This window comes from Anopheles coustani, chromosome 3 (genome assembly GCF_943734705.1).
Source record: "Anopheles coustani chromosome 3, idAnoCousDA_361_x.2, whole genome shotgun sequence".
Taxonomy (NCBI): Eukaryota; Metazoa; Arthropoda; class Insecta; order Diptera; family Culicidae; genus Anopheles; species Anopheles coustani.
In genome coordinates, this window is record NC_071288.1 from 39280838 (window position 1) to 39553533 (window position 272696).

At 44.6% G+C, this 272696-nt stretch overlaps 5 protein-coding genes and 1 pseudogene across 5 annotated transcripts; 3 read left to right on the plus strand and 3 right to left on the minus strand.

Annotated features, from left to right (window-relative positions):
- The first annotated feature begins 19292 nt into the window (after nucleotides 1–19292).
- Nucleotides 19293–42850, plus strand: LOC131261208 (katanin p60 ATPase-containing subunit A-like 1). The gene is made up of 3 exons (XM_058263178.1): nucleotides 19293–20543; nucleotides 40772–40963; nucleotides 41029–42850. The coding sequence occupies exons 2-3, from the start codon at nucleotides 40781–40783 to the stop codon at nucleotides 42571–42573; spliced, it is 1728 nt and encodes a 575-aa protein (XP_058119161.1). The 5' UTR covers nucleotides 19293–20543; nucleotides 40772–40780; the 3' UTR covers nucleotides 42574–42850.
- A 2305-nt stretch (nucleotides 42851–45155) lies between these two features.
- On the plus strand, nucleotides 45156–199628 carry LOC131259426 (trithorax group protein osa-like). The gene is made up of 20 exons (XM_058260922.1): nucleotides 45156–45330; nucleotides 45885–46222; nucleotides 63921–65897; nucleotides 94124–94501; nucleotides 96192–96371; nucleotides 181248–181452; nucleotides 183667–185373; nucleotides 185468–185655; nucleotides 187711–187764; nucleotides 188544–188744; nucleotides 188965–189181; nucleotides 189272–189526; nucleotides 190585–190707; nucleotides 190997–191174; nucleotides 191360–191786; nucleotides 192257–192353; nucleotides 192432–192664; nucleotides 193863–194139; nucleotides 194173–195981; nucleotides 196033–199628. Exons 3-20 carry the CDS (start codon nucleotides 64464–64466, stop codon nucleotides 198147–198149), a joined length of 10080 nt encoding a protein of 3359 aa, XP_058116905.1. The 5' UTR covers nucleotides 45156–45330; nucleotides 45885–46222; nucleotides 63921–64463; the 3' UTR covers nucleotides 198150–199628.
- Nucleotides 199629–211667: 12039 nt separating this feature from the next.
- On the plus strand, nucleotides 211668–213270 carry LOC131260712 (cGMP-dependent protein kinase, isozyme 2 forms cD5/T2-like; annotated as a pseudogene).
- A 1454-nt stretch (nucleotides 213271–214724) lies between these two features.
- On the minus strand, nucleotides 214725–215781 carry LOC131258906 (ankyrin repeat and KH domain-containing protein mask-like). Its single transcript, XM_058260300.1, has 2 exons — nucleotides 215733–215781; nucleotides 214725–215647 (listed from the first exon to the last, which is right to left on the minus strand). Exons 1-2 carry the CDS (start codon nucleotides 215779–215781, stop codon nucleotides 214725–214727), a joined length of 972 nt encoding a protein of 323 aa, XP_058116283.1.
- Nucleotides 215782–237682: 21901 nt separating this feature from the next.
- LOC131260760 (chymotrypsin-like elastase family member 2A) lies at nucleotides 237683–239154 on the minus strand. Its single transcript, XM_058262579.1, has 3 exons — nucleotides 238890–239154; nucleotides 238356–238820; nucleotides 237683–237735 (listed from the first exon to the last, which is right to left on the minus strand). Exons 1-3 carry the CDS (start codon nucleotides 239152–239154, stop codon nucleotides 237683–237685), a joined length of 783 nt encoding a protein of 260 aa, XP_058118562.1.
- A 3928-nt stretch (nucleotides 239155–243082) lies between these two features.
- LOC131272731 (GTPase-activating protein) lies at nucleotides 243083–268670 on the minus strand. The gene is made up of 6 exons (XM_058274565.1): nucleotides 268394–268670; nucleotides 251191–253310; nucleotides 250445–250695; nucleotides 248078–248276; nucleotides 244238–244392; nucleotides 243083–244151 (listed from the first exon to the last, which is right to left on the minus strand). Exons 1-6 carry the CDS (start codon nucleotides 268446–268448, stop codon nucleotides 243443–243445), a joined length of 3489 nt encoding a protein of 1162 aa, XP_058130548.1. The 5' UTR covers nucleotides 268449–268670; the 3' UTR covers nucleotides 243083–243442.
- Nucleotides 268671–272696: the final 4026 nt, after the last annotated feature.

Consider the following 272696-nt stretch of genomic DNA (forward strand, 5'->3'; position numbering starts at 1 on the left):
TCGACACATTTGAGGGACAGTTTTTATTTCGTTTGCAAATTCCAACATGGTAGTGTCGGACATTTTGGTCAACCAACTATCGAATTGGTTTCCCCGAGAAATGTTTAATATGCAAACGAAATCAGACCAGTCTGACTGCGCGATGAAGTTTCGTGTCTCAGTTTTTCTGTTCGGAAAATAAATGCACATCGAAAACAATGATGCAGTGTCGAACCTCGTTCGGTCTACCTCTTTGTTATGTATTTCGTCATAAAGTTATTGCCTCCATAATTATGCAACAGCAAAAGCAATCGTCCAATGATGAATGCATAATTAATCGAATATGATTACGGGTAAGAATGCTGTTGTTACCTACTTAAATTTATGGAAAACAAGTGGCCAACTAAAGTAGAACAGTTGCAGACGATGCATGGTATGAAACATGTTTCACGAGAGAGAAATTTTCTCACTAAATGTTTTATCCAGATCGTGGTTTTTCTTTGCAAACCTTAAGAAATTGAGTAAGACTAAGTTGAGATACTGTTTTTTAACGACAATAATAAAGCTGCTTCAGAAGAAAATGTATGTGACCAGACGTGATCTCATTTAGATTTTGCATCCCGTCCTGAATGCGCATCCCTCGCCATGCAAAGGAATGCTTCCCCTTTCTAACATACACTGGGGACAAATAATTCACTTTTATGTTTGTTGACTTATTATTTACCACCGCAGGGTAACCCACACGAGGACAAATAATTTACACTGACAAATCCTTTCATTGCGATGAATTGCCAGACAAACAGAGTGCAAAGAGAAGTCTGACATAAATCAAATATAATGATGCGCGGGACAAAAAGATCTATTTTTTGTGAAACAAGGAGACGCAGCATTATTCAATAGTATTATAGTAAAGAAAATGCGATTTTCAACCAGTTTACAAGTATGAAAATTGCCTTCAGGTAACATCACACGGTACTCCAAAATTGATATTAAACCACATCATGCAGCTGTCGAGATTTACACATTTGAGAAAATTTATAAATTTATTTTTCTAACTTTTCATTCATAACAACTGTAGGTTTTTGGTTATGCGAAATATCAAAGAATAAATCTACAATTTTTCATCTCCTTATCAGATAATTAACAGAAAAATATTATGAATTTTCTTTCTTCTTTATGCTTCTGCCATTTATCCCAAATTCCTCTGACAAAATTGCGCAGATTCTTATGAAACTAAGATTTTTTTAAATCTAGTCTCTTAAATTAGCTCATTTGCATTACCGTATGATACTGCACGACTAGCATTGTTGGCGTATGACGTCTAAAACAAACGGGTAACTATAGGAAACACTTCACCAGACACGTCGCCTCTAACGTCTCTCTTTCGTCGACGATCACTATCAAATAACGGACAACGGAACGGGGTTTTCCGTGCCGTAGCAAATTATGATAATATTTTTCTGAAAAGAAAACACCTTTACTCATCTACACTCGGAATATTAAAAATTCAAAAGGAACCGCATAGAATCACACGATCACCCGCCGAAGGAAGCACGCGGCCGGGGAATGTAGTTGCCGAGAGGAGGCATACACACAGCCACACGCTTGATCACACCGCACACACTCTCGCCCGTTGGCTTCAATATTTAGATCACTTCAAGCTGATAGTGAGCCCTCGCGGACACTTCCAGAAGCCCTCGACCACAGGGCAGACAAGGGCGGGCACCACGAAGAAGCGGGCACTTCTCCCGCGGCTTCAAAGACGATTGTGCGTCGTCTTCTTCGATGTTGACGTACTCGACGAGCCTGATGAGAGGCAGGACACTTGAGGCAAAGCGCCTCCGCACACTCCCCCAACCCCCTGTGCCTTCGCCTTCGCCGGCAACCTTCTTCCCTTATCAGTTGCCGGTGAAAGTGGTGGAAATACACCACCCGGTTTTATTTTTTTGTGTCTTGACGACAACGACCACCTAAGCAATGGCTCTCGCGGGTGCGGAAGCACCGACGAAAGCGTCGCACGAAACCGAGGAAAAGTGTCCACTGTGAGTTTGAAATGTAATTGTTGACGGATGATTCCGTAAAGGGAACGCTTCTTTATTGCACACCACTTTGCGTTACGAGCCCCGTATGCTTTATGGTTTGTTGGGATGCATAAATTTCCTTCCTCCACTCTTTGCGTTACTTTTTACCCTAGTGAAATCACTTGAACAACAACAGCTGGGGCAAAAAAAAACACACTGGCAAGATCAAACGGTGGAACGCGAGTCTGCTTCGACGGCGTCCTGTCTTTAAAGGTCGGCCGATCCAAACACCGTTCACGCGTGCGTGCTGAAAAATGGCGAGCGGTTTGTTTTGCTTCTTAAAAATATCCTTCAACCACACACACACGACGCACACATACACACTCAAACACCTGCTTGTCGCAACAACCACCACCCCCCAAACCAAACAAGCCGAGCACGTTGGAGGGGTTTATTTTTTGTTTTCGGCACTGCGGCACAGTTTCGTACACACAATTTGCACACGATCGCCCGGTGGGAAAATGATTCGAAATTCGCCAATGAGCAAACGCTAGAGAATCGGCACAACCACCCGCGCGCACGGTTCGGCGGTCAAAAGCATCCACTTTGACCGCTCGCTCGCTCGTAACCGGTTGGATAATTATAAACAAAAACAATCGCTTTGTGGAGAGCAACGGTGGGGGGGGGGGGGGTAGTGCACCAACACAGCGCGCGGGATGGAACTGCAGAACAGCTGCTCGCGGTGCTCAGGTTGGAGGAAGTCGTAACAAAAGAGTTGGCCAAGTTCGACGGAAGTGACGTTGTTGGCAGCGCAGATTGTTGCGGAACAAGGAAAATGGGTACGCTTTTTTGTGTTTGCCCCCCCCGGCGAACAAAGCACCGAACGGAAACTAACCACAACGGCGGTTCCTCCTCCTCAGGACACAACATCAGCCCCCGCGGGGAACACAGCCATACGCACACACGCCATGCTGGAGGATTCACCGATGACACACGCGGAAAACGGAACCGAATCGGTCGGCTTTGGAGGCCTCGTTTGCGATGCGTTCTGCGGGCCAAAGACAAAAGCCCGACGAGATTGCGCGATCTGTGGCGCCCCGACCGATGCGGAAGGCAGCTCCGGTAGCTTCGAAGGCGGAAACAAGACTGCCCCCGACGGCTTACGGCACGGAATATGAGCGATCGCCGCTCGGCGCAATCTTGGATGAGCGCCACCCCGCGAGAGTGCACTGACGGACGGGATCGTGCCGGGACATCGCCACAAACGGAACGTCAAGTGGCTGGCTCGAGCGCGAGACAAAGCGAAACGAGAGCACTCAAACGCACCAGCCAACGCTGTCCCTGTGTGAAAGCGGAACAGAGAACGCAGTAGTACGCCGTACGCCAAGCTGATCATCCGATGCGAAAGAATGGCGCGATCGAGATGAACGTCAGTGGTGGAATCAAACCCGCGGGAATCTCGATCGGTTCATCTGATCGCAGATCATCCTGACGAAGCTTTTCTGTAGGCTGATACTTTACTCTGCCGTGTGCTAGTTCCATATATAATGTACTTTATATATGTATCTGTATATGAAAATGCTTAAAAGAATAACCACCCCTAAAATGGATCATCAAAACGTCAACCATATTAATTTATATAGTAAATGAAAATTAAAACGACTATTTAGCAACAACTGTATCTAAATACATTATTTTGAATTATCAAATACAACTGGTCCGCCGCGGCCTAACCCAAACGAAAAAATCTTTAAAAAAACTGTTTAATTCAAACTAACGTGACAAGTACAACAGTTGAAACTTTTCCCTGCACATTGTTTGTCACGTGTAACTTTGGTATTAAATCTAAGGGGAGCTAAGTTTACCTGCCGGGAAAAGCGAAGTTCAACCAAGGCGTCTTCATGAGATGAAAAACAGTATGTTTTGTGAACGAACATAAGTTTGAAAAGGGTCAACTATGATAAATCTTAAATTCGAAGTCAGTAACACTGATGTGTAATATTGAAGTTTGTTTAGTTCGTTTTGGATCTTACGCCACATTTTCAATGACTAATGGAAGCGTTTAGACTTTGTAGTTATAGTGTAGAACACGATTTTTACGAATTTTTTTTCCCACTTGCTAAACACATTCTGACTAGAAATTAAGCTTCCAATCACATTTTATACAACTATCTACTCATGAGGCAATGTAAATAAATTTCAACACTCAGCTTTCACAAATAGAAAATAGGGTCAAATAAGATTGTAATAAACAGAAACTGATCCGCTTTTAAAAATTTTCTTTAGGATTTGCAAATGTAATTCAACAAATCTATTGTATAACGTTCAACAAGACACACGCGTCCAGTAAAACATAGTTCTCCTTCAAGGTTTCGCCCCGTCTAACACAAGCCCGCCGATTCTTTTAGCTTTCTTGCACATGCTAGCGTGAAAGCTTAATGTATTTATAATATCCATAAACATGCATACTGAAGACATGAAACGGACGTTCCAACCTTCGAGACGTGGCCACCCTCACCACACCTTTCTAAGGCATTTGTTGCCGGGAGTTCAAGAAACCAACCAGTGCTTCATTCGTGCAACGTGCACGTGTTTCGCCGCTGCTGACGAACCGTCTTTGGCCTAAGTTGGCGAAAGGGAGAAAAATAAAACTACAACGAACAACGGCCACTCTCAAACCCCCGGCACAACCTTGAACCGGAGCGAACGTGAAGCGAACGAACGGCCGTGCTCGTGAAAACCATCGTGCGCCTCCATTGGGCTTCCGAGGCTCGATGCTCGGGGTTGGTTAGCAGCGGCATCCTAGCTGACATTTCAAGGGCCTACGGGTTATGCAGTTGATGGTAGAAAAATCTATAACTTAAACTGCCACGTGTCATTATTCCGCCGGAGACACGACTTTACGGAGAACGCTCAATCGATGGAGTCGCCTAGTTGCGCATACTGATTGTTCGAAATTGGTTGGCAAAAGGATTTAGCTTCAAACTAGCAATCCGCAATAAAGTATGTATAATATTTCTGACCAACCCCCAAATTATACAATTATGTTTAGATTAAAAAATCATTAACATGAAATATTAAAGAAAAAAGAAGAATATTGGGAAAGAAAAAAAAGAATAATGAAGAAAAACTGAGAAATGGTACAATAGTACCAAAACACAACTATCGTAGTTCACTCGAGTGACAAAATACATTGTGCTTTGGTCATGGAAAACTGTTTTCCAACTGAAAAACGTTCCACATATGCCCACAATAACCAGACGACGAGACGTGCCCGGCGCTCCACATTCCACATGGCCCGGAAAACTCTTACACTTTCGTTCGATTGGTTATCGGGGAATGAATCGAATGGACATTCGACGATCAACCATTGATAAACAATCTATATCTATATCGATTACATGACCGGGTGTTCAAATTATCGCTATCCACGGGGGATTTATGTGGCGTCGAAGCGCGATGTTGCCGCTGATAAAAACATTTCATTCGCTGCAGCAAGCAGCGGGGAATCACTTTATCATGTTGTAATAATCTTTGTTTGCGAGTAAAAGTGAGATATAAATTATGATTGGTTGTTTTATGAACTACAGAAGGGTAAGCCTGTATATAAATGTAAACTGAATAGCAAAACCACCATTCGTTGGATGACAATGGAAACCAATTGAAATTAAAACTTACTTTAGGCCTCTTGCCTTAAAACATAAGTTTTAATCACTCATCACCAGTTAGTACGTGTTAATTACATCGTGTATTGGATAACAAAATACGGTGAATCATAATTTCTCCAACAAATCTTGTCAAGACTCAAACAAGTGCATTGACTAAAACTGACGTATGGTTGCATTAGAAGTATCGAACCATTTAGTAATACTTTTTATCGTTGTTTGACTGACACATCAAAACTGACAAATTATCGTATATGTCTGCACGGGCCGGTGTGCTTTACACGGCAGGCGTTGCGTGTCGGCGCCATAATTATTCTGCATGATAAAATATTCATTTTTCTCCCATGTCTGCACACGGATACGTATATGCTTCGTAAGGGCAAACGGATGGATGGATCGCCCGTTTGTAATCACCGCGCCCCTCGAGCCTGTCACTGGTGAAGCGTATTTTTCCGTCTAAACGTTGCCGTTCGCTGACGGCATTTGTCCGCTCGATTAGCATCCCGGGTCCCACTTCGACGGGCGCACCAGCAACCCCAGCTAAAGCACACAAACACACATACTAACCCCCCCGACGTTACGCCATCGAGACGACGACATAAACACATTCTGCTGGCGCCAGCCTGGACGGTGATTCTTCGCGCAGTAAAGGTGACGCCAGGCTGTCCTTTAAGTGCCAGAAAAAGCGCCCCAGAATACGACGAAAGCGAGCGAAGAATCGGCAGCCCGATGGTAGCAAAAGCTGCCCTCATCATCACCCCGCCACCAAAAACCAGCATTGGCGACGCACGCACGAACCATCGGGCAACGAATGTTTAGTGACCCCATCGTGAAGATTGATGGACCGCGAAAATACCCTTGTTCCGGCAACGCTTTTTCTCGCCCAAAATCGAGCTTCACACAAATCGACGCTTCGACACATGCCCTCCAGTTTGCTGGCGTTTTCGAGTGATTCATCGAACACCCTTGTGCCGGACACAAATATTGGATTTTCTTCGAAAGTCGGTGATTATAAGAATCAGTATGAATTGGGCAAAATAAGTAATAACTAGAAATAAAAAAGAGAAAGCGATCAGAAAAGATTTCTCATTAAAAAACTATCTATAAATTGGCCATAAAAAAAGATTATATTTTATCGTCTTCCGTCGTACAAAACGACTGATTAAAAATACCACACAATTTGTGTAAACAAAGCGATAGCATATGACAAAATTGTAAAAGTTTTCAACAAATCACAACAAGTATTTTATAACTCTTGCCATTTCAAATTCAAAGTAAATTGAATCGATTATCGAACCCTTAACGAAATAAATAAATACTCTTTCTTCCGTTCTATAAAGCGCACGAGCAGAGAAGGATCAATACCATTAAAACGAAAACTTGGTTCCGGTCAATAGGTCAAAGCATAACCAGTTGGCAACATTCTCATCGGGCGAGTAAATCATCCATATCCAACCGGAACCGTTCGAGACTATGTGCGTGAGTGCGTCAATGTGCGTTGTTATATGCTTTTCGAGCGACCGCAACATAAAACAACTCACTATTGTGCGCGATAGCGAACAGAAAATGCGACGCCGAACTTTTGGTCAAACCGATAAACCAGCGTCCATAAATTAGCTCGACAAGTTGTAAGGCAGTTGAAAGCAGGCGTAACAAAACAACCAAACCGGGCAAGCTCGAGCGTTGGGGGTTGGTCACTGGAGTTGCTTGCCATATCGGTAGGGTAGCATTGCACAAAAGTGGCTTAAACTGAATAAGAAGAAAACAAAACATGAACAAACCGATACACAAACAGATAAAATGGGCACGGAAATGTTGTTGGAGTGGTCGCGAAACATTATGTTGCTGTTGAGTAAAACTCGGCAAACACCACCAACGACAAATTATCGATCGGGTTGCGATCCAATTGTCAAACTGGCAGCTTTACGATAATTCTACGAAAGTGGCACAAAAAAAAGTAAATTAAATATAAAATACTATTGAAATCAACAAAAACTTTGTTATTATTTCAAATTTATTTAATTTCTTTTAATATTAATTTAATAGAACACAAAGTAAAAACAAGATAATCGTTTGAAAAAATCTTGGTACCAACGTGAATACAGAAGGACTGAAATTCAAAACAGTTAAAAATAGTTATAGTTATAAATATAAATATAAAAGTTTCAAAATATTTAAGAAAAATAAAAGAATTAAACGATTTAAAACAGCCAAACGTAAAATAAACAATGATTGTGGAAAAATCTAAATTTATTGTCTATTGTGTATGAATCTTTAGGCGGGATTCATTCATATGAATTTCATTTAAGATTCATTCATATTGATTCACAAATCTTTCGGGATTCGAATCTCAAAACGTCGATGAATCTTTGGAAACCTTAATGAAAAATTCGTTAAACATTTATGAATCTTTGGAATTCAAAAATTTCGCGTTCAGTAAAGTCATTCAGATTCATTAATCTGAGTTGGAATTACAAAACTCTAGACTAAATGCTTAATATAAGCAGGGAATGTAATAAAGTTAACAATTTGCTCAATTTAAGTGACAGTGATTAAGCATAGAATAAACTATTTGTTAAACGAGAAGTAGATATTCTTAAGTTAAACCGTTTGGTTTGGTCAAAGAAGTTCAAATTTTTTACTAAACCTATAACGACACGACCACACGTTTACAATAACTACAAGTATGATCTAAAATTAGTTTCAACAGGCATTATACAAATATGCTCTCGTAACACACCAAAAACCCTCCATTGGGACATGCCTGCATTATTTTTATAGTCAGCATAAAAAACATTCGCTAATGGTTCGCGCCGTCCACCGATGTATTCAGGAGCAAAACATCTTCACTTGCTCGTGGTACAACCATGCTTCAAATCGTTAGTTGGTTATCCACGAGCCACCCGAGTATTGCCATCTACTCTGGTAACGACAGTTCGTCATCCGCCGTCCAGCCGGTAATGATGAATGTGGATGGCAGCAAGGATTTTCTCACCTACACCAAATCCCCATACTCAGCGGATGATGGATAAACTAGCGATAACTCGCAGCTGAATGTGCTTGGCCATCCGCAAACCGTGCTCGTAACGGTGCTCGGAGGTAATTCGTAGGTATCATCACTATTTGTTGCCATTTTCACCTACTTTGTTGTCGCATTCTCGAGCAGTGCCGCGGAAAACAGGAAAATAAAACCGCCTCGACATGGACATGTGTTATGTGTGTTGCGCGCGCTTGGGTAATGGCGACAAGTAGAACCACGTATTTTGCTGGCTAAGCAGTGCGGCATTTTACGATGCACATTATGGGCAATTATGTTCGCCACCTGTCCAGTGGAAGGTTAGCGAGCGCATTTAACCAACGCGATACTATCAATTGGCGATCAAACGAGTGCAAACGAGCGAGTGCAGCGAAAATAGAGCGGACTATTTAAAACCACACAACAATAGACTGCCGACGGGAAGCAGCACGCGAGAAAAGTTGCTAGGAGCAAAACCGGAAGTTAAAGCTTACTACCGTAACAACTATTTTTTTAGGTTTACAAAGCGGAATTCTCCCATTATATACCAGCAATGGAAGCTTGCATCAACAAAAAATCATAAGACGAACAGACGGAGCACGGACATACCGAATAAATGACGTTTGGAAAGACTAGTTTGGTAATTGTGTTCTTCATTTGTTATTATCACGGAACAACAAGCAAGCGTTGCAGAAAGGGTGCAAGCCTTATGTTATCAAACTCACATCCATCGAAGATCGTCTCATTTTTGTTGCAGAAAGTTTGCTCTACTTACAAAAATCTTACTTTACCACGAACGTAGTTAGGCTTCTTTTTCCAGCAAAAAATTAATTGCCCACCGTAATGAACAAGTTATAAATAAGTGTACTCCCTACACGATACATCCAGAAACACGCTCGTTAGTAGCGGGGATTCTGGTTGCGAGTTGCGTTTTCTCCCGAGTCAATCGGTTTATCTTCGTTAAATCCCGCTTATCACGGCAAACACCGGCTTCGTACACGGCACAAGGGAAGGAAAGAGTTGTGGTCACGATTTTATACGCTGCTTCTGCGCTAGATAAATCGCTCAATCACGTGCTGGTTGTGGAGCGTGTTTTCGGAAAAACACACCTAACACAAACGTAAAACCAATGATGTTCAACGAACTGATTAGTTAAAATGTTTTCCTTCCCCCGCGTTCTCTGGTGTACAAGGTACGTGACGAATTCTTTCAGTGAAATTAGGAAAACAATTTCTCATGTTTATGTAACAATATTCAGATAAATCCGACAGTAATGAACAAGTTGTTGTACTAGGTATCAGAAACAAATAACCAAAGATTCGCAAATGTAACAATGTTCACCTAACAGAACATTCGGTCGGTCACCGTTCTTTTAGCTCGTGCCGGATTTTGCAACATAATGTATAATGATATTGTAAGATCGATAAATGTGTAGGAACGAAGGTTTTTTTTCGAAAACTGGTAAATAAATCTCATTACAGTATCAGTAAATTTATCAGGGTAATGTTAAACTTCGGTAAAAAATCGATAACAGCAATCGGGTATCTTTAAGCGTCATTAAAAAATTATCAGGCCAAAGGCCAGTTTAATTTGACTTTTTACACTTTATCTGCATCCGTGGAATGCAAAACAAACAGATCTTCTATCGGATAATTCGCAGATGAAATTCAAAAGTACCTTGATTGATATTTATCGACTCGGTATCGAAGAGTTTAACAGTGCCCCAGTCAGGTTAAACGATTCTTTGGAAGTTTAAGGGGACACTCGACATGTTTAGGTTGCGTCTATCCTTATAAATACTGTGTGTACAAATCTTTTCCAAAATTTCATTAGCTGATTGTACTCTTGTTCCGACATCGCCACATACTCTACTTGGTTATTTTTCTAATTTCTAACGCAATAAACTTTCCAGTGCTGGCAGAATTATCATAACATTGTAACGCAAAAATGAGATATAATTTGTTAAATTTATTGCAAAAATTCGTTAATTCGATTTTATGAAGGAAATAGTACCATTAACTGCTCTAAGAAAACAAAATTAAAGGGAGTTTGCACTCTCATAATAAAACTGTCAATATTTATCGCCAAATACACCGTGAGTTTGTATGCAAAGCTGCCTCACTGTTTCTCATGTAATGAAGTGTTGAGAGTTGCCCTTGTTCCTTGATCTGCGCAGTACAATAACAACCCAAACCGTCACACGAAATAAATCACATTGGCTAGGAAAAAGTAGAACAATGCGAAGGTCACGCTCGGCTAAATCAGCTCCTGTAGTGGGCACTTTCCAGGCAGGTCATCAACGGCGGCTTTTGCCTAAAGACAAACCACATCCACAGCGCATCGAAAGGTCCAACAGTTCCACCAGCAACCGTGATCCTTTACCAACGGCGACCTGGTAGGTAGGTTTTTTGTTTCCTGGCACATTGCCAGCTGTTTTTGTGTCCCAATTTCTGGGCCCGTACGACCGGATCTAGTACTTCCAGCAACATGTTGTTGCATCAAATTGCGGCTAGGCCAGTCCAGCTTGTTTGTTGTTTTTTTTTCAAATTTTCCAATGTTTGCCTCTGCCTCTGCCTGCTAAACCTAAAACAAATGACAGCAGGTAGAAAAATGAAAAAAACAACGCAACAGAAAAGCCCAAATCGCCAACAATGTTATCACCCGTCACGGTGGTGTTCCCTAATAAACAACCGCCGCTTGTTGGTTTCAGCCTATGGGTGGTTTGGTGGGTGGTATCGGTTGTTTTAGATTTCTCTATTTGTTTGTTTTGTTTTATTGCGAGAAAAATAGCACACAAACACACACTTTTACGACCGTCACACATCATGTCGCTCGTAGGGATGGAAATTTGAGCAAATACAGGAAATACATTTTAAATTCGCTCGCACGGTTCGCTTACACTGTGGGCTCTGTACGTGTTCCGAAAGGGAAATGTCCTTACACCATATGTCCGCTGCCTACGTTCATGGCGGCGATCCTACGGTTCTGTCACATCATACAGTTTTACATACCTTTTTTTTCTTCAGTTTCTTCAATAAAAGAAAACTCCGCAATGAACAAAACACTGTTAGTCGGCGTCGAACACGTTCACCGCAACGTGAAACGAAACGAAAAGAACTTTGAACCACCAGAGCATGCCGTTTCTAGCGGCAAAATTTTACTGCAGTTGATGCTGCAGTTGTACCCTGGGAAAACATAATCTGTTTTTTTCTTTTTGGTTTGCAATGCTTGCTTTCGGCTTGGAATGACACCAAACGTCTGAATTTTTTACGGTCGGACGAGACGCCGAATCTGGTGTTGGTGTTTAATTCGAAATGCGCAACACGCGCATTCGTTGTACCAAATGTTGTTCGTTAGATCTACCAACGTAATCAAGTTTCAGCTTTTGATAGTAGTCTTAAACAAAATGCTAAACTCTGGTACAAGTCGTTAACTAGGTATATTTACCTTTCTCCACGAGGTCAATTTGAGCTACATATATTTAATTCTAAATAATTACCGTATTTTGCGGTGTATAACGACCCCCTTTTATTTCAAAATTGGTCGAAGGCGGATTAAGGGGTCATTATAACTAACTAGTAACTTATCGATTCGATCATACAATGGAGGTTAAAACACGTATAACAACTGATTAAATACCAAAAAAAAATGTCATAAACATTAATAAAATAATATTTTTTTAGGGGTCGTACTTTTATTAACACATACCTTTCATAGACAACTGTCTATGGAAGTTGAATGGCTTTAAAACCTTTCCCAAATTTTTAAAAACATTAAAAAATTTCAAAAGAAGAAAAATTGAACTTCAATTTCTTGAACATTTTTCTTCACTCTATTATTTTCCGAATCATTTTTTCTAAAGGGATGTTTTTTAAAACTTTCTAAAAATGTGCAAATACTGTAACAAGATAACTTCCGTTGATGACACTGTATTTGAATTGGCATAAAAATAGAATACGGATGGAACCTGGCAATGTTTAAAAAACAAGAAGCTTTTCCAACCTAAATGTGTTAATCACCAAAAGGCGCAAATGTACACTCTACACCAGCTTGATGACTCATGTTTACCATCGGCTGCGAAGAAACAAAAAGCCACGCTTAGAACCCGTCACTAACAAAGACGTCCAACTTTTGCCATGTCTTTATCGAGCAATTGGAAACTTGCAGTGCCGCTTCTTGTGGTCTTCGGCAACTGGAGTAGAACGCGCGGCAACTGAGAAGCCATCGCGATAACGCAGTCTCAAGTTCGTTACCCGTCCATCGGATGAGGCACAATGTTTGGGGTTCCGTTTGCTAGGCGTAGTCGTCACACGGATCGAAAAGCGAAGGACCCCAACGGAGGTCGGTCGTCCCTGAGCAACATTAACGGTTCCACATTCGCGCTGTAGCGCATCCACACTGCTGGCGGTGCGTTGTACCAACGGCGACGGATTCCACGGTCTCTTCGGCAAGGTCGTGCACCCCCCGGGTGCAGGCCTTCAAAAGCAGTCCACGACCACCAGCAGAATCGATGCGAAGGAAACATTTCAATCAAAATGCTAGAACGACGGCGCGTTGCTGCAGTGCCACAACATGCACACCACCTGAAGCAAGCAGCAGGTCCAGAGGGTGGATGGATTGTGCACATGTCGGCTCTATTCCGTAGCTCAAGAAACACACCACACCTAAAACCGTGCTTCCCTCCTCCGGGTGGGCGAACCGGAGCCAGGGCAACCTTCGAGCAAAGCGGGCCCCAAACCGGAGACAAGCTATCGTCAGGTTAGGTGGTGTAGCTTTGGCTTAATTAAAGGTTCTTCCATCCTGCACAGCTGTTATCGGACCAGCATGCCAACCGGTTGTAACGTACCTACGCCGACCAGGTCGAAGGCTGGGCGAAGCTTGTGCTGCAAGATTATTTTGCCTAACGATGGATACTTGTTCAAAGGCAGCTGGAATATGTTCAGCGTACTGCCTTTCGATCATGGAATCTAATTTTGATTGCACCGACAGTCGAATTAAATATTGCTCCACTTCAAATACACTGGAGGAAACAAGAATAGCACCACCCTGTTTTTTGCCAATATTTTTTATATTTCGTTAAAGTTGGAGCTTTTTCGAGTTTGGTACGTTATTACAATCAATTTAACAACTTTCCAGTGGATTACGATCGTATTCATGTGGGCTAATAACGTTAAAACCAAATAAGTCAAGAAAACAGGGAGGAAATAAAAATAGCACCACTTTGGTTTTTTGTTCAGCAATTGAAGATATTTAAAAACTAATAATTTTAAATGGGTTTTTAAGATATTAGTAGTTAGTATGGAACCTAAACTATAGAAATTTAATTTTATTATTCGTGTGTTATTTGATTTTCCAAGTCATTCAGAAAAAATGGGTCAGGAACAGCATATCTTCGTTAAAACCAAGCTAAACATCAAAACTGACCATGGTAGCAGAGGGCTGATCCCTGAAAATCGGTCTAAAAACCTTTCGATTACATATCATAGCAGTAGGGTTGATGAAACATTCCGGTAACGACGGCCACAAGGACCAACTCGGGAGTAAAACCCAGCATTCGGAGATGGATAGGTGAATAATTTATAAATAAGGAGGAAACCAGGTACGAATAATGATTCTAAATCATGCAGAATTCAACTTAAGATGCCAATAAGACATTTAGCGCGGATTACGTTGAGCGGGGAAAACTACAAGTAGCCACAAAGATTCCGCAAGCTCAACATGACAGAGAGTAATGCATTGAAACGGTTGAAATTTGCTGTTAGTTATATTTATTGTTGCGAAGCATAAAAAAAAGTTTTTTTCAGGCGAAATAAAGTTCATTCTTTGTTTTCTACATGTTTGGCAATACTTTCAGCTAGATTTTCAACAAGAACCTGGTGTTAAAATGAGCCGCAACGTTAGTGGTGTTAAATCATCGATATGGGGAGCTCTCTCCCTGCAACGAAAGCTTACCTTGCCATGGATCTAAGTGAGAATGAAGTTGTATGTACTAGAAACAAGATTAATTGAACAAAATTAATCTTGGCTGGGCTTAGACTTCGTTTTCCAATAAAAATATACCGGATTTCACGCGTTGATATTGGCTACAGGTTGGATTCCTGACATAAGAATGGAGCTATCAAGGTGGCCAGCAGGCTCTCTGTATCCTAATCTCATAAAAAACCTTTGGCCTATTCATGGTCATCGTGGTTGTCTTCAAATGTCAAACAATGAAGCAACAATTATGTGCTAATTCGTATTCGTGAATGCTGGGAGCGCCATGAGCAGAACTCCCTAAAAAATATTATTTTGTGCCTCTAAATCACCACGTATTGAAGAAATTAGATACAAATACTCTTATATTTACTAATAAAATCATTAAATAATATTTTAATTGAGGTTTTGTAGAATAGCTTCAATTGCTGAACAAAAATCCAAAGTGGTGCTATTTTTATTTCCTCCCTGTTTTCATGACTTATTTGGTTTTAACGTTATTAGCCCACATGAATACGATCGTAATCCACTGGTAAGTTGTTAAATTGATTGTAATAACGTACCAAACTCGAAAAAGCTCCAACTTTAACGAAATATAACAAATATTGGCAAAAAACAGGGTGGTGCTAATCTTGTTTCCTCCAGTGTATTAATGAGATACACGTTAGGAATAATTATCTGAAAATTATCCATACACAACTAATATTACATACGACATGTTACGGCATATTTCAAAGAAATGTAGTGAAATACATAAAATCAAACTATATTAATTGAAAAAAAAAAAGTTGAGTTGATACATATAAATCAAACCGGTCGGTTTGAAAGCATAAAAACCGCAACACATCAATAGAAAACCAGTCCGACCACTTTACTTAGAACTGGTTTTCCGATAGTTCTTGCATAAGTCCGAGGGCAATCGACATCCTACACCGGCGTACGGTAAACTTCTTGATTTCACTAAGAATAATGCGGCAAAAGGCTCAAGGTTTTCAGCAGTAGAAAGTAACTTTACTGCAATATTTTGGCAAACAAAGGATTGGGTGGACTAAAGAAGATCCCAGAATACTAGATGTTTTTTTTTCTTGTCAATTAATGTGAAAGACTATACAGCAATGTTTTCTATAGTTAAAAAATGTGATAAATTATTTCTCTTTAAAATTTCCATGATGAACAGTGGTACTTTACAGTTTTACTTCAATATAAGCTCACCTTAAATATTAATATGATATATAGAAACATTTAATATTTGCTACTTACATGAACTTTCTTTCACTGTAGAACGATGCTAGAAAACTCTGAACTGGCACATCCTTGACAGTTGTTTTAAGTTAATGAAGCGAAACCTTCCGGATGCGTTTGGTAGGATGCGGACGACCCCGTTGAAAAAAAAAGAGACTGAGCCCCTAACCGGAGGCTGGCCGAAGGCAAATGGGTGGCAGCGGCGGACGCGATTCGTAAGTGCAAGTATATTCCGGTGCGGAGATAACTTTCCAACCGCCTGGCGTCGACGAGATTTTACGATTCCAGCTGCAGCGGAAATTCCAGTACGAATGCTGAGCAAGACCTTGGCGAAGAAGTTGCCGGAGTGTGGGGTATGCCGGACGCACTTGACACTTTCTTTTACAAACCGCCCAATTGAGCCACCGGATCACGTTTCAAAGGAAGGCAAAAGAGAGATGATGACTTCCAAACTGCGGGGTTCCGTCTTCCGGAAGGCGAGAACTGAAGGCAAAACAGAGAATACCAAAGCTTTACCGAATGCTGCTTTCCGCTTGGGTGCTGAATAAACCATATGTAAATTCTACGGTCGTACGAATCACGTACAAATGCTTCTATGTGCCATGAAAACCAATCGCCATGAAAGATTGCTATCAGTAGTTCGCGTGAATGCTGCTCATAGATAAAAACCATACAAATAAACAAACGCTCGAATATGAGCTTATGTTTGGTTGTATTTTAGTAATTTTTAAATTTGTCTCCTATTGTAAATTGAATTAATTAAATTTTGTAATTGCCTTCCCTCAGCCATAAAAATCGCTCTTCAAACATCTTTTTAAAAATAATTTAAGAAAACCGGCAGCAGGGCAGTAAATGCGATTAACGAAGCAAATTTAAAATAAAAACATTTTGCGTAACCAACAAGAGCAACACAGTAAGCGTTTGTTTTGAATACACTGTTACTTAAAACCAAAGACGTCATGGTACGGGGGTGTTGAACAAATCAGCTGGTTTGGTTTTACGATGGTAGCAATCCATCCGCGAACCGCTTCTTATTCGACGACTATGAATAGTTGTGCGCCCGTCTAAAACGTTGATAAATATCTCAATGTTGAGGCTAGTACGATACGTGCCTTCAGCTGCTAGACAACCGCGCACACCATCTTCGTGTGCGTGATGTAATGACACGCAATGCGGCGCGATATATGGAAAAGTGAGCGGGGAAAGATCTAAACAAAAAAAAGAAAACACCATCCCACCCACCACACCAACACAGCACCAAAAGCGACCAGCAACACTTGTCGCGCTTTCCCTGCGGGCGAATGGTTGGATGTCCCGCTGCGGGTCGCGGTTAATTATTTGAGGAAGCGAAAAAAACAACCCCTACTCCAACTATCTGCACAGCAGACAAAACACGTTCCTCGCGCTCGCGAATGTGTGTATTTCACCGCCAGTGTATGCAGGGGTGCTTTGTTCGCAGTCAGCAACCGAAACGAACTGGACGTGCTGTCGCCTTGGCAAAGAAATCCACTGCGTCTTGTGAAGGAAAATGCGATTGTTTCGTAGTGTGAAACGTCAAATTCTTAGTACAGCAAGGATTCACTCACACAGCTGAAGCACACCCGAATAGTCGGAAAAGGATACCTCGCACACTTGGCACATACACATCAGCACAGTAACCGCAGGAAACACGGTTTTTCACGGTGCTGAAAATGACCTTCTTCGGCGTGAAAAGGGAATTTCATTCGACAGAAATCCAACCAAACATAGGTTGGGTACTGGCCAATGACGACAACGATGATGATAGGCAATAGAAAATATCCAATACAGAACTTATTTTCACCAAACCTGCAATCGGCTGCAAACGTGCTTCCAATAAAACAGTTTCTCTCCACATTTGAATGGAGAACATGACTAAAAACTAACATCACGGATTTCTAGCGCATTCGTTCGATCGGACAATAATAACACAGCTGCTGAAATGCAGCCTAAATCATAATGAAACCAATAATTATTATACTTAAAAAATTAAGCCACTAACCAACACGTTGACTACAGGCGAACCACTCGACACCGAAGTGAACCGTCCGAAGTACGATATCAAACTGTTTTCCTCGGGAAACATCGTGTTTTCCTGTTCCATCACTAGGGGTTGAATTGCTGGTTGCTAGACAAGTAAAGAGTACCAAAAGCATTGGATGGAAAGAAAGAGAAAAATCAGAGATTAGGTACGCAAAAGGTTGATGCATCTTTTGCGAGATTGACAGTACGGTTAGAAATTGTAGACATTATGTAATCATCTAAAATTGGGACGATTGGGATTTCAAATCGTTATCGCCCACGGACCCTCCTAATTTCATAAATTTATAACATAGGCCTTTTTTGATAAACCTATCGCAATCCGCTCGCTGCATTCAAGTTCATTTTTAAGGCTAAACTCATCGGTTCTTGCTTTCTATCGTATGTATTGTAATTTACAAATATAAAAGTATATTAACTTGTCTTCAACCTCCACTGCATGATTAGTTTAAACCGTTATGGTCTTTTAATTGAACTGTTAGAGTTCAAATATTCGAAAAGATTGCATGTATCATGCTTTGCATAGCATCAGGTGCAAATGTGAACGACGAGGATTTAGACTACGGCCTCATTTATCAATTTACCTTCTTTCAATCATTTTATAAACTAATTTCATCGACTAAACGGTAAACTAACGGTAAATGACTTAATAAATAACTTTATTTGGCATCTGAATAAAACGATAAATTTTGAAATGAAATGTATGATTAAGCATCAAGAACACTGTAAACCGTATTTCAACTACTGCTATGACAAAACTTTTATTTTCACCGTTTCCGAAGGGGTTAACTATTCTGAACCGTCATTTTTGCCATGCCGTGGGATATTTTTTGAACTAAATAATTTAAAGTTAGTATTTGACCAACTACTGGTTAGTTATTCACATCAGTGGGCTTCTTGTTATGTAAAGCAACAAAAACATGGATGATTGATTTGCCAAATTTGAATTTTGTTGACATTTGCAATTTCCAACTGGCATTTATATCAGGTTCTGATCTGAATCACTTCGTGGGCAAAATGTAAAAGTAAAACACATCAGCTAATCGACGTTGTACTGTATTTAATTGATAGGTTTATGATTTTTTCTCGAACGTAAGTTAAAATCGCGTCCCAAACGAATCTGTCAATTGTGATTCAATCCTTTACAATCTGTCAAGGGTGCGAGTCTACAAGACTTTTGAATCCCGATTCTGCCAACACTACTGTGTTTGCTCAGTTCGTTTTGACAATTCAACGCGAATTCAGTTGCTTCGTTGCGTTGATTGTGGTCGGTTCGGCAGGCAGATCGCGAGCCGTTGTGTGTCCGCCATTTACTCTGTTGTGTCTGTCCGTGCGTTGGTCCCAGTGCCGTGTATGAGGAGGTAGAAAAGTGCAGCTATTATCACCGAGAACATGTGCCTGCTGTGAGCTTGCATTATGGATTGTGCCGATAGTGTGTCCAATGCTTTTGCGTCGAGCGCGATCTAGGCATCTGTCCGATCGACAACTGCGGCATAGCACTTCGCGGGCGGTGTTTCGATTCTCAACAACCATCTCGCGTCGAGCCGCAATAAAAGCAGTTCAAATTGCAGCGAAAAGTCTGAAACCAAGAACGGCAGCCCGTCGTGCCGCGTTCTTACCGTAACCGAAGTAGGCGCGGTGCGCGTGTATTGGTCCACGGTCTCCGGAACCACCGGGGGAATCCGTTTTTTTCTTGCTGGTTTGCCTCTTCCTGTCGGTTCTAGGGTGGCAAAAATTGGCCTCTTCCATCCCGCGTCTACCTGTTTGCACTGTGGTGTGTGTGGCCGTGCGCCCCCTGTAAGTGCTTGCAGAGGCAGTTTCGTAGCAGCAGCACGTTCGGTCCAAGAAGAGAACATAGAAGCCATCAGCCGTGTGTGTTATTCACCTCCATCCGCGGGGCAGTTCGTGGAACCACGGGGAAGCGCGAGAAAGAAAGAAAGATCGTAAAGGGCACACACGAACGCTCCACCCGCGTTGGTCGATTAGTTTCTGTCAAAGACGTCGTGTGTTGTGTTGTGGTTCTTGTCAAGGCAAGCTACCTTGCAAAGGGAAATGATGGCCTGCTCGTGGAGCTGCGTCGCAGCAGGCGGTGCTTAGGTCAGCTGGAAAACGGCCGCATCGTAGACGGTCGAACTAACGTCGGTGTGACCCTCGCGTCTGTCCACGACCACCTCTCCAAGCAGGGTCCGGAAGGGCAGTAGATATTGCGGATCCCGCCACCCACCGCAGCATTGTGGCGTAATTACGACGATTCCCTTATCGCGCTCATGATTGAACATTTAACTCGAATAGTAGAGAACTAGAAACATACACGGACTTTCTTATCAGCAACGGCCTCTGCCGCAGAGCAGCAGATACTGTGTGTGTGTGTGTGTGTGTGTGCGGAGCAACTACCCTTGGCTTCCTGGAACCGAGCCGCGCTGGCGGTGGTGGACAGGCAAGCCTCCGTTCCAAACCCCTTAGGATTACATATTCTTCTCGCGATCGAAAGCGAAACCAAAACAGCTGTGGATCGTAATCCGATCTTGCAGTTACTCCGGTTTAAACATTCAACGAAAGGTGGCACACAACGGAAAGCATATTTCATCGGTAAGTTTGCCCTTTTTCCTCCCCCAAAAAATGACGATCTGCTCTTTTCTGTACCTTACAGATGATTCTGAATACTCACAATACGCAATTAAATTGAATTTATCCCAATGAAACCGCACAAGAAGTGCATTCGTTCGTTTGTATGGCAAGCGGTAGAACGACACAAAGACAGCTTGGAGGGAGCGTTTGAGGGTGAAGGAAGCGCTAGATAGCTTCCAGTGATGAAGGTTGATTGTATGTTACCTGGCCTACAACACCGCTCGGTGGGCGACAAAGCAAGCGACACGTCCACCAACCCTGTGGAGGCCGTTACACGACGACCGGGTGGTTCTATCAACCGGCCGGAGGTCAACCGGTTCCGTCTTTTCGTTCGTCGCAACGAGTCGCACTGGAATCTCAGCTGAGCAGAGCTCGCTGCGTCTCGACAGCCGAGGGCCATTTCGTGTGACCTCACCGCTAACCGAACAACCTGTTTCAACGCCTTCGAATTTGGCGGAGGATCGAGGGGGAAGGCCGTTGAAGCAATGGCATCGGAAGTAGTTACCGTCGTGATATTGACTAAAGAGTTCTCACGAATGCGGTGCGATTCTCGCTTTGCGTTTGTCCCTTCAACGTTCGGAAGCACAATGTCCAAGAAAAAAAAAAGGAACTCATCTTAGTTCCAGGTGTGTTTTAATTGGCCTAAATTTATGTTTTTCGTTTCCTATCCGCCCTCACCGAAACCTCATTGGTTGGTGAGAAAAAAAGGGGCACACGCACACCTTAGTTCCTTTTCGATCCAAACTCGCTCGCGAAACGCCGGGTGGCGAAACAAGATTTTGAATGAATGGCTGTTCCGTGTGAACTACTACTGCACACATCTCCAGCACCCGCAACCCTTAGCGCTCGAAAGGGAAAAAAATAGAAAACGAAACAAAAAAGACCTAGATCCCTCGATGGCCATGATGATGAGGGGGTTTGTTTTGGCCATTTAGTTTAGGTTTTTTTTTATTTTGTTTCCCTCAACCGCTTCCACCGTGTACCGACTTTTCTTCATTCAAAGTGTCTGGTGCTTCCGCAAGCTTTCTCCGCCTGCCCATGCCACCTTCCCCTAAGGGGAGGGGGTTGCACCCGTTTAAGGGCACATCGGTGCGCTACGAAAGCCAACCCCCCTTTTGATGGAGCTTTCTTTCGGAAAAGTTGCTTACTGTCGTCATCCCTCTAGCCCTACCCAGTGGACGTCTTTTGGCTGAAGGGGGCGATTTTCTTCGTTTCCTTATTTTTCCCTTTTTTAGGAGGGAATATGGTCTTTTTTTTTGGTTAGGACATCCAAGGCGTGGTTGGATATTGATCAAGCATGACGTCGATTGGTTTTTATTGTATTTTCGTTCGGTCCATTTTCCACGCGTTGTTTAATAGTTTTAGTTCCCTTGGGAGTGACACAGTTACGGGGTTTCTTCCCGCCCGGTGGTAAAGTAAGCCACTCGAATACCACTTTTATGTATTTAAATAAGCCTTTTAAATTGAGTTGCAAATTATGATCCTAAACCGAATGCCTTCACATGAACCTTGTCGCTAGGTTCAAACAAAATCAACCTGTAACTATTATGTACATACTTACTTTGGACTCAATTTTTTAGAGGTAAAATATTGAATATTGAATAGAGGCTTAGGCAATCATAAAATGCTTGGTTTTTATATTAATTACTTGGTCTTAACGAAGCATTAATATGCTTTTCCAAGGAACTTTGACATCCCCTTTGATACATTGATATCGTCGTTGTAAATTATATTTTATAAACTAATTTTTAATTTCTCTCGTCGTTCGTGTCCTTGTCACGTGAATACCGGTTTACTTACGAGCAGAGCGACAGAGAGAGAGAGAGAGGGAGAGTTATACAGGTGTATTTAATAGCCTGCGGAACCGATAGTTTTATTAGTCACCTACTTGGCGCCATACGTTGGCCCGTTTTTTTTCCTTTTTATTTATAATCCATCCACCCGGGGCTTACTAAGACGTTTTATTGGTCTGCTTCACTACACACCGATAAGGTACCAACCCCGGGGATGACGTTTGTTTTTCCTCCCTCCCGCTCCACAAATTATGATAAAGACACGGTAGAAAAGTGTTACTATTTGAACCACTTTACACAGCCTACAGTGCTTCTCAAATTTGCGGACTTTTTAAACGGGGGCACCCGGTCGTGAAGGCAAGTGTTGTGCACAATCGTTTCCCATGTCTGGGGCCCTTGTTTGATGAGGTGGAGTAGAAAAAATGACCACCTTAATTCATCAATCCCCTCCTTCTTGGAGTCGACGGTACGTGAAAACGATGACGTGATGATTTGACTTTAGAAAACGTTATTTTTTCACGTCCTCACCGATAAGGCCGGTATTGATGACTTTAACACTAGAACTACCCTTACAATCCTTTTGACTAGTCTAGTACCTTCCAGATGCCATAAATATTTTAGATGAAGCATTGCGTTTGTATCGAAGTTGATGCATGACTTTCCCATATTTATTGAAATTTACTACGAAGCTAAAAGAAAAAATTCTTTTGATATTGATAAAAAAGATGTTTTCAGCAACTCCAATGGGATAAGTCATTTTGACCGATTCAATAATGCGAGTGTAAACTAAATTATGATCTAAATAACAATGTTAAACGCTTTTTTTGTTCAAACAACTCTTCTTATTATCTTTTATATGCTCTCGAAGTTATTATAAAAACTCTTTTAAATTGATTCTAAGTTTATGCTCGTATGAAGAGCTCGAATAAAGCTGTCATTTCAGAACTTATGAAATTTTTAAAATGGTTATTTATTAATTCAGCTATGAATTGTAACGCTTAAATAATTTGCTTTTACTCCAAAAACATAATTTAATTCTTAAAAACGTTTAACATATACCAGCTTTTCGATATCGTTTACTAAACATCCAGCAAAAAATGTTAACTGGTCGTTTCCAAATCCTAGCAGTTCTAGTGTTAAAAACGGTGCTCTGATGTCAGACGGGGTTTTAAATTTCTTTTCGGCGAGGAATCATGGTGTTAATCATCAAGGGAACATTACGATTTGCATCAATTTTGCGGTAAATGGGTAGGATTTAGGATATCTTTATCCAACTGTTACTCAACAACTTTGAAAACAATACGCTTGATTTGTATCACTTTCGATTTTCTTACCACAAAACCCAAACCCAACCAAGCGTAGGATCACTTTTCACTCCCCTGAGATTGTCTTACGTACATTTGCATCTGGAGCACCACCTATCTGGAGCATCCCCGGCGGAACTTTTGGAAACGCCACCAGCCGGCCGGATCATCTATCGCCGGGCAAAAAAACAAATCGAGCCCATCGAGAAATCGAAAGTAACGAGCGGGTTACCCAAAGCAACGCCACGGTGGTGAGGATTCATATCGGGTGTTAATTTCCTGCTTCCTACGCGAGCTTCGATCGCTAGTGGCGCTGCTAAGTAGAAAAAGAAACCACCGGCTGCGTAAAACACCATACTTTTCCTACGGCCGGAACAAGAAAGTGTTCCTGCCCCGTATCGGGTGCCGTTTTTCTCTCCTTCTTTTCGATCCCGCCGACCTTTCCCATCTCTCGATCTCTCCGGGTGGGTTTCCGGGATGGGGACATGGTGGATGTAATGCCATGTTTTGCGACCGGGTATCTCTCCCTTTTACCTTAACGGATGTCATTTACACTTCTTAAAACTTGCTAAATGGTTTTGAGTAAAAGAAAAAAAAAGGTTAATGAAAGGAAAGAGCTTTCGTGAGACAGAAGTGATAAAAAAAAAGTTTTATTCTGTAATGAAAACATTGGTGGAATAAAACTGCCAATTTTTGGCCTCGAAGCGTTGGCCTTCTTTCGCACGACTCATTCAGGGAAGCGTTTTATCGCAATACTTCTCCCCGCCACTGTAAAAGTGGCCGTTAACCCAACGTGATGCGGTAAGCTTACACCGGGCGAGCTCTGAAAAAACAGCCTCACCGATCGCGTGATCACGACCGAAGATGACGTTCGCCAAGAAGGTCGTTTGCGCGAGTCGGCTCGTCGTTCGAGTTCTTTTCCCACTCGTGCGCACGACTTCTCGGTGGGTTCGCCCGTTGCAGAATCTATCGCGATGCAAAACCCGGTGAGGCGCTCGAGGTTCGAGCCTGTGTGTTTGTGTGGGGTTGTATGATTTGTCCGCGAAACACAAAATTGCCATCTCGTATACCACACACCAACGGGGCAGGTAAGACACATTGTAAACAATTGCCTACAACAACTGTGGTGTACCTTGCTTTAAATCGTAACGGTTGCTCCTCTGTTCTGGTGAGGGGAAAACGGGACGAAAGAGAGGACTGGGACTACGTAAGGAGGTAATCCGATAAGGAGCTGAAGGGGGAGAGACAGAGAGTAGAAGGGAACGTTTGCACCGCTGCACAATGAGCTATTCGTATGCATATTGCATGTGCATATTTTTAATTCGATTCGTTTTTCACGTGTCGCGACAAAGCCGTTTCAGATTCTGGCGCATGAAGTTGGGAATAGAATTTTTCAACATGAAATGTGTTTTAAAGGAATAAGTTATGTTAAGATATAAAAACGTATTTTAAAATATTAATTTTTAGCTGTCGGATATTGTTAGGCTAAAAGGAACTGAATATGAGGGTTAACAGATCAAGAAATTTCCTTTCTATTTCCTTATTTCTTCTCTGTTATTTCGTATAATTTCTTCATTTGTTAGAGTGGCTGATGATAAACACTGTTACAATTTACCTATCCAAATGCTGCAATGGTACCAAATTATGATTTTATCAATTCCTGTTAATTTGTAAAATTTATCACACTCTTTTTTGATGTTTTATCATGCTCAAATAATTTAAGTCATTTGAGACAATCATTTAACACATTGCTTTGGAAGTTGATTGAAATTCGACAAGATTCAGCAGTTATTACTCTTAGAGTTGTTATGCTCAGTTGGCTGAATCAGTTGGTTGTCGTAGGAATATGGTTTAAAACAAGAGTTTCTTTTTATCGTGAAAGTGATTAAATCGATCCTTATCTTTTGTTGTTGGACACTGTTGAATGCTACTGTGAAAGATTATGACACCTGCCAAAAGTGGCACTTTTCTCTTAGTTGATTTTGTGTAGGATCGCGCTTGAAATAAATTAATTTTTAGCTTTTTTGATTAATTATTTATTAAGCAATTAGATAATTTTACTTTCGATTACAAGTAAGATAAATGACGTTGCTTTGAAACAATGTTGTAACTTTGGTAAAGATCTGGTGTGGTGTGTGTAGAGAAATTGGTATAAAAAGATCATGATCGTAATTTTTTTTCTCCTGGATAGACCTAAGTTTTTTGACAAAATTTGTTAAAATATTGACCCATGTGCCACTTAAACATTTAAACTTATTTTTCGTGTATTACAGAATTTAATTACTGATTTGATACATCTATTGTTGAGGGAATACTTAAAGCAATCTCTGCACGAAACACTTCTCTCCTCTCTACCATTGCGTCTTCCGGTTCGCTTCCGTTCCCAAACCCCGACAGTGTGAAGATAATTGAAGATGTTGCTTCTAATGCATCCGGTCAAGAATGATCGAATCGACGCGCCGAAAACAGCTCGTCTCGCGCATTTGCAGCACTTGCGACAAATCAAACCACGTACAGAACACCCCACCAGACCCCCCTTTGCCGGCCTGAAATGAGAAACAACCCACCACCGACGGCAGCAACCACCTTGTGTGTGTTCGTTTTTTCTCGCGCCGTCTACATGACGGACACTTTGGAGCGCGTGAAAACGATCGCGCGGAGGAGTCGCCCGCCGGCGGGGATCGTTAGTTGTCGTCTTGACGATTTGACGTCGCCGTCGTTGAATCCATCGGAACGTGCCGGTTTTTGTGTAACGTGAGTTTTTTTCGCCCTCCCTCGTTCCAAAACAACCGTCAACAGCGACGCAAAACCGTGCCGCAACTACTTGCGCCGGCCCACGCAAACTCCATCCGGAACAAGGTCTCCGGGGCTTTGGGCGAGCAAACCGCCGATCTTCGAGACCGAGTCGAGATTGCGCTTCGCCGGGCCGGGACTTTTTTGCTGCTCGAGCTGGGACGTTTTTTTTTCGTTTTAGATCATTTCACTGGAGTCGATGGATCGATTGGCGGTTTTTGTGAGTTTCCGTTTGCAACAGCGCGTGGGCGACGGTGATCGGTTGTGATTTTGTTTGTCTGTGATTTCGTGTACCATTCGGTGACGTCAGCGGCAGTTCTCAAGCCAAGTTGTCACAGATTCCAGCCGTACAACCTGAGCGATGCGAAATCGAACGATTAGAAATCATCCGGCGTGCTTCTCCGTGGTGGGCAGGAATGCCAAATAGATCGGGGCACATTCTCCGCTGGCCGGTGGGTGGTTGAATGCTGCTGGAGGCGTCTTATGGTTGTGAAAACTAACTAGAAGACCCTTTAGTAAAAGTTTTGGTTATTTGTGTGTGTGTTTGTTTTTTTTTTAATTATTCATTGAACACACCACTCAGTTATGAAGGTGCCCTGCAATCTTCTGGAACGTTCAAATGCCAGGTTGCAATAATAATAATTAGCTCATGGATATTCAGTTGACTTATTTTATTCACCGTCCAATGGTTGTAATGTTTACCGAACAAGACAATAGGAGAAACATGTTTTAAGTGTTAGACAACCATATAAAGAATGATTCCATCGGATAATATATGGTATGTCTCATCGGTTCTTGAAAATTGTCCAATACGATACTTTGAACAGTTTATTAAGTTTAGTAAGTTTATTCTTGAGATTCGAAGCTCTTTGGTGACTAGCAACTCGTTTACACACAAATTCATTTTTTTGGGATTCCTGTTAAGGATTCGAATTACAAAAAATAGCTAAAAGATTCCAATCATCGTGATGATTGCTCAGTCTGATTCAAATCTCTCAAAAGAATAGTTATTCTCATCACTACTGTGATTCACTTTATTGAGTGAAAATTTTAATCCTGTTGTACCTTCAATAATTAAGAAATATCTCCTCAAAAAGTTTATTTTGTACGTTTGTTTGCTTGTTTGCTCTTTGTTGCAAGAGGTGAAAACGCATTTAAACTCTTCAAGATGACATTGGCCATATATAGCTTTCTTTACCATATAAGTATTTTCAATAATGACTTTAAATTAGTTTGTGCTTATTTTAAACTGTTTGTTGAACTAATTTAATCTGATCCCAAAACCTAATCCCAACATCAGTTGTTAATTAATCAATGTAATATTTTAAATACTTGATTAATTTCTAGCGAGCATTCTAATCCTTATTTTAGCTCTACAACAGTTTTGCAATTACACATAATTTTTTCAGTATGTTGGATGTTTGGGCAAATTGAAAAATATATCAGGTACATAAAGAAATAATTAAAGCAATGTAAAGGGCATCATAGATCACAGAATTAGAACATCAAGAACCGTCAAATATTTAGTACCTTGCCTATCGAAATCCGTCTCACGAAACACTTGTCGAAGGCTGCCTTTCTTCTTCGTCTTCCTCTATTTCTCCACTTGTCTTCTCTACGATCCCCACACATTGCACTGTGCTCAGCTAAGGGCCCTACCCTTGTGGCACTTTCCTGCCGCAGTGGCCCAATCCATTCCACTTTCGCGTAAAGTGAGCGAACAAAATGCGTACCGCTGGCAGGGTGGCCGAGAATTGGTGGTTTTAAGCAAAAACATTTCCCGCCAGTTTCGCTGTTTCGTACACGGGTAAGGTGGAATTTGCCTGCCCGTGCGCCTAGGCTCCTGGGCGCACTTCTAAATTAAAAGCTTTTTACTTGAATCGGATCGTGCATCCGCCTGCGACACTACGGTTTCTAGCGCTATTTCGGTACCTTTCCGCGTGCGTGTTCCGATTTGGCCTTTTTTCCCCGGGTTCGGTGCAATGGTGGTGGCATTTTTTGGGTGGAAATAAAAAAAAATGTGGCCACCCCGCCCGGCGGCGGGAGTAAAGGGAAAGTCGATGAAACTAGATCAGTTTGTAAAAAGTTGCGCGTGAAATAAAATAGATTAACTAAATTGGCCGATGCACAGCAATTGTTGTGGCCGCAGCAGCCATCGGGGGAGGAAAGGGTGGAGGAAAATAGCTTTAAATCCGCAATGCAAATCGGAACTAGGAGTTTCGATGGTTTTTAACCGATGATCGATTGGGAGTGGATTGTTTTCCGTTTGTTTTATTCGATGCACATTCATGCACTAGCATAGCAAGAGAAAAGGAAGTGATGATTCCGGAATCGTTCGCGAATCCATTGTAGCGAGCTCTATAGTACGCCAACTGCTTAAGGAATGTGGAGAAACACCGGCCCTGTCCGCGCGCCCGGAACCTAATCCGGAAGGTTTCCATATGTTTCCTCCTTCGATGCTATTTCGCCCCTTACCTTTTTTTTCCTTCGTTTAATTTCACCCTTTTGGTACGCAAACTCGCGGGCGACCTTCACATGCTTGCTACTTCACGTTTGTTTGCCTTCCGTTTGCCGACTACCCCTCCCCCCCTCCCACTCCCTCCCTCCCTCACGTGATTGCGTCCGATGATCGATGTATTTCGGTGCGGTTCAGGGTCGATCAGTTCGAACTCCCGAGACGGTGCGCGAAATTAGCGGTTCGCCTAGGATTTTGGAGGAAAACTTGTTTTTCTCGTGTAACCAAACACTGCGAGCATCGTTTTTGGGAGGCGTTAAACATGTGAGTCATGAATGAGGGAGATTCATTCAGCTAAATTTACACGAAACACTGCGGCTCCCGGAATGGGAAACCGAATTCAAAAGATGTGCAAAGTAGCGATGAGTATAAGAACTCTTTTGAAAGATTTGAATCAGGTTCCATAATCATCGTCATGATGAATTGAACATTTAGGTCACTATTTTGTGATTTGAAACACGTAAAACTATTTATTAGTTACTGCGGAGATATGCATCCTCTACAGAGAATCGATTTCCAATACTCTATTGGTAGGGAATGGAGTAAGTAAAAGGAGTAAGGTTATATATATATTTCTCGAAGTCCATTAGGGAAATTTAAGTCAAATTCTCTTTTCGGTTCTCTATAATCTGTTATGTTGCATAAAAATAACGTAATAACATGAAAGATCTTAAAAGGTTATTAAAACCAACATGTTCAAATTAATTCTTTTTCAAGTAATTGCAACTGATTGGAAGGCAAAGTTATCCATACTAGGAGTCAGAATGCGCAGCGTTTATAATTTTATGGCTTGAGTTGTAGGTATAATTTGTTACTTTTGGGGTATCTTTGGTTGCAAAATGCAATTGACCATACTAAAAACTTAATTGACATTTATTTCTAACTTTGATTAATGTCGTGTTAATACATTATATATACATAAATGTTTTTTGCAGTACCAATTAAATGTCGTGTTTAGATATTGGATAACTATGTAGTACAACTTAAAGTATAATGACACTATGTTGAATAATTTCAGTCTGAATTTCTTTTATATGCATCTTGCCCCACTTTCCTCTACTAGTCACCGCCAAAGATTGGAAATATACAGACGGATAAGAATTCTAGAGAGGGATTTAATGTTCTTTCTCGACTAGGAAATCGTTTAGCTACTCTACATTTACTTTTGAGACTCAAAAGTTACAAACACTTTTCGTGATCAATTAAATCCTTCAGCTTATTTGTAGGACTCTTTTCACTCACCATTGTACTCAATACGCATCACTAGTGTAATGTAAATTTCTCTACCTCTATGAAAATGTGTAAATTTCTCTACCAAACTTACATTAGTTCTCCAAAAGCGTGGCATTCTTATCAATTCATTTATTTGTCCTCATAACGTTAGGGCTGTTCAATTGGTTGTAGACGTTTATTTAAAATTTCCATGTGATGTTGATGTTGACTTACGATTTTCACTCCGCGCAAATGCTGAATGTCAGATTGTCTGGATTCTATTTGCACAAAAACCACACGCATTTTCGTCGCATGTTTGAAGGCCAACGGTAAATATTGGTACGCGGATATACCATGGATGGTTTCGTCATTCGACAAACGTCGATCCCGTACTCCGTTGGTGGTCATGTGATGTGGTACCGAAAGCTGTTTTTCTTCCCGAACCTCGAGAAGTCACAGTTTGGTGTGGATGCAACGGTTAGTTGTAAGTTTGGAATGTCCGTCGGAGCCTTGCCTTTTCTAGTGGTTCTGCTGCGATGTACTTCAAGAGTATCTTCGCTGTTTCGAAATCGGTGAAAAGCACAGTTACACGCCGCACGGAAAACGCACTAATTTCTTCAATAGTCATTGGCTTCCCGAACCCGTTAACAAAACTCCGCCAAGTACTCGAATAGTTCAGATGTTTCTTTTTATTATCGTTTGGCATTTGCTTTTTTGCCTTTCCTTTTTTACCAACGTTTGTTTGAATCAATTTGGAGCACCTTTTTTCTGCTTGCTGGACAGAACGCCAGTCCAGATCATTCCCCGGGCGCGAGTTCGATCAAGCGAGGTGGTTTCTCGCAAGACGAAAGAGCAAAAATACCAGAATGAAGGCCCGAGGAGCGTGGAGAGAGCATAGAACAGGGAGGTAGGCCATCAGTCACAAACGGTCAACCAAGCCCCCCCCGGATCTCCCCAGTCCCTCTCACTCACGCCGTGGCCGGGAGTCGTAATTACGGTCGCTTAAATTGAATGACGAGTATTTGCGAGAAATTAACCGTAAATACAACACACATCTTCGACGTCTCCGGACGGGTTTCTTTCTTCTTGGCGGAGTGCTCCGTTTGGGGCCCCAACGGTTGCCTTACGCCGTACGCAAGCCGTAAGTCGCCTCCTTCCACTTCCTTCTTCTGCCCCGCGGCATTGGAAGAAAATGAACTTGAACTGAGCGCAAGAGGAAGCACGTTGCACAACGGAAAGATGAAAGACCGCGGACGGACTGGTGGTTACTGAACCCTGAGTGCTGCGAGGGCTCCGAAAACGGAGTGTCAGGGTTTCTTTGGTTGCAGTGGGACGCTTCTCGATTGCTACAGTCTCTGATTTGTCTCCTTCACGTCGAGATGCTATTCCACCTTCATCAAGCAACGACTTCTGGTTTGTTGGGGCAGTTTGAACTTGTCAAGTATCAGTACCTCATTCTGCTTTCTGCTGGGCTGCCATAATTCACCCTCATTCGGAACATCCCTGGAATCTCCCGTAAGCTTTATACCAACAGTATACTCTTTGGTAAAATTCTCACACTGGACTTAACTTGATGTTGAACCCTTCGGGACTAAGACGACATTGTATCACTTGAGAGAAGGGGGTTGGCACGATTTGCATAGTTAAACTGTGCTGTTTTACGGTGACCTTCCTTTGCCGCCTCTTTTGGATGTGTTTACTATTCGTCCCGCCAACACAACGTCACGCAGTTGTGCCTTGCCTTTCTCGTCGTCTTTCTAACCCTTGAGTGAGCAGCAATCTTAGTGGTAAATAGTTGCCCCCTAAGTAGATTTTTCAATGTTTCAGATAGTTGTTTAAGTATTGCTAGAAATAGACCTCAATCTCATTTAGTCTTGGACACATTTTTACTATGAGTAAGAAGTTAAAGAACTGCTAAACAGGTTTTATAGCTTTAAATCCTTTCTGGGTTTTATTCTTATACGCTATACCGTTTTATCCAGAAACCCGTTTTTCGACTCTTCTGGTTGCTGAAGAGGATCGAATCTGTGTAATAATTTCTCTTCCTTCAGAGTTTGCATACCAACACCAAAGGAGGATTTTCTACGGCAAGTAATCGAACAAGTTCGTTGCTCAATACTACCCTTGTCGAAGGAAACGGTAAACTTCATCAGATGTTCAACTTTGCGCGACCTTCTCTTAAGCCTGGCGAACTGTGCTTACCCGTGAAGGTCGAACAACTACGATCTTTGTCCGTTTTGAGTTGACCCGACGGAAGGAGACGGTGCATTTTTCACTTGGAATAATTGATTTATGAGCCCCCGGTTTTTGCATCTTGATGGAAGCTGAATGTCATCCGTACTTGGAGATATTGCTTCAAGACCTACAAAGAGACGAGATCGGGGGTTATTGAACGCGCCTTCGGATCGGTTGACCGTGGTTTAAAACGGGATTACGAGTCAAGTTGTTATAAATGGTTGAGCGGTTGTTTCTCTGTAAAGTGAAGGACTTTGAACAAGCGTTATTTCTGTGATGAATAAAATATTGATTGAGGTATACATGTACAGAAAAATTATGCTCCTCAAGATTAAGACCTCAAGATAAATAGAAAGAACATGCGCCTCAAGACAACTTCCTAGAATTTTTTTACTCTTCCCTACCTAGAGCAGTTTCTACGATATAACCAATTTTATCGATTACAAATTTTACCCTTTCCAAAAACCCTAGGAAAATTCGGGAAAATATTTGAACCGATTTAGAAACTAGTATTATAAAGAAAGAATAGAACAGTTTAGCCCAAAAACTTGTTTTTGGGGCCCGAGCATTTTTTTAAATAATTGACTAAATTGATTGGAAACATGGACAAAAATCAGTAACAGGATGTTGAAGGGATGATACACATGTCCAGTTTGGACTAATTGGGTGTTGTTCGATGTATTGTCGATATTTCTCGGACACCTACACATACTATACCTTTAGAACTTGCAAACGATTTACAGAATAGAAAAGCCATTAGTATAAAATGTTATCGAACTACGAAGTCTGAACAGTTTTCCTTCTAGCGTCTCTACATAAAAGCATTTTCGTCACGATCATAAGTTAAGAAAAGTGTCATTAGTAATGCACCATTCCTTCTACATAACACAATACCTACATCATCAGCATACGCCAGTCTGTATTTTGTTTCGACTATTAAACTGCCACCGACCATAACACACTCTATTCTCCTCTCCTGATTGATTACACTGCGCCCATTTCTTTCGACCTATCGAGCAAGCGGTTTCCGCTATTTATCCGTTTACAACCGTGAGCGTCTTCAGCGCTACCTCCGGGGGGGATGGTTTCGAAGGGCCATTGTCTCGTCACCGGTCGTCGCTCGGCCGTAAGATAATAAACCGGGCATGCAGGGGACTGCAACGTTTACTAGAGAGCAATCTGTCTTGACTTGGAAGAACCGGAGGCAACTTACAACCTACAAGACGGAACCTCCGGGTGGATGGTGGGATGTATACCGGGGCAGGACCTGAACGGACCGCATAGGAAAACTTTCTAACCATCCACCATCTGGGCGAGAGGTGTTTTGTGAGTCCTATGCCTCGCCTTTATGCACACAATGCACGGAAAGGTCAGTTGTTTTCTTCCCTCCCCGCCAAGCCTTGTAACGAATCCCCCCGCCGGGGACACCAATTGATGACTAGTGAGATTTTAACAACTTCACAGACTGGTTTACCACCTTCTCGCCGATGGTCTACTATTATTCGCTCCGTTAGTGTCAGTTTTCTATGCTCGCCGAATGAAATCCAACCAGCCCGAAAATTGTGAAGCGGAACACAAGAACCAGATGCAAGTCGATTCTCTTGCGCAAGCGACATTGGGGCGACCGGTTTCGGTTGCTGCAGTTTCGTTGCAATTCGGTGCAATTTTATATTTAAATTGTGCTGCTGCTGCACGCTGCGATGCTGCGCGCCGGCCGAGGCCATTGGGTGTTACGTTCACTCTGTGTGTTTCATGTTGGCTTTTTTGTTTTTGGTTTGTTTCCCCGGAGAATGAGCTGACGTTTTTTTTGTTTCAGTTTTTCGCGAGATATATTGTTTCATTGTGGTTGTGTAATTGCACAATGGGCCAGACCATGAGCTTCGATTGGGCGTAATATGTTAAAGAGATAATCAATTTCTTCAAATGTATCATAGAATATGGTACAAGCGAATATAGAAAGATCTCGTGATAGAAACTATGCAGTGAATAACTTAAAAAGAATAAAAAATGATGGTAAACATTTGTTGAGCTTGAAAAACATTACGGTAGAGCAGAAAACATTAACTTTGAAATATAATTGGAATTGTCTTCTCAACTAGGAACTCGTACATTTAAATAATATATAAAAATGTTCGATAACCTTATTCACACAAATTTATACGATGTGTACTCAAAAACGGAGGGATCTCATTATGGATATTGATTTTAAATGTAATACAGTAAAAATTCTCCACTGTGCATCAACAAAAACAAACCATGTATATGATGAAAAATTTAAATAATATTGATTTTGCGCTTTTCTAAATCAATTCTGTTGCGTATTTTTAATCATCATAAGCAGTCAAAATTTAGCGATGTAATTTTTATATCACCGAGAATATTTGTCAATAAAAAAAGGATTTGAATAGCTACATTTTATTAATTCATCAGTTCACGAATGTTTTATTTTAATCACATGTTTGTTAAAACTAGTAAATATCAATTGAGAACTATTATTTATGCAGAATTTTCCTAATATTTTATAAACATTTAAATCTTAAATTTATTTACTGTATTGAAGGCTCTATTCTTCCATTATTGGTTGATTAGTTTCATTGTGATATTTTTGAACATCACGTAGAAGTACGTGTTTATTTTGTTATCATTTCACAAACTTTCCCATTATTAAGTAATTTTTTTTCAAGCCTGTGTTACATTTGAAATTTTACATTTTTTTCTGTTAGTTTATTTTTGTTCATATTTACTAGTCACTTTTTCACGCATTTGCTCATTTTAATTTGTTTAACGTTTAACTCTTTCTCTGTCTAGAACTGTCACTGATTTATAGGTAGCTAAATTGTTTAATGAGTCATGTGCATTTCCCGCTGTTTACCTCCATGGGCCAGCTTGCCAGCAGCCAGGCATGAGTCACCCAATGCTGCCTCATCGGTTTCCTCGGTTTTCCCCACCTCGGGTCAACCGGTGACAGGGAAGTGATCCATTATGGAAAACTGATCTAAATCTGGCGCAGCGTGCTGATCCTCGCAATCCCTCTCTTCGCATTCGCTTGGCAATTGCATTCCGCACTGTGTATGTGTATTGCAAGGCACGGAGGATCAACTAAATTCGAGCCGAAAGTGTGCGCTCACCCGTCTTGATCGCGTTTTATCTCAACGTGACGCGATGCTAACTGCCTTCAGTTTGGCAACTCCACCCGGGCCCCGTGCTTGGGTAGCATTGCAAAATGATGACTGTCGTCACCGTTTGCGTCTTCGTCGTGCTGAAGAAAGTCCCTAGCCCCTAGGGGCCTACAAGCAGAATCAACAGGCACGAAGAAAAACGTGCCTCGTGCAAAGGAAACTCCACGGCCAGAACAACCTTGCCCCAGCAAGAAGGCAGAGGTTGGCATGGACATGCGAGGGAAACGAGGGTACGGAGTAAAGAGATGAGAGAAAAACAAGCGCACTAGTTGAATGCAATCCCACCTCGAGACAGTGCAATGTAAACGGAGCTTGGGGGATTTGCGAAATCTAGAGCCTCTTCTCGGCACAATAGCTGACTCGAAATAGAACTCTTTTAGTACTGCATCGGGTGGGGGACAAGGGTGGGGTAAAGGGATGCGCCGTTGAATGGAGGTTAATTATGTTTCATATTTTATTTGCCTATTGTTTGTTTAGTTTGGCACCGGTAGGCTAGCCACAGCTTTTGCTTGCCTTGGCTCTGGTGGCGCTTTCTTTTCACTCTACGAAAGGCAATCGCGATCGTGCCGGTTTCACTGTGCCGTACCTGTTCGGTGTTGTTTTTCTTCTACAACCTTGCTTTTTTGTTGCCAAAACGTTGCAAGAACGTCGTAAAATGTTAGTTACAACTGTTTCAACACAAGAAACTGTTAGTAAATCCAAGCTAGATCACAAATTATGCTTAATTTTTATTACTTTGTTGGAAAGCAGTTCAATATTAATTAATTCCCTCTGCATCATTCAGTATTATTTTATGTTGTATGTAATAATTTTGTATGTCATAAATGTTAGTTAAAATTACAATTGTTTCAACACAACAAACTGTTAGTAAATCAAAGCGAGATCACAAATCATATTTTATTTTTATTATTTGGTTGGGAAACAGTTAAATAATAGTTAATTCCCTCAGTATTGTTCAGTATCAAATATTTTATGTTGTATGTAATAAAAAATCGAGAAAATATATTTGACGTGGTTGATCAGTTGTTGAAAGTTCTAGAGCTTATTGCTGTCATTTGAAATACAATTTTCTATTATTTTTCGTTCTTAAATTAATAAGTACTTAAAATACTTGTAATTTAAATTAGTATTTTCTTATTAAAAGAATGAATTTAACAATTTTATTGATTGTCAACAGTTGATTTTGAGTTCGATTGTTGGATGGAGAAATAGTTAGGATTCCACTGAAGCTATTCAGTGTTTGAGGAAATTGAACATGGATGGAGAAAAAGTTAAAACTCCACTGTATACGCAAGATTCTCTCCTGTGTGAGCCATTCCCGCAAAATTAATGCCTAATTAATTTCCTTGCCAGCACTTCTTTAGCGTGCCCATTACCCTGCTCTTATTGTCGTCAAGGTGCGGTTTGCTCCTTCTTCCCTTGATTCGGGTTTCCTTTTTTGGCAACCAAGTGACGAAAAAGAAAACGTTTTCCCTCCGTAAAAAAAAAACGGTCCCCCGGAATCTTGATCTTCCGCCTCCCGAACGAAAACACGTATCGCGATCCGTTGGTACACATCCGCATCCCAGTCCCGATGAAGCTGATGAATCACAAATTGTTGCAACCGGCAGTGCGATCCCCAACGTGTGTGCTGGCCGTCGCGGAATAGGCATGCGTTTGTGTGGAGCAAGTAAGGAAGATTCATTTCTTCCCGGCACGCGATTTCCTTTCACCGACCGACCGAAAAAATGCAAATGCAGAACGGTTGGAAGAGCCAGCCCCATTGCTCTGCGTCCATTGCTTCGCTATTCTCTGTACGTGGCGATGCAAGCGAATGCAATCGAGAAAGATACACTGCATTTAACCCTTAAATCGTCAATGTTATTTGTATCTTCGCATTGGTTTTATTGAATAACCTTTGCTTTCTCTTTTAATTCATCCAGTGTTCAAAACACATCTTATCTTAGTCTATAGTTTCAAAAGTCTGTCCTATGCACCTTGGTTTGAGCTTTCCATTTATTTATTTTTCTTGCTCTGTTTTATTCGAAGGCAGAGTTTTATGTCACTATACATGAATGTACAAAATTTCTACAACATTAAATTGTATTTTTTTTTTCGTTATCTTAAAAGGATTTTATAACTTCACAGGAACTTTAAATCAATCTAAAACGACTATGAGGTAAAATACTTGGAGACGAACGCTGTTTTTTCGAAGTCTTTGAACAAAATCATAAAAAAATATATGAATTGTTTCGAATCTTACATGTTCTCATGTTCTAACAAGTTCGATTATCTTCTTCTAAATACTGTAAATCTAGTTGATTGTCCTATGGGCTGGCTTTACGATTGATGTTGATGAACTTTAAATCAATCTAAAACGACTATGAGGTAAAATACTTGGAGACGAACGCGTGTTTTTCGAAGTCTTTAAATAAAATTATAATAAAAGATATTAATTGTTTCGAATCTCACATGTTCTCATGTTGTAACAAGTTTGATTATCTTCTTATAAATACTGTAAATCTAGTTGATTGTCCTGTGGGCTGGCTTTACGATTGATGTGATGATCAGTTTTTGAAATGAGTTTAGATTTATTTATCGAACGACCCTGTTCACGCAAGGGTTCAGATTGAATGCCACCGTAGGAAACCCCAAAAATAAAGGTACAACAAGGGTCGGGTTGACCCGATTGCATGCCATAATACCGTCTGCCGCGCAGTGTCTGAGCCTGATTACAGCTTCAAGTGTTGTGCGCCGCCGGCACGCCGTCGGAGGACGGTGTATTCGATGGTGGCGGGACACTGGCTTGGCTTTTCCTTCAACTTACCGTCCACCGGGGAGGGACTGGGTGGGCTCCGTTAACGTTCACAGCGGAGGCCCTTTGGGGATGATGCGATGTGTAAATGTGGTTGTTGCCGAGTGTACGCGTTGCCTAATTAGCTTATAATTGACGATTGTGTCACAACGAGGTGTTGCTGTAGGCCAAAATGGAAAGAAAGAGACGGCTCACAAATCATATGGGGACCGGACGGAGAAATAACTGGCGGGTGTAGGCGATGCCGTTCCTGAAGCTGTCTTCTGGTGGCGCGAGTTGAAGCGGGGCATAATTCTGTTGGGCTTCCGATGCCGGTTTTCTTACAACGAGCTCTCCCAGAGGGTATCAGGGTCGCCGGCAGGTGCTGGTGTCTAAGTTGAAGGTCTTACTGATTGAAATGTGAGAACTTTTTAATGAGATCAGTTTTAGGTCCCCTCTTGTTGTACTGTTCCTGCGCACTAGGTCTTTGTGCTGTAACTTTAATCTCCAAGCAGCAATGCGGCCGACAAGGTTCGGTTTTCATCTTGTTACGATTTTCTCGGAACTGATTTCTTCCGCGTTCTTAAAAAAATTGACCGTTACAGTCGGATTGAATTATCAAAATGACAGAGAAAACCCGCAAGTTATTACTATTGGTGCAAAAGTTCAATATTAATTTCAAGCATGTCCTTGTGTTTACAATAGTTTTCAATTAACAGTGTAAGGCTGTTTTACGTTACTTTCTACTTTGATTATTTAGCTTCATGAACTGCGCCTAACAATATTTTCTAAATAATAAACGTGCTGAGACTGCAAATTCCTTTTTTGTTAAATGTTTGAAAAAAAAACAATTTTAAGCATTATTTCTATATTTGCAAATGAGCAGGATCTGTTGCTAATTCATTACAGAGTTTCGATTCATATAATGGAATGTTTCAATATGTAAAGGGAACATTTCAAAAGCATAGGATACAAATAAATTATACGATTTTCGAATATTTTACTTTCCACAGTTATAACATTCCTTGACATAAAAATGATGAGTTTAATGAAATTATCAGCTCGCTCCCCTAACCGGTTGCAAAGCTCCCCGGTGACATTACACGATTCCCCTAGCTGTCTAACACATTCCCCTATATGATTGCAAAGTTATCTTTACCGGTTGAAAATATCCCCTATGCTTTTGAAATGTTCCCTCTACCTATTGAAACATTCCATTATATGAATCGAAACCCTGTATGTCGAATTATCCTTAGAATTTTCTTATTCCTTAATAACTTCTTTGCACTTTACACTTCACACTTAATACACGTTAGCGCATCAATCTTTTATGTTTCAACCAAAAAAAATATGAAGACGTTACGTTTTCTTCATCAAAACACAATACAGACAATTTAGTCGCATCATTCTTACATCTTTCATATTCTTCATTTACTTTCATTCGAAAGTAAATTTACAAACGCATCACACGTTTGATTAGACCAGCCATTTGTTTTGCAAAATGATAAAAATAATTTTAATATTTGAAAAAAATATGGACAAAAAGTACGGGGTCCTCGAATGTTCGGAGTCGCAAGCAGCTGCCTAGTTTGCTTATCCTAAAATCCGTCCCTTACCCACTGTCTTTTCTCTGTTTTAACGATCAGTTGATAAAATGCTAAAATTGCAGTTGTACGTGAGAGAGAAACAAATGAAGGAGAAATTATCGGATTGTTGCGCAGTGGCAGGGAATCAAAAATCAGACAATCGTTTTAGTTTGTGTTAAGTTTAGAATTGTGTAATTCCGATTCAGATTCATGAATCTGAATGATTCTTTGTATCGTTTAAGACATTCATGCATCTTTCAATGAGAGATTCATGCATTCCAAACATTTAACATTAATTAATCTTTGAGATTCATAAATCAGAACCGACAACTAAAGACCAACAAATTATTAAAGAGACCTTCGTTTTTTTCTGGTCCCACGCCAATGAAAGAATCATCAACATTCGTGAAAGATCCATCAAAGTTTCATGAAGATGCATTAAGGTTTCGTAAGCTTCATCAACGTTTGAATCTCGCCTAAAGATTCACAAGGCACAACACTAGTTAAGTTATCTTTATCCTCTGAGTTGCTTGTGACACGTATCTTCACAGGGAGTTTCTTCTATTTTTCCTTGAATTTTGTAATAATATTTAAGCTTTAAGTTTGAATCAAGTGTAAAAACAGATCTCGTTTACCGATTTTAAAAAAATTACCTTAAAAGTCTAAATACATTTTCGAGTATTTTATAATGTTCTTCTCATTCTCTACATATGGAATTACATATCCAATTCAATATAACATAGTCCATTTATTCCATGTAGTAATATTGATTTCTTTACGATGCTTTGTTCTCTTGCAGGCAGGAGGAATGACCATCGTTATGGCCGGTCTATCGACGACGGAAATATGCGAGAACACGAAGCTGGCCCGCGAGATGGCCGTGATGGGCAACTACGACTCGGCTGGCATTTACTACGAGGGCGTGCTGCAAATGCTTCGCAAGCTGCTGGTCGGCATGAACGAGCCAATGCAGAAAGGAAAATGGCTAGTGGTGAGTGTTGGACTTCCAATACCAATCGTGCCTTTGTCTAATGTTGTTCTGTTGTTCGGTTTCAGGCACAGCAAGAAATCAATAAAGAGTACAATCAGATGAAGCTCATCCAGAAGACGCTCACGGAAATCACAATGGATCTACAGAACGCCCCGCTACAAGCCCGCATCCGTACGCCCCTGCACGAAACGGCCAGCAAAGATCCAGCGGCTTGGTTCCGTGCCGATCCGGATATCTGGATGCCACCGTCGGCCTCCGCTGGTCGGGGGGTTGACCCCGACGTTTGGGGACCTCCCCCGGATATGCCCCCACCCGATCCGCACCGGCGCACCGTTGCCCCTCGCAGTCAGTCCCGCTCGAGCACCGCACTCAACCGAAAGTCGGAGGTGAATCGACGAAATGCGGCCACCAAATCCGCCTCCACGTCGACCGTCGGCGGGCGGAAGACGATCAGTCAATCGGCGCGCTCATCCGGGTCGTCGGCGGCGGCGGCGGGCATGAATGGTGCGTCACGGACGGGCACACTAACCCGAACGAAACCGAGCGCAAGGGCAACGGCGACCGGAACGCCGGGAGCGTCCTCCGAGAGCACCAACGGAAACGGGGAAAAAAGTGACAAGGAGAAGCTGGACGACGAGGAGGGCAATGGCAATGGCGGGGATACGCCGGAAGAAGTCGAGCGTAAGTTCGAACCGGCGGCCCACGCGGACGTAGATCTAGTCGATATGCTCGAGCGGGACATCCTGCAGAAGAATCCCAACATCCACTGGGACGACATTGCGGACCTGCACGAGGCCAAGCGGTTGCTAGAGGAAGCGGTCGTACTGCCGATGTGGATGCCGGACTACTTCAAAGGCATTCGGCGCCCGTGGAAGGGTGTGCTGATGGTCGGCCCGCCCGGTACTGGCAAAACGATGCTTGCCAAAGCGGTCGCCACGGAGTGTGGGACGACGTTCTTCAACGTGTCCTCGTCGACGCTTACCTCCAAGTACCGGGGCGAGTCGGAGAAGCTCGTGCGGCTCTTGTTCGAGATGGCCCGCTTCTACGCGCCCAGCACGATTTTCATCGACGAAATCGACTCGCTGTGCTCGCGGCGTGGCTCCGAATCCGAACACGAAGCTTCCCGGCGGGTCAAGTCCGAGCTGCTCGTGCAGATGGATGGCGTCAGCAATGACGAGGCGACCAAGATTGTGATGGTATTGGCAGCCACCAACTTTCCCTGGGACATCGACGAGGCGTTGAGGCGACGGTTGGAGAAGCGTATCTACATCCCGCTACCAAACAGCGAAGGTCGTGAGGCACTGCTTAAGATTAACTTGCGCGAGGTGAAGGTGGACGAATCGGTGGACATGCGCGACATCGCCGACCGATTGGAGGGCTACTCCGGGGCGGATATCACGAACGTGTGCCGGGATGCGTCGATGATGTCGATGCGGCGCAAGATTGCGGGCCTCCGGCCGGAACAGATCCGCCAGCTGGCGAAGGAGGAACTGGACCTGCCGGTATCGAAGCAGGACTTCAAAGAGGCCATCGCCAAGTGCAACAAGAGCGTATCCAAAGACGATCTGGCAAAATACCAGCAATGGATGAAAGAGTTCGGCTCGTCGTGATTACAGGCGGCACTTGGAGGTGGCCATGCTCAGGTCGGTCGCAGCCGCCTACGTATTCGTTCCAACGAGCGTGGCTAGGCTGCGGTTCCGTGTCCTCGAATACTGAATGCGCGCTCTCCAAAACTCTGGCCAAACGCCGAGCATACGAGTCAACGGTTTACCGTGATTGTGATCTTTGTAGAAAAAAAAAAAACAAAAATGGAAAAGAAACGAGGGACACAGTGGGTAGAATCAGAAGTGGGCGAGCATACGTCGTGTTGTACCATTTCGGTCAGACTTCCTCCACAACACGAATCCTTTCTCCCAGTTGGCTGGAGGATGCATTTGTGTGGGGCCTGTGTTAAACCGCAATGCTAATTTATTTGCCTTCGCCAATCGATGCTTTTGCCATAATTTTACAATCCATGTGCGTGGCGCTCCAGCTCTCGACCTGCTCTCAAAGTTCCTTCGATGATTGACCACATATCACCACAATGTGTTGTTAATGCTGGGCCGGAGAGTGATCGCACGATCTTATAATTTTTTTACATTTTTTTTTGCCTCGGAGGCGGCCAAAATCCGTTGTATTCTCTGTGTCGGTGCCTTGCGCACTTCGGCATAGGGTGACTGATGTGCGTCTCAGCCAGCGCAATAAGGACATTCGCGGTGAGCACTAGTAAACCGGGAGGAAAAGAGATGAAAGTATGCCTTTTTGCAAATCCGCGTCTTGTCGGCGAGCAGTAGCTAATCTTGTTTTCTTTCTTTCTGTTTTCATTATGTTTTACTAATACCGATAATTAATGATAATTATACTGTTAATTTAAATCATACACACGATAATAAACACTTCAGTAACATTTTATATAAAATGACAAAATAAACGGAATATGTATATGGTTGTTGAAATGAAATGATGACATCTTTTCGGGAACGCTCGACTATTGAATAAGTCTTCATTCGTTGATCGCTTAATTGCTTTTCGAACCGAAAACACTTTCGTGAGAAAGGATTCGACTACTTTTCAGCATGAAGAGTAACGAATTTATAGACAAATGTAGCAAAAGTCGAATGTAAAATAAATTCGAAATGGTTGATAATTCAACGTACATCCCGCAAATTTTTTCAAATAGTTTTAATTCACGTGATTACTGTTCCTTTTCTGATCAACACTCACTAGGCACATCAAAGTCGAATCTACTTCGAAAGTCGATAAAAAAATTCGTGCGAATGTATGCCTAGTGGTATAATTTTTAATGTTACACGTTTATGTGCGTGCTATTTCAGGATTTTTGTGAAAATGTGATGAGTACATAAAATTCATTAAAGAACATATAAATATATTTATCATTTCTTTGAGTCAATGCTTAAATTGTGGCCAATCTGTTATACGGATGGTGAAAGCAATTTTTCGGTTTTTGTGGAATTGAAATCAAAATTCGAAAAGGATAATGAAATGTCGCTATCAGTTTCCCATTAATAAACAAAAAAAGATCGGCCATAGTAGTAACAGGAGAATATCAGGGAGTAATTGAAATGTTGTTACTTAATTTATAAAAATACAGAAGTTAAAACACCGGGAACCGGCGTCCGTTTCGAACATGCCGGCCATCTTGCGACAGGTATTGTTTTGACGGTCGTCGAATCGGTACTTCAAGGTTTTCGAACCGGGAATTTAAAATGTGTGAATCAAGGAGTATATAACATTGAAATAGAATAAAGGTGGAGTTTAAAAAATTTTTAGATCTCAAAATGGCGTCAGAGTAAATATTTAAGCAATGAATTTAATTTTTAATAATTTTTAAATCAAATTTTTACCAGGATGGAACGGAAAAAAATAGTAATCAATTTCAATATTTGAATTGTATCTACCGATGACGCCAATTTAATTTTATGAATAACGTGTGTACCTAAATAGGTGTCATTGAGAAGTTGTGAAATTGGTGTACTAACAGTTTTCCTCACTATTTTTTGAAAGATGAAAAAACAAATAAAAGAACAAATAACGGTAGTCAATTTGAACGCGTAATTTCAAGCCTTGTTCTTATTCGTTACTTTTTGAATAACACTAAAAAATAGAATTAATTAACTTTGATTCGGATGATAGAAGAATGGCTGCCAAAAAGTAAGTATTTTCAAATAAAGCAAATAGTTTTACAATTCATAACGTCACAAATCAAACTCAAAAGCTGAACAAAATTTGAAGACTTTACCTACTATAAAAATATCGTAGCCAACACCAAGCCTTTTTCCTCTCCCGAATTGGAAACCCTCCCTTCTAGAGGTTGACCTCTCTCGACTTAAAAAAATCACTCTTCTAGCGAAACAATTCGCTTTTGTGTTAGTGACTAACCCGTCGTATTGCTTTGATTGGTTGATGAACCGGCAATTACCGATTTTCGAACCGGTTGTTACCGATTCCGGGACTGCGTTTTGTTCCTGTCGAGGTCGTTCAATCGGTAATTAGAGGACAAGGGATAGGATCTCGGATAGGTGTACGGTTTTATACTATGCTATGGGAAGTAACAAAGAAGTGTGCGTGACTGCTGCATGGTGCGTTAGGTAGTAGTGGTGCGAAGCGTCGCCGCCGACGGCGTTTGTGTGTGTATGCATCGAGGAGTGTTTCATTTCCGAAAATTGTTCGAATCGAAGCTGAAGCGAAAAACGCAAACGCGGAGATTTCTGCGGGCTTCTGGTCGCTGCTTTTGCACACGCACAGGATTAAGACAGTCGTGTCACCGTCGATTGCGGTAGTTTTGTGATTTTTTGGTGCTGTAGGATGTAAGTAAGCAAAGTTGCTCGATACGACCACCTTAACGCAGCAGCAGGCTGGTTCGCTTACCATAGCCTGGCTTGGTTGCTGCTGATCGATTATCTGTTAGTTCCTCTGCGCGAGAGTTCTTCGGTGTCGGTCCCACAAACCCGCTGTCGTCGTCGATCGGAGATGGTCGCATAATTCCGTGTATCCAGCCAAACTGCTTGCTTCGCCAAACGGAGGAAACCAGCTTGCTAGGTTTTGCTGGTTCGTTAGCTCAAGCGAAGAAAACGTCCCACAAAAATGTCCGTTTCCGTCGACGTTGGCCGTCACCATCACCGACAGTGGTAGAGCTGGCTACGATACGAACACCGTAGAAGAGAGCTCCGTGTCGTAGTCGTCGTCGTCGTCGTCGTCATCATCATCGTCTTCGTTGTCTCACAAAGCAACATGGAGCGGCCTTAACTGCGCCGAAACGAAACCTACACACATCGGCCATGGGGCGGCCATCGTCTTTATGGCACGATCTGGCCGGTGCACGGGAAAACTAATCATTTCACCCCTGTGTTCTCTTTTGCAGTCAGCGACAAGTCTCCTTGCGTGCGACAAGAAAAAGGGCGACCGTGTCAGAGCAGTGTTATTTGTGTCCCAATCCGTTCGTACGCAAAACCCTGCAGCCTACTCGGATTAAAAGACCCCTGGAGGGATATTCGTGTGAAGACGGTACCCACGAAAAACTCCTTCGTCCAGGCGTGTCCTTCGGTGCTTGAAATGCAGCAGGAATGCTCTAGCGAGCTTCAAGCATAGTCTCGGAAAGCGTCAAACGTGCCCGATGCGTTCGAACACAGTCCAAGCAAGTGTGTCTCCCGCGCGGAGTGTGTGCGCTTGGAACATCGGGCCGGAAAGTTGAATTATAAGGTATTTACGAAGAATGGAATATATTGCTTATCGGGTGAAATAACGTTCTCCTTTCGTTCCTCGATTTGTAATTTACGGGAGGGAAAAGAGAACCACCGAGTGCTGGACAGTGTAATGCAGTGTGTCCACCTCCTGCGGAAGTTACTAATGACGGCGAATCCCTGAGGCAGTGGTTAGCGCGACGAGGACCGTGTCGAGGAGTCAAAAAGCGTTTCTCGAGAGCGTATGTGCTTGTGTGTCTGTGTGTGTGTGTGTGTGTACATACCCCCCAAGTTGGCGGCGTCGTTTCGTCGTCGTGGAGACATAAGGGGGGGAGCGGGAGGAATCGTGACCCGTTGTTGAGGAAAATTATGGAAGTAATACGAGTTGGCAGTTATTCACAGAATTGGTAAAGTCGAGAAAGGAACCGGAAATGCTATCCCATTGCAACAGTGAAGTGTGTCTGCATATAGACCGAAAAAATATGTCCGGTCGATTTGTATGAACGATGCAAGCTGAACGCTAACAATTAGAAAGTGGTGAAGTGAAAAAGTGATTTAAAAACAATCGTCTGCTAAAGCAAAGAGGAATATGTCCAGATCAATCCTAGCAAACTGGAAATTCACCCACCTTCGTCGACAAAGCAACCGGCAGACATGACGAAAATTGACCGCAGCTCATATGTGGCACATTTGCCAAACTGATGTAAAGAAAGGTTGGTTGAACATAATTTTTTAACACTTTTCAATTCAATTCCTTGTAGAAAAACACAGTTTACCGGTTGGTGTTTGGGAAAAGCGCGCAGGTTGGCGTTTGTGCGGATGGTCGTTTTCCTTTGTTCCAATTGGGAGAATAGATATTTAGTTAGCAAGAAACGCCTTCGTCGTTTCTCAGGGCGGTTACAGAGGAAAAGGATGAAAACATTTTAATTTTCTTTGTAGAACATTTACATCTTCAAAACGACTCACGATATGGGTCGTAGGACGAATAACATTCATGTGCATTTTATAAAAACAGACGAAAACTTAGGAAACCATGCATGATTTCAAAATTTATATGATTTTGATAGTTGCAGTTCCGAGTTCTTTCAAGTTTTCCTCAACCACATCCTCCGCAGACAGCCACCGGTACGATGGAAACGCCATGAAAATTACCGATGGCCTACCGCATCCCCTGCCTTTCGAGGGCGGGTGAGAAAATTGAGATCACCAAGCGAGCAAGATATGGTGAGCGCTGCGAGAGCGAAAAGGGCCGCAAATTGCACTCTTTTTGGCGAGCGCCAGTAAAGGCGCTGCTCGTGATGGTGGAGGATGCCGAAGCTACAACAATGTATTTTCCAACGAGCACGGTGGGAGGGAAAAACATCTTTGATTATGCTTTCCAGATGGAGCGTAAGTCGGCTCACGCTTACAACGATCGACAAATGTTTGTGTTTTTCCCCATCGATCGGTTGTTCAGTTTTCACTCCTTCCGCGATCGATAACATAAGGAACGGCTTTCTTTATCTGCACCTGAGCTCTGCAAAGGTTATGGCTGTTATTTTTATTCATATTTAATGCGAACAAGAAATTAAATGGCCAGTTTGACTCGTTTTCCTACGGGAAACGGGTAGTTTCTTCACTGCTGAAAACAAAAACATTTTCACAAAACAAAACGTGCATCGTTTACCCGGATGGAACACATGAGGGTTACGAGTAACAAAACCATCTCTTCCTGCCTGGTCGTTACCACCATTCCGTTCCGATTCCGTTCGAGTTTTTGTCCAGCGGCGATGCAAATTTTTGTTTTATGTTTTCCAGTTTGCATCTTCTCCTATTCGTTCGCCGAGTGTGAATCTGTAAAGGATATTTAATAAGCCATAAAGTGTGAAGCGCCAACCACCGTTAAATGGAAACGCTGGCGCCGGGCTACCTGGAACGCTTCCAAGTGTAACCCCAGGACAATGGTTTAGTGTGCACCGTTAACGGATGGAATGTTTAACCTGTAAGCTGTTTTTTTTAACGATCCGCTCGACTACTGTTTGAGATCGGTGAAAAAATAATTGGATGATGATTTGCTGTCAGTTTTATCTGTCAATAATTTCTAGCACAGATTTATCAACCGTGTTGTTGGAAAAGGTGGTAGGATGGTAGCGTTGATAAATAGTTTCTCTATCGATTGGTTGAGTTCTTTTCGGAAGTGGTGTTTTTCAATCAACCATGAGGAAAGATTCATTTATTCGAGACTGTTTACCATGATCGATTGGTGTTAAAAGTAGATAGTTTTTCATCTTTTTTTTTTAGTTTTCTCGACATACATGAGTTGATTTATAAAAACAAAAATTAAGGGTAAAATTCGATAAAGATCTTTGACTTTTCTAAATTATACAAAAGCTTGAGGTATTCTTCTCTTCCATTGGGGTTAATTTATTACTAGTCAAATCACTAGTTGGATGCATAATATTTTCACTGCTTATTATGAGCAAATTATCGACCTCGTTAATGTAGTTAGAAAATCTAGTGTTGAAAAACGGATTGCAACGAAAGCTCATTTAAATTGTCATATATTATGTATCTTCCAAACCAGGACACACCATCCACAAATCATGTTGTTTTAACACAATACCAGCATTCGTGATTCTTTTGAATATTTACCTTTTAATGTTCCGACTAGCACATGCTAACCACGTGCTCTCGCGAGGAAGTGAAAAAACGCTCCATCAATCTCTTCTGTAATTGCAGCATAAACATAAACGAACCCAATTCGGAGAAAGCCCACCATCTGGTTGTTTGGTTGGTTGGAGGCTTCGCGAGAGCCTCCGTCGTGTGTTTACGCTTGGCCAAAGCGATAACAGCAAAAGGAAAAACAATCTGCTTCCCAGATCGCAAGCCTTATCGCGCGCACTCAACGCTCATCGCCAACCCCTTCCCACCTGAACGTTGCGGATGCGAATGCACACACACACGCACCCACCCAGCCTTATAACACCCCCATAAGCACGGGGAATCCGATCCAAAACAATCGCGCCCGCACGCGCCCGGCGACCGCCAACGCGGATGCGAAAGAACGCCGGACGACGAACCAAACTCACCTTGCTGCACATCGGCCCCCGCCCCCACCCCACCCGTAAATGATGGCCACGGGGATTTGTTGTTGACAGCTACTTTTCGTCATCGACGAGAGTGTAGGAGTGAGCAATGCAAACCATAGCAGCAAGCACTCGGAAGGACGGATCGATTATTTATCCTCTGCCACCGGTCTTCCCGAACCTTTTGGCGGCATTGTTGCTGCATGTTGCAGTTCCGGCTGCGTACGGTTCCGTTGGCAGACACGTAGAGAAATGTCAGGTGTCGAATCACCGACAAGTGGCCCAAAAGAGCATCGTTAACGTCCCCGTGAGACCCCGCGCAAAAGCGTCAGAATGGGTAGACGGGCCACGTGCATGTGATTTTACTTTGTCGCAGACTGTTGCGGCACGGCAAGGCGCCGGTGTTTGCTTCTAAGAAACAGGAATACACTTCCTTTAAAGATGACGGGATGCAAGTTGAGCAAGGCAAGCGCGGGGTGGTGAAGTCGATTGAAAAGAAAGTGAAAACCACCGGCACCGAACAAAACAGTCGCCCTTACGTCGAGCGCGTTTGTTCGCAGCGAAAGTACAAAGTCCTTCGGTGGCCTGTTTCCTCCAACTCCAACTTCCTTGCGAAGAAATTTGTGGGTTTTTTTTTCTTTCTCACCATCGGTTTTCGCGAGGAAGAAGTTTGCCGCAAACGGTTCGTCCGGCTCTGCTGCTGGCGACGTGTTTCGAACTGGTGGCATGAAGATTTGCCTGCCGCGCGCTGAGTCAAGGGGTCGAGGATGGAGACGGTAACGGGAGACCCACCTACTTCAAAACCCGAACAACCAAGGACGAGTTGTGGCGGTTGCACCGACGACGACGACCGTGTGCCACCGATTCCGCGAGACACGCTCGTGAAAAACGAAAGGGAAATTTATCAGCCATGGACGTTTTGTTGTTTATGTGCGTGTGTGTATGTGTGTGTGTGTTATTCTTTCTTTTCGCACTCTTCCTTTGATCATGCCAATCCCGCGAAGGTTTCGCTGCTCACTTTTGATTTGTTGCCTTCGCAGCAGCAGCAGCTATCCACGATGGCACGAACGCTACAGCGCCTTCGAGGAAGCCAACGGTAGCTAAATTGTTGAATAATAAAGATTGTCTTCCTTGCCAGCGTTGCCCGGTCTTTAGTGTAAACAACGGTTTGCGCGGGCTTGAACGGCATTTCATCAACCGCCGCTCAGTTTAAGAGTGGTTTTGTTGTGGTCGTTTTTACTGTTCAACGGCAGATGATATTATAACGCTGTGGTGGATAACTTAAAAGCTTATATTTGACTATCTTTTTTCCTATATCTTCAACAAACAGACTTTATTGTAACAGTCGAGAGTATAAAATACTTTGTTAAGACAGATTCATTATGGGATGTTGGTTGTTTTTACATTTTGAGATTCTTTCTTTGATGATTTTTTGAAATTATTTATAGAAGTCTTGCCGAAGTTCAAATGTATAGTACTAGCTGGGAATGACAATCAGTTCAGTTAGTAGCATGAAGCCAAGCTTGTTGACGATCTCTACACCGGTATTGACCACCAATAAATTTATTCGAAGGAGAAAGGTATCCATAAATAAAACATTTTAACAAGCTGCACATAAAGCTAACGAAACAATGGTTGGCCACTATCTCGAATAATTTCGTTTGGCACCCAATCTAACTAAAATCATGGGACGGAGGAAAACTTCATCAGTTACATTTTTAACGAAGTGTTGTTGTTCTGAGCACTCCTAAATGTCAACTGAATTATATTTGCCAATCTTTGCTTGCTAAGATTGAAAATTGTTTATCTCTCTGATTGTTTTTTATTTTCTATCCGTTCATCGTTGTAATACAATGTTAATCGATAGAACCTAGCACTTATCGAGGGATATCATTATTTTATTTATGATGGTTGTTATGACTAATCTGTACAATACAATACAATAAGCTTCGAAAATGGAAACATGATTGCGTCTACAAAATGTCGTTGGCTCAAGGACCGAACATTTTCTTGGCTCATTGCAGCAACAATGGATTCACTAGATCTAAACTTTTTAAGGATGTTGGTAAAGTTACTTAAAAAATTTACAAAATTTAAAACAAGTGTTAAATTGAAGAAAACTTCATACCTTATTTGACGTGCAATCGTACTGGGTGGCCTAAAATAAACTCGAACCTAAAAGGGAGGGGGTTTGGCATAATTCCTACGGGTTTTTCGTAACCCACATCTCATCGAGCACTTGTAATTGCACTTGAAATTGTATCATTTGCATTTATTTAACCAAGGTCTGAACCAAAAGCCCCGGCAGGTCGGTTTAAACCCTTCTCGATTTCTTTTAACAGGCATTTTTCTTTTATTTGCGCGTTTTACAAGGTGATACGTCGACCGGATAGGAAAACGAAGCGTCGAGGGTTGTGTATGCGTGTGTTTGTCGGTGGGGTTGGGTTGGGTTTGGAAATCGGGCAAGGGAATGCAAAACAAAAACCACACGAGATAAAACCGTTGGTTGTTCGGTTGCAGCAGCTTCAGCTGGAAATTATCGGCCTGCCTCCTGTGTTTCGCTCGTCCTTCGCTCGAAGCGGATTTCCTTGGTCGTTTTTTCCTCCTTCCCATCCCCATCCCTCGGACGATCTCCCTCCCGAAAAGTCGACTACAGTGCGGTCCCTTTTAACCCTGAAAATGGCCCCCACCACCTCGCCTCCCACCTGGGTGGCGTCCTCCTTCGGTTGTGTTGTGTTTGCTTGCGTGGCGAAAAAGGACTAACCTTTCCCAGTGAGGTAGGTCCGGCATTGTCGGGGACGCTAAATGATGGCATTACCGGCGGTGTAACACACACATACACACACACACATACACCACAACCAGGTCCTCGCAAAGGTACACTTCGACACGGTGGTAGTCTCTTGTTTCCCACCTTCCCGTGGGATGATTCCATCGTTCCCTATCACTCACATCCGTTCCACAAGCAGGTTATGTGTATGCTGCTGTTGGATGTGTTCAAAATTTCATGAGATTGTTGCTAATGATTCTTCGACTCGGTGGTCACTGAGAAGCCAGAAGACAGTTGCGATAATACAGGACAGAACGAAGACGTCCTCCACTTGATATGCCGCTTGGCCGCTGAGTGGCGGTGCCGCCTTCCGTTTGATGCTGGTTGACTTAATTGATTTCCACCTCCCAAAAATTCGCAAACATTCGTCGAAAGGGCAATTCCTCCCGTTCCCGTTTCCGGACTCCGCTTCATTTGTCGTTGTCCAGTTCTTCACAATCGCGCCATCGTTTAAAAGCCGGGAGTTCGGCAGGGAAACGGAAAAGGTTGGGAAAAAGAAGAACAAGAGGGCCTCTTTGACGAAGCCGTTGCCAAAGTAGAAGTAAATGGAACTAAGAACGAACGCAACGCATCTCTCACCGCAATTCGCGGATTTCAGGCATTCGGTCGTTTCATCTTCATCCCAGTTCGCTTTCTTGCTTGGTGTTGGAGTTTCGCAACAAAATAACACACACTATCTCTGCTGTTTGATGATGGGGGGGTTGGTGGGCAAAAGGCGGCAGGAATGGTTTAAAATCAATTTCCCTTTGCGTTGTTGTTTGCTGCCTCGTTGTTGTCCCCTTGCCATCCTTCCTCCTTTCGCCACCCATCTAACAATAACACATTTTTAGTTTGGAAAAAACAACAAGACAGCGATGTGGTGTGGTTCGATTCACCAACACTTCTTTTGCCTTTTTTTACGAGATAATCAATCTTGCACATGGTTACCCTTTTTGTATGACGTCTGAGAAGCGCAACAGAGAGTCGAGCGCGCCTCGTGGTCGCCTTGTATGGAGTTGGCGTGATTAAGGAATGTAACGCCATGGAGTTCCTCCCCGTACCGGCAGCCCCTCGAAGGACTTCCAGCATGGAACGGAGACCCGATGCTGCTCTAGCGCCCCCCGTCTTTCGTTTGGTTGAAGGGTAGGAAGAAAACTGCACACAATACGCGGGATTTTACGATGCTCAAGGATGAAAATCCCTGTGTGTCCGTGTCGGTACGACGCCAGCGAAGAAGGCCAAGGGAAAACCGATTGTGATCTTTTTTCGTGATGGGCTCGATTCTTGTACTCTTATTACATTCGAACGCTGGCCGCCGACGGTCAGGCCTCTTCGATCTTCGCTCCGCTCGCAAGCACCACTAGCATTTTCACCAGCCCCATTCCGTGAGTGGCGGGGAGTCTGTATCTCAACCCTTTTATTCCGTTGCGCCTCTCCGGACGGTAATCGTTTCGTTTTGATTTTATCTCGCTCCTTCTACGCGCCGTGGTTGTCCATTTCCATCGCTTCCATCGGCGCACGGAGAAGGTCAGGATGATGGCATTGGCCACACGACGGGCACAGGAGAATGAAGAAAAGGGGGGCAGAGAGCCCGGGAGATAAATCCAACCCGTTTCCATGCTGCTGCTGCGGTGGCAATATTTCAAATTGTGCTGCTGTTGGGTGTTGCACCTTGATTAAATGAACATAGTCTTCCCTCCCCTCCCTCTTTAATTCCTTGGGACCACGGCTCCAGCGTTTCTTCCGTTCCCCGTTCCTCTCCCCTCCTTAGCAGCGGCTGAGCAATGAAATGAAAGTCGTGCCTTCGTCCGGACGCTTTTTGCCCGGGTTAGTTCGGGTTTCCAGCGCAGGAAAATTCTCCGCCCGGTTGCCACAAAAAAGAACGACCGTCTCGGTCTCGGTGTGTCTATTCCGATTCCAGCGCTTGATGAAGGCACACGAAGCGTTTTTCCCGCAGACCTCCCGCCCCACGTTTTATGACGGGATTCGGTCGGGCTGTTTTCCAACCCCTCCCCCCGAAGCATGGTACTAGCATTAATCGTCTGTCTGTCGATGGCATTCCTTACGGCAAAACAATCAAGAGACAGGAAGGAGGGAGAGGAAGAGGGAAGAAGAGTCTGCCGGAATGATGAGCAATTAGCAATTTTTCACGGGTGATTTTTAATGCATAATCCGTGCATTCATTGATTCTAGCTCTGTCGGGTGGTGGCTAGAGTTTTCTCAAATTAACGATGGCTTTTTCCCTCGCGTCGCAGATCATCACGTGTAGGGGCTGCTTTTTTATGTTTAAGCTGCTTTTGCTGCTACTGCATTCAGCATGAAAGGGTTTGATGAGCTTAGCAAATTGCCATCGTGTAGAAAATTGGACCTATTAAAGCAATGATGATTGGTTCTTTGGTTATCTTACTAAGGAGTTATATATTTGTTTACATGATGTTAAAACGTAGTTTGACAGTATATTTTTTTTTTATCTCAAAAACAATTTTTAGACTCCAAAGGTACGACTTTTCTATTGTGCTATAGAAATTGAAATATAAATTTGGTTCTGATAATGTTGATCTTTGCAACATTTTCTCTAAACTATATTTATTTTTTTTTAGTAAGCCATTTAACTTCCTTACCGTTGTACCTACTCAATAAAACTTTTATCGTTAGTTCGTTTAGGGAATTCCATCTTGGGTGAAACTCACCTTTTATAACCTTCCTGTTGAGCATTTCTTCGGTTGTAGGAACTGAAACGCGTCGATTTGAGGCGATCTAACGGGTAAAGTGCATCGTGCCACAGTTCGGAAGATCATAAAACAACAACATAAAAAAGGTTCAATGAGGCTCGGAGAATCGGTTACGGTGAGGGGGAATGCGTCTCCTGCCGGGAAATTTATCACGGATTTACCGTTTTCAGGTATTGGCTGACTTCATACCCATTTTTCAGCAATTTTTTGACTTCCCTCTTGACGCCGTTGCACTTTCACCTGCACAGTATGTGTGTATGAGTGCCTTCCCCCGGGGAAGAATTGTACCTCCAAAGTGCATCCACGAAGAAGGGTTCGATTTACCTTCTTCGTTTTGTTTTCAACTACCTTCAAAAGGGTCCATGCCTGAGAGGCTCTGGCTGAAACGGTGTTTCTTCGATTTGTGTTTCGAATACCCGCTTTAGCCCTTTTCTGGTTCCTTGTTCTTCTTCAAGCACCCGTTTGCAATGAAGTGTAACGTGTTTGGCATTACGGTTCCATCGGAACAGCTGATATTCTCCTCATCTCCGTTGGGTTTTGTTCCGCACGGAGGCAATATGATTTAATTGAATCGTTCAATACCGCAAGCGCTTCCTCCGGTTAATGTGATGCGCCATGCATTATGGCACACGGCAATACGAGTTTCATAAATCAATCCGCATCAATAAATCAAACGCCGATTGGGTGCCAACTTTTGTCGCACCAGCCAAGAGAGGGGGCCGGAGCCACCCTTTGCCGGAGCTGCTGGAGTCGAGCATAAATTTTTATTTCCATTTGGACGGAAGTAAAATCCAAACAGAGGGTGAGAGGAAAGACCATCTTGACGGAGCACAACACACCACCACCTCGCGCAGAGAGCGATATAATAAAACAAACATCGCAGCTCGAAACGCAAATGGGAATGGGAAAACCAAAACAGAAATCCGCCTCGGGGCCATGAATCATTACCATCCGGGCTGCTGCCAGCTTCCGGAGGTAAATTATCGAAAATTAATAAACGAAAGGACACAACCAACAACCACCAAAGCGCTTCCAGCGTTCGCGTCATTTTACGAGCTTGCAAATTCGTAAGCTCCTTCGGAGTCGACGGTTTTATTTTTATCGTTAGTCCGGCTCTCGAATGGGGGGTTGTGTGTTGTGTACGTGTGGTTGCACACTTCCTTCGTGACCGGCCTGGTGCTGGGTAAAATTCTCTTTGCGCCATCAGTCACCGGGCGGAATCATAAACCGGGCCGGGAAGTTGAGACACACCACCGCTTCGGCTGGAATATGAATGAATGGTGTAAGGCCTGCATAAGGCTGCGTTCTCCTCATCGCAACCCTTTCGGTTGGATGTGTTTCTCGTATTTCCCCAGCATCGAGGTCTCTCGTCGCCCGGTTAAAGCATGTTTATGGCCGTAACTTAAACTAAAGGAAGGAAATACACTTGGAAAACGACGAACCAGCGAACGGGGATAACCGCAGCACTCGCAGAGGTGAACCAGGTTGAATACGATCTTTCGGGTTGGGAAACGAAGATAAAAAAAAAGCAACTTAAGCTGGGCGGTTGGATGTCATTAACGCAAATTCTCTCCAACAACAAAAAAAGGAGCGCATTTATGACGGTGTAGTAGGAATCGCGGAAACTGTTTTTCCTTGTCTCATTTCCATCACTTCACTGTTGTTTTTATTTTACTGCATCCCCAGCTTCACTTTCAGAACTTTCAACGAACTTTTTTTGTGTGTTGGGGACTGGCGGTGCTTGTTTAGCAATACTTTATATCATTGAGCGTTAAAAATGATCACCTGTCAACGAATTATTTGAATCATGCTTTGACATATTTCTTTTATTTGAAGAAACCTGCTTAGTATTTTTTTTATTTATTGAAAGTAGGGTGTTTCCTCTGTCTTGTAGATTTTTGTTGGATTTTTCATATTTTAAGAGAAAGTTGTTTAAGTTTCGCATTGCATGTGTTATGTGGATGTGTTAACATTTTGCAATGCTTTCATGTTTTAAGGTTGTTTCTTCTTTGAAGCTACAGGGATCTATGAGACGAAATTTAAATTTGTAAGGAATTCTACATCTCGTTAAGGTTGTTGTCAGCGACTTGCGTCATGCGATTTTATCTTATGAAAAATAAAAATTATTTGATTTTTATCTGTCGACCGTACGGATTTGTATAAAGCTAAAATTGCGGTGTTTATCTAGACAAAAACAATCAAGTTCATCAAACTTTCTTTAAATTTAAAAAATAACAGAAACACTTCCGAATCGCTTGTCCGATAAAATCGCATTCGCAGAAGCGCTGACACCAGCTTAAGAGTACAATTTTCCTTGTTTGTAAACTATGATTTTTTAAATTAAATAACATGCTGCAATCTCATCTAAAAAATTATAAGACCGTAAATTTCGTTCAAAAACCTTTGCCATCATGAAGTGTCCTGTGTCAACTTTTTATATTATTGTAAGTGGAGGCAATAATGTTGTGTTGATATTTCATGGGCGGAAGATGTTGTTTTTCACCAGAATTATCCTTACGTTATTTTTCCACTGGAAATCGACACATGCGATATGAAAAGAGGATGTAGCATCGGGTGTCGATGCTGTATATTTGTTTTCCTGCCCTTTTGCAGCAAGCCCTTAGGATGCAGGTCCACGACGAGAGAGTGGGCTTCTGTCAAAGAGTCCCAAGAAACGCATTGCATTGTATTCTGGTTTCGGATCGCTCGGTTTCCAGTGGAGTGGAGTCAAACCCAGTCCGTCCGTCGGCCTGTGGTGCTGCTGCTACAGCGTCTCAAGATCCACATATTTCGTGTCGAGCACACTTTTGAGCCAGAGCCCCCTCGGGAACGTACGCTCCGGACACAAACGCCCATTCTCTTTTGTCCATTTGTGGCCAAGTGCGAGGTTTGGCCGGGGCCCGCCAGCACCAGCACGGCAGGGAAGTAAAGTTGCCGGTCACTCTCACAACACAGGCATCCGCCGGTCCCGAAAGGTGGAGGAGGGGGAGAAGGGGGGATTTGATGGGATCGCACTCGATCGTCGTAGCGAGTGCTGTAAATCTCCCGGTATTCATGGTATTCCTGGAGCTGCCTTTCGGATCTCCAAATGGGCGCGAAAGCCCATTGGAAGCCGAAGGCAGGAGGATTGAGCGGAACAAAGAAGTTGACTGCAAAGTACAAAACTTTTTGAGGGTCATTTCGCTGGATTCGCTTCTTTGGCGCACTTTGGGTCCAATTTCTTATATAAACATTTAACATTGCGACTGAGGATAATTTGCTTGCCCGATAGTAATAAAAACTTAAGGTCTTGAAAAAAGAATGGAATTAATTATAAAATTTTGTTTTCAAAATACAAAAATCGAGTAATTGTGTGTTTTGTGTTTGGCCTCGGAATGTTAAAAAATGCAATCCAAAATTGGACTTGATGTTGCAAAATGGCGAAAAACGAATGCGTTTTAAGGAATATAATTTCTTTGTTAGTATCAGTCAAAACTTATACTTTAGAAAAGATAGCATGTGATGAAATTTGTAATATCAAAAATTGAAAATTATAAGCAGTCCCGCATTAGAATTAGCGTTGGGTTGTCCGTAAATGAGTAACGTTCCTTTTTACTATGGTGGGTTCGCTCGTTCCTGTTTTAAGCGAAAGTCAGGTTTTGAGTGAATTATCACATATACTAAAAAGTAATTAGGAGATTAAAGTAGAACAATTGAATGTTCATTAATTCTGAAGGGATTTACAAATAATAAATCATATGAAGTGAAGAATTAAGTTGTGTAACAAAACTAGCTTTGACACGTTAACTGCTATGGTTATCATTTTTGATAGCCAGCTGTAATTAGTTCTAAAAAGGTTTTGTCGCATGAAAAATTAAAATGCAACATAAAAATTATAGTAATATTTCATAAATTTAATTTAAAGAATTGATCTGTGGGAAGCTAAGTCTTTGCTTAGCCTTCAAAAATCGCCGGTTTCATAAATGTTATAAACAAATTTTATTAAAAACGATTGTACTAAAAAAGTGTTATAAAAACACTTGGCAGTCAACGTGTACAATATTTTATGTGCAATATTTTTGTTCTAAAGATATTCACAATTCTTCACAAAGCTACACTTAATTTTTTTTAAGTGTACGAGGACAAGAAAGTTCAATCTTTTTCACAATTGTTTTTACTTTCATAACTGTCAGTTATTTCCTTCCTATAACTTTTAGAAAAAAAAAATGTTTTTTGAGCTTCCTATAACTTTTAAAAATCGATACAACCCTTCTACAAATCCAACACAGTTCGTTTGTGGCTGTGATGTAGTCGTGTGCAAGTTTCTGTTCAGCCATTTATCGAACCTCGTCCCACTGTGCGCTGCGGTTCCAATCACGTCCAGAGGTCTCCGGGTTCGTTCGTTGGCTTTATGATTGTCGACAGCCAAGCGCATATTTTCTTACGCTCCAGCCAACATCTTGGGATCGGGCTCCCGGCTCCAACCGAACGGCTCCAACAGCGGATGCCCAAACCCCTCCCCCCTCCCCTTTCGTTCTCCTCCTTACCCAAGCAGCACATTTTGTGCTTGTTTTTTTTCTCTCTTGTCCACCTTTTTTCTCAAGATTCGCGCGCCATGTTGATCGTCGTCGTCGTCGTCGTCGTCGTCGTTCTCTTCTGTGTTGCTGGTTCGCCTCTTCATCTTCATTATCCATTCCCATTGTGGGTATCCACCGTTCGTGGTTGGGTTGGTCCGCGCTTGGTCAGAAGGGGGTTATCTCTTTTTTTTACGTTGATGTTGTTAGTTTGCCTGGCTATTTCTTGTGCCTTGTCTCCTCTCTGCGCCGTTGAAGCGGCCGTCGCACATAAAAGAGCTTCAATATAAGAAGATTGCAGAAGGAGAGAATGAATTACACAGGTTGGGAAGGAATAAAAAAAACACCATCCGAACCGAGACTCGACAGGAAAGCCAGAGAGTGGTTGAAAAATATTACTCGAGAATTGGCTTTGGCTTCGGTGTGGCGTAGCGATGATGATGGCTTGCTGGAAGAGGGGGGGGCGAAAATAAGGGTGGATCTTATCCCATTCTTCACCGATCATCCCTCCCCCCGCCCCTGTCGTGGGGTGGGCCGGTGTTGTGTTTCGCTGAGAAGCACATGATGATGTGTGTTTTTTTTCTTCTCTCCTCTGCTGCGATGCTCTTCAGCTTCAGCGTGGTGTTGTTTTTTCCTACCTTGCAAGATAATATTTTGTTATTCTGCGGTCATTTTTTCATTTCTCGCTGTCTCTCTCCCTCTCGTTTTTTCCCTCCGGTGACTTGGCTGGCCGCCATGCTGCTGGTGTGCGGTGGGCTTGCCAAAGAGGCCACAAGAAACGCAACATCCTTCCCTTCATGGCGCCCCCCTCCCCACACATTTTTCCTCGGCATGACAGCGAATCCGGGCGAGAGAAGAACGAATGGCCCAAACGCCGGTGCCATTTGCTGCCGAAGGAAATATAACAGGAAGGTCTTCCTCTTTGCTGCTGCTGCTGCTGCTCCTACTTGGTTCTCGGTTCTCCGGCAACAACTCTGGCAGCCCCTAGAACGAGATGACGGAGTGGGCTTTGCAAATGCTCTGTTGTGTTGTTGTGCGGTTTTGGGAGCCGTGATTGTTTGGCGTTTGGAGTCGCTCGTTCACCGCAGTGCTTCGGTTGGCTTAAGAAGGAGAATGGGCTCGTTTTTTTTTATTTTCGTCGTTGCCTTTCCGTTACCGAGCAATATTTTTGACTCTGATGATTTTTTTTGTATTATTTATTTACCTCACCTGAAGCGGGTTTCGGCTGCCATATTCTGCACGGTTCATTTTCTTTACCGGCAGACTGTACATATTTTGTACATGTTCGTTCGGGTGACTTTTCGGTTATATCCCTACGAACAAAAGTCAACAACACGACCGGTGTGCCGTGGCGTAGAATTTGCGTTCCGAAGTGCGCGCGTGCACGCGGTGGAATGAATTAGCGCGGAGCCTTAATTTACAGAATATGAATAATCAGCCGCCTGTCAGACGCTGGGCGCGCGATGACGGTGCAAAAGAATTCGCTGTTTTTTTTTTTGGTTTGTATTTTTGCTGCTCTGGGGCTCTAACAACCCGCATGCACTTGGAACGGAGCAGCTACGGAAAAACGACAATCCGTGCTGGCGCGAGAACCGTCCGAGGGGTAGCATTCGTTCACCCCTATCTCGTTCCTCCGATCGGACTCAGCTCCTTGGGGGTAACGAAGTAATTCCAACGTGCTGTTATGAGACGAACCCGCTGTTTTTTTTCCTTCCTTTGCTCTCGCTTGAAAACCTCTCGAGAGAACGGCAAACCTACCCAAGACAAAAATTGTGGGGTAAAGGGAGCCTCTTCCAGCCCTCAAACCGTTCCCGAAAGCCCGGCATTATTCATTCTCGGCAGTGGTTCGCTTTATCCGTTCCTTCCGGTTTGGTAGGTTCGTTCCGAGCGTTCCAATTTTGTAAACGTTTCTTTCCACCCTGTTGTGTATCGCATTTCTTGCGCTGAAGTTTGGAGAGCGAGATCGCTCCGAACGGATTCCAAAATTAAAGCAAAAGAAACTCGAGAGAAAGCTGTTTTGCGGCGAAATGGCGCCCCCCGGGTCGGCGGGAAACGGTGTGCATAATTTGCACCGGCTTATCGCTTTCCGCACCGGTTTTATGCCAAAAGTTCGCCGCAACCGTGTACCGGCGGCCACACGTTTCGGATTTCGGTTCGTTTTCAGCGTCTGACTTTACATTGCGCTGTTCGCATTTTTCGGTTGCGTTCTTTTTCTGTAATCGTAAAATCGTCAGTCGGTAGGATGGGTTCGCTACCAACCGTCAGTAGTGAGTTGGTTGACGAAGAAAAGAACTGCTACGAATCCTCCAGAGCGGACGCTCGTGAAGATCGGTTAAAAATGGTTCCTAATTGGCGGCTCGCTTTTTTGGCGGCCTCTCCGACCGTTGAGAAAGTAGAGGAGCGGCGTGAGAAGCGGAAATTAGTTTATTATTTACGTCCCGCGAATGTGACGAAAGCGTATAGTTATCATTGCGATGTCAATCGATGCATCATTCGCAACCGACCAATTTGGTCTCATTTAGATGGCTGGTAATTATGTCCTCCCAATTACACCTGCTCACAACTGGTACGTTTATTGTTTTTCTTGGACTTCGTGCTTGAGTACTAACGGTTAAGGAGTTTTCCTTCTGCTCGCCCTACGCTATCTCAGCCGAGTTGAAACTCTCCACCCGTTGCCGCAATCCGTATCCGCTTTGGGTCAATTGCCCTTGACTGCCCCATTCTGCCGTTCCTAGTTTGCCTTTTGCGGCTCGAATCGATTTTCAAACGAGGCGTAAACATGGCGAAGTGGCGAGGCTCTTCTCCGGTTCTTTATCTTCGAGGCTTGTGGTTTCACGAACGGCGGGGGCCGTGTCGGGGACGGGGGGTGCCGCGGCAGTGGAGTGGTCCATTAATTTGCAATTTGGCTGAACGGTTCTCGTTACGTTCCACTTTTGCTGGCCTGGCCCCTCCTGCCTTCGTCCGGCGCTTTCGATTTTGGTTTTTCTATTTTGATGTTTCTGTGCATCTTTGCGTGGTCTAAGGCTCGGCCGGGTTGGGTTTTCGATTAGGTGCGGTTCGATATAGGCTTCGCAAATTCGTACGTAATAGATATGCATGCAATGTTTCCTATCGTTTGTTTTCGTGGCTAACCAGTTTTGCCAAAAACATGTTTCTGGCTGTTCATGTACAGAGGCTCTTTGTTCAGTAGTAGTTTTGTAACTTTATATTTCATTCATTTAACCAAGCCCATGTCTCGGCCTGGGAGGGCGAGTTTCACATAATTTTTTCCCAACAAATTTGTTTTGTTTTTTTGCAACTTTCATAAATTTCACTTAAAATTTAGCTCTACTCATGTAAATCAGGGGTCTGCACACATTTCTCGAAAGCGGCCAAATTTCTAAATAAAAATTTAAACTGAGGGCCAAATGCCATGAAATTTTTTTTTTTTGTGCTACAGTGTTTTAGTTTTTTGGAGTGATATAAGTAGAATATTGTTCGTCACTTTTACTAATTAATTTTGACCGTTACTTTAACTTTCATTGAGGTTTTTTTACAATACGTTATACAAATGCATCGTGTTTATGATATGAGCAACGTTCGTTAATTGAAGTTATAATTCTAAATAGGTTCATTATGTGTACATATAATTTACATACCTTCACAGTTCGAATTTGTTATACTTTGTCTATTTGAAAGTTGTTGGTTGCAACTCGTGTTTCGAAATGCGCCAATTTTTTGAGATTTTTGAAGGTTAAATATAGCTTGGATACAAGCATTGTTTTAACTTATCACATTTAAATAAACATTCAATTGAACGATATCAACATTGAGATGTAACGAAAGTTTATTTCCATTACCATTTCTTTTTTGCTTTTTTGTGTAATTTCTTGTAACTTACAGAAAAACATTTCTGGCGGGCCTGATAAAATCTGCTGGCGGGCCCGACTTTGCCGACCTCTGATCTAAATGATATAAAACATCCATTCCTCACTATTCTACGCCATGGGATTTTTCTTTTCTCATGAACTAAGCAACGATTAATTATTAGTAAACTAACATTTTGTTTCTCTTTTTCCCAGGTTTCGATTCACCACCACAAACACACCACTGCTCATCTCGCTTGTCGGAAACGCTGCCCATTTCCGATATCTGAAAACTACCGCTTCACCAACAACAAGTGCCCCGTTTGGGATTGGGTTTCTTTCACGCGGCTCAAGTGTTGTTTAGAGTTTCACGAAAGGAGGAAGTGGTACACGGCTGGGCGGGGTTGAAAAGCCGTTATTACGTGTTTTCATTTGGTGTTTTTCTTTACTATGCATTTCTTTCAACCCCCACTCAAGAGAAGTTCCGTTTCGTTTAGGCAAGTTTACTGTGAGTGAAAATAGTCACGGATAGAATTTCTCCGCCAGCAATCGGCTGTTGTTGCTGTTGTTGTTGTGCGAGTGCAGCGATTTTCCGCCGTGAATGGATGTGATTTCTATTCGTGTGGTTGTGTCCGATGATTGTGTCGTGCGCCAGGGAAGGGGTGTGACAGGTGTTTTGATCTGGGTATTTTGTTTTCTATTGTGCTTTGCAGGAGCAATTATCGAATCATCGGTCTCGTTCGTGTTTGAGCGTTTAGTGTTCGGTGACGAGTGTAATCGTGTGTGCAGCAGTGAGGGAAAGCGAGGGAAAAATGAAAAAGTGAATGAGCGAAGGGTGAAGTAGATTAAGAGAAAAGTGAAATTAATTAAAAAAAAAGTGTTACACAAGTTCTAACTGCAAAGTCGTCAGCGGCCATCAACTGGAAGGAAGGTTGCATTTGTTTTCTCGGTTTACGTTCGTTTGTGTTCGTGTGCGTTTTCGGGTTTTGGAAACAGTGTGTCAGTGTTTAGAGTCCTGTACGTTTGTGAAATGAAATTAGTGTTCCGCGGAGCAATCGAAGGGATGTTCATCTGAGGCGAAGAGGGACTCTCTCGCATCCCCCGCCGACAGAAAATGCTGATATCGATAGTGCGTCGTTCGGGCAGAACAGTAGCGGTCGAAAAACAGCAGCAGCGTAGTTAAAGGGTGGAAGTTTCGTCCGACCGTCTTCTCCGTTCCGCCGTCCGCCGTCGTCCAAAAAACGCAGCGAGGCGCGATGGGCGATCAGAAGGGCCAAAAGGGAGGAGGAAGCGGAGCCGGCGGGGCCCCACCGGGCAGTAACGGCGGAGGGTCGAGTGGTGGTGGGGCGAGCGGCGCCGGGGGTTCATCGACAGCGATGTCCTCGACCACGACGACGACCACGACGTCGGCCGCGTCCGCCCCCGTCACCACCCCGCAGCAACACCATCAGCCGCCCCATCACCCTCACCACCACCAGCACCATCTTCATCAGCAGCAGCCGCCCCCGCCCCCACCGCATCACCATGCGCCCCACCCGCAGCATCACATGCCGCCACACCATCCGCACCACCATCCGCATCATCACCCGCCGCATCCGGGCGCGGGTCCACCCCCTCCTCCCGGTGCGGGCGGCGAGCATCAACCGCAGCAGCACGGTGGCCACGGTCCACCACCGCCACCCCCCGGCGGGATGCATCACTCGCCCTACGAACACCACCATCCCGTCCCCGTGTCCGGGCCGGGGGATGCGCCCAACGGTGGCGCGGGGGCCGGTAGTGGGAAAGACGAGGGTGGTCCGCCACCCCCGCACCAGCAGCAACATGGCCACGGGCCACCGCCACCCCCGCACGGTGCCGGTGGGCCGCCTCCGATGGGCCACCATCACCACCAGATGCAGCATCACGGCCAAGTGTACGGTCAGCCGCCGCCGCCTCCGATGCAGCACCAGCAGCAACAGTACGCGCCCCGCTACCACCACCACCATCCGCACCATCCGCACGACCCGAACGTGCAGCCCGGGGCGGCCGGGGGACCGGATCCGTACGCGCACTACCATCACCGGATGGGAGCGGCTGCCGCCGCCGCTGCAGCAGCCGCCGCAGCCGCCGCGGCCTCCGGAGCTGGAGCGGCCGCTGGAGGCGGCACGGGAGGCAGCGGTGCACCGGGAACTCCACCTCCGCAGCATCCCGGAGGAAAACCGGCCGCCGCTGCAGCAGCAGCCGCCGCAGCCGCCGCCGCCGTTGGCGGAAGTCCAATGCACGGCCGGCATGGCCGGTATGGGATGCCGCAACAGCCGGCAGGCGGAACCGGAACTGGCGGCAGTCAAGGGCAGGGTCCACCACAGCAGCAACCGCCGACCGCTGGTGGAGCCGCCGGCGCTAATGCCCCGCCCGGGGGACCTCCGGGTGGCGGCCCGACGCCAACGCTTAACTCGTTGCTTCAATCGCATCCACCACCGCCACCCCATCCGGGCGCCCCGCACCATCGCTACCCGCCGAGCAGCTACGATCCGTCGGCACCGCAACAGCCTCCCGGACCCGGACAGCCGCCACCAGCCGGAGGGCCTCCGGGGCCGGGCCAGGGGCAACCCGGCATGCCGCCGTACCACACCGGCCACCAGCAACAGGGATGGGCCCCTCCACCCCGTCCCTACAGCCCACACTCGCAACCGTATCGACCGCCACCACCGGTAAGTACTTGCAGAAGTGAAGACATGCGACTTGCGGAACCTAAGATATGCGAGGAATGCGTAGTGGTTAATGATCCACATTCACTAAGCAGTGGTCCTGTACGCGTCCTGTGAAGTTTGTTTACATTGTATTTGATGTTTGTTTACATCCAGTAGGATAAGGCGGGTGTCAGGTGACATCGTTGACAGCACACCAAAACGATGTGATCGGATGAAAACCAATTCGAATACCGCTACACCTATGTGTGTATCCGGACAGCAAAGTGTCAATGAAGTCAGAAGATTTACCACCTCCATGAAGGAACAAACCATACTGAAGAGAAGCAAATAGTTTAAGCTCTACAACTTACGATTCCTTACCGCTTTGGTCTCGAATTCGTAGTCCTCCTCCATCGGAATCCGATCGAGATCTCTCATCGAACTGGTTTCGACTTCCTACCCTGGGTTTTTTTTCGGTTTTGGCTGCGCCATCCTTTTACTCTACAGTCGTTGCCAGCTATAACTTTGCCTCTAACATATTGAGTCTAACTCATCCGTTTTTGTCTCGTGCTCATCTCTTCAAGTTGTCTCTTGATTTCAATTTGGTCTCTATCTAAAATTTTGGTTATTTCGCCTGCTGATGAAATATGGCGATTATTGTTTGTACTAACATTATTTTGTAAAGTCAAAATTAACCTGCTGATTTTCATGCTTTCGGCAAAAGAAAAAAAATTATGAGTTCGAGACAAAGACAAAATCTCATGTGTTATTTCAAATCTTGGTGCTTACAGAGAGAGTAGAGTAGAGCTAAAGTGTAGTGGCCACTTCTGTATTTCAGGCCCAAGACACGCTTCTGTACTGCGGAACACTCTAAGAATGTTCCGCCAGTTGCATAAAAACATCATGTGCCAGTGATACCAAGAATAGCAGATCAATATGGTGTTACGTCAAGATCTGGATTGACTTAAAATGATTGATAGTCTAAGAAGTCTCTAAGTCCTCTAAGTCCAGGATGGATATCGCTAAGAGTTGAACATTTGCTGCTGACCCCTTTGCTACACTACCGTATGTTGCCTTAAATTAAACGAATTGATGAAATGTATCTTTATCTCTGCTCGCTCAGTTAGGACTTAAACTTTATGTCTTATCAATTACTATTTTGTATAACGCGAAATATTTTACAAAAGTACGTTTTAAGGTGCCATTTTTAAATAACATTGTTAGGCGAATGCTGTAGTACAATTGTGGCCCTCGTACATCAGCTGTTGTCCATAGGTATTTATCTTTTTCGCCGGTAATGTCGTTCCTAGCTGCCGGTAAACAGTCTCATGTCTCGCACAGTGAACAGTATTCATTAGCGTTGCTACGGAACGCATATAGCCGATGCCAGGCAGACCGCCTCGGCTGTCGATGTGACAGCCCGATGAACTGACGCGAGTGTCGCGAACGCCCCCTCAGACACTCTCAGCAGTGTGCGGTGCCTTTTTGAAATAATCGCTAAAAATAGGTACCCAAATGTTTTGCTTGCTTGCGTCCGAACCAACCGTCCTTTCTCCTCCTATCGAATCCACAACAGCAGCAAACCTTCGAACACTAGTGGATGGTTCGTCCACCAACTGGCGTATGGCAATGTTTTGAAATTCACCAACACTACGACCCGGATTCTGCCGTGAGCCAAACGCTCTGCTCACCGTCATCATGCCGGTACGGGTTTTTGAGAAATAGTTTTATAAATAACTGCAATCAGAGCAAATCACCACGGTTGGGGGGGAGGATGAACGACTCTTCGGCGCGCGGACAGTTTCGTCCGTTCTGGTGGCAAACGAGCAATAATCTCGTGGGAGAGATAACAGGGAAATGCTGGGTCGGGAGGATCTGAAATTGATAAGCTCCACCTCGTTTCGAAGCCTGACGTCGCAGGTTGTTGGATGAGGTTTTCATTTTTTTTTCTTGTTAACGATAAAACCTCGTCACCGGAAGAGCGAGCAACCGGTTAATCGATTGTGTGGTCACATTGTCACATGCGGCCGCGCTGTTCTCCCCGGCAGCCGTCGCACATGTGGACCGGCACGTGATATTCGTTGAAACGCCCTCGCGATGCATAAAGCGCGCGCAAGCAATCATTTGTTGTGCACCGTCAGACGCGAGCTAGACTAGACTTGGGTATAGACGATGGTTCGCCTGTGTCCAGTCTTGTGTATCGGGCCAACAGGAGGCAGTCTGGGCAGTAGTTATCACCGGCACAGATATCGCTATAAATTAGCGACTCCGTGCGCAGTATAAACAACAACAACCCGATCGTCAGTCGTGAACCGGCAAATGTATGCTGCGCGTGACAGAGAAAATTTCCCCCATTCACAGTTTTGCGTACTGCGGAAACGTTTATAGATTTGGGAAACTCCGTACATCAGGTTAAAGTCCTCTCAATTTCTTGATTTATGTAGAAGTTCTAGTGTGCGTAAGTTTTCGTTGTAATACTGCCGAGTATAACATACTCCTAAACTTAGGAATAACCTGTTCGATGTAACAGTCCCTGTATACTAAAGAAATATTGTCATCTTCCCCAATTTTTCTGATGAATATTGTTTCTATTGACATTGGATGTGTACTTGCTATTAAGTCGATAGTTGTTCTTGCCCCGCTGCAGTTTTACCCTTTTTGCGTACCTGGGACTTAGTGACGACTACGTAAACTTCATGTTTGTGTGTCCGCTAATGTCTGACATATGTTCCCAATATTTTGAGATCTTCTGAGAAGTCTATACTAGTGCTTTCGTCTGCATCAGATATATGACGCGTTGTTGAAAGTCTGGGTATTTTAATTCACTTAGTCCTTAGGGGTTATTGTCGCTTGCAATACTTTATTATGTCGATTCGAACCGGTAACATAAAATGACTTCTACCTTAGTTAAACCGATATCGATGGGCCACACCGAAGTTTGCTTTACCTACCAGATTGAGACTAATAAAAACCCCCTAGTGGAATGGTTCTCTTACACTTACGGCTAAGCGAAAGGCTGTGTGGTTCTGTTTGGGTATTCGCGTAGAGAGTTTGGTGTCGAGGCATCCGAAGCGATAACGCGATGATGGAACTACCATATAACGTCTCTCGAAAGTGAGGACGAATGCGTCTGAAACATGGCGGGTGCCATTCACTGGGTGAAGGAACCGGACCACGACTGGACGTGTGACGATACGGCCGGCCGCAACCGTGTATACCATCTGTTGCCCTAGAATGGTGTCTGCTGCTGCTGGCGAGGGAGACGCAACAAGCATGCAAAGCGAACGGACCAGATCGCACCGCTAACTACTAGGCCTCGCCACGGTTAGGTGATGTTACACGAGAGGGTGGTGCCGAGGGTGGTAGTAGGGGTGCCGGAAGCGTGGAAGTACCGAAAAGGGATGACGAGCGAATCATTTAAAGGATCCGACGGTTGGGGTGCGGACCATGCGGTATGCGGGTTGGGGATTGGGTTCGATGCGACACCGGTAAGAGGAAGGGCGATGGTGGTGATGGGAGGAGGAGTTGTTGAACCTCGCTTCCGTATCGTCGACATCGTCGGTGTCGTGGTTGTGTGCGGGGCCGCGTCATCATCGTCGCCGTCGCCGCCGTGTCTGGTGGGTTGAGGTTATTTGTGTGTGCCGTTGTGTGTTTGTGTGTCTGTATGTGGGATTGTGTGTTTACGGGTTTTTTTCCTTCTACCTCCTTTTGCTTTACTTTTTCCCTCCCTCCAGCCCACTTCGTGCGATTGAATAAGTCCGATTCTTTTGGTGTAGGTCACGGACAGAGTGCGACTGGGCCGATGATAAGCCACAGGCTCGGCGAAGGGCTGCTGAAGGTGATAGCGGTACGGGGCGAGGCAAATGGGCTTGAATCGCGAGTACTTCGGTCGGGGGGGTTTGCGAGTACTACACACCGAGGGGTGTGAGAAAAGTCGTGCCTCCCCAGGTTTCGAGGCGCGCGCTTTTGCACAGAAAAGGGAAAGTGGAAAACTGAAGAGCGAAAGGAATGAAAAAGGAATAACATTACGCTGTAGCGCTGGGTTGTCGTTCGGTTGGACATCGCTGTCGTCGGATATCATCAGGCCAGTTGTAGCGTTTTTATTAGTGTTGGGTCATATGAATCTTTCGACGAGATTCATTCACATGAATCTTTTACGGAAGATTCATTCAGAATCATTCATGAATCTCTCGGGATTCATGAATCTCTTGGGATTCATGAATCTCTTGGGATTCATGAATCTCTCAGGATTCATGAATCTCTCGGGATTCATGAATCTCTCGGGATTCATGAATCTTTCGGGATTCATGAATCTTCAGATTCATGAATCTTCATGAATCTTCATTGAGAGATTCATGAATCTTCATTGATTAATGAATCCTTAGGGATAGGAATCTTAAGGGAACAAACTAAAACAGACAACGACGATGCTTTGCCCCACCGTAGGAGGTACAGTCTGACAAGAAAGTATCCGTACAGTCATCAATTTCAACTTCAAGCCTAGTTATCTCAGCGACTACGTGACCTAGGACAACCATTTAAACGACATATCGTAGATAAACTTCTATTCTATCCAATGAGGTCTTAACATTTCAAAAAAGTTACTTGTAGGTCACTTTGTTCTATAGAAACCCTAAAAAAGGCTCAAAATCGATGACAAAAAAGTATCCGTACATGATGAGTATTGATGATGTGCCATCGGTACCTGATGTGCCAATATGTTACAATCAATGCCACTTGCCTCAATAATGGCCAGCAAGTGCCAAGGCATCATTTCTACAAGTTTTTTTTTCGAAAGATGCTGGAAATTTGACCCGATTTCTATAATGTTTCTAAAGGGGTCTACTAAGATCAAGATAATGTCCCGTTCATGGTAAATCTAGGCGTCTTTCGACAAATGTTGTACAGAGATCGATTCCGGAGACTTTAGGAGTATCGTCAACACTTGTACGGTCTCATAAAGTGGTAATTCTTGGACAATACATGGTCTATTCTTGGGATCGTTATTTTACTCAGAGAGCATATTATTGAACATTTAAAGTTTAACCTAGCCATGGCTTGTCCAAGTGACAAAATGGGCGAAGTAGACTATGTCCCACGGATGATTCATATTTAATTCAATATTTCCAGTTCGATTAATGGTCTTAATGGAACACCATAACACAAACTCTCAACTACTGTGTTTTATAGTTGGAACAACGTTGCTCGTAATGATGGTTGAGTTCGACGTCTGGTGTCTATTGTTACTCGTTTTTTGGCCAAAATTGCTTAATTTTGTTTGTATATAGTGTATAAAACACTGAGCCTACACGCCAATGGCATCAAAATACAGCGATTTGCAAATCCCCAGTCTTTCTTATTCTTTCCTAGGAAATGACAAGTTTGCAACTTACAATAATGCAATGTAATTGTTATTTACAAAAAATCTTCTTAAGAGTTGAAATCCAAATCATATGATTGATGCACTAGACACTTCGTTCGTCATGTTTGAGGACTCGAAGTATGGAGAACTTAATAGCTTTTCGAGCAATCACCCTCCCATAGCGATTGAGTAACCAAGAAAGGTGTCTGTTTGCAGGGTTTAGTCTAGTTGCATCCTGGTTAATTCGACGAATTATAAGTTCCTGAGACTTAGCATGAGATTTTTCACAGGATTCATAAACTTGCCAAGTTGGGTTCCCTTTACATCACAAGAAAAAGATAGTTCTCTATCGGTTGCAGCTGTTTGCCTAGTTTCACCGGCCATTTCACGTTAAAATATAAAAATAATAGATATAAAATTGTTGCCGCCATACTTTTAGACACTTGATAACTCTAAATAATGACTAGGCTGATATTTTGACTACTAGACCCTCACCAAACCGGTGTTTTTGGTCAAGAAAGTCGGGTGTACGAATACTTTTTTGTCATCGATTTTGAGCCTTTTTTTGGGTTTCTATAGAACAAAGTGACCTACAAGTAACTTTTTCGAAATGTTAAGACCTCATTGGATAGAATAGAAGTTTATCTACGAGATGTCGTTTAAATGATTGTCCTAGGTCACGTAGTCGCTGAGATAACTAGGCTTGAAGTTGAAATTGGTGACTGTACGGATACTTTCTTGTCAGACTGTATATATTTTCCCATCATCTCCTATTTTAATGTAGTGCACCCGGTTGACAAAAATTCAAATTTTTTGCAGCTTTCATGTAGTTACGCTTACCGAAGAACGCACTTGGAACGCATGATCGGTTCGCTTAGCAAGAACGCATACTCGAAACGCATACTCCAGACGTTATATATAATAATATATATATTTGACACCGCGTCCACACGGCATAGTAGCGTAGCGATTTTGACACTCCGTCGTAGTGTAAATGCTGGTCGAGAGGCTTTAGCCACGGCCATAAAAAATAGTTGACACTACTACGGAGTGTCAAAATCGCTACGCTACGAAGCCGTGTGGACGCGGTCTGATAATATATCTTTACTATTAATTATACATATTATTTATACACATGTTAACCGTTACCCGTTCAACCGCCTACTTGGGTAGTTTTTGGATTTATGTTTTTAAATAACTCTGGATTGGATTGGCGTATCGGCATGAAACTTTTAGAATGCCTAGAAAAACGCACTTTCTATCGTTTTACTAAAGAAAAAAAAATTTCCAAGGAATTTAAATAATTTTTATTCGAGTTTTTCGGTTGATACCCCTCAAACGTTCAACCGGACTACCCGGGTAGTCCATACATTTTGTATGGGAGATTCCGTTTTCCTGTACTTCAGACCAAATAACTTTTTATCAAGACGTCGGGAAGATTCGAAATTTTAAGTTTGGTAAATTAGCTCGCGAAAAACGCGACGTCGCTTTAGCTCTTGTCAAATGTCAATTCAAAACGTAAACAAACCGACAACTGGACAAAATGTAGACAAACCGAAACACAAACGCGAACAAAACGAGCAATATTCTCCACGAAACATCGGAGTTTTTGTTTTACTACTTATTTCTACTCTTCTGAAATGTAGTTCAGTTGTAAAACTCCGTTTTAATTGATATTTCCACCGTTTCTTCCGGTGTCGAAATGAAAACAAACTGGCCGGTTGACAGAAATTTAAATTTTTACTGCTCTCATGTAGTTCCAGCAAGAGTCCCAGCAATCTGCCATGGAAAAACTTGCTGTTACTACATGACAGCTGCAAAAAATTTGAATTTTTGTCAACCGGGTGCACTTCATTAAAATAGGAGATGTTGGGAAAATATATACCTCCTACGGTGGGGCAAAACATCGTCGTTGTCTGTTTTAGTTTGTTTTCTCAGTGAATTTCTTTTGCGCCAAACTAACCAAGGTTGAATGAAATACGTAACTAAACAAATATGTCAAAATTCAACAAACTTTTTGGGCCGAATTTGTGCTCAAATGTAATATATATTTCCCTAAACTCCCCTACCTCTATCGCGCTTTGCTGTTCCCTAAAGATTCCTATCCCAAAGGATTCATTAATCAATGAAGATTCATTAGTCAATGAAGATTCATTAATACCGAGAGATTCATGAATCCCGAGAGATTCATGAATCCCGAGAGATTCATGAATCCCGAGAGATTCATGAATCCTGAGAGATTCATGAATCCCGAGAGATTCATGAATCCCAAGAGATTCATGAATCCTGAGAGATTCATGAATCCCGAGAGATTCATGAATCTTCATGAATCCCGAGAGATTCATGAATCTTCATGAATCCCCAAAGATTCATGAATCTTTCGTTCAGCGATTCAGATTCATTAATTTTGTTGAAAGATTCATTCAGATTCATGAATCTGAATCTGAAATACACAACTCTAGTTTTTATACTTAGCCACTTTCAACCTGCCGTTTGGTTCGCTATGGAAAGGGATAAGATCAATCCACGTGCCAGAGAATAGATTCGTGGCTCGAGTTTCGGCACGACGAGTTCGGATGTTAAGGAATTTCTATTGCTTTCGATTGACGCTCGGTGGGGTTTGATTTCATCTCATTTTGTTAACTACGTGGTAGCAAGATCGATGAAACGACAGGTCGGGTCGAAGCTATTTTCTGCTACGCCATTGTTGTGACAGTTAGATTGAAAAGTGTTTAAAAACATACCTCCTTTGTGTTAAACGGAATAGGAAGTTGATTCTGGATTCTGGATTATAGTGTCGCAGAGAGAATCTGCTCTTCTGTGTATAGTCATGGGACATGGATCCTGTTGGTCGTCATGATTGACGAAACAAAATTCAAACAAACTGTCAACAACTCCTCAGCGCCAACATAAATCTCCTCATTTTTGTAAAATGGGAATTTTCCTAGCTCTTTCACAATATTAAGGAGTTGTTCAAGCTCTCGAGCAGTTTTTCGAGCTCCTAATTTTTTGTCAGCTCGTCTCCGCCCATACAAAAATGATAATTGAGGGTATTATGATCCAGTTCCGCGTTATTGCTCGAAAGTTTCCGCATATTTGCTCGAATAGCAACCTGGGTATTTATACAAGTATTTCAAGGTATATAAATATATAGTTTTTAACAAGTTTCGAGCACTTTGATTTTTAATCAATTTTCAAAACGATCGAGTTATTGGTGTGTTTTATACTATGGCTAAATGGCTAAATAAATCAAAGTGACTTGTCTAAACACAACGTTGATATGAAAAGTGCATCCTGAATTATCATGTTCTTGGTAAATACCAAGATCCATAGAACCCACATATGCTTCGGACACATACGGTCTATAGAGATCCATCGACCAGGAGGTGCTTGAAACTGCTCGACGATAACGACGCGCGTCGTTTCGTATCCGCGCATCGTCTCGACACGCAGGTGGCGTCGTTTTAGATCGTCGAGACGCCCAGCCATTTTTTCGCTTTTTTCAAAGTGTTGTTTACCTTTTGTATGGGCCAGCGTCGAGAAGTTTACGTTTCCGCGCTCCCAATCATAATACCCTCAAATATTTTTGTTCGCATGGTATGTTGCGACCTCTTTTTTTATTGATCTTCAGTGGAAGTAATAAAAGACAAAGCAACGACACAAGAAACATAGAAGAACTTTTTTTCAAAAACGTCTGAGCATTCGCCATAAGCATCTGTGTTTATTGTAGCATATATGTTTTATTGATCGTAAAATACACTCCTATTCCATTCCGTCCCGTTCGGTGTCGTTTTAGTGCAAACATGCATACGTTCTACTGTCGCATTGCCCGATCTAAGATTAACACCAGCAAAACTGGTGTCGTCTGCGTTCTCCCCATTACCTCCAGGGAATGCATTTCGCAGAAGAGAGTCACTGATGCGTGAAGGCGTATTCATCGTTCATCTTTGCAATTGAAAACCATGTGCCATTAATTGCTCCATTAAGACATCAAACTAATTCAACTTTTAAGAACAATCGATTTTCATTTTTCATTTCGTTCCACAAATTCAATTAGCAGTCGTACGGAAATGGGAATCGACCGTCACGGCAGCACATTTTTTTGCGTGTGTCTGTGTGTTGGTGCGTAAGTTATACGCTGATTCGTCATTTTAAAACGTTCTCATCCGAACATCCCGATGACAGGCATCAATCGTTGAACACACGAGAGGCACTTCGTCGCTTTCTAATCACACCGAACGGAAGCCAGTCGGAATTAGTTCTTCCTTTTGCCGTTTCGCTCCCTACAGAGCCTGACTTTTCGTTTAGGGAGGAGTATGAGAAAATCAATGCCACTGACGGGCCTTCAGGCGTGAATGCGTTTGTTGGTGTGCTTGCTTCCGGTGGCTGCTCGTATCTCCTAAATACCGGCCCTGCATATCACGCCTTTCTTTCGGGATTTCGTATACCATTCCGGTTTCTAGAATTGTCGGTGCGGTCCGCTTTGATTCGGTCGATGCGGTTTTGCAGGATGAACCTAATCAGTCTCGGTTAGCGCCTTTTTTATGCGGATTGTTACCGAGAAAATGTTTCATTGCATCCAGCTCTAAAAACATATACGCAAATCTAAACATAGTTCGTTGTCTAATCAATTAAATGAAAAGAAATGCAATCTTTTTTGCGTTTGTTTTACAAACTGTTATGTTCTAAAAAGGGTTCCTTTGGTGTGTTAAAGCTTCTCAGAAACGTTCTACATGTAGGATTCGCCAAGTACAGCACATCGTTTGTAGAGGTGTTGGTTCGGTTGCAACATTAGTGCATCCCCGGGAGCGGTTTTGCTCGCGTTCTCCTGCATTTAGTTATGATGCACTATATGGCATATTGCAATCGGCGTGTTTTTGGGAGTATGTGGGTGTATGCTGAGGGGAGCCTATTATTGATGCGGTGTATGGAAAACTATGGCCTGAGAGAAGAATCAACGGGGGCGGATTTTGGAGAGCGGTAACGCGCCGTTCGTAATGAAGAAACGGTTGGACTGGAGGATATTCGGAATAAGGGGGGGTACGGTTGGCAAAAGACACATATCCGTGCGTGTGTGTGTGTGTTTTTGTATAGTGTTTGGTGTGTCCTTGCCCCTCGGTGGTGTGCAGATGCAACGAAGCTGCTCCACCGATGCTGCACTTGCACTTGCCTGCACGCACAATCGGCGCTTTGAAATACCTTCTCTAACCTTTCTCGTATCATGGCAACCCACCCCCTCGGCCACCCTGCATACCTTCATCGCAGCCCTGCGTTCGCCTGGTGGTTTCACTCGTGCCGAATCGGTTTCTTGCAAAATGTGGGTGGTGGGCGGTGGTCTCCGGCAGTTAAACACGGGCGGTTGTCGAATAATATTGTTGTCCATTTCGGCTTTTCGCCGTTTCGCCGGATCGTCGTGCCGCCGCGCACCTGTGCACTTGCCACCCCTCCCCCTCCCCCTGCTCAAAACCCCAACCCCCCAACCTTTCCGGAGTGCTGCAGTTGTTGCGTCCGTCGAAAGAACCCTTCGGAGGCTGGAGTCCTTCGGGCGAGTGTTCAGTTTTCCGCCGACAGTGAAGCCTACAAGAAGTGTGCATACACCTGGGCGTGTGACGACGGCCTGTTTCGTGCATTTTTTAATTTCGCACTCTTGTGGTATTGGTGTGCAGGAATTTGTTAATGAAAACCCGACCCTTGGTGTCGAGAGTTGTGAAGTGTTCTTCTGCAAATATTAGAGATTTCCAAAATTTCTCTCAGTTAAAGCACAATTTAAAAAGATTTAGAAGCCATTCAGTGCGTTGCTTCCGCGGAATTAAGAGCCAATTCGCAAACGTAGAGGATCTTACAGGACAAAGCTTACCGTGACGTGCCCGAAAACGCCGATCCATCTGCGAAAAGTGTCCCGTTGTTCCAAGAGCCATCCCAACCACACACACAACCACACACTCACCCTCCCATAATCGACGCGCGCTGGTGATGTATTGGCTAGAATCGAAAATAAGCGCCTTCTTGTTGTTCCATCCATCGTAAATAAGTCGAAACTTGCTACAAACCGTAGCCCCTCCGTTTCGGTGGGGAAGGCTTAAGCTAAACTAATTCCCAACTTTTTCTTCCTTTTCTCTTGCTCTCTCTATCTCTCTCTTTCGCTCCCCAAAACCCCACATTTCGTTTCAGGTAAGTTCCAAAAAAGGGTATATTAGTGAGGTGAGCTCGCTGCTACCAAAAACCCGAACCTGCCTATCGTGGAAAGTTCATCCAAAGTTCTAATTGTGACTGCAAAATTCCTAGTCTCCCCCCTTCTCCTCTGGTGAAGTCAATGGTAAGACAGAAACGCAGAATTTTATCTACTTTTACCCACCGGGTCTAGTAAGGCGCAGAGGATGTACTCCGATCGCTGGTAAATATGAACGAGAATCTTGGATTTATATATTCTTCGAAGACTTGTGAACTGTATCTAGGAATGGGTTGCCAATTTTGGAAACCCACCATGGTCGTCGCCATTTTTCGACGAGCTCAATCTGTCCCGAAGACACTTGCGCTCCCTCGGGTTGGGAACGATCCTTGGGCCCCTTCCGCAAATGGCGTCGACAAGGAGTCCCCCGAAGGAAACCGCAGCGTGCGTCGAATCGTAGCCTTAAATGAGAATACATGCGCAAAACAATCCCTCCCTGCATGATGGCTGGTGCCGCTAAATAATCGATTGTCGTTATCACACTTCGAAGCGGGCGAATTGAATTATGCTGGTATTGTGTCGGTACGTGCATATGCACTTTCATGCACGTTTTCGCTCCGAATCGAAACCACTGCTCCTTCCGTTTCGTAACGGCTCAGTTCGCTGAGGGAAGATGCAGTAGAGCGGGACGGGTGTCAGCAGATATCTTCCCTGTGCCGACAATGGAGCTGAGAGTAGTGATGTCCCACTGCACAAACACGCGAGGATGGTTGGGGTTTTTTTTTTCTTCCAATTTCCCACTGCCTAACGCCACGAATGGGAGAAACGGGAGAGCAATCAATCAAAAGTTAATTAGCAAATTAATTGTGGTGAGCGAAACCAGTAGCGCTTTGTTGTAGGAAGCGAAATTCTCTGCTGCCCGGTTTATGTGCCAGACACACTATTATCGAATTCTGTTCAACATTAGTTGTTTACTTCAAGGACTCTACAGTAAAGTAATGCATCATTTGAAGGAAAACAATCGAAACCGCAAGGGTCAATGGTATTCGACCGATGCTCTCACATTTAAATTATCCATGTTTCTACGGTAGGAATTTCAATCAATGTTTTCGATACCAAGCATCTTGTTTGGTAAGGTTTCTTGGCCGCGCGAGAGGAATAAATACATATTTACCACCTTAAAATGGCGGCAAGTTTGGCGAATGTTTTCATTTTGCACTCCGTTTTACATAGGGAAGGAATGCAAAGCAAACAAGCAGTCGCAACCAGCTTATTGTAGTAGTGCTGTTTATCTGCTGTTGATATGTTTGGTTTGACCCGAACGCCGGGAGACTTGGGTCATGCACGCGTGTTCGCAGAGAGGCTATTTATTCTAACAACAGTATGAAACTACTTTCACAAACAATGATTTGAATATGCTGCCTGCGATGATGATTGTGGGACGAGCGAAAGGTATCGAACCGGGGCGGTGTTGCTCAGATTGTCGTGTGCACAGGAACCTTCAAGGAGCGATGCATCCTATCAACCACTCCAAATCCCTCTGTACGTGCCTCCTCCTTCGATCGTTTCGCCAAATGGCTTCGGTTTCTGCGGTTTCGATTACACTTCACACGGAGGGTTAGGTGTGTCGAGAGCCGATTAAAATCGCTATCCTTCTCTCCGTGCAAGGATTCACCACCCCCTCAGTACAGGGTGCTTTTGCTGAGCCCCACTCCAAGGTATTCGTGTACGCGGCGGAAGCTGGCTTCCTTTGAACACGGCACCTTACAGCCCAACACGGCGCCGGGGAAGAGGGAAGGACGTTGTCGTATCGAGGGGGCGTCAAGATTGCACACGAGGAGTGTCTATGCATGTATGCAGGTGTGTTGTGGACTTTGAATATTCATAGCTCACGGGCAAATTCGACGCGTTCGTCTTCGTCCGCTGTGGAAGCTATTACGTATGTGCATTTAATAAACGTGCACGCATACATTCCATATAATCACACATACACACACGCACACGGAATGCTACACATAGCACTGGAGGTGGTGGAATCCGGTAAATGATGCCCTGGGGTTATTGGACTTGATTGGAGTGCCTCGGCATGCAAGAAAACCCCTATCGAGAGTAGCTTCACCCTGCCCGGCACAAGCGTTTGCCGTTGGTGGTTGATGGCAGTGAGGTGGTTATTTCGCGGGAAGAGTAGGATCACACATACGCACACGCACACAACCACACTTGGCATCGAACAGAAGCTATCGGTATCGTCTGCCGCACCACCGACCTTTGTAGACGTCTCCGGACCCCATCCATCCAGTGTTCGCGATGACTCGCAACGCTACTACCCGTACCTGACCTGCACAATAAATTATCCATCGTTTGGGGCAGAACCTCCAACTGTCCGACTGGATGGATCGTCGGACCGACCCTTCGGGCGTACCGAACACCGGGAGTTGAATTCACTGGACAACGGCTACACTCGTCCGTGTGGGGGAAGGCGAGGTAACACCCGAAGTAGTAGTTGTCGAGAAGTAATGGATTGGTTTTCTTCAAGAACGAAAGTTTTCATCTTCTGTCCTCCTGTACTTTACGTATTTCCGTAAACTGATTACAGGGGGGCTGCCAGGTACAAAAGCCGGCATGGAAATATTGCTTGACGCTCCGATAATGCTCTGTTATAAAAGGGTGGAGAAAAGAGTTATGTTATTTTCTCTTTATATGAGGGTTATATTTTTACACTTCTTCAAAAGTTATGCTTTGGCCCTTTTTGACAAAACTTTTTTTGAAACACTTCCAGGAAACATAATTATAGAAAGTTGTAGTTTAGTTTGTGCAACACGCATAAAGATTTTGTGCATGTTTATGATGAGCTGTTTTTTAAAAAGAACATGTGTACATGCTTGTTTAGTTTGTGTAAGTAAAAAACACAATCCAAACAAATCTTCAACAACTTGTGTTGAATTTTGATTCAGCGTTTAAATTTGATGTGTGGAAAGTTTCAGAAACGACGGCATAGTATTGGTCGAGTGTTTAGTGTTCAGAAAACTTCATACAAAAAAAAGTTAAAATATTATTGATTATTTGAGAGCTCACTCATTTTACTTACCGCTTCCGTTGAACCGGTAGGTTGGAACTTACTAACATCGACGGAGTTGAAGACGTTCGACGATTAATATTATATTTGAGTTATCTCCTTAGTTCTGGGGAAGGTATGGAAATGATGTTAAAAACATGCTCTGAATAATTTTGCATGTCCCAGTATGGGTTTGACTCGAAGCATTCTGTTGTTTACCATCCTTCACCATCTCATTTAACGCACTGACTGATCCACTCTAGTCCACAGACTGGACACCTTAATTTTTTGACTGCATCCTGTCAATCGTAACGGAGATTGATGATGATGTGGTGTTTTTGACACCAACACAGCCACACACACCCGTCTGGATGATTGGATGTAAATTTACCGTTCATTGGTCAGCGTCCTGGTCAGTGGTATTTTGAAAAGGATGCTTCACCGTTCGATTATCATTGCGTTCACAAAGTCCACCGGTTCAACCGGTCACGCCATATCTCGTGTGTCGTACGATTTGTTCGCATCGTACTCTGTGGTGGTGCAGTTTTCGGTCCTGTGCCGTGCCGGAGTGGATCAACGCACTCGCATTTGACTTTCGCTCGATGATAGCCGTGTGTCAGATGGAACACCATCCCCGACCTCTTTACACATTGTTTTAGACCGGAATACTAGAAAGTAAACGTCATTTGGGACGAGGTGGATCTGCTTCCTGTTGTTTGTGATATGCGAGTGGACGGGAGGATGCGTTCATAAATTCTAACAGATTTTGTTTACCTGTCTTTGATATATCGAGGCATTCCAACGTCAATCATCCTGCCTGCGTTGAACGGTTTGTGATTTGCGAAAGGGATAACCTTTCACCTTTTTGTTATGAAGCACAACCGATGCCTCATGAAAAAGCGAATCGTTTTGCATTAAATTAGGATAAGACATAGATTGTGCTGTGTATAAACATTTATAAATTCGATTTCAACACAGAGTCTAAGGATCTGCAAAATTAAATAAATCGTACTCATGCTTAACGCAAACATTAGAAAGACCTACATTTGTCACAAATCTGAAAGGATACCGGATTTTGCACCAACGTGACGTTCAAATAGTCGACAAATGACCTTGAGAAAGCCGGAACGGTAATCCTATGCTAAATAGAATAGATGAATTCCAAATGCTGTCTCCTGGAAGAATATTAAAGAAGAATATTTCTGCTAAGATCTTTAACTTGACGTGAAATAAAGATTTTTTTGCTCGAGATACTTACAGGAGTTTTTCTATGATACTGCAACAGTAGCAGCATTATTTCTAACTACAGCACATGATATTCCACCAGCATCAGTTAATTTTATAACGCGGTCATGTTTATTATAACGTTGCCAGTTGAAATTAGAATCACAGCAGTTGTTATCCTGGTACAGCAGCTTGAACGATACTTTAAGGTCAACTGTTTGAAAATTCTACTTGTATTTGTGTAATGCATTCTATGGATAAATCCAGTGACTACAAATTCGATTTTAGGAATACTCAATTAAAAGGTGCACTTCAGCGAGGTCAGCTTTGGTAATGAATGCTAACCTCCCTATATCCAAGTAGTGCTGCTTTCACGTTGCCTAATAAAAATTAATTGCCATTCCGTATCGACCAACCATCGAGCCGATGGGAGCCTTAAAACCAAAGCTCTTCGATGGATCGATCATCAGCTTACCGTTCCTCAGCGAAAGCGTTATTTTCGTCCGCGCTGGTAGGCGACCTCTCTCGGTTGGAGTTAATCCGTCAACTCCAGCGAACTCGTCCAGGCCGGCTCCAAACGAGCACAAACGAGAGTCCACATGCTAATGCCTTGTTTTCTGAACCATTTACGCCTGTAAACATTGCCCTAATGGCGCACAGTACGATGGAGTGGTGGCAGGCGAGAGAGGCATTAGAGAGCCACGGTGTATGATGATTGGTAAACAGCAGGGAAATGGTTGCCGTGCCTCCTTTCGCCTTGCATGGCAGGCTTTGTCCGGTTCGCTAGGAGTGTGCTGTAATCCTTTCGAAAAGATCCTTGAATCACTCACCGCACGCATTCGTGCGGTAGCAGCAGAGTTCCACCGAACGGTTGACGCTCGAAGTAGTACATAATTGACGTAGAGGCGTCACTTGCAGGAACTCGAAACGCAACGCAAATCGGAGGTCTTTTCGTATCTCCATCGAAACGCGAAAACCTCTGGGCGAGTGTGTGGTGATGTTGGTTGAGGTTTGTGTGCCTCCAACCGCCGCTCCGTCGAAGAAGGTTGCTGTGATGGTTTTGATGGTTTATTTTCAGGCCACATGCCAAAACCACAGAATACCAACCAATCCGTGCCCGGGAGAACAAACCCATCGTCGTCGCCGTCGTCGACCGGGAGTTCCGCTATGGAATATTACGCCGAGAAAACACTTACCGTGGCCATTTCTGTGGCAGGCAATGGGGAAGAAATGCATCCAACACTTACGGAGGTACTCTCCGTTCTGCAGTTCAGTCCGCAGAATAACACAACAATACACTACAGAAGATTAAGGCATTAAGGTATAGCGACAACGAAGGTTGCTGTTCATAATAACAACCAACCCGTTGCATGCCACGATTGGAGTTTCCCATGTGACGTAATCAGCAAATGGAAGGATTTTCATCATCGAAGCGATTGATATGACGATCGACTACGTGTTTTTAGTTTTCTATTTCGCTTTTTGGCTTTTTTAATCTTTTCATTCCAAATGAAAATAGAAATTCCATTACCATACATACCTTAGCGTTACAAGTTACGTTTGGCTTTAGATTAAAACATTAGCAAAACATATTAGCATAAATCATGCACTGATAAAATATGGAGCGGCTGATTGTTTATTCGGCAGAAAGTCAAAAAACAAAAGGATGTTTACTTTCCGTTTGTATCTTCTAATCCTTCAAAAAGTTTATTCGCAAAGAGCGACTCCATGTTTTTCATGGAGTCCTAAAAAACTTAAATTTGTATTAGTTTCTTCATATTTTAATTATTTGGAGATTAGCCTGCTGCCTTCTTTATGAACAATATCCTGATCTTATTATAATTTTGACCGCTAATTATATAATATGATAATCACTTATTTAATGGTTGATTTATTGTAAAATTTTTTACATTAATAATTATGAACATTTTGATGCCTCTTATTTCGGTCTTCTGCCATGACGCTTCGTATTCTTTCAAATGTAACTTTTTCTCTGGCCAGTTGTTTTTCTTATTTTTATTCAATTCAATATTCGAAATGTGTTTGTGTTTACTTTAAATTTTTGGATCTTAAAAAAGCAATTCGGATTATTTAAAACAAATTGTCTACTTATACCTAAGCTCGTAATGATAGCAGAGGTTGTTTGAAAATGCTCTTTTCATTCAAAGTTTGGGTAAAAGGTATTTTATTTTTAAACACCTTCTGTTCCTTAACTGTTACGTTTACGACATTTACGTACGCTTGGGTTTTAATCATTGCTGCTCCCGTCGGTCACGATCGTAATATGGATTCGTTAAAACAGAGTATAATTACACGTTGCTGTAAAAACTCGTAAAAGATTCGCTCGTCTGCTACACACTCTTGCTTAAGTTTACGCGATTTGTGTTGAGTTCGGCCCACCTCTGAAACACAGGATCCTACCATCGAAGTTTAATTTTCCTCCTCTCGCGTCATCATGTCTCCTCGAGTGTCTGCAATGGCACGGTAATTGTCTGCCATAGTTCCAATGCCGTTTCCAGATTGCTGCATCCCGCGTGCGCTTGCACAAAAAAGGAAGGTTTCTTGTCCACCACCCTCCTCCTTCGCCGCTTCCACAGGCGCAAGATTGAACGTTTCGTTTTTCACGCGGAAGCAATCATCGTTCGCACAACTTCATTTGGCGCTGATGAAGGAAAGGCGCACGTTCGACGCTCGAAAGCGATTTCCTCCCGGCACACGATCGTCCTCCGTCCGGGCAACGTTTCAGATCCTACCCAATCCGTCGGGACTGTTGTTAGAAAAATCATTCCTCTATCGTTCCTCCAATTTTCCCTTTTCCCCTCCCAATCCCAACGGTAGTCGGTAGCATCCTTTGCGTGGGACGGGCTTGAATCCAGCAATTGTGTGTGTGTTTTTAGTTTTCTACACCGAGCGCACAGAGCTCTCGCCCTACCGAGTGTCGGAAACTCATAACTTCCGGCTAGCGTAAACGGATACATCCGGCGAAAACTGTTTTCCTGCTCCTTTTTCCTCCATCATCGCCTCGTGTCCCTTTCCTGCCGCCTTCGCTCTTGTTTAATAATTCGTGGATCCTGCAGCGACTTTTGACCCTTTACCATCGGCTCGACTCGGTGTGCTGCACGTGCCGAACCGGATCGGGCGTGACTTTTGCTGCTTAATTTTTGCCTTCTTCTGGTAGGAGTTTCCCAACCCCCCCACGGTGTTCAGATGCAGCATTTCCACCTCACCACCATGATGCGGTGATCGACGGTGACTTCACGTTCGTCGGTTGTCCTCGGGAAAAGGGGACGCTTTGGAGGAAAAAAAAAAAAAAATTAGGACCTGATTCGTGACGCTTCTTGCCGAGCTACGGAAAGCTTCTCTCCTAGCATTCGCTGCCAGGGGAAAGCCGATAATTGGAATTCCATCGTCACCTGCAATCTAGTTTCTTGCGCAACTACCGTCGGGTGCAAACGAATCGGAGAACTATTTTGCGTCCCAACCTTCCTTCAAGGTCTGCATTTCGATGAAGGATTTCGCTCTAGCGTGCAGTTCATTCAAGGCAGCAAAATTATAAGTTCGTTGCCGCTGTCGGTGTCTCTGCGGTGCTGGAACGTGCTACAAAACGGTTACAAAACCATTCGGCTCTAGCATATCCTGCACGGCGAAGCCATCATCGAGAACATGACGCTAAAACCGACAAAGCTCGTGTAACGAAACGCGCCTTGTGAGGACGAGCTATATCGAGCATATGGAGGTGGAAAGTACATCCGGGCACACGAGCGCACAAACCAACCGGAGGCGGAAAGAGAAATGTAGTACTGCTCAAGGATGAACGGTTCGTTGTGCACGGGGAGGAGAATGATAGAGCCGAGGATGGGTACACATGAACAGTTTAACAACGTCCCTTTTCCGCTGTTCCGGCATGTACCGTGTAGACGATAAGTGTGTGCCTTGCACCCCGACGCCATTCAGGAGTCGGAACCTCTAGCCGGGAGGATCAAATTACGGTTCAAATCAGAAATGGAGGCTTAATGTTCTGCCCTTTGTTGTTGTCTTTTGCGTGTGTTCACTTACTGGGATTGCAAGAGTGGTTACTAAATATGATGCGCGTGTGTTGCAATGCTGGTTCGCTACTGCAAGGGCGATATCGTGACTCAGCCCAACGCGATGTCTGACGATCTCCGCCCTTCCAGTATTTCAGAAGCTCATTAAGAGTACTTTGGTTCTTAAGATTTTCAAGTTCACGCATGTTTCGAGTTGAAGACCTTTACAATTTTTCTCTCTGATGAACAGGACTTCTAATAAGGTAACATCCTCAGATAACACGCTCTTTCTTGTGAAGTTCATTAAAATCGAAATTCCAAGTGGTGCAGAAACGCTCATTTATTCGCACCCTTCCAACTTCAACATTCGGCGCTGTCCATTGACTTCCCGAGGAGGATCTAAGCCTTCAGAACGGCACTCAAGTGAAAGGATTAGGATATATGCCAACGTCCCTACGGTGGTCCCTACCGGTCATTAGTGCGTCATCCGCACGGCGGGACCGGTTGGGATCCCTCATTGGGACGAAACTTTTGACCATCCAGGGCTCTGGTGTAGTGCTCGGTAGTCACTACCCCCTTTGCATTCTTATGCTCGTCACCATCAACATCATCATCACCAGCATCTCAGAGCCGGCATCTCATACAGACCATTCCACTTGCTGTCCGTGACACTATCGTCCTGCAAGCGTTATGATAAAACATACCTTTCCATCGAACGCCGGGTTTGACGTAAAGTCCTCGCTTAGAAAACCTCCCAACCACATACAGAGAGACACACACACACACACACACATTCTCCTCCGGCAGTTTTTCGTTGACAGGTTGTTTTCTGAGCCGGCTGGAAAACTGGGAACGACGTGACCGAACGTCGCCCTTCGGCTTCCCAATCTCCTACCGTCGGGGAGAAATGGCGAGCGGAAATGGAAAGCAAAGTTGGGTACGATTTCGGTTTGTGCAGCGTAAGGACGAGTTTTTGAGGTTGTGGAAGATACGAATAACAGCTTTTAGTCATGCGAGAGGATGTGGCAAAACGACGGCGCGCCTGCTTGAGACGGCGGGGAGAGATACGAATGCGACTTTCAGCAAAAGGCGTCTCCAACCTACCGAAAGGTTGGAAGGAAGCAAAGCGTTTGTGTATGGATGTATGTGTGTGTGTGTGTGTGCACGGTAAAATGGAAACGAAATGAAACGAAACGTTATCCACTAACTTCTCCGTTGCTGTCAGGGATCTGGCTCTGGAATCCGGCAGCCGGTGGAAAACACAGTCGTCTAACAGTTCGCTTCCCAACCCACTCCTCCCTCGCAATGTCGCTGCTGCTAGTGTTTTATCCTTCCTAAAAGATCTTCTGCCCGGAGTGTCGTTGGAGCAGAGTCGTCGGCCTGCGCCTTGTGTACTGGCTGGGGCTAAGCCAAGGCTAGGCGGAGGAGTGCCTGACAAACTGCTGCAAAAATATATGGCATCAACTGGAATCGCTCGAAATCAGAGCGTAAACTTCGGATGGCACCGAGAAGACAAAGAGCCCAAAGGGGAGGGAGGGTGAAAGGCCTGCATCCTTCAAACCCTTCCCACACACCCACCGCTCCAGTGGTGGGTGCTGTTGTTTCTGCCCCGTGTTCGCCCGTTGCTTGATCCTGATGAGTCGCTTTTGCTGTACTTGCACAAGTCCTTGGAATTTTGTTACTCTGATGAATAAATGGTCGGTTGGTGCCTGGCAGGGTGCGTGACGGAAACCGGGAGCCTCGGGAGTAGGGAGAGGGAGCATAATATACTACCATCAGCAAAGTTGCCGCGGGAAACTCGTGCCCGGGGAGGACACGGCAACGGCACGGTGGGCCTCCGTCGCAGTTGATCCACAGCAGCCTCGGAGGGAGGACCTCAAAATGCAGAGCACACACACATACACACACGTACTGGCTGGCACAAAACCACACCGACATCGGCCCCGGCCGGTCGGGCGCTCGGTGCTGCTGTTTGTCAGCCACGGCACCGAGAAAATGTGTGCTCCGGTGCTTCGGTGCTGCCGGTGCTGCTGGCTCCGCCATTGCTGTTCGCATCTGGTGCGCTCCGGAGCGCACAACACCGGTGCTGTGAACCGGGGTGCCCATGGAAAAACCGTCCCGGAACACTGGGTTCCGTACTGCGCTGTCGGTTGGACATAATTTCTCTCACTCTCGAGTTACACTGGTTTTGTATTCCTTTCTTTGAGAGGTTATTCTATTTATCAAAATTGGAATGTTTTTTGTGACTTACATTTTCTTAAATGTGGTTTCAAATGTAAAAAATTTCCTTCAAATGTAGAAATTACTTAGCACTGTTTGTGCACTCCATCCGTAAAAAAAACACCTGAAGCATAGGCTGTAATCTACAATCATTCAAATGAATTCATATCTTTGCAAACTTGTCGATGTCAAGTAAATTTATGCAAACACTTTACTAACGTCTGGTTAGTTTCTTGAACATTCGGCAACTAGTTGTTGCTCAAACGTAAATATTTCCAGGAGTTTAAGCTAGTAAATTGTTATCGATAACCTTCCTCGCCATTAAATGGAAGAAAGTAGAACAAAACACCTTTCAAGAATATCAAAAATGATCCAGTTGCTGTCGCACGTACAATAATATATTACTTGTACTTATTTATTGAGTTGAAAACTACATTTTCTCAGATTTGGTTTAAATCCACTTTGGTTGTCTGAATTGTCTGTTGGTTATGGTTGTAGTTTTAATTCAACTTACTTTTTACTAGCTATTCGTTCGATATTAGCAGCATCAAGCAACTGATCGGTTCAGTTTTAATATTTATTTAAATGTCAAAATTTTTAACAAATTTTACATATGTCGAAAATACGCTTCCAGTTGAATTGCTTTATAGTCAAATTAATTTAAAAAAGTACATCATCTGTTAAAAATTAAAATTAGAAAATTTGGATTAGAAAGTTAAAACAAATGAATTCAGATACTCAAGAATACTGAACTTCAGATACTAATAAAATATTTAAAATAATCTTTCAACTCTTTCCTCCGCGACAGAAAAAGAAGTAAATTATTGTTGAACAATTGAATTGCTTAACGATGCTTGTCGCCCACTGTGCAACGGACTCTGTTGTGTACGGACTTTGGAAGCTAGGATTTTGCGAGCCATGGCACATCGAACAAAACGGATAACGATTCCGGCACGTGGAGGAGCGCACGGGGTGACCAAAACCTCGACGCGCGGGCGGGCGGGCTGGTGTTGGAGGAAGGCGCACAAGGCGACGCACCACTGAACGTTCGCTTTTTGTTGTGAGCGAGGGGAGTTTTCCTGACGACGATTGCGACCAAGTTTCCCAGCCGGCACTTGTATGTGTCGATGTCGATGTTTTTCCATCCATTTTCCCGCCTTTCGCTGAGGGGTGGGAAGGCACAAGGACGAACCCCGGGCGAAACGGGGAAGGGGGACCGTGAGTGATGTCCTCCGGTTTTTGTGAAGTTCCTTCTCGGTCGCAAACACACCAACCCGCCCAGGTAGTGGGTCGCCCCCTGGGTGGGGGGGTGGGTGGCGGGGGTGGCTTAATGGAACGGGGGCTTGGGCGAACTAAGCAAATCTGATACTCCCCGCCCCCGGTACGGTACTTTGTCCTTCTTCGGGCCCGTCGGAAAATGCTGCTTCGAATTCCAAATGACACAACGGCACACCAAGGGGGGGTGGGTGGAGAGCGAGTGGGTGAATCCCATGACAAAAATGAATGGGGTTTCGATTTGCGCAGCGTTTTGGTGGGGGAGTAGTGGGAGGGAGGGTAGGATACGGGATGCTGGTAGGTTCACGTGGCGACATCTGCCCTCGCGGCCTGATTCGATTTTCGTCGGTGTCTAATAAGTGAAGCGCGCGCTCGTTTCTCTCGTGCGGCGTTCCGGTGTTTTCCACCTAACGAAATCAACCGGGCGCCTCCATGGTCGCTCTCCAGTTCACCCACAGTTCCTGGAAACGTTCATCGGGGAGCGCATTAACCGCCGCGAAGCGTTCCGGAGCACCATCCACGGCACGTGGAACGTTTTTGGAGCGCGAAGCAATGACACTTGAGAAAAGCCCAGCCCACGGTCACGAGGGAGTCAGGATTTTTCCCCGCTCGTGGAAAATCCTCCCGCCCCGCCATGCGTCCGCCGGTCGCTCACAATTACACGTCCCCCGTCGGTCTGCTTTTGTTTTCGCCACTGCGATCCTCATTTCGGACACAACCAACGTAGGGCGTTTGTATTTCCCTCGCGGCTCTGTTTTGCCACGCTGCCATTGACGTCGCTGCATGCGAGGGAGAAAGAAAGAAATATATTTACGTTCAATTATAAGTGGAAAACAGAACACGCGCTTGCCTCCTGCTCCCGTTTTTTCCAACCCACCACCCACGACGTAACACAAAACGCGCGCTCCTCGCAACGTTATCTGTCCGTTTCCATAAAATTACAATCTAACCGTTTTTGTTGCTCCGAATCCATCGATTCCAACCGTTTCCTTCTCCCGTTTGCTCCTTGTGCCATCCACGCTTCCCCGGCGCAACGATATTTCCCGCCCGAGCGCGGGAGGGGTGAATGCTGAATAAATTCATTTCCACAAAACCCTGCCACGCGCGCGCTCTCCCTCTCGTTTCGTCGCCTGCCTCATTGTTGTCCCAATACCAGGGAGCCGAAGAGGAGCACAACAACAACAGCAGCAGCAGAAGGGGTTTTGTGTTTGACAGCTACAGCTACGTTTACAGTCCGGGGGGTTTCAGTTCTTATCAAGCTGATGCGACAGTGTCCTTTTGTTTGGTTATCAATGTAGAGTAGGAAGGACAGGTTTATTTTACGAATACTGGTTTGTTTTTGTGTGGCTGTTTAAACACCTTAAATTTGTGTTTGTTATTTGTAAAAATTATATAATCATGATGTCCTTGCATTTTTTTTTTAAATTAAATATAGATCTTTTTTGTTTAAAAAAAAAAAAATTATCTGTTTTATCAAAACAAACCGACTTCCTTGTCTGTGTTGTTCAAGTTAGATTCTCTGCAACACAGTTTCTGAGCTGCGGTGCGTTTATCCTGTTTAGAAGACAAATACAATCTCTCACAACTACATAGCTGACTCAGGCTTTGCTCACCAACACACTCAACGAACGTGCTCCTCATGGCACAGACGATACTGATGGTGCTACTGAAAGGATACAAGAACGGCTCCGGAGTGCGGAAAATCGATATTTTCCACAAGCGCCCGCAATGAGCGCCCCATCGTCCAATCGGAGCGCTGCGAACCGGGCTGGCTCATCTCTCTCCCCCACCCCCCGGAAACTCCCTTGCCAGGGGGGTTCACTCTCGGGACATTTGTGTCCTAATGATAAAATGTTCCACCGCATCACCAGCGTTCCACCCTTCGCTCCGAGCGAGCCTCGTTCACTGCGCTGTGTGTGTCTCTTCTCGGGCTCGGTCAGCCATTTTGTGTGTCGCTGCCTGGCGCTGGGCGGAGCTTGAAGGCACACAATGTTGCCATCCTCCAGAACACCCTTCCCCCCACGGGCTCTCTGTTTCTCTCACTCGCCCCCCTTCCCGGTGGAAAACTCGGTGCTTCCGGCCGTGGCAACGGTGGTGGTGGTGGTGGTGTTAGTGGGAATTGCGAAATAGGAAATGTTCGTATGGGTGGAAAATCGCAGCACCGGTGCGAGCGGGACGGATAGAACCACACAATGCCACAGGAGCAGCACTGGGTGGGTTTTATGTAGAAAGCCGTGTGCGCGTGTATGTATGTGCGAGGTTGCTGGTGGAAAAAGGAACACTGCGATGTGGGTGTTGTGAACACGTGGGGAAAGGGGGGGGGGGGGGGTTGAGGTGTGGGCGTGATTGGCAGACATTTGAGGGTGTATCCACGGTCGAACGGGGATGGCAGGAAGAGGCGGAACGCAAGGGGACATTGGCGGTCGGGAGATCCTTTCGGAGCTGATTCCATTTGAGCAATTTTCCCTGCAGGGTTTTTTTTAGTCGTGCATGTTGTTGTTGTTGCTGCTTCTGATGATGCTACCCGACTTTCAGCAGAATGGAAGCCAAATGGATGAACACATTTTGCAATTGCTTGCCACTTGCCGGGAACACACAATGGTCGCTCGAAATGTTGGAATTTGTGCTCCACTTTCTCTTGCTCCGGTGTCGGTGCGTTTGTATGTAGTTTTGTACCATTGCTCTCTCTCTCTTTCTCTCTCTTTCCCTCCAATTTATCCATTGGAGGTGACCTCTGTGTGCGGGGGCATGTGAAGGAACGGTGGGGGGGGGGGGGGGGGGGTTGTAAATCCTCGCCGGGTCGAGTATTATTTGCTTTGCATCCTGGAGTATCTTTCGTTTGACTTTTTTTTCATTTCCTCGCTCCGCTTGCAACATTTAATGGAACAAGTGCCGGGATGCAATGGAAATTATATATCATTTATCTACTCGCACTGCGGCCCGGGGGAACGCGGGTGGGCGTCGTGTGGTCGGGAAGCTAAAAAGCACCGCTTGGTAAACGTTCGCCCGAAAGTAGAACAGTGCACAGTTTGAGCCAACGGGATACGAAGAAGTTCTTTTGAATCCTTCGCGGTTTCGCATCCATTTGGGGTGGGAAAGAAAATTACGACAAACAAAAAACGACCAGACCTCGGATGAATTAAGCAAATACACTAAAATGCATCGTTGAACGACGAACTCTTGCCAAGCGAACCCTAGTACCTGGTCCAGTCCGGGTAGCCTAAATCCTGCCTCCTCCTCCTGGGAGAGGTTTAATAACATTCGCTTTACCCAAATGAGGCCAGGAAGCTGAAAACAGGCTTAATACGTTACAGCACTTGGCAGAATTACGCTGTGCCGGCCTAATAGATCATCTTTCCAACGATGGAGAGAGTTAGCGCAGGAGGTAGCAAAGGAGAGCACTGGCGGACTCTCTGAAACATGTGGTACTACAGAGGAATGCCGACTGTCTTGTGTTCCCTCGACGTCTATAGTGGCATCAGGAGGAAGTGAATTTCATAGGAACGATGATTCGCTGATCCGATGTTGCTGGGTTCTTGCAGCGGCTCGCTGGGCAATTCCACAGAATTCGTATTGCATGCCGGCTTCCAACTTTCGCTGTTTTTTTTTTGTCCATGCTGTTTTTCTACTCATTCATCGTTTGTTGTCCCCGCTGGGATTGGTGGAAATGCATGTAACCTACTGCAATTAAGTAATGCCTCACTCGTCGTTCCCGGAGGCTGGGCCTAGTCGCTGAAATCTAGCTTACGTCTGTAAGTCAAACAAGATATTGCGACATTTGAGTACTTGAATATCCCCTACTAACCAACGGTAGATCCATAACTCCTCCACCTGCCTAACAACCGGAACCAACGCTGGCGCGACACTAATTACCTAATAGCTCACTCTTGGGTATCGGGTACTATTCTCTAGGCTCAGATGTGAGTTTTACAACCATTGTTCGGCAGTATCCAGCGGAACTGCTGTGACGACGGTGGCGCTGATGGCGGATGGTTTATGATTCCGTGCGCGCACCTATGGTTTATTCAGTTTCCGGTATCACGAACCGATAGAGCTCCCCCGTATCGAGCTGATGCTCCTCGAGCCGGTTGAGCGATTGAAATCTGTCCCGATGGCGCACCTCGCTCTGATGTCGGGAGCCTCTGGTGGAATTTGGACCTCGCCGCGTCGCCCGTAAATACGACGCGGGACGATGTCTAACATGAATGAACTAAATTATGAACAGGCAACGCTCTGGTGTGGCGTTTCGTTCGGCTGGTCCCTAGCGCGCACACAAAGTGTTATGATGATGTATTACTGCCTCTGGTCGTGGCTCGTTTGGTTGTTTAATTTGTACCATTTTCTCCGCAAATGCCAAGCGTCAGGCGAACGGGATGTTCCAGGTGTCAGTAGAGCCGGACACAAATAAGTCTCGAGAGGTTTAGGGATGGTTAGCGATGCTTCTTCTCGAGTTATGGCGGCGAGCTACCTGCGTCATGAATCATTTCATGCGTTTGACGTGCCTCGGTTTCCAATCCAGCGTAGGTTCGATACGTCAATGTTTGATCCTCTGCGATTGGATTTACGCGGATGCTAATATATCAGCATCGTTCGTTCGATATTCGGGTGCCAATTTCGACGTTGCCGTTTTTTGGGGAAGGTCTGTGCTGTACACACCTGCTGCCGATCTTCGTCATCAATTGAGTTTTTGCACCCCCCTCCACCCACAGGGTTGTCAAATCGTCGAGACCGGTTTCGAGTGATTTCGAGTGGCACAGGCTGCGTCCAATTAGTGGGCAAAATTAAACTGTCATACCACCCGCCGCATGACGTCCAGAACGTTGGCTAGAAAGTTTGAGGAATTAGCTGACCTCGCCAGTTCGTCCGTCGATCGTTCGCTAACCCTTTTTGCCCTTCGGGCCTTATTCCTCCTTGCAGGGTAATACCGGACGGGGACAGTCACCGTATCCGCCGGGTCCGCCGGGTCAAGCGCCCGGCAGCTACCCGCCGCCTCAGCCCGCCGGCCAACCTCCGGGATCGCAGCAGCAGCCTCCGGGCCCGCCGCAACCGGGTGCCCAGCAACCGGGAGGTCCGCCCGGCCAGCAGGGACCTCCGTCGGCGGGCGCTCCGGGCGGGCCGGCGGCCGGCGTGGGTGCCGCTGCGCCCGGCCAGTCGCCGCAACCAGGCGGTCCCCCGCACACACCCACGTCGCAGGGCCCGCCCGCCAATACTCAGTATACGCCGTATCAACCGCAGCGCTACCCAACTCCCGGCGGCCCCGGCAGCAACCATCGGACGCCGTATCCTCCGCATCAGGTAGGTGTTCGGTTTTCGGTAGAATTCGCAACTGGATAGTGAATATTCAAATCCAAGAAGATAAAATTTCTTGAAACATGAAATTTGTTAGTTCTATGTAGGTAAGGGTGAGGCTGATGCATTAAAAAGTTAAATAGTTTTGTTCTTAAAATTGAATGTCCTGTCTTATATTGAACCACTTTGAAATATAATTTCATGAGACTTAAACATCTTTGCAAAAGAATCGTATTCATCTACGAATCAGATATTCTTCAAAGGCTTTTTAACGAATTGCACACTCGGTCTCTGGTGTGATATTTAAGACGTGAACTTCAGACATTTTTCCGACCTTTGCTTCATCATTTCGAAACAGCTGTTAGCTTTTCAGCAAGCTTTATCTAGGTCTTCAAACTCTAAACCTTCCAATTGTACCATTTCGGTTCGTTCAAACCAAAATAAATACCATCGTTCCGTGAAAGCACTTCCCTCGTGCAATTTTGGGGAACGGCCGGGCGTATGCAAGAGTTGTTGACCCTGTATGTTTTACCCACCTCCTGTCCCTTTTAGGGCGGCAAAATTATGGGAGCTTCTATGTTTGCTTCGTTCGCGCGCGGACTCTTGTGGGTGTGTATAGCTGACACACGCGTGTCCTTCAAGGACGCCTATACTACCATTACGCTTCATGTAGGCGATTTGAATCTCTTCAAAATCGGTAGATTCGGGATTGTGCTAGAAGATTTCGTCTTGAGTTCCATGTTCAAGCGGATTTAGAGTAGCCTTTTTGTTTTCGTCTTCAATGAGTTTATAAATTCGTGCAAGCCAGCTTGAAATATTACTAAATGTTCACTTTAGAGCTAATTATTTGAGTGGACAAATTTGACTGTTATTTCAAAGAATCGCCGAAGTAAGAGGTAGAGGTGCAAAAGTAAATTTCGGATTTTAATTCAAAACATCGAAAGTAATTGTGTGACTAATATTGAAAAGCTTGATTTGCTTGACATAAATAGAAAGCAACACTTCAAATTCTTAAGCAAAATCATCTGAATTCAATCAATTATAATAAATTAGAATCAACTAATCCTTAAAAGTTGATGACCCCAAATTTGTTTTAGAGTTATAAATTCAACTGGAAAAGGATTTCCCGGGAGCCAGCGGCAGACGGCTTTTGGTCCATTCCGGTCAATCGCATTCGTTGTCATTGTGTTTTTCCAACGGAAAATGTTCGTGTACATGAATAAATTGGTTCAATTTCGTTCCACTGGCCATCCCCGTTTGTGTTATAGATAGAAAATTGGAAGAACCGGAAAAAAGACAGTAAACCACCAACAACCTGACGGCAATTTATGCCGTCACACGTGGCCGTGCTTTTTACCTTTTCGAGTCTTTGGGTCGGCAAGCCTGCGTTTTGCGGAATTTCATTCATCTCTAGGTGACTGTGCAATCATTCATTTCCAATAGATTGAGCCCATTCGTTTGGATTCGTTTGCGTTGCCGTATGTTTTTTGTGTAGTGAAAAGAATTAGTTTTTCTCGCAATGAAAAACGAGAAAAGCGTTCACACACCCTGGCTAACACATGTTTCATCGTTGGGATCGTTTAGAATGGTCTTCTTTTTCTATTTGACCGCTTCAATGTGCTCGGCATGTTTGTTTTGCGTCGATCTAATTTGCTTCCTTTTGCTTTTCCGTCTGTTATCTCTTCCCCGAACACAGTACGAACCGGTCCGGTCGTGGCCTTCGCCGGCCGCTAGTCCGGGCCCGGGCCCGGGACACTTACCGCCGTCGCCGCACGGACCCCCGCAGAGCCCCGGTCAGCAACAGCAGCAGCAGCAACACGGTGGCGGCCCCAGTCCGTCACCCCAGCCCCCACAGCCCGCTCCATCACCACATCAGGTTAGTGTTGGTCATTTGTTACTGGTCTGCACAGGATCGATCTGTTTTACTGGATTAAAAAGATAGCAACAACATTAAAAAAAAAAAACATATACAAGAAAACTTGTTCTTTTGGATTAAATTGGGGCGGATGTTTTGGGTGAACTTTCAATGCGATTAATTTTTAAAGTCACTCGAATCAAGGAATTAACGTTTAGCCCCAATTTAAACAAATCAATGTTTTTGTGTTTGTGCAATTGAAATGAATTTATTTCTCATTTCCATGTTTAAATTGTTAGAAAAACAATTTGTTTGTTTTGTTCTCAGAATTGGTATATTTATAGTTTTTATCGTACATTGAATGAAAAATATATTTGATAATGCGATGAGTGATCCAAAGTGTTGTAAAAAACGGGGGTTTCCATTTCAAAATGTTTCTTTTTATGCTGATACTTTGCTGCTGCATATTTCAGTGTTCGAATCGGTTCAACTCTTTTTCCTATGCGTGCCGTTTTGTGCACAAGAATATTCAACGGAAACCTTTTAATTTGGTACATGAGCCTAAGAGAGGATGTAACAAAAATGTCGCTTAAAACTGGTGGTAAAATCATAATCATAGAATCATAATAACGAAGAAAGTGTGAGGAACTAAAACATAGAGAGGGCGCCGATTGTGCAAATAGTTGGGAAAAGAATAACGAAAACCATTTCGCACATTTTGTTCCAGAATTGGTATATTTACCACGCAAAACAAATGCCATAAAACACTTGTTGTCTTTAGTACTGGGGTGATGTTTAAGCCAGATTATGGAATATTTGGGGCAGGATAGAAGGTACAGAATTGTTTTCCTGCGACTTCATGCTGGTCCAAACGATTTGTTGAAGGATGGCAGCACAAACATGTTTTGCCTCTATTGTGTGATTTCTGGCTTCTCTTGGTAAAAAAGTGTATGGTTTGCAAGCGAAGCCGTGTTCTACGGTATCTGCATCCTCTTGGTGGGCATTTGGACAAGTGATTTCGATCTTGCAGCACCAGTTCGGTCGTTCCATATCGATGGGTGTACATTTGTTGTTGAACGGTAGGAACGAGCGTTGTATTCCTCCTCAATCTACCGGTGTATTGTTGTTTTCATTCCGTGCTGCCGCTGGTGGAATCCGTCAGCAAACGGTTGCTGCTGGTGCTCGCCTTCGGTGCGGCCGGGAGGGAAGGCCTTGACATTGGCCTAGATTTAAGGCCGCGCGCCGCGTGGCGCCGATACACACGCGAGAACGCAACAAATGAACGAAGACGACACACACTCATCGCACACCGGGGTCGGACCTTGTTGTTGTTGTTGTTGCCGGCAGTGAGGAGATGAATGATCGGCGCTAAGAAGAAGACGCAAAAAAAAGGCGGCATAATAAAACATACAGACACACACACACGCAGGCACACGTCGAAGACCAAACAGGCAAATTCACTTCCGTGGGGGTGACGGCGGCGGCACGCGGTTTGTGTGTTGGCGCACGACCCCCCCCCCCCCATTCCTCGACGGGTGTGGTGGTGGTGATAAGGTATCGGGGTGGTTGGGTGGAGGCACTGAGGCTTGTGTAAGGTTGATGGGCGACGAGCTCACGAGCTGGGTGATGAAATACGGTGGATGGTTGGGGGGGGTACAAGCCGGGCAAAAGGGGGGCGCTTTTGGCTAGAGGAGGAAAAGTGAGCGCGGGACCCCGAAGCGGAAGGGTGGTTGGGTTTTCGAGCGAGCAAAACGTCGCTAGGGGAGGGTGGGTTTGAAGGGAGGGGGGAGAGAATCCGAATGCTTTTGCCACTGCGTTTTCTTTCCCTTTTTCTCATTGTTGTTATGGTTTTTTTTATTCCTGCAAACGAAACACAAACCAAGCAAAGCAACAGATGGGTGGATTGTGGGTGATCAGGCAAACGTTGTGGGTGAAGGAGAGGAAGCGGGGGATGGATAAGGGTAGGAGAACGGTGAGTTTTGAGAGTGATTCACTTTCCGGCCAAAAAGGGGTGGCAAAAGATTGCCGAGGAGGAGAAGAAGGAGGAAGCGGAGGAGAAGCGTTCGTCTGTCGAGCGGTTCGTCGTTCGTTCACCTTCCTCATCCCATCTCGCCCTCGTCATCCCGTCAGTCGCGGCCCTTGCCCCCCTCTCGCTCTCCGTTCTTCTACTTCGTCCCCTTTCTCCCCCCCCCCTTGCATGGCCCCCTTTTTCCCATTCAACAACCCGTGTTTATTTCACGTTTCGACCTACTAACCAACCGGTAAGGACCGGCTCTCTGGAGTGCGGAGGAGAGGGAGGGGGTAGGGTGGCGGTTCGAAAGTGGGCAACGAAGGGGCAAACCCTATCCACAACACCACCCTCCCCATGCGCTCTCGCGCAACCTCAACGTCCATTCGACCTTGCCACCTCTCCCCCCCAACTTCCAAACCCACCCCTCCCAACCCTCGGCGGACATCGACCGGGAAACTCCGGAGACGGAGATTGCGAGCAAAGACCGCCTTGCCCTGGTTCGGTGCGCGGTTGTGGATGGGAAGCCGTACGGAAGTGCTATACTACTAACGTTTGTGGTGTGAATGCGCGCATGCAATATTTTTACTCCATTTTTGTTTGATTCCACCCCAACCGCTCCGCCACCGCGCACCCTGGCAATATTGGCAACCGGACGGGCGACATAACACGGTGTTTGCGTTCGGCACAAAGTTTACGGGATTTTCATTCACCTTCCGAGCGAACGGAAAAGCGGCGCGAACATAGGCGTCGTTACTTGTGGTTACGTGGAGTACTAAGGGAACGCTCTTGTTTACGAACCAGTTTCCATTCCGATTGAAAACTCGAACGTTTACCTGCGTTGGTCTGGCATTGCGATGGTGATTTGCAAACTGATTTTACCATGAAGCGCGCTCCTTGCTGGTTGGTCTACATCATCTTTCCATCTCAGTTCAAATCAACCACGCCTCCTTGGGCTTGCCAAATGGATCAAGCATGAAACAGGAACTAGTGGGAAAACTGTCATGGCACCAATATCATAAAGGTCATCGACGCATGATGATTCAAATGGTTACGATGGAGTGTGTAGGCAAAGAGATAACCAGACAAATAATAAAAAGATTGCTCTTACTTCCAACGTCTTCAAACTCAGTAATCGGCAGGAAATTCCTGGAAACAATGAGTCTTTTCGATGCGTGTTATACGTAAGTATAAATGTTAATATGCGTTGGTACCAATAATAAGGAACAAACGAAATAGTTCAGCAGTTAAAGAACTTTCTCCTAAAGTACTGATCGCTTTACTATGAGATTCTTTTATCTTAGGCTACTAAATCTCTATTGAATAGCTTTATTAGTTGTTTGTGGTGTTAAATATTTGAATTGATCGATTTACTTGAGTTGAGGTATGCGTCTTGTTTTAAGATGTATTTATCATGGAATTGGAATCAATACAACAAAATATTTATTTTACGCGAGTTAACCTAGACACTTTCCTGGCATGAGTAGAAATCCTTTGAGCATTGTTGGCAACACGTATCTCGATATATAGTTTGCCTTAATGCTTAGTCTACACGAAGCGCCAAGCAACCTTTGCAAACGGTAAAATGCTGTGAGTTAGCGGTAAAATGCTGTCAGATGGGCAGTCAACTGTCAATGTAAGCGAAAATCTGTTTTCTGGTACTTCTGGAAAATCTGGTATAGAGTGCCGGTGGATCGAAAATAGTTGTTTTTGATAATGTACAGTGGTTGTTGATAAGATTTCAGTGTACACAATACCTCTGTGCTGTTTTTTTTTACAGTTAAACAATCAAAACAACACTGAACGCGCTTACATCTGCATCGGCGCACGAATAGGAAGTACACGAAGCGAAAAAAAGTGACAGAAAAAATGATATTTTCGCCTGTGTTTTCAGAGTTTTGCGCGTCGTGTAAACTAAGCATAAGAGTTAGTTTTAGTGACTTCCCATTTGAGATTGAAGAAAAAATGAAACAGCAGGACAAAAAGTTCACAATAATTCCTGCAAAGATAACGAAACAGGCTAGTCTCATGTTTAATTCTCGCAGTCTAACGTGTGGCGCCGAGGTCCTGTATCGAAAGCTTAGAGACCTCGCTTCACGGAAACTCTGCCACACTCTCACTTTCCATTTCGCTGGCGGTTAATGCTAACTACCGGCATTTCCGGCGCGTAGTACAAACGAGGCGAAACGCATCATTACTATGCGAACACTGCAGCTCCTCGTTCTCGTGCCGGGAACCTACCGATTCCCTTGGCCGCTCTCTAAACCCACCGGCACCGGACACCAGACGGTCGAGAGTAGATGAATGAATCATCGAACGGAACGGGATGAATGAGACCGAATTCGGCGCCTGCTTGTGCAAAAACATACATATTAGGCATGTGTTTAAACCGGTACATTCGAACGCACAACGGCTACTGCCGGCAAGCGACGTCCCGTCGGTCTGCTGGATGCTCCCGGGCGCATCCTTACGGTGTACGGATAGTACGGAGCGCACTACGACGGCGTGTCCTTACCACGAACGTGCGTTCGTCCCAGCGCTGTGGTTATACGATGGAACGTACGCGTACTTTCGCCGATACCGTCCTTACCATCCGGCGAACGATGTGTTCGAGCTTCTCTCTCTGTGATGGTACTTTGCGAAAGCGGGTCACTCTGTACAGGCGCGCTTTCACGAGTGATAGACACATTTTTGGAATTTCCTAGCCTATCTCCTAACTGCCCATCCTTTGGAGTTTGTGCGCCATCCTACGCGTGCTGCTCTTCAAGCTGATGAGCTCGTGTTACTCGTCCAGCTGACGGTCACCGTCGGGGTCGAACAGAACCCGATATTTCCATCGTTCTTTTGGGATTTTGGTGACAGTTTACGTCCTGCCTTAACCTCGTCGACGGTTGATGCAATACAGTTTCACTTTCATGAATCGAAAAGGTCACTCTAACAAGCAACAGTATTGGACAATTTTCGATTTTTATCGCCTGTTCAGCGAATATGATGGATGACGAGTTTTATCCGATTTCTGTACGTTTAGTAGAAACGATTTATACAGTAAATGACTTCATCTAACATGAAACGCGAATACGTATAACAATGTCTACAAAGAGAAAAATTTAAAAGAGATACGTTAGGTTAGTTTCGTTTGTAAAAGTTTTAAATTAATGTTAATTTTATGCTAGTCCGAAGTTGAACATCAAATGACACAAACAGTTTTCGTGCGAACTTGTTCGTGTTCTATAACGTTTCCAGTTAAAATCTTTAAATAATGACACTTTTAGAGTTTATCCGATACCTAAGTATGTCTGTTTCTCTTAGAAACTAGTTCTGATCTGTTTGGGTTTTGGAAAAATATCTTTACATAAACAAATCCGTATGCGATTCCACCTAATATTTAAGCTAAGAAATTGGTTCGTATGCGAATATAAGCGATCGGTTTCTTTTGCTACTAGACTACATAAATACTCAACCGTGATGATGATGACGTTGGTGGCTTCGTAGACAGACATTCGTTCACGGTCTGGTGCGTGCAACTGTTCTGTTCCTATTTGGACGCCGTTCAAGGACATTTTTCGGGAAGTAGGAAATGTAATGCAAACAAGAAACAGAGAGAAAAAAGGTACCCCCGATTGAAATCGATTTTTAATGCACCGTCAGCTGGTGACGAAAGGCGCGGATCGATGGGTGAGGGTTGTCGACGTCGATTTCAGGCCAATCTCTAGTGGACCGACAACTCGGCGATACGGACAGATTTACTGACTGACCGACCGACCGAACGACCTTGTGAGCAATTCTTCGAAGAGGAATAAATGAGTTGGCCAAATTTTGTATTTTATTGCGTTCTGGAGTTGCTCATTTGCGACGACTAGACTTTTTGTTGTTAGTATTTTCAATTTTAGTTGAACTTTTTCAGTATGTCTGGGAGTTTTGCCATTTGCCTGAGAATTCATCTAGCTCAGACAAAATATTTGATTTTGGAGTCGTATAAAACAGCTGAAAGTTTTCTTAGACAACCATTGCCAAAGATACCCTTTCCCAGGCACTTGACCCTGTAAAGCGCGTGAAACTTGGCGTCGCACTAATGTCAACGTAAAAACCACACTGAAATCCTTCAAAAGAAGCGGTTTGCTTGACAATGGTGGTAAAATGTGACAGCGTCGTTCTGAATTCGTTTTCACTTTTCCTCTTGCAATGAACCGTTCTGTCCGGGAGGGCTTTGTGCGTCGTGGTGGAAAGAAGGGTTAAGGGTAAGAGAAGGAGGTTCCCCTTTACGTTGGGCGGAAAATCCTTCCCCATTCGCCACCGAATTGCCGCCCCAAACGTTGAACCTCCCATTGGTTGTTGAAATGTGTCATCATGTTGCTTTCCTTTCGAGTGCTGCGAGGATAACGTGTGCGTTTCTGTATGTGTGTGTGTGTGTGTTGGTGCGTTTTGGATAGTCGAATAGGAGATCCTTGCACTTGACGCTTTTCCCGCAGCGTGTGATGTAAGTTGGTGGTCTGCTGTGGGTATGTGGGATTATGCTGTGTGTTCTCATCGTTTCGACGCTTTCGTTCGTTCGCTTTCCGGTAATCGCGAGTCGCTTTCCATGTCACTATTCATTTTTCATTGCGGGCGTCTTGCTGTTGTTTGTTGCCACTCGGATGCCCACTCTTCTTCCGTTTTTTTTTTCCTGCATGTACTTCCTTTTTCCCCACATTCACTCTTTTTGTCCATCTTTCTTCCACGAACGCATCGAATGCGGGTAAAGAAGTGAAGGTGGCATACTGGTAGCTTCGGGGGGGTGGTAGCAGTCGCCCACTTTATGCTACCCGCACTTTTCCTAGACCTTTTCCCTCCCACTTCGCCTTCGCATCGGCCGACATTACCGCCACCCAGTCGCACCCGTTTCTTTCCCCTCCTCCCCAAAAAAAGGTCGACGTCCGCCGTCTGGCGGTCGTCTGTTTTTGGAAAATCTTTCCACCTACCCAGCCCCCTCCAGCTCTTCGGAGTTTTTCTTTACTTTTTTCTTTTTTTGCTTTCGTCGCTTCGTCTGCACCCTTGAACCGAACGGTGATGAAAAGCCGTGGCTCGTTGGCTGGCTGGCCGTTCGTTCGGAGAGAAGCGTACACTATTTACGCCCTTCGATCCCGCCGCTTTCGCACTTGCACTTGAAAACTGTCCTGTCGCGCGGGCCTTTAGCTTGCGTCGCTATGTGTCCCACTTATACTACCAGTTTTTTTTTTTTACTTCCTTCTTTTCCCCCGATGGGCCGAAGGACCACTTGCGTTCGGTCGTAGATTGCGAAATCATGTGTCTACCGGGGGCTTCCTACCATCGGCCGAACCATTTATATTGGGGGGAAGGAGAAGAGCGGAGGCTTGGGGCAGCGGGGTTTTGCCTACAACCTGTTGATAATTTTCGAACGTTCGCAGACGGTGCAAACAGATGATTCACCAAGGCATCGCTAACTGTAATGGTATTTCTTTTGGATTATAAGCATTCAATTTTTATAATATTATTTTTCTTGTTAAATTCTTTAAAAACTCCTCAGCTTTCGTTGCTCTTTTTTAAAAAAGTTACATTTGTTCCTACATTTGAGAAAAAGAGACACAGCGGTTTTATGTTCTTTTTTTACTTTATATGTAAAATGTTTATTTCAATGTTTGCAATCTAGCTTGTTTGCAAAAACTAAATAGAAATATACAATTTTATAGGAACATTATATTAAATACGAATTTCTTTCTTGTCCGCCAATTGATGTAGATAATTTAAAAGAAGACACACTTTAAATTAGAAAAAGTGACAACAGGGTTTCATTATCTTCGTTCGTATCTTTCATTGGAAAATACTAACTTGAATGTTCTCAATCTATTTTGAAAATGCTTAAAAGTAAGAGATATAACAAATTTTAATCAAATTGTTGATAAAATACTACTACCTAACTACGTCAATACGGCCAAGTAAATAACAGCGTAGTTGAGAACTTCCCAACTGAACTAACGCTGCTCCTAACCGCCCCTGGATCGTCGTGTGATAGCCATAAGATAAAATATCAAAGTCTTACGAAACGTGCTCAAAGTACGAAGCAGCGTTACATTAGAACACGTATCGCTTGGTTCCACAGTAGCATAATCCTTCCCGTGCTTCTCTCTGTGCCGCCTTTGTATCGTTCCTATGTACTGAAGAACGCGCGGTTCGATATAAAGTTCATCAATACACAGTCTTTCTTTCTCTCTCCCCCTTACTCTCACCAGCCACCCTTGGAATATAATGTCCTTACTCTGCCTTCTTGGAAAACTTAGTTTTGCGTAACCCATCAGACACTTATTGTCTCTGTCCTCAGTGAATCGTCTCCCGATCCCTCCCGGGCGTCGGGGGGGAAAATCGTTTCCTTCTGCTGCCACTGCTTGGGCAAAATGGTAAAATTGGAAACCGTCTTTATCGACCCGAACCGCCGTAATCTCCTCACCAACACACTGCCAGCACGGGATGTAACAAGGCGCACCCGTTGGGAGACCTCTCTCGTTAGTCCGTTCCGTTCCGTTTCGTTCGTGGAAACGTTCGCCGTTTCCGTGCGTTTATGTGTTTCGTAACGTACGATAAAACTGGTACATAAAACGCCCCCTGTCCTGCCTCCGACACCTTTTTCCTTCGCCTGTCCCCTTGCTGCATACAAATGTAATGTCTCTCGCACCAAGCGCGCGCCATCATCCTCCCGTTTCGAAGCGCACCGGACGTAATGTCCTTCGCCGTGTGGAGTTTCTGCCGATAGCAGAAGTGTACGAACTACGGTTGATTTTTCTTCTTTTATTTTTATTTCTTTCCTTTTTTTGCCCATTAAACGTCCAATGGAAATGGTCCCACCGGGATATCCAGGTGGAGGAGGAGGGCACCCCACGGAAAACGATTCGATAAGAAGCGACGCAGGCAGCGACATGAAATGGAAAGCGTTTCTTAATTTCCTCGAATTGCTCGTTGTTGGGTAGAATTGTGCGTGGCCTTTTGTTGCCCACATTTCGGGAAAATCGGACGCCCTTGTAGGAGAGAAGGGGCCTTCCATGGGAGTTTTCACGTAATCCATCTATGTCTGCACCACACCGCCACCCCACCGCCGTCGTACGATTGATGGGAGATTTCGTAAGCACTCTTCCATGTGTTTGATTTGTCACGAGAAGACTTTACGGGTCTCGTTTGTTTTTTCGTCCTAACGTCATCAGGACCCGACGCCTTCTGAGCACGAGCTAAAGTCGCGTAGAAAAGGCGCCGTTCACGTCTTTCTCCCGTGAGGCACCGGGCGCCTCCATTGCTTCTTCACTAATGTTTTTTCTCCCACTTTTCCCAACTCCAAACACACACACCCACACCTCAACTGTTTGGTGTACTGGTGTGCGCTCGCCCCGTGCGCTCGTCCCGTGCGATGTTTGAGTGCTTTCGCCCTCCGTTTTTCCATTTTGTGGGTTACCGCCCCGGAGTGCGCGGGCGCCCAGTATTTTCTTGCTTCTTGCTTTTCACGTCTTTTCTTTTCGGATGCCGTTCACCTTCCAGGAGGGGGTTTTTCCCTCTGTGAAAGTGAAACTTGGCGCAGGCAAACGCGGGATTTTCGGTATCCACCCCCCGACGGCGGCAACCCAAAGTCGTCGCACTTCTCGCCACGACTGAAGAAAGGAAAAAGAAAAACCTAAGCTTTTCGGTTAACAAAGGCAGCGCCATTCGGCCATTTTCGATTCGTTCTTTCCCGATCTTTCACGGTTGCGGCGCGCTTGACTGTTGTTGGGGGGGTGGGGATGGGAGGATAAAGAAAATCAATATCCATTCCACGAAGGACTTGGGGTTGGGAGAATTGGGAGAAGCACACACAGGGAGATTATTGGTTGCTCCTGGTGTGGGTGGTTTTTATGTGCCTTTTTTGCGTTCCCTCTGCAATACACGCGCTCAGTAAATGGTGGGTGAATGCAGAAAGAAAATGTGGAACGTCTTTTAGCGGCAGGCTCTCGCTTCTTTGTCAGGTTTTGCGTTGGATTTGTTTTTTTTTTTTCGACCAAAAGTATTTTTAATCACATCATAAATCAAAACATACTTTTCTTCAGCTCGTGACGCAAAATGGTAAAGTTTGGGGGGCTTTTTTTCTTTATCATAATTAATGTTTTTGTAACAAAGTTGGTTTAACGGAAGCTTCTTCTCGAAAATTACACTACGTAAAATTACGTCATTTGAAGTTTTTTTTTATTAAAAAATTTACAATTTCCTTTTATTTTCATTCGTTCGTATTCAGTCATCTCACAACGCTTACCTGGTTTTAGTTTCGTTAAAAGTTGAGCGCCTTACGAGCTGCCATTGAACGCATTGTTTTCCACCTTGTTTAATCTGTTTACTTTATTTTTCCCATAAACCCGTGAGTGTTGCACGTTTCGGCTTTTCTCGACGACTTCTGTAGGTGATACTGTGTCCCGGTTTATGACCACCATTAACCATTCGAGGAAGCAGCCGAGAGAGAAAAAAACGGTGCTTGTGGCGAATGGGTTTTCACTTTTTATCGTCACATCTCATTTTCATCCCCGAACCACCCCCTCGCCGCGCACAGCACCGGGGCGGTAAAATCGTAACTTTTAGATAAAAACACACTACAATAACCCTTCTTGCCATGATGGGTGTGTGTGTGTAGGTGTCGGCAAGCAATATTGATTGCAAGGTACGACAAGTTTGAGAAAAAAATATCGCTTCCACCGGGGAGTGGAAAAATAACAACACACAGGACCTTACCGGATCACGCTTTCCACGCCGCAATGTGCAGGAGAGCGTGGTGTGAAAAGTTTTCCATGTGGAAGGTTGTGTTTTTGCTCCCTAGCTGTAAACCGGCGTTTGTAACGAAATGGAAAGTGAAACCAAACCGTTCCCTCCATTTCTTCCCCCCGTGTCCGGCGGTAGTGTGTGTGTGTGTGTTGGAGGGTTTGGTCGCGTGAGCCATTGGTAACTCCTCTGTCATCCTTTTAAGCACCACGTTGTAGGTGACTTTTGCCCGTCCGTTCGTTACGTCCGACGGTCACGACATGATGTTGAACTTACCACCACCACCACAAATCCGTCATCTCCTCGTTGTTGCATCTCCCGTCGTCGTGTGCGCTAGGAGGAATTCTTTGTTCACATCTGAGCCCATTTCCGTACGTTGATTTCCGTTGATGCGTCGCTGCTTATATTTCGGTTCTTCTTTTGCTATAATTTCCTCAACCCAGGTGAACGTTCCTTCCGAAGACCATTGACGTGAGAAACTTAACACCACAACACGATGGTTGCTTGCGTACCGGCGTTGCACACCAGCTGAGACTTTTGTCCTTGTTTTCCTCCCTCCCAACAAGGACATTCGTGTCGGCCCAGTAACCAATTTCCAATATGGATTCGTTTCACATAAACACACACACACACACACTGCCGTAATGTTTTTCTTTCCTTTCGTTCTTCGTGGTTGGTCGTTTTCAAAGTTGGGCTATAAAATGTGATTTTCCTCGATAAACATCATCATCGTGCAAAGGGGGGTTTGCTGATGTTTTCGTTTTTAATGTCACTTCGTTTAACTTTTCGCAAATATCCGGAAAATATGGTTGGCCGTCCCTTGGTTACTACTTCGGTACTTGCCGCTTCGTTCGGGGTTTTACTGGAAGAATGTAACGATAACGTAACGATATACCCCACCATTCTGTTTTATGAGAAAGGGTTATGTACACCTTTTTTCTTTAAAGTGATTTTTGTTTTAGTTTAGATGTCGATGAAAATTTTACGGCAATTTGCTATCTTCTTTTGCACTGAAGATAGTTTGCTATAAATATATCCAGAAATAATGTTGTCTTTTTAAACTATTTAAAATTCTTGCTTTTAAACAGTAAATTAATCTTCTTCCTTTTCTGTTTCATTGCAGGTACGTGTTTTTCGAACAAAATGTATATTAGTACTTCATTTGCAGTTTGTTGTAAATGTTTGACGATGGTAAGAAAATGATTATGCAGGAACAAAACACAATTGTTAACAAATTATGTTACTTTTAGATGATACGTTATTTCACATGTGCCTATCAAATCTAACATCCTACCAACCAGTAGTTCCACCGATGAGTTCCTCGATAGTTTTAGCGGGCAAGGAAACAATTCTTATGTACCTCTGATTTCCTGCCTCCTTACTGCAGTAATCGTTCGATCCTTTACCATAATGACCACTTCCAAAGCACCATAAAAACATCATCATGAATGATCGTTATTGCTATGAACTCGTTAGAGTGGCTTTTGGCAATTCAGCTACTTGGCTGCAGTCAAATCAAGCCAGCCTTCAAGCTCGTCAGGATCAACGGTTTAACAATACTATAAATGCGATAGTATGCAAATTGGACATTTTCTTAATTGTCGTTACTCTCAACCATTTAGTTTTTGATTTTTGTGAATTTTTTTTTTGAAAAGGAGCAGTATAAAAATCTTTGTGAACTATTCGCTGAATAGATGAATACGAAACACAATATGTTTAGTCTGATAACCATGAGCCACTAGTAGAAACGAGTAAAAGTTGTTTACTACTAGAGTTGAGTTGTCTAGTATTTGCAGAATTTCCGTCTATGCCATACCATGTACGTCTGCTTTCTTCTAACCTTGTTTATCAGGCTTTTGATTTGGGCGTGTAAATTTGAGCCAACTAGTTCCGTTCAAGAATCGTTTGAGTTCGATTGCAACTTTAGGGTTTTTAGTCCCCTAATCATTTTGAGAATAACAACGTCCTATATTACTATTACTTAACGTTCTTATCCATTTGACGACAGGCTAAGTGTATACGAGCTTCAGTTTGGATCGCGGAGAAAAAGAGAAATAGTAGAAAAAAGGTACAACTGCCTTGGGGCAGCAGATCCCAGGAGATCATTACTGCTGATAAGTCATATAACAGTTTATCAGGCAGTTTTACACAGGCTGACAGAATAAAAGCCTTGTTTTTTTAATTGCTCGCAAAACAGAACTGATAACATTCGGTACTTATTTCGTCTTGTAACGTATTGTTGAGTAGCTTCTACAGAACATTTTCCTATATTTTGAGAAGCTGCTCGTTCATCTTGTACTAGTAGAATTAATTATAGAATCCTGCTCCATTATTTGTAGGCCTCTTTCCGAACCCAAACGCTGCCTGCAATGAGGGCTTCCCGGGTGGACAGAGATGGTTCGTTCGTGTGCGTGGACGTGTGTACGGCTTCCAAGCCCGGGAGACGGTTGTAAGTTTTCCCGCAAGTTCGCGTGGATGGCAGCCGTTTTGTCCACTAGAATCGCGTCGTGGATCTACACAACCAGTTCCTCTGGCTTCCCGTAGAGCATTCCGCTTCTCACTCTTACTGACCTCTGGTGGTCTGGTTTAGGTTGGAAAATTCACCTCGAAAGAGTCGTGGAAACAACGTCACAGCTTTAACCAACCCGATGGTGTGCGTTGTTGTGGTCCCGGTAAACGAAACCCCCTCCATACAGAACCTACACAGCAAGGCACGTCGCGATATCAGCTGATTTCGACCAGACCACTGGTTGCAGTCGTCGTTGGGAGAGCGAACCACCTTTGCCTTCACCATCCCAACGTCCCGAGATAAGGTGGGCCGAGGACGATAATACCACACCAGCCCTGCCCCAATCGCCCAATCCTCCCCACTACCCCGTCTGCTTCAACTTCAACGTGGTGTGTGTCGGTCGAGTACGGTGAACGTATTGGATGTGCCACGGGTTTACTCGGCTCCGTACCTACTCCATGCTGCTGGCTCGAAAGTGCGCGCCGGACGTCGTCTCTCGATGGGCGATTCGTCGTCGCCCGGCGAAATGAAGGCAAATCAAGTGCGCTCTTCCGGAAATGGGGAAACCCAAAACGACGCGCCTCCGTGAGGAAGGTGGAGGAAAGGCACAACCCAGTGGAGCGGGTCGCCGTCTCACTGTGCGTTTGTGCGTGGGTGTGCACGGTTTGTTGTTAGTTCTGTTTCGTTTGCATTCCCCGCACACCACCCCGCCGCCCTACTGGTCTAGCTCTTATCTCTGGGGTTTTTGGATGGGTTTGATTTGACGGCTAGAATAACTTCCCTTCGCCAACGCGTCCCGAGCGGTGAGTGACCGTGATTTTCTGCCGCTAGGGAATGTGTGCGTGTGTGGGGATGTAGGTCAGTTTAAATTTCCCAACCACGACGACGCCATCCAGAGCTCGTTCGCTGCAGCACGTGGCATTTAGGCAGGCGGGGGAGATACGTCGGTGAGGGGGGGGGGGGGGGGGGGGGGGAGGCTGGCCGTGTTTTGAGGGTGTAGTAGTAGTGCGGGCCGGTTCTCAAAGTGCCAATCTATCCCGACGCGTAGATAAACTACCCGGGTCGTTGGCCCGCTCGGAAGTCCGTCGGAATGATTGATTGATGAATGTCAAGGAAGCTGCAAGGCCGACAGTCTTTGGCGCTCGACGGTGGTTGGTAAAGGTTGGCAACCGTTTTCGTTTGCTTACGGCGAGGAAAAAGGGCACATGATGGTTGAGTTAGTAGTGGAAGTAGATTTGTAGACCAGCTTCAAAGCGATTCTGAAATATATTTCACTTTCATTGGATTGCCAATTCGAAAAGCAGCTCAAAGTGAACAAGGTCTGTGAAGGCAATCATTTGCTGAATAGATACTAGAAATATATATTAAAAATATGTTGGACTGATTTTGGTAGTCCTAAATATAAATAGAGCGGAAATCTCTCAGCTTGGAAGTTAAAATCTACCTGACAATATAGTAGCCTTGGGAAAAGAAATATACAGAAGATATTTCCAAATTATGCTGCATGTTTCTTGTTGCATGAAAGTCAGGTTTTTAAACAACTCTTACTCGTGGTAACACTGTTAAGTTCACTTAAAGTTTTCGGTATGCTTGAATTTCATTACGCATCGTTTCGTAAAGGACACACTTACCTTGGCTTTTCTGTTTTGTTATTATTATTATGATTCAGCATTCATGTTGAAGTCAATTTATGAAGAGAATTTCCAAACACTGTTGAAAAATAATTTTAAAATCTAGGAATTTGATGGATTTTTTTTTTGTAACGAATCGTATAAAGATACAGAATGATTTGCCAGTTGAATGACCAAAAAAACCTCGGACTAAGGTGTTCAGTTAGCTCCAACGCAGTGATTGAGGCCGTCAGGGAATTCGTTCACGGTGAAAGTAAAAAAGTTGTGCGAATGAGAAGGCTCCTTGTGTTTCCGAAAATGACATGCACAATCTACTCGTTCAAGAAGAACATGCCAAGCTGTTTTCAACCGATGAAGTTGGCGGAAGTTTTTAATCTTTGTCCAAAAAAATCTTAAAAATAACAAAACATTTAAAAGAGTAGAGATAAAAACGCGTTTAAATACATTTTGTCTACATTCGACAGCATTTTGTACAAGTTTGGTTTGAAATTGCTACAATTGCAGTTTATCATTTGAAACACTTGAAACTTTTATTTTTAATGTTATCGTATTTTGGTTTGGAATCATCTTCGTTCTTGTCAAAAAGCTTGAGCAACGTGTTAACAGAACTCATCTTGCAAAACATCCCAAACACAGCAGATCCGGACACGATCCAATTTAAGCACGTGCTGCAGGGTTATTGCAGTATGTTGATGGCAGCAAAAAGAAAAGGAAAAAGCAATATATCCACCATTCTTTCCACTCTGTTTTTCAACACAATGTCGATTTGATTAGTGCAACCCTCCCTCTGAACTTCACGTTTTGCGCCTCATCCCGGTCGGCGCTGCCGGGGATGGGACAGGAGAGGACCGATGGGGCCCCGTTGCGTGTGTACCACCTTTGCGTCGCACATCACCACCAACCTGTCTGCCCCCAGCATATACTTATTGCTGCCGCACGACATACAGTCGCGTATACGCTCTCTCCGTCGTGCATTGACCTTCCCATCGACACCGACTAAGTCAGCTGTTCAAAACAAACAAACAATCAACAAATAGTGATGGTCGGAGTCGCCGGGGAAAGGTACAAGGGGTGGTGGGAGCAACTATTATAAAACAAATCACTCCGTCTTGCAGCGAAAAATGCCGGCCGGCCGGCGTCGCGACCACGACGCGGCTTTGGAACTATGGGCCTGGGCGTCTGCTGTGTGTTTGTATCTCTCTCGGTGCGTGTGAGTGTGTGCAGATATCGTCGTTCGCTCGTAAATAAGATCGCCTTCGCGAAAGCCACCGGCAAAGGAAGGGCGACGACGGGGAGGGAGGGTGAGTTGTTGGCTACCTCTCGAAGTCGAGGCAAAAGAGAAAAATACAACACATCAAACAGCCATAAACCGTTCATGTACGATGAGAAACATACATATTCGAATGGAAGGAATGTGTTGTTCCACTTTCTAGTCATTTTTTCACCCTCACTCGCAGCATTATATTACACGGACGCCGCGCGATGGTGATGAATGGTGAGATTGAGAAGAAAAAAAATCACTCAAACACAGATTGCAAATGTACAATTATCTTTGCTCACTTCGTCTCACCGCTATCTTTTTCAACGATGCGTAAAGGTGTCTGATTCGATAATTCACGATTAGTTGATGATTGATCTCAAAGCAATGACGCTAAAACAGAATGTTGACCAGAACTTTGTCATTATTTTTAGAAAGTTTCTCTGGCATTTTCTAGATAAACACATTACACGTTCAATGAACCAAACTCCATGACATTGTTGTAGGATGACAGAATCAATCATTTGCTCTACCAGCAGTATTCGCAGTCTAATAACTTGCTGAATTTTGTTTGATCGATATTGATTGAATTATAAAATTGGTGAACAGTGATGTTGGGCTTAAAGAATCTTTTGGCGAGATTCATTCATATGAATCTTTAGGGATTTGGGAACTTTAATGAATCTTCATGAATCTTTCATGGATCTGTTACGAATCGTTACAAATTTTTCATTGGCGTGGATCATGCGACAAAAAAATAGGGTCCCTCTTCCTATTTTTGGCCCATCACGTTTCATCAGTTGATGTATCTTTGGGGTCCATGAATTTCTCATCGAAAGATTTACGAATCTCTAAAATACAAAGAATCATTCAGATTCATGAATCTGAATCTGAACTAACCAACTCTAGTGAACAGCACTCAATCTAAATCTCACGTCATTGAGATCAAAAAAGCCCAAATAAATAAAATATTGGAATAGGCATCACAGAAACAGGAAAAATGATTGTCATTAGTTTACCAACACATGATATGCCCAGGAAGAACCCGTATTCCGTCCCGATTATCCACCGGATGGAGTGGTCCGTTATGTAGTGGTACACAATGTATCTGATTTTGAATGCAAAGACTTGAAAATCTCAAAAATAATTAAATAAAGCGTTGTATGATTCCACTTGAAAAGCAAACAGAGGAACACGTTTTGCTTTAAAAAAACTTTGACACCGCCTAGGCATGTTTAACATACAAATTTTATTTCATCTAGTATTGTTCTGTGCCATATTCATGATCCAGTTTTCACCATCCGATCATTTTTTGGTTGTATTCTCTATAAGTTGCCATTGCATGCAAGCACTTCATCTCCAAACCATTTATCGTAATTGTCGAGAAGACAATGATTTTTAACTATAATCAAATTTTTAAAAGTCAGTGTTAGAACATCTGGAGTGTTATACATTTTGTAAGCAACTGCTTCTTGGTTGGAGCGTAGAGTAACTTGCCAAAACGAAAAAAATGGTCATGACGGCAGCAGTTTCACTCCAAACGAGTGTGTACGAAACCCATGCTATTAATAGGCTTTCGAAGGCGTTTTACGTCAATCACAAGCAGAAACCGGCGGGCATGTTGATGTGCTGCAATCGCGGCTGCTTTCGAGTAGGTAGGGATGCGCGAATAACGAGTGCACTCGAAGGCACGTGGTGCACAGCCCGGTCTGCCACCAGCTGTCACCTCGGTTTCTCCGCCGCGACCCGAACCGGACCAGCAGAAGGATGTTCGACGTCATCTTGAGCTACGATGGCCGGAAACACGGAGCAAAACTGCTAGGGGAGGGAACGGGATGCGGAATGCGGCACGCCAAAAGACACCAGTTGCTGCTGCTTGACGGTTTGACTGAAAATGAGAAGCAGATAAAATAAAAAAAAACACACGCCAACACACGGATCAAGTGGAGCAGCGCTGGTGATGGTGGTGGAGCGGTGTGGGGATTGAGGTCTATAAAAATTTATCGCTAGAGAAAGGGCCCCGGTTTGGTTGGCTCTCGTCGCTGCTGGTGGAAAAGGAAGGAGTGCGACAAAAGGGACAATGTGAGGAAGAAGAGGAGGTACCGTTGGAGAAGCAACAGGGTGGCTTGAGGGGGGGTTGCCTGGTGCGCTATCGGAACCGGGGGAAAATGGGGTGAATCCCAAAGTGGTGAATCAGGTTCTTTTCGAGCACCGATGAGGGCGGGAGGAGTCGGAAATGGGACGCCAGTGACGTGGAGAGAGAGGGGGGCTTTTCGCGTCGTGCGGCATGGCGGGTACTGTCAAGGTCGTTCTTCGTTAGACGGCCTTCCCCGCCTCCCTTCCTTGCACTCCGGCATTGCTCGTCGATGTCGTTTGTCGTCGGAATCGAGTGAAGAAGTGCGGAAAGAAGGGAAAAGGAAAAAAATAAACATCCCAATCGTGAAGGGAAAAGCGAGCGGCGGTTGGTTGCGGGATGTGGTGGGCAAGTGAAGCGAAAGTTGGGTCAGCTCTCGTTTGTGTGTGCCTGCGTGCGTGTGTGTATGCAATGCGATAGGGAAAGGATAAGGGGTACCGGGTGTTGCGGTGCGGTTTGTTTTGATTTGGTTTCGAGCACTTTTCTTCTTCGGGACGCTTTTTCCTTCCCTGCCACATCACACCATGCCATCACCTCCGGCTACACTTGTGTGTTTTGGCTCTCGTTTTGTTAAAAACTATGCCGTGAACTCGTCAGCCCGTTGCATTATTTGCCTTTTTCATACTCAGTTCAACGAGAATTGTATGTTTCTTTCTAACAAAACCTTTTCTTGATAGACTTTTTTGGATTTTACTTGTTAAGTACAGGACCACGATTTGTTCACTTCAATGTATGGACGATTATGTTGGTTTTCACCTATTTCGTACTGTCAAACAGCGAAATAAACCATTACCTTGTGAATGTGTCGGTATTTAATTTAATGTCTATTCCAAGTCTATTTTTTATGTCTATCGAAAAATATACCAAAGTCCAAGATGCAGTAATTTGTATTTTCTGTAATCATTTGTCAAACCCATTTTTTTTTATTATATCTCTTTTAGTTGTAAGGTACGACAGTTATTTGGCTTAACAACTTTCCTTGGACTACAAGACTTAGGTTCAACAAACTGCAAAGATTTCGAGCCCAAAAGCTGTCCAAAAACTATCTTTCGAAAAGGTTTTCCGAAGAATTCACTTCGCGTCTTCTTAATGCATCTTTATGCATAACGAACTAAGACAATTCCGGGTGAAAAGAGTTTTTGGATCTATTCATAATATAATGTTATGATTGAAAGTATTTTCTACAACATTGAATAGAATCCATATAGCATTTTTCTTTTTAGTAACGTCTGCATTACATTTATTTTCGTGGTTGTTTCTGTTATCACCAATGCATATTAATTCAACTTTTTAAGCATAAATTTCGATATCCTATTGTATACTGTAGTTAAATTAAAATTACAGGTTACACGCTTGAAGGTTTTCACACTATAAATATCAGGTATATTTTCCGATTCCTGTGTTTAAAGAAAAGTTCGTACCATGAATTCATGTTTGTGTTGGTTGGAAAACTTTTCATTATTGTTGATAAACCTTAATTTTAATATTCAATTTCCATTCATTTACGGCTACCACCCTACATACACATTCATAGGGTAGGTGCGTTGTAGCTCGAACCCTCTCGTACCGTGCAACATAATTTTAAGTATTATTTTTTATTGATTTTCATAATTGTCGACGCCATAAATAAAATAATAAGTAAATAAATGCTCAATTGCTGATTTTCGAACCTTCGGCCAAACCAATCGGTGAAAAGCGTAAAAATTGAATACGAATTATTGTTTGCAATCGTCCCGTTTTGGGGTGGCCGGCAGTTAGGCTGGAGGTGGGTGGTTTGTAGTGGGAGAGCATTATTTTAATTATGAAAAATAATTATATATTTCCCGTCATTCTTTTCCCGGGCGGCTTTGCCAAACCGCCGGAACTGCAGAGCAGCAAATGAGATGCTACCGGATCGTGGCTGCTAGCGAACTTTACGTACATAAACAACGTACATAAATGCAATTTGCACGAGTGCAGCTCACACGATAGGGGTCGACTTACGGTGCGAGGGATTTGAAGAAGAAAAACGACCGAACGTTAAACATAATGGATAATATGGAAAATAAAACTGGACATCCAACGTAAATTAATTATTCGTACTGCAAATTATACGTGAGCATGGAGCGCGGGATGGAGGAAGGAGTCGCCACCACAAGCACTGCAACGATAGTGGGAAAAGAAAAATGCAAGCTTGCATTATGATGATGACGATGATGATCATGTGTTTGCTGATACGCGATAGGATGATATTCCTTCGTGGGGAACCGCCGAAAACGTCCGGTGGTTAAAATCATGTTTACATATCTGCCTAGGGAAACTGTTTTCCGCATTCTCTGGGCCTGGATCACCTTTTTATGATTAATACTTCATGTATTAAAATTTAACCTTTTATGTGTGAAAATTGCATGTCATCCCGTCGGGTTTAATTGATAAACAATTTTAAATATATAATCATCCCACCTTTTCATTTGTAATCCATTTGCAGTAGTTGTATGTTGGTGCAAAAACCAAATCGAATGAGTGGTCATTTCATTGTGAAGCATAGGCATTGTTTTACCCGTAAACAATGTTTAATCTTTCTATTATGGACTTACACATCATTCTTATTGTCAATCACGGGGCTTAGTTTTGCTGTCATAAAATATGATATTTACGATTATAATTTCCTGGTAGATAAAATTTCATAATCGGAAATGTTTTGTACATGCTTCTAACTAAAAAATAGAGATGAGATTGGTATCACAACTAAATTGCTTATTAAGTTCCATACTTATTTTTTAAATTTTATTTAAGTACAAATTTCATGTTTTATGTCCTACAAATCAAATAACATATCAAATTTTTGCAAACAAATTGAATGCTTTATATTAAAAAAAAAAATCGATAGGCTGCTTTGGTCCATGGGTTGCATAATAAACCTACCCACGCAGTAGTGCACGCGGCATAATACGTGGATTTATTGCGCCAAAAATGATCGCGCTTTTCCGTCACGATATTTTATTTAAAACATGTTTTTCCATTTATTTTAGTACACCCACAGCAAAGGGTGTGGGGGCAATCCTTCGCTTAATTGTGCCCAGGGCTCCGTTGTCAATGTTAATTAATTTGACGCGCTTATCGACCCGTTTTGCATCATCCGCGTTAGTGGGCGCATAGAAAATAACGGTTCAGTAAATAGAAATAATGACGGCGGTTGTTTGGGTGGAGGATGAAAATTCCCATAGATTTCAGTAGATCGGACAAAAAGTAGGAAAAAGAAGCGCGGCACACTTGTGCCCCACACCATCAAAACTTGATGCTTCATCCTGCTTGGTGGTTTATGATTAATGGTTGAACGCTTTCGATTTGGCTCGTTTTTGATCGAGCAGATAACGATAAAAAATCCAGTTTTTACTGATTTAACCTCGCCGTTTTGGTGCAGACTCGACGTTATGCATTTATTTTTAAATGATAATGGTTCGTCGAACTTTGCATCCTATTATTCCAGTTGACCATTCCACACAACAGTTACACACTTTTGCCATCGTCCGTGAAACTGTTATTAACAACTTAATGTTTCGAACATGGTCAAACGACCCCGGTTACGTACTGTTCACAGGTGAAAAATCTTTCATTCGAAAAAGAACGAACCAAAACTGCGCTATCCGACAAGAGATTGATTAATGTGTGTTGCGAGTGTGGATGAAGAGACGCGATAAAATGTATGATTTTTCTCGCATGCCTGCATTTCCAGGTCGTCACAAGGTCGGTGTGGAAGGTGCGTGAAAAATCAAAACAAACAAAGTTATTAAGTCACACTCCACCTCCATGCTGTGCAGACCATTGAATCAATAAAAAGCCACACTGCGCAACGAATCTGCTCGCCACGCGGTTTGTGAAGGGCGATTTTTAATTTGGGGGTTGTTTTTGTTTCTTCAACGCCAAAGTCAACGCAAGATAACGAAAAATCGAACAATGCAATGTCCAATTCGTAAACAGAAACTCACACAGTAACTGTCTAAAATGTTGTGATTTCCATATTTAGTTAGCTCCGTGTTATTACAAGCCACTTGGGCTTTAAATATGCTGCATTTATTTATGTTTATGTTGTTTTTTTAAAGGTTTTGAATATCGATTTTGATTAATGTTTTCAGCAAGCAAAACGCATTTTATATATTTTTACAACTCTGTGCATCCTGCAGTGATCAAAAAATTTCACTAATGTATCGAACATATACCCCACCACTTAGCTGGCTAATAGAAAGGAACGGCTCATCAAATAAAATAAAATAAAAGCTACAATCGTTAGCTTAAGTAATGCTATACAATTGGAGAGAAATGAATCTACATGTTTCTGACAAACCGATGAAGATAAAGCAAGCGAGATGTTGTGTTTCGATAAAATAACGCCATTCCTTCCATTCCCTGGCCAATTTCCTCTCTCACACCTCTTTTGTTATACTTTGGTTTGGTTTTCGCTTTGCATGGAAAGTCACGATGGTAAATACAGCTAAGCAGGATGGAAAAGATGGATGCAAAATATGTTATTTTTCATTTTGCTTTTTGTGTGCGCACGGTTTTGTATGCGAGTGCATTGCTGCAGTTTTAAACTTGATTGGAACAGTTTATGTTATACCCTTAAAACTTTTATGAACAGGAAAAAGGATCAGTTATCCCTAGTGGGTTATCCAAACCGGTGATAACAATTTTTTGATTTCATAACATATTTTTAGCATAGCATACGATATGGCCAGGCCGTCCCTTCTGAAAATAAATAAATAACATATTTTTACGTTCAGTATTAAATAAATTAAAATTCTCTACTTCTATCCAAACAACTCGCTGTTATCAAAACTTGTGTTTAGATTGCCAATTTACATTTATATATAGTTGCCACATCATGAGTAATCATCTTAGTGCAAGGCAAATTATTGAAAACGAAAACCATTTAAATCTTCCGATAGCGAAGCGAGCACACCTCCACCTCCACTTTAAGATAAATCACAGTGTAGGAGTTCCTTCCTGGCGACGGTACGAATCGCCGAAACTAGGGCAGAAAAACAAAAATGATAAATTACGAAAACAAAACTAGCGAAACCAAGGGAAAACTGAAAGCTTCAAGACAATTTTCTTTCATTTTTTTTGTGCCTCCCAAGGGAAAGCACAAAATAATAAAGGTTGTGCGGTTTTGGCGCTGGCATTTAGCGTCCACCTGCCTGTCCGTTTTCTCCATTTCCATCACCACAACCCTCTCTCAAATAACCGTCGTCGTCGAGCCGCGTCGGATGGAAAATTGTATTAGTTTTCTTTTTTGTTTCTCTCCCCCTCCCCTTCCCAATGAAGGAGTGGCATGACAAATATTTCCACTTTTCCACAGATCCCGTTTTACTTTTGTCACACACTCGCGCTGGTGGGTCTCTTTTTTCCCCCAGCCTTTAGCGTCTCCACTGGCCGTTTCCTTTCCATCCGGTTCGCTTCCGGTGCCGGCGCGCTTTTGACGTAATTCCTATGGAATTAATTGGTTCTATTTTCATGTCTTCTACACCGGTGTCTGGCGCCGTTTTCCACCCGATTCGTTCTTTTCCGCCGGCATGGAAATCGAGACTTCCCTTCTCTTAGGAGCGTGTGTGTGGTCTACGATCCAGTCACAGTAGGGTACAATTTTAAGCAGCATATCCAGTAATGGAATTAGTTTTGTTTATATTGTGTATTGTGTTTAAATTGTGTACCAAAATGGTATAAATTACATAAATAAGTTGTTTTACTATCTCAACTTACAAAACATAAAAAATTAGTGCGATATACACTATGAAGTTTAAAAATTCCTGCAGAAAAAAAAAGTAGCAGAAATTTGAAATAAACCAGAATAGGACTTCTAACACAAAAAAGTTTCCGTTTCCAACAGGTTTTTTTTGGTTGTCTAATTCTTGCCCAAGCAATTTTTTTGATGAATTACAATAAACCCTCGTAGCACGGTGTTGTCACGATGAAGAATTCTTCCCTAAACATTGTTGCCTAGAGGTTTCTGGTTCTATTGGTTTATACCCTTCTGTGCACAAAAGAGGCCACTACAATGCTTTTCCCAAGGAAGATTTCCTTCGAGTCGTGCCACCTTCAGCTGGAAGGACCAATAACGCGAGCAAGGAACATTGCAGGGAGCAATCCATTCAGCAAAACGTGCGCTTAACTAATTGCTCCTTTTTTATTATTTTGCGCGCGTTCCGTGCTTTCAATTACGTCTGATGCATGTCGCGGGTGGGTTTTTACGTAGTCTTTTTTTAATTCATGCTTTACTTGTGGTTGGTGTTATTCCAGAAAGCTTCGTGCTTATAGTCTTTTTTGCCTTTTGTTGCTACGCATTACTTGCTGCTTTGTGACGTTTTTAATTAATTAAACTCAATTTTCATCGTCACTTTAATGTTGTTTAAAATTTCAGGAGAATCAAAATTTAGTATCTGTGTTCGTAGTTCAAATTGCAATGTTGACTGTAGACAACCTTGGTGAATTTAATTACATGGCTATGTGCTATAAATTCTATTCCTAAAAAGGTAAAATGATGTTGTGACTCCGCTGACGTCATATCGTTGCGAATGCGGAACGAATGCCGACGGGAAAATCCTTCCAGTTTATTTTCCATTTTGTTGCATCAGCTTCGTTTGCTTTCCCTTTTAAAAATGCCGTACTGGTGCTCAAAGAAAACTCACAGGTGGGGGAAACAGTGGTGATGCACATCGGGTGCTTGTCGCCCAACGCTTCCTCCCTCCTGAAATTACTCGTTCGTGTTTCACGCTGTCTTTATGCACTTTACAAAGGAGTGTATCTTTTGATTTTCCTCGTACTCGACTGGACTAGAATTTCCGCATGATTTGGGGCACTTAGACAAGACCCTTCTATAAAAGATAAAACATACCGAGATGTAGTAACCCGTGGTGGTCAGATCAATAGTGAGTTTTCTTCTTTCCCATCCTTACATCAATCGAAGGAAGAGCTGCAAAATGGTTATGTTTTACGAGATACGATTAACAATGTTTGGTTTGAAGAAATGGAACTCTATTTCTCTTGCCGGCGGTTAGAATGCAGCTCCGGCAGGATAGATGGGCGGGGTAGAAAATATTACTCAACTCATCAACGAAGCGAGTGGCATCGAAAACAAAAACAAAACGAACACACTGGGTTCGTCTGATCCCCTCTGGTTTTGTTGAGTTGAGAAAGGAACGATATTAGCAAAAGCACTAGGTTCGCTTCTCCGATGCCAAAGAAAGATACCGCCCCGTGCACCGTCGTTCGAACTTGAGGAACAGCCTGCCCACAAGCGGCGGGCAAATATATTCCGTGTGTGCGTGTGTATCGCGAAGCGACCGGGAAATTGTAAGAAGAGGGTCCATGCACAAGAGAACCGGGAACGAATTTGTTGTCCGCCGTCGACATCGTCTTCTCATCAAGGGTTCCCTATTTGCCGCCGGTAAATGGTGGTGGCCGTGCGAGCTGAACTTAGCTTCTTTTTTGGTCCGAACGGCAAAAGGGGATTAGTGTCGGTTTTTCATGGGACGGATCAGCAACATCAGCAGCAACCAAGCACAGTTCCACGAGAGATCCTCCTCCCCAGCGTAGAGGAGGGTTTCTTTTTTCTTCGTTTCCGAGTTTTTAAGGGTACACGGAACACGGCACCGAAATGCCAACCTAAATATGAACGAGAAACACGGGAAAGGACGACGGTTCGGGACCGTAAACGACGAGGCCTGAACACAGCGCACAAGAGCACATTCCATACAAAAAAGTTGCCCGTCCCTATCGCTCACATTGCCAACCGTCTCTATCTCTCGCCATATCCATCTTTGTCCTGCTCGCCGGAGTGCTTTTTAACAAAGCAAAGGCCTTTGCTAGAGTCGAACGCGCGCGGCTGCTGCGCGGTGTGCTTGGATGGGTCGATTTGGTTTGGTTGGTTGGTTGGGTTGGCTGGTAAGCGGCAAAAACGCGCGCGTTCGAAACACGGAGGCGAGAGAACGCAAAACGAGCACGCCGAGATGAATGTGAGCCAACCACTCTCTCGACCTAAACCAACCCAACAACCCATCAGGCCCATCAGGCTAACCTCTCCGCCAGCCACGATAAAGATGATGATGATATGGTCACGGACCTGGTGGGACCCGGACCGAAAACCCATCACTCGTCCGGCCTGCTTCGCACGACAGTGCGAGAAGCGAACCAAAGCGAAACGAAGCAGCAGGCAGGCAGGCAGGCAAGCAAGCAAAGCAAAGCAGCACTCGAATAAAAAGGGGCACCACCATCAGGGCACACGAGACCCGGCGCAGCACAGCACACTGTGCGAACGGGCAACGGCACATTCGGTTTCTCGTTGTAGCTTGGTGGTGGTCAAAATTATTTCTCAACTCGGGCTGAACTACGCACACCAAAAATCATGTATTTTTAATGGGGCGGTCAACTTAAATTTAGTGTATAGAGGAACTTAAAATACTGTTAATTTACTATCTTTTTAAAAATTCGAAAACCTGATTTAAGTATACTTTGTTCATTAAAATTTACTATCCTTAAAATATTACTACCTTTTTGAAAATCTGCGCGCGGCTGCTGCGCGGTGTGCTTGGATGGGTCGATTTGGTTTGGTTGGTTGGTTGGGTTGGCTGGTAAGCGGCAAAAACGCGCGCGTTCGAAACACGGAGGCGAGAGAACGCAAAACGAGCACGCCGAGATGAATGCGAGCCAACCACTCTCTCGACCTAAACCAACCCAACAACCCATCAGGCCCATCAGGCTAACCTCTCCGCCAGCCACGATAAAGATGATGATGATATGGTCACGGACCTGGTGGGACCCGGACCGAAAACCCATCACTCGTCCGGCCTGCTTCGCACGACAGTGCGAGAAGCGAACCAAAGCGAAACGAAGCAGCAGGCAGGCAGGCAGGCAAGCAAGCAAAGCAAAGCAGCACTCGAATAAAAAGGGGCACCACCATCAGGGCACACGAGACCCGGCGCAGCACAGCACACTGTGCGAACGGGCAACGGCACATTCGGTTTCTCGTTGTAGCTTGGTGGTGGTCAAAATTATTTCTCAACTCGGGCTGAACTACGCACACCAAAAATCATGTATTTTTAATGGGGCGGTCAACTTAAATTTAGTATATAGAGAAACTTAAAATACTGTTAATTTACTATCTTTTTAAAAATTCGAAAACCTGCTTTAAGTATACTTTGTTCATTAAAATTTACTACCCTTAAAATATTACTACCTTTTTGAAAATCTGGATACCTTTTTTAAGCAACCTTCGTTTATTAAAATTGAAGTAATAACTTGGTTTTGGCATCCTGAGTTTCAATTTAAAGTTATAGCACGAAAGTACGGAAATTTTTTAGCATTCTGTTTTCATTTATTTTTTCTTCATTATCGAATTATTTCCCTTTTCACACAAAGTTAATTACACATAGTGGTATGATTTTTATTAAATGAATTAACGGAGTACACACCGGAGATTGCTACTTTTAAGTAAATGGAATTTAATGAAATTGATTACATTTCGAATTTTTCATTGATTTCGACTAAATGTAGTTTAACGAGTATTAGTTAGCTAAAATAAAAGTTGTTCCTAATACGCACAGTTATTGGTTGATCAAAGCACTTGTTGGGTTCACCATAACAGCCCATTTCCGCTGAATGTATAAAATTACTGCAATTGTGCAGGCCTGTATGGTTTTGACCACCGGTTCCGGTACGTTGCGCCTACTGTCTCTTGCCATCGGTGCTGGTCCGGTGCTCTCTCGGTGCCCGGTGTTCGGTGTTCGGTGCGCTTATGCGGTGCTATTGGGCACACCGTCGGATCGGTCGTGTTCCCGCGCCGGCCGCTGCCTGCGCTTGCTGTGTATTCCCGGGCTGCCATGACGCGCGTTCCACGTTTTGTGTGCTCTCATCATCATCTCCACGACCCACCGCCGCTCTCTGCACGACAAGTCATCCGCCACGAGGTTTGTGTGTGTGCACGCGCGGTGCGGTTTGGTTCTACGGACTTAAAGGAAACGAAGCACAAGCATCATTCTTGCTTTGCAGCAACAATACGGATGGCACACGGAATGCTCTAATGCGCTGTCTCTCTTTCTCTCTCTCTCAATCCCTCTTATCCCTCCGGCAATTCGACCCATTCCTGTTTGTTGGTGGTTGCTGTGACGGCGGATGCGATGCTTGGCAGGGCCTGGGAGCCGGTATCACTCCGTTCCATTCGTACCAACTCATCTCCATCATGTGCCGGTTCCATCCGAGAACACTTCAGATCCGCTCCGTCGATCCGGTCCCGCATCGGGACTGGAATTACAGATGGAAGGATATAACGAAAGAGAGAGAAAGCCTGCCTGATGAAATCATCGGCAAACAGTGCGCACGGTGCGAGTGAAACAGCGAACATTGTTCGTTTGGCGGGGGGGAGGTTCAACCGACGGGAGAACGAATGGCAACGCATTTTAAAAACCTTCCCACCTCCCTCCCCCTTGTGCGCGAACATTGTTCCCGGGGTGAACCGAAAGCCAAAGCCACCAGCGCGCGGCGCTGGGTTTTTAATATTATAAACGTGTGTTTGGTGAACGTCGTCCTCCGGCGTCGCAACGCGCGGACCGCGTTCCCCGATCCTTTTTTCATTATCTCGCGTCCGGTCCCTTTCACTCCCAAGCGAACCGACACCCCCGGTCCGTTTCCATTTTGCCCCGCGTTCAAATTCCTTTTAGCGCTATCGTCATTCGCACTAACGAACTCGCGCCCGTTCCGCTCCCTAAGCCACTCTCTTGAGTCGCCTTGTTTTTATTTTCTCTCCTAATTCCTCCCCCCTACTTTAGCCCCCTCAAGGGGGTGCCAGCTTCCCTTAAACAACCGCGCGACGGCGATGCCCTATCGCCGTTCCGTTGGTCGGCGTTGCGGACTCATTTTGCGCACCGGATCGGTCCGTCGGTCGAATTTGATTTGAGTCACCCAATCATCATCATCATCATCATCAAGCTGCCGTCCCAATTGCCGGCCCCATCACTGAACGGTTGTCGCCGTCAAAGTGACGTTCCGGAGCGGTGCCTAGCTGGCCAGCCGGTCACTCATATTTCCATGGGCCGCCCGTTCCGCTTGGGCATAATTGCGTTCGCCCACCCCGGGTGTGGGGATCCGGAGTGGATGGCGATTCGCGAACGTGAGGATTATTATCATATCGCATAAAAACGGTGTGCCGCCGGGTCTCGCGCATTTTCCCCACTCATTTTCATTTCATTTGGTGTCCAATTTATTCGATTTTTGTACGAGGGCAGAAGAGCCCGACTCTCTGATTTTTATTGGTTTTGCTTCTTCAGCATTCCGAAAACACACCGCCACCGGATCAAATAGCTTTTCACGTGGTTGTTTAACCGCGCTACATACATTGTAGCGGACGATTTCGTACGTATGATAATTTTTCACCTTTTCCTTTGTACTAAAAATGCCTTTCCTATTAGGTGTCTGCTGTTCGAGGTGTGATTAGAATAAAACGGCGTCGAACGTTTGAATGTCGGAAATCAACCTGCTTTCACGTGGTTTGTTACGCCTGTGTAGCGTCATCAGTTTGTTTCGCAATTCCATTCGAATGCCCCGATCGATCACCATTGAAGTGTCTTCACAACATTTGTCGAAACGTTTGATCTTTCTGTTACAAATGGTCTATATAAACCCTCGAACGCAGCAGCTTAATGGCCGAGGACCTAGGCTTGTAGGGTTAAATGGCCGAGGACCTAGACTTTTTGCCAAATTACGAATAAAGGACTCATTTTTTTATTTTTTCTCGTTTCTGAAATATTTATTAAATTCCTTTCATTTTCACTCTCATGTTGCATTTGCAACACTTTGTGTGATTTGACATTATGAAATAAACTGTTCGAAATTTTTTTGAATAGAACAACTTCAATATGAGCAGAATAAAGTGTAATTCTTTCATAAACGTTTTGTTTCCTGAGTCGGATGACGATTTTTCTTCTATCAAATTATAGCACTTTTCAAATGTTGGTGTACATGTTTAACTTGGTTTTTGGTTTTAAACTTTGATTACTTTTGCTTGTGCATCAAAGCTAGTGCTTTTTTTACTTAAGTGTTGGTAAAACATCTACAAGAACCGAATGTTCATATAAATAGGAGAAAAATATATATCTGCTTATCTCATTCTTGACGCAAGAAATATCCTTATAATAAAGAAGGTGAAAGTGCACATATAATATATTTCAAAGTGTTGTTAACTTTTTATTGACCCCCACCGGAATAAATATCATTAAAAAGCATTTCAATGTTTTACGATGGAATGCCGATTGCGGTTTTTATTGATGCGTTGTTCGTTTCTGCCTAAATAGGGCCCTACCGGGCTTAGGTTGTTCAATTATTACCGGTTTCCCCTCATCACCCATTACACCGTGCCGTATTTCGTAACACTTTCCGATGCGCATCCGGGCTGCTGGGTGCATGCATCGTTTTGCATTTATGACTCCTCGATACCCATCTCTCCTCCGTGGGCGAGGGAAGGTCACGGTTTATTTATCTTTCCGCCTCTTCCCCCTACTCTTTGCGCGAGGAAAAACGTGCCAAACCGGGATAAACCCTTCGACGGAAAGGTTGAAAAACGGACCGGCATCAATCTTCGGATCGAGTTTTAAGTCGACGCTGATGTCTCTGCTGGCTAACTCTTTGCTCTGCCATTCGTGCATTGTAAAACGTTAAAGACAAATGAAAAACTGCAGCAGCTAACCCGCGGTCATGAGTATGCCAAACATCTCTCTTTTTGTTTCATTCACTTTACTCTGTCGCATTTTATGCAGAAGATTTTTTTACGATTTTTGTTTTGATTGCTGTTTACCGGGATACGCCGTGTTTGCTGTTGCTCTTAAAGCCATAAATAACAGCTTGTTGAAAATGTTATGTGTATGACCGAGGGAGTGGGTGGATTGAGAAGCGAGAAAAGTGGAACTTTAAGTTAGACGGGCAGCAACAAAAAATAGAATGTGATAAAGCAGAATCGGCTAACAAGTGGGCCACCGCTGATGTAAACTGTTTTTACCGTTTTCTGTCTGTACGTCAATGCCGTTCCATTCGCTTCCCGCATCTTTCGTTGCTGGTTAGTGATTATTCGGAGGGTTTCAAGTTTTTGGCGGGAAAAGTTTTCGACCAGCAAAGAGCATCTCGACAACGTGCTCGTCGGTTTGTTTTCAGTGGTATGTTTTTAGCGTACCACACGCAAAAGGCTCTCCCAGTTCCGCCCGACAGGACTAGAGTAGGAACGAGAAACAGCATCCGTTGGTAAGTGTGTGGCACAACAGTGTGTTGAATGTTTGGAAAGTGTTTTTCCTACAGAATGCAAAATGTTTCGCTAGTCATCTTTTTTTTTTTACATCGACATCAACAAAACCGTGGTGAAACACGGTTGTTTTTCTTCGTTCCCAACAGGCACGACCTCCGGATTCTGTTGATGTATCGGTTTGTTTTCCTGTTTTTCCTTCGAGTGGAACAGATGCCCTAGCATTCCTTTTCATTTTTTCTTTTCGCCCTTGAATTTGTGCCTTCACATGTGCACAAACACTTCTGCCATTGCCATGAAGAAACGATAGGACGAAGCAGGTGATCGACGCAAAAGGGCTAACGTTTTGAAGGTAAGGGTAAAAACGAAGGAGGAAACCTTTCAACAGGAAAGGCTCCATCCAAAGTACGGATGAACGAAAAATGCAACTACGTTGCGCGGCAGGTGATGGATGGTGGTTGAAAAACATCTTCCTGCCGCACTACCTTAGGTATGTGAATGTGTTTCTTCGGCGATGCCAGATATCCGAGTGCAGAAGCGCTGGAAGTCTTACAGGTGTTTCCGCATTGTTTTAGAACCCCGTATGGCGACACATAAACAACACGTTTGTTTAATGTCTCGAATCGATTCGGGTAAATGAGAAAAGGTTTTTTAATTAAAAATTTAGAAATTTATCTCTCCTTGTTAAAAGAACCTAGCATAAAGTGAGAAAAACTTCTCCTCTCACTTGCCTAAAACATGACTAACGGTTGTTGTTTATTTTGGCGTTTTTGAGTTGTTTGTTTGCATTTCTCATTCTGTCACCGAGACGATGACAAATCCTTTCCCTCCCCTTACATTCTACCACTGTTCGTTTTGCACACGGTAGCACGGTGTTCCCATCATCATCATCGTCTTGTTTTGGAAATATCAAACAAATTGAATGCCGAAATTTCATTCACTAAATTTTGTCAGTTTTTCAGAATCCGCCAATGGAACACATGTGATACGGCGAAATCCTGCTGTTCGTACAGATCTCTGTCGATCCGGAAAGCAACTGTTTCGAAGTCGGGTTTTGCCAGAATTTCGTTCGACTTTTTGCTGGTGTTTCTGCGTTTAAAAAACGGGTTTTTTTTAAAGTACGAATACTGACGTAGTTATGAAAATATAGGTTACGGCTACGGCACGCATACTACACGAACATCAATAACGAGGTCTGAGCAATGAGGCACATCCCCGACGGCATAAGTTCTACTTCAAAACAGGGTCGCCTAAGGGAACGTATTTTTACGCACGTGGTACCAGAAACAAATGTGGTTACCAAAGGAGGACATAAGCCAGTGATTTTGAAACATAAGAAGAAAATCTGGGAGTATAAGTTCTGTGAGTTTCTTACACAAAAATTATGTAAATAAGAATGAAAAATATCATGCTCTATATGAGTTAGTACAGGTTCTTATTTCATAATTCCTTTAACATACATGCAAGTGTTCTGATGTTCAGATATTCCTGGAAACATTGAGCCATTAAACTCAAGTTATCAACCGGCAGTCTAACCGAACGATAGTCGATCCCATTGGAGTATAGAGGATATATTTGACTGCACTCATGGAATTCCACACAGTTTGTGACGTAGCATCGCCACCTTCCCACGACTCGCGGTGACACCGGACATACACACCCTGTGACGTCCGGGTTTGCCCCGGGTTTGTTTATGTGGCGGCACGATGATAACAAACGATGCTGGTGGCAAATCATATGTACGCCAGCTGATGGCTCGGATCGTGGACTGGGTCAAAACAGCATCGTACGCCGCCATTGAGCGTGGTGTGGCATTCGTTCTGCGTTCATCGACTAGGCTCCCAGAAGAAGCCGTCGTCGACATGATGGAAGCTTTTTGATGAAACCCAAACGCACACGTCGCTAAACGCCAACGACAACGATATGGCGCCCGACGATGGCGAAGATGGTGGCGTCGTGTTTCCGTGCCCCGTTCCCTCGCCCTTTAGTGTGCTCCACTTTGTCTGGCACGTTTTGGATGTTCGAAATGTGTGATGCACCAGCCTCTCGATGGGGTTTCCACGAGCCTGGTTGATCGGGAGTGGAGAGTGCGAAACTCGGGGAAGGGATCGTATCATCTAGAGCTTTGGTTCGAAATGCCGCCGATACAAAACATACACATTCCGTCCTACCCTTCGGTCGAGGACCACTCTCGGTACCACCGCTTCCTCTTCCGATTATCCATCCGCTGATTCATTCATGCATTCGTCCGTCGTTCGCACATTCATTCATTCATTGGTTCGGCCGATCGGTGGTGATGATGGTGATGGCGGTGGTTCACCGTTTCGGTACGCGCGTTCTTCTTGTCTCACGGTCTCACACTTGCCTCGCCGGGGTACTGTCGGCTACACAGTCCTCTGGCCCAATCCCAACCCCATCCCTTCGGTCCTTGCGATACGTAGAACGACGAGTTTTAGAAGGTACCGTACCGTAACAACACCATCAGCGCAGCATCTCTGTCGACGTTCCCTCCCCAGTTGTGTGGTAACTCGGACTCCCCAACTCGTCAGCTGTTCGATGCCATTTGTTCCGTTCCGTAGAGAGAGTGCGCCAATTTTACCAACATCACCGGACGCAACGCGCGCCGGTGGCATTGCCTTAACGATTACCACGATTCGACTTTTCGGGTTTCTTCTCTCTTTCCCATTCTCCACTTCGAAAACCCCGAGACGAAGTGGTTGTTTTATATAATTTTCCATCCCCCGGTGGACACGAAATTATTCTGTTCAGCTGTGCGAAACAGTTCTTTCAACCTGAGCAGGCACAGGAGAGCACGTTAAACCGTAGTCCTGTTCCTGTCGCCCCTGTCCCTTCCTGTTTCCGGTCAGCCGACTCTTAGCTTGCCCGGCTTTTTGTGCCCTAGTTTTGAGCCTCTTCCTTCCGTGGGTAACATGGTGAGTTGAAGGGAAGGATGAATATAGGTGGCGCGTGTACGTCGCGGGGCAAGGTCGTTGATTTTATTTTCGATTTGTTTTTTTTTTAACATTCGTTTCTTTGCGTTGCCGAAGCAACTTTTCGAACTCCATCAACGTGGTATGTTTCATCCGCTTGCTGGACTTAGCAGTGCAAACTTAAATATTCTTTTACGGAAAGCAAAGTTGCTCGGGATGTACAACCAATACAAGGCTGATGTTACGAGACACAATACTTTATACCTAGTAATCTACACTCTTGTTTTCACTAAACAGTAATCATTGGTTCTGTTTAACTATCGAATGAATACACGAGAGTTTCCTCGTTCAAGTGAAAGGCACAATCTTCCCGTACGAAGAACCAACTTCGCTAAAGCCTAAACAAGTTATAGGTTCCTACTAAATGCTACAAGTAAGATGATCTCAGTGCCCACATTTTAAATTAACGACGATTTTTGTACTCACTTTTAATTTTTAATACTTACATAAAAAATAGACTAAAATAAATTTTTGTGCCAATATTTTTCCGTCTATATGCATTCTTTGTTTTGGGATTATCCTTAGCTGGATCAATCGGACATTTTTAAAACATTGGGAATAGCCATACTTTTGATTAGATGCTTTCTGGCAAAACGTTATTTTTGAAATGTGAAGAGGGTCCAATTATCGTATTCGAGCATAAGGGTTCAAATAGGTTACTTCACATACTGAATTGGACTATGGTTTTAAACATACAGATTTGTCTAGGTGATATGTGTGTTATTTGTGTTTTGCCAAAATTGAAAGCGTTCTACAAACAACAAGTAGAGCCCATCAAAATACATCTATAAATGATATTATGTATTCTCAAATTGCATCGATTGTTTAATAATATACAATCACTAATGAACTCTCTTTCTCCTTGTTTCGTTTCCCTTATAGGTAAGCACTTCAAACTGGCCAGAGGGAATAAGAGTACTTCCGATGGAAAAGAGAAACAGTTTGATGCGTCCGAAGTGAGCGCGAGGACACGTCAATCATGTTTCTTCATTATGCATGTGAGTACACAACCGTGCGGCATCGGTGCAATCCCCATCGCCGCGTGGCGGTGGGGACGAAAAACATCGTTATCGTCATTACTCGTCGCTGTCTTGCGCTGGATGCGGCCGAGGGACGACTGTATTGATGGGAGTAGTGATGCCGTGGCTTGGCCACTGGTCCGCAAAAATCCCCGCCCTCCTCCGGCGAAAGATCGCGCACCGGTTCCACGTTCGTTATAATTCCCTCCTTTTTCCGATTTGTTTTTTTCGCGCACCGGCCATCTGTCTGTCGTTCTTTTGTGCCCCTTGACGTCGCCATACCTTCGCGGGTGAAGCGTGTAAAACACGTGGTGCGATTTTTATTATTATTACGGTGGCACGTGTTTATTTTCCTCTTGCTGCCATTACCGACGAACAAGGGTGCCGTCCACTGCTCCAGACTGCGAAACTTGGAGACCTCGTGGGAGATTGATTGTTGTCAGTTTTGCTCTTACTCACTTGTAGCTCGGGAAGTTTCTTTATCGTGCTCCAAAAGTTTATCCACCGTTGAGTTCGTGAAGCAACTTTATTTGCCATCTCAGGACACTGAGAGCAACGGTGTGTCGGTTTTAAAAATGTCATGAACCTTCCCGAAATCAGTTTTGACTATGACTAGTGGGTAGGATTTCATTTTCGCAATACGGATCTGTAACTTTCAAAGATATTGGTCAATTGAAATTGTATCCTCTTGGGGTGGAAATTTACCTGCCTACATAACTCTAGCCTCTTTTCTTTGAACCTGCGAATAATTCATTAGTGCTTTTTTATGGATAGCGATGAATGCCAACGATTTCGGAAGCACGTGATTGCTATCTTATATGATTAGTTTAGGTTTAGTTAAACGAGTTGGAATTCTGTAGAGCCTGTCATGGTTAGCAACGAGTATGCGAATGCGTTTCGTCGAGTATAGACTAGATCAGTCAGTTCTTCGCCTAGTTGCCATTTTTGTTCAACAAATCAAAGCAGTAACGATGCAGTTACTACACATTGCTGACTCTGTTGGAAAACAGTACTCCTACTGAAACGGAGAATTTCGGGGCTGTTCCTAACTAGAGCTTCATCCCTCGGTTAGGTTCGTAAAGGCATAAAACCACTCATTCCTCCGCCCTCATTCAAATACCTTCGACGGTAAAGTCCTTCGTCCCTGTATGAAAATCTAATACAGTCGCTCGTTCGCTCGCCACCTAGGAAGTGCGTTTTCGGGTGTTTCCCGTCGGCTTATCCTCCAATAACTTCCGCGCCAACGCGTCCATATCCGGCAGCTACACTCCTCGTGTTGGACAACAACAAAGGCTCCCACCCGCTCACACCAGTTCCTCGCATCATCCTCATCATCATCGATACAACCGTCGAGTTTTCGTTGTCGACACTGTCGGGTGTGTGTGCGCGTGTATGGGGAACACTCTCTATTTTGTTTCGCCGGTGGTCTCGCCCGGGAATTGCATCAGGCCCGGCGGGCGTGGGGCCACGGCATAGGGAGGATGCTGCTTGGGCAAGCGGCAGCAACTATTCTACGATGAGATGAAGCTGTGCTGAGAATGAGGGTGGTCTGTGTTATCGCTCATTCACCATCTCCTCGCCGGTTTGGTCGCCTATCCGTGAATTGGATGGGGTTCGGTTGGGTTGGGGTGGGTTTTGGATTGGTGGGTGCCTTTTGGCTGGAGGAGGAAGAGTCGGTGGTGCTGGTGGTAGTCGGTCGCTTACGTTATCGTCTACCGGTTGTCTGCGTTCGAGTCGCGCTCTGTTCCTCCCTCCGCTCCCGGATTCGAACAGCCGGTTTTTGTCCACTTTCCTTCACGCAAATCGTTTTGGGAAAGACCTACATTTTTCATCCCTTCTCATCCCCCCTCAACCGGTGCCGGGTTTTCACCATTCTTCGCTTCGATCTCTCGCCGCTAACAGCTGTTTCCTTTCCGTGTGTATGTGTATAAATGTCGCGTTTGTGTGTGCTTGGTCTTCAGCAACCTATTTCACGGACTCTCTCTCTCTTTTACTATGTCTCGCTTTTTTCTGTGCGCCACGCACTTTCGGTTTTAGAATAATGCATTATCTCAAGGTCGACCTTCGAAGCGGCAACCGAAACATGCTTCATATGTGCATGACGAGACGATTCCCGTCAGCATGATAAGCTTCCTGAGCTGCCATATGTTGGATGTGATTCACGTTCTCACCGGTTCCCGGACAGATTTATTTTTTGGATAATGTATTGAATTCAGTTTATCTCTATCTGAAATTTAAATCATTGCACTCTATTTCTCTGATGGAAATTGAAAGTTCTTAAAAAGGATTTTAAGTCTTTTATCACACTCTAAAATTTGTAGCATTTTGCAAACCGCTGTGGCAAGGATCAGCCGTCGCATTGATTTGCAAATATATTCCGCTGAATTAGCTTCTGACATGTTAATGAATTGCCGTTCCTTTCACATAACGAACGTTTAATTCGTTTAATTTACAAGGAAAAGAAAACTTTTCATCTAATTTTGTTTGTAACAAGTTTCTGCTTAACAATTTCCTAAATTATGCGCTATCAGCCCTGCCACAGACACTGTTTCGCTGTGTAGCGGGTCACCCCACCGAATCCCAACCGGAAAGGGGACCGTTTCTTCCCGCCATCGTGAGCTGTCATAAATATGCAAATATCCTGGTTATGCCTTCCCCCGGCCCTGCTCGGCTCTGCATCGTCGAATCCATCCGGTGCCAGAAAGCCGCCGGGTCTTGGCATTGCTGGCTTGGTTGGTGCTGGTGACAGTAGCAGCTCATTCATCTCTGACTGCCCTGCCTGCCATGAGCATAGGGATAGCAGCAGCGTATGGAGAGGGTGCCCTGAAGCGACAACCATTATTAATCCATCAAAAGTCGCAAAGCGAGCGTAGCAGCAGAAGTTTAACAAGCGGATGAGGAGAGGAAGCTATCGGGCGAAATAGGTTTTTAAGGCATCGGGAGCAGCTTAATCCCGTAGCGCTGGCGAAAAAAGAGTGATGGCTGTATACGCTCAAGTAGGATTAGAATTACAAAGTATCATTCTTTTTCCTATAAAACACCCCTAGTGATATCAATTTCCCAAGAAACCTTCATTTTTTGAAAACATTAGGTTCAAAGTACCTGATCAATAAGAAGAAAATAATTTTGTTGAAGTGCAAGAAATTCCCCCAAGATCCTTACGCACTCTACAATTTGTTATGCTAGCTGTGGTTTTGAACGTTTCTTTCCGTGTTGTACGCTCTGACGTTAAACATGTTTATGTATACCGCCCGAAATGGGGTAGAGAAGAATTAAAACAAAAATACCCAATTCCACCTTCGATGACAGCTGACTCACAGATCGTCGAGTCACGAAACAAACGAGTTTGGTTTGATCATTTGACATTTGATTTCTATTTTATTCATTTTATGATTAAAATGCACATGCTAATGATGATTGAACGACATGTCATAATTGAAAATATTTAAAATTTTCATATAAAAACTAAGGTTCCATGAGATGAGACTTAATTTTTTTAAGTATTCCAAATATAACATCTGCTTTGCATTAGTGAAGAAAGTGAAGACAAGAAACGAAGGAATTTCTGCTCTTTGTTTTTAGATGTCTTTTTGCATGAAAGTCGCCAAAGTGCCGAATTTGATAAAAACAAACTGACGAAAGTACATAAATCGACGTCACGGCCATGAAGCATTCTCTTTACTCTGCCTCTCGACCGTGTGCTTTATGTGGGTGTTTTGTTTCATTCATTTTTTGAAAGTAAATTTCTTTTATCGTCCTATCCTCCTTTGCTACGCCTCGCCTTCATCCAGGGAATCGCGTTAAGTATTAACTTTTTCTGTCATATCGCACGCGATGTGGAGATGCGGATGTGGGGACTGTTTTTTCTCTTTTTACATCTTCTTGCATTTCATCTTACAAAATTGTGGAAATTCAGGCTTGTTGTTTTGCGAACGCGCAAGGAGATTGATGATAGGAACACACGGAGCAAATGGACAGGAGGCGTCTCGAGTTTTATTTTTCGGGGATGTGTTTTTGAACCAATTTTTTCTTCATCTTTTCCCCCAGTCATCGATGGATATGTGTGCGGTTGGTTGCTTGGATGCAATCTAATTTCGTTCCCAATTTCTTCGTTCGATGAATGCGCCATACCGCTGCAAAAGAAAAACATCTCCCGCACACGTAAGGGAAAAAGGTGAAGAAAGAAACGAAAAAGTAAAGGCAAAACTAACCTCGATACTGATTTCGCGAAGCGAACTTTGCGGCATTTGGCGAGGTTTTTGCTCGCCGGTTGAGAAGGCGTATCGCTCTGTTGTAGGGGAAGTGAGGGCACTACGGTTCATCGACTAATGATAAAAAAATAGTCTGTCTGAAATGAAATGTACGTCCGTCTTCGAAGAGGCAGAAATCAATATTGTTTTTATCAATCAATGTACTTCACTGTTAAAAACATCGCATTGTTGTTTAAATTGCGTTGGGTTGGAATTCATTAGCAGAATATCAAAACGTAAAATATACACACCGTCAGCATTATGTTAACGATTTTGTTTTAAACAACCTGGCATTAGAATTACTCATATAAAAGAATCTCTTGAAAAAACTTTATGATTACAAAAAAGAATTTGGAATATATCAGATTTAAATATATGTCTCCTACTTTTTATACTAACTTGACCAATTTTGGGCTATTCTGAGTTTTTGTTTTGCTTAGAAAATTTCATTTTCCATGTCCTTTTCTATCTGAGAACGTTAGCTTAGGGTCGTGATTGACCCGAAAATTCCAATTTTATCTCAATTAACATCGTTTTGTTTTCCAAGTGAACGTCTAGTAAGCCAACTTAAAACTAGTTTTCAGCGTTTTTAATGTATTATTGTAATACTATTTTCATTGGAAAACAGACAAAATGGATTCCACTGCATTTGCTTATTTTTGTATTGCTATATATTTTGCGTATTCTGATTTTCTGTTCCACGTTTCTCTACTACTATTTCTTATGTAAATCTAACTCTTCTAACTCGCGAGTTTTGCTGTAACATGCACAGTATCGAGCCCTGGAGGTGCATATGGTACCAATAACTCCCTATATCGCTCTCCAACCTTGCGAGCTCGATTCGATTTCATTTTGCGCGCGTTACGACTCCCCATCGCCCGATAATCCGCTTCACTGCGCCACAGCTCGATACGCGAGTGGAAAATATCGAATTGGATTCCGCGCCGTTTTGCACGATGGCTCCCCTCCCACTGCCACCATCCGGTTCGTGTGCATGGCGATGTTTTTCGCGTGGTGTGCTGTTTTCGATCCACCATCGTCGATTTTGCTCAAGGGTCGAGTCCGCACAGACTTCATTTTAAATGTCAGCGAGCCAGCCGTTCTTAGTGTATGCGGTAGGTCTCCCCTGCTTTCTGGAGCTCAAGAGCGGACCGAGCACAACCAAGTTGCCATATGATCTTAGTCGTCGCGTTTGCCCCGTGTATAATTTTAACGCCAGCATCAGCCATCATCTGAAACGATGGAAACACGGCGAACAGTGCTGCTCTCCGCGTTGGTTGCTTGGTGCCTTCAGGCAGGCACACACCATCGCCGAACCCTGTTGTGCCGGTGACCCAAGCGACACCGTCCGACGAACGCGCAGAACGAATATAAAACGCAATCTACCGTCCGCCGCCTTTGCTCAATCCCCCTATGTAAACGTCGTTCGCTCACTCACTAGCTCACTCACTCGCACTCACTCGTTCGCTCGTTTTACTGCGCCTTCTGTTGTTGCTTGCCTGCTGCTGCGGCGGCTGCCTGCTATGGTTGACGTGTGTTTCAAATTGCTTTGCCCTCGTCTCGCTCGCTCTCCCTTCGCCGGGAGGCGGCCACGAAAGCGGGTGTTGTGTAAAGCTGGGTTCGTTCGTTTTACTGCTGCGCTCGTCCGGTGCTATTTCTTTCCTGCGCCTTCTTGGTATTCGAGAGCAGCGGCAGCATTAATTTTCCTATCTCGCATCCGTCCCGCGGTGCCGCTGTTGCCGGCGATGCGAGAACGAATGTGCGCTGGTCCGCTCGCACAGAGCACCGGGTCGGATGTTTACAGTGACCACCGAAGAAAGCCACACCGCGTCTCGTTCTTCGCCGGCTGGCTTACTGTACTCGCCAGTGCTAATTAAACTGGAAATGATAAGACTACAAATTAATTTTAATGATGAAATTAAGCGCAGAAGATGTGTTTATGTTTCTTAGCCTCCGTTACTCGGTATTGTGTCTCTCTGCCAACTGAAACGTAATCATTTCGCGTACGATATTTATCATGGCCATTTGAGCAACCTTTCGATTTACTCAAAAAATAAATTTTACACAGTGACAGGAAACGATATGAATTTAGATTTAGTTGTTTTTGTGATACAATCTAACTCACATATAACAATAACTCTATTTTTGAACTTTTGAAGATGTTTTAAGTTTTTATATTTCGTTATGGTTTTTGTTTTAAATTAATATTTTTCACGCGAATATGCAGGTTTACCTACAGTGTGTTTATCAATATTTCTTCATTATGTCTGCCGTGCTAGGTTTTGTCTGTTATCGACTGTAGCGAGCATTTCGTGTCGATCGATAGCGCTCGTGGAGCTGGAATACGTTTTTTTCCATGCAGGGGATGGGTTTTTTTTTTCTTTCCTTCATTACACTTAACGAAATGACGAGGCACGGAAATGTCCCTTCTCACTCTGTGGATCCCGCTCTTGCCATGGTACGTTTCAAGCGAAACGCGCTTGTGTGATGTAAAATATACAACCCCCTCGAGTTGGTTGAGTGCGCGAGGGATGATGGAAAAATGAAAAACCCACCACCCCGGTCGATCGATGATGTGATGTAGAAAGCGTACAGCAGCAGCAGCAGCAGCAACCACCGCAGTTGTCGAGCGAGTGAGACGCACTGCAAACGTTCTCTTTTCCACGCACCGAATGAGCCTGCGCCTGTCGTTGTTTGTTGGTTCGCCGCTGCCTCACACAGGGAACAACGCTTTCACGTGTTGTCTGCTCATCTCATCTGCTCGGCTCACTGCAGTGAGATGCAGTGTGGCGGTGTAAAAGAAAGGATGTGGGATTTTATTTTTGCCTGAGTTTGGATAAATTTCTTCTAACCGTAGCTTCGTAGCCGAACACCCCGCTGTCACGATGTTATCCTTCTTTCGTTCCGTTTGCTTGTGATTTTTACTGCCGCCGGTTTTTTCTCACTCAGGGGTTTTTTTCTGTAAGTTCTTTTTTCTTCTCTTCGAACCACGTTGGGTTTTCCCAAAAATGATCGGCTCTTACTGTTCCTTTACCCGTCCGCTTTCTACCATTTCCTCTGTGGCCTTTTCTCTTTCCCTCGGCGTTGGGTGAAATTACTATCGCTAACATTAAATGTGAGCCCATGTGTATGAGTCTGTGTGTATGTGTGTGTGTGTTTGCGTGCTAGTTGGGTGAAGGATTGATTGAGGGGTTGCATAAAACCCTTTACACCACCCGGCCTCCGGAGAGAAGGTCTTTTTAGGGTGGGGTCGACAGGAGAAGAGGACTCAGCTGGATGGATTGCACAATGAAATGCCGGTCCCTTTTCCCTTCGGACTAAGCGTCTGATTATTTCCTTTTCCTGTCCCTTCTTTTGCCGGTCGCGCTGGCAGCCTCAGAGTACCGGCTCTTTGTCTTGTGGGCCATATGAGGGTGCTTTCAAATCGTAGTAAAATTACGAAAAAGGGAAAAAGGAAAATTAATTGAATGTTTGTAGAATGCTGAAGGGGTCTTCAGAGAATAAAATTAAAAAATGGATGGCACCAGAACACTGTAGACAGATGAAGGTAAAATGAAAATTGTAATTAATTTCTAAAGCACCTTCACCAAAAGTTGGTTTTTTTTTATAAAATAATTGGCGTTTCGTATTTGCCAACAATATGTCGTCGGGCAAAACTCTTTTCAACAATCAAAATTGATAATTTAATGTTTTATTCACCAACACCCAAATAAGGTGCGAACCAAAGTATTTTGTCTCCCCCTAATTAAAACCATTCGATTTAGTAGTTTTCCATGCTACTACATGGGCGATGAAAAATGGAATGGAAAAAAGCTACATTCTCTACGGGAGTGGCATCAAATAAAGGGTGGCATTATGTAATTTATGGATTTCATCGTTTGCACTGGAAAGCACTAGGGAAGAAGGTGCAAGCCCTCTTTATCGTTTTTATCGTAGCAAGAAAGTTGCACAGCTCAATCGTCCATTTGATGCAATTTCCTCTGAGCGAATGCAACCGTTCGATGACCTTTTCTAAGCAGGTTGAACAAGAAGTATTCTTTGTTTTCAGTCTTTCGAACGGGAAGAGGATGCTCATCTGAAGCAGCTTGGCAAGTGCATCGACCCGTAGTGGACCGTGCATCGAAAGACGTGCTCGGATTTCTTGGTGAATCCGTCAACTTCCGTTTCGCATCTTCGAAGTCATTCCGGGAGCCGTACTGTTTTGCCGTATACCTTTGCGGAAGTAAGAGCATCGAAAACCGGAGGAAAGAAAGTTATAAGGTTCATGCACCGATGGTATTGCATCACAGCGCAGCAGTACAATTGCATTTTCTGCGACCGCACGAAGCTTTCCATTTCAGCTCTTTCTTGTTTTGGTGTGCCATTTTTCCTTTTTCTCCTTATTCCAGCTTCATTACGCCCTGCGCACGTGGTGTACATTTTCCTTTTTCTTTCGCAAGCGGGCACCGTTTCGCCACTGTGCAACGGACTGCAGTTGACGGACGGACCGAAAAGTGAATGCGTCCTATCGTCGTCGTCGTCGTCGTCGTCACGGTTTGGGAGATTTCCCCCCGCTTTCGTGAGAACGCTGTGGTTAAGCCATACGATACCGGATGGTGTGCTAGTATTTCCCGGCCGGTATGGTACACGGTTCAAGAGAGTTTTGTTTTCGTTCCGTATCGTGCGGAAAGCAATTTTCCTCTTCTCCCTCGTTCGATGTTCTTGTTTTGGTTCTGAAGCGAACCACGCGACGCACCGGCGCTTGTGAATATTTATTGATCCAGCGCTATTTTTTTCGCCCGCTCAACCTCGTCCGACAGGTCAGGTGGAAGTTGTTGCGGGATCGGTTCGAATTCCGCGGGTGGAAATCAATTCTCAACTGTTCGAATTGTAATTGTGATAGGGCTGTGTCCTCTTTCTGAATTCTATTGAAGTGGGAATGAACTAGACTAATTGAATTCGTTGGGTTTTGCACTTTTCATGAACTATAAATATACCAGCAGAAACCTAACCTTATTCCTCGGATATTGTTAAAAAAACTATTTCTTGGATCAGTAAACTTTGGTCAAGTTAAGTATATGATATTGACCGTGCACCAGATATTGACCGTGCTTAAATATAGATTTCGACAATGTAAGGTATTTTAAATTTTCTGGCAAAGGAATCCCTTACAATATAATATTTCTACATATTTTTATTATTTATGTTTGTGAAATCGAAATTAGAGTGTTGTAGCTCTCTTTTAATTTTTGCCTTAAATGGCTATTGCCGGCGGTTTAATACAATATCTGCGTATATTACGTTCCTTTGCATTTAAATAAAGTTAGTTGCGTTTGCATTTAATAATGCATAATGCATTTAATTAAAGTCTCAACAGTTGTATCGACCTAACCTTTAATTTTTCCTTTAGAGATATTGTAGCCGGTACATCCTCAGATGCGCAAATAGTAAATGCCAATGAGTAGCAATCGGTTACACAGGACTATAAAGTGTACTGAGAAGTAATGCACTGCCAGTTATGAAAGTTGGCGAGACTTTCTTCTGGCGTGGTAAACCCTTGTAGAAGTTTTCCCTACCATTACATGTTTTGAATCAATTTAGTGTATGAAAAAGAAGGGATACGTTCATCAAATGTGAGGGTAAGGGGTACTTCGTTCCAATACCATTCTTTTCAACCGGTAGGACACACTGCATTATCACAAACGTAGAAGGTATCTACTCGGCGCACGTAGCTAATAAATTACATCGTTCAAATCCGTCCGAAATCTACCGTCCCGATTATCGTAGGTAGGTACTTTGCCGGGATAATAGACGGAACGAAATTACGCTGACCTCTTTACCGGGATGGGCAACGGGCAAAGCATAGACGTACGAGAGCCACACGCTCCATTATGACCTCATCAGGACGCCGGCTCGCCAAACGAGAGTGTGTCGGCATTTTCCGGCCTTTCTTCCATTTCTTCCCGAGTCTCGCCTCTTCCCACGTGGTGCTTGTTGACTTCGGAATCATATGGTCCCGGTTGGTGGTGGTGGTGGTGGTATTGGTAGACTTGTGCTTTGACACACGGTCCCTGAGGCGAAAGGATTCGGTCGGTCTGTGCGCGGTTTATTTCTCCCGTTCGCTAGGGAGGCCATTAAATTTAAAGGGAACCAAATACACCGTATGTACGAGTGTGTAGTTGTGTGTGAAACGGACGTGACGTGAAGCGAAGGACGGCATCGAACGATTCCTTCGGCTGTGCCAAGACTGGCGTTTGCATTTAAAATGGAAATCCCACCGAAGGTGATGACGAGAGCGGGGAGGAAAGGCAGGAGGCGAAGAGTTGTTGCAAGTTGCGTAACACCAGCACTCCAGCATGCAGAGATCATCAGGCCGCAATGGAACGACCTTCAGCAGCTTCGAAATCGTCCATTCGAAGTTTACGCTCGTGCTTTTGTGTGCCCTTTTCTCTGGAAGGGATGGAAAATGTGGGAACGGCAGGAAGAATGAAAGCCGGCATCTCATCACAACCTGCCCTACATCTATCCGCTAATGCTGCCGAGTGTCGGGCCGAGGGACAATGGAATGGAAGAAAACCGGCTGTGGCCTGACGAAAACATATGGTTGGTGAAGATGCATCCTCTTCCGGTCGCTGCAGCTCTGCGGCTTGTCTGTTGCATTCTTGCACACATGGGGGGGTTGCAGTGATGCAATAATCTCGCCACCACCCCCTCCCACCCCAGGTCCCTTGGCACACGTGAGAAGGAAAAGTACTCACGCGGCGTCGGGTGTTGTTGAGGTGTGTTTGGGAGATAAAATAAAAACGACCAGAACGACGAAGACTTGTTGCAAAGAAGCAGCAGCGGTGGGCAAGCGCCAGCCAAGGGGATGAGAATGGGGAAGAGGACCACCACCGGCACGACATACACAAGCATTACCAGCCAGACAGACAGGCAGTCGGGTAGGACGGAGGGAACATGATGATTGGGGATATCATCAAACGGTGTGTCGATGTGTCGCCAGCCCGTGTGCGCACAAGTCACACACAGCATCGTGCCGAATCCGTGCGTGTGTGCTTTTTTGTACGACCCACCCCCCGTGTCTGTGTGTTTTTGTTGGAGGAGGTGTGTGGAACAACAAGGAATCCACTTGTTGGAAACTCGCCGATTTTATGCGAGAACGAAACGGACCCGCGACGTACACTCCTTCGCCCTGTTTCCCGCGCAAAACTCGGCCTGTCTACGTTGTGCGCCTACCGCCACCCGGCAGACGACCCCTCCCTTCCATGCCGTTCTTCCAACCACCACAGTAGGTGTTTTGTTTTCATCGTTCATGATGTTGCGGATCATGAGGATGACGAGGAGGAGAAGGAGGGCGAGAGGAGTGCTGGTAACGGTAGCGCTGCGGAGGGTTTGGTGATTCATGGATTGCTGTGTGTGCTGTGTGTGCTCTGGTATTCTTTTTTTTGTATCTACTTGCCAACGCTCTGCTTTTCACCGCTACCTTTTTTTATCAGCCGGCGCCCGTGTGTTCCGCATTGGCATCGTCGTCGTCTTCATCTTCATCTTTGTCTACTTCCACCGGTCCTCTTCTTCATCGTCGTTGCCGGCGTCTTCGTCGTCGTTGTCGTCGTCGTCGTCGTCGTGTGCCGTAATGCAACCGGCATTTTTGTGTGTGTGTTTTTTTTCTTTATTTGCCGGTCTTGATTTCCTTTCCTTTTTTTCCCCCCTTCCTGCTTACATTAGGGGTAATCTGTTTTTGTTTACTATCGGCAAAACTGATCTCCCGCCCGCCCGCCCATTCGGTGACGTGATGAGAAGGTGTGTGGATGTTGTTGTTTTGGCTCGATAGAAATTCTTTCTCACTCGCCAACGTGGTCTGCTGCTGTTCCTGATGAATTGGAGACGGGCGGGGGTTTCTTCTTTTCCATTCCTGCAGGATTATATTCTTGGCCGTATTCTTCCGTTCGCTTCGGTAAGGTCGCATTCCGGAGCGGACGAAGGAATTTGTCTTCCACGGTGTGTTGTTTTATGAATGAAAGTGACGTGTTGTTTTTAAAAGTTTGGTTTGAACAGTTTTAATTTTTTTCACGTCAGCACCGCTTCACGTAACGTGATGTAATAATATTCGACGCGGCGCCACTTTGTGTTATTTTCTTCTTTCTTTTCCGTTCTTTTCCGTACATTTTTATTTTACCGTTCTGTCACTGACATAGTTCTGTACCATTTGTTTGGGGCTGCTTTGTTTTGCCCCTTATTTACATAAGTCATCCTAGCATCAATGGTAACATTTTGGTTCAAAAAAAAAAAAAAATCCTTGCTTTTATCACCACTCTCGAATGGCCATTTTTGTTATGTCTGTTTTCTGTTTCCTTCCAAATCAATTGTTATCATTGTTCGCTTCTTTGAGTATTTGCTGAATGGTTTCTTTTGACTGAGCGACTACTCGCGATTATCGCTACTGTCACGTTGGTTCCATTCGTGTGTCCTAATGAATAATTTCCGTGAATGGTGTCCTTTCCAGGGCCGCGGCTCATGAAACGCGATTCCATGGACCGACGAGACCGACCCGCCTTGCTTGCAATTAAGGCCGCTGTCACGCGCTTATCGGCGTGCGTAATTCATATGGATGTCTGTTCCATCCTTGTCCTGTCTGTTCGGTCCTGTCCTTCCTGCTGCGACCGACAGCCGGCCGATTCCCTCGTTTCTCACTTACACGCGGCGATGTGACAGTGAGTGATGTAGGGCAGCCGTGTATGGCTGACGAAACGAGGAAAAACGGCCAGGCGGAGCAATACATCACAATTCGGCACAATTTAGTGACATTCGTTTTGGAACACCGAGTCCTGCTGCTTTTGGCTCTACCACCACACTACTGGTTGCCGTCCTTTAGTCCTTTATTGTCCCATGGTGAATAACGCCTTTTCGATCGAATTGTTTGTCTGCCCTCAATAAAACCACGATGGAAGAACGGTTTCTCACTGCTGCTGCACGGTTTTGTGAGGAGGAAGATTTCCACATTGTTCGGTGAGATATTTTGCTCACCCGTCAATATAGCCCGCTCGTGCTTGTGTGTTGGTGAAGAGGTCGGCACTAACACAAGGGAAATGAATAATGAAAGCAGGCAGGCGAATCAGGCACTTCCCATCTAGCGTACAAAGTAAAGTAGGCTGGCGCGTTTGGATCGATGCGAAGCAGAATTCTTCCTCATCGTCGTCGTCGTCGTCCTTTCCGCTGTGTGTGCGTTGGCCAACGTGTTTACTTTTCTGGCCCCGTGTGTACCGTTTTCTTGTTCCACGCCGATAGCGAAGGGAACGGATGTCTTGCAGAGTTTATTTATTAGAGTTGTTTGTTCTTTCGTACGCGCGAACGGGCAGAGTGGTACGGCTACATAAGGGTGAGGCATTACGGACCATTTTTAAGAGCCGGTATTAAACTGTGATGAGCTACGCGATCGTCAGTGAGGTTTGGAAAAGCCGCTGCGAATCGAGAGAAAAGTTATTCGATGTTTTGAAAGTGTGATAAGTTTTAAACTTGTTTCAAAGATGGTAGACTGCATTTTGATCAAAAATATTTCTTGTGGAGTTTCTCGAACACAGTAGGCCAGTTGCCCTATGAACCACTAACATTTCGTAATCATTATGATGTCTTTTTCGTAAGTGGTGCCTTATAAACAATGTCACATAAGAAATAAATAAAAATAACACTGTTTGGCAGGATGTTGGCAACATAGGATCCTTCAGTTGAAATATTGCCCATGTAAGCAGTGAAACGTCTTCTCGCCAAGGCGGTCTTCTACCCCGTCGAGTTTCGATTGTTCACAACATGCAGAGCTTCTCACACACGATTCACTGACTCATTCTCACTGTTTCGTTATCTCACGCTAACATCATCGCACGAATACAGCTGCAGCAGAAGGAGCGCACACACGATAGTGTATTAGTGGAGCGAACGGCTGCTGACGGCATTTTGAGGTTAGGGTTTTCGATCGTTACCAAATGGTGCTGCTTTCTATACTTTCGTTGCGTTGTTTGCCACAGGGTGGTGTCGTAAAAGCCGAGCAATTGTGTGCGCGCACGTTGGCCGCCCCTGCTTTGCCCTTACATAGCAGCCTATGTCATTCGGTTCGATTTTCTTCTTGTGTACTTTCTGGTATCCCGCTCCCTCCTGCTGCTTGCTGCGGGGTGGTTTGGTTGGTTGAAGAACGCGCGCGCGATGCAACCTCGCTGGCAGTGCTGTGAGTTGGGCCAGGGTTTGCCAAATCGGCAGTCGGTGTTTTCACTGCCGAATTGAACATTAATGGGTAAAACTATATAGTAGGTTGGTGTTTTGGGTGGGATGAAAATGAAATAAAAATACTGTTTGGTAAATTGTCAGTTTGGCGTTTAACGGCGTTAGTCACTTGTTTAACGGCAACCTGTCTTCAATTAGATTCCGCTCTCGTCTCTTATCTACCTAGTCTTGTCTTATTCCCCCGTCCCATACCGGTCCTTACGTCCTTGTCTGTGATATGCTTGTCTCCGTTAGGTTTTAAATACTGGACTTCGTAAAGGTTACGTGGCAAACAACTCTAAAATATATATAATTATAATACAACCAACAAACAACTTATAAACCCTCGTTGACCTTCTACAGGATATAGGTTTGTTTTTAATATTTTCGCCGTTCTGGCACTAAACGATTGCCGACCCCTGGATTGGCCGTTCACCACTACCACGGAAAGGCAAAGATGAACGGACGAGGTGTGGTAGTGGTGGTTTCCGTCCGCTCCTCGCAGTGGTGGTGTAGGAACCGTGTGTATAGTGTGGTGTGCCCGTTACCGCTTAGCAAAGTTGCCGCCGTCGAGGCAGCGAACAGTCGGGTGTCGTTTTTCCGTACGGTGGTTCGTTTTCGTTCCGTTCCGTACGTTCGAATCGCTCGAGCGGTGTGATATTCTCGGTCAAAGAGCAATTCCTTCAGCATTGCAGAAGCGATGCCGATCGGTGCCACCTAGAAACCATTTCTTGTTCCTCGCAGGCGAAAGAAACACGCGAAAAAGATTAAATTTAACCCTCGCACCGCCGGGGCCAGTGTTCCACTTTTGGTGTAAATCCAGTGCAAGCGAAAAAGTTTTTAGCCAAAGCAGCTGTGCAAAAACGACCGTGCCGTAGAAAACGTGTACTAAAGTGACGAAAACAACGTCATGCCGCAGTTGACATCACCGAGCAAGGTATCGTCGTTTGCCAAATAACGAGGCGTTATTGTTGTTCATATTGTTCTCGCACGTTATCAAAGTCAAGCTGCTGCTGCCGCGTGAGCAGTAGTGAGTGCAGTGAGGAGAACGCGAACGCTACGAAAACATCTTTCATCTCATCTCGCGCCACTCCAATCGGGTGAGCAAAAGTTATCATCTCGCTTCAATCCACTTACGGTGTGGGCTGTGTAGGAGAGGGGGTGGAAGGTAGGAAAAAAATACACTTCCTTCGACCGCACGTCAACGCAAAAAGAAAATAAAACACCGTCATCACCGTCGTCGGTCGCGCAGCTGATGATAAATTTGCTCCACCGGTATTGCGTGCCTTGGGCCTATGTTTGTGTGCCGTGCAATGTGAGGAAGCAGCATAGTAATCTTGTGCGGGGTTCCGCGGGGTGTGTCTCTGTACCGAAGGGAATGTGTCAGTAATGGTGGGGCAGTAGAAGAGCGGGAGCGCTGCACCTCCAATTTGAAATCGTTCCGCGTGTGTGCCAATCGAAAGTTTTTTTAACTCACCCCGTGCTCACGGTCTTTTCTCAAGCGTAATCTCGTTGCTCACCAAGCCCGCGGTGCGTTGACGTTTCTCGTGTTCAATCGGCCGAAAGGCTGTGGGTTGTGTAGTTGCCACGTGAAAGCGCTGGCCTACTGTGTATCGTGAAAAAAAACGCTACAGACAAAGTGTAACGGTGGTGGGAGGGTGCCGTGATCACTACTATTGTAAAAATAGTACGAGCAAGTAAATAACTGTCAAAAAATACACAAATTGTTGCTACCAATAGTGCGATGAAGTTTCCTTTTTGGCAACGGGTGGTTTGAGTTATTTTTCCTTGCAAAATTTCTTCCACTTTTCAAGAAGATATAACATTATCCAATGGAAATGTCACTTTTTATACAATATATTGACTTACCTTTCCAGTGTATCACTTTCCGGTGTGCAACACTATTCTTTTGAAGTTCTTTCAGTAAGGCGCTAGTATTTTCTTCTCCTTAACCTTCTGCCGGCGGAAGTCGGGTTTGCAATATGGAGTAGACATTTTGAAACATTTGTTTATGTTGTACAATACTATAGTATTGGTGCATTTCAATTATATAATGGGGTTGAAAAAAATGGAGATACATAATAGTAATTTCTCATCAATTTCTTCCGAAGGAAAACGGCTTCGAGAATGGGGACAAATTCTTCAGTGACTGAGTTACATTTGTGTCTACAATCTGGCAGAAAAATGTGGGTGTGAATGTGAAGTGGAAAATTCAGTATTGTGAAATGGAGGAGATGTCAGATTTTCCTAAGCGTCACGAGTTGCTTTTACTAAAAAGGCGGGTTGTGAAACCTAAGCTTGCAAAGGAGTCTTGCTAAATTGGCCCATGAGGTGCGATGATTTGGATTCAAGAGATAAATAACTCTCGAAGGCAGTGAAAATTAATGGATTAGAAAACGTTTAAGGTGTACGAAAGACATCCGTGCAACGTATTAGTTTGTCAGCGAATAGCAGGTGTTCTGCAGATTAGCAAAAACATCGTCTCAAACACATTATACCCGAAGTAAGTCCAGTGTGTGTTGTTTGCTGTATTTAGAGAATTCAACCCAATGGTATGCAGATAGACGGGGTCTACATATTTTGTGGAAATTTAGTAGTCAAATAGGTTCTCTAGCCTAGTAAACATTAACCTGCTTATTTTTAGTGTTTGATGAACGATTGCTATGATGCTTGTTTTTGCATAATCTTTGGCAAGGCTTATTTCAAAATGTTTGCAAATGTTTGTTACAATATCGTATTTTTTATAAATTTTGAGGAATGTACAATGACCTTTGCATGCTAGTTGTATAATTAAAACCTAGATATATTCTTTTCAGTCTCCTTTGATCAAGATAACCTAAAATCTGGATAGACTAAATGGGTGGCTATATTTGTTTTGACCAATGTTTTTATTCGTAATATTGTATATGCTGTCGGGATTGCTTTTTCCACATAAATGATATTCCACAAAAATCCTGCCAAGTACAAATAGAACTTCTAGCATGATCATAAGACGAAATGTGAATGTGCTATGTTTCGGAAGGAAGTAAACAAACTTTTATAATTCGGAACTATAAATCTTTTTACTTCACCGGACTTTAAATAATGAACCAAGAATTCAGAAACACAATGGATTGGGACAACTTTGACCACCAAATACTCTACTGCCATATTCTCATCACATCTCTCATTGCATCTCACAGCACATCACATCGTGCTTTAAATGAGCTGAGAAGGTGATTCGACGGAGTAAACAGAGTTTCTGCAGCGCTGCACAACAATAACATTAACCACGTGCTTGCTGCTGCTCTTATTGCTATTGCTACAAAACCACGAGGGAGGAGGGAAAAAAAGAAGTAAAAGCCACCTGAAGGTCATGCAAAAGGGTGGGAACCGGGGGAAGCGTGCAGTGTGCAGGAGATAACGGAACGGCGGCAGCAAAATAAATATGGTCTAGTGCATTGTATGCAGCCCCGTTCGGGTGGACGAGATGGGGTGGCGGGTATGCTGGGGTCCCATCGTAGTAAACCTTTTTCATCCCCTTGCTATCACGAATAATGGTGCACACACACACGAAAACAATCTAACCACGTCGATCTTTGGTGTTTTGTTGTTGAAAGGAAGTTCTCAAAAGTAGTAGATCATGAGGTGTACCGGAAGGAAAAGCACCCATATCCAACCCTGGCCTCAAGCTAGCTGTCTGCTGCCAGTGATCCAAGATAGGAGAAGCGCTTGAACAAACCCCGTTCGCGCCAGCAGTTCAGTAGAACGGAAGGAAGGGCAAAAATAAAAAATAATTAAAATAACGCACCCGGCAGCACCGTAAAGAGATGAAAGCAACCGGCAAAAGGCACAGACACCTCCGGCATGGAATAATTGGAAGTTATTTGCTCGTTGGCAAAAGGCAGAGATAGAAACGAAGCAGCTGATCGGGTGGTGGAAAGGAGGAAGGAAGCTACGGTACCGAGTTTACGAGGAAGCGGAACCGACAATACATGGGACGACGGGGCGAGCAGGTGGAACGGGGTGAAAAATGTAAACAAAGATTTCATTCATGATTTCGATGAAATTGGGATCTCCGACCGACCGGCCGACCGAGCGACGAGCGGACGCGTGTGTCGTCGTTGGCGCCGTCGGCGTCATTTTCTTCCTCATCTCCGCCTCTTCTTGCCCTCTCCCGCCGGTGGTCCTCTTGATGCGCATCTCACCTCACCTATTCTCGATTCATGTGGCGTGCGTTGTCTGGTTACGTTTGTTTCTCCTTATCGAGCCTCCCTCCTCCCTTTCCTATCCGGATCAAACCCTCTGAAAGGTTGGGTGGGTGGTTTGTTTTGTATTCGATCTCTTTGCTCTTTTCGTCTCGTCTTCCTTACCAAAAGCGATTGTGCTTCGTCGAAACTTATTAACGAGCATCGTTGTTTACGTAACATATTTTGCGGTGATGTAATATTGAAAGGCATTCTTTTAATTTTCTGGAAACTAATTCTAGTAGAAAAATGAAAATATTCTTTTTTTGTATTCTGTAGAAGTGGGTATTATCATATTTCACTTTTAGACGAGCTCTTCGAGATTTTAGTTGGAACGTAGTCTATTCAAAGTTTATCACGTGCAGCACTTCAAACATAATTCTGCTTCTTGTTGCACAACTTGTTCTCAACTTATCGTAATCAATTTTTAATAGAAAACAGCAACTCGAACTGTTCCCACTGGAATGGGCTGGAATTTCAAATTTGTAAAATCTTTAGTTCCAGGAAACTTCCCAATAATGGGCACACCTAATACAAGCCACCGACAAAATTGCTTATGGGAGATTGGCAGTGAAAACCCCCGAGCATGTTTCTATATAAGGGTTTCCTTCTTCTGAAGAATAAGGTGCCCTTCTGCATTACCTTTAATACTTGGTTTGGTGAGCATGTTGATTCAACTGTAGCTTACTTTTTATTCTCATCAGTGCTATAAGGTTGAAGAAAAAACACCTTTTCCGTTGGGAATGACACAATCAGTTGAGTTCTTGAAGTCTTTTAAACTGAAGTCTATTAAATTTGTACATATTGATGCTTTTGAGCAGGATAAGCCTATAATTAGTTATGATCAATTTCTGAGAGTTGTGTGAACTATTCGTAATATCCGTCTACAGTGCAAAGTATGTTGGAATGATTACATAATTCCTAGGAGGACCCTAATTAAATCAATCCAATATCCTGGGATACAACACAACACGTTCGAGTCATTTTGTTAGACTAGATAACCCTAACCCTAAACCTTTTGCCTTTTTCAATCACACAGTGCTTATTTCCGTGTCATATAGAAGCTCGCTGTAGGTCAAGGACGGTTTGTTTGGTTCGCCCATACGTGAGTGTGTATGACGTTGGTGTCTAGTTCGGTTACCTTCCATTCATATGTTCGATGCGTTCGATGCAGAATGCGAACCGAAGAGAAACGGATTCGAGTTATAACGGGAAAAGCAAAGGCGAACGAAGACGACGAGGAAAACGGTGCACAATAATCAGAGGAGCAAACGAGAGAACGCGTACGTAAGGGAATAGCGGCGATAAAATGCGCACAAACTAAATTGAAAGTGAAAGGATTTTCCGGGAAGCACACGTAAACGCAGCAGTACAGACAGGCACAAGCACACAAGGAAGCAAAAACGTGGAGTAACATTTTCTGCGGACCGACATCAACTGTAAGCAAAGTGTGTTTTTTTCGTGGTTCCTCGCTCTTATGTACGCGAAACGCAACGCGCATCCTTTCGATGCCTTATTTCATTTTTCTTCTCTTTTTTTTTTTTGAACCAAAAGTAAACAAAACCGCTTTTCCCAAACACATACCATCACAAAATCACATGGGCAGCGCGAGTTTTTTTGGTGCTGGGATGGATGGAAGAAAAAGGAACCGGTGGGGTTTTCCCGGGCGCAAGGATGTGACGGGGGAGGATCCCCTTCGGTATGCTGCTACAAATACATACCCAAAAATACCACTTGTTCGCTTCATGTTTCAGAAGAACTGCCTTTTTTCTGTGTTTGGTTGCAACAAAACATAAAAAATATCGGTTTTGAAAGGCAAGGAAGAAACCGACAGAACAAAAAAAAAGAAAGGGATCATGAAAGCAGCATGATAACCGTGACAACCGACTGTGCAACCGTGTTTTCCACGGCTTCTGGCCCCTCTGTATGTGTGTGTGTGTGTTTGTATGTGTCGTGAGGGAAAACCCCCCCAACTTTCTCCTACCGGTGCTGTGGAGAAGTGGGTGAAAAAGATGAAAGAAAAACAACAACGTACAACGGAGATGGAAATTGTTCCCGATAACCGGAGCGCAACCACAATACTGTTTTTCGGGAATAAAGTTTGTGTGTACGATGTCGGTCCAGGAAGGATTTTTCTGTTTTCCCACGAGGCATAGAAAACGAGTTGGCTATGGCTTTAAAGTTGAAACTGATGACTTTTTAGCCAACTCTTTTAAAGGTAATTTCTCGAGTGAACAACGTTTAGCAACAAGCAACCCTGTGCTGGTATTTTTTTTAATCAATATGAGTAGTTCTCGGGGACCTGATTAAAAACACGTACCGTTTAAATTATCTTGATGACATTTAAAGGAATAAGATCTCTTGTCGGGAAGCTTAATCGACACCCATTGCAATTTGCAATCGACACGTAACCGTATTCTGTTTTGCTTGTGTGTGCTGGGGCAGAGTTTATTGAACTCCCGGTAAGAAAAAAGATGGCAAGGTGGAAAAATAAACAAAACAATATAGGGGTAAAAAAAAACCCCCCACAATCAGCCCACCGCATCGCGTTTGGGGATGACGTACGACGATAGAGAGCGGCGCGCGCGGTGTGTCGATCTCTTCGATTCCGATTATGTATGTGTGTTGCATAACAATCCCCCTTTCCCGACGGACGAGCCTCCCAGTTTCTACAACCCACCCACCCAGCTGAGGCGAAGGTCAGTCGGTCAGTCACATCCCTCCAACCTCCCCGAATCATCCCCCTCCACGTCGCTTCCTGTGGGTGCTAGCTTTTTTTTCTCCTTCTTTTTATTACACTCACCACGAGGGGGGCAGCATTATTTTCGAGAGGACGCGGAAGAAGGTAATAAGTGTCAGAAAGGAGAGGGGGGGGACGTTTGCGAGCGTTTCGTTTTGTTTACATTTGCTCACACGTCACCACCCCAGCAATAAGTGACTGGCACGGTGCTGCTACAGTGCCCTCTGAGATCGAGACCTCGACCTCGGGACAAGCATCCCTACCCGCTTCCTCGGTCTCGGTGCTGAGTCACCGTCGGGGCAGCCGCGGGGACGCACATACACAGTTCGTTCGCCAGCCCAATCTGCCGGGCAGACAGGATGGCGGTGTGTCGAATTGGGTGGGAGAGGGGCGAAGGAGATTCCACGTTTTTTTACAATCGGTATCGAAGCCGGAGTCTAGCAGTAGCAGGTTGGTTGACACACCTTCTAATCTTGCAACGTCTCTCGGTGTATCTTAGTGTGGGTGTGTCTTTGATAGTGCCAATTGTGGGAAGCGGTGATTAATCAATTGCTTTTAAGTCAGACAGCTGGATATCTAGTTTACATTCCGTACATCTTCGTAAGGTCACCGATTCATTGTGTTTACTTTTACAAAATTTTACTTTTAAGACCGTTCATCGTCAAGTAAAATGAGTTAGATAAGTTAAGATTAATTATTTCCTTGTCATTTACTTACCTTCTGGTTTTCTTTGGTTTAGATAATGTATATAATAAGTTTTTTTGCTATAATGTTTGACTTGAGATAACGCCAGTAACAGTAACCGTAAGCGTTGTTAGCTCCTGTGTGGTGGATAAGTTGCATAGCAAGTTATATCCTTTACACTCGGCCAACCTATATTGGTAACACGCGGAGAATTTCCAGAACAAAACATTCTTGATCCGTAGTTGTTACTTACAACGAGAAATGGCATAAGAAAGATGGTAATCTACAGATAGTCAATACGGTACTTGTTTATTTTGTACTCGTATTATAAACCTACCTGAACACTTCGATCAGACTAAAAGATACACAAGCTTACTTTTTTTTAGTCTTACTTCACTGTGGATACCGGCAAAGCATTTCACAGTTGGATCTTAGAGTAACACAAACTCGACAAAAAAGGGTGGCTCCATGGGGTTATTTTATCTGCAGTTTAGCAATAACCTACCCACTGTAGAGATGATCCAAGGCTTTATCCAAGGTTATCCATCGGGAAAATGTCTCCTTGTTCGATGCGGATGCGGCGAGAATTTTAACAAGCTTAGCTTAGCATGTTAGAAAATTTAAATGCCCATGCTAACGTATTTCCGTTACAATTCGTTTAAAAATAGTCTAAATATCTGTTGGAGTTCTACGGCATTCTAGGTTGGATATCTGTTGGAGTTCTACGGCCTTCTAGGTTTGTTATATCGATGCATAAGTTCCATAACCATCATCACATCTTTCTTTTACCGTGATTTTTTAATACTCAACCAATTTGGTCTGGTTACAATTACGTTTCAGTTTTTTCGTGGTTTTATTCAATAGTGTTTTCAAAATTTCAAACTTGTTTTTGAACTTTAACTGTTCTCAATTCTTTCCTGATAAAGTTCGTTTTCATGTGTGTTTTTGAGTGTGTCGGATATATCACACATCATGAAATAGTTTAGCTTACGATGTGAAACAAATGCACTTGCAACAAAACCACGAAACAGAAATATTTGATTACGTTACGAAATCATTGCGTTTTGTGTGGGCAAAATAAAAATAACCCTTCAGATTGGAAAGAAAAGAGAAGACAAAATAAACCTCGTAGCGAACATTACCCTCGTTGTCGAAGACGGTTTGTTGTGAAACCGTTTTGCGAAGAGTGTGTATAATATACCTTCGATGGTGTCGCGCTAAACTACGCCGTGACGTAATCGCTCGCGCACTGTCTCGCCCGACAATCCGGAACACCGATTGTTTAGATTTGGTTGGACAAATCCGCCTGCGTGTGTGTGTGGCTGTGTTTGTACCGACGATGGCTTATTTTGGTCGCACGGGTGGGAAAAGAACACGGAGGGCGAGAGAGAGAAAAGCGAATGAATTTGCCCGGTTTGAGTAATCGGGCACCAGAAGAAGGTAACGGCGGGATGTTGGGATGGGAAGAAGCGCTAGGGGAGGGAGGGTGGTTGGGTTTATGTTTGGTTTGTTTTCCTCCGCGTTTTTTCTCCCCTTCTTTCTGCTGTTGTTGTTGTGGTTGCTTCTTCTTCCAAGCCGGCAAAATACGACAAACGGGGGACAACACACCCCGAACGACGGAACCGGCCGTCGAGACGATGATGCCGGAGTCGAGCCCCTCTCAAGTTTGACCCCTTACGCCCATCACCTCGTCTTCGTCGTCATCGCCGTTGTCGACTTCTTCCTCGCATTGGTTCCTTCTTTTCCTGCGTTCGATTGCGGACGGGAGCAGAGATTCATTCATCAACGACGTTGGCCTCGTAAACCACGTGCTCTCGTTATCCAACGATGGTCGCGGAAGCGTGTGGTAGAAGGCAGTAAGAAATGAGTTAAATGTGGGGCAGCACGGCACACACATATTTGCATGTTTAAATTGGTTTTCCTCCTTGGGGCGGGATGGAGGATTTATTTTGTTCTTTGTCGATCGTTTTAGATATCTCATCTTTTCTGGTCTTTCCGTGAACGACATTTTGTATGCAGCCAAAGCTTTTATGAAGCAAGACAATCGATAGTTTTATATCTGTAGATGGAGCTCAAGCAGTCCGTCCACCAAGCTAGAGGTACCGAAAGTTCATCTCAAGTTTCAGCTTTGGCCGTCACGGTTGAAAACAAATCATTTCGTCGCTGCACTCGGCGTTTGCAATCAGCTGATCCGAAAACCGAGCGTTGCGGGCCCGCACACACACACATACACTGCGAACCGGCTCCTGCTCCAGCAGCACCACCAAACACATAGACACCCTTCCATCTACACCGCACCCCGCGGGATCGGTGACCACGATTTCCAAGGTCGTTTCGAGGCCGGCAATGAAAACGACGCCGCCGACGACGACGACGATGATGATGACGATGAACCGGCATCCTAACGGGGAGGAAAATACACACTCCTCGTTCCCGGGTTGGACCACCACCCATCCACCCCCATCCCTCGCCCCTGCGTGTGAAGGTACTGCTTCGTACGGCATACCTTTGGCTTTGGCCGCAGAGTGGAGGGTATGATAATCGAACGAAATCTGACGGTGGAAGGGGGGACGGGATGGTGCGGTTTATTATTGTATGTTTGCCCCATAGTCGTCGCCGTCGTCGTCGTTCCCCACGGGTGTTTCCATCGCTCGTACCTTTTCTTTCTATTTTTCTGTTCTGGTATGCACATATAGCCACGATTCCCTTCATCTTGTGTGTGTGTGTATTTGTTTGTACGTGGGTTTTTTTTTGTTGTTAAAGGGAAGCAACTTTCCTCCGACGTGTTCTCGTCACTCCTCTCACGTTTGGATGCTGCATGGCGTGGCGCTTCCAGACTGCATGGTGTACGGGTTCGTATTCTTCGGCCCGAGCGAGAATGGCGCGTGCGGTTTAATGCATCGCATCCAAGCCGAAGCTGCCGGTGCATCATTGGCAAACGCAGTGTGTGCGATGCAATAAAATGGGTCGCCTGCATCATACGGCCAGAGGTGCATCCTCAGTGCGTGTGATGTTGCCGCTGTTGTGTGTGCGTGTATCTTGAGAGGGAAAGTGGTCAACCGGAGGGCGCGTGGGGGAATGTATTTTGTAGGAAAAACAAACAACTGAAGAGAGGGAGAGACAGATGGCGCGCGAAACTGCTGATAGGACATGCAAAACCCAACACTATTGAGCATTCGAAAGGTCCGTATCGTACGAACACGGAAGGATCCACGCACCTATGTCCAGGGACGGCAGACTATTTCCGTGCTCTTTTCTACTTTAGAATTTTACGGCATCTCTCGCCATGAGAATTCGACCGGTGTGTAGTAGCAGCATCCCCATGCCGGGTCCGATGTTGGTCCGTCGATATCGACGCTCGCCATCAGCTGGCGAAAGAGCGTGGTGGAAAGGCCAAACTATTCCGCTAACTAACCCGGCCCGATTGAGTTCGGGGAAATACGCACCGGGTAGTGCGTAAAACGTCATGCTGCTGTGCAGCGTATGAAACCGACCCACGTGCGTTGGCCGGACGTCCAGAACGGACGAAGAACTTCTGCTCTTCCCGCGTTCCAATGCGTTTGCTTGCCAGTTGCGTGCCGAGGAATAGTTGTGAATGAACGTTGAATTATTTACCTCCACCATCAGCCAGCTTACTTCAATGCGTTTGGGTCGCAAAAGATTTGACCCAGATTTTGATTTTTGAAATGTTCGTTTGGAAAACTATGTTCACCGTTTGTTGTATGCTGACCAGATTCTATTTGAACGCTTTAAACATGAGGAATCGTATGATATCGTAGAAGTAAATTTATGCTTATCCCTCAATTTTAACCATTTTACATAATACAAAAAAAAAAACACTTCGCACATGAATGCACATGTCTGCTTATTAAAATTGACTAATTTTCATTTTTGTTATTCATTTCATTTCAGGTACGTTGGGAATCTAATTTGGCCAACTGCGAAGAACCGTCTCAAATTGTTGAAAGCGTAAGTAACCTACTGCCTTAGTGAAGGATATTGCTAGAAATGCTTCACGTTCCTAACGCCAGTTGACAATTCGGCTCAGAAAAGAAAGAGGGAAACTGGGGATAAAGGAAAATGCAGACGACGATCTACTGATTCTATCATTTTTCCTACGATGAACCATGAACGGGGAATAGAGTCGTTAACTTCTTTTTTCGCACTCTAAGCAGTTTCAAGAAAACTGTTTTTCGTTTCTGTAGTCTATCCCGGTTATTAGAAATTTTTTTTTCTAACAGATCCGATCCAAAGTACATAGACAACATTTGACTATTTTTGTTGGAAGTAAAACAACGCTCCCAGTAGCAGCTGTAGTTTATGTACAAAAAGATAAATCTGTTACACTATAATTATTGTAGTATAGTACACTGTTCACTGTATGCAGTAGATCCCCGCAGTACGCTATACTCGATATACGCGAATTCGCAATACGCGATTTTTTTTTACAAATGACAGCTTATAGCGTTTACCGTTGTTGCTTGAGTTCTGATTGGTCGGTTTTGCTTTGTTTTGGTATGTTTTTAATACGCAGTTTTAAACAGCCGTTTAAATGCCATGACTGCAACGGTCTGAATTACACAGTGTCTGATACACGTTGGTTCTTGTTTCGTTAAGCTGCACTTTCATCTTGAAGTGATTAATATGGCATCAAATAAAGTGTGCAATGACAATTTGAAAAAGATAGAAATAGTCAAGATTTGCAAAAAAGGAAAGAGTTATGCAGCAATAGCTCGACAAAGAAAACGACCAGAATAAACAGGGCGGACCATTATCCGAAGCAAAGATAATCTGCGGAATTCTGCGAACGGAGTATGGCCACTTGGAAACGTATTAAGATAATAGAAGAAATGGAACACTTATTAATAATTTGGATAACAGATATGTTTGTTAAGAGGTTTACTGTAATCTGTTTCCTTCCATAATTTGAAGAGAATTGTTGAAATTCAGAAACAATTTCAAGGACTTGAGTTTAATTTTAATCTCTTAGAAACGAGGGATGTGTAATTTCCTCCCGACACTGTACACTGTACACATTGTGAAAACGTTCGGAGAACGCGTTTAAATTCCCTTACGATGTGTTCTATGAAATAACTTCCCAGCGGAAGAGTAAACCTAGAGAAAAAGATGTATATCGTAATGGAGAATATAAACCAAATGTGCAAACAATCAGCTTCAACCTCGCGCGGATTTACCGACGGTAACATTTTTCGTAAATCACTCGTGGAATGCGAAACAACAAAACTTCCGCCGAGGTAAGCGGTATGTCATGGGGTATGTGCAGGGTGGTGGGGTATTTTGGGGGTGAATTCATCTCACCCCTCCCCCCAAACTTCACTCAGCCGGTCGGAACCCTAAAACACCCATCCATTGCCGGCCGCGTGCGTTGACGTAGGTCGTGGTTGGGATATTTTATGTACATTTGTATTCTTTGGGGTGCGCCAAACAAAAATAAAAACACACTCATCATCGCACCAGACGTTTTGCGTTTTTTTTTTCAGTTCAAATTTCGCAAATGTATTTGTTTTCTTCAAATCTTTAACATCGTTAGCGTTCTTGTTGACGATAAAATAATTTGAATTGATCGATTTGAGTTGAGGTTAAACCAAGGTTCAATAGCTAATAAAATGACTCGACATCAACTAAGTTCTCTCAAACACTTCGATGATGAACTTGGATTAAAGTATGTTGCACAATTAAAAAATCTTAACTGCAAAATTTTAATAAATCAAACAGCGGAAAGAATTCGGGCGGCATAACTTCTTCGGCAAGTTTACTTTGAAATTATGAGAGATGCCTCTTGTGCTGTCGCATTAGTCCAACTTATATTAAAATCCTGAACGAAGCGTGAATCTAAGCGTCGATATGCAAAAGTTCCACCACTTAATCGTACCTAGTGAGGGTAAGAATCTTTCTTGAGTCATCGAATGTGGTTCGACTTAGGACGAAGTTGTGTCGAATCGACGATCGAAAGCGTCGTTGCTCCGCAAATATCCTTTGCCTTCGTTTCCAGTCAGCACTCCGCCCTTCCGGTCGTCCCCCTTCTTTCCCCTGGGGGGGCACAATCATTCGCTCCTGTTCGGCCCATACATTCGACGCTCGACGAATGGAATCTCTGCTCTGTCGTGCTTGATTTCCAGCACGCTCGGCTGACTCGGCACCACATTTCATACTCCCTTGTTTGCAATGGCGGTTGACTGTTTCCCCGTTACTTCCATTCGAGCTGTGTGTGTGTGTGTGTGTATGTGTGTCTTTATGATCACGTTCCACCTTCTACTAAGTCCCACTGAGGATAAGAAATCCTGCAGGCAAAAAAGAACCACTACTGCTGCTGCTGCTGCTGATTTTGTTCACTCAATCTAATCACCAGAGGAAGAGCGTATCGGTGGAAAAGGAGTCAGGACAGGTGGCGCGGGGGGTTGGGGTTTGGGTTTGGTTGGCTCAGCAGAAGGGTGGACGAATAAAAGGACCTGAATTCCGTTTGCCTCGCCTTTATCTGACCGGTTTAATGTTGGCTAGGGATGGTTCGCTTCCGTACTTGTGTGTGTGTGTGTGTGTGTTTTGGTCCGTAAGGACTAGAAACGTTGAGGAACCGGAGGAACCGTAAGCATAAACGATGCGAACGTCAGAGCAGAAAAGGCAGAACGGTGGCATTTGGGGGTTGGGGTTTTTTTTATGGAAAAAAGGGGAGAAGAGTTTTTCTCGGTTCCGTTTTTCCAACCCCTAGAGTGAAACCCGCAGTAGAAAATACGGCAGGCGGTGGCCGGTCTCTCCTGGAGGTTGCCGGCGAGTTGCTGCTGCGAATCCTTGGAAAATTGTTCGCGGTGGTGAACAGCGCCGCCTCTTGCTGTGTGCGCTGCTGAGCTGAGGACGACCCGAGTGTTCGAGTGTGCCCGATTCCGATGGCTCCGGCACACTGGACGGTGCCTTGTAGATTGTGCTGGAAATGGCCAAAATAAAGCAAATGTCAAAGGTCCTGGCACACGTAGCTTTCAGTTGGGAGACATTTTCTGTAACCTTCAAATAATGTGTCATTTATCGTCGTGAAATATGGCTATAAACACTTTGCGTTTGCACCAGTTCGTCCGCATCTGACCGCCCTGTTTATATCCTTTCTCTTTTTCTTTATTCAAATATACGTACTTACATCAAAACGCCCTGCAAAGTTTATTATATTCCTTTTGAAGTTTGTTTATATCTAGTAGAATATGGTGGGTGTCAGGTGACAGCGTTGACAGCACACCAAAATGATGTGATCGGATGAAAACCGATAGGTTTCCGGACGGCAAAGTGTTTATTAACATCCCGATATATTTTTATCGAGTTGCTCCTACCGTGTAGGACATTCATTCCGATCGTCAATAAATATTTGACAAACATTCCAAAAACGTTTCCAAGAACAATCATTCCAACTAACTTTCGTCCAGTGTGCCAGAGCCCCACGTGCGCTGCGGGAAGCAGCAACAACAACCGAAGCTCTGGCACCAAATTGTGCCTTGAGCCGCCCCAGTTTCTTCTTCCTGTTCCCCCGCCCTTCCCTGCCCGTATCATCCGAGTGTGTCTTTCGCAACGCAGGCGTTTGGAATTTTCTTTCGACGCCAGGACGAGTTTTATTCCTCTCTCTGTATGTGTGTATGTCTGTATACCGGTGGCCGATTGCCGGTGGATGGTTAATGCCTTCGCCTTCGCTTGCTTCAGCACTTTTTGTGTTGTGTGTATGTGTGTGTGTTTCGAGGAAAATACCAGTGGGCGGTAGGGGTGGGTTTGTTGGTGGTGAGCTGGCATTTTACTTCCACTCGCATTCGATCGGTTGGCTGACTGGCAGTGCTTCCCTTCAGGAGGTAAAATTTCCTTTTTACAACCCACCAGCCGGGTGGTGTGTGGTACCTGCCAAGCGCCACTTCCGTTCGCATCATCCCTGTCCTATGGCAGGTTCGCTTTTCCGTTGGAGGTTGTTTTCTCTCTCTCTCTCTCTCTCTCTCCGGTGGGCGCATTACTTCTGGCCTGTCGGAAACGATGAAGTACGGGAGGTGGTAGGTGGGGGTGTGTTGTGGTACAGAGCAACCATTGGATGCAGCATTTCCGTTGGCCCCGATGCTAGATTTCCCAAGATTGCCCCCCGGCCATCCCCAAGCCCCCCGCTCCATTTCCTACTTCAGTTCGTGCTCGCGTGGAACGTCTTATTCGTTTAAGGTTGCAAGAAATATAATTTTCCTCTTAGAACGAAGCACATCCACCTTGCGTAATACCGAAATGAAACACACGCGCACAAACAAAAAACATAACCTCACAGCGCTCCGGGCACAGCTGCGAAGCGGGAATTGGGAGGCCGTTTTGTTGCCTGCCAGACTTTTGCGAGATTATGTCGACGCGCTCGGCTCCGGCATATCCTGTCGTTTTCGACAAAAAGCTAGTTTCGAAGGATAAATGTTGAGTGCCGTGCGCCGGCCGAGTGCGTTACGGGAAATGTGACCGAGACACTCCGGTGGCCCTTTTCCTCGCTTCCACGAACTTGCTTGTGTATGTGTGGCCCCTCCGGCTTATTCCCTCGAGCTGATGATAAAGATCAACTTTGCGCCAAAACTGGGGACGGGCAAAACAAAAATAAAACAAAAAAAAATGTCACTCAAGAAAGACGACGTGGGGTGGTTTGCTTTTATTGTCACTCAAAAACGAGCGAAGCGAAATACATCGTCTGAGTTTAGTACGAGCTTTTTGATTGTTGACTACCGGTAGAAAAAGATTTTAGGAATGTGTGCTGTCTCGGAGGTATTTGGATGGTTTTAGGTGCCGGCGGCCCCATTTCGCAGGCACTTTCTATGATTTTAGTTTTTTAGGAAGTAAAATCATTTTGATAGTTTAACTTTAGTTCCGAGGTGAACGTCAAATATTTAGGCAAACATTTCTCTTCCAGAAAGCGTTACTACAACCGGTATAGCGTATCATTGCGATGGTTTACATCGCAATGAGCTTAATTTAGGCTGATGTTTGTTTGATGTAGAGCATGCTGATGACTTCCGTTGGTCTTGTCCGACAGTGCAAATGGTGGAAGAATTACTTGACTAAAGGGGATGGTCGTGTCCGAACGGTTGTTGTACTGTTTATTCCATGGGACATGTAACTCTTCTGACATGTAACAAGAAACGAAATTAAATTTACAGTACCATCTGTAGCGGTTCCCTAGCGGAGACTTCTCGTTTCAAGACTTGTTGGCTGACGTCAATATATGGATAAATAAAATTAGCCCCAAGCGGCTAGATGGATGTGGTAGACATAAATTTCAATGTAAAGAAGCTGAGAAGCTCTCTCTGGGTTAGGTTAGTTCTGTAGATTGTGTTGTATGGCCGGCGGTGAAGTTAGGCAAAGCTTTCGAATCCATCCGACAACCTGTTGTCATGGACCTGGAGGATAGAACAGTTGCTGTACACAAATAAAAAACGTCTTCACTGGCGTCAACTTTAGACGGAACGGCGGAAGCTAAAACCATACTTCAGGAGCAATTTCCTCTTTTTGCCGTCGGTGATGAGGTATACGGCGCTGTCGTCGGTGGCGACTGTCAGTAGCAACCGGTGTGAGGAGGAAGACCGGGATCATCGAAGTGAGATCTGATAATGCAATGGATGTCGGTAGGGACTAGCAGGCGCCTACCGTTTGCGTGTATGTGCACAGGGGCCACCTTCGTCGCAACTGACAAGCAGCAGATTGCCGCGAGCGATTGCTGCTGCTGGTGGACGATGGAACGCTGGAAAAAAGCAATGTGAGAGACGGGTCGGGGCTATGTGGCGAACGAAGATGGGGGGAGACCCACAATGTCCCGGGTGAGGTTCGGTGGTGGAGGAAGTTAAGTATTTGTTTATATTTCCTCCACGGCCCCGACTACGGTGGACGCGGATACTCGACTTACACACACTCACGCTATCTTCTTTTTCTTTTTTTTGTTGGTGTTGCTCTACCCAACCCATGAATGAGGGAGGCGCGGGCCCGTTAAATGCCGGCTGATTTACCCTTCCCGTGCCACTTCGACGCCCCCTGGTACCGACCGTCGTAGGCGCAACAAAACTCCTCTCCCAGAGTTTTTGTTTGGCGGTGCTGCTGCTGGTGGTTTGTTGTTGTTTCTGCTCTTAACCTTTCCCAACGAGGCGTCGAACAAACGCGAACGAACGGTAGGATGGACGCGTTCTGTAGTAGTTTGTTTTTTTTCCTCTATATATTGTATCTTGTTGCCCGCTCCCAAGTGCCCGTTCGGTTTGATTACGATACGGGATGTGCTGGCAGGTCCCAACTGACAGCAGCACACAGGCTGGTCTATCTCGTGAGTTGAGTTACTTCTTGCGTAGAATTTTTGGGCGGGAACTCGACAATGACTGTTTCGGTTCTTGTGCCGAGGGTAGTTCGATTTGCAAGTGTGCTCATTTGAAACATGCCGGTATCAGTTCCATATCGTAATGTTTGGTTCGTTTCACGATACGTTCAGATTTGGCAAGAGTGGCTTGAAAAGATCCCAAGGAATAAGTGTTTCAACAACGGAGTACATTTCGGTTGTTAATGTTTTATGATAACAACACATCTGCGTCGACGTATGCAGTCATAAGAAATGTACAGGCTTGGCTAAGATCAACCCAAAGAGATGATGTTAAGTGAACACCATTGAAAATTTAGTGTCACTGAAAAGAAATAGGATATAATTAAAAAGGTTGCACGACTAGGATTCTTAAAAAGTTATCCTCAACAACAGTTACTTTCTTCAATGACTAAAGTTTCAAAAGACCCATTTTTAACACTATCCAAAAAGTGTTCAATATCAGGTTTCAATCGGTTCACTTCCGCGGCTCCAAGAGGAACCATTGGTTCTTCTCGTTAAAATTTCGCCTGCCAAAACCAGTGCGGACAGACCGCGTGAACCACTTGAAATGTTATGCTCTAGGAAGGAAGAGCGTCCAACTGATACGGACGGCCGGCAACGCCGCTTCGCGTGAATAGTCGTGGGCAGCTGTGTAATCAGAATAGTAGAACGTGCTTTTAGCGCCAAACCGGCGACTGCCAATGGCTCATCCGCCCTTCGCTCGTGAGAAGAGAGCCGCCGGCCTTATGTGTGGCTGCGTATTAGTGCGATAGTCACGATGGCCGGACGGACGGGACGACGTTTGGTTAGCAGCGTGATGATGATTAAACCGGCGCCACCCGTAGCAAAACCCCTCGAATGCTGCCAGCCCGGACCGATCGCACCCGCTTCTATGGTGCGGAGAAATCCGTAAACGGGAAAGTCCACATGCCTCTATCGTTAGCGTTTGCTGCGTTGGTTTGCCGGCAAATCGAAAACTATAGCCTGGCCATCGTTTAGGAGAGAAATACCGGTTGTTTTGGTCCCCATATAAAAAAAGAGAAGCATAAAACCTGCCGCCGACCTGTTCCACGCAACCGCGTTCCTGCTCCTATGAATGACGCCGGCGGTGTGAGATGGTCAAGTAGAGCCGCTTGTGAGTCGCTTGAAGGGGTACGTCTAAGAGGAAGAGGGTAAGCGGGGTTTGTTGTTTTGCATTTTACAGCAAGCTCCAACGGGGTTTGCAGTACACGAAGCGTGGAGAGCTGGTATTTTATATTCCCAGCTTAATCGCACGCCCCGGTCTCTACTCTGCACGAAGCAACAAAGTAGACTGCGGTTGCTGCTATGGTGCTGCTGCAGCTGCTTCGTCGTAGCGATGGAGAATGTTTCTTCCTCGCTGGTTCCACCAAGTCCCAGCGTTCCTTCGATATTTCCTTTATACGCTCCGTGTGTAGGTCGTCTCCCCCTTGGGGACTACCATTACGCGACCTTTTGGGCTGCGTACGTGCTGCAGTTTGCTGCCGGTACCGCCGGTGCTTGCTACGATCTGTTTTTTGGCGCCAATTTTCTGGTCGAACTCTCGAGCACTGTGAGATGCCGGATAGCTCATTGCGATAGTTCATCTCACGCTGGTGAGTCTTCGCAAATCTTTGCTCCTACGGAACAGATTTGGTTTAGTTATTGGTTGTTAAATTGTGATTGTTGGATTCAATTAAATTGAAGCAGGTTCATTCTAGTGGCGGTATTTTGTAGACTAATTTCTCTCGTTTCTATCCAACTTGTTAAATATTTTATGCCGGTTTTAGTGATGGCATTTTTTTGCAACAAATGTTGGTTCGCACAATAAATTGTAGTGTTTTTTGCAATTCCAAATGTATGATTAACATTCAAACACTTTCGTTTGTTTTTGGTACAGTCTGCGGTGGCCAGAGTTACCTCTCCCTTCTCACAAAATCAACAACATCACCGGTTGTTATCTGTCGATCAAAGTTAATCGTCTCCTCGCGCGTTTAAAAACCCGCGCACACATACATTCACTATGTGGACCAGCTCGAACTCGTGTCTTACCGGCTGATGGGAAATCGTTCTTTGCACGTTTCCTTATCCGCCTGCCCTAATCCGGTCGATAATTGTGTTTCCCCTTGCATTTTGCTGCCCGGTGGGATGAGGCTTTTGCACGGAAAAAGTGAGATATTCGTCGTCCCTCGAGGGCGCGTGATGTGGTGGGATGTACTCCAGCGTATACTGCGTTTAATTGTGTAACGATTTCGTTCGGTAGATTGGGGGCGAGATGGGTCGACATGCAGTTAACGTTACACGTGTGCGCCTTTTTTAATCTTCTCGGTGGCAATTTATAAATTGCAAACAAAAAAAGTGGGCACTATAATAATGTGAAATTAAACGAGGCCACCCACCCCTCCCCCCGATGTATGCTAGGGGTTCGCCAGCGGCCGTGAAAGAGTGTGAGCTGCGGTGGCTGCATGCGTCACCCGGCGGTCAAATCGCAATACGCCGTGTACAAACTTTTTCCCTTTGCTGCTGCTGGCCTAGCTATGATTGCTGTTCCCAAACACACTCACTCACTCTCGCTGGCAGCACTGTTGGGTTGGCTCCATTCGGGTTCGGTTCCTCCTAACTATCGCAATAAAACCGTCCTCCAAAGCGAGTGCCATGGCAGCAGCGCGCTTTAGATTGTCGATGCGATGTAGAAACCGCCGAGGCCCCCGCTGTATGTGTGTGCCTTTGAATGTCAGTTGCCCTGACAGTTGCGATGCGACATCAGCAGCATCGAAAAACATCACCAGCGAAGCATGTGCTCGAATAGCTCGTGGGGATGGCCAGAGAAGAGATGGAGAAGACGCACAGGGTAAATAATAAGGGCACTGGGTGGCAGGTGGGGAAGTGCGGAAAGTGTGTGTCCGGAAAGGGCGGCCGGTGGGGACAGGAAACGAGCGCGAATGCGGCGGGCGGTACACGGCGGTGGGATGATGGAATGGGAAATGCGAATGGTTTGTGTTCAGCTGAAGGTGGCACGAGGGGAAGAAATATGGTCGACTTGGCTGCCAGTGGCATGCCAGGCGGCACGGGGTTAGGTAGGGGAAGGTTGGTTCTCTAGAGTTAATGCTTTGTGCTTCGCCGGTGGTGCGCTCCGTGTGTGTGCTGTTGCTATTGCTGGTTCTCTCGTCGGTGCTATTGCTGCTGGTGCTACTTTTGCCGTGCACGAACCGAACGCCGCACTACGGAATGGCTGAGCTATATAACAGCACAAAACACCGTCAGCATCGACCGACCGACCGACCGAAAACCCTGGTCGCACTCTGTCACTCTGTCGCTCGGACGCACGGGTCGAGCTGTTTTACGGGATATCGGGGAGAAAAAACACATCGAGAATGAACATCGACACCCGGACCCGGGGACGGTCGACACACAGCGCACAAGCGAAGCACAGCACAGCGAGCACCGACTCGATGGTACACCGACCGCCCAGGCACGGTGTGATTTTGTTGTCGTTCAAATCGGACAGAATGATTTCGTTAAAAAATATCCGTTGAACGTTACCATTAATAGTGCTCGTTTCTGCAAAGGCAGAGATATTATAGCTTTAGATGGTTTAATATCCTGCTAGGGTCAAATGAATATATTTTTGTTAAAAACTGCAGTATATGTTAGAGAAATGGTCTTGTTTGATTGTTTATAAATAGCTTCTAAGAACACCTAATATTTTGTCTAAGCTTAAACATATTTGAAGACCTTAGAAGTCCATGCTACTTTGAAAAAAAGTGCTAAGTATGTAACTGTAACAAGTGTTATTTTTTTACTCATTGTTGTAACCTTCCCTTTCTCATTGTAGGTAAATGTCGATGATCCAATTCGATGCCTGACGCACCTTAATACTTCACTGTTGGTGAGTTTCTCCATCCATGTTTTGTAACTTTGTTGTCGTGTACATATTTTGACCACCTTCGAGCGGCGTAGCGCAACGCAATCGCAGTGTGCCGTTGCTCTCGGTGCCACGGGCACGGCACAGCACACACAACAGCCCGGGCTCGTCGATCCGGTCCGGGTCGTCGCTTGTTAGCCAGGGCGTGCGTGGTGGTGGTGTGTAGAGCGCGCTGATGATGAGAGCAGCACACTACAGCTCGGTCGGTGCTCCCTCTGCGCGCTGATACGACCGATTGCTGCTGCTGCTGCTGCTGGTGCTGCTTCAGACGAGCACCACGGACACGGGGCGCACACAAAACACACTCTATTTCGATGCGGTGTTGTGGCAGCAGCGCGTTCCGTCGACGTCGTCGACGTCGTCGTTGTCGGGCAAAACTGAGCCGCAGTGTGCCTGCCTTCTATAGGCTGCTTTCGAATGGCCGTGATATGCGGAGGGACGGGAGGCGGCGTACGATTGCGACTACGGGACGGGCCGGGGACGATACGACGGCGGCCTCACCGCAAGAGACCTGAACTCACTCAATCGTTGTGTTTCTTTGGAATGATGATGTATGGCGGGTCTAAAGGGGATAAGATGGTTATGTGAGCCTCGTTTATTTTTTCGCTGCGCCGTTCTTCTCAGCCGCGACGTTTCTTCATGCGACGACCCGACGACCGCTTTGCGAGTTTTGCCTTGCGCCGCGAGTGCGCGCCCTCGAGGAGTCTCAAAGTCGTCGTACCGATGCGACGTGGGATTTTGTTGTGCTCTCCCGGGGGAAGTGCGCACCCTCCCGGGTAGGTGGAAACGCTGCTGGTAATTTAGCGGAGACACACACGATTAGCAGAACGCAAGGGGAAGGTACGAACGTTAGGGCACGGTCGGGTCCCGTCCGGTCTCGCCGAGGTGAAGCGACCCTTTTCGAACTAACGTAACTAACAGCTCGAACGGAGCGGACGACGTTCGGTTGTCTTTTGACGTTCCACTACGTGCAGGGCGAGATTCTATCTGCACCGACGGCAAAAACACACCACGACGCTTGATCGATTGTTTGATGGAAATTAGAAGCGAGGCCTCCACTCAACCGCGCGTTGACACAAAACTGCTCGAATCCCCCCCCTGCAACCCGACCCAGACCAGAATATGGGGCCCCAATCGGGAGGATCGTTTTTCGTAACACGATTTATACCGGCATGATGGAACTCGCCATGGTGGAAACGTTACTCTTCCAACGGACGCGCGCGCACGCCTGTCATTACTTCCGTCGACGGGAGGGGACTAAGTTAACGAAAACGGAGGAAAAGTGGATGAGTCACTGGGAAGCATATTTTATTGGCGGCCTCATTCTGATCATGGCTTTTTTGTTGCCCTTGTATGCGACGCTTCGCGATGCCAAGTGGGAGATACGTTCGGATCTAAATCTCTCGTCGGTTCTCGTACTCCGGCCGCAACAACCGGCGGGTTTCGAGTGGAGCAGCAGCAATGTGGGAAAATTTACTACCAATTGACGTTTACGTGCTTGCGCCGCAACGGCCTGTCGGGTACTATTGTGATACGCTCCAAAACGTGTGACGACTCGTGTCGGCAATCGAAATACACCAGCTGTGCCTGCATCCATTATGCGTTTTTGCCGCCACTTGGGTGGGAGAAGATTTCCGACTGCTCAATCGGTGATGGATGATGTTTTCCGATTGGTATCGAAATTGCAATTCTCGAAAGTCTAGGAGATTGACTATTTTTAAGGAGTTTTTTTCCATCGGGTGGCATAATTTCACAATGTGAAGACATCTTTGTAAACCAATTTAACCTACATTTGAAAGAAGATTTAAATAATTTACAAAGGATGGTGTTGGAATTACAATCCTTGATAGGAAAAGTGTATGCTAGATAAAGCCAAAGAACATAAAAGTACTTTGTCCCATAAACCAAGCCCACCGGGCCCCCAACACAATGTGATAAATGTTGGCCCGAGAAGAAAGGGGGAAAAATGTTGCCGACTACAAATTAATAACTTGCCGCACGTGGGTCGCCGTTTTGGACTGGAGACCCCCCGACCCACCACCGCTTCCAGCGACTGGGATGATTAACGTGTAGGTGATAAAAATGGTTGGCGCCCGGGTCTCGCATTCTCTCTCCGTTGACGACGCCGGGTCTGCATAAAAATGCTCACCACACGCTACTGGTGATTATTTTTATCTTTATTTTTCGGTTTGCCGGTTGATTTCCTCTTCTTTGCCGGCAGAAGGGATGTTGGAGGAAAGTTATTGCCGGCGACAAAAAAGTGACACAGCGCTGTTGCATTTTTTCACGGGGAAGGTAGAGGAATCCTTCTTAGTGAGGACTCGCTAAGGACGTTTGTCGTATCTAAATTGGTCGAGGGAACTGCCAACGTGTCTCGCTGTTTTGCACAAGCAAAACCTAAATCTAAAAGAAATATTTGAAGTCTCCTCTAATTCTTACCTGAAAGATATACCTGAAGTCTTCTCCAATTCTTACCATTCTTTGGCCAAGCACAAGGATGGCCGCCCAATCAGTGACGAATTAAATCCATCCTGTAGGCAGAACATCTTTCTCTCCGGAACCCTCCCTGTTCCAGGAATCGTGGGCCAAGTCGAGCGTAATCTACATTGTAAACGGAGAATAAGAACGAGACTCGTTTTACGACAGACGTCGGGCCTCAAAGTAACATAAATTGTGTGCTGCATTTTTGCAAAGGAATCGAGACGAGACGATGCGATGGATGACCCTCTCACTCCATTAGTTTGGGTGTGTGTGTGTGCCTTATGGGGCGAGGAGTTCGCTGTTGGAAATAATAAACATACAATGTTTACTCTTTCTTTGACTCGCAACTCCCACCAAAGACCGGAACCATTCGTAGCGATAGCGACGTTCTTGCTCTGCTGCCTTCCTTTTACGTAGCAAAGTTGGGGAACGAGGACGGAGGACGAATTCCGTCAACGTCAAGGTTAATATGATGGTCCCGCTAAAATGGGTGGCGGGGCGGTATCCTGGCCAACCCGCGTCGGCGTCTTGTCATTGCTGCAACACCAATAATAATAATGCGTTTATTATGGACGCACCCCTTCCTGTCGAAGAACCTTACCGCCTCTTGCTCATGAACCGATGGGTTTTACCCCGCCGTCTGTTGACGTACGAAGGGGGTTTCCTCCTCCCTTTTGGCCATTTCCCAGAAGGTTGTGGACACGACGTGACCGGGGGAAAAACGGGGCGTACAGGCGACACCATCGGAGGTGTGGTTTGTTGGTCACCGTAACGAACTCCTCTACAAAGTTGCCCTTCGCGTGGGCGTCGTTGACTCTGGCTCGTTTGTTCGTCATCCAGCGAATTTGTGCCATTAGCCAACCGCTTTCGGATCCGTGCAGCAGCAGCGAACTTTCCCGGTCCGAGTTTGGCTCTGCGAAATGCGATTTTTATTGCACACAGCACAGTCTGACTTTTTTTATCATGCTTTTGCCAACCGCTAACACAAACACACAGCGGAAAGCGGGAGGGAGGTTTGCGATAAGGGGAGAGGCGAATCGTTTTAGACAACATTTTGACATTAATTGACGTCATTCAATTATCTTGCCGTGTGCTTTGTGGTGAGTTTTGGGTTGGTTCGCGCGCGCTTTCCTCCGGGACGAGGAGGACACTAACACACACACGGGCGCATAAAGTACAAACGTCATGCTTTCGATTGGTTGGCGATACGCGACGCTTGTCGCTATTGTGCGCTCTCGATTCGCAAGTGCACTCCGAATGGATGCACTTTTTGTGCGAAGGTAGAAATGCTGTCCAAGCGGTGTGGTATTTAGTTGGGTGAGTCCTGCTTTATGCAGGAGTGCGCTTCGAAATTGTATGCAATTGGTTTACACTGTTGTTTCAACGTCAAAAGGTTCAGGATGTTGTATTGTTGCACGCATTCGTTTTTTATTGCACTTGCACTAATTTGTACGAGATCTTAATTCATCTCATCATAACTTCATCCCACTTATTGATCGATTTGTAATGATTTATTATGAAAGCGTATAACATAGAAGGTATACACTTTCTTATCGACTAGACGATAATCGATCGAGACTTTCTTATATCGGATCGAGACTTTCTTATATATGCGTGAGTTTTGCACACTATTTTGACGCAAGATAATTTTAATAGCAATACTTCCTTTTTTTATACCGCTCTACTCAGTACTTCTAGGTTTCAAGCATACCTGTCTAGGTCCTGTCCCCATACCATGCCGCTGAGAGATAGCTATTGTAGTTGCTCATCTGTTGCATTTCGTTCTGCAGCCCAAAACAGCTGTGAGTCGTCGCGTCCGGTGAGATGATGACGACAGTGGGTTGAGCGTGTGGCCACATGAACAACCATCCCCATGAACTAACCGCTGCCGTCTATTATTATGCAATTACTTTCGCACCGCTTCCGTCTTTCCTTCTTCTGCCATGAGGAAAACGGTTCGCTGTGATGGCATTGAAGGAAGGACATCGTGTGCATGTGTATGTGTTGTACGGTTTCGATGCGTTTAGAAAAAAGCGGGTCGGAATGGATCCAAAGCATGGACACATGGAACCGCCGGCATTTGGTGCATGATTTATGCCTTCAGGGATCGGATGGGATCTCGTTTTGCCTGCTTTCTCTGCTTTGCGCGATCTCACGCAGAGTGCACACAAACACATATACACCCGGTCTAGAGATATACACGATAAGAACGTGGTTGCCTGTAGTGGGCGCAACAACGAAAGCAGATGTCGGTGGGATGACGAGATGGGAGGGGGAGGAAAAATAATCAAAAACGAAAACAAAACCCGCGAGAGGCATACCGTCATCGCCCGTACCGGCGGCATCATCGGCTCACTAAAACACGGGTGGTTTAAAAAAGAAAGAGGGGGGACAGAAAAAAAAACCTTGACCTTGGAAAACTTTGACTTCCATCAGCCGCTGGTTCAGATTCGAAGTAGGATTCGAAGAAGGAGGAGGTGGCACGCGAAGGTAGCGGAATTATGGCAGCAGTGTTCTAGACGCAGCAGTCGGTCGTCGTCTGCTTTACATTTCACCGGGCAGGTTTACCGTTTTTTTTTTGCTTATACTTCATCCCTTTCGGTTCATGCTGGAAACCTCGTCGGAAACCACCACCCGGGTCAATGACTGATGCTGTTTGTATGTAACTGGGGCAATTGCGGAACGATGTTCCATCTAGCTGGAAGATACATACTGTTTATAGTTCCTTTTTTGGTGGGAGTGTATGTTGTTTTATGTACTGTTCGCTTCGTATCGTCGGAGGTATTTTCGATGTTCACAATATATGTACGTGATAAGGTAGTAAAAGAGGTTGTCAATATCGAGTGGTCCTGGTGTGGTTTAATGGAGTCATTGGATTGAATTGTTTTTGAAGAAATTCATTAGACCATGCAAAAATAGTGCAACGTCACAAACTCATGCAAATAACTCGTACTTTTGACTTCAGTACATGTACTTCTTGTCGGTATTTGCTTTCCCAAAGATGTCCAATACTACCCACCTTCCCAGCAAACAATGTCATTATGTACGTAGATATTCCAAACATATGCTAGTACTGGAACAATTTTCCTGAACCATAGAAGTTTGTCTTGAGCTAAGCTTCTACTTTCCCATATCGTTCGGTGAAGACGATGAAGCGTTTCTATAGCACTTACGCCGTACATACATTCGATATCGATGAGCTCGAGGGCGTCGTGTTGGGGAAGAACCAAGAGTTGATCGATATTTGCCGGCAGATCCTTTTTCCCTGAATGAAAACCCCTCCACTTTCCGCTTTCTTGATACCATTGTTTCATGTTCCGTTTCCGAAGGAAGCGGGCCAACGCTTTCCACCTTCGCTACTCGCCCGGCTGCCGTACCATAATTAAGAAAAAGTACGGCCGTCCTCGGTTGGGAAGGAAGAGCGGTTGGGTGGTACGCACGTACGTGGCAAAGGGACGCGCCCCACGTCCGGAGTGGAAAGCTCACGGTCGGTCGTCGCTCTTGGGGTGGAAAACTGGTACGGAAAAGTCTTTCACAGCTCGTACCGAGAAAGAGGGGTCGGATGCACGAAGAAGGAGTAAATAAATTAGAGCCCCAGTCCTCGTACCCGACCGACCGGTCCCGACAGCACTGTGATGTTGTTGCGAGAGCACGAGGGAAGAAATTGAAAGAGCCTTGCCCGGGGATGGGAAGGCAAGTGACGGGGAACTATCTTGGATGGATTTATATGAAATTAAAAATGAAAAACGTCCATCAGAAAATGGGAAAATCCTTCGGTGCAAAATTAAACGCCGCTCGGGAGGGGCGAGCAGAGGGCGGGTTCAAGATTGAGGACGGTGGTGTGCAGAGAAGAACTATTGTTTCGATTTCTTCCCAATGTTTTCCGCCGCTCGAGCTCAATGCAATTTCGTGCCAATCCCCCGGTTGTGAAGAATGAAGTTAGTTATTTTCACATTGCGAAGTTGTGGGTGGGGTTGTATTTTTCCCTCCGGAATTCGATTACAACTCGTTCGGTTTCCTACAGATCCCCACGACTTCCTGTGAGCTTAGGCTCCATCAGACGGTACCACCCGGGATAACTTAGCCCTGAAAGACGAATGATTTCCTCGGTAACTCCATTTCTACATTTAATTATTACATAGAGCGATTGATTGAACAATATTGAAGATTCTATTATCCACAGTATATTTTAAGCTGGTTAGTTTGGAGGTAGAGAAATATTATACTTAATTTGACTTCCTACAAAACTTCTACATTAAGTTAACGGTGGACGGTGGAAACGGTAAATTTCTATTCGTATGATTTTACCTTTTTATCGATTCGGCTTAAAATAAAATTCCCCGAAACCGCGATCGATCGCGGTTCGGTTGGCGGCTTTTGCAACCTCACGAATTTAATCAATAATCGAAACCCCTCCGTCCTCCGTCCTCCGTCCGCTCCAGCTTTGGTTTTAGCCCCAATGCTGACAGAAAAAGGATATCTATCTAGTCGATATCTCGTCCGGGGCCAGTTGTGGTGAAAATGCAGTGTATACCACGATCATCATCATCATCATCATTATCAATATCAATATCAATTTCAATAGCAGATATAACATCGTCGTCATATTTTTATGTTACTCGCTGTGTGGGTGGTGAAAATTGTGATTGCATACATAAGTTTCACCTGAAATTTGATGAATTTTTGTGAACTCAATCGCTAATTGTCTTTTTTTTTCTCCTACCAGTGCTGAATGGTTGAAACCATAATAGATGTATGTAATGAGGTGTGACTAGTGTTGTGTCTTATGAATCTTTTGGCGAATTTTTCACCTAAATCTTTCAAAACCTTAATGAATCTTTCATAGATCTTTCACGAATCTCCCTGATTCTTGCATTGGCGTGGATCATAAAACCAAAAACAAAAGGAGTCCCTCTATCCATTTTTTGCTCCACACTTTTCATCAGTAAACGAATCTTTGGGGTTCTTGAATCCCTCATTAAAAGATTCATGAAAACGCAAAAAATCATTCAGATTCATGAATCTGAATCTGAATTACACAACTCTAGGTGTGACGCTTTACATATAAAAACACTGTTCGTAAAACGAATTCAATAACCAAAAAATCACATTTGATCACTGCTACACGCATAATTCTAATCCATCCTGTTGATATCTCAAATAAACTAACCGCCCTTCGTTAAATTTGTGATTATTTTTATCTGTTTTCACATATGTTAATATCTGTTCATATATTCATTTTTTCGACTTCCAAGTTCAGGAAAAAGGGGGATTATTAAGGCCCACGCTGAATACGGCACACTTTAAATCTCCAACACTCCGGTCTCTTCGAAACTGGACTTTGGTGGTTGGGAAATAAATCCCCGGATCATGTTGACATTTGTCCAGGGTGTTTGGTATGTGTGTGCGTGAGGGGGTGGGTTTTTGGTGCTTCGGGATACACCACAGTACGCATTTTGCACGCAACGGCGAGATCATCGAGCCGAAGGGGGAGGTAACGACGGTTGCGAAATGAGGTTGGGGTGAGACATCGATATCAGCGCAACACCAAACCCGGGCGCACACCATGAATGCAAATATTTGCAAATGCAGCATAATTATATTGAAAATTATATGAATGCGTTGAAAATTAATAAAAATTAAAAAATAAATTATATTTACTCCGCGCGTTCGGCTTTTGTGTCACCATGAGTGGTTGGGCGGAGGAGGAGCTGGTGGGGTGGAGATGAATGGTCGACAGGATATTCTACCGGAGACGGGGTGCGTTTGAGTATGTGAGCGTGGCCATGTACGCCACAACACGGTGTGTGGAGTGGGATATAAATATATTCGGACACTACTATCCTCCTGCGCTTGCTGGATATGGATGCTATCGATACGATATAATTCGGCACCAATCGAAAGCCCAGCAAGAGCGAGATGGATCATTATTGCGGGAAACAGAGAGGGAGAAAGTAGCTTGCAGTACAAAAAAAAGCATTGAAATCTTTTAACCAAACATACCAGCTATATAGCACACTTCCCTCGCTGGGAAAACAGGTTCGTTTTGTATGGTGATGTTTTCGGTGATTACATTTAAATGGATCGAATTGATGCAAAAGCGATATATTTTAAAGATCATTTTCGAAAAATTTACGCTTGAATCTGATATGTACACTGACCTAGCCCAGTAGTTAACAACTCGACCATTGCAATGGCATAATAATTTGGCGTACATTTGGAGTATGGTTCCCTGTAAATTAACATATTGTCCTGGCGTTGTTTTTTTTATTGCCGGACAGCCAGAAAACAATGTTGCGCTTCCACTCTAAACTTTTTCGAAAAAAAAGTATTTATACTTTATCCTTAATTTCCGTAAATTAATTCGCTTTCCAAAAGGCTCTCTCGGCAGGATCCGCGACCCCTTTGCTCTTCCAGTGCGCTCATCCATTTCACGTTGAGTTTAATTACAACCACAAAACAGACGCGTGCGTGTGTGAATGCGGTCGATGGGCACACACTGCAACTGGATCCCTAAATTAATGCAGAGTTCTCTCAGAGTCCAAACCCCTCAGTCGACGCAAACCACAGCTTCATTTGGTCTACCGGTTTTTTCACCAAATGTTTTACTATTCCTTACATTTACATTCGTTTTCATAGATCGATTTACAAACGGGAAACTGGTTATGAGTCTCACAATTTGGCACAAATGGTGTTTCTATGCAATTAAAAAAAATAGTAAGAAATTCAAATGTTGAAGAAATTTATTTTTGTATATTTTAAGGCTGGCTGTGGCGAAATGTAAGGAACAGCAAAAAACGTGTACTGTGGAGCTATGAACATATTATGAAACTAACAAATTTGTGAAGTTGGAAGGAAATTTGAGAAAACATTGGCTTGCATCATTCTCGAACCGTTTATCACTAAATATATGGGAACTGTTATTAAAACAGCTCAGTACTAGTAGCAGGACCTTTCGCCATGATGGAATGCAAAACTGGCAAAGTTAAGGTTCTGAGGATGATTCGTTTGTGTGGTTGTTTGGGTAGAGGTTGACGATAATAAATAATTTTTATTTTATTATCATGCAACTACTTTTCCCGTTTGTTCTCCTCTCGTGCTTTCCAATCAGTTTCGGGTTCCATTTGATTCAAGCCTCTCGTTCTACAAATGTTGTTACCCTTGCTTGTGGAACAGTAGGTACGGGGTATTATTCCAATATACACCGTTGAGGTATACACTTATTTTCAAAATATAAAAAAAATGTAAGAACATAACACCTCCCCACAATATTCCTAGATGGCATCTGGTATTTTTCCTGTTAAGATTTCATTTAATTTATTTTAAAAGATTCGAATTACAAAAGTTGTTGATGCATCTGCTTTTGATGTGTTGCAGAAAGCAGCAACCCATACGGAGTACTATTTTTAAAGTAGGTTTTAAATGTGTTTAAATATTGATCGAAATCAATGGTGGTTATTCTTACCTCTGTATGATTTTATCATACGGCATGGACAAAGAGAAACTGTGTTTTTCGGTGCCGGGGTGTACATTGCGATCGTTTCCCCTATTTATCCGAGAAAAACGCTCGTGTGAAACAAACAGCGCGATACGCAACAGTATAGTGCGATGTGATGGCAATTTTTTATTTTATTTTCGCATTATTTATTTTGTAGGACCGTGTGGTGTGGATCCTTTGACCGGCCAAACGACCGGCCCGCTCCTCCCTACCTTCCCTGTGATGGACTGTGGTCAAAAGCCACCAGCAAAAGGGCCTGGTTCGGGACCACCCTAATTTCGTTATGCATTGCTGACCACCCTGGGGTAGGACCTAGTGTTGCACCGTGCCTCCCGCGCCGTGACTAATTGAAAGCCTGCAATTGCTTGCATGCTCCCCACACTAACCCCCCTCTTCTTACCTATTTAGCTGCACTTTTTTTGTTGGTGCACTTTTGTGGCTTGCATTTATTTTATGTAGTTAATTTTTTTAAATAAAAGCCTGACTAGGACTCCATCCTGTTTCATCTCCTTCTGCGAACACCTGCTCTATCACCTCCCAAACCGCCCGCCCACGGCACCGTGTGCGTACCAGATTGCTGTAAAATGGCGCTTTTATTCCGCTGCGTTTGTATAACCCGTTTTTCCACCGTCGGTTCCTTTCATCCACATTCTACATTCGTTCGTCCTCGCTTGGCGCAACGGCCAGCGGATATGCAACCATTTTTACTCGAATAGCACGTGCATTTGGGAAAATTCCCTACTCCCCGCTTGATTCGCAGGGCGGGCGGAAAGAAGTGTGTGGCTCAAAAGGGGGGGGGGGGGGCGCGCTAGAATAAATGATTATTGGCATTTGGGTGGACTCCCGCGAAAACGGTTGGGTGGTGCGGGGGAAGGAAGGAGGAGGTCGACGTAATCATGGAAATTTGATGTTGCGTTCCCTCCGTTTCGTTTCGTGCGTTTGTGTGCGATTTTCCATTTTGCATCCACCGTGTTGTTGTGTGTCGACCATATGTGGCACGGGAGAAGGAAGAGAGACAAAGAGAGGCATGAGATAAAAGCGAGAAAAAAAACTGTTCATCCCAAAAAAAAAAGGGAAAAACGCGACGGAAGAAGGAGGGAGTGGGTGAGGGAGGTGGTGGGCAATTTTGCATATCGTGCAGATCCTTTTTTCGCATCACGCAAGCAAAGCTCTATACCCTTTCGTTGTTCCAAAATACACCCACACAACTACAACTACTTCGATCGGTGGGGGAGGTTGGGGGGTGGGGACACGCATGGGAATTGTGGGTGGGTGGGCGTTCTGGGGTTGTTGTTGGGAAAATCATCTCTACTTGCAGCAAGTGGGCTGTTGTTTTCCCCTTGCATTTTGTTGTGTGTCCTTTTTTCTCTGTCTCTGTCCCAACCTACCATTCGCTGCATCAGCATCATCATCATTATCATCATCATCATCGGCATCATCAGTATCATGCTGTATCCGGGAGGTGTGAGATAATTTCGTCCTTGTGTTTGATGTGGGGCGTTTTGATGTTACCCTGCTTTTTCCGATGACGATGATGCGTTCCTGGTCCAATCGCGGAAACTGACCCCACCGCTCAATGATTGTTGGTGGGGTTCGCTCCTGCCGGGAAGGGAACTGTGAATCCTGGTCGTGAATGATGGTGTGTTTGTGTGCGAGCCACGGCACAATAGTAGGAGGACCCCCCATCCCACGTTGAATCCTATCGCTCTTTCGCTCTTTTTTCACCTTTTTCGGTATGTTTTTCCGAATGTGTGCGTTCCTCCGTCTGTCCCTAGTTGTGTGTGTATGTGTCCTGTGTGTGCCTGCGCGTGTGGGGCTGTGGACCCGGATGGACCGACCGCGCGTCTATAGTGAGCCTAACTGCTGGCACACCGGAAGGCTATTAAATCAGTCACATTTAAGCGATTAAATGGGGATGGTGGAATTGCGCGAAAAATTCGACCGTTTTTGGGCTCGCTGAGGAGAGAAGACCCCCAGCGTTATTGCTGTGTGTGAGAGGGTTTTTTTTCCTACGATTTCTTTCGTCCCAGTTTTTCACTTCTCCATCTTGTCTGTGCGTGTGTTTCGTGTGTCGCGTTGTGGGGGCAATCTTTCCCAAAGAAAAAGGACCAAACAAGCTGTGGAGGAGGTAGAATAAACAACGAAAGCTTTTCTCTCAGCTGTGTGCCCCCGGTGTTGTGTCCTTTATTTATTTTATTTGAAGGAGTGCATTGTAGGTGGTTTCTTTTCTTTTTTACTATTTCCCTATCGCCCAGCTGGCGTAGTGGTTTAAGTGTGTTAGAGTTGTTTTACGGTTTTGAAGGTCCTTTTTGTGCCTTTGGTTGGTCGTGACGAGCAAGAGAGGAAGAAACGTAAACAGGGTGTGTGTTTTGACTGGTGAGATCCGTTGCTTCTGGCTGGATTGACTGGAAGTCATGAACTATAAACCACCTCCCGCCCCACCATCCTCGTCGCCGTCAGCATCAGTGACTTCGTCGTCCCCCTCACCGTACGATGACTGGTGGCGTCTGGCAATGATGGTTTCCTCGTCGGCGTCCATCCGGTCGGCATTTTCCCCGTCCACTGGCGGCCCGATCGTCTATGACGCCGGATCCGTCGGATTTGGTGGACTGTCGCCATCATCAGCACTGTCTGCTGGTTCCGGGGGTGGGGATATAGCAGTTGGCAGGCTAGCTTCAGGTTCTCCACTGCTGCCAGCTCCATCCGCCGGCGGTCGACGATGGTCATCGCGAAGATATGGCCCCACGGCGACGTCTTGGTTTCCACCCGCATCCAGCCATCCGTTTGTACGTCTTCTTCGTGAGCGCAAATTAATCACATTTTCCACCAAAAAACGTGTTGTTGCTTTTTACCAAGCAATAGAAAATAATGTGCCCATTTCTGCTAGTGCGAAGGCTTTTGATGTAAATATTAACAATTTTTTTCTTGTGTTTCTTTTCCTTCTCCTCGCCGTGTAGGACTCGACGGGCCAGAACAGTAATGACAGTACGGCGGGCGGCAGTGGCGGCAGTGGCGGTGCAGGAAATTCAGCAGGCGCTGGCGGCATCCACGGTGCACCCGGCACGCCCAACTCCTCCTCTTCGTCGTCGTCTCAGGGCATGAGGCCAACGCCGTCGCCAACCGGTTCCGGCAGCGGGTCACGCTCTATGTCACCGGCAGTAGGTAAGTTCAGCGCCGTAAACCCAAACGGTCGACCAAAGTCTCGAAAAGTTTACAAATATACTGGAGTTGAGTAATTCTGATTCAGGTTCATGAATCTAAATTATTTTTAGCTTCGATTTTGAGAGTCATATATCTTTAAATGAGCAATTCATCAATCCCAAAGATTCATGAATGTTGAAAGAACAGAAAAATAAAGTTCAAAAAGTTAACAAATGAAGAATTCATCAATCTCCCCTAAAGATTCATAATGCACAACACGCTTTTTCCATTTCAACAGTAAACATTTCAAGATAACTCCACGGCATAAGAATGTTTAGTGGTTAGGTATAGGAAAATGCTCCAGGAATAAAGGTAGCATTTAACTTTTTTGAACAGCAGTGTTATAGAAAAAAAATAAACGAAAGAAGCTTATTTCCATAGTTATATAGTATTCAATTATTTGTTAATTTGCCAATTTTGTTTGACAATTGCTTGTTTGGCAATTTTGAAAATTATCATTTAAATGTTATTTTTTACAACTAGTTTATTTAACCACTCATTATTCTCCAAACTGCAATTTTTCGCCTTGGAAAGCTCGTGGTTTTGTTGATATATAAATAAAAATCAAAAGTCTGAATGATTTGAATAAATTGAGTTGAATGTCAAAACCGATGAATTAAGTTGAAAATGTTGAAATTTTTTTTTTTTTTAAATATTCGTCTACTTTGTAGATCGTCTGACGACTTTGTAGATCGTGATCCGATCCCCGGAATTATTTTTTGGCTATCTCTTCTGGCACCTAAAGATCATTAAAGTTGAAGTCAACATTGAGGACAATGTCTTCTTTAGTAGTCTGGCCTACACCATCGATTGAAGTACCTCATTGGAGTTTCTGCTCCGACGAAATGGATATTCCACAATCCTAAAGCTCGTCATCGATAGCAAGAATGTCGGTCAGTGTTGCGCTCCGTCGGGGTCGTCGTTGTGCGGTGCATTAAAATGCAGTCAGCTGACGGCGTCGACCTAGCGTCGGACCTCGTTTGTGCAAGCAGGTTTAAACGATCATCCTTTGTCGCGCACATGTCGTTTTAGGTGCACGTGTATGTATGTGCCATTTTCTAACCCTCTCCGGCGGTCGAAACCACGCAGAAAGTAAACGACAGCTACAACGCTGGCACTAGTTTTGAGCATTGACGTTAGCATCGACGACGGCTGCTAGTCGGCGGGTTCGCTCTGCCTTCGTTCGGAATTCGAATCTCCTCGAGCACACGTGCTTCGATAATGTTTTGTGGTCATGGCGCACGTGGAGAGATGATATCACCCGGCGTACGTGCGCCCAACACCGTTTGCGTGTAAAATCTTTGGTATACGAAACGGTGAAGTTATCTTTTGCCACCCGCAATGGCAAAGTCCTAACGCCGTCGAAGTCTTCATTGGTTATGTATTGGTGGCTATTTTAGGTTTTTCTGACGGAGAAATTGGGCATTCGGTAGATATTTTAGAGAAAATACTTGTAGTCGAAATATGTTTCGTATGTTAATGGAAGTTGACTCGAGAGAAAATGAAAAAAAAAGTACTTAATATTATAGGTAGATATTTTTAAGAAAGAGGTATGCTAAGAAATGCTGACCATGAACACGATTTGTAATCGATGCATTGTGTTTTCTCAAACATTCGTACATTTCATGTTATTTTTCATTTAAATTGAGTTGGACAATTTTAAGGACACCTCACTTGTAATGCAATATCGTTCAAAATTAGCTTTCAAAAAAAAATAATAATAATTCGCAAAATATTATGATGAATTAAGAAAGACGTTTCGTTATACGAGCAGTGCAATTTCGAACGTATTAACATCAAACGACTTGTTCGATCGTTAAGAATTGGAAATATTTTTCCTTAATCCTTAGATCCTTAACAATTGGAAATATTTTTGTTTGTTGAAATTAGTTTCGATACAATAATTAAATGTATAAACATTCATTTGGTAATAGTTAAGAACTGTGAAAATGAAAATGTAAATAGAAACAGGCTAAAAATTTTTAATAGAGATTCTCGGTATGTAAAAAATAATCTTTCCTACTTCATAGAGGCAGGCTCTTTGATAATTTTGGGATTTCAATAAAATTGGCGCACAAAAGCTTTTAGCAAAATTGACTACAATTATAAATAATATTTTTTGGAAGATCGTAATTTCTAATCATTTTCAACCATTTTCCTCTCGTTCGCTCGTAGGCCAGCAAAGTGTTCCGATGCCGCCTCGTCCATCCAGTAGTCACTCGCAAGCTCCAAATCAGCAGGCTCCGAACCAGCACGGCGGCAGCAATAGCAATCTAGTGCACGGCAATCAATCACAAGGTCCACAAGCGCCACCACCGGACCACCACGCGCGAGTCGGCTCGCCCAACCGACCTCCGTCGGCGTCCTCCCAGCAGCAGCTTCCACCGGTGTCCGGGGCCTCGACGCAACCCCCGACGTCCCAGGCGGGACCGGCAGTGGCCGCAGGGATGGCCGCACAAGGCTACCAGACACAGCCGCCGCATCCGCCCCACATGCACGGCGGCCCCTACAAGATGGGCGGCCCGGGCCCGGGTGGTATGCCCCCGGGTGGGCCGCAGCAGATGTCCCCCTATCCACCGCCACCACAGCAGTCGCAGCAGTATTCACCACACTCGCCCGCGAGTTACTCGCCGCGTCCGCAGTATCCTGGCGCGTACGGTCCGTCGCCTCCGGTGCCGGGTCCACCACCACCCGGCACGCAATCCCCCGGCGGAGGTCCACCGCCGCCGGGAGGAGGACCGCCACCACCGCATGCACCGCCACCTGGCAGTTACCCGCACGGTCAGCACCGGATGCCGAACCACGTGGGCGCAGGAGGGCCACCACCGCCACCTCACTCCCAGTATCCTCCGCATCAGTACCCGCCGCCGAGTCCGTGGGGTCCGCCTCACACGCAGGCCGGCGGCCCTGGCAGTGGCAGCGCCAGCCATGTAAATAATCATGTACAGCAGCAGGGGGGTCAGCAGGGCCCCCAGCAAGGACCTCCGACTCCCGGCGGACCACGGCAGGGCAAGGGAATGCCGCCGGGGCCACCGGGCGTCCACCCGCAGTCGCCACAGCAGCAGCAACATCAGCAGCACGCGCAACACCAGCAGCAGCAGCACCACCAGCATCATCAGCCACCTCATCATCAGCCGCCGCATCATCAGCCGCCACATCATCAGCCGCCGCCACCGCCTCACCAGGGCCAGGGACAGTCGCAGCAGCCGGGTCAGGGGCCTCCGCCACCACAGAGCGGGTCACCACAGCCACTGAACTACCTGAAGCAACACCTGCAGCACAAGGGCGCGTACAGTGGCGCTCCCAGTCCGACGCCACCCGGCCAGGGATACGGCAACGGGCCGGGCATGCATCCGCCGATGGGTCCCCCGCACCACATGGGCCCACCGATGGGACTTCCACCGCCCAACTCTAGTAGCATGGGACCTCCACCGCCGGCTGGCACGCCACCCAGTCAATCGCCGCAAGCGGTTGGACCGAACAGTGTCGCTCCTGGCGTCGGCGGCAGCAGTCACCACCCGTCGCAGGACGGTCCGCCACCATCGCCACATCAACAGCCACCACCATCGCAGCAGCAGCAGCAACCTCCCCCGTCACCGCATCATCATCCGCAGCAGCAGCAACCGGGTCAGGGACCTCCGGGACCCCATCCGGGTCATCACGGGGCGCCCGGAACGCATCCAGATGCACCGCCACCACACGGGCTACTGGCGGGCGCCGGGCAGGACAATGGTGTGGCGAATGCGGGCGTTGGAGGAGGTCCACCGCATCATCACCACCATCATCATCATCACCCAGTTACCTCACTCGTTACAACGGGACCTGATGGCGCTCCACTCGACGAAGCGAGTCAGCAGAGTACCTTATCCAATACCTCAGTAGGCAAGTAGAACTGCTCCATACCCTTCCTAGAGTCTGACCGCTAATTGTCAATAATGTAACATTTGTTTTTTGTTGTCGTATCCCATCCCTACAGCTTCCGGTGAAGATCCGACGTGCTCGACGCCGAAATCGCGGAAAAACGATCACTACAACCAAAGCCATCTGACGAGCACCAACACACCGTCGTCGTCGTCGAACGCGTCGCCCGGGCCGCACAACGCGCACGAAGACTTCGAGCTCAACTCGTCCCCGACGTCCTGGCCCCGGACGCCAGCTAGTCCAGTGAGTATAGTAACGCAAGCAGAAGACGCTGCCACCGCCAAGCTCGTCAAGTCACACAGCCTCAACAGCAAGCCCGGTGACGGCCGGGATCGCCGCCAGCTGGAGCACTGCGCCAGCAGCAGCAGCAGCATCATCAGCATGCACCAGCACAGCAACGACAGCAACGTCACCGACAGCAACTTGTCCGCGTGCCCGACGACGACGACGTCACGGTCGCAACAGTCGCAGCACGAACGGGAAGCGTCCGAGGACGATGACGTTACGATTGTCCATTCCTTTATTCCGTCAACCCGTGCCACCACGACGCTAGCAGCTGCCGGTGTTGACGTGTCGCTCGAAGACCATCAACAAGCTCAGCGAAATCAAGCGCCCCGTTTTGGACGGAGCAGAAGTGACAATATGCTCGGTGGTGCTGCTAGCGCCGCCATTGCCAGCAGTGACCTTTTTCATGTCCCCGCTGACAGCCGTCGCAGTAGTGGCGGTGCAGTCGATCGGGTTGACGGTTCCGGTGGATACTTTTCCGCTATGTCCCGCGTACGGCCAGTCCAGCTCCAGCATCCTCACCACCATCAGCTATATGGCAATCCATTCCAGCAGACAGAACATTCCTACCCTTACCATCGCCTGTTCTATCGGCAACACTATCCTTCTGCTTCTTTTTCGCATCGATCCGATGGTGGAACTACACCACCATCGACGTCGAATGTCACCCAACCGGTCACTGCTGGCGGTGGCGCCTCTGTCACTCCTTCCTGTTCCCGTTCGTCGTCATCGTCCACGGTCTCTTCTTCCCTGGCGGCTGCGGCTGCTGCTGCGGCGTCTTCCGGTGTCGTGCAGTCGTGCGACGGCACATCGTCGTCGGCCGCGGCAGCGACAGCCGCTGCCGCTGCGGCCCTTGTTGCGTACTGGTACTCCTACTCCTCCTATACGTCGCCGTCGCGTTCACACGTCCTCGTACCGACCACGGCGACGACGATGATGACGCGTCGACCCTCGCTCGTAGCCAGTCGTAGTAGAAACGTAGATGTACAATCGGTTTTCTTTTTTGCGCATATTTATATACAACAACCACCTCCTCCAGTTCTTTCTCTACCTTCTCTCTACCACCTTTTCCCACCCCCGTCTAAATGAGCTCGTTTCCACCTTTCACTGACCCTTGCCTTGGCTGCCTTTCCTTCTGCGTTCCCCATACCCATGGATCGAATGATGGTCACATCCTACCTTTCCTTGCCCATTCAATAGAATCCTTTTGCGCAAGCAGTGTTTCATGGTGTTCACGAAAATCGCAAGTGATTGGTCGAACAAAGTTTCAAACTTTTAAACATCAAAAAGAATTGTCTGTGAACACCATCTGCTGATTTTGGGCGTACATCCACCGCTACACAAACCAAACACCTAACACATAAAACAAGCTTTATATGTTTTCTTAAATTAGCTGTTCAGTTGCAATTTGTGTAGATTATGTAACTTTATGTGTTTTTGTGTAGTCATTTTTACAGATTACTGTGTTCTAATTTCTTTGCCTTGAAAACATTTCCGTTACTTTCATTCTTTGCTACTATTGTTTGTGTTGTGCTTAACCATTTTGGATCGAGTCTAATGATGTGGCTTTTTTTTCGAGAAATATTCACTCTCCTTTGGTTTCCAAATCAAATTCGTCATACGACTTTGACAGGAGTTTTTGTTTTCGTTGTTGTGTTTCTTGCTGTCGGATGCTAGTGTCTTGAGTTGAGGTTATGATTAAGTTGTGTCTTATTCCGTTCGTTTAAACATACATCAACACGTTCAAAAACATAAAACACACGATACACCCGGGATGGATTTACGTGTCCATTTTGAACCAATCAAACGAACCTGTCTTTTCCTCCCTTGCATACCGTAAATCACTGTAGATCCCTCTGGTCCGTGTGTATGTGTATGTAAGTGTGATTGGAAGCAACAGTGTTCCAATCAACTGCAAACTGAATCAACTCAAGCAAATAATTACCGCTAAAGAGCATTTACTGAACCCGTTCCCCTTTCGATTGTTTTTCTTGTCCTTTCTCTAATTCGCAGGTATTTAACAGTCACGTTCCTCCCACGCCGGAGACTCCTTTTAGATCAACTAAGGTTAATATCGTTCATTACTGAAGCAAGCTTACTGCTATTGCATTTTTATGATGGTGTTGTTTGTTTTTCTTCTGGTGAATGCTTGGTCATTACATTTTTTTAAAACTTAATTAATTCATCTGCACCTTTTTTTTTGAGCGTTATTTCCTTGCATCGAAACGTTAACTCCCATCGATTTAATGTGATGATTTTACTTTTTTAAGACAATTTTAGTGCAAATTAACGTTTTAAATAGATTTTACGTGTTTTCTGCCTATTGTTTTTTCAAAGTTTAGGATGTTAAAAAATTTATTAATTGATTTAATTCTTTAATCTTAATATCTAAGATTAAAATAGTTGAATAAGTAATCAGTAGAAAGAAGTTTGCTTCTTATCAATAGTAATCATTGCATGAGTTTATTATTTTTAACATTGTTTTTTTTTTGTTCTTTTATGATGTGTTAACAATTGACTTCGTCTTGTGTGTAATTTAATTAACTCGAAGCTAACCAATGCATGGACATGTTGATACCTTATACTAACTAATTAACTTTCTTACAGTTAAGTGCACCTCAGTTTTTCCTTATCTCTTTTGTTTCTTCTCTTTTGTTTATAGCTAGCTGTTCGCATTTTTTAAAATTTTATTCACTATTTCATACATGGCAACGTTTTTCAGTTTTTGTTTTTCTTGGGTTTAACTGAATAAAAAAATCTAATTTCTTTTGCTCATAACACAATTGCCACTATCGATTGACACTGTTACTAACCGGCGTATTTTCTCTTGCGTTCGCTACTACCAGCAGAAATCGGATAGCCTGAACAAACTGTACGAGATGGACGACAAACCGGAGCGGCGCGTCTTCCTGGACAAGCTGTTGGCGTACATGGATGAGCGGCGGACGCCCATAACGGCGTGCCCGACGATATCGAAGACACCGTTGGATCTGTACAAGCTGTACGTGTATGTGCAGGAGCGAGGCGGTTTTGTTGAGGTGTGTAAGGTGAGTTGCTAAGCAGTCCTGACCTGTCCGATCCCCCAACAACCTAACCCACCCTCCAACTCTAACCCGTGAGGCAGCTGTTGATTAGTCGAGAATGGTTTAGCGTACAACGTGGGCGTTTGTGTGTGTTTTTTCTTTCTTTTCTTCCCTCCCCTTTCCCCCTTCCTCAATTAACTCATCTTCGTTGCGTCCGCACGATGCGCCTCCTAAATCACTGAAGGTTACCAAGAGCAAAACGTGGAAGGACATCGCGGGCATGCTAGGGATCGGGGCGAGCAGTAGTGCGGCGTACACGCTCCGGAAACACTACACGAAAAACTTGCTACCGTTCGAGTGCAAGTTCGATCGGGGTGGCATCGATCCGGGCCCGATCATTGCGCAGGTGGAGGCGGGCTCGAAGAAAAAGTCCGCCAAAACGACGTCAGTTCCTTCGCCAGGTAAGTGCTTTCGGGCACACAAGAACCGAGTGAAACGATCTTTCGGACCCTCTGATTGATTTTGGTTTAACTTTATGCTATCTCTTGTAGGATCGTCCAACTCACAGGACTCATTTCCTGCGCCCGGCAGCAGCAGTGCCTCGATGGATGGCTACGGTCCTTATCCGGGCAGTGGGTATCCTCCGGGTTCCACGCCGGATTACGTACAACAGCAACAGCAACAGCAACAAGGACCGCCGGGAGCCGCCGCAACCGGTGCCCAAACCGGTGCCGGTCCGCAGCAACCACCACAGCCCCAGCAACGACCACCCTCGCAGCAGAGCGGCACCCAATCGCCACATCCGGGTAAGTGGAACCTCATGAGCAACATGGGATCATTGGACACTAACACATGTGTGACCTGGATTATGTGGAAAGGAGTCAACTCTTATGGAGTTTCTCCACATTGGCTTTGAGATCCTTTCTCTTGTAAAAATTTACTTAAGACCAATAAATTAAAATGGATAGAAATTTATGTTGCACCGAAATTTGTCGAAGAGGTAATACAATTCAAACAATTTTACCTGTTAAAACATGCTTGAGAGTGAAGAACAACGCTTAGTACACAAAGCTTTTCACAGACAATTTCATTCGTTAGTAGAAAGTCAAACTAGTCAGATAACTTTTTATTATTCATTGGAGGAGATCTTCAACTCAATTCTTTTTACAGTTACAAAAAAGATCCAAATATCTTGATCAATTCTTATCGTAAGCAAAACATCTTTAAGTTGGGTGTAGAGGAACAAGTCCAAAATGAGATTTTCATTAGCTTAGTTTTGAGCCATTATGTTAATACCCAATGTGAGAAAGTCAATTCAATTCGAAGCCAATTGAATAATCAGCCCTTTCTAAACAAAATTGCTTTGTTCAAATATTCAATTTGTAACTGTGGTTAATTTGATATTAAAAATGAATGTCTACAACAGTACAGTATAATTACCTCTTGTTACTTGTAAACTAAATCTCTTGTTATTATCATTTGTACTTGCGCATTGAGCAGATAAGTGATCTAATAATTTTTTTAACATCAACTACTAAACGATGGGCCGACTTTCTTCTAACGAATAAAGTTTGCTGAAATTGAAATGGAACATGAAAACATGTTTAAACGAGTTCCTATTTTTTCTCACCACACTTTATTAACTTAAACGTTGTAATAGTGTCTAGCGCAAAGAGGAGACTCTCATTAAATTTAAGCCCGCCAAATGTACATACACCGCACCGAGATTAGCCTCACACCACGTAAAAAAGCACCTTTACCCTCGTTCGTTCGTCCACTCGGACCGTCTTCTTCGTGCCCCCGCGTTACTGGTCGTGTGATTTTCATGTTTCCCATTCATTTCGTTCTAACCAATCGTACACAGGTTCGGCACCGCCTGCCTCTGGTGATAACATTAGCGTGAGCAATCCCTTTGATGATCCCGTGGGTCCCCAGAGACCCCCGTATCAGCAGGGCGCTCCTTATCCACCGGTTTCACGTCCTCAAGGTAATGGCACATTCCCTTCACATCTTTCACCTCCCCCTCGACCACTATTCCGCTTCAATGCACCATATAGTTTACTGTTCTACTAACCTTTGTAGGTCCCACCAACCGATTTCGTTTTCGTTTTAAATACTAACATTATAGTTGTGTGTGTTTAGTTTTTTTTCTACATCTCATCTTATATCATTAAGATATCATTCATTCCATAGCAGCGAATGTTTGTGAAAAATAAGCATCATACACAAAACACTAGACCAGGTAGCTGATTTTGTGATTTTCTCCTCGTCCATAGGCGGACCTTACCCAGGACAGCCTGGTGGCTACGGGCAGTATGGAGCCCCGGACCAGTACGGTCCAGCTGGAGGTGCACCACCCGGCCAGTATCCGCCACCACCCGGTCAGCAGGGCCAGTACCCGCCGACGAATCGACCTCTCTATCCACCGTACGTTCCACCTGAAGCAGGAGAAGGGTAAGAATGCGTTGTTGAATTTTACGAGTGTTGTGTGTAGACTCTGTCCGTGTGTGGTGTGTTCCCCGTGTGTAAAAGGGCAGTGCCGCTACAGTAACCGAAAGCTCTTCGCGTGCTGTGTTGCGATTCCTCCGATTCGTCACAAACACTGAAAAGGAAACCAATTGCATTAACCTAATGGACAGATCTCCTTACAGAGGCACACCACCATCCTCGGCGAGTGGGACCGGAGGCACTCCACCGACACCGGCCGATCCCTACCGAGGGTACGGCGGTGCACCATATCCTCCACCACCGCAGCAGCGTCCCTATCCGCCACAGCCTCCGCAGCAGCAGCATCAGCAACCCACTGGCGGTGCCGGCGCCGGTGCACCCGGATCGGGAGTACCACCGCCCGGGACGCCACCTGTTCCGGGGCAACCGAATGCAGTGCCCGGACAGGTGCCCGGTCCTGTCGGCGGAGTTCCGCCGTCGCAGCAGCCGCAGCAACAACCGCCTCCCACGCAGCAACAACCGGCAGGACAACAAGGATCCACCCCCGGAGGTTATCCAACTCCGACCGGGCAGCCGCCGCAGTCACCTGCTGATTACTATCGTCAGCAGCAGGAACAGGTAATGATCTCACCAAACGTAACTTTTTGATTTGTCATAAAACGTCTTTTTAATCTCTTTTAGAAGATTACGGTTCAATTTTATTTCATTTATAAAATAAGCAATAGGAACAAAGAGTCTTTCAGATTTATAAATCTGAATATTAATTACCAAACTCCGTAATTGAAAAATTCTCATGCTCATGATATTATTGTTCAAGAATGTATTTTATTATAATTGAGTTAAGCTTCCATTTTGCTTTACATAAACTTGTTAAAAATAATATTCAAATATCAAACAATAAGAGAAGAGAAAATATTCTCATGAAAAAAAAAAGGTTTTGGTTTGCTTTGAAGTGGTCTCAAGATAAAACTTAGGGCAGAGATTTAGATTAAAGAGGAGGAGAGAGATTTGTTAATGAAATTTATTGTTTCTTATGCCTGATTTATTCAAACAACATTATTCACCTTTGCGCGTAAATGTGCTTTAAGCCTCTTCCCTACCCTCAGCCAAACCAGCCCCGGCGCCATCCGGACTTCGAAAAGAGCCAACAACCGTACGCACCCTACCAGCGACCCCAGATGTACCGTAAGTATTCCCCGCCGGACATGCCCTAATTTAAGAGTTCATCTCCAACTAATTTGGTACTTCTCGTCACTTTTGTAGCCGGCGGTTGGCAACCGGGCCCTGGCGGACAGTACCGTGGTCAGTATCCACCGCAGAGTCCCGGGCAACAGTGGACACACAATGGACCTCGACCAAGCGGACCACCGGGTGGTCCGGGTGCGGGTGGTCCACCAGGGGCGCCTCCTGGTGCGCCGAACCAGTGGGGAGCGGCTGCGGATGTTAACCGCTACCCACCGAATCAGCAGCAACCACCTTATCCGACCCATCAGCAGGTAAGACCTTGTATTCATAAATGGCTTAATAATGCACCGTACTGATAGAATTTGTGATCCCGGTGTCCCATTGGACGATGAGCTCTCGATCTGGATGTTTTTTTTTTGACATCACTATGACGATATGATTAGTAGAGCGAACAGGACTTTCGATGTAGTTTGTAAGATGTCGTGCGAATTCAACAATCCTTTATGTTTAAACACTTTATCAGTCTAGTCCGATCCGGTTGTGTGGTGTTCCTACGTCGTACTAGGGCTTGACACAGTAGAAAATCTTCGAGAGAAAGGCAAAGTGATGTTAATAGTTAAGCTATTAAATTGTGCAATCGATGCACATCATCTTCTTAACAAATTACTCATTACAAACAAATGCCTCAATTAAGCTCAGGATCCAACCATTTGCTACAAACTGCGCGGTATAGCAGGAGCTACGCAGCCAATGAGCCGATATCTGCAATGGCACGTAGCTTCAACCCATGATAGATTTGATCGCGTCTTCACCAGGCCAAACTGAATCTTGCGACACTTGTGAAAAGGGTTAGCAGTGCCAAGAATCAATGGAACACGGCGTACTATGTGTCGTTTATTGTTGATAAAACACAATTCGCGCCGACCTCATCCATGAAAGAAGAAATCGGAAGTATTTGAAAAGTTCCAGGAGTATAAAGCACTTGTTACCGCACAAAACGTTGGGACCAAAAATGACGAAGCTGACTGTGGTTCAAGTTCGTAAATATGGTTCAGCAGAACCGAGTGGCTGAGCATTTCAATCGCACATTTATGGAAAAAGTCAGAACTATGACGATTGATGCTTCGATGCCTAAATCGATGTGGTGTGAAGCAACTGCAACAGCGATGTATTTAATGAGCCATGGAGGGTAACCGGCTGAGGTGCAGTGAAAGGAAGCACAAAGTACCTGGCATTTCACAGGATTTGTCGTAAGAAGATAACTTTGTAAAAAATTTTTAAAAATAAATGAAGAAATGCAATTCGACACAATTTAAACGTTTGATGAAGAAAATCGGAATATCGGATTGAGAGGGCGAGAAATCGAAGTAGTCTGGATAGATACATATAAAAGAAGCACACGTTGAATACGTTAGTCAGTTGGTGAGCAACCAATAAACCCGAAGCATTTAGATTAAACCTGATTCCTTAATTACGAGAATAAATAAATACTTTTTTTTTCTGTGCCAGGGACAGCAGCCGCCATGGAATCAAATGCCTCCGACGTCGCAAAATTCACCTCTAAGGCCACCGTTGCGAGGAGGCAAACCATATCCACCGATGGCAGCTTCCGGACCGGGAGGCATCCCTACTCCACCTGGTGCGATGCCGGGTATGCCTCCGACCTCCAACATCAACGCGCCTCAGCAACCGCCGGGCGTTGGAGGGCCCCCGGGCCAAGCAACGGCAACCGGTACGGTTGTCCCTACCCCCGGTGGACCTGCCGGGGTTCCCTCAGCAGCCGGGGGTGTGCAAAGTAGCACCGTACCGCCCGTAACAGGTGTTGTTCCACCGGGAGGTGGGGTGCCGGTATCGAGTGCTTCGCCAGTGGTCGGCGTGAAACCTCAGCCACAGCAGGTGCAAACACCGCAAGGACAGATGGGATGCGCGGGAGGCGCGGCTCCCGCCTTCCAACCGAGCGGAAATGCTGCGCAACCGAAGCGGGACATCGTGTTCCCGACGGACAGCGTCGAGGCGACCACGCCGGTCCTGTACCGGCGCAAGCGCATCACCAAGTTGGACATCGGGCAGACGGACGCGTGGCGGATATTTATGGCGCTTCGGTCGGGACTGCTCGTTGAGAGCACGTGGGCTTTGGACGTGCTGAACATTCTGCTGTTCGACGATTCGTCGGTGGCGTTCTTTGGGCTAGCGCACATGCCGGGCCTGTTGAACCTGCTGCTGGATCACTTCCAGAAGAGCTTGTGCGACATGTTCGAGAGTGGAAAGAAGAAGGGCGGTATCAACCGGTTCGGGCCTGAGGGCGACGAGCAGCAGCCGCAGCAGCAGGCATTGATAGCGGAATCGGAAGGCGATGATAACGATCGGCAAGCCATTACGGATGGTTCGTCGGTTGAAATTACGGCCACAATGATGACCACCGAAACGACGATCAAACTCCAAGATACGACAACTACTACAACGATGACAACGATGACGACCACTGCATCCACCACGACAACGACGGTGGTAAAGCAGGAGAAGCTCGAAAACGGCCTTCCACCAAGCGCTGTCAACTTCAACGGCACCGTCGTCGAGGGCTCGAAGGCGAAAAGCACACCGCCCAAGGTGGTGGAGCGACGACGAACTGCCCAATGCTACTCGCGTCGCATCTCGAAACGCCGAGGCTCCGTTGGTGAGGTGGAGGTTGGTGAGGAGGAAGAAGAGCTCGATCTGGGTGCGGTAAAAAACCCGCCGAACCCGGACGAGCGCACCGTGATACTGACCGCAACCGCCAACTACACGATGGCGTCCCGCAAGGGTCGTCCGGTGAAGATACATCCCGCCGAGGACGACGTGTTCGTGTTGAACCATCGGCGCGACTGGGATCGGGCGGCCGATTATCAGTACCAGCGCGATACGGAGGTCGGCGGGGACCCGTGGACGGCGGGGCACACCGATCCGGACCCGCACGACTACATTATGGACACGTTCCGGGCGGAGTTTGTCAACATTCCATTCGCGAGGTACATCAAGACGAGCAAAAAGTACGCCGCTGCCGCCGCCGCGAGGATAGGAGCGTCTGCTAGCAACGGCACAAAGCACAACAACAATAACAACAGTAACATGAACAATAACAACAGTATCAAGTGCACGAGTAGGAACGAGTGTGAAGACCATGAGCCATCATCGGTGCGACAAGAGGACGAACCAAAGGGTGCCTCCTCCCCCACTGGATCCTCCTTGGAGGCTAACCCGGCGCCGAGTGTGAAGAAGGAGCCGGATGCTGACGTGCCGAAGGAGGAATCGGCATCGAAACTTCCGGAGCCTGCGGTGATAAAGCAGGAGGAGCAGGAAGGCCTCGAAAATAGTGCTGCGACGCCAGCAAAGCGAAGAAAAGAGGATCCATCCTCCGTGACGGCGGCACCTCCTTCACTTCGCACCCGCAAAGACCACCATGTGGCGCGTCTCATGAACGGCGAAAGTGGCGAAGAAGAGGACAGCTCGACACCGCTGGTGGAAAAGGGTAGTGAGGGTAGTGAAAAAGCGATCGTCAAGAACTGCATCGGAAAGCGACGAAAAGTTGCCACGCCGCGAGGCGAGCGTGACCACCATCACGTGGAGGACGGAGAAGGAGAGGAGGATGAGGGTGATGAGGGCGCAACGGCTATGGAGGGCATCGAGGCGGGAGGAACTCCAGGAAGCACGCCGATTGATGCCGATTGCCGCGAGATCGATATGGAGCTGGAGAAAAGCACGAGTTTATCGAACGGGCCGCAAGAAGGTGCGGGTGTAGAGAAGAAGGCCGGGGTGCGGAGGAACAGTGATGCGACGAAGGTGGCCACCCCGAAGGAGAAGGGTCCTACGAAATTCGAAGCGTTGACGAACGAGAGGAAGGAGGAAACCGATGGTGCCAGCGAGGAAAGGATGGATGTCGATGAGGAGGAAAGAAACGAACATGCTGCGAGCGCTGTTCCGACGGAAGTGGCCGTAGAGGAGGAGCTTGAATCATCGTTGCATCCGGTGACCAAATGCTTTGATGTTGCCGAAAGTGTTCGGGATCCGGCGAAGGTGTTGAAACGACGCCGCATGAGCGACTACGAGGACGAATGTTACACGCGCGACGAAGCAAGCCTCTTCCTGGTGACGGAGGGTCAGGATGCGCTGGCCCGGCGCTGTGTGGCCATCTCGAACATCCTGCGCAACCTCTCCTTCCTGCCCAACAACGAGACGGAGTTCTCGAAATCGTCCCGCTTTCTGGCGATCCTCGGGAAGCTGTTGCTGCTCAACCACGAACACCCGATGCGCACGAAGAAGACGCGCAACTATGACCGCGAGGAGGACGCCGACTTCTCCGACTCGTGCAGTAGCTTGCAGGGCGAGCACGAATGGTGGTGGGACTTCTTGGTGCAGATCCGCGAGAATCTCCTGGTGGCGACGGCGAACATTTCCGGCCAGCTGGATTTGTCGCGCTTCGACGAGCCGATCTCGCGCCCAATCCTCGATGGGTTGCTGCACTGGGCCGTTTGTCCGTCGGCCCACGGGCAGGATCCGTTCCCGACGCTCGGCCCGAACGCAGTCCTATCGCCGCAGCGGTTGGCCCTCGAGGCCCTGTGCAAGCTGTGCGTGACGGACGCCAACGTGGACCTGGTGATAGCGACGCCACCGTTCTCGCGGCTCGAAAAGCTCTGCTCCGTGCTGACGCGCCACCTGTGCAAGAACGAGGACCAGGTGTTGCGCGAGTTTTCGGTCAACCTACTGCACTATCTCGCCGCGGCCGACAGTTCGATGGCCCGCACGGTCGCAATGCAGTCCCCGTGCGTGTCCTACCTGGTGGCGTTCATCGAGCAAGCCGAACAGTCCGCGCTCGGCGTGGCCAACCAGCACGGAATCAACTTCCTGCGCGATAACCCCGACTCGATGGGCACCAGCTTGGACATGCTTCGGCGGGCGGCCGGCACGTTACTGCACCTCGCCAAACACCCCGACAACCGGCCGCTTTTCATGCAGCAGGAGCAGCGACTGCTGGGGCTGGTGATGAGTCACATCCTGGACCAGCAGGTGGCGCTCATCATCTCCCGCGTGCTCTACCAGTGCTCCCGGGGGACCGGTCCACTGACGACGATGGAAATCGAACTGAACAAACCCCCATCGTCTGTGACCACTACAGCGACAGCTGGAGCTGGTGGTGGTTCGACAACCTCCTCGTCCTGCGCTACTGCGGCATCATCGTCTGTGATAGAGGCAAAGGGAAGCGGCGGCGGCGGCGTCGGCGGTGGTAGTGTGTCTGTGATGCTCGACTCGAAGGTGCCAACAACGAACGGCCCATCGTCACCCTGTGCCACCCCGAACGGCGGGAATGCGGCCGGAGTGATGTCGAACGGCGGTGGTTCCTCGGCATCGAGCGAAGACTTCGCCTCACCCTCGACACCAACCGCTCCGGGTGCTACGTCCACGACGTCAGCAGCCACAAGTGAACGGACCTCCGCCGAGCAAGGCAAATCACCCTCCGGTGCCGCAACAACGCTTAACTCGAATTCTTCTCCTCCTCCTCCGACCGCAACGAATGACGATTCATCTTCCTGTGGCGGGGTGGCGGAAAACTGCACCCCTACTAGTTCCCCCACATCACCCTCGACCGCTCCTACAGCGTCGGCCACCACCACCAACAACAGCATAAGCAGTGCAGCTCACAACAGCAACAATATGATCAGTGGTGGCAACGTAGTCCAGACCAGTCCATCCGCGTCGGTACCCGCCGCCACTCCGCCACCTACTCAACAACCCTCCCAGCACCCGATAACAGCTTCATCGTAGTGGAGAAAGAAGAGGGGGAGAAAAAGTCTTCAACTGCTGCACGACTCCGACGACGACGACATCGACGACGTTGAAGGTGATCCTCCGTCGAGCTCTACTACCATGGTTCGTCTCAAGCGGAAGGTGGTGTCCTGAGCAGCAAGAGGAGCAAGGGAGGAGCGGTTACCGTTTCCGTTGGTACAGGGTTGGGCGTGCATATATAGATACGTAGGAAGTATAGTAGATATTTATATACATATATACGAGTATATATATAAATCGTAGCAAAATGAAGAACGACAAAACCCAAGTATGAATTGTAGAAATAAACAGAACAACCAAACGCGGACGAAACACTTCAATAGAAAAAGTGGAACTCAAAACAACCAAGATGCAAGGAAACGTTTTCCGTGATTTGGAGAGTAATTTGTTGCTGGAAAAGCAGAAGCAGCAGAAGTTGTATAGTTAATCTTAATGCAAACAAACTTAAGATAGCAACATAGAGAGAGAAACAGAAAATGCTGTTCCATTCGTTAGGGAAACATACACACATGCGCTCACTGATACACGCACGCATACACACGATCATAATTTTGTTTTCAGGAAACAGCGTTTTGAAAAAAGTGGCATAAGAAGTAAACTGAAGTGCTTGTATTGTGGTGAAGAAGTGGTATAAATGTAAAAGGATTTGTAGAAATTTGGTTTAGTTGCTTTTGCACTACCGTGTTGCATAAACATGTGAGTGTGTGTGTGCGTGTGTGGGTACGTGGGTGGATGTGTGTATGTGCTGCTGTGTGTATTTATAGATGGGTTGACCAGGGGGAATGATCGCGTCGCAGCCGAATGCATATTTCAAGATCATCCAATAGACAAGGTTCCATACTGTTTGAGCCCCGTGTTAGAGCTGGCAAAGAGGGTACAACTCCAGCACTTTTGGCCGTTCCTTGACATCGTCACGCGAGAGGCGTCTCGCACATTATTACCATCTTGAACCAATGATGTTCATTTGTTGTAAGAAAGTGATCGTTGTGTTGTCGCCCAATCGAAGGGATGAAGGGTGAAAGGACGAAAGTGAACGGACGATTAAAGACAGGACTCGTCCTGTGTACAACGCTTGTGAAAGTATTACACCACCAATGCAGGGTAAATGTGGGGAGCCGTCGGATCAAGGGTTAGCGTAGACACGGTGTTTGACCCAGGTTGGGCCCGCTCCAGTATCTGCGTATACGGGTGTAGACACACGACCCGGTTGAAATTGGGCTCCAAGAGAGGGAGTACTCACACAGAAAAACCTTCACGAAAAGAGACGAAACCGGAAAGTCGGTCGGTAGTAGCTTGTAGCTAAATAGTAGAGCGGGGGGAAAACAGACTCGAGGAAATTGGATAGAAAAAAAAAGTCGATAATGAACAAAATGAATGGCGTATTGTATATATAGCACGTAGGACAACAAAACAAAACTAGATCAAAACAGAGGACACACTTCCATAAGGATGCATCAATGTTATCGATTGATGGAAAACCGGGAACCGCTGCTAGTAGCTAATAGTCACAGGAAAATAAGAAAATGTGTTAAATTAGTGTAGTTCAAACTTTTTAAATCTCCCGTTAAGGGACTGGGAATGCGTGAGCGCGTGTGTGTTTGTGTGTGTGTGTGTGTGTGTGTGTGTGTGTGTGTGTGGGCATGAATAGAAGGATGCACTGGGAAAAACGGAACTGAGCAGCAAACGGTTTGGGTCGAGGAAAATCTTGCTTTTGTAGCACGGTGCATAGAGCAAACACAAAAGAAACACATTCCATTGCTAATACTTTGCTTCCGGTGGGGAGCCGTTGTGGTGAAGGCTGACAGGGAAAGGAATGCCCTCCAATACACAGCTTGATCATCCGTTCGCTCAGGAGTTTGTGGTGAGCTTTTGAGTCGCACGCGGCTTATGTTAGTTGTGGAGGTGTTTCTGGTATCTCTGGTGGCTCTTTCTTTCACATCTAATGCGTGTACATGTTTTTGTTTTTTGTCTTGTCCTCGGCCTTCTCGCTGCTCGAGAGGATAATGAAAGCAGGGTTGATAAAACACAGTCGACACCGGCGGAAGCTGGCAGGGATATGCGCTTGATGGGATGCACGATTGAATCAAGCGGGAACTGTTGAACAGAAATGAATCTCTTTTTTCCCACAGAAGCCTTTCCAATTTTCGTCGATCGATGACACTCCTCACATCGAACGGGAAGACACATTCGTGAAGGAATGCAAAGCTTGTTGGAATTGAGGAATGAACCACGTGGACTACGCAAACTCGAAACTTACTAGCTTAGAAATAGTTTCACGTATCTTTCTTGTATAGGTTTCCTGTTCTTTTATTGTGTTCTCAACGAGCCCGATAATATGGTGGTGGACGAAAGTGGTCTGCTTGTGGACGGTCGTGTTGCTGCTTTGTGTGTAGTACGTTGTAAAGTAGGGTTGTAATTCAGTAAAAACAAAACACAAAAAAAAACACTAAGAGCAACGAAAGATGCTTGTGTAAAATGTAAAGGGATGATGGGATGTGTTGTAAAGATAAAGTTAAGGTTTATCGTAAACGTAGACAGAAAAAAACAAACAACAAAACAAGAACAAATCCAACAGTCTAATGCCCCTCCTATGCCCAAATGGTGGGAATGAAAGTTTGCGTTTTTTACTCGCTACCAACGACTGGGACTCTGATATTATGGTTCAGTTTGTCCTCAGAAAGAGAGCCCGACTGTCATTTCGTGTGAAATGTGGGAGTATAAATTATGTATAGTTTTATTTTACAGTAAGCTTGTTTACTTCTCCCTAAAACAACCAGAAACCATGCGGGAATAGCTATTAATTTATACGATTAACACGGTCCCTTTCCTGTCAGTGTTTTTGGGTTTTTTGAACAAACCGAAATAAAGATGGAAAGGGGGGGGACTTCAAGCATTAACCAGACACAACCATGATTAGCGAATGTTAAGCGAGCAGGATAGGCAAGTGATTAGTGATAGTGACCGAATATGGGGTGTTAATGGGAAAAAAACTAAAGATAGAAAGGTGGGTAGTTGCTTAGACACAATGTGAATATATATTAGTCGGGATAACCGTGCGCTCTGTCCTGCTAGAAAACGTACGGGAAGAGAAGGATAGGGGAAACACATGTAAAAAAACAAACTAGAGTTTGTCTGGACAGAGTTACACTTAACAATCGTTGTCTTAGGACGATCGATGGAAGGACAGGCAAGAAAAGAGAAAACAAAAGAACACTTCAGGAATACAATCACTCCCACAAAACCAAGGACAAAGTTTAGCAACATTCGGGACGACATACAAAGCATATGCCCCATTTAAAAGATGTACTATTTAAGATCGAAACGCTGGGACGAGTTGCTATACTGTTGCTTCCTTCTCCATTGTTCGTGTGTTGCAAAGATCGATCGATCGATGGATGAGAAGAAACGGTCTGTAGAACCGTAAAGAGTCAAATGCGAAAACAATATCGGCAAATAGATGTAGTAGTATAAGAATAACTTAACACGCTCCCCCTTACCCTTCTACTAGAACACAGCATGGTGACATAGGATATAGTAAATAATTAAAAAATCCTCCCCCAATGTGCATAGGATACCTTGTAGGACAAAACTAAAACAAAAAGGACGATAAAAAAGTGACAAGTAAAGCTTCAAGTAAAGCACAGGGGCAACCATCTTTACCCCTTCGGGATGGGGTTAATAGGGGTGATGGAATGTTATTCTAATCCTCGACTACCCCCAGCTGTTTGTGCGCTTGTGCGGTGAAACTACACTGGATGTAATTCGGAGCGTATGTGAATCTATAAGATGCCGATCGACATTCTATAATTTCAGTGAACTGCAGAATGCGTGGAGAAAGTAATTGAAACGAACCCGCAAATCATCCGCAACACTCATAAACCACCACCTCACCGCAGGAAAGGAGTGTGTGGGGGAAGGAGTCACAAGGAAATCACTATCCATGGCATGTTTTAATGGCGGATGATAATCGTGGCCGCCATCTATCCAATGGACAATGGTCGCACCGCAGCTGATCTTGAGGGTGTGGCAATAGGTAATTTAAAAGCCGGATTGAACAACATATTAGTTAAAGAAAACAAAAACAGAGGAGCAAATTGAAGCAACATAATTGTTCCGATAAATTATTAGGAAAACAAAACACACTTTGTAGGAAAGTATGTGTGAAGCATAAAACATGAAGAAAAACCCAATCTGAACAAAACACAGTAACGGAACTACGAAACAAGGTAGCAACAGAGGTCTGTATTGTGGATGAATAGGCGACTAACATGGAAATGTCTTACCGGGGCGATATACAAGCGCAGAGAGATGCAAAAGTGCTATCAGAAGCGCACGAAACCATGAAGAGGGTATGCATAAAAGATTAGTGGGAAATGTGAATTAGACGGTAAAGTGTAATAGTTTCTAAGCCTATAAGTCTATGTGTATAGTATACGCGCTGAACGAACCAGAACACAGAAAAATCATATAAACGAACTCAAAAACACCTGCAAACAACACACTTGGGACGAACAGCAGCATAGTCGGTGTGAGGAAGGAAAGGACTTCTTCTAATGTGACAGGACAGCTGGTGTGTCATAGCAAAAAGGAGCGAGCGACTGATGAAGAAATACGGGAGGAAATGCTACGGCCAAGGTGAAGAGAGAAAAAACGAAGAACAAATAAAAGTAGACGTACCCACACTCACAATCACTATGGTCAAACTGAACAGATGAAAATCACACAAAAAAAACAAGACAAAAACAAGGCAACCAAGGTGGTCTGCACGGGATTAGTAGATTGCTGGGGTATGTGCGGGGTCAAATGGAGGAAAACGAAAAACAAACCGCGTCAAGAAAAAAAAAACAAAACAAATTATATAACGACGGCGAGAATATTTGTAATTACTATTATTGATACATAAAAGTATAAATACACTTAGTTTTTTTAATTAAAATAAAAATTGAGAAAAAATTGAAAAGATGAACGACCGACCGGGTGTTTTTTTGCGTGTCCAGGAACGAAAATAGTGAAAAATGTAAATGGCGTAAGACGTGTTCTTCACAATCACGAAATTCTAAATTTATAAATACAAAACAGGTATCTAAACACTGCAATGAATAATTTTCCCTTTTCTCTATCCCCTATCTAAATGTGCTACTATTTGCCTCCTGTTCGGCCGCTACCAGGAGATAGTTTAACCACAGAATTAATTGTGGTTTACCCCAAAACACTTCCTAGCTGAACTAAAAAATATATATATTATAACTAAAAAACATCATTAAAATCACGTGGCATCATCAAAAGTATTGGCAGCATAAATATTGAAAAATTCAATAAAAAAATGGAAATGGTGTACTTTAAGAAATGTGAATTGCCACTTTACGTATCTATGCAAGAAGTCTGATAATATCAAAAATATTTTAAATTATTATTTTCACGTATTTATTTTGCACTTTTACATTCACACCCTTAACTGGAGTCTTTGTCAGAGAATACGGCTCTAGATCGTTCCATCTAAACTAATATTAAAATTTTCTAGAGCATAGAAACTTGGAACCAATTGATCTTGTTGTGCGAAAGTATTGGAAATATATTGTCCATTTTCACTTTTGATGCAGATTGCCATTGCAACAACTATCAACATATTGCCAAACCAAAATCACTTCTACATTTGGCTATATTTAAGTTCTCGCTAGAGTCCTGCAGGAACAATAACCGTTATACGTATAAGATTGCTTCTAATATCTCAAGTTACAGTTCCTAATTCGTGACTGCCTTGACATATCAGCACAAGCGATACGTCAATCGAAATCTAACGTTGTGAGCTATCAGTTGAAAACATGCAAGAGCAGGCAAAATGTTTAACCCACCCGAATTGTGGAAACGAATCACGTGCATCATAATGGTACGCGCCGTCATGACATCATGGAGTGTGCGTAGCGTTCTCTGCACACTGTTAAAACCATCCGGAGCGAGATGGAAGCATGCAACGGCGATAAGGAGGAAGTAGCAGGAAGAAGAAAACCTTCTCGACGACAATATTGCGTTCGCACCGACACTTTCTTCACCGATCTACAGGTGCGACGTCTTCTAACTTGCCGGTCTTAATCCTGTTGAACCTCCTCGGATTGGAAGCCTGAACCGAAGCCCCATCGCAAATTCATTGTAGCTAGTTAGACTAAAACCGGTATAATAAAAAAAACCAGTTTAAAATTTTGAAGGGTATCCTCAACACAAAAATAAAACTAGTGGAAAGCATCCGCTTGCAACCGATAGTAAAGGCCAAAGGGGGATGTGATATTTTTTTAAAATTCTTTCTTTTCAACCATTCTTTCTTGACCATAGGTTAAAGAAATTATTTCTATTTGTTACTTTACTTAACTCAACTAACTACACATGTAGTTTAGTCAATATGTCAAATATGTGTATATAAGATATGTCAAAATTGTGTATAGTATTTACAATTGTTTCGGAAATGTTTGCCATTCATTTTACCACACTTTAGGGGATCGAAAGACAGATAATACTATCCATGCTTTAATTAACGTCATTAGATAGCGTTTGGTAGAATCGATACATGTTAAAACAGGTTATACTGAAGGAATGATCGCTTGCTGTCCCTTTTAAAAGTATTTTTCCGCATATGTTGAGGCACCTTTAGTTTTGCTTGAAATACTTTATTCCGACAATTATACACGTTAAAAAAGAATACGTTCGCGACGGATACCTGTTATTTACATCGTCCTCTATTAGATACGGAGGGTATTTTTTTCATTTATTAAAACATTTTTTTTCATAAATTTTTCATTTATTTCTCTTCTGATCATATTTTTCTCAAATCTATGTCTAAACCAATCCATGAAACAATTATTGGAGGATAGAAACCTTTCGCGAACGATTTTTGTAACCACCTCAAGAATTAATGTTCATACCCTCACTAGTAGGATTCAAATTTCACGTTACCGCTCAAGATCTTGGCGTTTGTGTCGTTTCTCATATATTCTCATCTCAGTATAGATTCTAATTTTTGCTGTTGAAAAATGTTAAAATGAAAATTATGGGGTGCGCCGCATATTTTAAGCGCAGTATAGTCGATAGAAGGAAATACATGAAAAGAAGCGATAAGTCGACCAGTAAAACTAGTTTTACCAATTAGGCATTTCACTTCGTACCGCAAGAAGATTGACAAGGGTGGTGGGCTTTAAACGTTCAAGATCCAGGCTGCATCCAACAGAAGCCCCTTGAATAACAATAAAAATTTTAAGTCGCGGCATTTCGCGGCAACACTCGCATATAGGCATTTTTTCAATATTTGAAAAGCTCACGCTACAATTCACGATCCAGCACAGCTACAATTCTACAATTTGTTGCTGGCTTATGATGTTATGTCAATTGACTGCTACTCATATGCAAACAGGCATCATCATTGTAGATCATTCATTTTTCGATTTTTTTTCGAAATATTTTCGGCAATGTTATTTTTTTAAACGTATCCCTTCATTGGTGCGGTTGTGTTAAGTGCAGAGAGTTTAGTTCTGGGTGTTTTGCGTAAATTTGTCCTAGCGCAAGAAGGCAACACACCTGGATGGCCTCCACGTACTGGGTAGTCTGGTTTTTGCATAACTATTTTTCCGGTGATGCATTTAGTGAATAATATCGATCTAACTGCTACTAAAGCAATGATCTCGGAAACGAATCGAATCGAAAAAAATTGTCAATCCTGTTACTTATGGTTCTTTTGTTTGCTGTACTCCTAACTCGGGCGTTCCTGCGTTATTGCAAGCGCCCAAGTTTGTTGCATGATTGCTAGTGGCCAAATTAGTTTCATAATTTATGTTATTTCTAGGTTGGGCTCCCTGCTGGTAAGATCAGAAGTTGTAAGAATTAATGTATGGTCTTGATCTGAAAGGACGACGCGACGGGTTTGGATATGACGTATGTGGTCGAGTTTGGTAAAAGTTTCTTCCGCGATTTGATGCTCCTCGGTTTCGTGGATGATTCGACTGTATGTTGCAGTGCTAGCCTCGATTTGGTTTATTTCCGAGTCTATTTGCGTTATGGTTTAGACTAAATGTGTGACTCCAAAAGGTTGCATCGTCGTTTGCTTCGGTTGCCTCACATTCTAAAGCATCGAAAATTTCTTTATTCAGAGAGAGGATTTTTTAAGCCATTCATAAATGCACGGACTGCGATTGGTTCGACTATCTTCGTAGCGGCTGCTTCCGTTGGAAACCTATCGACTGACACATGGGCTGCAGCTAGTTTTGACGCGAGCTTTTCTAGTTCAGAACGAAACTCTGAAATGAACCGCGCCACCGCGATATTCTCCAGCGGTAGCGTATTGCACTATTCGGGTTCAATGCACTACAGCCTCGATGGTAGCGATATTTTCCAGCGGTAGCGTATTTCAATTTCCGGCTTCGATGTGCTGCGGCCTCGATGGTAGCGATGTTCTCTAGCGGTTGTGAGTTCAATGCATTACAACCTTGATGGAAGCGCTATTCTTCAGCGGTAACGTGTTTCACTTTTCGGTTTCGATGTAGTACGGCCTCCATGGTAGCGATGTCGTCTTGCGGTAACGTTGTGCACTTTTTCGGTTGTGACGGATTTAGACCACGATTGTAGCGATATCGGCGGTCGGTTCTTTTCCCAGCGGTAAGAAGATCTCCTGACAGGATCGCCATGTTTTGTATGAGTTCGTTGTTTCGTTTTCTGTTTTCGTGCTCGAGGCGTCGCGGTAAAATAGATCGCTTGCAGCTCGTGCTGAAGAATTTATAACATATTCTGTACTGAGAATGTCTTAAGCAATACATTGATTCTTACTATACCCTATAAACTATGGTATAATTAATTGCAGGGTGACTTTGCACCACATATCTATCCGCTTTTAGATTAAACGAAAATTTTTGGGTGCGCAAAATATTTTAAGCGCCATAAACACGATAGAAGGAAATACATGAAAAGAAGGAATCAGTCGCCTCGTAAAACTAGTTTTACCAAATAGGCTTTCCGCTTCATATCGCAAGCTGGTAAGGGTGGTGAGCTCCTCAAACTTTTAACGTCTAGGCTGCATTTAGTCGTGTGTTTGACTTCCACTTGTTTAGATCTGTGCTTGGTGCTAGTGAAGAGTGTGGACATTAGAACAAAATGTCACTTTTTAAAATACCATCGTGCAGAAATTGGGAATTACGAATCACGGCTGTTTCTGTACACCAATTTTTACTGGCGTTCCTGTCACTGTGTGCTTGTGTTTCTCAACTTCATGGCGAAATTGTCCTGCTCATTCATAACGGCGTCGAAGCCCAACCAGGGAAATGGCCATGGCATGCCACGCTCCTCATGGAACCTGGCCTTTGTGGGGGAACTTTCGTTAACAACAACACAATCCTCACTGGTAATCATATTTTTCACACTTTCTGGAACATACCAATTTATCATCTTATAATTATTGATTTTTATGTTTCAGCTGCTCATTGTGTTGTTAATGGTGACAGTGTTATACGTGAAAATGATATAAGTGTGTTCGGTGGCCGTAAATATAGAGATGCAACAACTAAAGACATGCAAGCGTTGAATTTGGCGAGAATCATTAGCCATCCACTATATAACTACTCGACCCTCGCAAACGATATTGCAATTCTAAAGTTAACATCTGATATAAACATTACAAAGTTCGTACGACCGGTAACTATTTGGAATGCGGATATTGATGAAAATCAAATTTTCGGATCACAAGGAACCGTGATTGGATTCGGTTTAAACGAAGATGATGAAGAATCAGATACTCTTCTACAGGCAATGATACCGGTGTTGGACACAAAAACATGTCTTGCATATGATAATGAAACGTACGGAAACTACTTAACGACAAAAATGTACTGTGCTGGTGGAAAAGACAATGTCAGTGCTTGCAACGGAGATAGCGGAGGTGGAATGTTTTTTAACCTCAGTGACACGTGGTACTTGCGAGGACTAGTGTCATTCAGCCCAACGAGGCCGATCGTGATGCATAGTTCACACGAGGAGCAAAATACTGGAAATACCGAGGAAAATATCAGTCTATGCGACAGTTCCAAACCGACGGTATTTACAGATGTTGCCAAGTATCGCAACTGGATTTTGCGCTACACTAACACGAAAAAGTGGCTAAAGGAACTAAAGCCATGCAAGGGTGGTGCGATTGAAATAGACACTGAATGCAACGCCTCGAACCGTTTTGACTCTGGTTTCCTGTCGTCGGTATTGAGTTTAGAAAACGTGAGCTTGAGGCGTTTTTCCGTGAAAGGTGACCAAGCGTTCAACGATCATGAAGTCTTGGTCCTAAGTGGAATACACAGTATAGATAAAAATTGTGTTGATGGTCGATTTTACTGGACTGAAAGTGGGACGATTTTCAGTGCAAAGTACGATCAGATGGTCAAGGAAACATTCCTCACGGAGGGAATCAACGCAGCAGGTATTGCAGTGGACTGGATCTCTCGTCGTCTATATTGGGTTGATCGTGACAAGGAAACTGTTGAAGTTGCTAGCTTGGACAATCGAGACTTGCGGACAACGGTGATGATCAATGTTGATAGTGATAGTATAATCGCTGTTGATCCCCTTCAAGGTAAACTATACACATCGGTTGCATATCGCGGGATTGGACGGACCAATCTCGATGGATCAGAACCAGAGCTGTTGTTAGAAAATTCAAGAATCGTTGGTATAACAGTTTCTATGGCCACTGCAGAACTATGTTATATAAACGGAAACACAGAAGCGATCGATTGTATCGATACTCGCAGTAGGCAGACTCGGACGATTGTCAGCAATGGCACCTACACTTTTGAATTAGCCTCAACTGATTATATAATCTATTGGTGGAGATACGCCAGGTTAGTATTATTCTGGTTTGAGTTTGAACATACTTCCTTACAATCTTCTTTTTATTTCATAGTGAAACGATAGAAAGCATTAACCGGCAAGGGGTGCATCAAAAACCATTATTAATTCCCAACGTTACGTATGATACACGTTTAATCGTGTTGACCGATGTTTGTCCGGTATTCTACAGTCCGTGCGCCAAGAACAATGGTGGCTGCCCGGAAAACACAATCTGTCTTCACAATCCACGTGTCCAATCGGGAAAAATCTGCAAAAGCATTTTCAAACTCTATGACCAAACGGATCCATCAACAATTATAAAATCCAAACCTGTTAAACCGATTAGTCGCGGCGAAAGAAAACAAAGGAAATGGCCATGGCATGTCGTAATATACAGTACGCTGATAAAGAATACTGGATATTTGTGTGGAGGATCCATCATTAACATGAACACTGTACTTACTGGTAACTATTTTATGCTCTGCAGATATAACCAAGTATTATATTTATTTCTGGTTTTATTTTCAGCTGCTAATTGTTTTTATCATAATACTGCTGAGGGTTATCGCGTTTTACTTGAAAATCAGTTATCCGTTTCCGTTGGAAGTGATTATGTGGATGGAATCACTGACGCTACCCAAGTGTTGGATGTGGCTCAAATTATAATCCATCCACAATATAACTATTCGAATTTTGCAAACGATATAGCAATTCTGAAGTTATCCACTGATATGAATATTACTAACTACGTTCGCCCTGCATATATTTGGAATGCAACCAGTGGACAAAATGAACTTGTTGGTATGAACGGAATCGTAATTGGATTCCGTTTGGACGAAGAAGGTGAGCCATCTGGTAAAGTTCGAGAGGTCAACTTAAACGTAATTGATACGAAAACATGCTTTGAATACGGCAATGCAACGTACGGAAACCGCTTAACAACTCAGATGTACTGCGCGCGTGGAAGTAAAGATAAACAAGTTTGTAACAAAGATGTTGGAGGGGGCATATACTTTAACATAAATGGCACATGGTTCCTGCGAGGAATTGTGTCATTCAGTGCATTGAGACTCGATTCCAATCCTCCATGCGATAGTTCGAAACCCACGGTATTTACAGATGTTACTAAATACCACAGATGGATTCTGCGCTACACAAACACAACAAAGTGGTTGAAAACACTAGAACCTTGCAAGGAGGGTACGATTAAAAAAGACACTGAGTGCAACGCTGCAAGTCTTTTTGACCATAGTTTCTTGCTTACTTCACAAAACGGTACACTGGTTCGAGTTCCGATGAATGGTGACCCACCTTTCAATGTTGGAGATGGATTTAACATCGATCATAACATGGATTATGATTGTGTTGAGGGCCGTCTTTACTGGTCTGATCATAAAACTGATTCGATTTTCAGCGCCAAGTACGATGGGACGGATAAGAAGATTTTCCTCTCGAAAGATCTGAATTATCCATCGTATGTTGCAGTGGACTGGATCTCGCGCCGCCTTTATTGGGTTGACGGAGGTAAGCTCACCCTTGAGGTTGCCAGCTTGGAAAATCCGGACTTGCGGTCGACGTTGTCCTTTTACTCTCTCAATAATGACATCATCATTGACCCGCTGCTGGGTAAGCTGTACAAAAATTATAAAAGTAAGATTGTAACACAATACCTCGATGGATCCGAAGCAAGTAGATTAGTTAGTTCAGAAAACTGGTACGGTGATATTAAGGTTTCCGTGGCCACTGGAGAACTCTGCTACATTACCAGTTCCAGAATTGAGTGCATAGATACTCTCAGCATGCATAGCCTCACAATCGTCAGCAATCTTACTGAAACTTCTCGGTTGGCCGTGACGGATGAAATGATCTACTGGGCGGGAAGCCACAAGTTAGTATTATTCTGATTCTTTATTGTTATACGATCTATTTTCATGATTTCTTACCATTTCATAGTGTCATCGAAAGTATTAGCCATAACGGTGTGCGTCAAAAACCTTTGATGTCGAATGGAAGTGAGAGGATAGATTCATTAATTGCGATAACCGATGTATGCCCGGTGTTCTACAGTCCGTGCGCCATCAACAACGGTGATTGCCCGGCGAACACCCTCTGCCTTCTAAATCCACGCGCCGCATCAGGCAAGATCTGCAAATGTACTCAAAATTGTCCACCTTTTTGAGACTAAAGCATCAAGCAAATAAAATAAAAATCTTGATTTAGAAATAATATACCGTTCAATACCGTTTTATATTTTCAATCAATTTAACTGAACTCATCACTGACTGTTAAATGCCACTGCATATATCACACTATCATACAAATCCAGAATCATTAAGGTCATTTTTGATTTCAGCAAAACGGTAAACGGGAATCTTTAGCTTTTGAAATTACCATCACATAAACCATTCTGCATTTCGGTGCATGTGGTGCCTGCAGATTCTAGTATGATGTAAGCAAACAACTGTTGATAGTAGTTGGATTCGTAACGTTTGTATTTTAACTTGTTATGACTGGCCTGGACGACCTCCGATACCCTAACAACGATGAAGGAGTCAGTGAGCGGAAGAAGTAAGTAGCAAGGCCAACGACAGGCCGAAGGCTGAATTGACTCATCTTTTGGAATTCTTCACGCCCCACGCCATCTACGTAATGTTCCGGGAAGTGAAGCTGTCCGATGAGGTGCATTTCGACGCCCGACGGGTTAAGGCGGGTCGAGTATGTCCAGCCGGGGCAGGACCAAGGGCCCAAAAATTCTCCAGGTTGTGCAGCAGGTTGACTTTGGGTTCGCCAAGAAACTGCAATCGGGTAAGCTTTTCATCTATATGCTAAAAAGGACGCCGGAGTATGTCGAGTCGGAAATTATTCTCAATCGGAGCCATGGCACCAGTGTCGACTACTGGTTGCTCCATCGTTCAACGAAGCCGATCCGATACGCACGTACAATATCATCCTAATCGTGATCGATGTGATCAAGTTTCCTGGATACACCACCCGAATTGCCAGTGCGCTGATCAAGAAACTATGTGCCGTCAAATTCCGACCGAACGTTTGGGGTGCCAGCACGGTGGGATCTATGAGACATTCGAAATCACACGTATGTCTCTGCACCCGCCAATTCATTTCGATCTTCCTGGCACGTTCATATCGCTCTTCTTTCGTCCCTCGACACAGGTGGTTCGACGGCTTCTACTGGTAAAGTCTGCGGAGGAATCGTTCGCTACGCCATGTATTTTTCTCCTTTCTCAGCTTCTTCACACATTTTTCCTTTTTTCATCCTCTATATATTCTCATCTCCATTTCCATTCTACTACTGCCGATCAATTTCGAAATGTATATGCATGCGATTCGAGTCATTTGGGATTTTACCAAAGGTTTCAAAAATTAAAAACACGTATTTAATCAAAAGTTCACACTTTGTATAAAATCCGTAAAAAATGTGATGCTAATTGAATACATTTGAATTTATCATAAGAAGAAGAAAAGCATGAATATTATTGAAGTCAAGTATTAAAAGAGTACAATTTCCGATATACAATTATTACGTCGCCGAATAGAAAAAGAAATTGTTTAACATGTTTGGATTACTTTAGTGAATTCTTCTTCTTCTTCATCTTCTTGGCGTAACGACCTCTTGGTCATGACTGCCCGTTAAGGGCTTACGAGACTTGTTTCCCTGTTGTACGTGGATAGTCAGTCCTCTCGTCACTTGAGTGAATATGATGAATTTTTAAAGTTACCCTTACAACAACATGGAAATAGTGAAAAAGGATATGTGAAATATCATCATAGCATATTGTTGATGAATCTTCAAAATGATTGGAGATCGACATCTTGACCGAAATCCAATTACAAATTGGAAATTTATCAAAGCGGCTTTAAACTAAAGTATTATTTTAGATTCTTCTTATGCCATTTCCTATGTAGATGAATTTACATTCGTTCTAAGACTTGTAACGGACTTAGCAAAAGCTAGTTGATTTACCCGATTTCATGCGAGAAGAAAAAAAATTCCAATGAAAGAGTGTGTTCATTTGTGTTTCTTTCATTCATTTCAACAGTGTGTCTTGAGTTTAACTCGCCCTTTGGTCGGATCAACCGTACCTACGCGGATTTATTTGGTTTTTTTTGTATTTGATTAATTAAATTTAATTCATATTTTCGCTTAGCATAGTATTTGACTATTTACTGATCGTAATCCACATCCTATGAGCCAGTGTTCTTCCCCTATCTCAACACCAACTGGGGTCATTGAAATTAAATTTACGTATTTTTACGCGTGTTTCAACCACTACACCTAAGCTAATATTGGAACTAGTCAAACATTAAACACAAAAAATATGTTGGTTACTCTCTGTTCCAAACCGACCCTAATGCACTTCATCGTTGCACAAACTATAACGGGAATTAGAAAATACAAGAAAATACAAAAATGGTACCAGTTGACATTGCTTGCACTTATCTGCTGGGATTGTTTGCCTGACTCAATCGGGGAATCGGTAGATTCCTCCTGGAAAGAAAAGAAAAAGTAAACAGTGCAAAATGATAATACTAGGTTTAAACTAATGTTTATTGAATACTTCCTCATTGCAATATGGACTCATACTCACATTTCCAGGTGAATTATTTGAAATGATAGTCAACTCTTTTAATTAAAATCCATACTTCTTTAAAACAACCATTTTTGAAGGAAGTTGAAACGCAAAGCTAGAAAAGAAACGATTGGAATGCTTCTGCAATCTGCAATGTACAATATTTCTTAGATAATCTGAAACAAAAAACTTAAAAACTTGTTAAAGAACCTCACTTACCTTATTTAATAGACAGCTGATACTTTTGTTTTCTTTCGCGATCTCTCAAACGTATTGGTATATGTTTTAGACCTGTTGACACGATTTTATTTTTATCGTCATGAAAAACCGCTTATTAAACTAATAACACTTAAACACAACAGCTCACTGTTATCCATTTTCCGGTCGCCAAAAACAGGCCACTCAAAACCGCTCCCTCTCTTGCACGGGTTTCTCCGGTAGGTCGAGATGGGGTTTTCGTTTAAAAACATATTATATATATATAAATAAATAAAACTTGCGCGCGTGCGGCGATAATGGTGTGGGGATGTTAGTTTTTAGGAAACTTTGAGATGAAGTGGTCATTTTTATGCATCGATTGTTTCGTTTCGTCCATTTGTTTGAATGAATTATTACATGCTGTACCAAGTCGAACCGCTCGCTTGGAATTGAAAGATATACCTCAGTGTCGAACATCAGCGTATTGGGGGACTTACAGATGTTCGTGACGATCCGGTTACGACGATCACACGCAAACCGGCTTTTTTGCGTACGAAGCAAAGGAAAAGGAATGAAGCCAATGGAAGGCGAGTTGGAATTGGCTTCCGGGTTTCCGCGGAACTAGCGCTGCAACTCCACGCGTGAAGTGACGCAAATTGCAAACCTGACCGCACGGGAGTATTGGCGTAGATCCGTTCCACTATCCGGTTCCGATAAGCCGTCCCTCGCTTGGTATGGGTTGCAGAATTTCACTTTCATGATTTCATTAGATGAACTAGAGATTGGGCTAGCGATGCTGGCAGTGATCTTGATTTGGACGGGTTCGAGTTGGCAGAGGATGAGTTAGTGTGAGGTTCGAGGTTCCTGGAGTCTCTATTAAAACATAGAAGTCAATGGTGTCGGTGTGGCCGCGGCGGGTTTAGTAGCCAGCGAAGCTGAACGTCTGCTTCGAAGGGACGAACTCGCCGTAGTTGTGGTTGGCGGCGACCTCAATCTCGCCGCTGTTGATCTCGTCCTCCGACGACGCGTGCTGCCCTCCGCTGGCCTTGCCGATCTTGGCCTGCAGCGAGTGCCCGTGCGAGTGTGAGTCCCCGAGCGACGACTGCGAGACGTGCACCAACGGGATGGCCGCATGAGCCGCCGCCTCGGCCGCGTTGTTCTGAGCCTCCTGCGCCGAAGCAGCCGCCTTGTGAGCCGCCTCCTGCGTCGCCTCAAAGTCGACGCGGGCCGAATTCAGCTGCTCCTCGAGCGCCTCAACTCGCTGCTTCGCCGAACCGACCATCTGCGTCTGGGAGGCCAACTCAGCCGCCGCCTCGGACGCACTCTGCTGGGCGTGCTCGGCCGCCACCTGCGCGTTGTTCAGGGCACTGGTCAGCACCTGCACGTGGTTGAGTGCCTGTTGGGCTGCGTGCTGGGCCGCCTTGGCCGACCGCTTGGCCTGCTGCAGCTGCTGGATCTCCGCGTCCAGTGCCTGGTGGGCCTCGAGGCTCTGCTGCTCCAGACCCTGCAGCAGCACGTGCTTCCCGGCGAGGGCGGCCTGGGCGGTAGCGGCCGCCTGCGAAGCTGCCTGAGCCAGCGTGTTCTGCGCCACGTACGCAGCCTGCTTGGCCGCCGCGTGCTGATTGGCGACGGCCGAGTTCGCCTGATCCGCGGACCCCTGGGCGATCGAACGCAGCCCACTTCCAGCGCTGTAGCCCGACTTGGGCGAGTAGCTGCCGATGCTGCTGCCGTAGCTACCGCCGCCGCCCCCACCGCTGGAGGTGTTCGAGTCGTAGTCGTACTCGTCGTACGACTTCTTCCGGTCTGCACCGCTCGAACGCGCCACAATGCCGTCTATTGCGAAAGAAAGGGAGAGATAGGGAGAAGTAAAGGAAAAACCAGTGTTATTAGAGATACGCTCAACCATGCGAGTGCGCGCAATCCTTACCAAAGCACAGCAGCAGTCCGACGATGGTTGCGATGGTAACGGGCTTCATCCTAAGCTTCGGCACACGACAGTGACAGTGAAACTGAAAGTCTACAAACGGGAAAGTGAGGTTATCAATACACGCTTATGGAGCACATGCAGTAGAAAACGAGATGGGAAACGATGGTAAGAAAACGTGCAAAACGTAACCATGCCAACCACAACAACTGGAAGCGAAAGAAGCAAAAAAACGCGTTTGCGATTACGATTGCGCGATTTGATCGTGAAAAAGTCATGCAAAAACCGGCCCCAAATGTAAAACGTAAGTTTGTCCTTCTCGGAGGCGCACGTGCTGGGTGCATTTTCTATCCCAACCGGAGGGAAGATTATCGGTGGACAGTTCGTGTATTTTCTTCTTCTTTCGACAGCTCCGTCGGTTGCGCAACGTTTGCAATGAGGCGGATTTATTTGAACACACTTCAACGGCACTTTCAAATTCGTTAGTTTTCGAACATGCTTGGGGGAGGGTTTTCGAGGGTGTCGGGCTTGTCGTCTTGTCCGTGTCGTGTGTCCGGCCCAGCTTCTCCGTGTTACACCGATGGCAAGATCCGTTAACTGCCTGTTTTAATAGGGCTATTATGAATGCATTACTTCTTTGAATTATAAGTTTAAAATGTCATTACTATGTATGCAGATAAGCTAGTTAAAAAGGAGTTTGTATCCAGCATTTGAAGGCGGACAAGCATCCAAAAATATTTAACATGTTAAGAACTCGTACAAAATAATTCTTTGCGAGGTTGCAAAACATTTTTTTCTTCTTCTTTGAAGTTAGTACTGCCGGATGTTCTACCATTCAGTTGCCTAACATTATCAAATTACAATGTTGATTCTCACAATTGCGATTTAACATTTTCTTCCAAATTTGTTTTGAAATTGAATCGCCATAGTAGATGGCATTAATGTGGTACCTATAATCGAATCATCTGCATTTACTTCCTTTGATTTGATGTTGATTATAGGAAAATTGCTAGTTTTGTTGCATGCACTGTTACTTAATTCGATAATGCCACGAGCAAGAGGGTGCTAGCTTACTTAAAGTACTTTTTTCCTTAAAAACAGTTTGCTTCAAACCGTCTAATTGCAATTAGCTTTTAACCGCATCGTGAGACACAAAGTGCGCGAGGAAATGTTATGGCCAGCGACTTTCTCGACCGTGTGTGGCTTTTTTGGTTTTCGGTATTTCTTCGTCTAGCAAGAGGTGCTAAAAATAAACAAATCGAACCGAGCCGAGCCCTGGCTCCACCAGCCAGAAGGAAGCAGATATTGAAGGTGGACGGTGGAGTGAAAACCCGTACGGAAAAAATCATCATCCCAACGGCCGCTTGCGGTAACGGAAGTAACCAGTGTGTTCGATTTGTTTTGTTGGCTTTTTCCTCTTCGCCTTCGCCATCCCATCCGCGACCGCAAGGGCGAGGTGGGGCGGGTTATTTTTTTTTTGGCGGTTGCACGTGGAGTGTTTGCGCTATGTTTATGCGGATGGATCGAGGGGAGAGCGCGTAACGATCGTAAATTAATAAATGATCATTCGGTATGCTGCGGAACGTCGGTGGAACGTAAGTGAAGAAAGGAGAAGACGATGGTCATGAGACCAGAAAAGCAGGAGAGACCCTTCGGAGCCCCTTCGCTAATCCGACATGATGCTTCCGTCCAGAAGACGTTGGGCTGATGATGTTTTGAACGCTGCACAATGGGGCGGAAAAGTGGGAGCTAACGCCACTTACGGAACTAAAACTAATCGTCCACATAATCGAAGGTGTTATTTTGTTTTCCAGTAACAATGCAAAGCGTTTAAAATGGGTGCTTGTAACGTTGAAAGCGCATGATCAAGTGATGCAGTCTGAAGAGAATCGAAAAAAATGTTTCAAAATAGTTGTTTGCAAGTAAATGTAAGACAAAGATTTGTGTCGTAATAACTGATCCCTAGTATTACCTACAATGTGTAATAAATCGAACTGTCTGGAGTCCGGGAACGAGGTCGATTGGTCAATATAAAACATAAATGAATGGAAAAGAGGAAACCAAAACAAACCAAACTGAAGGGAAAAAAATACTACAGATGAAAAGCTGACGACAGCTGACATGAAGCGAATCGTCGTAATCCGCGGTTTAAATCAATCACTGATCGCTTCTGCGATTCTCTCCGCTTTATGAGTATTGACTTGTTACGGATTTTAAAATGTCCGAGGTCTAAAGAATTTGCATTTATGACACCATGATACATCTTCAGAAGTGTGAAAGCTAAGCTCAAACGAGCTTTGAGAGCTGTAAAGTGGATTGAACGATGATTTAGCGCTTTGTGTGTAGTCTTTGTAGCAAATGGGATAATCCCATGCTTCCATTCGTTTTGTTTTTCCTAAGAAAGGCATTTGTATGCTTTAATGCACAATTTTTCACTGATGGGCTTAACCAAATTCACAATGTATTAGCAATGTGAATTATTTTTCTTTTACTATTTTTTGAGTTGAGTGATTTACTACACGACTTTTGCCTTTCCCCTTGTGTTCATCTTAGAAGAGGGGTTGCAAAATGTAAGGATGCAATTTGGCACTAACGAATTAACGAGAGGGTAGGGTCGGCGGGGCAAACGAATTGACCATTTGCTTTTGCTTCTTCCTTCAGCCCAAACGAGGCCGGCAAAAATCTCACCCCGTTATTAGTGAGCAATTTTGTTTCACTTTTACGACCCGCCGGCTCTACAAGTCGAGCCTTTTACCCTCTCAGGTGTGTCGAAGCTAACACAAGTGCCAAATTCCTCCGCGAAAGGCGTGATTTTTCGTTTGATTGATTCCTGTTCCGGTGGTTTCCGTTGCGGAGGAGCGGGTGAAAGAAACAACAACTTTAAAAAAACCAACGCTCATTGCGTAACACCGGGCAGAAAGGCACGCAATTCATCTGCGCCAGTTCGATCGATATCCGAGGTATGGGACGAAAATTCGATGTCCGTTACAAAACCCCCCCGAAACGAAAGGGAAAACAATGCATGACGTTGATGCCGCACGATCAGCATAAAACCGTTGGCCGGTGAATTTATCCACGGGGCAAGAAAACGTGTTTTCTCTGGCATGCAGCGTTGGTTGGATTAATTAGCGATAAAAAACGCGACGAATTTGGTTCGATTTTGTTTGAACATAAGTAGACAGCACAATGTTTAGTGGAACTTGGTTTGTTAACAGGAAACCAATTCGATTAGATTAAAAAAGCTGAAGAGATGTGTCCAAAATGAATCTTATATTTTTCAAAATAAATAAAATGGCATCCATAATCAAACCATTGAATTTTGTTAAACGGGAAAAAGCAATTCTCTAGTGATATATCAGTTATAGTGAAATACAGTGTTGATGGAAGTTACACCTTCATTTGAAAGTGGGTTTTGAATGATATTGATGTTGTTCTTTTAACTCTTAGAATTTTATCTCAAGAACTGATGCAATAAATTTCAAAAATGTAAAAGGCTTACAAAATCAATACATTTCTTCCATTATATCGTTTATTTTATAGATCTTCGAAAGGATTCGAATAATGTGTTTGTAAAAAGTTTAGCATCAAAATTACATAATTAAGGAAATATCAAGATGCAAGGTATTAAAGGTACAGCTTCAAATACTAATATATTGTGTTGATATACTCGAAGTATTTTTTTGTGTTTTTATCTTCTTGATCCTTGTAATACTTCCTTAAGTTCGGTTGAGAGATACTGCCAAAATTGTATTGATAATGTTCTGTTATAATAGAACTGTGATGCCGTACAAACCAAATACAGAACAGTCAGTACTTAGAACAAACACCGGAAATAAAAACACAAACACTTATGAATTAATAAAAGTGGACAAATGATCGATGAGCAAGATTTTTTTGTGAGTCCTTGTGCGGGACTAAGCATCTCTTCGATCGGTACTATGTGTTGAAATTTCAAATATAAAATTAATCAAAAACGTAAAGGCACCATAATTTGCAGGAGAACAAGGATCATGGAAAGGAAAGCTTGACGGATTTTGAATTGAAAAATCCAATTCATTTTCATTTTTCCTACGTACCAAAATATGATTTCTTCCAAGAACTACGTCTTACACCGGATGTTTCGGAATATGCTCGACACTTTCAAAGCACTTTTTTGCGCACGTGTTATGTATACGTTTGAGCAAATTCGAAAAAAGCGATGTTTTGTTTATACACAAAAAAGCTGTGTGAAAATAGGTGCTCAAGGGAAAACTTTTGCTCAAACTCGATAGCTTCAACACTGCACTTCACTTGCACTCACGCTTTAAAATGCAACTGCACACCACACGTTCGTTCGCTCGTCAGTGAAAAACTGCACCGTACCACGGTAGGAAAATCAACTCGAAACAACTGACCGATCGCTAATGATGCCTTCCAAACCGGATCGGGTGCTTTTTTATAGAAACACCATCCACCACCACCTGCTGGACATTTTGGTAGGACTCCGCGAAGAGATGCCAGAGAGACGGAGAGTGCAGTTGAGAGAGGGAGAGAGAGAGAGAAATTGCGCGATTCTCTCTGGTGTTGTGTTGATCCACTGCCATTTTCCGCGAGCCATTTCCTGCTTCCCTTTGGCACTTCGAGCTGGCCGAAAGGACGCGGGAAATGCTTTCTGCTCGGACGGTGGTAACTTTTTTCACTCTCACTCTCGTCAAAGCTGGGGTTGTGGGGTTGAGTATCGGAAACGGCACTATGGGCTAGTATCACACCGAGGGAGGACAGTCGTTTTACTTTGGTAATGATGGTACGATCAAGTGGGGTCAATCTTTCCTTTGGATGTTTTTATAAATGCTTGTTTCATAACTTTCGGTGAATCAAATAAAATTCCGCTTCTGTTTAAAAAAACATATGGTCAGGGAGTATTCATCAAAAGATATACAACAGGGTTTATACAATACGGGGAAATCGATGAATACTAGATCATTTTAAATGGTACTATTAAATAAGACATCTAAAAATAACTAAACATTATAAAATAGAACGTTATGTTCAGAATTAGATTTCGATCGATGCTTCTTGGAAGTGTTTCAAAGGAATTTTGCTGGGAAAGGGTCAAAGCATAACTTCAGAACAAGCATATCAATTTAACCCAAAAGAAAATTTCAAAACATAACTCTTTACCCCATCCCTTCTTAAACGGGCGTTGCTGGGGCGTCAAGGTAGTATGCGCATAAAACAAAATCTTAGCTGTTGTTCGATGGAGATCGATTTTTTTCATTAGAATTTTGTGTAAACCATCAAATAATATGCGATTTCTCAGGTTGCTGCTCCGGAACTAGAGACACTTACACCCGATGAAACAATGACAATGAAGCGAACAATGAAACCATGACTTCATTAAAATTTTTCAGGTTTTTTGCGCTGTTAGTTAGTTAATTTTTATAATTTTAGCCACCGTCGACCCCATGGTGTTATGTTTCGTAAACTTATCGTCTTCGGGCGGGATGAATCTGCGAGGGAGAGAGAAATAGAGAGTTCGAGAGCAGGAGTTTGTCCACCTGTTTTCCCGATGTTAACATCTTCCGAGTTGCATTTCAATCGAGCAGTACTTGTGCGTACTGTGACCCACGCCGGAAAGAAGCTGGGCCCCAAAAAACCCCGTTCCCTCCCCTCAGCACACACACACAGATAAACACACTGAAGAAAAATGTACTCATCGAAGCGAAGCACGGAAAGGCGTTGCTGCAAAATTGATATCCGCGAAGAAGTAACCGATTAACAGCCGGTGGCCCGTTTGCCATGGGGGCCTTGATGGAGTGATATTTTGTTTTGCACCCCACATTCAACTCCATAGGGTGTTTTTCACACACACACTCACACGTAGTGGTTCATGGTTTTTGTCCGTTTGTTTATTTGTTTGTTTATCTGTTTGTTTTGCGCTTTTCCCTTTCTTCGCGTCAAGATCCCTTCAGTGAAGATCCCTTGACGGGCATGAAGCAGTTCCGGCCACGTGTTGCCCGTCCACGTTTTGCGCGAAGGTGCTCGATCGTGGCGCGATAAGCTTGGTCTTTCGCCTGAAGTAGCCTACGTCCGGAAGGAGCGGGTTTTGTTTTGCTCGTGTTGTGCTTCTTTTTGCAACTGCCCGAGGGAAGTGATTCGTTTTTCGGCTTATCGTTTAGCAGAATGGCCTTTCGTTTTCGGTGAATCAGTTTTATTTTGCGTCGGTGATGGCTTTACAAAATCCAACACCGTTTGTATATGATTTCACCCGGCCGGCCATTCGTTCCAGTTTTTGTTAGATGCCCGAAAAATGGTTCCTTTCTTTCGAGACGGCAAACACTTCCTTCTTTCTTATCGGTTACCGAATGCAGAGACCTTTGTTTTTCCCGCTTCGGTTACTGTTTAGGAATGGAAAACCCCAAAACTGATTGCATGTAGCAATACGAAAATACAATACCGGACAACGGAGATTTGGATGACGTTGGTCGCTGCTGGGATGCATGAAGGGATAAAGACCCGTAAGATAACGGAGGGATGTGGAGAGGAAAGGAGGAAAGAAAAGCGCATGCGTTACATGCTGTGGCCAGCCAACTCCTATCCCAGATGCCCGAGCCTTCCTATTGCGCAACCGACACGCTTCGGTGTTTTGTGCGTATCTCCATCAACGCCTCTGCACTTCTCCGGGTTGGTCTGACTGCGAGGAAAATTAACGTGGAAAATGGCCCCATCCCACAGCCGGCAACGCACCAGGAGCTTGCGAGCGATCTTTCTTCGGTAGGCTTCGTTGATTTTTTGAAACGCGCTTCTTCCCAAACGGAAGGGCAATTCTTTCAAACGGCGCAATCGAGGTTAAATCACACTTCCAGCAGCTCGTTCGATAACGTTCGTCCGTCGAGTGGTGGTCCATCTTCGCCGGCGCACGGGCTGGCCACTCACAATGACCATCGGTGTTTGAAGATCTTATTCAAGATCTTTTTTGCGTTTCGGATAAAGAAGAAATGGGAAGCTTTTCAATGACCGTCAATTTAGAAGCAAAAAACCAAAACAAGTAACACTTGCATGCGAACGCGAACTTGTCTTCCACTGGCTTAAGCTTATCGGACGAAGCCGAGGATGATGATTGATGATGAGTTTCGTAATACCTCGCGTGGCGTCCGCTGCCAAAGGTAACACTGAGAGGTCTTTAGGGTCTATAAATATGGCCTGATAGCATAATTATGCTCTCTGTCACTGCAAAAAGTAAAAAAAATGCTTCTCTGCACAGATGCCATCGCGCATGGCCAAATCGTAATTCCTACACGTTTCCGCGTTCAAAAGTCGTACCTTATCGTGCCATGATCAGTTAATGGTGGGCCACTTAAATTGGATCAAAACAATTTTGAAGCAATGTTTGATTGCTTGATTTTATCCCGTCGTTTTGCAACTTGCACCATTTTCTCATTTTTCTCGCGTTTTGCAACTCTAGTTCTACCAACTTGTTTCTTTATGTTAATCCGATACCGTTCGAACACGTTTCATTTTAATATGTGTTTGATACAACCACGCTTATAGCATTATTATTTCGTTCGATTGTGTTTTTGTGCAGTAAGATTCTCTGGTTAATTTACTCTAATGGATTCTAATTTGAGTAGTGTTGAAACGATTCTATGACCGTTTTGTATAGTTATTGGTTTTGGTTTTTTACTTCTCCTTCGAGACAGCAAGATAATTCAAAAATTGATGTGTCTATAAGCATTTATTTTGGTAACAAATATAATGTTAAATTTAGAATTTTTTGTTCTTGAAATTTTATCATTAACAAAACTAAGAGTTAGAATCTTTACATTTTTATTAATCTTTAAATGAGGTGAATTTTAGTATTGTCTAAAAACAATGAATAAAAATCGGACAATAAAACAAGCTTGTGGAAAATAAATCATCGAAAGCGAAATAATGAAACGAATTCTGCAAAAATGAAACCATTTCTAGGTGAAATCTTTTCCCTTGAAACATATTGAAAACGCAACTATCGATGTTTTACGTACGAAAGTGCAATACTGAATAGTATTATCCGTGTTTCCTAACTCTCCGGTAATGTTGGGTAATAAAGCAGAACATGTTCATCATAGGGGTAAACTAAATGAAGTTTTAATTATTGCTTTTTGTTCGACTATGAACTGTTTTGCTTATTGGACCGCGTTTTTGTAGTCCCTGCAAATCATACCGTTTCTTCGATGGAGGTCCTTTGAAAAAGTCATATAAAGGAGCTCAAAACAGTAACAAAATTATAGAATTAGTATTTTGTAATAAAGTAGACAGCAGTAACAAATAAGTTTGGTTGAACTGATTTTAAAATTCTTGACCTGATTTGTCTTAAAATATGGAGCATTAATTCATGCTCTATCATGTTATCGGTCATAATTTCATTGATAAGTTTACTAATAAGTTCATTTTTTATATTTTTGGCTTCAATAAGAAGCTTTTTCTCATTTTGAGTTCACATATTTTCAGTTTTGACGAAGGTTTGCAAATATTAACGACTTCAGATTATACCTTTGGAAGATAATTTTGATGGCGATGTATAAAAGGAAATGTGACTGCAGAACTATATGTTTAAGCGTATAAAATTTAGGAATACCATCCCTTTTCATAAAACAAAAATATTGAAGAGAGCGTAGTGTTTTTCCGGACTTTTCCGGAAAAATCACATGTCAAGGAATGCATTAACCGATTCGAACGCTTGCAGTGTGTTACCGAGTAGTGGGCGAGTGTTCCATACATTAATTTAATAATGTGAACTAATTGCCACGCCGTGTCGAACGTGCGTACCATTTTCATCACCGGAAAACTGTTGCTTGCAACCAAACGCGCAGCACCTAATTCTACTGCCCTCGAATGTACATATAATTTGTGTCAAAAGGCGTGAAATGAAAGGTGCGCATCCCTTAGCCCAACGCACACTTTCCGATTGCACAATGGCGCACCCGGTAACAACTCGGAAGTCGAACGAAAGCGTCCGTTCAGCTGTCCTACGCATTTGTACGCTTTGTTTACGCCTTGTAACGGTTTGTGAGGGGATTTGCGAATTTCAAATACCAAAACCTGGCTATCATAAAATATGCTATTTGCTGAATTGCAGAAACATTGGTGAATGGTGACGCTGGCGATGGAAATTAATGATGGCGATTCGTATTTCCGACGTTGCGTCACGGTACGAAGATGCAGTGATGACTTTTGTTTTTGTCAAATCGACGCCATCCGATCTGTTACTGATCGTGTGCATCATGTTGTGATCATTTGCATCATCTCGCTGGCGTCCGACTAACTGGCCGGCACGTTGCGGGCGCGATTTATCGCCGAGACGGTCGCAACTGTCTGCCGTGAGTCAGAGAAGGGAAAAGAAAATCAAATCGATCTAATTTCAAGATAAACATCATTGGATGGTGTGCTTTCATTTTCTCCAAATAATTTGTTTGTAACTCTTTTTTCTCTCTTGAATTTGTTTGTGGTTAAAATTGTTCGATATTTTTCACTCAACAACGGGTAACAAAGGGGCGAAATAGGAGTGAGGGCGAACATCATCCATAACGACATAAACGATGGACAGCAGATGAATTCCGGGGCGGGAAAAATTCAAACCGGTGAGATCCTAAGTGAAACGGAACCGTCTCGAATGCAATCATCCTCAGCGATTAATTAGGTAATACGATTCCATACACCACTGTTTCGTTGTTTCCGTAACGCTACTGATTGATTAATTTTGATTGACCGATTGGCCAAAGGTTTTTTCGTTCAATTTAACTTACCATTTTTGATCGATCAATGAGCAATTGTTTACGTTTTTCTATTTTCTTATTCAACTTTCAAGTACTTGTAAGTTATGTTGAGCGTTCCAATCGTTCTGATGACATCCCTAAAAAGAAATTGGCCTTCGTCCGAGGAGAAGTGGTGTGACCTATTCAAGAGGTACCGGTTTTGGATATAATTAATTTAAAAAAAGGCGTCAATCAATATGTCGGTCAGATTATGCGTTCTTGACTAACGCACAGTTCCATGTTCATGATGATACGAGTTTAGGGGGACAAAAAAATCTCAAAATTTCCACCACACTTGGGGCGATCATTTTGGGCTCAGCATCCAAATCCTTTTAATCATACGCCTCAACCGGTTCGATGTGATGGTAAAACGACCAGTTCTTCGTTAGTTTTCAACATTACTCTTTTCCATTGCTAAGCCGCTGGAGGAACAGTTACATCGCAAATCAAATTGTATTTTTGGCTTTATGAACTGCCTTTTGTGGTGTAGTGTATGATTGAAAGCGACTTGGTGAAACAGTAATGTGCTCATGCAATAGGTTAAACATTGTATCCATTATGGAGCGAGAAACGTTAGTAGAAATCTGGCGCGTGTTAGTAACTTGCTGGATTCTTGATACTAAACGGTGAAAAATGCTGTATTTTCGTCGGTACTTTTCTACCAACCTATCGTGTAGGTAGATTGCATACGTTACAGGCGTTCCATTCTGACAAGTGAATGTTAGAATATTATTGCATACATCTAGGCTCTTGTCCAATATTTGAATTGAAATTATTAACGGCGAAATGATCGAGGACGGTAAAGCTTCTACTGTATTTGTACAAATATCGACTTCCCCGTTTTGATGCTGATTTTGCGCCATATTTCTCGTCCTTCCGATGCTGTCTAACCGTGCCACGTGCCCCACAGCAGAATTAAAATTTCAAATTATTAAAAAACAAACATTTTCAAAGGGTTCCCAAATACTGTACATCCTTTCCATTCTTTCTCATCTACACAGAACATGATTAAATATTGCGAATTGTTTCACATTATTGCCATTTTTATTATTAACAACCCGCATGAAAAATTAGTAAAAAACAATAGGTAGATCTAAAGTAGATGAAACTTATTTAGTTATGAATGTTAAGGACTCATAAATTATTTCTTCTTTGGAATTCCATTACGGTGCCCTAATGTAGGTGTGAAAACCTGGAATAACTTAAACTGCGTATTTTATGATCAATCTGGGAGAATTTTAGGTTGAATGATGTTTTTTTCACCGTAACAGAATATTTTCATAAAACAACGCTTAGTCACGGCAGATTTCAAAAGCTTATTACAACTTTTACCCGATGGTGCACGAGGATTGACGAGGCAGATTGTGTTCCGAGGACAATCGCCATTTTTGATGGCGCACGGGCTGTATGACAGGGGACACTTGTCGGTGACGGCCATTATCCACTTGGGTACCAAAGTCCTGCCGAGTGAGATGGGTTGTTGAGGCATACCGTACCTATTTTTGACTTCGATCTTGTAGCTTTAGAAATTTAAAAATATAAATAACATTTAATATTTCAAGCAGTTGTCTGTAGCGAGCGTTACTTACTCGAAGAAATTTATATCGTAAAACCGGTCATCAGTTACGGCAAAATAGTACCCGGTCAAGTTTAATCGCCTTCGAGCCATCGAACGGATCTGCTTGCTGTAAGTATCAACGCACTCAACGCAGAGAAACTTGTCTTTTTTTGTAAACTCTTCCATTGAGTAGCAGAGCTCTGCAGTGGCCACAGAAGTCTCCATATTTATAACCGACCGGTCACCTACCAATGTCTGACGTTCGGTCCCATCAAGGTTAGACCATTCAATTTTGCCGACTCCCAACCAGAATAGCTTGCCTTGCTGCGGATTAACGGATATTTGGATAGGGTGTTGGAGGTCGGAAAATAACACGGTACGGATGTCGGGATTCTCCAAGCATGCCACCTCGATCGTGTTTTTCTTTTCGTCAATCCAATATATGCGTCTCGAGACCCAATCCACTGTTAAAGCATAAGGCGCAGAGGTAAAAACAAAGTATGATGTCCCCCCCCTCTCACGTAAGTCGAGCACTGATCAATTCTGCTCGATTCTGCTCGATCTTGTACGCAAAGGCTCTCGGGTCTAAAATAGCCGTCATATTGCGCCCAACACGAATCGGTTATATATTTTAAGCCGCCAGTTCAATCGGTTGACCCAACAGATGGCACTTTGCGCAAGCGCGTGACGAAGAAGCTTACGGAAAAGCTTTATTCGTTGGGCGGGGTAATGTTTATTTTATTATTTGTAGCTACTTTTTTACTTTCATTTTCTTTTGTTACTGTTTAAATACAGCATAATTAATTCCAAATCTCTTATGGACACACGCGCAAGAAATCTAGAGTGATAATTGTGTATCATAATTGTTTAGGATTACATGATTATTGATGTACAGTGACACTGATAAATCCTACAATTCGCTTATGAAATTCGAAACGATTGCTTGATATACAATCGTTACTTGATAGTAATCGTATATTTACTTTTTGTTTAATGAATATGTGCTGACTATTCTACTGATATATCTTTCACAATCAAAATATGTGAATGTTTGGTTCTCAAGCTAGTTATTTTGTTTCTACTCTTTTTCAAGCTGTAATGTATTAAGGGTTTTGGAGACCCGAACAATTTACCAGATTTATTTGATCATCATCATCAGCCAGCAGTCAGTAAATCTGTTTTAATTTTTAAAGTTTAGCCAGCACATTTGGTATTGAATAATATTATCGTTCTATGAATGTACATCGGTTAATATCAATTACATATATGTAGCTGAAATAGTTTCGCAGTTACAGCTAATTGAAATTATTTTATTTATATTTTATTGAAAGTGCAAAATAAGCACTTATCGTAGTGTATCAAATCATAGTGAAGTGTACCAGTTTTTTCACGAATTTTCTTTATGATAATACAATATTTTTCAAATAGAAAATAATTGGTTGTTTGAAATAGTTAGCCCGATCGGCTATATTTGTTCGAGTTCATTTATTTGTTCAGTTCAAAAGCTTGGTTCATTTGTTTAACGATTTTGTATAACTAAATGCAATAACCAGTACAATTTAAAAAAAAATCAAACGAAGTATTATTGATATATAGTTAAACAAGGTGTCTCCTTGTTTTGAGAGCAAACCTAGTTTCCTTTTAATTGTTCGATCCTCCTATATCTTCTACTACATTTCGAGGTGATTTTATTTCCATATAATTCCGAGGATTTTGGATACTTTTCTCCAGCCTTTTGATATTTCTTCATGGAATGTGCTGCTTTGACATGTTTCGGTTGGGTTTGAATTTCAGTCCTTCGGCTTGGTAACACGCTATTGTATGATTCGCTTAATGTTATGATGCCAAATTCGGCCAAAACAGTACTCGATGATTTGGTTTTCTAATTATATGAAGAAGATATCGTTGCAAGCATTCCCTTATCTAAAGATTGTAACGGTTTTTACAAACGGATATTAAAGTATACCACACTTGCAAATTGCTTGTCAAACCATTTCTTTTTCTACCGTTTTTTTCAGCAAAAATTACGCGATCGATTGTAGCTGCTTAATTAGGCTTCCGATTCAATAGACAGTTGTCAGACTGACTCAGAACCAAAAAACAAAAATATTTATTGGTAACTTAAACAATTTGTCAAGTATAAATCGTGTAGTTCAGATCACCCTGAAGGGTCCTATGATCAAATTTGACTATGTTGTGCCATTATGCCTTTGCGTGATCGATTGTACTCCTGGAGGTTACCAGCTTTGTTGTTCCATATGGTACGGAAACGCCCTTTTTGTCACCTGTCCACCTGTCCACGGTTTTTACTTAAACCTCTTTTTTACGTGCGATAACTATCACAATGTTTTAGTCATGTCTAGGGTTCAGAGGGTCTGGTCTACGTTCAGATTCAACGATTAACCTATACTTCCGAATTGCGTTTCGAACTGTTCCGACACTTACACCTTTCTAATCTTGGCACCGGCACTTGAGGCTGACTGATTTATTTTATATTTATCATGATATTACGGACGTTGCCGTATTGTTAAACTGACTGATATCCTTAAAAGTAAACTATCATATACAATAATCATCAGCTACAAATAATGACAACCGAGTAAACACAAAGTCGTACAAAAAACGGATCTTAGGAAAATATGAATTGTATAATTTGAAGGTACTTATTGTGGATTCAAAGTAAACATATTCTTTTGCCGCCGGATTGTTTACGAGTTTCACGCAGCTGGGAATTTTTAAAACGATCAAGAGTAAAATGTGATCGAGAAAGTCTAATAACAATCTATGAATATGTCGCCTGGTATTGAACACCTCATACAATAGTTTCAACGCCAACTCGATCGAATTGTTCTTTTACATGTTCTTTTTGAATTTTTCTCCGAAAATTTTCTTACTTGCCAGATCAGTTAGTTGTCCGGATTTGACCGTACTATGCAGACTCCTACTTTAGTGGGGATGAAGAGAGTTACTGTGATCGAAAGAAGGTATATTACAGATTGCTGGTCATCCGTTCGTAATACCGGAGGGTGCCAGACTCGAGATTTGGTTAGACCTAATAAAAATTGTCGATAGCTGAGCAAACATATTTCCATACTGAGCGTTTCCAATCGCTTTTCCAACAATAAGTGAATGTATTAACGAATACGAATTGAATATTAAAAGATGTGCAGACTTGTTGTGACATTTATTCGACAAAACATCGCGTTGATGTAGTGTTTCAATTCTGATTTGATTTGGATCAATCATAAAACATTGAAGCAGACTAAATCTGCTTAGTTTAGGTTTGCTTAAAAAGTTCTTAAATGGAGTAGTTTTTAATGTTGTTAAACAGTGTGAAGATCTTTTGCAAGTAAATTTATTTGGTTTAAAAATCGAACATAAATATTATACATTTATGATTATGTATCTACATTGTCGGTATCTTAGAAGAATACGATGAAAAGCAGAATGTTTGATGGCTTCAAAATTATGATAGGCTATCCCAGTGGGGTTTCAAATGTAGGTGATCCAAACTTGAAACAACATTTATGCCATGCCATACTGTGTTTGGATGAGTACTGCGCATAGGATTCTTTTCACCCTCTTACTTGCAAGGATCATAGATTGCGGTTAAGTTTGCTTCAATCTAAATAGTAATACTGAGACAAAAAAAATGCAAAATGAACAGTTTAAACATAAAGAGTTTTGTCCAACAAATCCTGTTCCAACCCCATATTGAAGCACTTAAGATCCAGAGCACACATAAAACATGTTTTTTTATATGATCTTAATTTGTCACAATACATGAAAGCAGTGCTGAATGCAAAATTTACAATTTTCATTCATCAAGGAACGATTTCCCACAACAGTTGTTGATACAAATACCAAAGCAGCATATTTTTTACCACACGTAAATTCAGTGTATAGCGACGACATCGGATCGAGATTGATGAATCGCAACCGTACAATCTTCTATATTTCATTTCATTTTTCGGTGCAGCTTCTGGTTTTCTTTAGCAGAACATTAGAACATTTTTGCTCAGAACTCCCGATTTTTAAAAGAAAGGAGGTAACAAATGCTGACCTGCCTGTCGTACACTAAACGTTGATATATTTTAGTTACCTTTATTCGGCATAAAAACAACTAATGCGTAAATAATTAAAAAAGAAATGGAAATTGTGCATAAACATGTAGCGCATCTAGCCGCCATACAAAAGTAAACAAACATTTTTAGCCGCCAAAGCGGCGGCTATGTCAACGGAGATGCTATTCATTTCTCCCTCACACCCGTGGAAAAAGGGGCGCGTGCGTGAGCGCTTCGACACGTCAAGCGGCCAACTTATCATCTAGCCGATACACAAAAGGCTACCTATAGATGGCGCTAATACCAACCGGTTGAACTTTTAACGTTGAAAGTTTAATTTTAAAATTAAGCTTATCGCACTTCCTTTTTGTCATGTTTCTAGCGCTGTAATTGGCTTATCGCTTGGTACCACTGCCATTTTGTTCCCACGACCAATTATGATTGATTGCCAATGAAGAGAAATTTTGTTTTTTACTCCAAATAATCGGAGATAATAAAGTAGATACAAGTACAATCGACATTGAAATAAATGTTTTCATCTGCCATGTTAAGCTGATTTGAATAAGTAGGCAGTATGAGTTTCAATTCGTCAATAATTTACTTTTCATTTCACTCCACTGCCCAAGTTTGTCGCTATTCTACTGCAATATGTCTTTTAATGCATATATTGGAAAAAATGCATGCGGTAAATTTCCATGGGACCAACAGAGTTCATTCCCGCATGTCGGTGTCGGTTCGCTCGGACCGACAGAGCCGGTTTGCTAGGCCGGCGTTTCAACGAATCACGTGTTACAACTCGTTTCCATTGACGTGAGATGAATTAAAATTGATAGCTCGATTCGATCGGATTAATTCAATTGAAGTCCATGCTGAGGCTGAAAGACTTTCTCCGCGCAGAATTGAGAAAGAATTCACTTGTATCATTTTCTCTTTCTCTATATCTTAAAGTCGTAAAAAAGTCAGCATAGGTCAACCTATGCCGACCGAAAATCTACCGATCTTTCATCTCTTGGTCTCCTTACGATAGCAACGGTAGATATAAGTACCGTCATGTCTGGTGAGCGGATATGCTGCCTCGCCCGACCTTGCCCACTAACTACCGTTTACTAGGTATACATTTATGATTAACATTCTTTGATGTTGCTACATGTATCTCTATTTTAATCTCGTTTTAGAGCTAACTGTCTTTGTTCATACTTGATCTAAAACTGGTGATTAAATTATTTGATCTAACAATTGAAAAAAGGAAAAAGATATTTGATTTCTTTGCTCATATTAAAAGACCAATGAGGCGTCACCTTTTCCAATGAATGTCTAACTTCAAAACGATAATTTTCTCATTATCATTAGTATAAAAAAACTGGCACCATACGAAAAGCATGGAATAAAAGGCACTGATTGAAGTTCGAAAGGAACGGTTCAAATCCAAGAAGAAAAATCACAAACGCAATTCAAACTAAAACTGTGTTAACACTGTGTTATTCTTTTGTTTCTTCTGGTAACCCAAATTGTACATTCTTATCATGGTAAGTTTCTGCACTTCAATTCTTGGATACTTTTACACACTTTCGTGATGCGCGTACATTTTTTTTTGCGCGCAGAGTAACATGGATGTGAAATGTGGGGTGGGTCAAAAACAAGGGTGTGCTTGTTGAATCAAACACATTGCACACACTATTTAATTGAAAAGGTGTTGCTGAATAAATAAAGATGTTGTATGATACTTTACTGTGCTACCACGAATGCACAGCACAACAAACTGTGTGTGGTACCACAGTATGGCACACCAAAAAATGTTACTTGAACGAAGGGTACAAAAATATGCTAAGAAAAGTTATTATTTTTTTAAATGTGCTGGACATTTCTTTTGTTAATTCATTTCCAACATCCTCAAACTGTTTTGAGAATTTTCCTCTTGTTTAACAAACAACAAACAAACATATCTTTACAATGATCTCTTAATTTACGTTAAGGCGCCAATCATATATTTTCATCCAAAAACCACTTTTATGCATCAAAGCATAATTAAGATAATTTGAATCATTCACGCATGTTCATATTTTTCATTTTATTTTATCCAAAAGTAAATTCACAAACACGTTCGGAAACAGCTGCTTAGTTTGCGTACCCTATGATCCGCCGTTGGTTGAATCATAAAACCATGTTGGGTCAGAGAAATGTACGAGCGAATGTGCAGGAGGATGGAGGAGTGGAGAATTGATTTGGAGGTGGCACAAAGGAGGAAGCTGCCTCAATAATCAACGAATGATGAAAGGCATTCCTTCGTTTCAATTATACAACCCTGGCCGATTTCAACATATTCTTCGCGAAGACTGCGCGATAAGAGATGCGCCAGGTTAGCAACGAGAGAAGCCCCGCATCCATATATGAATAACGGAATATAAACAAATCAAGGAGAGGAAACTAATTTAATGCATGCACACTAAAAATTGAATTCTTCTTCGTTTTGATAAAAACATTGCTAAAGTAGTTTACTCGATTTTTGTGTTCGGTCGACGAATTGATCATTACCATTTCTACGACTCGTCGTACCGAGCGTGAAAAAATGTAATCAACAGAAAATAGTTAGGAACGATAGCTAGAGCGAACAAAAATTCTAGTTCTTTTATTTGTTTTTTTTCCAAACTTCACGACCATTCTCAACAATCTTTACGATCCCAGTAAGCAGCCAGGTGATCACTAAAGATCCAGTTTTTGGTGTTTGCGTTATCGGCCATGCCGATCGGTATTTTCTGAGCCAAATTGAGGAAGGAGGTGTTAGAAACGAAAAGTGTTTCTAACATGACTAAAATATTCCTGAAACAATAGCTCATATATGCAGCAATAAGAATGATGGACACATTTACGAACCTTATTTGACATAGCAGTAAGAAAGCCCTTGCTAGCAGAAAATTCGTAAAACGTCCGGCCCTTTTGCATGCCGAACTATTATTTACAAAGACTTTTACGTAATTATTTTCTTATTTAATCTATTCTTCTTTTGTTCTTTTACATTATGTTTTTCATTAGTTTCCCATTCAAAACATCATCAACGTTTTATCAACACAAAGTAGGAGGCGCATGGTTTAGTAAGACCGTTATGTTCAAACCAATTAGTTTTTTTAAACTGAACCGATCTGACCGGTTGAAGCAGTTTTCTTGCGGAAGGTGAAAACTGGCCGCCATGGTTTAACTTTCATAAAAGCTGCTTGTGTTGTACACAATTTTCTGTCCTGCTCTAGCGCACGGGCTAGTGCGGAAGGTTCGTCTGGTTGCATACTTTGCGGAGTTAACTTAGGACTGTTGCATACATCGCGGTGTTAATTTGGCCGCTTACTTTTCTCGAGCAGCGGCTGCGTTTTGCTAAGGCGGCTGCAAAATGACGTCACACATGCCATATGTTTGCGTTTTGCTACCACCGACAGGGATCATGTTTTATGATCAACGCATAAAGTAAGCATTTGAAACATTTTCTTTTGATTTTTAATTGCACTTCATCATGAGATTTCTAAATGTTATATTCAATTTGATAACGATATTATGCTGAAGATACACAAATATAATACGATCCTACTCATTTCAAAAGTTCAATCTTGCTTCTCAATGAAGCATATTTCATTCAAAAACATGTTTCTTAATTTTGTACGTATGACACGGTTTCATCAACATGCGGTAAACATATTTTCTATAATTTCATTTAGCATTCCATTTTCATATTTTAATTGGAACACAACTCAAAATTTTCTTATGACGTTTTCATTCAATTAATAACTTGTTCCGAGGAATAATGTTTGCATTAAACAAAGTAGTCAAATTTTATAGACTTTTCATGCAAAACCGAAATACACCAGCAACTTTCTGTTGAAAGCAAAATAAAGAGTAGCATTTCTTTTAAATTTTTTTGAACAGTTCCTTACGGAATTAAGCAACTTTATCAGAAACCATCGTAAAGAGTATGATACAGTGGTTTGGACATACTTGGCCACAGTAAATCATGCGCAAAGAGCATCGGAGGAATTAAACGGGTCAAAAATAATTGAAATACCCCACACTGCTAACCCTCCGCGTGCCTCTCAACAACAACCAATCGAAAAACATGTACAGCACTCAAAGGTAGGACCTATTCCAACATTCTGAAGTCCACACGGCGTAGCATTTGATCGTGAATGCCACACAACAGCTGAAAAAACTTTCAGCTTTTTTTTGAAGTTTCAGCCAAGGACCGTAAGGCTGGCTTCGTGGGCGTCGAAATATTTTTTGAAAGTAGTTAAAAGATGAAAATTTACAACAAAATTTACTTCATTCAATTAGCTTGGTTAACTTTTTTCTTATCGCCAATAAAAATTTGTCTATTTTTTTTAATGTATACGTTACATCAGTTCCGTGTTCTTCTATTCTTGCAACAGTATAATATGATCCCAACAGTAAATTGGTGGAGATAAAACATCATCAAACAAATAGTGAAATGCTATGTGAAAGTTTGTCTTAGTTTCTTGCGTGTAGGTCAAAAAGCCATGTCAAAATAGATGATGGCTTTTCACGGGTTGCAATTATTTCAAGTTTAACTGTATTTGACCTGCTGATCCGTCATGGCAAGAATTTGTGAGATCTACATATTGATAAATCTACATATTGATATTCAATGAATCTTAAGTGTAAATTAGGAGTTATGCAAACACCATGCCACACTTTTCTGATCTATGTTCATCAAAACGTTTGGAATGATCAAACTGAAAACTTTGAGATAGACGTAAATGAATTATTGATACTGATGCGATAAGATTTATCACAACACCGTCGCTGTCAGCTGCACCAGCAGTCAATGTGACAGCAGCCGCGACTCATGCAGCAGCGATTGGGCTTACACCACGAAGGGGATAAAAGGGCTGCGCAAGCTATCATAAGGCCTCTTCGCGATAAGTTGGCATGATAATAAGGTCGGAATAAAGGCACTAATTTTGTGGTTCTTTCACCAGAAAGCTCCGACAAAACATATTTCAAGTATCACAACCAACAGATACCATTGCCGAAAACATTTGACGAAAAAAAAAATTTATTTGTGTAAAATGGCTAATGCGCGAGGAAACACCACACCACAGGTGTGGGATCGAATCTCGAGTCTGGCACCCTCCGGTATTACGAACGGCTGACCACCGATCTATAATATACCGTCTTTCGGTCACACAAACTCTCTTCGGAGAGAGGCCTTGTCCCATTAGGGGATGTCGTGCCACATAAAAAAAAAAAAAAATGGCTAATGAACTTCATATCTTCAAATAGTTCATGTAGAAGAAACCTGAACAATAACTGGGATGACAATCGAAACGTTTTTGTTTTTTTTTCGATTTAATACATTGGTCCTGCACAAGTTTCACAAAGTTCACGATATGCAGATTTTGAGCCTCCAGGTGCAAACATTTTTCAGATAGTTGGCATCAGCATGATTATTCCGTCGGGAACTGTCAGTTTTCTCGACGCTGTCCCGTACAATAGGAAAACAACACTTTGAAAATAGGGAAAACATGACTAGCCTCGTCGTTTTGTTTTCGCGCAGAGTCTCGACGCGTAGGTGGTGCCGTTTTGTGCCGTTTTGTGCCGGCCAGCCATAGTACAATTTAGGCAGACATTTGAATCCTTTATAGAATGAGACTGTTCAACAAACTATTTCTTATAGTAGAATACCGATAATAAAGCCGGTTTTAACTTTACCATCAACAACGTGTTTGCTTAAAAAAATGAATATAATATTCTTTTAAATGCATATTGTATGGAAGCTTCTTGTTTACCAGTTTCTAAAAGTATTCACATCAGTCAAGACCTAAGCCATAACTAACTTATTGAAAATAATATGAACACCCGGTTGACAGAAATTGACATTGTTGCTGGTACTATGTAGTTCCAGCAAGAGTCCCAGCAATCTGCCATGGAAAAACTTGCTGGTACTACATGACAGCTGCAAAAAATTTGAATTTTTGTCAACCGGGCAGTATAATATCAACGTAAAATATTTTAAATCTTAAATGACATTTTGCGACATTTTGAAATGACATAAATGAAATTTTCCGTTCAAGTATTACCAGATGAAAGGAACCTAGGGAATGGTTCGACTTGAACGGAATATTTACTGTCAGTCCTTAACTGTTAGTCAATCCTTAACATGGCGGTTAATATATTAAAAAATGTGAAATTTTCGTAGTCAGATTCATATATGCTGACTGAAAGGAAATGCTAAGCTGGTAGCAGCTATACCAACAAATCCTTGTAAATCAGATTATAAATACTTTTGAGTTTGGGTAATGAGTTTTGTTGTATAATAAAAAGAATTTAAATATATTCATGGAATACAATCTCGTCAATAATTTAAGACGAAAATTGAAACATTCATGGATTGATCGTATTCATTTTTAATTTGCACATTAATAATATACGCATGTAACCATTCTAAGGCATTTATGGAAAGGACTGAGAGTTAAAAAAAGAACATCAAAATTTATTTTACTTAAACTTATACCACATTTACCCAACTTAAAACAAATAAAATATATTAGCCAAGCTAGGTTAGAATACGTCATAACCAACACGGTCAATTTGAAAATCCTTGTCACTGCCATCTAGTGGCGTGCGCAAGTGAATGCGCGGCTAATTTAGCAATAACCGATTCATCAAAGACACAACTTTGCATACAATGCGGCTATTTAATAATGTCGCTCGCTTCCAGCTCGAATTCTGCTCGAAGTCACTCAGCGCCGCACTCGTGAGAGGGGGGGGACATCATACTTTGTTTTTACCGGCGCAGATATATCATTGCTGATAATTTCTTGTTGATCATTCCCGTCATACTCGGCACTGTAAATGTTACCCCAACCCCAATACATGCGACCTTCAACACAATCATAATCTACCCCAGCAGGCCTGTGACCGACGGCACTGTGATAGATTTTACTTCCGTCCATCTGTACGCGCATTATACCGTCACTATGTGCAATCAGAAGAAAACTGTGATCAAACCGGCTGGGAACGTTACAAACAGTGTCTTTATCAATGCGACCATATGCACACAGGCCTAGTTTTGCAGGTGCACTAATGGCCTGCATTATCCATTCGTGGTAGTTGGCGGTATCGGTGAACACGGTATACTTAAATTGGTCGCACAAACCATCACCGACCCTCCTTGGGATAAAAGAAACTATCCCCCGTAGGTACCATGTTCCTCTCGTCTCGAAAAACATACCACCGCCACTGTCTCCGTTGCACGCACTGATCCCTAAGCCGTCCCTTCCGGCGCAATACATGGTGTGTTTTAAAACGGACCCGTACGTTGGATCACTCTCCACACACCTGTACCCATCCACTACGGTAAGGGTTGCTTCTCGCAGGAATGGGGGTTCTCCTTCGTTAGCGGTCGAACCGAAACCAACTATCGTTCCATTTTTCCCAATAATTCGTTTTTTCATCGGATCGCTTTCGCTCCAAATGCACGCAATCTGCACAAACTCTGTTAGCACAATATCAGAGGCTAGCCGCAAAATAGCAATGTCATTTGCCATACTAGATCTAGTAAACGTAGGATGGAGCACTACATTTGACACTTGCATCACTTGTATATGTTCGCCCGATTCGTCCAGATGGTTTCGGCCAACGTGCACTATCATTTGATCGGCACGCAGTAAACCAACGTAGAATAAACAATGGCCAGCTGAAAGAGACATTATATCCATTGGAAATTTTGATTGTCGCTAGGTGGAGTAGTATAAAATATACTTACCAGTAAGAATACTATTGGCACTAACTATAGTTCCTCCACAGGCGTAAACAGTTGCATTCCCCAGCAGATGATAAAGGGCCGCATGCCACGGCCAGTGTCCTGCTGTTGAATTGACACCGTTGATTATCAGCGGTTCGATTTTCTCGTCAACAAGCTTTCGTTGTCCACATATTTGTTGCACATGTTTACCACTAATACATACGGTAAGAACGGAAAGTAAAACGACAATGATCAAACTTTCACGATAGAAGTTTTGCTCGGACATTTTTTAATGCATTCGTATGTCCTCGTGCACTACTTTATTTGACGAGCGTGTGGCTCTTCCATGGTTGAATGTGAATGACTAACGAACGTTTGCCAACTTCCAATGCCGTGAATGCGATGATACTCGCGAGATCCGCGGACTATCATGTGAAGAAAAAGTGATAAGACGTACGGGCTAACTTGAATCGGAATTTTGGATTGTGCCAAAATATACAAAAAGGCTAAACTACATCCAACAGCTGCTTGTTGTTATCAGCATATGCACGAACCGGGTCAACGCATGAGAGATGAATGCTCTTTTGCGACAACAACCTAATTTGTATGGTTTTTTCATAAAGTTAGGGCACATAAAAGGTACATGAAAATGATCGAATTTCCGAAACCTAACACTCGTAAGAAAGAGGAAAAATGTAAGCAATGGGTAGCATTTTATAGCCAATCCTGCTAATCCTCTACGTACAAAGCTAGTTATTCTTGAGTTCTCACCATTTCTGACAGTTTTTCAGATTATTAACTGGAAACCTGAAGTGTAAATGTTGTCACATCACATCATATTGTTTAGAGGGAAACACGTCCAGTACAACGATCCTTGTTCTCCGGATGATGGAAACACGTTTCTTTGAAAGTTAAATAAAACCACAAAGCTGACGCCAGTGAACATTAGTTTTTCCATGTCTTCGGTTTATTACATTTTACCTCGTTATCGGAGACGGCTGTAGGTTGTTTTGTTGATAACAACCTCAACCAAGAAAGTTTGTTTTTAAGTTATACCTCTCAATGCTACCTCTCTCCCTTAAAATCTCTTTATCTCTTTGCTTGCTTAACAAAAAAAAGTATACATTAGTTAAGGATCTACAATTAAAAAATAGTAATAATATTAATAATAATAATCCTTCAATACATAATATTACTCTAGAGCACAATATTTCACAATTGGTTTCGGCGGCTGATCTACCTTTCCTCCTCCTCAGCGGTTAAGGGATAATTTTTTGGCCGCTTTTTTTCTGCCCTTACTATACCTTCTCTCCTGCCAATCCACGTAATTTTGCCCGGTGCATAAGTTAGAACAAAAAAAAACACATACCTATATTTCACTAAATACGCGCTCCGCATTTAACAGTGGTGCACAAAAATAAACCCTTCGAAACAAACCCAATCAACTAATTTGTGCGTTGAAGATAGCAGGAAAATGTGTATAAAATCAATCGCAACGAACACAACAAAAAAAATGGAACGCATAAAATTTGAATTTCCCTTTATCAAGGATAAGATGAAAGTGTGTGGGTTGAAACGGGGACAACAATCCGTTGGGTCACAAACCTAAACCAAATAAAAACCTCTGTACACTCGCGCACATAAAGAGTTATTCTACGATCTATTCTTCTCTGTTTCATTTCACCTTTCTTCTTTTTATCTGCCATTCAGTTCAAGAGCTTTTGCATATCTAACTTGGTATTTTGGTTTGGCTACGATGCCATCCTTCATTGGGCCGCACCGTGGACACTAGTTGAGATTCTTGGGCGATCGTAAGAATGCTCATAGTTTACATGTTCGTCCCTGTTTAGCTCAAGCATGTAACGCAGTCTGTTTAGTTTTTGCTTTTTTCTCTATATCTTTCATCCACGCCCAAAAAACCTGGCATCATCACATTCGCTTCCTAATTCTTAGCTAACGGATAACGGAAAACGACGACTACGGGGAGGAAAGTACAAGTACAAATGGTTAAAAAAGAGACACCGAATCCTAAACAAAATATGTCCTTTCGATATCCGTCTCGGGTTAATTACTTCCGCGATACCTTTCAAGTGCGGTCGAGGGCATGTTGGCAAAACGGTTTTTGATAATTGTTTTTTTTCTTGTATTTTAACGAGTACAACGTTACGTTTGCTCAGTGGTGTCCGTGTAGAAGGCTGCGTTACTCTCTGCGACAAAGAATTTTACATCAAGTTTTTCATTCTATTATTTTTTTACAAATATTGTACCATTGAGAAAAATAGAGAAATAGATGGCTTCAGAGAAACGACAATGAACAATGTGCACCCATTTTATGTACTTAAAAGTAGGGTAAGTGTACCGTCTGAATATTTACTTAAAACGTGCGCTGTACAAAACCCTTAATATTGATCCGTGATCCGTTGAAGTGTTTGTCCGAATTGAAACAAGATAAAGCTTGTCTTGCTGATGTGATTTTTTGGGCATAAACATTATTGTATTTTCATTATTTATTATTAAATGTTTTAAATCTGATGCAAGTTACTGTTTCATTAGTGAGTATCGGAGACACAGTCCGCTGTCTTGAAAAACAAGTAAGGTTTAATGTTCGAAATAAAAATATCGATTTTCATGTGCAAAGTGAAGAAAAATGGTACCGATCGCTATTAAAGTAAATTTTTGTTGGCAATTATCTTATAAAGTAAATTTAAAATGAACCAAACGACCAAGTACTGTGCAACTGATGGGTACACTTACCCTAAACGCTCTGCTTCAGAATCGATTTTTCGTCAAAAGACATCACCATGGAAACATAGAAATCAGCTCCTTTCGCTCTCATTTCTCTTTCCATCAGTCCGCGGATATTTTCTTCAGCATTCATTCAACGGCTGCTTGCGTTTGTTTTCCCTTCTCTTTGTTTATGTTTTGTTAGTAATATTTTATCTCCCATTCCATTTTGTCCTTAAAAATACTCGCCTTTCGACACAAATATTGCATCTAAAGTACGAATTTTCGCTAACGGTACATTAATGTGTGTGTGTGTGTGTGTGTGTGTCTGCGTTTGTGCATTTAGGATATATTTTAGTGCGCTGTATTTACCGTTCCGGTAACCACACACGGTCTGCTTCAACTGTCGTGTGCCCATCCTGCGTCTATGTTGTTTTTCTTTATCTGATGCCGGTAAGTGCCTAACGTGTGACTGTAGAATCGTCTCTAATATAGGTCTAAATAACCTTCCACACTTTTTGTTTTTCGGTAGTTTTTCCGTTCTACTCTTCGGTTCACAAACACACTTCGTGGAGCACACTGAAATGGAGTCTTGTATTAAATTCGAATCATTACATTTACCATCATCTGTAGATTGGATGTATGTTTTTCTTCTGTTAAGTTCCGTTTTACCGTATATATTTTGCTTTAAATTCATATATCTGGTTGATTTGCGGGACGCAGAGTTGGTGATTGTTTGTGGTAGTTTTGTTTTATGACCGTAAAAATGAATACGAATAATGAAAGACATATACACATATTCTACGGGTAGAACAGGCCGCATGTTTCAGAAATTTTGAAGTAAACAAATAAACGTGATAAACCACATGACGCCAGAGTAGATAAGGAGGTCGAATGTCTACCAGTTGTGGCAGAAACCAAACTCATGTTCGTTCTGCTGATTTGGTGTGGAAAATATCTTATTTCATAATTAGAGGAGTCCAGCTTGATTTAACTTTTAATAACAGTTTGATATGTTCAAGATAAACGAAACCAACCCCGCTTTGTGCTAGAGCTGTTTGCAGTGTGTGAATGTTCTCGTCGGGTTTTGGAATGATTATCATTAGCATAGGGGGTAAAGAATGCACTCGATGGCTGACACACAGTACGGGATGGGTAAGGTTAGAGAGCTATCCGCGACCGACAGATTGTAGGGAATTGTCCCCAAGGTGGCTCTTGTTGCCCGGAAATGTGCGTGTGTGTTTCAACAAAAAGGACACCCGTTAGTTGGTGGCCGAGGTGGAAACGTCACGCCACAAGAACAAAACATACATTACAACATACAACATACTAGAAGAGCTCAGGAGTCGTCTCTTTTATCACCCTCGTCCACAAAAGTTACTTAAGATGTAAGAAAGGAAACTAAACTTAATATATACAATTGCAATGAGTTTTCCTAACTAAACCGTACGAACCGTTTCGTTAACGAAACGAGGAAAGGAAACGCTACATACAGAGACGTATGGGAGTTCTATTTATCCCTCTTTCCGCTAGAGATTGGGGAGTCTAGGAAACGCACCCTTTCTACGCTACACAACAGATTGTTGATTCTGTGTCGGGTGTATTGCTGCTGCTGGTGTTGGGTAAAACGAGTCAAATACTGAGCCAACGGTGAGCGATCACTAAAAGGAAGCTAGTGTTATGATGCGAAAGGGACGAAGAAAATAAATAACTTAAAGGTGCGCGGGATCAGTGGGTGGGTTTTTTGTTGTTGTGGTGTTGTTGTTGGATGATTGTCTCCCCCGCGCATATCTTTCAGGTCCCCGGGACTCCTGCTACTGCTGTTGCGCTGTTTGCGGGCACAGAACTTACTAGCACGGCGTTAGTGGGTCTCCGCCTGCGTCTCCACCACCACACACGAGCCGATTCCGGTGGTGCGGGAAAAACAGCGTTCCCGAAACGCCCTCGGAGTAGTGGTGAGGGCTCGGGACGCCGCCAGCACCATTCGCCACCGTTGCTGCCCCGACACCACCAACCGGTGTTCCGGTGTTTAGCCGCACGAGGGTGGTGTTGCCATTGGTGCTGCTGCTGTTGCTGCTGCTGGTGCTGTTCGACAGGCAAGAGGAGTTGTTGTTAGCCGTCGACACAGTGGACGACGAAAGCAGGACACCCTCGGTGCCCCCGGACGATGCGGCAGCAGCGGCAGCCACGGCCATAAACGCAGCCGGAAAGCCCATCCGCGGCATGTGCAGATAGTTATCGTCGCCGATCGGGGCCTGCCGGCTGCCGTAGCGGAGATCACGCACCAGCGTCGACTTGTACTTCCGGTGGATCAGCTCGAGGCCGGTTGCGATTTCGTTTAGTTTCGTGATCGTCTTCCGGACGGCCGCCAGGTCCTCGCTAGGCGTCCCGTTGAGGTCCGGCGATAGCTCCTCCAGACTCGAATGGTGAGTGATGATCAGCGAGTGCAACCGCTGTAGGTCACGGGCTGGATCGAGGGCATTCGCGAACTCCATTTGCATCGGATTGGAGGACGAGACGGGCGTACAACCTTGTGCGTACTGATCAGCTTCATTGCAACTGCGAAAGGACAGGGAAAAATAAATCAAATTTCGTTCCTCTTAATCACACTGACCGTTGAATCGCTATGGTCCGCAAATACTCACCAAGTCCATACATTGTTAATGTACGCCCGCGGGTGGAAGTTCACGAGACGGGCCTTGTTACTCTGGCAGATCTTACTCAGCAGATCGATCCACTCTTTCTCCTCCACACAGTTTGCCGTTTGTACATAGAGTGGCCGTTGATCTTTTTTAATTATCTGCAAGATGAGAAGAATTTAGGGTTACTAAATAAGAACCTTAAAAAACGTAACTATTTAAAGTATTATTCCCTAGAAAATAACAATCAATGCGAAAGCAAATCGTGTTGAGACATTAACTTCTCTAGACTTCTTGGAGAAGTAATCTTGTGAAAGGTCTTTCAAGGTTCCAACGATGGGAATAACCAGCAACAGAGCCTGGAGTATCCTATCTATACAATCCAATATGTTTCCATTTAAAATGTTAATTCAATGATGAAATGGTAATTTTAAAAAAATAGGCTATTCAACAATGGTTATGAACACTACAGACAAAAATTAAATTTTAAAAATTTAAGTTAAACGTTAATAGAAGTGCATTAAGTTCAGGTCTCCATTGAGGACATAATGAAGAGAATATCAAATTCTTCAAAGAACAAATTTGTCTCCATGAAAGTTTGCACCAAACAGTTTTATTAGTGCGGGAGCAAGCCCTCCATTATTAGCACGACTGATAAAGGCTGTTTTACGAAAATTAAAACAAATTAACATCGAAACGATGATATACAATTACAGATGATACAAATTATGAAAACGTCGCAGTCCCAAGTTCTGCGATGGGAATTCCTAATTAGATTTGTCGAAGCCAATTAAAATGGTGGGAGATCATTTGCTAATTCCCTAAGGGAAAAGGAGGACAACCTAAACCATTTCATGGCAAACAGGACACCCATTAGCATATTGGGTCGCTCAATTTGATGCAGCCCAATTATTTAATTTGAAAATGTAGGCCAAAGGTATGACGTAAAGGATGTCCGCCAGGGACACTGCAGCACATCCTGGTGCTGACCCGGAAGATTTAAATGCGCAGAAGCACCGTCCTGGAGCACGCAGGATGTGGAATCCCCCTTCAACGGTGCTCCGCAAGTTCAGTGACCTAGTTTAGGCCAGTTTGGCATCGGCATAGTCGCGACCATGTTTGAAACGAACCAAGCTTGAGGTAGGGGTTTATTCAACTGAGCTTTATTTGCAAAATTAAAACAATGTATCGGGTAGGGCGCGATTGAAATTCATTCGGTGCAAAGTGGATAGCTAACATCCGGATGGATTGGCGTCAGCAGACGAGAAATTGTTTGCAGCTTGCCCGATGTGACCGGAATATGCGTGGAACTGGATGGATCCACGAATCAATCGCGAGTGTGCAATGGTGCACCACTCACTGCTCGGGAGAATGATGGACGGATTGAGATGTTTGGCTTCCGGACGGGATGGTGCGAGCCACCGCCACACAGTGTACCCCTTTTGCCCGCTGGCTAATTTGCATTCATCGATTTTATAAGCGCCTCGATACCCAAAAGGCGAACCAAGATATACTTTAATGGCACGTTCTTTGGGAGCAAGTTTTATTAGTCTTTCTTCTTTTCTTTTTTCAAACAGCCAAATGACGCAGTCCAATTGTGTTCCGATGCGCCACCACCACCACCGCTTCCGATCGCGTTCGGATTGAGCAAAATTAATTTCGGACCATTCCGATGTCTTATTTACATTTATCCGACCGACCGACCGATTTTCTGATCGCTTCGTGGGGATAAGATAAATAAATTTTCCATTCTGCAACCCACTCTCGCAAGCCCCATATTCGACCTCAGCAGCGTCCTTCTCGGCTCTCGTGTGCCCATGTTCGCATGCTCATAACACACGCGTGCATCCCTCCGGACACGCCGGACGACCTTCGGTGGTGGAAAGGGGGCGGGATGGCAGAGCACCATTGAAACCCCTTGAATGGATATCGGATTTCTGTGCCGAGCTGAGCTGGCCAACACACGACGGACGGAGCGATGAACTCGGCGGCGATTGCATGAATGAACTGTGTTCGTGTGCTGAGCTCCGCCACCCCCTTCCGCCACAACAGACAACGAAAGAGATGGCATCATCCAATACCCTCCCCCTCTGATTGGGAGGGAGGAAAATCGCTTTTATGAATGGGGAAATGTTTCCCACCCAATGGTGCTCGGTGGTAGCAGTGTTGGTCGGCGCCTGCGCGCCTTATCGTCCACCGATGCTCTTTGTTTTTGTTTCATGCTGGCTGAAGGTGGGGGTGCAAAATCCATGCCATTATGGATGCCCGTCGTCCTAATGATCTCTCTCTCCAGTCGGCCGTAGACCGAAGAAAAGAGAGATCAACGCACACGTGTGTTAAAGAAGGGCAGAAAAACGATAGAATGACCCCTACCACCGCCACCGATACCTCCTTCCATCAGCCGACATTTCAAACAGGTGGGAAACAGCTCGGCGGTGGAAAATAATGTAAAAGGGAAACTCTACGCCGTGCGCAATGTAACTGCACCCTTTTCCTCCATTACGGCGACGACGACGACATTGTGTCTTTTGGTTTTTCTTCCACCCTTTTCGCCCGGCGCAATTTTCCACCGGAGTCTCGATTCATTCAATTGTTTTACACAAACCATTGTTTGTTGGCCACCTTTCTGCTGCGCTGGGCTCTCGCTGGGCGCCATTAGAACTCTCGGGCCTTTTGGAACATTTTAATGTTCGCATGTTTCCCTTTCGCGGCCCGTTTCATACATACATCCATACATGAATATGTACGTAAAGGGTATGCTTAGCTTCATTATTTCCACCCATCTTCACAATTCCTATGCTGCACCACGACCGCAATATGCAGCAAAAGCCGAGGGGGTCTCTCGAGACGGGAGACATGATTTGTGCGTTTCTTTTCTACTTTTCCCACAATTATGTTGATTTTCTTCTGCCGACTGGTCGATGACGACAGCTGCGCAGGGTTGGCGGCTCCGATGGTGGCCACAGGTTTAGTAGCCCTTTCGAAAGGCATCCCCTTCCCCTCCTCCGATTCCTCGTATCCACCATCTTGTTGGTGAGGGAACATGACAAAGACAATTCTTTTTTTTTCAGAAATATTGCACCGGCCCAGCAAAGGTAACAATCCCTTTTTCCGATTGTTTCATGGGAAAAATAAAAAAGGGCTGGAACGAGGGGATGAGAAGAGTGTTGGAGCATCGGTGGCAACCAATGGAACACAAAGTCTCGGTTGGCCCATTGCCCCAATGCTTTACATCGGAGCACAGATGGGGTGCGTGTTTGTGCGTCAGTTGGAGCTTCCTTCTGTAAAGGGAGTTCCAATTAGTTCGAGCATTATTTTACTTCCTCCCGGCGTTTGGCCACGTTTGTCACGCAATCTGGGGCCGGAATCTATAAAAAAATATGATTTTTTGTTAACCCCTGGATAGAATGAGGATGAATTTTAATTGTCCTGTTGAGTTGCTGCATTTTTTATAGCTTCAACAGTCACTAAAAGTTGAAAAATATATTTTTACCTGATCGAAAGTATAAATATTTTAACGCAGATCCCAAACCCGGCCCAGATTCAATAAAACTTCATTTGGTTTGCAATTGCTGTTGGTTTATACCCGATTGAGGGTTTTCGCAATTGATGTTGTCTCATTTCACTTCCTATTCCATTATTAGGTTTAGGTTATTCGAAAAAAAAACATTCTAATGTCCATAATGGGGTGCTTCGAAGAAAAGGCATTCTACAACATAATTGACGAGAGAAATTTATCATTCATGTCCAATATTACAAATCAACATAGCTTATGCCCGTTACATCTTATAACGCAGGAAGGAAATGCATCGGATTGGAGGACGGATCGGATAGTTCGGCACATACCTGAAAGATGTTCTGCATCTTGAAGCTACGCTCGTTGAGCCGCTCGACGGCCAGTATCTCAGCCAGCGGTATATCACAGATGGGTCGTTTTCCCTTGGCCTTCGCGTAGCTCAGCGATTGCGTCGTCAGCCGGAAGTAGCGCTGCTTAAAGTTTCGCCGCCCGAACCGTCTGCGTCCTTGGGCCCGTTTCGTCATCATCCTGCGTGCGCGAACCGTGCGGAGTGTCGATGGTGGTGGTGGAAACAAGGCCGGGAGGATGGAAAACAGACACAGAGGATAGACGGTTTTGCGTTAGTTAGTTAGCTTGCGACACCCGCGGGAACGGTTGTGCGGTTGGGACGAAGGATCTTGGTTGGTTCGCTACTGATTAACAAACACTAGAGCAACAGCAAAACGCACAGAGGGAGGAAGGGGGATTTGTGTGCGCAAGAACAGCACAGTGCGTGCCTCTCTAATGCATTCTGCATTGTTTGCTACCTGTTTTTATGCATATGCAAAACCATGCGCGGGCGCAACTCAAGAACCGATGACTAGAAACAGGATCAGAAACAATAACCGTAAGGAAAACTAAAAACACTTCGAAAACCAAACAGAAAAAAACACTAACAAACCGACGGAATAACATTCTATTGTGTGGGGTCTGGCTGTAGATATCCATCCATCATGCACCAGCGGATTCAATTACCATCGACTGATGATGGTGGAAACGAAGGAAAAGTCCTACAGCCGTTAAGTGCGTGTGTGTTTTAGTGATCTGGGACTGGGTGGAAGTATGGATAGAAGGGTTCATACGGAACTCGAACAGAACCAAACATCACTTGGACTCTCTACACATTGGACCACTTCTGTTGGACACAAGTGGTTGGGCAAGAACAATACATTAGAAGCTGGGAAGTGTTTTGTAGCATACAAGACCGATCGATTGTTCGTGTTGCATATATTTGGAATTTTTGCTGGCGGCTGGTAGAAAAGTGTTGAAATGAAGGGATACCCTTTGTGTGTAAGAACAATGGGTGGACTCACATGCCAGATAGTCTAGGCTTATAGAAGGCGGTAGAACAAAAAAAAGGGTGACTTAGTCTCCTGAATGCACACACACAGCTTTGTAGAAAGAGCTGAGTTTGTTGTTAAATATTAAATAAGCTTCATACATTTTTTTCTTTTAATACATTAAGTATTAAATAAGCTTCATAATAAATAATAATCCAAATGTTGTGTAAGAAACTTAATTGCGGAATTGCTAGAAAAGTCTAGCATCGTTAAAAAAGCCAGCACAATTCCACAGGTACACTCAGAGTTAGGTCGCAAGAAACATGAATAAAAAGGCAATACAATCGCTTAGATTCTACTCATTAAAGAGAATAGTGTGTAACAAGAAGCCAAATAACAACTCGCACCGGGAAAACAAATCATACTTTGGAAGCGTACCACTACAGAGTAAAACAGATGACTTGAAGAAACTAAAAGTCAAATATGTGGCTTGTGATAAAATAAACGGAACGTCTTTTGCCTCATGACTCGCGGCCAATTGCAGTTTATCAAAACGAAAACGAAAACGAAAAGAAAAACACAAAGCCAACACACAGCTAGAGAGTTGCAGAAGAAACTTACCATTCTCTGCGGGAAGAGATCGTACGCATACACATTCCCCATCAAACAGTATGATACAGTCAGATGGGTTTTGGTTTGTTTTTTGGTTTGTTTTTAATTTGTGGAAACACCACCAACCCCGTGTGGGCAACACACCGGTCGTGCACGCCCCGCATGACGGTCATTAGGTATGGTCGGATCGATCGATTAGGAATTGTTTAGTGACAAATTGTTGACACGATAAGAAGGGACGATTGTTGTGGTTTGCGTTTCGTTCGCGTGCACAACGATGCGAAGGCGGTAGGGGTGGTGGTGGGTGTCGAAAGAAGGTGGCAGTAGAAAAAAGTAGAAGAGAAAATACAGAGAGATACATAAATGACATAGTGGGCGAAAGTTCGAACATCGGGGGGGGTGGGGCAAAGATAACAGGGTGGGATTTTGTTCAAGGATACAACGAAGGATAACAGTGTCGCGCTGCCGGATTACATTACACAAACGACGGAAAAGATGTGGTCCGAATGGAAAGATGCAGTAACATCGTTGCAGGATGAGAACAGACAAACAAGAGGGTTGGTGGAATCGGATGGTGGGTACAAGAAGTCGAAGGAGACGGAAATGGACAACACACATACAAAGCAAACTTGAGAGGCGACCATAGGACGAAGGTCGGTCATTATCATTCCCGCCTTCCATGTTTCCCGAGGATCCTCGCTTTCGGATCCCACGGCAGGGAAGGGATGTTATCCTCTAGTACTGCATGTACGTAGGCATGCTTACCCTTCCTTCAGCACCACCGGTTCCAGCATGCTCGAGTGCCCTTCGGTGCCGGTGTTCGTGGCCCCCACCGTCGAGATCACCTCAAGGAAGTGTTTGATCGCTTCGACGTGCTGCTCCGTGCAGAACTTCTTGTACAGCTGCTCGGTGTACTTCTCCTTGCAGGGCTGCTGGGCCGATCGCGAGCTCACCAGGTTGCCCAACGATTGGATCGTTTTCGAGATCAGTGTCAGCGTACGCGTCGTTTGTTCGTCCTGTGGAGGAGAGTCGAAGAAAAGGTGATGAAAAGTTGTTGCAAACGGAAATCAACTCTTATCTACGCGACCGGTTCGCGCGGCTGCTCGTGCCCACCCTCCTCGTGGCCGCACGCCGTTTCATTCATTCATTCATAACCGGAATAAAGTGAAAAAGGGGAATGCGCTCCCGGGGGTTTAACTCCGACGCCTTATCAGAGTGCGCGTAAAGGAAGATGATGTGTGTAGAGCATCAATGAATGAAACGCTTGCGGACTCCATGATCGTGCGGCTCTGCGACGCGAGACGGTTGCGATAAGATAACCGACCGACCCGGGGCTCGCTTTAATCCCTTCCGTTCCATTCGAGTGAAAAAGAAAAGTCCCAAAAATAGCATCCGGAGGGCTTACGCGCACCGGTTTATCTATTTGTGGCGACCACACGACCAATCCGCTAATCACTTCCGTCCCTGGTAATTAGACACCCTCCGCAAAGGTCGCTCCACCCGGTACTTACCACCGGTTCCGTCGTGAGATCGAACAGCTTCGGGCCGAGGATGGCCGGCGCGAAGAACCGCAGAAAGATGAACCCGGACACGACCGAGTAGCGGACCTCCTTGTTCTGCGGGAAGTACTTGGCCGCGCACTCGCGCAGATTGTGGAAGATTTCGCACAGGATCGGCGGACACTTGACCGCACTCTTCGTGATCGCCTCGAACACCTTGCCGACGTAGTCCTGCAGGTTGTGCAGGTTGCCCTCGATGGCCCCGACGTCCTTCACCCGCGTCGGATCGATCTCGCACGGTTTCTTCTCGGCGAAGATCTCCTCCACGATCGGGCGCAGCGTGGCGTGCAGATAGTGCAGCCCGGACAGCCGCATCGCCTCGTCCATCATCTTCGAGACGAGCGTGTTGCCGCGGAAGATGGTGGTCGGATCGGTCAGCTTGGAGATCTCGTGCTCGGCCAGCGCCTTGATCACGCCCGCGATCTCGCTCGTGTGCGTGAACAGCCGGACGAGGGGTTGCGCGACTTCCGTCTTGTTCTGCACCACCTCGCCGAGGATGTACACGGCGCTAGCGGTGATCGGTTTCTGGTGGATCGTCTTGATCAGCACGTTGTACAGGTGGTCGTAGTTGGCCAGCGGGAACACGTGATCCGAGGTGTAGTTCAGCTTGAGCCGCAGCGAACCGAGCGAGTTGTCGCACGAAAGGCGCGTCCCGGGTGGGGTCGCACAGGTGCGCATCGGTCGCGATTGGCTCGTGCGCGGCTGCAGGAAGTACCAGGCGCTCGGCTGCACGGCCGCCTGCTGCTGCTTCCCCCGCAGCGGGAGCCGAATCTCGCCCAGAAACACGTCGTCGCCCATGCCGGGGCTGGCGTGCTTGAAGCTGATCACGACCTCGCACAGATCGGCCCCTCCGAGCGGCATCACCGTGTACATGTTGTTGCTGTCACTCTTCGACGAGTCGCTCCCGCACGCATCGATGCACAGCTCGAAGCTGAACGTCTCGTCGAACGACGGGTTGATCGTCTTCTTGCGTGCCTTCGTGCGCTTCGTAATCGTCTTCTTGTTCGAGTAGTGCGCCACCACGATCGCGTAGGGATCGCACAGGCCGTTCTTGCGCGCCAGATCGACGCACTCCGTCAGCTTAATAGTGACGCGGCTGCTCGCAGTTCCGCCCACCGTCCCACTGCCACCGTGGACCAGCAGCTCGCCATTATTGCTGCCTCCGTTGCCGTACGTGTGGTTCGAGTCGAACACCTTCCGCAGCGGGGTGAGCTGAAGCGTACCTCCACCACCGGCAACACCGCCTCCCCCACCGCCAACACCCACCACCCCATCGATGCCTCCACCGCCGCTACCCTTCGTGGGGTAAATTAACTTTAAGTTTGTACTATTCATCGAGCTGTTCAGCTGCATCGCCATGATGGCGGAGCTGTTCGTGATCGTCGAGCCCGCCGAGGACACATGGTGGTGGTGGTGGTGGTGGTTGTTGTGATGGTACGGGAGGATTTCGGCGTTCTCCTTCGACTCGCCGCCCGGGCTGCCCGCCCCGTGCTGCAGACGGTGCAGCTGATGGTGCTGCTGGTTGAGATGGTTTTGGTGCTCGAGTTGCTGCTGCTGCGCCGTCGGCTGCTGCTGCTGCTGCTGCAGCTTGGCGGACGGCTGGAACAGGTACCGGTAGTCACCGAACTCGCCCATCGTATGGTGCTGCAGCTGCAGCGGTCCCCCCGCCGGCTGGTGGAGGTGCTTCAGCCGGCCACCGTCCTCGTCGATGGTGATGAGCAGGTGGGCCATACCCTGCACCTCCGAGTCCTCGTCGACCGGGCGCAGCGGGAACCAGTGGTCCTTGTGGTTGTACTGGTGCAGGTCCTCGCGCCGGATCGCTATCTTGCCGTACGGTTTGTCCTGCTTCAGGTGCCGGTCCCGGTCCCACACGTACACCGAGAGGTAGCGGAACGGGCGCGGTATCTCGAACTGGTACTCCTCGCCGAAGAACGGCGACAGCGTCCGCTCGATCGTGGGCGTCCGGCAGATTTCCTCCTGGTCGAGCGCGATCGTGCAGTACACATCTCGGTTCTCTTTCGACGATGCCGATCCGCCATTGCTGCTGCGTCCGACAAGGCTTTTCGCTTCCCCTGGAAGAACGAACGTTAGAAGGATTGTTTGTAGTGAACGACGGACGGAGGAGAAATAAATCAAATTTGCAATACAAATTATTTATTTAATAAAGTAAATGATAGCTTAACGCTGTCTTTACACGAAACACATATTAGTAGAATGTTTGGAAATATGAATTCAAATATTGTTCCCATGTATCATATATTTTTAAAAAGATTCATAAGTGAGTAAATAAGGGTCGTTTTATGAAACCCCTTCTTAATGGATAACGTCATTCCGACTCAACTATTGCTTTCTCGACCGGACTTATCAAACAATATATTGGAAAAAAGAATGACCTCACGCAAGCACAATTTGTGAACAATTAAACGACACCAAAATTAGTACCTTGGTAACAGCATCAGTTTTCAAAGAAAAAGACGCCAACACTCGACACAACTCAGGCTGAGCACAATAATTTAGTTTGACCATATATACTTGTACATACTAAGGTTCATATTCGTTACCCTGTAACCCCATGAGTTCGAGTGCTCAACGAATCACCTACTTATATAACGCAGCCACATCTAGTTATATACGCCTAGCTGGCTTTTTATATGCCTTTCACGTACCATCATGCATGACTCGAAACCGATAGTGTATGAATCAGATACATTCGTTTCCGTCCTCGATGCGCTTCCGCGCCGTCGATAGAACTCTGCTCGCGAAAGAGACATTGAAATGACATTGCTTCCAAAGGTGACACACGAGTGCGCGTACACACTCGCTCGCTGACACGCACACCCGGAATCCAGAGGCTTTATCCTGAAAGTGATCCAACCCAGCCATTCCGTCGGCCAACCGGAACGAACGTTTTTCGCATCGACTAGAGCAAGGAAAGGGAACGAAGGCATGGCGGGCGGCAGAGTGTGCGGATATGGGAAATTGATAAGCCCAGCACGGGCGGGCCACAACTGGCGATGGTAAAGCACGCGGTGGATATTCCGGTAGACCCGCAGGCGACACACATCTGTCCCGGCCGTCATCGTCATCGTCGTCGTCGTCGAGCACGTTGTGTGATGTCATTTTCATGCAGTGTTAGAAGCACATTAGTACTGTTAGAAGAAAAACAGAAACGCGACCGTCGGGTTATAATTCTACCCCCTTTTGGGAAGTGCGGTACCGAGCGTGGTGTGGCGGTTTCTTGCCTTCCCATTTCCTGCCGCGCGAATGAATCACTTCGACAAAGAAGGCGCACGATGGGAAGGGTACTTGTGGTGGTGGCGTGTTGGTTAGGGCAAGTCTATCCTCACTGATCGCCGTACGAGGAAGGCGACGGGAGGTGGTTTTCATTTTCAACAAAACCTTGAAACCGCGGTAACATTTTACCCCATCCATCACGACCCCTCTCGCTCTCCCTTTCCTCTCCCTTTCCAGCCCTTCTGTGACTCTCGCAGAAAGAAAAGGGCATAAGTTATAGAGTAAGTTTCTTCTTTCACGATGGGAGCACCAGAGGGTGTGTGCTAATTTACTGCTGATAAAAATCAGCTCCCAGATCGATTCAAGAAAATGCTACACCTTCTCCTCGCCTCCGAGAAACAACAGCCCAGTTGTGCGCGCTGCGGAATGAAGTAAATATTATTGATAAACGAACGAGGCGACGTTATGAATGAATTTATACGCATCGGAGGCGTCAGAAGCGACGCCAAGCGCCGACTGCGCATGTCCCGGGGATGTTGCTTGGGGATTGTGTGTTCCTCCCCGGTCCCCGGTTGGGAGGGTGGGGTGCTGTCGGATTCTTCAATGACGGGCCAATGTCGGCCGGGGTAAGTAGCGTGACAAATTGCGCCAAACGTCGTCGTCCTCTCGTACCGAAAAAAAGCACATGCCGAGAAGGCGAACAGACACGCTAACGGGGTCCATATTCCCTGGATACGGTCCGGTATCTACATACACGATTGACAATAATTGACATGAAATGAAGCCATCCTCCATCGATGGTCCTCGCCATCGGGCCTTACTTCAGGCGGGCAGGAATTTTATCACGTTCTCCCCCACACACACCCACCAACCTCGGCGTGGTGTCAGAGTGGGAGGGAGCACCGTTCGCCATTCAGCCGTCAATATTAATTTCCATTCATAACGAGCCGCCCACCCGGTTGGGTGTTCGATCGATCGATCGAGCCAGATCAGGAGCACACCACCTGGTCGTCGTCGCCGTCGTCACGAAATCGATGGCCACTTGGCCGAAGTAGACGATTCATTCATTCAGGGAGAGTGTTTTCCATTCCATAGGTAACAGTGTTGTCTTACTTCCCGGATGGATAACATTATGTTTGCTTCGAACGTGGGGCAAAACAACGATGGTTTATCGAACACGTCTTCCTCCCCAAACCAGGGTTCAAGGACGAGAGTGCCCCCCCCCCCCCCCCCCCCTCTCTTTCTCTCGCTCTCAGCGGGATGCCATGGGTTTTCCTCGGAATGGCATCTGCCTCGGACAGGATTTGTTTGTTTTTCTACCACTTCGTTACGTGGGTAAATGCTTAACGCGGAGACGGATATTCCAACCAGAGCTTGAGGCATGCGATTGACAGTTGTTACTCCAAAGCTTGTTCCAATTGCGGAGATGGGAAGCGGCGAGTGACTAAAAGTAAAACAAAGTAAGATAAAATTGCACAAAACTAACCACGTCCCCCGGAGGAGACGGGGAGACATCCATTCATTAAAATGGATTGCTTCTTACATGACGATACCGGGGACGAACGGTACGGTAAACATCCTGCTCGGGGGCCAAATTTTCCTGCCCGCCTCCCGGAGAGGCATGCTTCACGCCAAATAAGTTCCCCACATGTGACATATACTTGCGCGTGTGTGTGTGTGTGTGCGTGTATATAGTTTGAGATTAAGCCCACGGAATTCATGGGAAGTCGTCGCACGCCAAACGCGGGGTTCGCGTGACCTTGTGTGCCCAAGTGGCGCGCTTGGCGTTTGTGTAGTCGTCGTCGTCGTCGTCGTCTTGGGGCGTCGATTGCGCAAATACCGTCGTCTTGCGCGGAACGACGAGCAGATGAGCAAAACAACCGAATTGGGAAACGAAATGAATGGCTGGCTCGAGCTGTCCAGCCGAAAAGGGAGCCCCGTGGTCGATTGTTCACGGATCGCGCGTTCCGATCAGCCGGCTGCAACAAGCGGGTTTCGTTTGCGTTTTCCACACCAAAGCCAAGGCGAAGAGAGAGAGAGAAAAGAAATACCAATTGCTAATGGTAGACGTTCCCATCGACGTTTCCGGACGCTTTCCGTCCGGGGAAGGGTTTGTTGCTCCCCCCTGTGGGGAAGAGGGAGGCACTTCAAATCGAATCCAAATAAACTTTACATGAGGGCCGTTTGGTAATGGTTTGCCGGTCTCTCGCCTGGTTCCACCTTAGAAGGCAGAACGAGTTGGCGTATTTTAAAACCCCCATCATTTCACGCCTGCCTCAACAAGCACACACACACACGCGCGCACATAGATGCCGGTATTTTTTGTTACTGAATGAAACACATTAGCGCGATACGCGGGGCAAAGTCACTCCACATATGCCTCGTTATTCAAATAACCCGACCCAGCCCCTCAACCCCCTCCTCCTTTGGCCACCTTTCTTAGCTGCCGGCTTCGTTAATGGTGCTCCAGTTAGTACGGGCCCCCGGGGAGAGGGGTCCCCACGGCGGTAGCGCACATCTTGGCGGCGCTAGTGCACTTCCTCCACCGGCCTCCGGTCCGGGAACTTCAATAGTCCTCCTTCTCCGGGACGCACTGCTTATCGGAGGCGACCGGAAGTGATGAATTACTCTCCTACTTCGGAAGAGTCTCGCCACCTTCGGCCACCAGCGTTAGCAGACGGACGCACACATACACAGGCAGCAGATTGGACGTATCGCGGCAATCCGAGGCGCCCGGAGATAGGAACGACGATGCGACGACGGCACACACAACGGAAGCATGATGCAACCGGGAAGGGATTATGTGCAGGCGGCGGGGTGTGTGTGTGTGTAAGTGTTGGCCGTGCATCCACGCATCGATTGCTGGGTGATAGTGGGTTACTCACTTTCGCGGCCAGCGCGAGGTTCCACTCGACTGGACCTTAGAGTATGATTACGGAGGGATACTATGAAGCGCGAAAGAACGTGTTTCGTTCCATTTGGAATGTTTCCATCGGACACCATATGTTCGGAATTCTAAAGTTGGAGGACTGTCGTGAACTAACAATTTAAAATCAGTTGAAAAATACGTTACATGCCGTTCTTCTTGTTCTTGACGTAACGACCGTGTTTGGTCATGCCTGTTCCATTAAGGGATAACTAGACCTTTTCCCTTTATGTCCATGGATAATAAGTCCTCTCTTATAGGGGATGGGGGTGGTCCGGTCTCGATTGGGTTTCAAACCCAAGTCATCAACAAGATGGTTGGGGGCTCATGGGACAATTTTTTAACCGACGCAACCGCTCGGCTGTCGCGGACTCCCGTTGGATGCCGTAAAAAAGATTAAATTGAAAATGACTAATATTTACTTCCAGTCAAAGTTATCTCATACGATTGAAGGACCCTTTAAGTGTTCAATACTAACTATTGAACAATTCTGGGGTCGGTTTAGTATTTTCTGCAATCACTTTCCTTTTGAATTGTCCATTACGAACTGATGCAGGAATGAGCGCGGACTTTTTCTTAAAACCAAAGCCAAAGTTTTCATCCACTTTGTAATAAAAATCCTAACTATTTTAATGAAAACAACGGTATGTTTTGTAAAACGAGAGATGGTATGAAATTCAAGCAGATTATTTTAACATTAGACAGTTGTTATTTCAATTCTTTGAAATTAATCGGATGAAAAAAATGCCGATCTCTAATCGTAAAAAATATTGACGTGGTTTGGATTAAATTAAATTGTCAACGTTATGCTAGGAATTAGGCTCGTATAAAATTTAAAACCTCTGATTTATTTTATAATCATTGGAACAAATTAAACATTGACGTCATACTAGCTACATTCATGAAAACAGGGCGCAATCGCTCAACGCTACAATAAAAGGTTAATAATAGATTTTCCTATTAAACATTCAATCGACAAATCCGGGAATGCCGGTGCCCATCAAGCTCGCGCCGACTGCGGCACTGTCTTCCGGTTGGCGCTAGCGATAAGATTAGGGCAAGCACATTAAACGCATACGCCTTTTATGGGCTAACCTTCTTCTTTGATGTGCCACACGTCTCCCCCAAAAGGGCCAACTATTTCATGCGGGGAATAGTTCAGTGTAAAGTTTCTCTTAACTTAATGACCAAATACACATTACATTTTGCGTTGAGTCCCTTTCCGTCTAAGCTTAATGAGCCGATCGGGTAAAGTAAGCCGAGATCGATTGCTACCTGGGCCAATGCGACAGGAAATGACCACCACCACCACCACCACCATTAACGGTCACACATATTCCGTCCGGGGCCGGAAGTGCACATACTTTGGAACGCCGTGCAAATCTCACGCTCGCCCGACGTCAGCAAAAATCAAACCTCAAACAGAAACAAGCAAAGCGTAGCGCAACCCCACCGATCAACCAAACGGAACAGCCAACAACATCCAGCTTCGGTGAGCTAATCGACGGCCGAATCGGGGGCCAACAGAACATGTGACATGTGAGAGACGTGGAAGGTGGAAGAAATCGAACTAAAGAACAACCTACACGCGGACCGAACGGTGCCAACCCTCAGAGATGGGGTGTTTTCATTAGAGGAACATTGGGTTGAACGGCACGGAAAGGACCGGTTGCAAACGCACCGAGACGGCGAGCAATGCAATGTCAGCCTCGGGAAAGGGAAGCCGAAGGAAATGCCGCCGGTGGTGTGTATTAAGTTACAGGCAGCAACCAGGCGAGGGACTGCTTCTCCCGGTCAATGCATGGTGGTGTGGTGGTGGGATGATGTTTTATTTTTTTCCGTCCTCCGTCCGCTATTGCCCTTCCTTTCTCGCCCTTTTTCGACGGCGAAACCCCGAGAAGCCCGTGAAGGTTCCCGTTCCGGGTGGCTGGGTTTCGGGTCGGTCGATCGGTCTGGAGGGCAGAAAGCGTCCGCCTTCAAGGAAGCGGCACAACACACATGCAACTGGATTGCGCGTGGACTGGCGTCGAAGAGCGGGAGGAAACGAAAGAAACGAAATGGCACAGTACCACCGAAAGGAAGAGAAAACAAAGTGTTCCCGGTTGAATAAACTACACCATATGTGAGTCATTAGACTAGTTATCGGCCCCGTGGTGTGCGGGATAAATATTGTCAAAGAGCTACCACGGGAAAACGGCCCAATCGCATGTAAAGAAAGCCCAACTATTTACATAATTCATGCAAAACATCAGAATAAAAAATATTTGAACAAATTTAAATCACAAAAAAGCGTGTTCAAACACTTATACGGTTATCTAGAGTACCGCGGGGTTAACGATAAGAGTAAACAAAAAATGTCACAAATAAAATGTATAAGCTCAATGAAAAGATCTTCGTTCGCAGAAGGCATTTAAAAAAAAAGCTGCCAGCTGCTAAACATTTGAGGAAAAAATTTGAGGTTTTCATGAAATACCCAAAAGCAGCACAAGCACAAAACAACATCGCACCTAAAATATCGTCGTTTTTCATGCGATTACGATTGGTCCTCATGCGGCAACCCGGGGCGGCATAATCGGCCTCTCAATCTCCCCCAACCCCCACCACCCATTAGAACAAATTAATCAAACGAACTAAAAACCATTGTGAAAGATTAATTTCATCGGCGTTCCGGTAGGGAGCCGAAACTACAAAAAACCGGACCCGGACCCATGGTTATTACTATCAGGAAACTGGAACTGGCTCAACAACGGGGGGCTATCAACAATTAGGGAATATAGAATGCTGGAGAGCCTACGGCGTGCGTTCTAGGTCCATTTTGGATTGATTGAATAGTGTTTTACGCAACATCAACACGCACTGGAGGCCACGCAAAGCAACGCGTTCGATTGGGAACCGAAAAGCGTGTGCGACATGTGTTGTTTTTAATGTAAAAATTATATGTTCATTAACGACTCACAAAAAGGCATAAATGGGGGAATAAGAATAATGTAATGGTTACGATTGCGAAGACGTTCCTACTCGTTTCAATTCTCGAAATAGAAATGACAAGGCAAACAAAGAAAAACCCTCAGTCCGATAGGAGAAATTTTAATAGGTTTTTCGGTTTTTCAATGATGGATGATATTTTAGAATAAGTGCCCACGACACAAGCACAAACACATTACCAACCGACCGACCGCTAATGAGCGATTGTAAACCGCCTTTTCCACTTTAATGTAAACTCCAATATGTTGCCCCCAATGCACCCGCCAAAGAGAGGACGGGTCGTCCTTTCCGGCGGCACGTTCAGGCCGTTGATAGCGACAAATGGATGAACAATTATCATCTTTACACCACCCGGCCACCACACATTTCCCGTTCCGGCAAGGGCATCCTCCGCCCGCCGGTTCCAATCGTTCCGAACGTGACCCATTCGAACACAGATGACGGAGCGCGCACATGAACAATACCTCCGTTGGTGACAACACGGAGAGAACCTCCCCCTGCACACCCTCTGACACTTTGCCTGATAAAGTTGACCTCCGCCCTTACACCCTTACGCTGCTGCTTGCCGCCGGTGTCCACTCGAAACGTCTCGAGGATGAAGGCAAGCATGTGAGACAGTGGGAAGGGTGTGTACGTAAGTTTGTGTGCGTGTGTGTTTCTCTCATCATCCCATCGTGGCCCGCACGCCGTCGCCGTCTCCTAGACAGTAAAAAAGATAGAGTAATTTCCTGACCGATAAGTGCGGCGTTTTGAGTAGCATTCCGTCCCACGTTTGCATCACCACCATGCCACATCCGGCCAGGGAAGGGGTTGCGGGCGGGGGTGGAGTGTGGGGAGTAGAGAGAGTGCATTAGCAAGAAGTAGGACCGTCGTGGTGGTGGTGGTTCTAACGCACACTTTGCGCACTTTCCCGGTTGGTTGACGACCGGAAATGACACTCTGTCTACTTAACCTCAAAAAAACAAAATAAACCGGTAGAAGACCGGCCAAACACCGGAGTGCCACCGGCGCACGCAGAGGGCTGCATTCTTGTGACCGCTTCGTAGACGGGATATCAAATAGTCGAGTAGCCTGAACGGGTGGTAAAACACGTGATTTTTTTGTATCTTCTTCCTGGCCAGAAACCTTCGGAGGGAGAGGCTCTCACGTTTCCGGTGCGCGGTGCTATCATGGAGGAAGCATGGAAGGAATGCCCTGGGATGCTGTCCTGTTGCCGTGCACGACTAGCGCTACGGAGAAGCTGTCGTGGCGGGGAAGTAGAGACCAAAGAGTCTGGACTTCGAATCCACTTCGCCAACAGACGGCGCCGCGAACTACCAGTTGAAGGGGCATGTCGTCTACAAATGCATGATCTTGTTGCACCACGTTGAGTATAGCTTGATAAGCACAAGGGTGACCAACACTTCCACGACAGACCGATGGAACGAAGTTCACTCAACAAACTCTCCAATGTTCACCAAGCGACTCAACGGGAGTACTTCGCCAACTACAGGCGACAACAACTTCCCATCGATCAAGCGATCGGATCGCTTTCGTAATTCATTCATGGAAAGTTAAACCCGGCCGGTTTTGGGGGTGTTGAGTAATCACTTCCTTTTCAGCGCCACTTCCGCTAGAGTGAGTGTTGCTTTTTTGCTGTTCCCTCTCTTTTTTTGCGTAACACAAAAGATCAGTCCCAAAAGATGTTGTTGCGCGAAGATCGTTGCCAAATGGCCCGGGCATGCGTGACACCACGATGGAGGCGTACCACGCCAGCGAAGAAATAAGGGCGAGTGGGCGGAGGGGTGGGGGGTGGGGGGGGGGGGGGGGAGAGAAAAAATCCAATCAACTCTTCTAATGCCAACACGCGACACACTCCGTGTGGGTTGTCGTCGCCATCGACGCCGTATGTTGGTTGGCGAGCGGTGAGTTTTGGAAGCCGATTGTCACCTCCGCACTTCAATTAACCGTTACGACACTTGGGCTCCCTCCCTGCCGTTCGCATTATCCGGGGGAAGTGTAGAAAATTGAAGCTTCGAAGTAAACGCGGATATTAAACCACATCACCCGACGACTTCTGCTTTTTGATCCACCGATACTCCAGCCGGTCGCTTCGATTGGCGCTTCCCGGAGGCTCTTCTGGCTCCCATATCGATCTCGTGGTAGAGGATCAATCAGATCGCCCCGGCATTTGCTTTGGATGAGTCTCAAATGCTAACCGTCAATCTTCGACCGTCTTTTGAAACCGGTGTGTTGCCGTGTGCGAGAGAAAGTGTCGTCGGTTTGGTGGAGGCGGAACGACACGAGACGGCGTCCACTGTACGGGAAGCCCAGGGGGAAAAAGGGCCGGACCGATGGGCCCCATCTCGGTGTCGCGACGCAACCGGCGAAATCTTCGCCCCGGTATTCCGAGATCGGTGAGGCTGCCAAGCCAGCCAGCCCAGCCGATGATGATGAAAATCGATGGTTTAAAAACTTTCGAAAAATTGAAAGTTTCGTCGGCGGGTTCGCCGTGGGACGAATGAAGCCATAGCCACCAACACACGGCCACGTACCTGTTGTACCGCGGCCACAGACGGCTGCGACGGATCGACGCTTTTGTGGCTTCCACTCCGAGTCGGATCTGTCGGGTGCAACCCACGAACCCCTAGCGCAACCTAGCTTTCGGGTGCAGCGACTTTTGGGTCCGGGCGAATATGGGAGAGGTAGATTAACGAAACCCCGGCTTGCGGCTAATTTATGTTAAACGAGCCCAATTTCTGGCCACTTTTTGTGTTTAAATGATAAGAGCCTCCTAAGAGGCAGCAGCGGGACGATAGACGGAGGGACCTAGAAGATAAACAAACGTTTACATTTTTATGTCAAATCCCTTATTTGTCGAATCGTTTCATTGGGGGGAAAAAAAGTTCGACTGCAGACAAACGTATCAGCATACGCTCCAACCGATCACCCTTGGGATCTGGAGGTGTATAAAGTGTACTATTTTACGACACCCTCAACCTGGCCCGCCGTTGGCCGTTAGTTTAATAGTGCACTAAGGCTGCAAATCAATCATCACGCCTCGTCGCGCGGGTTTTTCTACGCGCAGCAGTCACCTCCCGCACATTTGGCATAGATTAGTTTCCCTTGTGCGTCAGCGTCAATGGCCAGGAGCACGCAGCACGCCAACGACGTTCCTCCTCCGAGGTGTGCTTGATTACCGATTTGCAAGTCAAGTTGTCGCGCAACTGATTGGTTGGCTTTTTCTTTCTCGCGCGAAAATAGAATGGATTTTCAGCAAACCACAAGAACTCGACCCGATCGGAAGTTGGATCGGAAACACGCGGGCGGTAAACTCGCCTCGATTTGCAGCTGTACTCGTATCGGAACCTGCGTAGGACCCAGCTTTCCGCAAGCGAGTAAGCGACCGACGGCAAGACAAGAGCAACCGCACCCCTTCTGCCCTTCAAAGTGTTCAAAACGCCAGCAAACTCGGGGGTTTGTGTGCTAATTAACCCATTCAAGGTAAGGCACGCATTTCAGGTTCGAGGTTCGCTCCTTCTCCCCTCCCCCTTCACCCCACCAAACCGGGTCCGGATGGATTGTGGAAATGGGTTTGGTTTGTAGCCTCCGGAGCTCGAACGGCGCGCTGTGGGGCGATGCTTCTGGCCGGATTCAGGTCACCCGGTACTGTTACCCGCTACAGCTACTGGTATTGACCATCGGATCGGATATGGTCAGCAAATCGTGTAGAGAGATCGCGTTATTGGGCTCAGACTCGCTCGTCTCAAGCGGAGTCGGTTGATGGGGTTTTGGTTTTTTTTTTCGCAAGCCAGCACACAGACACCAGGCAATAAACTGCTCGAAAGTACAGTAAAACGTTCAGCGAACAATAAAGCATCCAGCCACCGGTGCAGTTATGTGGCCGAAGCCTGGGGTTGGAAGCGTTGAAGGGAAAATAATTTTTAGAAAAAGTACTTGTGACTTTGCAACCACAACCCACCGCGGACCGATCGGTCTGCTACCCCTTTTAAGGCATTCGCACGACAACCCCGAAATCTGCATGCCTTCGAGCCGATCTCCATAAAGGGGACGCTCCAAGGTTTGGCGAAAACCAACATGACTCACTTTCGGGCGAAGCAGCATTTTTAGTTGCCGCTCGTGACTACTTCTCGGCGCTAGTTGAAAGATCGTTTTATTGTCTGTAGTAGAATGATCTTTTCCGTCGCTTCTATGAAGAAATGAGCTCATTAATCTACGCTACATGCAAATAGACAGCCATGTCGTACCATGATTCCAGGCAGCGTCTGGCCGTCGGCCGTCCAGATGACACCCCCTCTTCCTCCTCCTTCTCCGTTACTTGACAACGAGATCTTCCCATGCACTCCGGTGCATGACAAACGAGATCGATGCATCGATGCCTTTGTTCGTTTGTTGGAGTTCGCGCGCATGATCGCGTGATTGAAACTTATACCCGGGATAAATATTAGTGGCTCGTGCGTGGCGGTGGTTGGGATGTGGGGCTGCCATCATAAATTCGATGATGAATCACCATGGTGGATTCCCTACATGGTGTCCCGGCCGTATCCGGCCGTTGCGTTGGCTTGGCCGGCGAGCCGGGGACACTAAGCCGTCGCTGGGTGGAGGTGGTGGTAGTGGTGGAAATCGGATGGACAATCGGACGGTTCAGTTTTGCGCTAATCGGGGTTGGCGGCGTTGGCCTTTGGCTGAGTCATTTTTTTTTTTTTTGTTTCGCTTGCGCCGTGTCTGGTTCATAATTCTTTCACGCCATAGTCGGACGATCGGAACGACACTCCAACGCGAATGGCAGAATGTAGCGCCTTGGGGCGGAGGATGCAGCAATTCATACAATTTCTGCATTGAGTAGATGTTTTCTTGCATCCAGAATGGATAATAAGTGTTTCCGGTTACGTTTTGTTTTCTTCTAGTTCCCTGGTACTAGTTTAAGCAGGAACGGTAAATATGTTTCTCTGTAATCTGCGGCATAAATATTGAACAACTGAGAGGAATGAGTCATTTACTTTTTTACCAGACATGATCACGAAACAAGCAGACAGCCTTACCGATGCTTAGAACAATAAACTGTAGAAAAAGCATAGGTTGAAAATCCTCAGATTTAAAACAACTGCCGTCAAAACATCCCCATTATAAATCATGTAATTTTATCAGAGTTTAAAAGAGTGTTTACGACAATTTTACCAAACGTCTGAGTTAAACGAACGTTGGCAATTGAATAAGGCGGGAACTGAAGATGGGAAATCAATCATCAGCGATTGGTCTGGTGAAACATTGTTGAAACCAACAAAACACCCGTCGACCTGAAGAATGAGATATTTCTGCAAAATTAAGCCATTTTTTTTGGGGTTTCATCGAAACCTTAACTCAGTTACGGCAAGTTGCAAAGCCATCAAAGCATGTTGACAAATAATATCTCATGTTCAGCCCGAGGTAAGCACATCCAGCGGCGCATTCGGCAAGGTGCAATGAGTTTTGTCATTTCGGTGCACTACTTCTTGCGCGACCAGATTTCACTCGAATTCTGTCTGTTTGCAGCTCAGCAAACCTCTGACGTCAGCACCACGGCACGGCAAATCATCGCCTCGCTCATCAACGTCAATTAACATCCATCCATCTCGGGCCGCAATTTGCCACTTTCTATTTCATTCGACTTAATTATTAAAGCTTTGCTCGGCCGGTGCAATGGTTCGTTTGCCAACAAACGAAAAACAAAATGCAAGAAAACCAACCAAACTGACCAGGCGGTGGAAAACAAAACCCCCATTGCAACAGTATGCGCTTTCCACGCGGTAGACACCGGGGTCTGGTGTGATGGGTTTATTGGATGATGTGGTATTGTGGAAATCGTTGCCAGCAAGAGTGCAGGCGTTGAGCCAGAGAAATCATCACCCGACCCGTTGCCGTGCCGTGTAATTATTTCCCCGAGCATTGTGATGAACACTTTCTTCTCGCCCCGCTGGAGGAGCGTTCTCAGGAGGCTGCAGGGGCGAAAGGAAGGGCCGTTTCCGACCGTAAAATGTTTCCACCACCTGCAGGCGGCACGCCAGTTTCCCCACACCCTGCGTGTATTTTTGCCTTCCGGTGACGAAAAAGAAAACCAGGACCGGAGCGCCAGGGAAACTGGTTCGAGCGCGAGGGAAATGGCTCGACGGAGGCTTCATATTTGTCACTTTTCTCACTTTCCATCGTATCCCGCAAATGGGCAGAGGCGAGGGTCTTCGCGGTAGGCGCCAGTGGGCTGGGACTTTTTCCAGGGCCTTTGTTCGGTGCATTTTTCCATATTTCACATAGTTTGGCGGAGTTACTCCACCGAGGAGTAAATTTACCGCCACCGAGATAGACCCGAGGGCCCTCGATCCGCCAAGGCCCTGTGAGAACCGTTCTCTGGGAAATTGTGCCCCAAAAGCACCGTCCAATTGTTCATTGTGCTTCCAAACCCTTCGGCTGACTATTTTCATCAGGAGAAAGTAAAGCATTTTATAAACGAGTAAACAAGCCGCTGGGTCGCAAAATTTAAATCATTAAGAGCCACTTTCGAAGAAAGCCTTAAAACACCACAAACACCAAGGAACCGAAAGTGAGAGTCTTCCCGGACCGAAAGGAAGATGATGTTCCCGGTCGGCCATCGAGTGCAAACCATGAATGAACGACAAACGATTTACCACTTCCTGTTCCTACGGGCGTTCAGCTGTCCTTCGGGATGCTTCCCACGGTTATTTGAGCCGGAAATCGGGACACTCGTACCACCTGCTCGCGCTCGCTAGTTCTTGGTTTCTCTCTTGCGTTCTGCGGTTTTCTGTTTTGTCGTATGAATACATGCCGGAAGCAGTGCACGTAGGCACCACATTCGAACCGAGTACGCTTGCGTTCTATGGCCGAAGCGAAGCAGTACCGAATCAGTGATTGCTGCCATTCATGGGTTCTTGGGTTTTTCGATTCATCTTTACGTCCACCAACTTAGCAATCGTTGCGAGCAATGTGTTTTTTCGCTATTCTCTTCGTTTTTTGCTCACGGGCGGTATAAAAATTCCCTCTTCATGTTGTGGAATATCTACAATGTTAAACAATAGTTTTATATAAAGTCGGCCTAACGGATATGCTTTGTTAACTTGTTGGTTTACCAATTGTGTCGATTATTTTAAACATGCAAGTCATACTAACTCCATGAGATGGAAATGCTACTAGATCTAGTAGTCATACGTTAACTGACTAAGGGTGTTGCACTGGGGAAGATTTTTGTTTGAATCCCCGTTCTGTTGACATTCGCAATCTCGGTTCGCTGCTCCGAGGCGAGGCATACAGTCCAACATCTCAACGTCTACCAGAAAACCAGAGTCCCGCTGCCCCGCACCCGTTAAACTCCGCACACCGCACACGCACTGTTCCATTGCATTGGAAATCAGCTATTTTCTACCCACACCACACACATGGAACCGCACTGAAACGAGAAACACACACCAACTACGGCGAATGCTGTTGCTGCTGCTGCCTTCCATACATTCTGCCACTACACTTCTTTCGTGCCCTTTCCACGTTCGCTCCGTAGCAATTCCCATTTATATGTTGCTGGTTCAATCGAGGTACGTTGCGGGGTTCACTGTTAAATTATACACCGCCAATATGGTCGTTTACGGCTTTGCACTGGTTCGATTCGGCTGCCCATTTCGACCAAATCTTGCACAAACGTAGGATCTCTGCACGAATTCCCGATTCGATTGCACACTTCGATGGGCACACATTTATCCATTTGCTTACAGATTCTTCCTGTTTTTCGACACCTTCCCACCATCACCAGTAACCATTTGTTTCCATGCACCATGTTTAGCGAAATTTGCTTTCTTTTGTATTGTAAACATTGCAATGAAATCAACGAATTCATTCAACCTTTCCGCTTAACTTCGCGCACTTGTGGTTGTCGCACCAAGCACACCAAAACGGAACCCGATTGCCCACGGGTACGAGGGGCGCAAGCACAAAACACCAGCGAGAAGGGACCTGGAGAACACCACTTACCTATTTTGATCTTCAGTTGCTCCTCGACGCGAACTTTACGTGTGTCGTCAGCCATATTGAATCCATAACTATGTACTTCCAATGGCTATTCGAACAGCGAGTTGGCTGCCTCTGGTTTTTTTGTGCCTGCTCCTGTTGTTTGTTGGGTTTTGAGTTTTCAACTGTTTTTTCCTTTCGCCACTCTTCTTCTGCTGGTCGCTGTTGGGGACACAATAATGCACTGCTCGCTAGTACACCGTTGTGCTGCTTTTCTTCGAAGGTGTACTCCTACAACTGGAACACGTCGCGTTGGCTCGCGCGTTCGAGGTGTACGAAGCGAGCTGCTCGCTGTTTGACACTCGCCGCCGTGGTCGTTTGTCTTTCTGCGAATGTGTGTTGGAATACAGCGAGCACACACACACACACAAACACGCTCGAACCCAGCACGCTGCGCTGGAACAAGAAACTGTGCACGCACACTTGCCAACACTACATCCGTTCATACACGCACACAAATCTGTGGTGGTGCTGATCTCTTCACTCCGCCGGGTTGTAGCGCATGCCGTTTCATTGCTCGCGCAAATTTCATTCAACTTCCCTTCGCACACCACTACGCCACAGTGCTGCTCACTTTGCTTCTTCTTCTTCGACAGCCACACACCTCCAGCTCGCACTGCTGCTCACCCTGCCCCGCGCCTAGTACTACGTTTTTGATTCATAAAAACCACCAGTCGGACAATACGGGGGCACGCACGAACACTAAATCGTGTGCACCCTGAACCGCGTGAGGCGCGGGCGTATCGCACTTTCACTGCTCCACACACGAAAAACTCGACGTCCTGCTGGGGCGTTTTGTGGCAATCACGGTTTTATCCGATTCGAAAGAGTCTCGTGACGAACGACAAACGAAACCAAATCGATGCGAACAATGGTTATAATACTGCTTCCAGCGAACAATCGCTAAGCATCCGCACACTTCCGCAGCACTTTGCAACTGCTGGACTGGACACAACAAATCTCGCAGCACTCCGAACTTCCGACGGATTCCATTCGTACTCGTCGGTCTCTTTCTCTCTCCCTTCTATTTCTCTCTCTCTCTCACTCTCTCTCTCTCTCTCCCTTTCTCTCCTTTTCTCTCCCTCTGTACCGCTCGACTTTCATTCATTTGCTTCCTTCGCATACATTCTCATTCTTACACACACATTAGTGGGCACGCGGTTGGTTCAAATTTACAGGGTGGTTCTACAAATGATGTGCTCTGAGTGTGTTCGGAATTCGATTTCATGTGCATCGGTGCATTTTTTAAATTTTTAAGTATTTAGCTCCTATTGCACGTAACGCTGGGGAACAAAAAAATTGAAAAAATCGTTTCTTTGATTCTTGTGCATTGATACTGGACTGCATTATAAAATTGGTAAAAATAATTCTCGCTTTTCCTTACGCTATCTCTTTTCCTAAAGATCCAATCGGCTTTTCCAAAACCACCTTTTCTTACTCAATCTGGTAGAAATGGTAAGGTAATGTAAGAACCATATAGCTCTATCACAAAATGTTTACAAATCATTTTTCTACTAATTATTTATTAAAGAGAATAAAATTTAATAAAATCGATAAATGTTTCTCAGTTTAAAAAAGATTTTACTATTTTAATTGATCGTCTTATTTGCAACAGAAATGAATGAAAGTTTGCTTGTTGTTCTTCTTCCGAGCATGTCAAAATTTGTTATGTTTTCATTCGGCAACCGGACCTAACCAGGCAAACGCAACCCAAACGTGCTTTCTCACCCACACAAACTTTCCCCTGTGTGTCATTAATGCTTTCTTCTTTTGTGCAACCGGTGCAGCCATTTACGCACGATCGCAGTGGAAAGCATTGAAGGCAAGAAAAACGATTGTTCCACCCCAAAATCTTAATTTTTCGTATCAGAGGGCTAGAACTACGATCCGATCCGCAACATTTGCGTGGTTCAAAACCTGAGAGCAGAAGATAGGAAAGCGAATGCATTTTTTTTTAAATCCGATAAAAGCAGTCGGCATTTAAATCGACGTCACGCGGCGTCGCGTAGCGATAGCGGGAAGAAGATAGGTGGAACAAGGTTAAACAAAAACGAAGCGTTTGACACAATCTCCCTCCTGTCCAGTCGCGGGTCGCGGTTTCTAATGGTGTATTTTGTCTCGCTTGCGGAGACAATTTCGTATAATCGTAATAAACTTCCAGTCAGACGAAGGTCAGTGTCCGTGGGCTCCAGGAAGCACCGATTTTAAGAGTGTGTGGCGAAAGGTGAAGACTTGGGATGCCGAATTTGCGATACCAAATTTTGGCATAAATTGGATTTTTATTCCGCTGAAACCGTACATCGTAGTATCAACGATCGTTGCATATAGTGTTGCGTGTAAATTGAACTTAAACTACAATGCAACGAGCTTGCAGTGGGTTCAAGGGTATCGGCGGGCATTTCCCACTCATCATTCCTGCCGTTCCTATTACGGGGTTGGATGTAAATTAGGAAACAAGAAAAAAGAGGAAACAATCACAAAGCTTTCGCGGAAGATTTAACTTCTGATACCTTCGGTCGACGCATACGTCGACTTCTGCAGACCTTGAGCCGCCGACCTGACGACGTGACGAACGGAACGAATGCAATCGCGGAACCAGCGACCGGTAATCAGCAGCGCTGGTGCAAAAACAACAACCACAACAACAAAACTAATAAACAAAAAACAATGAATGATTTCACTTGCAACACATTTGCAGTTTGCGATTGTGTTAAGAAAGGAATGCATGATCGCTGTCTCTTTGCGTTTTTGTTGTAGGTTTCTTCTTCTTCTCTTCCGGTCCCTTGGGGTGTAGAGCCGACACACATTTTGCCGCCGTCACGATGCACGTGTGTTGTTCCTAACGTATGCAGTCCGCCCGGCCGTGGGCAGGTGGAGGTGATACGATCGGTGTCGATCGTTTCCAAACACGGTGCATTTTTAACCTACGCAATGTATCCTCCAAAATGTACAACCCACCAGATAGTGCAGTGTGGTCAAAGTTTAACAACAGTCCTACAACCGAACGCGTAACCGCGACGCCTTCAAATGTCGCGACTCGTTTTCCACGATTTGAGCGCGGTGTGCGTTTACGTTCGGTTTACCTTCATTATTTCCCAACAACGGCACAACGGCTGGTCCCACGAAGAAATGGAATAAAAACTAGAGGCAGTTGCATATACGCACGTCCCGCGTGTACGTTTGTGTGTCCCAGTTATCGCCTCCTTTCGTCGTCGAAAGCCTGTTTTTTCCCGCTTCCACATACGGGACAGGCAGGCATGCATCTTTGATGGCTCGTTCCTTTTTTTTCCCCGAAGGGCACAGGGTAGACTCTACTTCCGGACCCACGGGTTGCTGCTGCACCATTTTTCTTGTGTGTCATTCCCAACGGGTTTCCCACGCTCGCTCGCTCGCATGCAACTGCATTTATTTGGCCGCGTGCGTGCGTGCGTGCGATCGTGTGCGTGAGTGCGTGCGTGTGTGTGTGCGCGCGCGTTCGTGCATTACTGGTGCAACACACCGTCAACGGTGGAACGGAATTTAAACAAGCTCCCCCACTTCGTGCCACTCTCCAAGATCGGACGGATCGTCAACCTCTCCCGCAAAGCTTCGACCCCCTGGCGGCCCGGATTGGAGGAAATCGACTCAATCGCAGCCATTGCCACCGGAACCATCCCCCTTGAGGACGAAATGGGTTTGCAACGGTACGTTAAAGCACCGACGCAAACATGGCATCAGCAGCTGTCACCTTTCCTGGCTCCGGCATGCAACTTCCTCCGCCGACGTTCGCTACTCGCTCGAAAGCCACACACATAGTGACGTAGACGCCGAGATAGGACAGTAACGACTATAAAAAAAGGATCAACACCCTGCTTCTAAAGCAAATGTTTAGCTTCTTTAACGAACCGACCGCACCGCCAAAGATGGATACTCGCATCTCGTTCAGGTTTCCCAATAAGTTGCTCGGCCTGATGGAGATACGGGATACGATTTCCGACCGTCCCGCTACATCTGCCGGAAAATTGGAAGTGTCTTAAAAATTTTATTTATGTTTTTTAAGCTATAAAAACGCTCAAAAGTAATTAAAAACAATATGGCAGCATTTTTAACATTAAACGTTGATTATGGCGTGGGAACGTGCATTTTGTATTGAAAATGTAGAGTTCGTTTGATACATTTAAAATTACGACTCAATATGATATTTCAATTGTAAGGATACGATGAAGCGTGGTCAAGATATTTTAAATAGAATGTGAAAAAACGTGCTGCCCTCACTTTTGGAAGTAAC

Excerpts from the sequence above, each read along its gene's own strand:
- LOC131258906 (XM_058260300.1), bottom strand. The coding sequence starts at position 215,781 with ATGAAGCCCGTTACCATCGCAACCATCGTCGGACTGCTGCTGTGCTTT. Across the intron at positions 215,648-215,732 it reads CGGACTGCTGCTGTGCTTTG|TCGCAATAGACGGCATTGTG; the intron begins GTAAGGATTGCG and ends TCTCCCTTTCTT.
- LOC131260760 (XM_058262579.1), bottom strand. The coding sequence starts at position 239,154 with ATGTCCGAGCAAAACTTCTATCGTGAAAGTTTGATCATTGTCGTTTTA. Across the intron at positions 238,821-238,889 it reads TGCCAATAGTATTCTTACTG|CTGGCCATTGTTTATTCTAC; the intron begins GTAAGTATATTT and ends TGTCTCTTTCAG. Across the intron at positions 237,736-238,355 it reads CAACGGAGACAGTGGCGGTG|ATGGCAGTGACAAGGATTTT; the intron begins GTATGTTTTTCG and ends GCACGCCACTAG.
- LOC131261208 (XM_058263178.1), top strand. The coding sequence starts at position 40,781 with ATGACCATCGTTATGGCCGGTCTATCGACGACGGAAATATGCGAGAAC. Across the intron at positions 40,964-41,028 it reads AGAAAGGAAAATGGCTAGTG|GCACAGCAAGAAATCAATAA; the intron begins GTGAGTGTTGGA and ends GTTCGGTTTCAG.
- LOC131259426 (XM_058260922.1), top strand. The coding sequence starts at position 64,464 with ATGGGCGATCAGAAGGGCCAAAAGGGAGGAGGAAGCGGAGCCGGCGGG. Across the intron at positions 94,502-96,191 it reads CGCCGTATCCTCCGCATCAG|TACGAACCGGTCCGGTCGTG; the intron begins GTAGGTGTTCGG and ends CCCCGAACACAG. Across the intron at positions 189,527-190,584 it reads CACCCAATCGCCACATCCGG|GTTCGGCACCGCCTGCCTCT; the intron begins GTAAGTGGAACC and ends AATCGTACACAG.
- LOC131272731 (XM_058274565.1), bottom strand. The coding sequence starts at position 268,448 with ATGGCTGACGACACACGTAAAGTTCGCGTCGAGGAGCAACTGAAGATC. Across the intron at positions 253,311-268,393 it reads GCAACTGAAGATCAAAATAG|GGGAAGCGAAAAGCCTTGTC; the intron begins GTAAGTGGTGTT and ends TCGTTCTTCCAG. Across the intron at positions 248,277-250,444 it reads CCGGTGGTGCTGAAGGAAGG|GATGATGACGAAACGGGCCC; the intron begins GTAAGCATGCCT and ends TCGCGCACGCAG.